We start from the raw sequence: 284,086 nt of genomic DNA, 5'->3' as shown, positions 1-284,086 counted from the left end.
CCTCATTCGAGGTGGCCCTCCTATGGAACTGTTTCCACACCTTTTCTCGAGAACCAGTCTCAATGGAGTGTGTTTCCAGGAGAGCCTGGCTCCCTTTACTTTCAGGGGCCACATCTACCGGCGAGGGGTCCTGCGAGTCCCCATCATCCTGGGTCTCATGGACGCGCTTGCTGGTTTTGTGTACAGATGTTTCCAATACATGTGTGCATGTAGCTGTATTGGTGTTTCTGGTCCCAAGGAAAGTTGTGCTGGCATGGGCTGGGGGTTGGCACCACCTTGGCAGCAAGAGCCCCAGGACACCTTTTTTGTCCATTACATTCCACGCCTGGCTGGGCTCTCTGCCTGCTGGGTGAGTATTGACCCCCTGCACTTTTCCAGCTTAATTTCCAAGTGTTCTTTAGGCAGAAATTGCAAGTGCTATTAACTGGAGAACGAAGTTCAGAGCCTGGCACCCAGCTCTTCTCTGCCCATCTCCTGGAGACTGGGGTGCTTCATGCACAAACTGACACAGAGGCAGCTGCGGTCACAAGACTGAAAAGCGAGAACAGGCCGACCGGCTAAACCATACCTTCATTTCAGTGCTTTTTGGGTGCACACAGACCTTTCCGGTACCGTCTGCCCTTTTGCTTGGCCGGCATCTTGCATAAGACCTGGCTGCCCCCAGTTCAGTCTTTCTGAAAAACATGTTTAGTCCCCCCTCTGGAGAAACTGAAAACACAGACACCCGCTATGCGTTTTCCTGGAAGCATTCTATAGCTCCAGCCTGGGAAAGCTTCCAAAAGTTTTCCGAACCAAAGATAATAATAATAATAATAAAGAAGTGGGGGAGGAGAGAAGTTTGGGCAAACGTTTCAGTTGATTAATGTTCAAGGGAACAGACTTGGATTATAGGGAAAGAAAAAACGAAGGGTTTTCCAGGTCAATTTAAACATTTGTGCTGTTTGCTTTAAAGGCAATTCCAAAATCGCTGGCCTCCCCAGAGCGATTTTTTTGGAATCTACCCTGAGGGCAAAAACTTACCGTCCCTTCCCCCATCTGGAAAGCTTTCACACCAGGGGCCCTACTCATTCTTGAGCTCTGGCTTCAGAGAGAAGGACTTTCTCAACCTTCCAAGATTCCTTGCCCTCCCTCACCCGGCTGACCCACAGGAGTTTGTGTTTGCTCCACCCTGCAGCAGCTGCATTCCAGCTGTGGCGTCGTGAGGAAACATTTAAGAATCCTCTGGCCGGAAAGGTAGATGAGAAATGTGTCCTCACGACACCTGAACGTGGGCGAGGGTCTGCAAACAGAGACACCCCAAGGAACAGATTCTGGACTTTGGGTTCCCTTGGCAAAGAGCCAGCTGTCAGCTAACAGGAAAGGTTTTTAGTGGTCTTACAGATAAACGTGCTGATCAGCCTGCCCCCTTCCCCTCCCCCCCCACCCCCGCTGTGAAAAGCAAGAAAAAGAAAGTCAAACAGATTTGTGAGGCAGTCAAAAAATATTTTCACTTACTCATGAGTGTTCATCTTTTTAATTAAAGCACAGCCTCTTGCTCAAAACAAGTCTTTGGAACAACAGAGTAAACAGAACCTTAATTTAGGGATTTGCCAGCTGATGTTGACTACTGTGGGAAGGTTACAGCAGCAGCTTCGAGGCAGACGGTGGGGTGAATGTCTCCTAGGAACTTCCCTTGTCTTCCAAACATGGGAGGGTTCAGGTGCAGAGAGGGGCACCTCAGAGACCAACAAGGGTCCTTTCAGTGCATCGAAGTTGGCCAGACAGGGCAAGCCTGAGCAAATGGCTTTTCTGGCAGCTGAAGCTCTCAGCAGCTGTCAGGACAAATGCCACCAAGCCGTCCTGGTTTCTGAGAGTGCTCTGCCTTAACTGGGGTCTCTCCCTTCCATCTCTTTGCCATCATATTATCTTCTGCGACTGCACCACAGCCCCTCAGGTAGAGGATAGCCCATCTCACTATCTGGTTCGAGAACAGCCAGCAGCAGCTGCCGAGCTCCCGGCCTCTTCATTTCCTGCCTCTTGAGATTCTGTCCCTTTTCCCTAGCATCCATGGTAGCCCAGCCAGACAGCAACAAATTAACCGCCATGGAAATGCTCTGAAAACTCAGTATCCAGAGTGAGGACCTCCATGAAGTCCTCCATGAATTCCTGGTGCTGAAAACGGATATGGAAATTTAGTAGGAGAGCTGGGGGCCTGTGTCCCAGGGAGGCCCCCCCAGCTATTGTGAAAGCTTCCTTCTACCCACTTCTTCCTGCTTCTGCTGTCCCACTTCAGACACTGCCTTACCATCCACCACTTAACATCCCAAGGTCACCAGTGCCTCGGCCAGCACCCCACCCCCACCCCACAACCCACTCACTGTCCATTCAGGTCCTTTTAGAGTGCAGTCTGCATGGTTGCCATGGAGAGCACTCCCACCCCCGGTACCTTTGGGGGCTCTGAGACCCTAGAAGGAAAGCACCAGGAAACCCCAAATCTGCTCCCTCCTGAAAACAATGACTTCCAGGGTCCGTGCCAGACACATTCACAGCACCCGAAATAGACTCATTGTCCTCTTGTGCAATATCCAGGAATTTGGTGAAACTCATCATATTTCAGGTTACCGATAAATGCAAGTTTGGAAACTGAAACAGGAAGGAACACAAGCTGAAAAAGCTTTTATCCAGCCCACAGCATTTCTCTTGCCAGATGCAAGACAGTCTGTGTTGGTTTTTTTTTTTTGGTTGTTGTTGTTTTTTGTTTTTTTCCAGCAGTACTTTGGTGGGGTTAAAATTAGCTGGCAGCATTCTGGTCACATGCTAGACAGCAAAACAAAAGGGAGTTGTTCCCTGGCAGCCCCTGAAGCAGACCTTCCTAATCCACGGACTTCTGGGAAGCCCACTCCTTGGGTCCTGCGACAGAAGGGCCACACCACTGACTTCCCTGGGTCATTATCCTACTGTAAGGGGCAGAACTTGGGTATAGTCTAAGCTGTTTGGAATCTCAGGGTGTGCCTCCATTTAGGAAGACACTGAGGGCCCCAAAATGGCTTTTTCGGATCTTCCCATTTGGGAGAGGAAGGTTGAAAAAAGGAAGAATTTTTGAAGGCAACAAAGAAACAGACACTACAAAGACAGAGAGAGATGGGGGGAAGTGGGGGGAGGGGATAGTGTCTGAATGTGAGCATGGGCACCACCTTCTGGGGGCACGGACTGCTCTGGGCATGGCTAAAACGTGAAATCATACATCTGAGCTCCACGTAGCCAGCACTTTGGATAGATTCTTTATCTATGGACCCTGATGATAGGGGCTCATCGTGATCTGCATTGTTCTTTCCAGCTTAACACTGTCACCAGAAGCCCTGGATGAAAAATACAGCCTCTGATTCATACACACAGTCAGGAAACATCCCTCGCATGTTCAGTGCAGAAACATGTCGGTCAACCTGGGAAAGAAATCACCACCGCAAAGTATGCTTTTGGCTTGCCAAAGCTTAGCAGCTCTGAGAGCCAAAAATTCAGCTGCCTGGATTTTCTGGGGAAGGTGGGGGTGAGTATGGGGGGGGTGGTATGGGGTAGGGGTGGGGGAGAAAGAGGGACTTTCTGAATCACCTGATTTCTGCCTCCAATTCCTGTTTAATTCCAAGCCAGAACCCACCTCGAAATGTCTCAAAGGCCAAATGCTCCTAAAAATTGCATTCAACACTACCCCTTCCAGCCTCGCGCCTGCTGGCAAGGTGAAGCAGATGGCTTTTATTGATTAATTTATTTATTTGGAAGGGGCTCCTCGAAGTAAAGAAATTAAAGCGAGACAGAAAGCCTAGGCTGGAATTGCTGTGACAATCACAAGAGTGAGGCAGGTTAAAAGACACTGCAGCAAAGCCCCAGAAACCTGGGGCATTCTCCATCTCTCTCCCGTCCAGTCTCCATGTCAGCCATGCATTTATGAAGAACTACCTCATTTGGTTCAAACTTCTGTGGTATTCAAGGGTTTGTGTGAGCTCTGTAGAGCCTGCTTTGTCAAAGGGGTGTCAGAAACCAAACAGGCCTCTGACTTAGTTCTTATCCTGAAGCCCTCATTATACAGACAGACCCAACAGAAATTCCCACTGCCTTAACGCCCAGCACAGAAAGTCCTCTTTAATAAACATACACCATTTTTCAGTGGAACAGCCTCAAGGTGTCAAAAGTACATAAAGGTCTGAAAGCTGAAACCCTAGATAAACAGTATGCCGAAATATATTTAGCAGAAAATATTGAAAGCCACAGGAAAAATATGTTCTCTTCCTGGGATGTTAACGAAGGTTTAGGTTCAGGAAACCTTCAGGAAATAGCGAGTTGGGTTGAGAAGGAATACTGCTCAATGTAAATAAATCACTAAACCTCCTTGGCCTCCACAGGCCTTGGCTGGAATGGAGTATTTCATTTTTTCCCCCCATTAAACAGGCCACCCGGAGAGTTGGCATTACAGACCTGAACTTGTACCAAATCTGAGTGTGCTATTTTGTTTCTGTACATTGAATCAGACAGTGTTTCAAATAGAAGTTTGTGCAAAATGGGGTGGGGGGGGAAGCGGCCAACCAGACAGGCGCACCCTTACTCTCAGCATAAATGAAAGACCTGTTCCACCTCCGATCACCCAATGTCTTGTCTCTGACAGTGACATACCCTCTGTTTTTGTTGCCTAGGGTGATGTCATGCTCCTTCTAAAGCCCAGGGGTTCTAAGGGATTGGGTTGCCTCTGTTGCAATAGGATGCCTTCAGAAAGACCCAAGATTCCCTGAAGTCTCAGGGTAGGCAGGAGAACAAGGAAAGGAACTGGCACCCAACTCTCCCGAAGATGCAGGCTCCATGATGTAAGTGGCTGGCTAAAATATCTGGCATCTTTGCCGGTTTAAGTTGCCGGCCAAATATTATTAAAAAGATAAAATACATGCAAACTGTGCAGAAGGCAGGACTGGTGTGTTTACATCCGGGTTGTGATGACTCAAAAGACTTGGACTTGCTGAAAAGCTCTATTAAAAACACAGCTTTGTGAGAGCCCCCCCTGCCCCCCCGACCCCAGCCAGGGAGCGGAAGGAAGCAGGAGAGGGGTGGCGATTGTTTGGGTGGGAGGTGGGAGGTTTGGGGGGTACGGTGACCTGCCCAGGGGATAGTTAAGGAGGCCCGTAGGGCCGCCGGTTGGCACTGAAAGCTAGGGAAGTGCTCAGAGGCTCACGAACCTCGGCACCAGAGCCGGGAGGGTTAACCTTTTTTTTCCAGAACATTGATTTCACCATCTCACCGACTCGCGGGAGGCGGGGCGGGAGCGCGGAGCGAGAGCCTGCCGCGCCGCGAGGAGGCTGCGGATCACAAGGCCATTCTGATAGCCTCCCGTCCCCATGGCAACCGCAACGGCATTTATCAGTTCCTTCTGCGCACAGGCACAGCGAAATCTGCATTGCACATGGCAGGCTTCCAGCATCCCGAATGAAAGAGCACTTTGAACGGCTGCCAGGTTTGGGAAGGAGCAGAGCTGTCAGGGCTGCTTAGAGCTGGCAGTTTATACCGGGGAGGCTCTCGCTTCCCAGAATCCTCCGGGCCTGGCGCGCTGCCAAGTGCTTAGCGGAAGCTAAAAAGTAACTCGCTCCCCTCCCCTCCCCCTCCCCTCGCTCCCCACCCCCTTCCACGCCATTCACCACAGCAGCGCTCTCAAAAATTTTCCACATGTCCTGTGTCACCCAGTGCAGCCTGTACAATGAAAACCAGAACGCCGGCTCCCCATGGCCGGCCTTTTATTAATCACTGGGGGAGGGAGGCCAGGCTGGAATCAAGACACTTGACAGTCTGGAGCACCGGGTCTCCGCCGTACCTGCCAGAACCCACTGGCTGTGAACCTGTGTGCGGTGTGCGTGCGTGTATGTGCCTTTTTTCGGCCTGAAAATTACATTAATAAAAATAAAAGCAGCTCCAGGACTGTAGACACCCTGAGTACGGAGTGGTGGGTTGGGGGTGCAGGTTTCGGTTGGGTGCTTCTCAGCTTTCATTTAGGTTGGGGAATTGAGGTCATGTAGGCAGCGTTGTTCAGATCCAGCCTTTCCAAGAGCCCGGGGGAAGAGGGTTGTTATTGAGAGCCGAGTCTGTTCTGGAGCTTTCCTCGAATCTCCCTCAGGTGTCCGCGGTGAGAGCTCTGAGACCACCGATGGGGAGGAAGCTGGGAGATGATTTTCAATGGAAAGTTGACCAGATAAGTTCTGACTGTCAGGCACAGCCCAGAGCACAAGGGCTTCTACTAGCAGAAGCCGCAAATTGGCAAAGCATTCACTGTGCTGAATCTTTTTTTTTTTTAAATCATAATCTTCACTGAGATCAAGGGCTTGGGCTTTATTTTCCAGCACAAATAGAACGAAAATTGTCTGCTGCTTAGGCGGTTGGATGGAGTTCAGGAAAACTATGTCTGGCATTAATTCCAAAGTGGAGGTTTTGGTTCAAGCGAGGCCCATTAATTTCAGTAAACTGTTTTCACTAGTCCAGACCCTGCTGTGCAAGGACTATTTATTACCTTTTGCTAACCTGATGTCTGCAGAGTTGTAAAGCAAAGGAAAAAAAAAAAAATCCAGGAAAAAAATCCAGGGAAGAGATATCTATATCTTGAATCAAATGGGTTCTGCACCTTTCCTTTGGGGGCCATGTTTTAGGGGGCATTTTCTGCCCCTGATTTTTCTTTATCAGACTTTTTCTTTTAAATCCATCTTGCAATGAATTTGAGAAAAAAAAAATCCTGATGGAGAGGATCCTGGCGAGAGCAAATATCTGTCTCCTGCCTCCTTCAGAAGGGTACCTCCCAGCCAGCCATAGGGATGTTTTGTGTATCTGTCCCTGGCTTCCAGGCTGCAGGTCCAGTGCAAAGCCCTGACATGAGTCACCCTGACCATCCGGTCTAAAATACACCAAGACAGTCAATTTTGGCGTTTGTTCTCCCTAGGAATTTTACTAGCTGCCTTAGAAAAGCACATAAATTGCTTCCCCCTCCTCTTTTTTCCATGCCTCCTCTCTTCATTCCCACCCCTCCCCAGTCCATCTTGATGTCATTTCAAAGGGAAGGATGAAAAGGGGGGATTTGTCAGGCAGTCAGGTTTGTGAATGTGTCTTTCCAGCCCCCCAACACACACACACACACACACACACACGCGCGCGCGCGCGCGCACAGAGAGGTTTGTGAATGTCTTTCCAGCCCCCAACACACACAGACACACACACAGAGGTTTGTGAATGTCTTTCCAGCCTCCAACACACACAAACACGCAGGTTTGTGGATGTCCTTCCAGCTTCCAACACACACACACACACCCTGAGAATGTTAATCAGAATTAAAAGCCAGTCAGTACTATGAAAGCATCAAACATGAAGACTTAGAGAAGGAGGGTGCATATGAGGGGTAGAGGCAGTGGAATGGAATATACGGAATATAATTCAGTCCTCTGCGCCGACTTGTTAAAATAAAGGAGGGAAAAGGTAGCACCAATTTGGTTAGCTTGTCAAATGTCAGAATTACTGGTCTTTTCCTTTTAACTACTCTTCCCCATTCTCAACCCCCGCCCCGCCCCGCCCCGCCCCAACACAGTCAAGTTTTGTGCCTTTCCCAAGTGTGATTAATCTCTGGCAGAGGCCAGAAACAGGAGTAGATTTCTTGGCTGCCCGTTCTGATAAACAATCTGTTCTTGGGAAGAGTAGGTGAAGGTGGCCTAAGGGAGGGGGTGGGGGTGGTGATCTGCGGGCCTTGTTGGGGGGTTGGGGGCAGGGGGAGGAGGGGAGGGGAGGGGGTTCTCTAGTCCCGCCCTCCCGGCAAATGCAATTGCCCTTCCTTTGGAGCGCCTGGTTTTGGGGTGGGTCAGGTTTCCTGGCTTTCAGAATGTGCGCAGACAGTGGGCCCATTCTTGCTGCCGGTTCATGGCGTCCAGGAAACGTCGGAGGGACACCGAGGGCTCGAGGAGGGGTTGGAGAGCGCTCGGGAAAGGGAGGGGACGGGAGCCCGCGTGCCCGAGGATTCAGACCCCAGGTCGGATGCTCCCGCTCGGCGCAGCCGACCGCGGGCCCCTACGCTGGGAGCCGCCCAGCGGGGAAACCGAGGCAGCCACCGGGAAGGCTCCGGGGGTGTGGGGGGGGGGGCGGCGGCGGCGGGAAGTATTGTAAAGCGAAACTGGGAGAGCCAGAAGATGTTCACAACAAAAGGAGGGGCTATTTCGCGGCGCTCGAGGCCGCTGGTATGGAAACTCCATAGGCAAGAACGCTGGCTGTGGGTTTTGCAGCGGGTTCATTGTGTAGGCAACCAGGCAGCGAGCGGCGATATGAAAACGTGGGGAGGGGACGAGTCTTGGGCTGAAGGGAAATCAGTGCCGAGAAGGCTGCGCGCGGCTGGGAAATGGCATCAAGGAGAATGCAGTGGCACCGAATAAAAGATGAATAATCGGCTACCTTTTGGAAAAGGAGAGTGGTGTAAAATTATTAACAAACGAGAGAAACCCGCGTCTTCTCAGCCTGAAAAGCAAACCCTCACCTCCTGCCTCTCCTCTCCAACACACACACACACACACACACACACACACACACCACCACCACCACCACCCCCACACCACCCCTTGTCTACCCTGCATCCAAGCCGCCTCGGCTAGGCTCGTTTTCCTTTGGATTTAATTACATGAAAATGCTGAACAAAAAACCTGTAATTACACCCTCAGTCCCTGCCACTCAGGCCCAGCACACTTCCTGCTTAGTTTTGTTTTTTAAAGAAGAGGTCATTGCCTCTTTTCATTTCAAATTGACCAAAACAAAAAAGTAAAAGCCCCCAATAAATCTCAACTGCTGCCAGCTTCGGCACCACCAGGAACTGGGGATGGGAAATTCTTGCTGGTCTAGGGGAGATGAGGAGACAGCCTACCCTGGCTATTGTCTCCTTCTAGCTCTTAGGTCCAGAGGCAGTCACTGTCCATCAGCCCAGAAAAACAGAGATGCTGAGCTGGCCAGGAGGACGACTGAAGAATATGGTCAGGCCTCAATTCTTCTAGCTATTTTACCTAGAAAGATTTAGTGCTGGAAAGGAGATACCTGACAATGGCTTGCCTTTCTATACCCCTAGGTATTAAAATAGAGATGCTCACTGTAAGCCCCCAAAGTTTGGAAAACAGGTATTAACATCAACACTTGGCAGATGAGGAAACTGGGCCCAGAGAGAATAAACAGATGGCTCTATGCCAGTCAACTTTGGGGCTTTTTCTTCAGGAAACTAGGACACCTAGGAATAAATGGAAGCTTCTAGATTCTGGGCTAGAGCCAGTCTGGCTTCATTCATTCATCATTAGATCCCTAGGGCTGAGAAAGTGTTCTCTAAATAGTTGAGTAACCTAATGAATGGCAATGGAAGGGGACAGACACGTTTAGGAGCTAGGATATGGAAACCCACTAGGCCCCCTGGCACCCAAGTTTCCGCTTTGAAACAAAATGTAAGAGATGAGAATAGCTTCACACTCATCCGGACACGCCAGGCTTGAATCCTCTATGTCTGGCCAGAGAGGGAAGTTGAGGTTATCCAGATGGTCTTCTAGATGGGTCAGGGTTGAGGGCTATCTTATTCCCTTGATTTCCAGCTCCTGTGGTACCTACGCCAGCCTGGATTGTCAAGGTATAGGCCTCTCCTAGGCTAGAAGTGCTTTGAGGGGTAGCCTGCCATAGTCATCAAGTGGCCCCCTAGACCAAGTACAGGACAGTAGCTATTGGGTAGCTGCACACAGAATCCCTATTACCTGAATCTGGTGAACACAAAGGTTTGTTACTTGTGTGATATGACTTAACGGGTTTGGAAAGAGGCTACTTCCACCATTAAGTGGATCTTCTCCGCTTCCTTCTCTTTCATCATGCAGCCTGGGGGGTCATTCTCAGGTGTGGACATTTAAAATCTATCAATAGCTATCCTCAGTAAGGGGAACTCAGTAAGTTCCTAAATACTTCAGCATGTGCTACAGCTTCCGATTTTCCTCTATCACCTCTACCTAGAGGCAGGGTATAGAAAACCGAGGAAGGTCTCAGGGGATGCCTGGGAATCATGGCTACACAATTTTGCTCAAAGCTGAATAGTGACTGATTTTAACTCCCCCCAAACTAGTGCTAATTTATGCATAATCTCCCATCTACTGGCACAGTAGTGGCATTCTTCACCTGGAAATTTCTGCATGAGAGACATTTTAACTTTCTTACAGTTTCTTACAGACAGGTAGGGTACCCCCACCCCCATCCTCCAGCAAAGGCTGGCACCCCTGGAACAGAAGAAAGAACACTGGATTTAGAGCCAGAGAACCTGGTTTTCAATAATTTTGTACTAGCTCTGGATGTGCTTTCCTGACCTACACAGGAGGGTGTTGAAAGTAACACCTAAGTCACAAGGCTGGTGTGGTGATTGGTGAGATAATGTCTGGGAAGGCATTTCAGATCTCTCCACAAATGCTGGTCATTCTATTGTTCATAATCACTTTCATTTTATTAAGTACAGTATAATATTTACCTTCCACACAGGCCAATGAGACCAATTATACCCCTTTTACAGACTAAGAAATACAAGGTCAGGTGATCTGGTCAAGGTCACAGAGCTATTTAGGGTCAGCCAAGTGCAATGGAACATCATAATGTTAAAGTATGTACTAAACGCTAAGCACCTCCTCTTTCTCACTCTCTCCCGAGTTGCGGGTTGAACCGCCTAGCTAAGCAAGATGAATCCAAATACTTGGCGATGTTCCTGGCCCATGCACCCCAACCATGCACCCCAACCGGGGACAGCACTGATGGCTGCCCTTCTGTACCAGACTTGACCGAGGACAGTGAGGCCGCAGCGAGGGCTTCCCGTTTTGACGCCCCGCCTTCTGGCAGCCCCGGGGCAGGAAAGCGCCGGCGACGACGGGTCTCTGAAGCCGGGTGGTGGAAATCCCCGGGCTCTGGTGCGGGCCGGTGGGAACCCGCGGGAACGCTGGCTCCCTGCTCAGGCCCCGGGCGCACGCGGGGTGGGGCGGGAGGGTCTGAGCACCTGCGGTCCTGACCGCTCGCCGCCCGTCTCTCCGCCCACTTTTGCCCTCCAAGCCCCCCTTCCCGATTTACCCTCCTCCTTGGGGTGTGGATGTTTGTTTTAACCCAAACAGATCGGTGAATAGCACCCTTGTCTGGCGCTTCCCTCGTCCCCCCTCTAGGGCTGGTCCCTGGGAGGCTCATTCCAGGGTTCCTCGATTTTGGGGACCTGAAAAAACACCTGAGATTTGCTGAGGACAGCGCTGGGCTACCCCCACCCCGCACCCACCTCCCTGTGCCCTGGCACGCTGGCCAAGAGGAAGCGGGGAGGAGGCAGGAACCAGACGCGACTCTCCCCGCCCCGCGCCTTTCTTCTCTTCCCAGCTCCCCGCCCCTTCGGGAAGAAAGCAGTCAAGAGATCTGGTCGCTCGCTGCGGCCGCCGCGCCGGCACCAACCACTACGTTCTCCTCTCCCTTCCACCCGGTTTTGCACGGAGCGCCCGGCTGCCCGCGCGCCCCGGGCTGGGCAGGTCCCGGCGGGCGGTGCAGCCTCCCCTCCCCCGGGGGCTCTTAGCTAATCACGTTGTTCCTGGGATTTCACGATCTAGTGGCTCTTGCGTAACCCTATGCCCTGGCCTAAATTAACTTTTTTTTTAATACCAGGATTAATCCTTTAGGAAAAGGCAAATACTTCCGTCACGGAACCGGCCTGGGAGTAAATGTGTAAATCACCGTGCTGACTCGATTCCCTCTCACCCCTCCAGCCCCCGGGGTTGAGGGTGGGGGTTCCTGGCCTGGGGATGGAGGGCGCCCTGGGAAAGGCCAGAGGAGCGCCCAGCCCACACGTTTGTTTTCATCTATTTCGAGGCGGCTCTAGCAGGCTGAAGAAATGGGTCCTGCTGACTGCTGGCTTGAGTGTTACCAAAAAAGGCCTTTCTCTTGCCTGAGAGCTTGGCCGCACGTTGCAGTGGGGTGACGCGAGGTTCAGCCCGGGCCTCCTCGAAGGGCCGAGCCAGCTGGCTGCAGGATGCCAGGCCAGAGTCCCCCGCCCCCAGTCTCTGCCACAAACCAGCGGGGGGCCGGGACAGGAGGGAGACTGCAGGGAGCTTGGAGGTGCATGGATCCAGCTACAACCTTCTCACCTCTAAAGCGGGGGTGTCGCCTCCGCAAAGGCAAAGTGGAGAGCTGACCTTTTGCTCCAGTTTAAAGCTGGGTCCCCCGAGGATGCCAGCTCAGATGCCAAGCTGGGGGTGGCATGGGGGGACCAGCCACTGTTGGAACTTTGGGAAATTGCAGGCGTTTCCCCTTGACCCAGACTGACCCCTGACTTGGCCAGTCTCCAAGACACCCCCCTCCCCAAGCATTCTGTCCCATCTGTAGGTCTCGACACCTAGTGTCTTAGGTAGAAGCCTCCCTTCCCCCACCTTGCTCAGTTACTTCCCATTGTGGAGGCAATATTGTCACATGCAATTCTCCAAGGGAAATTTCTCTCCAAAATATTGATATTCTTGCCTCTCACAATCCCTGACACATCCCCAAACAGGGCCATCTCAGACAAGCGGTTAAGATGAAATTTATCACCTTAAGTGATGATGATTCTTTGAGAGGAAACGTATCAAGAGAGCTGTGCCTTTTAAATTAAAGGATTACGAGACTGTAACGGAAGTTTGTTTAAATGCATGTTTATTTCTAACTTGGTGTGTCTGAGGATACCCAGCATGTATGTGTGTGTGTGTATCTTCTTTAGTAACAGCAAAGACAGACAAGGAGATGGAGACATATGTGTGTGCATACCAAACATAGCACTATGACACAGAATCCGACTTGCTTTCTCTAGCAGCCTGGCTAGAGGGTTGGGGCTAAGTTGCTTTCTTCAGTATTTTTGGTTTAATAATGGGATAGGCTGAATAAGTATAAAGGCATAGATTAACTAGCCAAGCTAAAGCTAAGTAGCCTGGAGCCCCAGGCTGGCGGGAATGTCACTCTATTTCCTAGCCTTGTGTTTTGACTCACTCCAGGGTAGCTGTGGTGTGGGGAGGGTTGAAGTCTGGGAGGGTGAGGCAATGCTCCCAGCAGCTCTTTACAGAGGAATCACTGCCGGGAGCCAGCGGCCAGGGAAAGTTTATTATTGTTGGGGAGTGCACAGTGAGCTCACTGTTTTGCAGAAACAGAAATCTGACTGCTTTTGAGATGAAAGAGGGGCTCCCTAGGGCTCTTCCTTCCCCCTTTCTCCCTATTCTTAAAAACTCACCTTTTGCACCCTAGGACCCCAGAATGAGTGGGAAATCAGGGTGCTGGGGAGGGCTGAATGGGGGAAAACAGGTTCTGAAGGTCAAGTGTCAAAATCAAAATACTTCTTGTTGCTTCAACTGAACTTTTTTTTTTACAATTAGTAGTAATAGTAGTGATAAGAGTAGGGATCCTTATGTTCTATGTAATTTACAAAGTATTTCTATATGTTAATCAGCAATAGTACCATTAATATCAATACTAATAATAACCAACACTTACAGCTTCCTGTAAACCTGACACTGTTTTACACACTGTGTGGCTTATTTATGCTACAGTCTCTGGCAGTGGCATGTCCACAGCTTCTACGGAAGAAGTCAATGGCACAATCTATTTGGAAGGGGAGGGTGGGGGGCAGTTATACAGATGTATTTGCATACCACTTTACATGAGAAATGTATGTAACAAACTAGGGGGGTGGAGGCAGGCTGATTGAAATTCTGAGCACTCCAAAATACCACTGAGAACCTAAACTTGTCAAAGGCAGCATTCGAAACAGATTTACAGGATTCAGATCCCAGTTCTGTCTCTCATGGCTGTGTGACCTTGGACAGGTTATTTAACCTCCTTGTTTTCTGAGCTTGTATAACACAGTTAGTAATAGAATCTACCTTGTAGATAATATTGAAGGTTTAATGATAACGTAAGTAAACCACCTAACAGTGTCTGACCCACATCAAGTCAAAATGAGTTATTACAAGAAATAAAATGACAGCTCAAACATTCCTAATAAGTTGGGAGCTCGGATCCCATTTTACAGATAGAAAACAGAGGCTATGTTAGGCTAAGTAATAGCTCAAGGTCACAAAACCAGTAAGAAAAATTCTAAGTGTATCAGACTCCAGAACCTGAAATTCCATTACACGGCCACCCTTCTCCAGCCTTGCCCAGGACTACCTTAGTCTTCACGGAGAAAAAAAAAAATTTTTTTAAGTAGACCCAATACTTAAAAGAATCAGTGGAAATGCCCCTCTGACCAACATATCTGTTCCGCAATAAACACTAATGATGAGACGTGATCTTGTAACCGAAAAGAAATCATGACCTTGCTCAGCCTTCTGGGGCCCTATGGAATGAAATCACAGCACAGAGAAAAGAATTTTGAAAACGGCGGCGGTGCTTTACAAAGCTCTATCGATATTATTAAATGGCTGTCCCCACCTTCTTTTTATCAAACCGGGTAAAACCACTCACCTGTTTGGTCTCTCCAGCACCTCCCCCTCCCTGCCCCCACCTGCAGCTGTGCGCAGCCAGTAGACTGTTTTCCTTAAAGGCCTTCGAGGGTGCTCGTAGCTTAAGACATTCAGCCAAAATTTTTAAAGAGTGCGGCTTGGGGGGAGGGGTATCTCACCCTGAATTCATTTTCGCTCTGTCGTTGAAGCTCAGGTTCCTAGACCAGGGCACAAAAACAAAAGCGAAAAGGCAGTTTCTTTAAGATTGGAGAACAGCTAGTTTTGCAGGTGCTTCGGCATCGGGGGCAGTAAATGAGTGTAACATTCATACGGGGGGGTCGTGGATGGGGGAGAAGAGGTTTGATTGCAGGTGAAATATGCAAATTTTATATTATATTATGAAATTCACAGCGAAAAAAATCTTCAGACAGGACACATTTAAATTCACTGCCCCGAGGGGCGGCGGCGATGGGGTGGGGAGCGGGATCGGAAGCGACGCTCGTGGTTTTGAAAAGCGTTTTAAACTTGGGAAAGCCGGGCGGGGAAAGGAAAGGTCATCGTCTGTTTTAATTTCCAACCCCCCCACCCCCGCCAGCCCTGGACTTCCAGCATCAGCTCGCCGGGCCTCAGCTGTTGTACACGCGCACACACACACACGCACGCACGGCCAGGGGGGAAGGGAAGGGCGGAGGCGAGGAGGAGGGGCCGATTGGGAGGAATCTGGGCGGCCTGCCGCGCATGCGCTTTTCCGAGCAACAAGTGGGCTCCACGGAGGAAGTGTAAAGGGGAGGGGCGGCGGGGGGGGAGAACTGGTGCAGAGCGTGGTGGTGACGTCAGCGCTCCGCCCGGTCGGCATCCCGCGCGGCCAAGCCCGGGACAGCGCGAGCCGCAGCGCGAGCGGGAGCGCCGCGCCGCGCCTCCGGAACGTAGAGTTTTAACAATCACAACCCCACATTCCGGGCGAGCGCTAACGGGGAAAGGGATGTGACCCGGGCCGAGGCGCCGCGCGAGCGCCCTGCAGCCAACGTGAGCGCCGCCAGCCGCGGGGGGCCCCCCGGCGCCGCCGGCCAGGCCCGGGGCGGGCGGGCGGGTGGGTGGGTGGAGGGGCTGGGGTCGGCGCCGGGAGCCTGCTGGCGTGCACGCCTTCCTTCTCTCCTCGGCTCTCGTGCGTCCTGGAAGCAGTGACCGCGGCGGCTGCACTCGCGGCCGTGCACGCCCAGCCGCCGCCAGCGGAACGGCCGGCCGACCTCTGCGGAGGGGGAGAAGCGCCTCGCGGCTGCCAGCTCCTCCCCCGGCCCTCCGGGGAAGCCGCGACTTCAGCAAGATTGGACCCGGGCGCCGAGTGGCACTGCACCCTCTAGCCTTCGTCCTGGGGAGCCTGGAGGGGAGAGGACGCAGGTCGTAGGGGGTTCCCCCCCACCCCTCCAACCAGGGGAGAGGAAGAGACACTCTTGCGAGCTTCCACGTTCCAGCTTATACTCTGGGGAGGGGGTCAAGAGCCAACAGCCGCCAGCACCCGGCCATCCTCGCCCCCTCCCCCGCCCCGTGCCCGGAGCTTCCAGCCTGGGTCTGCGACACCAGGAAGAAGGCGCCAGAGCTCACCTCGCGACGAGACAGCCGCAGTAGGAGGAGGTGGGGGCGAGGAGCCGGGCTGCACTCGTCCGCCGCCCGGGCGGTGGAGCCCCCGGCGGCCAGGCACTGCGCCGGCGGTGGACATTCGCGCTCGCTCCAGCCCCTGGGGCAGAACTTTCTCGCCCCCCCACCTCCCACTTCCTCCCCCCGCAGCCGGACTCCTGCTCCAGCCGGCCGGCCCTCCGGGAGGAGCAGGCGCCGCGGAGACAGCTCGGCCGGGGGAGGGTGCCTCCCTTCCCCAGGGCCGGCATCATGTCGGCGGCGCAGGTGTCCTCGTCTCGGAGACAGTCTTGCTACCTGTGCGACCTGCCCCGCATGCCCTGGGCCATGATCTGGGACTTCTCGGAACCCGTATGCCGCGGTTGCGTCAACTACGAGGGCGCCGATCGCATCGAGTTTGTGATTGAGACAGCGCGCCAGCTAAAACGGGCGCACGGCTGCTTCCAGGACGGCCGCTCCCCCGGGCCGCCGCCGCCCGTCGGGGTCAAGACGGTGGCCCTGTCGGCTAAGGAGGCGGCGGCGGCAGCGGCAGCGGCTGCGGCCGCCGCGCAGCAACAACAGCAACAGCAGCAGCTCAACCACGTCGATGGTTCCAGCAAACCTGCGGTGCTGGCGGCCCCGTCCGGCCTGGAGCGCTATGGCCTGAGCGCGGCCGCGGCGGCCGCGGTGGAACAGCGCAGCCGCTTCGAGTACCCGCCACCGCCCGTGAGCCTGGGGAGCAGCAGCCACGCCGCGCGGCTGCCCAACGGCCTGGGGGGCCCCAACGGCTTCCCCAAGCCCACCCCGGAGGAGGGGCCCCCGGAGCTGAACCGCCAGAGCCCCAACTCTTCTTCGGCAGCGGCATCGGTGGCGTCTCGGCGCGGGACGCACGGCGGGCTAGTGACAGGGCTGCCCAACCCAGGGGGTGGCGGAGGCCCCCAGCTCACCGTGCCCCCCAACCTGCTGCCGCAGACGCTGCTTAACGGCCCCGCCAGCGCTCCGGTGCTGCCTCCGCCGCCGCCTCACGCCCTGGGCAGCCGTGGACCCCCGACGCCTGCGCCCCCGGGGGCCCCCGGGGGTCCCGCTTGCCTCGGGGGTGCCCCCGGCGTTTCGGCCGCCTCGTCCTCCGCGGCGTCCTCGACCTCGTCGTCGGTCGCCGAGGTGGGCGTGGGTGCTGGCGGCAAGAGGCCCGGCTCGGTGTCGAGCACCGACCAGGAGCGCGAGCTGAAGGAGAAGCAACGGAACGCCGAGGCCCTGGCGGAGCTGAGCGAGAGCCTGCGCAACCGCGCGGAGGAGTGGGCCAACAAGCCCAAAATGGTCCGCGACACGCTGCTCACACTGGCCGGCTGCACGCCCTACGAGGTGCGCTTCAAGAAGGACCACTCGCTGCTGGGCCGCGTCTTCGCCTTCGACGCCGTCTCCAAGCCTGGCATGGACTACGAGTTGAAGCTGTTCATCGAGTACCCCACGGGCTCGGGAAACGTGTACTCCAGCGCCTCCGGGGTGGCCAAGCAGATGTACCAGGACTGTATGAAGGACTTCGGCCGGGGTCTCTCCTCCGGCTTCAAGTATTTGGAGTATGAGAAGAAGCACGGCTCCGGGGACTGGCGCCTCCTTGGAGACCTGCTACCCGAGGCCGTGCGCTTTTTTAAGGAGGGCGTGCCCGGCGCCGACATGCTGCCCCAGCCTTACCTGGACGCCAGCTGCCCCATGCTGCCCACGGCCCTGGTGAGTCTAAGCCGCGCCCCCAGCGCACCCCCGGGGACCGGGACCCTGCCGCCCGCCACCCCTTCGGGCCGGGGCGCAGCCGCCAGTCTGCGCAAGAGGAAGGCGTCTCCAGAGCCCCCGGACTCCGCCGAGGGCGCGCTGAAGCTGGGCGAGGAGCAGCAGAGGCAGCAGTGGATGGCGAACCAGAGCGAGGCTCTCAAGCTCACCATGTCGGCCGGGGGCTTCGCGGCTCCGGGGCACGCGTCAGGGGGGCCGCCCCCGCCGCCCCCACCCCTGGGACCCCATTCCAACCGGACCACCCCGCCCGAGTCAGCCCCTCAGAACGGTCCGTCGCCCATGGCCGCCCTCATGTCGGTGGCAGACACTCTGGGCACGGCCCACTCGCCCAAGGACGGCAGTTCGGTGCACTCCACCACGGCCTCCGCGCGGCGCAACAGCAGCAGCCCGGTGTCACCGGCCTCCGTACCCGGGCAGCGCCGCCTGACGTCGCGGAACGGGGACCTGAATTTACAGGTGGCGCCCCCGCCGCCTAGCACCCACCCGGGCATGGACCAAGTGCATCCCCAAAACATTCCGGATTCCCCTATGGCCAACAGCGGGCCCCTGTGCTGTACCATCTGCCACGAACGTTTGGAGGACACGCATTTCGTCCAGTGCCCCTCCGTCCCCAGCCACAAATTCTGCTTCCCTTGCTCTAGAGAGAGTATCAAGGCCCAGGGGGCTACCGGCGAGGTGTACTGCCCCAGCGGAGAGAAATGCCCCCTAGTTGGGTCGAATGTACCTTGGGCCTTCATGCAGGGCGAAATCGCGACGATCTTAGCTGGGGATGTTAAAGTGAAAAAGGAGAGAGACCCTTGAACCAGGAGATAACCACCCCTTCTGCCCCAGACCAGCTCCTGTCCTATCCAGAGGGCCCCTTCCCCAACCCCATTGACTGCTCCCCCATCCCTTCACGCCCAAGATGTAGAATTGTGAATATAACAAACTGCAAAAAGTTAGTCTTATGTATAGACATTATTTTCGTCGTATGTTTCTATATTTTGAAACAAAGGTATGTTAACTTCTTCATTTGAAGGATAAGCTGGTTTTTGTTAAGTATAATAATTGGTTGGGTCATTTGCATCATATTCGTTAGCATTTATTGGTGGCAGAGTGTTTGCCTAGGTACAGAAGTAATAGCCCTTAGCAACGACTGCTGCTGGTGTGTATTTTTGTAAATGTTATGCACTCACTGAAAGGAAAAAAAAAACACAAAAGAAAATGACTTTTTTTTTTGCCAAGGCCAGTGTTGCTGCCTAAAAAAAAATGATGCTATAAAATGGTGAGAGCTTCTTTCTGAACAGCCCCAAGTGTTGAAGTCTTCACTTTATTTTGTTCAGTTTTGTTCTGTTGGGTTTTTTTTTTTTTTCTGTTTCCTTTGCAAAATGGTAAGGGGGGTGTTGGGGGGGGTGTTTTTTGTTGCAAGTTGGTGAGGGAAAATGTTTTTTGGTTTGTTTCTACTGACCTGAATGTGTTGGATCTTCACGTGTTGTTTTGTTTTGCTTTATTGATGCACGGATGCTTTTGAACAGTAGAGCGAAATGCTAGACATGGAGAATCTGCTCTGTTTGTCCTTTATACATTTCTGTAGTTAACAGAACACTGTAATGTGCCTTGGAGCTTAGTAACTTGTAATAAATTCAATTGATATTAATTCTGCCCGGAGTCAGCAAGTGTGTTTTTCCAGGGCTAAGACCGCATAGCTGCACCAGCAGGGACAGCACCTCACTACTTCCGACAGAGAGCACAGACGCGCGCCGGTGCCTTTGAAAGCCCTCAGTGGTGGCCTCTGTAGAAGGCCCAGTGCTGGCTGACCCCTCCTCCCCTTCTGTGCCAGGCTATTTACATTCACCTCTGGGGCGGGACAGTTGCTGACTAAGCGATTTCTGTTTGCTCTTCAGCATCTCTGCTTCCCCACCCCCGCCATGCGCACCCCAGCTGCAAATGACTTTGTCAGGAGTGCTTTTTTGGTCCCTTGCCCTGTGGCCCCGAGTATATGCTGATATCCAATGCAGCTGTGACTTAGGCAAATGGGATGAGGGGAAGCAGAAAAAAAACTGGGGTGCTTTGCCTCCTAGATGTGGCAGAAATCACTGTTGTCGTACATTTAAAGCAAAAAGTGCCACGGAGCTGGGAGCCGGCAGGAGGGGTGTGGAAGTGGGGAACATTCATTGTATTCAGAGTTCTAGCAGCTTCCAGTTCCTGCATTGGAAGCAGTTTCACTTCTTTGGTGACACGTTTTCTTCTTACCGCCCCACCCCCCTTTGATGATAATTTTTAAAGCAGAACACCTAGTTGGTTGCAGAGTCGGGGAGACGGGGAAAAAACCCAGACCCTGTTCCTGGGGCAGTGATGGCTTATGACAGCAAATAGAACCCATTCCCGCTGGTTGAAATACGGTTATTCATCTAATCAACTTTCTGGTGCCATCTGTGAGGTACAGAAGGGAGGGGATAGGACTGAAACATCCTTTAGGGACTCAGAGCCCCTTGAATGAGCCTAGATGGGAACTTAGGGAAGGCAAACAAACTGGTTTGAACCTTGTACTTTCCTGGAGAGGCAAATGGAAGGAAAGTAGAAAATGAGATGGAAGAAGCAAAAACCCCCAGATCCTATCAGAAATCCACTCCTGGCCACACCCCATTCCTGGTAGGGGTAAGCTGGGCCCAGATCTTTATCACCAGAGGAATAGTAAAGGCCAGAGGAATAGCAAATAAGGAAAGAGACTGGGCAATCCCCACCCCACTCAAATCAAAGGGTAGAGTGGTGGGTATAGGTACAGGTGAGTTTGGGGAAAAACAAATCACTGGTTCGCCCAGAACACCCATGTGAATGTTGGGTTGGTGTTCTGACTTGCTGTTAATAACAGCATTTTAGTTTCTGTTCCTGCTTTGCCACCACCATCCTTGAAGTAGTGGAAACCATGACTCTGTGTGTGTGTGTGTGTGTGTGTGAGGGTGTGGATAAATGGCAATTGATGGATCTGCAGCAGCCTCTTAATCCTGGTACCCGGGAGGTGCCTGTCTCACCTCTTTAAGAATCTCCCCACATATAAATAGATGTGCGTGTCAGCTTCCTGCAAATGTGTCCTTGCATTTTCATCTGCTGCCAAGTGTTGTATTGGTGCTTATGAGTCATGAAACCTATTTTCATCCTCAGGGGTAATTAACTTGGGGGTGATAATGCATAGCAGACCGTAGGAAGAGTTAATTCTAAAACCTATCCTCGCCTGGCTACCAATCACACGTTTCACTTAAAGGTCTGGGTTGGCTTTTTCTCATAAGCTCATTAATAAAAACCAAGCATGTTTCGCCTGGAAGATCCTCTGAGGTGCTCCCCACCCCCACTCCCACTATACACACACATAAAATGGGTAAACCTCAGCAGCCTGAGAATACAGAGATAGAGTGTCACTGGTGTGATTTAACCACCGGTGAATGAAGGCGTGGTGGGTGCAGCCACCGCCCTTGAGCTGCATATGGCAACCTGGGCGTGTGGATGACGGGGTCCAGGTGTGAACCTGGTGAGTACTGTCCAGTGGTTCCAGCAGGACGTTGGCCCTGTTACCTGCCTCTGCGTGCACATCTGCTCCTGCTCACCTGCCACTGAACGCTTCATTGCTACGGTATTCCTTTCAGGAACTTGTAGGATTACAGGATCCTTGATTTAGTGCCCATAGGTAGACAAGGGGCCTGTCATTAAGAGCTGAGAACTGTAGTTTGCTCTTTCTTCTTGTGTCTGGGTGCATTATTAGCAGAAGAGGCAGAGCTGTAATAACGAAGCCTCCAGCACAGGCGGCCAGTTGGGTTTCACTAAGGAAACCTGCCTTGATGAGACCTGGGGGAAGGGAAGGAGGGAAGGGGTTTGGAGTGGAAGTGAATTATAATGGTGCAGTTAATTAAAGTTTACCATTGCCCGGGGCCATTTGTTAAATGGCGGCTGCCTCTTCACTCTTCTTTTTTTTGAAACTGTGTGACCTTTCTCATTGCTCTGACCCGTTCAGCTGCTAGTCGGGTTGCCTTAACCAGTCTGGTTTTCATCCCTCAGCTAGATTCCCCCTACCCTGACCCCGTCCACAGTTGCACACCTAGGAAGTAATTTCCTCTCTAGCACAAGAGGATTCTTGTGGGTTTCAGAGGTTCAGACGTAGGTCTCTGATGAGCTAGGCTTCCTTCATCTCCAGTTCACCCTGGATCTGCCCACCTCCTCCATTTCCTGCTTCTCATTCCCTTCCTGCCGCTCCAAGCCAAAGTGGCTAACACTTTAAAAAATCCATATTGCTTTTATTTATAGGCATTGTTTGTGCATCGAATCTGAGCTGGATGTTTCTTTGAGTGGGTGCAGGGGCGGGGCAAGGAGGACTTAGTTCAACAGCTTTGAGAATAGGCTGATGGGGGTCAGTTTTTGACCTTGATCTCCATCAATGAGGACAACTCATCCTGTCAAGTCTGGCATTCACATCTAAACCCCTCAGCTCATGTAGGTGTGCACACCTATGCTGTTAAATGCGATTTCAGGGTGCATTTTCACATGCATTCAGCCCAGGCTATTGATGTAACGAGTACTGAAATTCATTTTTGTTTTCTTTTAATACTTTGTCAAATCAAGGAAATCAGAACAGGGAATGACCCTTACGGGCATCTAGTGCAACACTTTTTAAACCTTTCTGGGGTCAGAGAACCTTAGAAAAACTTGATGAAAATGATGGATCCTTCCTTCAAAAGTATGTGCCCCCACACATGGGCTAGCATACATTTTCTCTCCTTTTTAATACAAATTTTATGTATTTAAATTGGTAATATGTTCCTTTGGCTCAAAATTCAAAAGATGCAAAGGGGAATACAGTACAACTGAAAGGTCTTCATTCTACAAGTGGCCCCTTGGCCACCTAGTTCTCTTCTGGGACGCAACCAGCGTTACCTGATTTTTAAAGGGGTTCATGCACATCTAAAATCCATCCACGGATCTTGAGGTTAGAACCTAGGTCTAGTCCGTCCACCTAGTAAAAATGAGGACCCTAAGGCACAGAGAGATGACAGAACCTGCCTAAAGTCACACAGTGGCAGAGCCTGGGCTAGATTTCTAGTAGGGAACAACTCCAATGGACTTTTTTTAAAAATTAAGGACATTGGGCTTAAGCAGAGCTTTATATGAGAACAGATGGTGATCAAATGGACAAACAGTGGAGAGTACCTAGTGGGGTGGGGCTCAGTGTTTTTAGGAGCTCTTAGAGGACAGGGAACAAGCATTTGTCCCTTGGTCTCTTTTGCAGCCACAGCTTTTGGGGAAGGGTATGTTGAGAGGAGTGTCTAGGCCTTTGTAAATATCAGGTGAGCCTTGATTAGTGGAGTCTTCTCTGAACCTCTGAGCCACGGGCCCACACACCACGTCCCCCTTTGCTGACTGGAAACTTTTGAAGGTTTAAAGATGGTTAGATAAGTAACCATTTGGGTATAGAGATAAGAGGTAGGGAGACCTGAACTTCTGCCACCTTTCCTTCAACTTGTAGCTTCTCTGTTCCCTCCCTGTCGCCCCCTCTGCCTGGCCACCTAGGAGACAAGTGGCCTGCCGGATGCTGTGTATGTGCACACTTCAGGCCAGCCTACGAGGAAGGTGGGATGACCCTCTCTTTATAGACATGCCAACTGAGCTCAGAGACGTTAAATACCCAAGGCTATCCTTGGTATTCCATTCAAGCCCAGGGCAGCCTAGAGCCAGAACTCTTCTGTTGCTCCACGCAGGAGGCCTTTGACTTCTGACACCACAGGGCCCAGGAAACCCAGCCTCAGAGCTTGAGCCAGTCCCCCAGCCCTCTCCCCATCTCCCAGTCTCCACGGTCTCCAAGGCTAGTGAGTGACGCTGTCCCCAGGAGAGGCTGTTGGGAAGCCCCTGGGAGAGGGCACTTTCTAGGCTCGCAGTGTGGGGGACACACTGCAGTGCTGTCCAAGTCATATTTCCAACGGAATTCTGGAGCAGGGCTGTTCTTCCGGAGTCTCCCTCCAGCTGCTTCCTACTCCTAAATTTCAGTAAAGAATGATCCACGACAGCTTACCTCCCCTCCCCAGGGGCACCATACTGTGAACCCATAGTTGGTGGGTCCCCACTGCAGACTCTAGAGAAGTGTCACAACCTCCCAACTGGCCTCCCATGGGTTCCAGTCTCCGCCCACTCCAGGCCAAGGACTCTGCAGCGGTCATTTCTTTTACACGCCTTTTATATGTCATCTCCTTGCTTAGAAACCTCCCTTGGCTCTCCGTTGCCTGCAGAATAAAGTCCAGTTTCTTTGGCACAGCAAGCAAAGCCCTCCACCATTCCTCCATCCCAAGGGTAGAGCATCTTAATTTTTAAAAAGGTATTCCATATACATGGCAAAAAGAAAAAAAATCCAACAGCATGAACAGGTACTCAGTGAAAAGTCCATCAGCCTCTTTCCTTTCCAGGCCTTCAGTTCCCCTCCGCCGAGGGAAGCACTGTTGACAGTTATTTTGTGTGTATTTTCAACAGTATTAGACGCACAAAGAAGCTCAGATTTATAATATATATCTCTTGGGAGTAGATCTTAGGCTAAGCCAAAGACAGAAAGGAAGGTTCAGGGCAAGGAAGTGGACTTGGGTCCCTGCCCCGGTCTGAGTCTGGGGGCAGGGGAGTATCCTCTCCTCCACAGTCAGGGATTAGCTATTAGGTTTTTTTGGCTCCTGGGCAAGTGTCTGTGCCTGTGTGTGTCTGTGTGTGTGTGTGTGTGCGCATGCCCTTGGTCCAACCAGTGCATTTAAACCTACATCACTATTGTGTCAGCCTTGGAGTCCCTATGCCAGCCTCACTGTGGCTTGGGGGGGGGGTCTCTGGAAGGAATGCGGGTGTTGAGGAGGGGCAGTGGCCATGAAGACCAAGTGTCCCCTGCGGTGTCCAGCACTCTCCTCTACAGTCACTTTCCTCTCCCTCTGCCATGCCCCAGGGCAGCTTGGTGTAGCTGGCAGAGCGGCCTCCCTAGTGACAGACTGGCAAACTGTGGCTAAAATAAAACAGCGAGGGAGAAACGGTATTGAGTGTAACCTCTGGACCCGACAGAGGGCTGGGCTTCGTTGTCTGCTATTTCCTTTACTACAGAGGCTTTGAGACGGCTTGTTATTCTCCTTCAACAGGAAAATACCCACGGTAGGTACTATTATTACTCCCATTTTACAGACACAGCAACCAGCTCACAGAGCAGTGAGTAACCTCCCCCTGCCTGCCCTCACTGCCCCTCTCACTTCTGAAGGTCGTTCACACGCTCCCCAGGCCCTGGCCCCCACACCTCCCTCTCTACCAGGGCACACCCTTCCAGGGAGGCCTGGGTTTTCCCTGCAAGGAGGAGCCAGCTTGTGAAATCCGGAACCATGGGCAGTGGTTCAGAAACCGCAGCTCCAGGCAGGAGGTCCGGGCTGCCTTGAGAACAGGTCTGGGTCGCTGAGGGTGCTGGGGGCCCATGCTGGCGGCCAGCACCCAGGGAGAGGCAGCTCTGGAATGCCAGGCCATGTGAACACAGAGGAATTAGCTCTGCGCCCCTGGGTCTCAGCCCAGACAGTCACATGACCTCCTCCTACAAATCCGCAACCCGCGCCACCCCCGCCCCCAACCACCACCACGGTTTGCCTTGAGTGTAGGCAACTGATTGTTGACTTGGGAAGTTGCCAACATGTCCCTTCCAGTGGGGCAAGGGGACCCAGGGACTGGCGGGGGTGGGGGTGGGGAGCCTGCTGGAATTAGGATCATTTTAGGGGAGGAGGAGGAGAGAACGCCCGGCTGGGAGCTTCCCAGGGAGCAGGGGCCCCAGAGCTGGAGCTGCCTTAAGTCCTCCCCCTTAGCCAGTGGAGGGGGGGGGGCTAAAATACCTGGCCAAGCCATCTGCCGGGAGGTGGCTTCTCAGGCTGCAGGCTGCTTCCAGCCCCAATGGGCCTCTATATTTCCTTGGTGACTGAGTAACACAGCTGGAGCTGGCGAAAGGCAGGGTGCCTTAATCCACTCCTACCTGTGCTTGGGGGCAGGAGGGGTCAGCAGGTGGCTAGGGCGGAGAGGGCCTCTGAGAGCCTGTGTCTCTTTTTCCTAATCCTGCATGGTCCAGGTCAAGCCCTTCTCCCTGGGAACCAGCTGAGTCAGAGCCTGTGGACACTCCTTATCCCTTCATCTCCTGTCCCACCTGCCAGTGGCTTCTTCCCAGGGCCCTCTCTCCTCCCGACACAGGCAAAGCGCCTGGAGCAGGGCTCCTGTTCCCTCCCCCCTCCGCTGCCCTGGCAGGCGGCAGAGGCCGAGTGAGGACACACAGCCAGGCCATTGCTTCCACTCGCCTCACCTTCGTCCTTCTCGCGAATCCTCTGCTTCTCCTTCAACACTTATCAAAAGTCCCTGCATCCCTGAAAACTTATGTTCACCCAACACAGCTCGATCCATCGACATTTGGGTTAAAATCCTGGCTCTGCTGTTAACTTTGGGTACATTGTTTGATCTCTGAGTCTCAGTGTCCTCCTTGTGGATGGGAACACCTCTCACCAGGTTGCTGGAGGATTTAACACAGTGTGTGTCAGTTTGTTGGCGCGCCGTGCAGGTTGGCAGTTGTCATTACCTTTAGTTGTGCTCCGCTTGGCACCGCCCATCAATGACAACACTTACCCCCTCCCCTCCCCAATACACACTCTCAGTGCAGGGAGGGGATGGCTAAGTGTAATGACCACAGGGTCCCAGGAGCACAGATCTGGATCACTGGGAAAGATCCCTTCCAGAAAGTGGGGCCTGTGAAGGAAGGAGAGATGGGGAAGAAAGGGGTTAGGGGGCAGGAGAGTAAGTTTCTGCCCGAGAAGGATGAAGCATTAGCTTGGTTTGGCTGGAATGTGGGGAGAAGTGAGGGAGGACCAGCAGGCAAGACCTCCTGAGCAAAGCTGAGGGGCTTGGGATTAATCCTGCAGGGCACTAAAGGAGGTGTGAGCAGAGGGACACTGTCTGATGTGCCATTTGGAAAGATCTTTCTGGCAGTAGCATGAGGACTAGACAATCTCAAAGGAGAAGCAAGCTTGAGAAGCCAGCTAGGAGGCGTCTGCAGTGATCCAGGCAAGAGGTGATGAAGCCAATTCGGGAGGGGCTCTGTGGGGGAGGGACTTGGGGGAGGGGCTGGGGGGGTCTGAGAGCTGTTAGGAGGAGAGATGACAGGTGCGTGAGGGCGAAGAGGAGGAAGGAAGGAGGTAGGCTCATCCTCAACTCAGGTGCCCAGGAAATGCAGCAAGTGTAGGGGAAGTGGTCTGGTCAATTCGGGACACTGGCCTGAGGTGCCATGGGCCAACAGGTAGCAGGTAAACAGGTGGACCTGTGGACATAGGCTCTGCAGACAGGTCTGGGCAGGAACTGAAAGATGCTGTCTGCCTTGTGGGTGGTAGTCAGAGATGTCAGTTTAGGTGAGGTCCCTGAGCAGAAAAATGAGAAGACAATGGAATGCCGGGAGCACTCACGTTGCAGGGTTGGAGGAGGGGGACCTGGAAGGAGAAGGGCAGCAGGAGAAAAGGGAGGACAATCACAGGAAGTCGAGTCCTGCCTGCCAAAGCAGATGCCATGGGATAGGGTCTCAGGCGCTGGGCTGAGATGGAGGAAGGTAAGGCCCAAATGGTGTCTGTTGAACTTGACAGCACGGAGGTCCCTGAACACCCTGGCCAGAGAGGTTTGTGATGAGCTAGGACACAGTGTACTTGGTGGGGGGGATGGCAGAAGGCCCAGCTGCTCCCAGGGTCCTCGCTCTGAAGGTGAGGAGAGAACCTGGCAGCCAAGGGGCAGGGGGCAGGGGTCTCTCTGATGCAAGTTGAGAGAGACTAAGCATGTTTACAGGGAAAGAGCTAGAAGGAGAGGTTGAATATACAAGAAGGGGGATGGATATGAATGAATGACAGACTGGAAGAGGGGAGGAGGAGACAGCAGGAAAGGCTACTGGAAAGTCGGATTAATAGTAACTGCCATGTAAGTGGTTACTGTGTGCCGGGCACCGTAATGGGCCCTTTCCCAGGTCAGACAGGGCACCTTGTAGGCAGGTAAAACAGTAGCTTGTACTGGAGTCAGAGCCCCCCTTGGAACCAGACCCCAGTCTCTTTGCTCTACTCAGTCACCGTGGAACCTCCTGCACGTTCCTCCTGAGACAGGCTGGGACCCGGGACCCTTTGCTGCAGAGCTGCAATACCTGGACCTGGACACAGCTCTCCTTGAGCAACAAAATACAAAGAAACTAATATGAGATTAAAAATAACTGCATGCATGTGCAGTTGGGGCAGATTCTGGACTCAAAAGATACAGAGACCATAAAGCCCAGCTGCCACTTTTGAAGAGCTTGGAGCAAAAGCAGGAAGTCAGGAGCAAAAGTAGGATACTGACCATGCCCCCTGCACACAGCAACCTAAGAGGTGGGCAACCCACCTAAGCCACCTGTCTGGCTGAGCCCCTGGACAACCCCTACCCTCATCCCATATAAGGAACCAACTTGCCCCCCTTGGGGAATGAGCAAGCAAGGGAATGTATTGTTTGTTCTTGCTCCCACTGCTGTAGCAGGAGCAACCAATAAAGCCTTGCCTGAACTTCTTGTCTGGCTTCTAGTCAATTTCTATTGATTGGGGAAAGCCAGGGAACCCTGGCTGGTAACACTCTCAGAACTTTTCTCTCTTCCCAGGCTAAAGGGGCGTGTGATGCCCACCTGCCAAGCTGTGTGGAAGATGAGGTCCCATGTGTGAGTGGACATGCCCAGAGCAATGCCAGGCACCCAGGTGATGCTTGTTATACAGAAGCTACCTCCATCACTTCTACGAATGTTGGAGCAGGGGCCAGGCACCGTTCTAGAATGAAACTGTTAACCCCTGGAGCCTCAGGGAAGGGCCTAGATGGTTATTAACTGTTCAGCAGATGAGGAAAGAGGGTGTCTCCAGCAAGGATTAAGAACTAAATGAAGGAGGAGGTGCTAGGATGCATTAGTCAGAAGAAGAAAGTAGAGCCTTTGCTCTGTAACCTGGGCTCTCAGATAGCTGCACCCCAGCTAAGACGGCACGCCATGGGCTGAGTTCGCCAGAGCCCTAGTTACACATGAATGTGACTTGGAAGATGAGGGCGTAGGGTCCTGAACACCCGAGGACTGCCCGTTGGGGCAACCAGGCCAGTGGACAGTTTACTTCCCAAGGTCTGTCCTCTTGGGGCTCTTGAAATCCCACTTGGGATTTCCCGGTAAAGGGAGAGTTTGTTTTGGGGATAGTGTGGGTTCTGGGCAGGACAGGTTTCATAAGCGTGGACCTGGGCAGTCACACTGGGCACCATGTTTGAAAGGGATAGTTTAATGCTTTGGCCGTCTTGAAATTCTTCATAATTTTGAACGAGGAACCCTGCATTTTCTTTTCGGCTTGAGCCCTGCAAATTACATAGCCTGTCACATTTCTAAGGCCGAGGGTGATTGAATGTCCCCTAGCCCATAACGGACTTGGCGGGGCCCACTCTGGCCCCTGGCCCTGGACGTGATGAGCTCAGAGAAGGATGAGGGAGACAGTGTGGGGCTCTGCCCTTCCAGAGACCTGGAGCAGGCGTTGAGTCCTGTGGTATTGAGTGGAGCAGGCTGGACAAGAGTCAGACAACTGGGCTTGTGTCCTCACTAGGCAGCTGTGTGCTCTTTGGCGGGCTCTGGACATCTCTGAGCCTGTTTCCCCATCCGCAGACTGGGGACAGAGTGACCACATGACAGGCGCTCTGAGGGTTTAATGAGGGAACGGGCAGAGAGTGCCTGGTTCGTAGTAAGTGCTCAGCGGATGTTTGCTGGCGGGTGCTTGCTTGGGCCCAGAAGGCTGTTGCTTTGTGAATACTATGCTCCTATTCCAGGAGACAATGGGAGAAAAGGCACCAAGTCCCTTCTCTACCCTGGAGGCGACACGGGGGGCTGAATGCCATCCTGGGAACTGTCTTCCAAGAAATGAGCTGCCAACTCCCCCTCCAGAGGGGCCACCGTCCTTGGCCACTTGACTGCCAAAATGAGCAGTTGTTCAGTCACTGAGTTGAGCCCTTCTCTTTGCGACCCATGGACTGTAGCCCACCAGGCTCCTCTGTCTGTGGAATTCTCCAGGCAAGAATAATACTAGAATGGGTTGCTGTTTCCTTCTCCAGGGGATCTTCCCGGACCAGGGATCAAACCTGCATCTCCTGCACTGGCAGGCAGATTCTTTAACACTGAGCCATCAGGGAATCCAGGAGAACAAGTGCAAGCCCTGGCCCAGGAGTGTCGATTCCAGACTCTTCCTGGGGCCCTGAGCATTCCTACCCCTCACTCCCACAACCGTCTCACATCTTAGTTTCCCCAGATCCTCTCCCGCTAGAGCAGCTCTCCCTGTGACAGTGCAGGGCCCTTCTCTCTGGAAGGCCTTCTCCTCCAGGGGATAGAGCTGTGGGCTGAGAGCTCCTGCTCCTCCTCCTCAACACCCGCTTGTTCCCTCCCCCACCCCCTTTCTGATCCTTGATTTATCCTGAGCTGGATTAAGACTTCCAGCCTCCCTCAGAGCTGAGAGGTTAGGGTGCACCTCCCCGCACCCACTCACAAACAAATTCAAAATAAAAACCACCCTAAACCTGAAAATCAGTGTGACAAAGTCTAACCAAGCTCTGATGTTTTTTTTTTCCAGGACGACTACTGCCTTGCTGTTTTTGAAATACTAAGAATTAGCTTTAAAAAAAAAAAAAAGGCCAAACAAACCCAAACACTTTGTTGATGCCCTTTTGCTGCCAGTGCCCTAAGAACATGCTTAATCTGCCTGTTAGGTAACCTGGCCTCGCCTGCCCTTGCCCCTGTGCCAGAGCGGCACAGAGGCCTGGCCTGCAATACAGGGCATTGGGCCACTCTGCCCGGAGCCTTCCCCCAGGGAGAGGGAAGCCCTGGGCCAATCAGCCCTTCCTGGAGAGGTGATGTCAGGAAAGCCCAGAAGGTTCCACTCCACCCCTGCCATGGGCACACCCTGTCCTCCCAACCGGAGCAGCCAGGGCCAGCCCCGGGCCCCCATCCAGTCCTCCAGCTGGCCAGGGACGGCCAGGCTGCATTAGTGGCCAGGCCTCCTCCCCCACGCTCCACACCTGTGGGCAGGTCTCCCTCCCCAGCGCCTCCCCTTCCTGCTGTGGGAGAGGGAACTCCTGCAGACAGGCTTTTCCAGATCCTGCTTATAAACCCCGGTTAAAAATAAACCCTGCGTGTCCGAGCAGGAGAGGGTAGGAAGGTGAGGTGGTGGGAGAAGGCAGGCAGAAGGCCGCAGATCAGCAGGAAGACCAAGCCTCCTTAGCTGATATCCAGCCTCCTAGAAAATATCAAGTAGGAGGACCTTTCGGAGCACTTCATTTTGCAGAGATAATACAGGCCCAGAAAGGGGGCAGGTCATTTCCCTAACTGTCAGGGGAACAGAGCCTTCTGGGCCTGGCCCTAGCTCCTCCCTTTGCTCTGAGTGAGGCGTGAGGCACCTCCCGATGGCTCAGCAAGTCAAGAATACGCCTGTAATGCAGGAGAAGCCGGCTCTATCCCTGAGTTGGGAAGATCTCCTTGAGGAGGAAATGGCAGCCCACTCCAGTATTCTTGCCTAGAAAATCCCATGGACAGAGGAGTCCCTGAGTTTGCAAAAAATCGGACCCACTTAGCACGCACGCACGAGTCATGAGGACTGCCCCCCGCCTCCTGGGCACGCCTCCCCCGAACACCCCCTGATAAAGCCAGAAAGCGTCCCCACCCACATACCCGGCATGCCCACTGCTGCCCACTGTCCGGCTCAGCTCTTTTCCTCCCCCTCCACCCCACACAGCACCTATCCAGCTTGTCCCCCGTTTACCTCCTCAAGGGAAAGGACATTTATTACTGTGTCTGGCCCTTCTACTGTGTCTGGTGCATATGAAGCCATGTATCCCCTCTTGATGATAAACCAAAGCTGGAGGTCAGATGTTTTCTGGAGGACATTTTACATTCCAGGGAAGAGAAGGAAAGGGTTGGTGAATTCTGAGCAGTTTACGCGTGCAAGGCATTTCCCTTACGTGTGACTTCCAAGCAAGGCTTAGGGCAGTGCTGCAAAGGATAATCCATCTGAGAGGTGAGCCCTGGAGCCAGAGAGCTTTAAGGCACTGGCTAAGCTTAAGCTCACCGAGGAGCAGTGCTCAGTTGAAACCTCTCTCCCACCCACTCCCTTGCCTCCGCATCACCTCAGCCTCCTAGCCCGGCTCTAAGGATGTGGTCCGCCTGCAGCAAGCACACTCTGGGCATGATCTGGCTACACTCACAGCACCCACCAGAGAGCTACTGCTGCCCCCTCTTTTTACAGTGGAGGAAACGGAGACACCGTGAAGTTAAGGGACTGCGATCCCCGAGTAGACAGAGGAGCTAGAACTTGAGGTTAGGGACACTTGGCTTCTTGCAGGCCAGTGCTCTTAATCAAACACAATCTGAGCCCTTCCCAATACTTTTAGCCCCTCATCACCTTGGCCTGGGGGGTGTGGGTTTCAGGCTAGCCTCCTGGAATCTCCTCCTGGCTGTGGGTTCTCATTCTGTAGCCATTCTGGTTAAAGGCTCAGGGAAGGAAGAGGCTGAGAGTGGAGTTTGAGATTTGTGCCTTGCCCTTTTTTTTTTAGAGCTTTAGCTTTGTCCCTGCTGCTCTGGGGTATGAAGTTTGTTTGTCTCCTTCCTCAGGAGGGGCTCCCCCCCAGAAATGCCCCTGAAATACACAAATGTGGATTCTTGGAAAGAGTTCCTTCAGGCTCTGGGATTAGACCGAGGGGCAAGTGTTTCTTCTGTACCAGTGTTCTCACTCTGAGCCTTGAATTTCTTTTCTGTTAAGTAGAGAGAATAGTGCTTGCTTCAAAGAATGATAATGGGGGTCAAATGAGACGATAGATTATTGTAAATGGTGAAGTCATCTGTGGTCAGTTTTGATGCATTGATGCTCTTACCTTCCTAAAGGAAGAAGTCAGTTTGAGGGGTAGTGAAAGTGGTTGGGGGAGTGACAAGCTGGGCAGACAGGCTGTTGATAAAGTGAATTTTGTCCCAGAGCCCTGAGACCTCTGAGCTACAGGGGAGAGGCTGCAGATGGTTCAAGATTTGCTTTGCCTGTGCCCTATCCCCCAGGGCCCTGGGGGATCAAGAAACTGGCTTTGCCTGGGCTGCCTTAGGAAGCTGCATTTGCTTACACGGCCCAGCCTGGAATGCACCCTTCACCCTTCCAGAGCACAGGGCCCCCATGCTCACTGTCAGACAAGAGCAGTGACATTCTCCCAGCTGATTCCACCCCAGGCTCCCCCAAATGGGAGGGGCTTCTGGCCTGTCTGGAAGGTTGGTGGGCTGCAATTGACAGGAGTTCTTGTTCCCAATCTGCCCAGGTGGCTGCGCAGAGTTTGGAGGCTGGGGGAAGACATGAGGAAGCCTCACCTAAATGGAGCCAGGTGTCCATGGCACCAGGAGGAGAGAGCTGCTGCAGGTGAATGTGGTCTCACTGGCTTATGTAACCATTCCCCTCGGACCTCACGGAACATACACAAACAATAACTTGGAATAGATATCGATCTGGTTGAGGCAGGTCATCAAAACCTGGAACTGTCCCTGCCAAACAGGAACATCCTGCCCTCTCAGCTGAGCAGACGCCTGGCTTATGGGGAGAGGAATGAGTGATGTAATCAGGCTCTTGGAGCCAGGAAGCATGGATTGTCCTTGCTGTGTTGGGTCATCTGCTCAATTATCACTTATTCAGCATTTAAAATGTGGTCATAGTCTATGGCCATACCACCCTGAATGCGTCTAATCTTGTCTGATCTTAGAAGCTAGGCAGGGTCAGGCCTGGTTAATACTTGGATGGGAGAATGTGGTCATAAATAAGCAAAGTCCATGTTGATAGGCTTACAATGTCTTAGGGAAGAGTTCCAGAAACATACAATTTGGTAACAGAGGGGCAATCGCTTTAGCTTGGGCAATTTGGCTTGGGTTTTGATGAGCAGATAGGAGTTCACTGAGCAGGGAAGGGAAAAATCCCAGGTCTTACTGGCTGAAGATGAAAAAAACAGCCCTGTGCAGAATACATGAGTGCTGGGAGGTACACCAAGGTGGCAGGAAAGTGTGATTCAGGAATGAGGCTGTTCTGGGTCTGATGGTAGATCTTCCTGATACTGCAATTTTGGCCTCTGCCCCACTGGTCAGGCCTCCAGCCCTTCTCTGGGCTCTGCTGGAAGAAAACTTGGCCCAAAGCAAATTTCTCTCTCTGAGTGGGCCAACCAGTGCCTTAATACAGTAGCACAGAGGTCAAGGGAGGATTTTTATGGGTGTCCTGGAGAGTAAAAATACACTGATGGGAGGCCTTCCCCATCTCCCTACCCCCTGCCCTCTTCCCCACCTGCCCTGGCCGCAGCCAGCAGGCAACTTCATCTTTTAACCTGTTCTTGCTTGGTCTTGAAATAGCTTGGCTGAGTCCTTGACATGCCATTTTCTAGACCTCTCACTTGACTCAGTGATTCAAGACGAAGACTACTACATGGCCATTTCCAGTTATTCTTTAGGTCCTGACATTGCACACACAGCCTCATTAGCCTGCAGCCCCATAAGGACTCACAGGTAAGTCCTCTTGAATGGCAAAAGCCCACAATCCCAAACCAGCTATGTGCCCACAGGTGGTCACTCCCTTGAACATGGCAGTATCCATGCTCACCATTTTCAGTACCAGGTGGATCAACTGCAGGGCAGAACTCGGGGAGCAGGCATACCTGAACTGTTTGTGAACATGGCCCCCTCATCACTTAAACATCAGGGAATGCAAACCATGCACGGACTTAGTCTCAGCTAAATTAATTTGCGTCTGCCTTTGGATGAGTCACAAGCGTGTCTGATTATCACATAGCATCTCTTTTCAAGTTAGAGTTTCCCCATGTGGCAAGTGAGAATGGTGCTTCGTCACCTATTGTATCGAAGCAAAAATCAAGACATTAAAGACGGATTTGCTCACAGTTCCTTTGTTTAGCAGACACCTATGGAGCACCTACTCTCAGCCATTGTCTCTGCAAACACAGAGCATTCAGGAGGAAGCAATACAAAGGGCCTGTCTTCAGGAAACTTGCATTCTGGTGAGGCAGACCAACAACAAATAAATACTTCAAAATATGTCAGTATATATCATATACTATTTAGGTGGATAAGGTAGGGAGGGGGAGAGTGGTTGACAGGATGGGGAGAGTGTTGTTGTTTTATACAGATGGTTCTGGAAGGTGACATCAGAGAAGAGATCTGATGTATAAATGAGGCTCGGGTGTTCCATGCCGTGTGTCAGCGTCATAACCACACCTGCACTGCCCTCATTCTTTTGTCTCTCTGCTGCTGGCTCCCTTCAGCCAGGCAGGGACTCTTTGAAAAAAGGGATGACAGCTACTGATCTTTGGATCTTCAGTTCCGAATATGGCCCAAGGGCTGTTTGTATGTTTCCACCTTCCACTCCCAGAAGGGCTCGTGTAATACTCCAGGCTCAGTCCAGGAACAGTGCCTGGAATAGAGAATGTTTCTGGCTGACTGCGCTGCAGACAGAATGCATGATTAGAAGCCTGCAGTGGGTGGGGCGAGGTATGGGCCTAGGGGACAGAAGCACAGGCTAGGAGGGAGGCAGGAGTGATCTCTAATTTCACTTCCTGGCAGTTGATCCAGTGGTTTCATGTTGGTCTTCTACAGAAAACCAATTGCAAGCATCTGGGGACGACAGAGGATGAGACGGTTGGATGGCATCACCAATTCAATGGACATGAGTTTGAGTAAACTCTGGGAGTTGGTGATGGACAGGGAGGCCTGACGTGCTGCAGTCTATGGGGTCGCTAAGAGTTGGACACGACTGAGCGACTGAACTGAACTGAACTGAATATTGTGCTAGTTACTGATCTAAGCACTTTATATACATTAATGCATTTAATCCTCATAAAAGCTCTGTGGGGCAGATGCTGTTTTATAGGTCAAGGTTCTAAAGCACAGAGAGGTTAAGTGATTTAGCTCAGATCACACAGCTAATAATTGGCAGAGCCAGAATGTAAACCCGATGTTCTTGTCCTTACCCCATTGTTTCACACCCCATATCCTTACCTCAGAGACTGGTTTCCTAGATCTTTAACTGAGATGTTTGTGCCCTCAGTCTCTGGGATGAGGTTTTTGAGACTCAGCTTCCACGAAAGTAATAGTTAAGCAAAGGTTTCAGAAAAAAAAAAAAATTAAGTGTTTAATTACAAGTAATTTAAGACATTTTCATACTGTAATGATGACAGATATAAAACCCAAAGCCAAGTGAATTTTTAAGATAAAAAAGGAGAGAGCTTTCCAGGAAATGCCTGGAAGGGGAGTTGATGGGGAGTTGCAGGGTTTCTGTCCCCAGACCCTTCTCTTGGCTCCTAGCCAGGGTGAACTGCTCTTGTCTGTGACACCCCCCCCATCCTAGCACAAGATGTACACGACTGCACACACACACACACACACACACACACACACACAGGGTATCCCCAACTACTGTGACTGTCTGGATAGAAGGGATCGCGGGCCATGGCAGGTGGAGTTGCCGTGTCCCTTTCTGATTCTTCTTCTGTGGGCCAAGGCAGCTGAGCCAAGGCGACCCGGCAGGGAGGCGGTGGGGCCTTGGCTCTCCGTGGGAGCTTGCACAAGGCTCAGACTTTCCGACCTGTGCCCATGGGGTGGTGTGAAGCTGATCTTCCGAAAAACCACCCAGACCGTCACCCAGGAGGGAGCAGGTGGGAATCTCCCGGCCCTCTGCACCTGGGCCGGAGTCCAGTTCACAGGGCCCAGGCCTTGATGTTCCCTCTCGCAGGCTGAGAGGCATGTTCCGTGGCCCACATTCTCGGCGTGTCTGTGTGTGTCAAAGCCCAGGGGTGCGGGTGCTCACCACCATGGGCCTCTGGGGAGAGACAGGGCCCACAGGAGTTTTAAAGGCCGAGCAACATGGATGAAAGCTGCCACTTCCACCCACGATTGATGACAAGGAGCTGAGGCGCCTCACAGAGGAGGACAGGCCCGGGAATTAATGTGCTAGTCTTCATTGACAAAGCAAAAAAAAAGCAAACACGCTCGCTCTCCAAGGGGGTGAGTCATGCAGGGAGACAGCAGCGGTGGAAGGAAAAGGCCAAGGATGTGTGAGTGTCTGGGGTGGGGGGAAGGAAGGGCTTGGGCAGGGAGAGCTGAGAGAGAGAGAGAGAAGGAACAGGATCGTCCGTGAGGAAATGCGTGAGTGAGAGAGAAAGAAATGGGAGGGAGCGGGTGTGTGCGAGAGGGGTGAGGAGAGATGTGCTGTGACTGACAGGAGGCAGGCAGGCAGGGGTGGGGGGCGACGGGCCTCCCTCCCGCCGCCTTCGGCCACAGGGGCTTCTGGAAAGCCCTGCCGTTTGGAATGAGTGAGGGACATGCGGGTAGAGGTGAGATTTCATTACCTTTCCCTTTGTGTGATATTTTCATGTTAGAAATCTAAGACTGGAGCTATAAATAATCCAGTCACAGCTGCAGCATCCTGGAGATTTATGGTGCATGCCAATGCCAGCCAGCTTTGGGCTGAGGCGGGGGTGAGGGAGGTGTTGGCTTTACTGAAGCCAAGATGAAAGGCTGCTTCTCCAGCGCTCAGTGGCCCTCCTCACCCGGTCCTGCCCCCTCACACCTAGCCAAGCCCTCCCTCCTGACCCACCGGAGCCCTCCGGGCAGAGAGAAGAGAGAAGCTCATGAAGGCTTAGCCCCTCTCATCTGTCCTGGGCAGCCTGGAGCCAGGCAGGAGCCCCGAATGTGCAGCTTGGGAAGCTTGGGGAGACAGTAGGGGGTGAGGGGACAGGGTGGGCAGAGGTGCATGCCTTGCCCTGGGCTTCCACTGTGTCGGCTGCCTCAGACAAGGGGCAGGCTGGTGGTCCCCGGTGGGGTCGACAGGTGGCCCAGACACAGACGGGCTCGGGACTGGTGGGGTCCAACGGTCCCCAATCCTTGTTCTCCTCTACAAACCGGGGCCTTGTTCCCTGCGTCTCAGCAAAGCCTGCCCAGCTGTGCTCCATGCAGGATTCCGTGGGGACTGGGGAGTCTCTATATCCTGGGAGTGGGGGGCTTTCCTGTTGCTGGGTGGGACGGTGACACCCAGGCAGAGGCTGCCAGTGTGTCTCGGGCCGTGAGAGGGCAGGGCAGGTCTCCCCAGAGCAGCTCCGAGGCTCTGCCTCCAGCCCGGTCGTGAGGGCGGATGGAGGAGGTGAGGGGAGACATTTGGGAGGCCAGCCATAGACTCGTCCTCAGGGCCCGTGGGGCTGGAGGAAGAGCAGGAAGTTAGGGGTCTCGGGGAAGGAGGAGCTGACTCAAGGCACCCCTGCGACGGGCCAGTGCCCCCCTGCAGTTTCCCACCAGAGCACTTAACCCACTGTATCTGCCACAAGCCTGAGGGGAGGCTTTCTGAGGGCAGGGAACACACATGTCTGCTCTGACGGCAGCCTGGTGACAGTATGGGCCCTGGCGCGGGGCATCAATCCTGCTGACCGGTGAGAACCAGTGATGGTGTATGCACAGGCCCCATGGACCAGAGCCCCGGGAGGGGGTGTGCAGAGGGAGAGGCCAGAGCCCTCTGGGTCTCCAGACCCCACCTCATCCCTCTGGCCAGTCCTCAGGCGGCCGTGTCCAGCCCTCTTGCCGGCTCTGTGGCTCAGTTACCTCAGGCACCAACCTGTCACTTCAGAGTTTTCCCCTTTGCTTTTCTTCTAATTCCCTGAACAAATATTGAACATCCAGAGAGACACCCAAATCTTGGGTGGGGCTGGGGGTGATCACACAGCTGGCTACTTCTTAAGGGCAGTTCAGTCAAGATAAACTCACCTCAGCTGCAGGCTTCTGGAAGAGGGAGGCTCCTGAGAGGTGAGCGGGCAGGGAAGGGGCTTTCCTTTCAAGGATGAAGCTTCCTCCCAGGAGGAGGTGTTTGTTGCAGGACTGTTGACTTCAGGGCAGCCACACGAGGTTGTGACAGGGTCTTGGCTTTGGGGCCAGGGCAGTCTGTCCTACTTCAGCCTCCAAAAGCGAACCATGTCTGGGAATGGGATACACACAGGAGGATTCACTTTCCTGGGGTGTCCCGGAGGCAACTCAGCTGAAAACATGGACGACCTCAGAGCAAGCTTGCCTAACATTACAAATGGCAGAGCCATGATGTTCAGAAGGGGGACTGGGAGCCTCTGAGGGCCTCCCTGATGTGTGGCTTAGATGCCTCCTCCTCTGATCATTCCTGGTGCTCCTGTCAAAGGACCGCTCACCACTACATGCATCATCACTCTGTCCTCTCAGGGTTCTTACTGAGAGCCCCTGAAATGGACTCTGACACTTTTAAGCACAGGAAAGATTTGTTGGAAGGATCTAGGGATGCTCGCAACATCAGCAGGAAGGCTGGAGGTCCAGCTCAGAAAGAGGGGGGAGGAGCAGGATCTAAGTGATGCTAGGTGAGCAGAGACATTACTTTACCAACAAAGGTCCGTCAAGTCAAAGCTATGTTTTTTTCCGGTAGTCATGTATGGATGTGAGAGTTGGATTATAAAGAAAACTGAGCACCAAAGAATAGATGCTTTTGAACCGTGGTGTTGGAGAAGACTCTTGAGAGTCCCTTGGACTGCAAGGAAATCCAACCAGTCCATCCTAAAGGAAATCAGTCCTGAATATTCATTGGAAGGACTGATGTTGAAGCTGAAGCTCCAATACTTTGGCCACCTGAAGTGAAGAACTGACTCATTGGAAAAGACCCTGATGCTGGGAAAGATTGAAGGTGGGAGGAGAAGGGGATAACAGAGGATGAGATGGTTGGATGGCATCACTGATGCGATGGACATGAGTTTGAGTAGGCTCCTGGAGTTGATGATGGACAGGGAGGCCTGGCGTGCTGCAGTCCATGGGGTCACAAAGAGTTGGACATGACTGAGTGACTGAACTGAACTGAGGTAGTGAGCATTGTTGCCAAGGTCACACTGCAGGGCGCTCTGCTTAGCATATCTTTGCTGGCACCACCCCTCTGCCAGTCATGGTGTGATGATGGCTAATTTTATGTGCCAACCTCCCTGGGTCACAGGATACCCTGATATTTGGTCAGACATCATTCTGGGTGTTTCTGGATAAGATTAGCACTTGAATCTCTAGACTGAATAAAGCAGGTTGTCCTTCCTAATGTGGGTGGTCTTCACTCAATCAGGTGAGGGCCCAAATAGAACAAAAAGGTGGAGGAAGGAAGAATGGGCTCTCTCTGCCTGACTACTTGAGCAGAGACCTCAGTCTTCTCCTGACCTTGGAATGGGACTTACACTATCAGTTCATAAGCACATCTCAGGAAGGAAAATTCCCGTCCTCGGCACCTAAATAGGAAAGGAACATTCTGGAAGGCTTTGTCAATTTGCTCATCTACAGCTCCATTCTTCTATCCTTCCCTCCTGACTTTGAAACCCAGGAGGCTGACCCCTGTGGGCCACATCAGCTGAACTCTCATGCCTTCTGGCTTCTGGTTGGGTCTGTCCAATGGGAGTCTCCACTGGAGAAGTCTGGAGGGTGCGAGGAGAGAGCTTGGGGCATTTGTTCCCCTTGCTACTTTCCTTTGGAGGTATGGCTCTCTCCAGCTTCCAATTATCTCCCTCCTGTCCATCAGGGTCTTTACCATTCTTTTTGGTTTCCTGTGGCACTGCCCACCCTTGGCAAACAGTCCCTTATTGAAAGACTCCCCTGTTGCCCTGTTTGCTAGTAACACCTCTTTTCCAGCTGGAACCTCAAATGATACAGGAAGTTGGGAGACTGGGAGGCAATAGAGCCCCAACAAATGCTCACAACATGGTGGTACCGATGCCCAAGGGGGCAGGCAGCCTGGTAAGGTGGCAAGAGCATGGACTTGGGAGACAGACCTCCTGGAGTCTGAATTTTCACCCCAACTCTCACTACCTGTGTGAACTTGGTCAAGTTCCTCAGCCAGGCTGACCCTTTGTTCTTTACCTGGGAAATAAAAGTTAAAGTTGATCTGTATCCCCTGGATTTGTCATGAGAACTGAATGAGAGATGTATTAAGCACTTGGCATGCAGGGGACCGGTGATGGCCCAAGGGGTCCATCTTGTGTGCCCGCTCCAACTGACCAGTCATGGCTCCTTGGAACCCTGTGTGGAGAAGAATTCTGACTCCCCATCCTGGCCTGGAGGCGATGGGTGCACTCATGACTGACTGGTGATGGCGGTCACGGTGTGGACCAGAAAGTGGCAGGAGAATGGGCTTACTTCTCTGTAGTAGAAGCTCACTGAAGGATGGCTATCAGTTTTCCTATTTCTCTGCTCCTTGGGAGAAGAAGTAGGATTCTGCTAGGCTCAGAAAGACCAGGATCCTGCTGGATCAGTGGCTGTTTCCGCCAGCATTGCTCAGGTCCCAAAGTCACTGAGCCTGCTGTCCTGGCTCAGCACAGACTTTTTGGCAGCAAGGATGCTCCAGCCAGCCCTATCTTTTAATCAGCAGACTGCGTCAGCCCTGTCGAGATTGTTTAAGGTCTTCTTCCTCCTGGGACTTTCTTGCTCTTTTCATCCTCAAATGCCAAACTTACCCTCCCTGACAGTGGATCACACACACACACACACACTGCCATGTTCACCACCACCTCCTCATAGTAAGTTACAGGGAATTATTGATATTAACTCGAATTTCTCCACTCCATATCACCCCACTTTCCACATCTCCCCATTGTCTTCTGCCCCAACTCAGGGGGCCTGACATTATTCCATAACGCATACCAGAGTTGGATGAAGGTAGAAGAAGTAGAAGAGAAATCACAGCCACAGGCATCCTACGGGGCGAGCTGGAGGAGCCTCAGTGATTACCACCTAGCCCCTGGAGTAACTAAGAAAGAAGGGAATAAGAAATCCTTTTCACATAGAATGTTCTTTCGAATTTCACTGGCACGTGGAAGGAACCTTCGCTTATTCACTTATTCAAGACATATTTATGGAGCACCTCTATGGACTGGGCACAGATAGCTGTCTGCCCTAAAAGGGAGACAGCTAAGCAAAGCCGGGGGGTGCCGAGCAGCTCAGCAGGAGCACTGAGATGGAGGTGAACACGGTGGGGGTGGGGGTGGGGGCTCTGACTGGAGCGACACCGTGGGACAGAGACGGCTTTCCTGAGAAGGTGGCTCTCCTGAACCCAGTCTGGAGGGATAGAGAAGCTGCTCCAGGTGGCAGTGGGGGTGGCATGTACTAGGATCTGAATGGGTGTGAGTCTGAGGAGCAGCTGGCTGCTGGCAGGTCACTGGGGCTGTGGCTTAGAGCCAGAAGGGAAGGTGTTCTGGGAGGAGCTGGTGGCAGGGTGAGGTGGGTGGGTGGGGGGTCCTCCAGGGTCTCCCTGAGGAGTCCAGATTATCCCAGAGTAGCCCCTAGTCCTGCTACGTCCCCACCTGCCGGCCTGTCCTCTGCCCTCCACCTGGCTTAGCAAGAAAGGCTCCAAAGAAAACTTCCCATTCTCCTCCTCCTGTGAACTGTAGGCCTTCTCAGGATTTGGGGGCTGGCTGCCCCCATGCCCTGCGAGTCCTTAGGTGTGTCGTGAGGACTGATGGATGCGGGGGTGGATGGGCAGGAGGGTAGCAGTGGCTGAGAGAGAAGGAGCTACACAGCTGGAGACCAAGGTAACCTGATAAATAAAGGCTTTAGTGCAGTCTCCCTAGTAACTGGCTGACCCAACATCAGGAGCAATTTAGGGGAAAGCAGGCATGTGTTTGGGCATTTTCCTTCTCCAATGACTAAGTGGGTTCACAGGTCCTTCCTCCTCTCATAAAAACCCTAACACCTTTCCCCAGGCACCTCCCCTGCCCAGACCTGCTTCTCTTTGGAAAATGGGGCTGGTGTGTCTGTGTAGCTGTGTAGAAAATTGTGTAGCTCTGTGTGGGTGTGTGCATGAAAGTATCTCATATATGCATGAGGAAGTGTAAATGGGAGTGTGTGAGCTTGCATGTGCATGCAAATATCTCTGCTGGTGCCATGTATGGGGGAGCACGTGTGCATGAGACTTGGCAGCCTCTGTGCACGCAGGGGAACATGAATGCACACATATGCACATGTGTCCAGAAGAGTCTGGGGGGTCTTTATGAGTGCTGGGGTCCTTGAGGTGTGTGAGCGCTTGCAGTGAGTGTGCATGGGATTCTATGCAACTGGCCAGCATGATTGTCTTTGAAGGGCAGAAGTTGCTGAGCTGGGATACGTCCATTAACCAAAGCAATAAAATGCCCAACTGGTCTCCTTGTTTCCCTTCTTGTAATCTGTTCTCCACCCTGCAGCCAGTGTGAGCTTTTAAAATTGCAAATCAGATCACGTCACTGCTAGGCTGAAAGCCCTCTGAGGGCTACTGGAATAAATCCAAACTTCTGATTATGGCGTGGCGGATATGTCCCCCATCCCAATCTCTGATCTTTGTGGCCTCATCGTCTGCCACTCCGCAGGCAGGCACCCGCTGCCTCAGTCACACAGGCAAGAGCCTTTGTTCTTGTTCTTCCCTCCTCTGGCTCCCTTGGCTGCTGGGCACTCTCCTGGCTCCAGATTTCAGCCTGACATTATCCATGGGGCCTTCTCTGACCACCTCCCTCCAGGCCCCCTCTGTGCCATCACTCCGACTTCCTTTCTCCCCAGCGCTAAGTCAGTTGGGTCTGAAATAGGTGCTGAGGCAGAGCTAGGTGTGCACAGGGTTTTGTGGGGAGCAGCTCCTAGAAAGGAACAGAGAGGGCTTCAGAATGGGCAGGGCAGGGAAGGGCCAGCTGACCACAATACAGATCTGATAAGGTCTCTGCCAGCCTCCTAGATGCCTGGAGCAAAGACTGTCCACGAGAGGAATCCTGAATTGGGTGGAAATGGCTAAACATGACACCATACCTGGCCTCAGTCAAGGGCTGGAACCATCAACACAGAAGCTAAGGTTCAAGAGAATAAGAAGACAAACCACAGATGAGAAAAATATTAATACTTGCAAAAGACAGATCTCAGGAAGAACTGGTACCCAAAATACACAAAGAACTCTTAAAACTCAGTAAGTTGATTTTTTTAAAAAAAATGGGCCAAAGACCTAGACATCTCACTAAAGAAAATATACAGTTGGGAAATAAGCATATGAAGAGATACTTCACATCATGTGTCATCAGTTCAGTTCAGGTCAGTCGCTCAGTCGTGTCCGACTCTTTGCAACCCCATGAACTGCAGCATGCCAGGCCTCTCTGTCCATCACCAACTCCCGGAGTCTACCCAAACCCATGTCCATCAAGTCAGTGATGCCATCCAACCATCTCATCCTCTGTCGTCCCCTTCTCCTCCTGCCCCCAATCCTACCCAGCATTAGGGTCTTTTCCAATGAGTCAACTCTTCACATGAGGTGGCCAAAGTATTGGAGTTTCAGCTTCAACATCAATCCTTCCAGTGAACACTCAGGATTGATCTCCTTTAGGATGGATTGATTGGATCTCCTTGAAGTCCAAGGGACTCTCAAGAGTCTTCTCCAACACCACAGTTCAAAAGCATCAATTCCGTGGCTCATCATGTGTCATCAGGGTATTGCAAATTAAAACAACAATGAGATTTTACTATATACCTATTAGAATGGCCAAAATCCAGAACACTGACAACACTAAATGCTGGTGAGGATGTAGAGCTACAGGAACTCTCATTCATTGCTGGTGAGAAAATGGTTCAGCCACTTTGGAAGACGGTTTAGTGTTTTGTTTTGTTTTTTTAGCAAAACTAAACATACAAAAAACAAAAACAAAATCTGAACATACTCTTCCCTCATGATTCAGCGACTACACTCCTTAGCATTTACCTAAAGGAACTGAAACTTGTGTCTACACAAAAATCTGCACACAGATGCTTGTAGCAGCTTTACTCATACCTGCCAAACCTTGGGAGCAACCAAGATGTTTTTCAATAGGTGAATGGATAAATAAACTGTGGTACATCCAGACAATGGGCTATCATTCAGTGATAAAAAGAAATGAGCTTTCAAGCCATGAAAAGACACGGAGCAATCTTAAATGCATATTACTAAGTGAAAGAAGCCAATCTTCAAAGGTTACATACTGTGTGATTTTAACTATATGACATTCTGGAAAAGGCAAAACTATGGAGATGGTAAAAAAAAGATTGGTGATTTCCAGGAGTTAGGTGGGAGGGAGAGAGGATTTTCAGGGCAGTGAGACTCCTCTGTGTGACACTATAGTGGTGCATATTGTCCAAATCCATAGAAGGTACAACACTAAGAGTGAACCCAAGTGTGAACTATGTACTTTGGGTGATAATAGTGTGTCAGTGTAGGTTCATCGATTATAGCAAATGTACCATTCTGGTGGAGATGTTGAGGATGGAAAGGAGGCTGTGTGTGAGGGAGCAGAGGAGTATGTAAGAACTCTGTGCAATTTTGCTGTTAACTTAAAAATGCTCTTTTAAAAAGTCTATTAAAAAAGAAAGAAAGGGGACTTCCCTGGTAGTCCAGTGGGTGAGGCTCCATGCTCCCAATGCAGGGGGATTCGCCCAGCATTCGATTCTTGGTCAGGGAACTAGATCCCACATGCTGCAACTAAGACCCGGTGCAGTCAAATAAATAAAAATAAATTTAAAAAAAGAAAGAAAGAAAGTCCTCAGACTTTTCCCCTGGACTCCTTTATCCTCTCTTCCCACCCTTACCCTTTCCTTCTGCTGTGCAAGCATTTTCTGACTTCTTCATAGGAGGACACATTTGCTAGGCATATCTGTCTGTCTGTCCTTCTCTTTTATGTTTCCCCTAAGTCTTTGTTAAAGATTTTCTAGGGGCTCCCCTTGTGGCTCAGTGATAAAGAATCCACCTCCCAATGCAGGAGACACGGCTTCGATCCCTGGTCCGGGAAGATCCCACATGCCACGCAGCAACCAAGCCCATGCATCACAACTATTGAGCCTGCATGCTAGAGCCCAGGAGTTGCAACTACTGAGCCCACGTGCTGCAACTACTGAAGCCCGTGTGCCCTATAGCCTGTGCTCTGCAACAGAGAAGCCACTGCAATGAGAAGCCCACATACCACAATTAGAGAGCAGCCCCTGCTTGCCGCAACTAGAGAAAAGCCCGCACAGCAATGAAGACCCAGCACAGCCAATAAACTAATACATAAATAAATAAAATCAAGATTTTCCAGATCAGGGGCCAGCCTGGCCTGGAGCTGTTTCATCTTTGCCGTTCCTCTGCCAATCTTGCAAGCTGTCATCTCATATTCCTTCCTGTCCATGAAACTTCTAGAAAGAATCTCACCAACAAATGACAGCTGTGATCTGCTCAGGAAGCCCTGTCCTGGTATAAATATGTCCTCCGATGCCCAGCTAAGGAAAAGAAAATTCAAGAGTGGAGAGAGAAGAAAATCTTGGATGCCTCATTAGCAGGACCTCCTGAAAAGCTTCATCTCGCCTCCTCTGGTGTCAGAGTGAAGCAAGAGGAAACACCTTCCCTCACTGTCTCCAGGTACAGAACTTGAGAGGCGTCCATAGACGGCGCCGTTTCCATTTCCCAGGCCATATTAAAACTTCTGGAGACATCAAGCTGCAAGGAGTTTAGGCCTTCTCTGTCTCCCTGAGCAGCACAATAAATCAATACCGAGCACAAACAAGTGAGAGGAAGTCCTTCAACGTTTTGAATTTTCCCATCACGACTATGGTGAAGTTCCGTATGTCTTGAAATATGTAAAATTCTTAAATGCTTTTCTTCTTTATGCTTTTCTTCTTTGCCGGGTCCCTAAGGGTGGGTTTGGTCTTGCCTGTATCTGTAATCAGCCCAGCTGAACTTTCTGTCCCCCACCAGGCCTGCCCTGTGCTGAAGCTGCAGAGGGTGGCTCCAGGTTGACCTTGAGGATGTCAGGGGTCGGTACAGAACAGGCCTGGTGTGGGGTGGGGGTGGGAGGTGGTCACATAGTCAAGCTCAGGGCTGATGGGGAACGAAATAATTAGGGATCAGGAAGGGCAGGGTCTTGGATGAGCCTTGGGACGGGTCTTTCTCCTTGGCTAGGGTAGCTCGGCTTAGAAAATCAAATGAATCAAATTAACAGACAGATGCTAAGGTCCATTGCAGGCAAAAATCTAGGCTAGAGTGTGAGGCTGGAGGTGGGATCTAACTATGTCTGGAGGTAGCAGCCTCGGGCTCCTCTGACCTGGGGGCGGCTCAGATGGTGGGATGGAATGGTCAGGTGCCCACTGAGGCTGTCCATCAGCTCAGGTCCATTCCCTCAGATAAGTGTTGGAGGATCCTTTCTTCCGTACAGATGGGCAGACAGATACCAAGGTCACACACGTCCAGTGAGGGAAGAGCCTGGACTTCTGGCTGAGTCAGTGCAGAGATTTTGCCTCACAGTGATCCTCAGGGTCCAGAGTTGGGGCCCCTCCTGGGTGAATCTTAGCATCACCTGGCTTCTTCTGAGGCTGGAGGGAAAGGGGAACAGCCTACAGGCCTTTCTGTCATAACTGCATAGTTAGTCCTACTATGGGCTAGTGAAGTGAAGTGAAAGTCACTCAGTCGTGTCTGACTCTTTGCAACCCCATGGACTATCCAGTCCATGGACTCCTCCAGGCCAGAACGCTGGAGTGGGTAGACTCTCCCTTCTCCAGGGAACTATGGGCTAGGCACCCAGGTAAATGCTTCTAATATATGGTCTCATCCACACAGTCCCATTTTGCAAAATGGGCCTCATTTTGCAGACACACTCAGAAGGGGAAAGGGACTTGCCCAGGGTGACACAGAAAGCAAGTGGTGGAGCCTTCTGGCCCGTGAGTGCTTGTGCAGAGCCCATCTGGCTTCCAGCTAAAACCCGGATCACAGCATCTAGCGCAGTGACTGGTGTGTTGTGGGCAAGAAATAAATATCTGGTAAAAGAATGAATATATGAATGGTCGTGCAACTCCTTCTGGTCCCAAGTGTGTGTTCTTTCCTGGGTTTCCATGTAGTCTGGATCTGGAAGCTGAAGGCAAAAGCCCTGGGTCTTCCTGGTAGGAGAGGTGCCCAGGGTGGGCTGGTGAGAGTACCTAGGAGGGGGCTGCAGCAGCCCTGGTGTCACCCCTGGCCCTGCACAGCAGCTCCTGCTGGCCACGTGCAGTCCCAGAGGACCCCGGAAGGAAGGGGATCACTGCAAAATAAACATAAGGGCTGTACATCCAGTGATTCAGAAGATCCTGCTGTGCCCGCCTCCCTCTCCCCCAAAAACCTTGCTGTTGCCATGACAACCAACCTCACCAAACTGGAGCTCCTAAGGCATCCCAATTAACCCTTTTCTGACACAGCAGGGCCCTCCGTCACACCAGGTCGCCTGTCTACGTGGCCTGAATGCCACTAAAAGATGTGGGGTGGCACTGTGGGCAGAAGTGGAGGTTTTAGGGGCCCGAGGGCCTGGGTTGATTTTGGGGGGCCAACTGTGTGAACCTGAACAGTCTGGGACCCTCACGGCGTTGCTGTAAGGGTTCGATGAGGAACACACGGTAATACCTAGCGGGATCCTTGGCTCAGTTAAGGCGACTCACAGGAGGAGCCGCTCTGTGCACAGATCCAGCCTGCTCCTGTTACTGCAGGGCCCCAGGGCACGTCAGCGGGAGGGCATACGCCGTCACAGACACACAGAGCAGTGATTCATCTGGAAAAAAAGGAAGCCCACAGCCACTCAAACTGTATGAAGCCTGGAGGTTGCCCTGGGAGATCCCCATCAAATAGCCCATTCATTCCACCTTGAACTCAAACCTCTCAAGGTCCCCCTGGGCTCTGGGACTCCCAGAAAGGGATGGGTCTGTGTGCCCAGAGAGCAGGGCTGAGTGGGGCGAGGGGAGAAGGTGGGGCAGGGCCTGGAATTCTGGAAGTCCACTTGGCAGAAGTGAGTATGGGGCCACCTGCTGTCAACTCCAGTAGAGCCAACGGGACCCTAAGGGAAGTGACAGCGGAGAGCCCAACAAACAAGGCCGTATTAATGGTCACCGTTTACTGAGGGTCAGCCAGGGGCTAGAGTGATCAACACAAATGAGGTCATGTTTTCCCTGCCCTCCCTGCTTAAAGCCTTTTGATGGTTCCTCCCTGCTGTTGTCACCAGGACCCAAACCCTCCATACAGCCTACCAGGCCCTCGTGTCCTGGCCCCTGCCCACCTCTCAGCTCACTTTGCCCTCAGCCACTCTGCCCTCAGCACTCAGGCTTTCTTTGGCTTTTGTTTTGTTGGCCTCACCATGCAGCTTGCGGGATCTTGGTCCCCCTGCTAGGGACTGAACCCAGACCCTCAACAGTCCTAACCACTGGACCATCAGGGAAATTCCTGTTTGTTTGTTTTTCTTTTTCAGACAAACTGTGCTTCTCCAGCCTCAGAGCTTTTGCATATGTAGATGCCTTTACCTGGATGCGCATTTACTAGCTTTCCCCACTTTATCAGTTGTAAGAGACACGCTTAAAAGTCCAACTTGTACTCTGAGATAATTGCGGACTACATAAAAATTGCAAAAAGTAGTACAAATAATTGCCATATTTCCTTCACTGAGTTTCCCCCATTGTTGGTTTTTAGCATGCTTACATGTGTCCTGGTGTGTTGGATGCTAGAGCCATTTTTGTGTATTTCTGCCCAACTCCTTGTGTAGTGACTTCATGTTGGTGGGTTGAAATTAACTGGTGTGGAGGCAGAGAATTTACAGAACAGAAACTAGTAATCAGGGACTTTCCCCGTAGGAAATGCTGTTAAACATTTAGCACCATGCTACCCTTGCATCAATCTCTTTTCTTTCTCTCTCTCTTTGTGTGTGTGGTGTGTGTGTGTGTGGGGGGGGGTTCCTAACACTCACTTGACTTTGTATTCCAGAATGTCTGGCTCTAGGTGAGTGATCACACCATCATGGTTATCTGGGTCATTAAGATCTTTTTTGTATGGTTCTTCTGTGTATCTTGCCACCTCTTCTTAATATCTTCTGCTTCTGTTGGGTCCATACCGTTTCTGTCCTTTATTGTTCCCACTTTTGCATGAAATGTTCCCTTGGTATCTCTAATTTTCTTGAAGAGATCTCTAGTCTTTCCCATTCTATTGTTTTCCTCTATTTCTTCACATTGATCATTGAGGAAGGCTTTCTCATCTCTCCTTGCTATTCTTTGGAACTCTGCATTCAGATGGTATATTTTTCCTTTTCTCCTTTGCCTTTAGCTTCTCCTCTTTTCTCAGCTATTTGTAAGGCCTCCTCAGACAATCATTTTGCCTTTTGCATTTCTTTTTCTTGGGAATGGTCTTGGTCACCGCCTCCTGTACAATGTCATTAACCTCCGTCCATAGTTCTTCAGGCACTCTGTCTATCAAATCTAATCCCTTGAATCTATGTGTCACTTTCACTGTATAATCATCAGGGATTTGATTTAGGTCATACTTGAATGGTTTAGTGGTTTTCCCTACTTTCAAACATCTTCAAATGTCCTAACAATGTCCTTTATAGCAAAAAGGAAAAAATTACTGCTGTATTATGTAAATATCTTGTTTTGTATCCCCTGCTAGTTATAGCATCCATTTATAATTCTTTCCTAAAGAACATTCTTTCCTTCCCCATTCATTTGTTTATTCATTAATTTATTTATATCAGGATGAACTCATGGATTCTTCTTTTGTTTTTTGGGTTATAACCTAGAAGTCTCATGATTTATTTCAGTGCTCAAATTATGCCAGATTTGTCCAGAAGAAACCATTTCAGGCTGGCTCCATTCTTATTGACATATCCTTGTTATTATTTTTTCCTTTAAGCACATCATCACCTTCTGGCACAACAAAATGTTCCAGGGTCATCTTATACTTTGCCCGAGTAAGCCCTGGAATTGGCTATTTTCCCAAAGTGCCACGGTTCCTTTTAGTGTAGAACGGCATTTAGAAACCAATATCTGGGAACTGGGGTGCTCTGTGCTTCTGAGGAAGATACATCTTTTAAATTTCTAACAGGATGCATTTTACAGACTACGGTATGTACCGATCTGCTGGTCTGGCATTTGACTCTTTTTCCTTCCGGCTACTTTTCTATTCAACCTGAAACAAGCTCAGCAGTGAGTCCTCTGCCAGGGCTCCTTTCCCACCCTTCCTGCCTTTTTCTCTGCCCAGTTCACACACCCTTCTGTCCTGTCTCCCTTTTCCACTGAACCGCAGCCAGGGAGCCCATCTTCTACCAACTCTGCCTGGAAATTTTACACCAAACAAGCTTGCTGCAGGGCAAGGTGGATTTCTCTTGGATTTTACTGTATTCTGATCTCTGCCTTTACAGATCTTTTTTGTTTGAAATTGGGTGGAAAATAGGAAACTCCTCTGGGCCTGAAGGAAAGTCTAAAAGAGTTTTTTCAGTAAGCACAAAATAACATTTCTAAAGGTGAGAATGCTCTGTGTCATGGTTAATTATTAAAGTTTTCCTTTCTTGGTGTTATCTAAAATAATAGTGTTTTAGGGGACTTCCCAGGTGGTCCAGTGGTTAAGAATCCGCCTGCCGGTGCAGGGGACATGGGTTCGATCTCTGGTCCAGGAAGATTCCACATGCCACAGAGCAACTAAGCCCTTGTGTCACAATTACTGAAGCCTGTGAGCCCTAGAGCCCATGCTCTGCAACAAGAGAAGCCACCACAATGAGAAGCCCGTGCATCCCAACTAGAGTAGTCCCCACTCCCTGAAACTAGAGAAACGAAGACCCAGCACAGCCAAAACTAAATACAGGAAAAACTTAAAGTTATTTTAAAAATAAATAAATAAAATAATAGTGTTTTAGATTCAGTGAAAAAGACCACACCTGTTATCCTTCAGAACAGATCTCCTAGTTCTTCCTCAGGAGTGCCTTTCCTCCACAGTATTCAACACAATTGGTAACAGATTGGGGGTCACTAGTGGTTCATATGGGCTTCCCTGGTGGCTCAGACAGTAAAGAATCTGCCTGCAATGTGAGAGACCTGGGTTCAATCCCTGGGTCAGGAAGATTCCCCTGGAGAAGGGAATGGCAATCCACTTCAGTATTCTTGCCTGGAGAATCCCATGGACAGAGAAACCTGGTGGGCTACAGTCCATGGGGTTGCAAAGAGCTGGACCTGACTGAGTGACTAACACTTTCACCTTCACTGGTAAATATTTGTCAGAGCTGTATCATCAATGCCTGGCACACTGATGTTAGTAAAACTTTGTTGAATGAATGCCTGAATTAATTTTATCTTCTCAATAATCTGCCAGACAGAGACGACTTTTTCTACTTTACTGATGGGGAAACTGAGGCTTCAAGAGCCAAGGTTTGTTCAACGTTGTTGCCCCAGTAACTGGTGGAATGGGACTTCAAATCTGGATTTGTTAGAATCTAACATGCGTGCAAAGTGTTTCAATGGAGAAGACGCTTTTAGTGGAGAATTGAATTGAGTTTTTATTCCCATGATAAGTTTTGCCGCTGAAGGAGTTTCTAAATTCTTAGAAATTAGGGCAGCACAAAAATGATCCAAAGGAGGACACAGAACAGGGACTGGTGCTTCAAAAGTGGCCACGAGGGGCCCTCTGGGGGACCATAACCACTCATCTCATTGTTTGCCATATTCCCACTGGAGTATGGAAGGGCCAGGCAGAGGTAGGCAGCAGGGATTTGACCTCAACCATGAACCCCATCCCCCAGCTCCAGCTGACTAGCTCTGGGCCCCGCCAGGGTGCCTTCTATGGCAGAAGACACTTCTCCCAAGGGCTCTACCATCCCACCTTCCCTGCCTCCTACATGTGCCCAGCAGTTGGGCGGAATGGAGGTTATTACACCTCTGCTTTGAAGATGGGGAAACTGAGTCTCCAAGGATAGAAATACTCACCAGAGAGGAATTTTCGCCATCTGTACAATGGGAGGATCGGACTTGGTGATGTCCAAGGTGGTTTCTCCAGTTCTCCAGATACGGTTTAACGGCCAGTGGTCTCCTCCCCCACCTCCCCTCCTCCCAACCTCGGGCTTTCCTGCCCTCCTCCCAGGGGAAACAGTGTTTCCATCCAATTGCTTCCCTTTGAACTGACAGAGTCAAAACACAATCCTCATTTACATTTCAAAGTCCTCAGTGCCTGATCTGGATCAGACACGCCATCCACCTGGTCTCTGAAAGTCCCTGTCCTGGCCTGGCAGCTGGGTTGGCCTCTCAAGAGACGAGTAAAGCACCTTTGGAGACGATCTGAGAGGCGCTGAAAGACATTTCCACTTCTAAACATACGTCTCCTAGAAATACCACAAAGCACAATAGCTACTCACACTTCCACGTGTATACATGTTAGATGCCAGGTACTCATTAAATCTTTTACCACAACCCTGCGAGGTGGGTGTTATTATTTCCCCATTTTACAGATGAGGACACAGAGGCACCAGAAGGTGAAACAACTAGTCCAAAGTCAAGATGGAGAATTTGAACTTCCTGCATGCGGGTTCACGACCACTGCACGTCACTACCCCTGAAATTCCATTCTTGGCTATCCAGGCTCTCATTTGGAATGCAAACACCAGGGAAGATAGCCTTGAAACATCAGCAACTCAATGAAAAGCTAGACGGGGCCAGCTGGGCTGCAGACCCCCCGGATGCTTTAGGGATTTCAGGCCCCAGGCAGCCTCTGGTCGGCTCCACCTCCTGCTTGCCTCTCCTCTCCTCACTGCCCCAGGGCCAGCCTTACACACGCCCGGGCCTGCAACACAGGTGAGAGGGGCTGCAGATGGGCTAGAGATCACCTCAGTTTTCAGACAGGCCTGGGGTTCCCAGTGACATGAAATGTCAAGGGCAGGGCCCAGCCTGTTCTTCCTGAGGGGCCTGGGATTGCTGGATCATATGGGAACTCTAATTTTAGTTTTTTAAGAGACCTCCATACTGTTTTCCTTAGCGGCTGCACCAATTTACATTCCCACCACCAGTGCAGGAGGGTTCCTTTCTCTCCACATCTTCTCCAGCATTTATTATTTTTGAAGACAGCCATTCTGATTGGTGTGAGGTGATACCTCGTTGTGGTCTAAGATTTGCATTTCTCTAATAGTTAGCGATGTTGAGCATCTTTTCACATGCCTGTTGGCCACCTCTATGTGTTCTTTAGAAAGATACCTGTTTAGCTCTTCTGCACCAGCACCACTATTTGAACCCCTGTTTCATGCAAGAAATTCACAGACTGAGAAAACCTGACAGTCCTGGTAGAGGAAACGGGTTGGCATTTAAAGTTCATTCAGTCATTATGTTTAGCAGCATCTACCATGTGCCAGGTGCTGGGGAGACAGCAGTGAACAGATGAAATAAAGTCTTTGCTCTCAGGGAAGCACCAACCATAGACAACAAGAGGCCCTCTTTGGGGGCTTTTGTGTCTTTCTGCCCCCGTTGGTGGTGAACAGTTGTCCCTGGCTCCTTCTCCCTGACCCCGAGAGCCCCGGGGAACAGAGGCTGGATTCAAGGCTGCTCACCGAACACTTGTTTTCAGCAGAGTCCCCTTAGCTGGGCCTGGTCCTCCACCTGTCCCAGCGCCTCTGGCTTTTTCCCCTGGGCAGCTGTCCCTCCTGACCCCCCTCCTTCCATCTTGCCTGCCTCCCTCTCTCCCCTTCCTTGGGGGCACTGGCTGTGGTTCTCAATCCTGGCTGGCCATCCATGTCCCTGGAAGCAACTTCAGAAAAACTCTGCAGGTGCGAGAGTGGGGTCCTGGCTTCTGATATCTTTCTGAGGCCATTCCAGGTTAAGATCTCGGCTCCAAGGGCCCACAGGGAAGCCCCTGGAGTGACTTCCCCAGCTTTGACTTGGAGCAGCGACGTGCTGTAAGCCAGGGGCTACGGGAGGAGACTGACTGGGCATCTCAAGGCCAGGTCAGAGGAGTCAGGACTGAGCCCAGCAGGTCCAGAGAGGGATGCTCAGTTGTGAGGCTGATCTCCAGGAGGGGAGTGGGGGGTAGGCACCCTCTGGCTCCTCCTCAGGCCTCTCCCAGAGCTCTCTGTCTTCAAGGCTACAGAGGGCTCCTGCAGCACAGGTCAGGGAAGAGGAGGGGGAGACGTGAAGGAGCAGGTAGGGGCAGCTTTGTCTTCTCTCTCTCCTTCCCCTGTTAAGTCCTGCTCATCTTTCAAGGCACAGTTCTAATTTCACCTCCTCCAGGAAGGCTTCCCTTATTACCCAGATGAAAACCAACCCATCAGTTCCTCACAGGAGTTCCCCAAGGATTTCCCTGGGATTCACTCTGTATACTTGACTCGTCAAACTTAGATTGGGAAATGACTCTGAACCTAGTCCACTCTCTTCTACTTCGGGCAGGCCTCCGTGTATACATCTCACGCACATATACCCCTCAGCCTGAGGTCAGAGCCCCCAACATTTGGGGCCACCTGCAGGTATAGGAGCTCAGTTCCTCTTGCCACATCGTTCCTCTGGGGCAGGGGCAGGGCCTGGAAGACTGGGAGCATGGCTCCTGGGCCCTCTGGCCCCATGCCAGGACTCTGTCTCAGAGGACTTTTCCTGGGAGAACCAGGGGAAGGTTTGGCCCATCCAGAGGGACTGAACACTTCAACCAGGAAACCTGCTGTGTTTCTGGGCAACCAGCCCTCTTTGTGGATATGTAGGGCAGATACCAACCAGGGTTCTTGGCCTTCCCCGTGAACAGAAATTGACAAGAGGCCAGAGAAGAAATTTAGGTGAGGCTTACTAGGGATCTTGTACCAGGTACAGGACAGAAGAATAACAAGTAACAGGTTCCCTTGCTGGCTCCCTGAGGCGGGGGTGAGCCCTGGCATGAAGGTAGAGGGGGTGTCTGGGTGGTGGGCGTGAGGGGTGGCTTAGGCAGTTTGCCCATCCCTTTGTGGTATTGAGTGTGGGGGGCTTGCCCAGGACCTGCTTTTGTTCCCAATGCCCAGTTTTTTTTTTTGCTCCCTGCTCTTCAGAAATGGCAGTTGTTTTTGTGTGTGTGTGTGTCTTTTTTGTTCTTTTTGGTCCAGCATTTGCCCCAACTGTGCATGCACACGGTTATTATTAGTCCCATATAGTTTTTTTGTATTTTTGTAGCTGGAGGAGAGGTGTGTCCAGGTGCAAGCTTTGCAGCTATGCAGTGAAGGGTCCCAGGTCCCAGCCTGGGAAGGTTTCCCTGGGTCTCATTGCCAGACCAGGGAAGGATCAAGGGGCTTCTTCCCCCCACATGGAGTATAAGAAAAGCCCCATCCAAAAACAAGCCAAGAAGCCCAATGAAGATTCTGAATTTCCCCACCTTTTCATTTTTTTAAATATCCATTTAAAAAGTTTTTTCTTGCTTTTTTGGGTGTCCTGCCTTGCTGGTGACCTCAGCAGTACATGTTATTTTGTGTGCTGGGAAATCCAGCTTTGGTGTTGTGTGTGAGTACAGGTTTCTATGTATGGGTTACATTAATATATGCACGCAGCCTATATGCACACACACAAATCACATCACACCGTGTTGAATCAATGGTTCTCAGCCCTGCCTAGGGAGTAACAAAAACCCCAGTGCTGCAGTTAAAATAAATCAGAACCACAAGGAGTAGGGCCCAGGTGTCAGTAGTTTGCAAATCTCCCCAGGTGATCCCCCCTGTGCCATCACAGCTAAGAAGCTCTGATACAGACGGCAGCTTTCTGACGGAGTGCCTTTATTGAACAGTTAACAAGAGTGAGGGTTCAGACTCTGAAATTAAGGGACGACACTTGGAAAGAAGCAGATGGCAAAAAGCCTTGGCCTGGATGCAGTGTTCTCACCTTGGAACAAGACCATCTCTGCAGTCCCACCCAAATCTTAAAAAATGCTTTGGCTGCAATGGATATGCTCAAGGAGGAGGGGAAGGCCTCCTGGGAGAGCCCAGGCCCCCTCTCTAGAAGCTCACAGGTCCTGGAGTCCTGAGTATCCATAGCTGCTTCCTTTTTTAAACCAAGGGGTATAAACCAAGGGGACTCCTGCCCACCTCCCACAGGAGCAGACAGCAGCCGCAGCCGGTCTGAGCTGCTGGGGAGCCAGGATTAGGGACAGATTAGTGAGTGTGGTTTAGAGGGGCTCTGGAGCCTTGCAGCCAGCTCAGAAGCCTCAGGTCCAAAGATAGCAAACAGGAGAAGATGAGACAGCATGTGGAAGGGAGGGGGCAACGCGGGAGAGGGGACAGTTGGCAAGCTGATGCTTGGGCCATGAAAAAAATCATTTATTAGCTCCTAATTTTTTTAAAAAAGTTTTTGTTACAAAGCTAAGATATGCTTATAAAAACGTGGACAGTATTGAAGCATACAGATGAAAAATGAAAAGTTCTTTTTCACCTTCCATTTCCTCCCGAATTCTACTTTCCACTATCATCATTTTGGCATATATGCTTTCAGACCATTTTATATATATATATACACGTGTTTTCTATACACATTATTTTTATTCCTTAAAAAAAAAACTCGGATTATTCTCTACATATTATTTTGCAACTTGTTTTTTAAATACTATACCACAGACATGTTCTGTGCCTGTTCCTAAGTCAGAGTTACTTTATTCCTTTTGACAGCTGCCTAGAATTCCAGAGCCTGTTATGATTTATGGGACTGCTACGGTCAGCATACTTGTTCAACTGTTCTGTCAGAGACCTTCCTAAAAGTGGAATGGCTAGTTCTGAAGGCCTGTGGCTTCCTAAATGGGATGGATTTTGTCCAGTCGTCTCCCCCAGATCCTTTGCAGACCCACCGATATTATCCATAGACCCACTATGTTATCTTCCTCATAACCTCATCCGCATTGGGTATTACCAAGTTCCCCAGTGTAAATGCAGGAGTGTTGTTAACAAAGCTTAAACAAAACGCAGTCCTGTGAGGCTTAACCTCCAGTTTCTCGTCTTCCAGGTGGGGAGGGCGAGGGAAGTGGTGTCTGCCAGCTGCCTGCTGGGAGGAGCAGGAGACTCTGGTGGGGTGGCTGCCCTCCCCGGAGCCCTCAAGGTGGTTGTGTGAGTGGCTCCGTGACAAAGGGCTTCCTGTGGGACCCAACAGCCCCATCCAGGGGGTCACAAAGGTGGGAAAATGTCATGTGTCAGGACGGGTCACCTGAAGCCAAACAGTCTCAGCTCAAGTGCCAGCCCTTTCTGCCGTCCCTAGTGGCTCCTTTCAGCCTCTCTCCCCATCTATTAAGCGGAGGTGATGGAGGTGCTCCTGGGATGAGGATTAAGCAAACGGATACTTGTACAGAACAGTGCCTGGGAAGAAATGTTAGAGTGGGGTGAGTTCCCAGTTAATAAGCCATTCCCTACGGCATACACACGCCTACCCTACCCTACCCTACCCCGCCGGACACACACACAGGGTCCAACTTCTCTCCTCTGGGGTAACCACTGTTAACAGTCTGGTACATATCATTCCAGACTTCTAGGAACATCTAGGCACACGACTTTCACGTGCATGCAGGTACATGTGACAATTATAAAACGGTCCCGTGTGCACACTCTTTCCCTTACGAGTCTTCTTTTTAAATTTTTTAAAACTAACTTTATTTTCTGAACAGGTATTACATACACATGGTATAAAATTCAAAAAGTAAGAGGGTAGACAGTGAAAAATTAGCATTCTTCTCTCCTCAGTTTCGTCACTATTTAAGTTCTTATTGGTATCAATTTCTTGAGTATACTTCGATACTTCAAGCATTTTAAGAAACATATTCGGCTCAGACTTTTATTTTTTCCTCACACAAATGGTAGCATACTTGACAGAATCTCTTCCACCTTTTTTTTTCACCTAATGAAATATCTTGAAATATCTATATCTTTTTATATCACCACATGTAGAGTTTAAAAAAAAAAATTTGGCTGCATAGAATTTCACTGTTAGAAGTATCATCACTTCTTTAATCTGTTTTTAAGGAAACTGAGATTTTAAAATAATTGGCTTATTAATAAACTGTAATAAATATCCTTAGAAGGAATCATCTTTATAAAGCCGAAGAACACCTAGCTAAAATTGACTTAAACTGATAAACAGTTTGAAGACTCAGTAACTGCACACTGACTTCTGTTCAGCCCCTTAGTTTCCCTGCAGACCTGGCTCTCTGACTCTTTTCTGTCCTTTCATACGTGGACTTTCTCTTTAGGCTCCTTCACCTCCACTAACTTCACCTTCACCAACTCTAGGGTCTTCCTGGGTGGAAGAAAAAGGCTGCCACAGTACTAGACCTCCATCCTCAGATGACACCATCCAAGGCAAGGCAGAATGTGTCCCCCGTATCTTCTACAGGAGAGGAAGGAAGTAACTTGTCCCCAGAAACCCTGCAAACCACAAGCATCTGCTACATTCTCCTATCACTTGCACTTTTCATTTTAATAGTCTATCAGGAACATTGTTCCTATAGATACATCTATTTCTCTCTTTTTAAAGTGATTTCATGTACTTAATTGTGTGGAGTTACCATGGCTCCTTTGCTCGCTTTCTCTCTGATAGACATTTAGGCACTTCTGTTTAAAAAAAAAAAACCAACTTACAATGTTGAAATGAATGTCTGTACTAGCTAGGATGCAGTTCTTTAACAAAGACCCACAGTAACAGGTGCTTAAACACAGGAGTTCTCTCTTCAGTTTCAGTAGTTGTTTAAGCATTCACGGTGGACAGGGTGGCTCTGCTTTAGTTGGGGATGCAATTTACCTTTATCTTGATGCCCTCATCTATGAGGTTGAAGAAAACTCAACACCATGCCTTCTGGGTCCATACTCCAGCCACTGGAAGTGGAAGAGAGGAAAAATGGAAGATCACTTCCCTCCAAGCACACAACCCAAAAGGTGCGCATCACTTTTGCTCACACCCACTTTTGCCAGAAGTTGGTCATGTGGCCACACCTCACTGGAAATGGAATCTTTATACCTAATAGGATGTGCCCCACAAAAAGTTGGGGGTTCTATTGCTAAAAGAAGAAGAGGAGAAAATGAATTATGGAATAATTAGCTACCTCTGATACAACATCCTCACACTTTTTTCTATCAACAGCCCTATATTTTGGGGGGATTGAATTCTTTTTATTTATTTATTTGGCTGTGTTGGGTCTTAGCACGTGGGATCCTTGTTGCATCATGCGGGATCTTTCATGCAGTACACGGACTCTCTAGTTGTGGCTGGCAGGCTTCAGGAGTGGGTGTAGTTGCTGTGTGGCATGGGAGATCTTAGTTCCCCGACCAGGGATTGAACCCACGTCCCTGAAATGCAAGGTGGATTCTTAACCACTGGACCACCAGGGATGTCCTGGATTGAATTCTTTTTGATACCCACCCCAAAATATTTCTACCAGTGTATGCTACCACTGACAGTTCTTTGACTGATGCTTTGCCACCACCCAAAACTGTTGCAGCAGCCCCCACAACCACAGCTGCAAGCTTAACCCAGTCCATTGCGGGCTGTGCCCATGGCATGGGCTGGTGACTCTGAATGTCCATCTGCCAATCTCTAGTTCTGTGACTGTCCTCAGTCTCTTGACTGTCCTCAATCTCCAGAGTCCTCAGTTTCTTATCTATCAAATTAAGACATTTAACTCTAGTCTGGGTCTGAGAGAATCTCAGCTTCTCTTTCAGTCTTGGAGTTAGATCTATGATGGAGGGAGTACACCCCGGGAGGCGCAGCTTTGCATAAAATGACATTTAAACAGAGGGAGGTGATGGCCCTACCCTGTGTGCTAACAGAATACAGCCAGTGGGCCGTGTTCGGATGGTGCTAAGAGCCAACAAAACTGTACTGTGGTCAGAAGAGAGCTACCCATGGCAGAAACAGGCCTGAGAACAGAGAAAGAAAAGAATGCAGCGCAACGGGAGTGTTTAATCCAGGGAACAGGAGACTGAGTGTGGCTGGTGAATATTTCCTGGACCGACTCTGCAATGGGAGGGGACAACGGCCTGTTAGGTTCCACATCGCCCCCAGGGGTGGCAGGTTTGGGCACAAAATGAGAAAGAATCTCTTAAGAAATGTAAAGCTATTTCAATGACACTTTACCGAAAGGTGAAGAGGGTATTTGGGGCCCACCAGGCCCCCCGCTGAGCTGACCTAGCCTCAGGCGGCTCGCCTCCCTCCCTGCCGCTCTCCAACCTCAAAACCAAAGCTGCTCTCCGCCACCACCACCACCGAAACTGCTCTCACTATCAACATGTCCCTCCGACTCATGGAAGTTTTGCTGGCCTCATCTTCCTGCCCCCGCAGCAGCAGGCCACACCTGGACCACATCCCTCCCCTGGAAGCTTCGGGTTTCCTCCAGCCCACCCTGAGCTGTCCACCCCACCTCCTGCTGCTCCCTCTCTGGTCCTTTGCTGGTGTCCTGTCATCCTCCTGCAGTGACTTCTCTACTGTAGATCTTCACTGCTGCTCACACTGCACCTCACCCTGCCTTTCATTACCATCGCATGTGGGTGGCAGTGCCAGTCTAGAACTCTGCCCCTGTTCAGGGGCAGAGAGCAAGTAGCCAAAGGCTCAGTGTCCCACAGGCATGTAAAATTCAACTTGTCCAGAAGGACTTTGTCATCCGCCCCCTCAGTTCAGTTCAGTTGTTCATTCGTGTCCGACTCTTTGTGACCCCATGGACTGCAGAACACCAGACTTCCCTGTCCATCACCAATTCCTGGAGTTTACTCAAACTCAAGTCCATTGAGTCAGTGATGCCATCCAACCATCTCATCCTCTGTCATCCCCTTCTCCTCCCGCCTTCAATCTTTCCCAGCATCAGGGTCTTTTCCAATGAGTTGGTTCTTCGCATCAGGTGGCCAAAGTATTGGAGCTTCAGCTTCAACATCAGTCCTTCCAATGAATATTCAGGACTGATTTTCTTTTGGATGGACCGGTTAGATCTCCTTGCAGTCCAGGGGACTCTCAAGAGTCTTCTCCAACACCACAGTTCAAAAGCTTCAATTCTTCTGCACTCAGCTTTCTTTATAGTCCAGCTCTCACATCCACACATGACTACTGGAAAAACCATAGCTTTGACTAGACAGACCTTTGTATCCACCCGCTACCCTGCCACCCACCTCTTCCTCCGGTGGGGAACAGAGAGGACCACCATTTAAGCAAGAACTGTGGGTCACCCCTGCCTGCTTCCTTTCCCTAACCTCTGTATCTAATCAGTTCTGCCTTCTCAGTATCTCTCAGGTCCCTCCACTTCCTCCCATTGCAACTACCGCCTCCTGACTCATCTCTCGGTGTGCAGTCTTGTCCTCTAATCCATCGATGCGGTTATGTCCCTCTGACTTAAGACCTTTCCAGGGCTCCCCTTCACCCTCAGGACAGAACCCAAATGGTTTGGCAGGCTTTCAAGGTTCTTTTAGATCTCCCTTCTTCCCGCCTTTGGGAACCCCAGTTCCTCACACTGCTCCCCTCTCGATGGGCTCCAGCCAGCCTCACCAAAGACAGTACTACTCATAGGCAGCTCCTTTGGCTTGGAATTACGTCTCTCTTTCTTCCTTTGGCTAACAGCCAAGTCCAAGTCCTTCAGGCCCCAGTGCAGACTTCTCCCCCTTCCAGGGAGCCCTTCCTGGCTGCTCCAGGACGGCTTAGCTGTCCCCTCTCCGTGGCCTCCCTAGCACCGTGGATCAAGCCACAGAGGCTTTGTGCACTGTTTCTAATCGCTTGATTGTGTCTCTGTGTCATCAGGCTTCTAGAAGCTGGGTGTGCAGAACCTTGCCCGGGTCTCTAGCATTGATCACTTGAAGCCTGGGACCGAATGCGTTGGATAAATATTTGTGGACCGGCATTGAATCAAACACCTGACTAATTAGGTGCAGCTCAGGGCTTCAGCAGCGGCCCCCACGTTGAGAAAACGGCCTGGGCGCCAGGGTTAAGAAGCGGATGGAGAGTGAGAGCGACTAGAAAGTGAAAGTAAAGCTGAGCGGGGAGGAAAGCGCCCCAGAGGGTGCAGACTGGGGAGGAGGGGCCAGCCAAGAGTTCATTCAACCCAGTCTAGCAAGGGAGTCGGCGGATTGTGTGGGGGTGGCGCCGTGGGCGGGGAAGCAAGCGAAATGAAACAGAAAAATGTGTTTTGTAATTAGTCATTGCCCCCTGGGGTGATGCTGGGAGTTTTCACCGGAGGTGGGTAGACCAGATTTGCAAAATGACAAACAGGGGCTAACCACCAGCTGGGGCCACAGTGGGGCTTCCGGCCCTGGTGGCAGAAGTCGAGCTTTCTAGTTTTTTCTCTGTCCCGCCCCACTATCTTCAAGATTCTGCCAAATTATGGAAATGGGAGGGGAAGGCATCTGAGCAAAGGCTTTCCCAGGGGCCAAATCTGTGTTTCCTGACTTCCACGGAGGCTGGCCTCGGCCTCTCTGCAGGTTCTTAGGACCAGGAATGGGACAGGTTGGTGCTCCCCACCGGGAAGGCTCTGAAACGACCTTGTTTCTAAAGACCTTGATTACCTTGCCCAGTGGAGGTTCTTCAGTTCAGCTCAGTTCAGTGGCTCAGTCATGTCTGAATCTTTGCGACCCCATGGACTGCAGCACCCCAGGCCTCACTGTCCATCATCAACTCCTGGAGCTTATTCAAACTCATGTCCATTGAGTCAGTGATGCCATCCAACCATCTCATCCTCTGAAAGGCAAAGTGGAGGTTCTTGGGAAACAGGAAAACATTCCAGAGATGGGGATTCCAGGTAAAGGCCCCAGCCCTCCCCTCCTGCTAAGGAAAGCAGCGAGAATGAGCATGACGAGGTATAAAGGGGAAGCCTCCTTCTGTGCTTAGGAAGGTGGGGGTCAACTGCTCCCCCACAGACCCTCCTGGGGAGGCTAGAACCAAATGTCAGCACAAAGAGACCCCTGCCCCTCATATACAGAAAGGGTGCCCTGTGGGAGTCACACCTTTATATCTAGAGCCAAGGCTTCCAACCTTTTAAAACCAACATCCTCAGTGAGAAATGCATTTCGCATGAGTGTTTACATACCCCAAAACAAGCTGCAGGAATGTATAGGCAAGTGTTAGTCGCTCAGTTGTATCCAACTCTTTGTAACCCCACAGACTACAGCCCACCCGGCTCCACTGTCCATGGGATTCTCCAGGCAAGAATACTGGAGTGGGTTGCCGTTTCCTCCTCAGGGGATCTTCTAGACCCAGGGATCGAACCCACGTCTCCTGTATTGCAGGTAGATTCTTTACCATCTGACCCACTTTTCTTTTTATCATATGTAACCTGTGCTCATGTTTTTCCTTTCTATTTCTTTAAAAAAAAAAAAAATTCTGCGTGCAATCCACTGAACTGATTTCTTGATCCACTAGTGGGTCTCAACCCGGTTGCTCTGGGGATGTCGGTTCTTCACTCTGCAGTGTCTTCAACCCTTGACAACTGGAATTTGGGCCCAAGTTTCTGCAGAGTTCCTTTCTCCATGTTCTACTTACTAGCACACCTTCCACCAGATCTGCAGTCCCCGAAGTCACCACCTTCATCAAGGTACACATCTGTTCCTCTGATTCCAGGACCTTCAGGATAGGCAGGGAGCCGTGTTACTGGCAGATTATCTGAGATAAGGATAACACAGGAAGCCCACCAGGTCCACATTGGGCGATCGGGTGGGGTGGGGTGTGGCCTGCTCTGGATTGCAAGATTATTGCCAAAATAAAATACTTAAGCAACGGTAAGGGGTTGGCTAGTGAAATCACACACCAAGAAACCTAGAGGTAGGTGGTTCCAGAGTTGGTTAAGCGATCATGTGGCTTTTTTGGTTTTTTGCCCTTGGTTGTCACCTGCCAACCTTTGGAAATATCTCTCCTTACCTTAGTCTCTGAGACTGCTATGTGAAGGGGCTTTGTGGGTGGCAGGAGAAGGGAAGGGTGGGGCCTAGGTTTCAGCTGGCTGGGTAAGTGAGTGAGTCACTGGGTGGCTGGGCCCCTTCAGCCCCATGTAAGGACAGGCTGCAGCCGCCCACTGCCCGCCCTAACTGTGTCTGGACAGAAATGGGCATGTCTGCTTTGCAAAAGGCCCCACCTCATGCTCGGATAACCCTGTGAATCAGGACGGCCAGAGATGCTTATCATCCCTTTTCTCCCCACGAGTCACAGGCTCCCAAAGTGAAAATGACTGCTGGCCTCACCTAGAAATCCAGGCCTGAGCTGAGAAGAGAACTGATGTCCTGTCTCCAGTGTGGTACTAGAGTTCCTGGAGCAGAAGGGCCAATCAGAATAGAGAGAAGCTCTCAGGTGCCCCTTTCTCTTTAGGCTTGTTTCTAAGTCCATCTCCAGGCAACCAAATGCCTGGTGCTGTCTCCTTCTGCCCACATGGCCCATTGTCTCCTGGTTTCCCCGGGAGAGGAAGAGGTAGGGCTGGGGCAGAGTGTGGTGGCCATGGAATGTCTGGTGGTATCTAGGTCTTTGGTAGCATCTGATGGTATTGACTTAGCTATGATGAAGGTCTAGTAGCCTTTGGGACTGTGTGTGAGCTGGGAGCTTGGAATCTTAGCCACTGGACCACCCGGGAAGTCCCAAGGAAGTCTACTTTTAACAAAGGAGGGCAGGAATTGGCTGGCCCTGGGAGGAATTTGCTATAGGAGCTGGTGCTAGGGAGAGTGTGGTGCCAGCACATGTGGGTGCCTGTGGGTGGGGAGGGAGGGCCGTCTGAGGTGTAAGCTGGTGTATATGAGTGTGTGTGTGTGTGCAGGAAGAGGGCAGATGGTGTAGACATCCAGGACTGGGAATCGGAACGCCAGGGTTCTTTCCGCCATGTGTCAGCCCTGTGATCTTGGAACTTAACCTCCTCGAGTCTCAGTTTTCCTAGCTGCAAAATGGGGATGCTAGGAATCTCCTTCACAGGGTTGTTAAGAAGATCTAGATAAATGGATATGAGGGTGCTCCCAGGAACACAGTGGGAGGGCTCCTCTGGGGGCAGGATGGGGGAGGAGTTCTGCTCCTCCCCTTGGTCCTTCTCTGGAGCTGGGGTGTCAGGTAGCACTCAGTTTGGGGAAGATTAGGGCAGGGCAGCTCCAAACTCCTGGCCTTCAGTTTCTTGCCTTGCTTCCTTGAATGCCCCAGGCAGCACTAAATCAGGTCACCACTTGTCTTTCCTTGCTTTAGCTGTCATGCACACGGCTCCTGCCCAGCTTCCAATCCAGGTCACCATCTCCCACGCCCCTCCCTTCCCCAGGGGCCAAGGAGATGGCCTCACAGTGCTTTTGTTCTTGAGTGCTTGCTGTTCATTAGACCCTGGCTGTGTGCCTGACACTGGGCCAATTGCTTTAGGAAGAAATAGCAGCTACCCTTTGCAGCATGCGATCTGCCAGGCTCCATCATGAGATGGGCTTCCCTGGTGGCTCAGACGGCAAGGAATTGCAGAAAAGGCCTACAATTCAGGAGACCCAGGTTTCATCCCTGGGTTGGGAAGATCCCCTGGAAAAGGGCATGGCAACCCACTCCAGTATTCTCGCCTGGAGAATTCCATGGACAGAGGAGCCTGGTGAGCTACACAGTTCATGGGGTTGCAAAGAGTCAGTAACTGAGCGACTAACACTTTCACTTTTATCATGAGATTATCTCTTTTAGGGAGATATGATCACTTCTGCTGTATGAGTGAGGAGACGGAGGCTCAGAAAAGGTAAGGATCTCAGTCAAGGTCAAGCGACAGAGCCAAGGCTGAAACCAAGATCTGTCTGATTCCAGAGCTCATGTTTTTAATCTCCGAGGTCCTGTGTTTAGAGGAGAGAGGACAGAGGGTAAAGGTGGGAGATGGGGCTGCGGGCACCAAGGGAGTTCAGGTAAGGGTCATTCTGGGAGTCAGGGTGTGGTCTGGTGAGAGGATGCTGGCCCTGAAGGCAAGAGGAGGGGAAAGGCCTGCAGTGTGATGGGGAAGTCCACACACACTCACCTAGACGCCCACACGGTATACGACACCCAGACACACACACACAGGGCAGAGTCCCACACACCCCCACAGACACGTACAAGGACCTCAGCACAGGTGGCGCTAGTGGTAAAGAGCCTGCCTGCAATGCAGGAGATGTAAGAGACATTGGTTAGATCCCTGGGTCGGGAAGATGCCCTGGAGGAGGAAATGGCAGCCCACTCCAGTATTCTTGCCTGGAGAATCTCATGGACAGAGGAGACTGCGGCTACACTCCATGGAGTTGAAAAGAGTCGGACACAACTGAGCACACACACACACACCTAGAAGACGCACACAGACCCAGAGGTGCACGCGCACATTAACACACCTCAGTGACATCCACAGATCCAGTAACACGCAGACTCACACACACAGGCACAGAGACACAGACTCCCATGTGCACGCATGTCCTGGAGGGAAGGGAAGGAGCAGCCAGGGCCGCCTCATTTCCCAGCCTCCTCCTCTAAGGTGAAAGGAAAGCCTTCCCCAGAAACGCTGAGTCAGCAGCGGGTGACAAATGAGCCCGGGGCAGCGGGTTCGGGCGGGAGCGCTTAGCATGCGGACTGCGTCGTTGTGCCAGCGCCAGCCCCAGCGGGCAAGGGGGCAGGGAGCACTGGCTGCCCGCGGAGGGGGAGGCCCCAGGGAGGAAGTGACTCACTTTGACTTTGCAAACACCAGACCTGCTGCTCAAGGTCAAGCAGCAGGACTGCCAGCCAGCTTCCTGCAGGGAGGAGGGGTGGGCCCGGCTAGTGGGGGGGGGTGGGGAGGGCCCTGGATGCAGGTGGGGAGGCAGACAGGGGCCTGGCCCTCCCCGCTGTGGCGGGGCTCTACCACAACGGAGGACGGGAAGGTGCACGGGGGAGACCCCTGAGTGCTGAGGTTCGGCTCAGGAATGGCCAGGGCTGGCTGGGGGAAGGGGGATTGATCCTCGGGTCCTTCTCCAGTCTCTAACCCTCCCCCCGCCCAGTGGAATCCAGGGCACATCACAGCAGCCTCAGTGGCCGCAGCCGCTCCCGGCCAGGCCATTCTGGCCTCTTGCCCCTTGAGATCTGGCCCCACTATGCCCCAGTGAGGTCTTTTCAAGACGTCAATCACATGAGTTCCTCCAACAGCTTCCCAGTGCGCTGAGAATAAATGCAACCCCTGGTGAGGAGCGTCTTCCAATTGGGCTGCTCTTGACGGTGAAATTAAATTTCACTATTGAAAAAACAACACCAGGACAATGTGTGTGAATAGTGGGTTGTTCCAGGGCAGGCAGCCCTGCTTTGGGCTTGTTCGAACCTCAGAGACTTTGTCCCTGCTCCTATCTTTGCCCGGCTGCCCCAGCCTCAGGGTAAATGTCTGTCGCCTCCTCAGACAGACTGTCCCTTACCATCCTGCTGCCAGTCATGCTCCACGCACTTCCTCTGCTTTATTTCCTTCGTGGCATTTGCTGCTACCTGGATTTATCTTTTTGTTCATCCATTTACTTCTTTCTTGTCTGTCTACTCCTCCCTCCATAAAAGCTCCTTATAGATACATATGGCTTCCCAGAGTGCTCAGTGGTCAAGAATCCGCCTGCCAATGTAGGAGACACGAGAGACACAGAGCACAAGACACAAGACACAAGGGTTTGATCCCTGGGTCGAGAAGATCCCCTGGAGGAGGACATGGCAACCCACTCCAGTATTCTGGCCTGGAGAATTCCAGGGACTGTATAGTCCAAGGGGTCGCAAAGAGTCGGACACTACTGATCGACTTTCACTTTCAGAAAATAGGAATGAATACACTTTCTCTTCTGTGTTATTGATGACTCTGGGTCCGCCACACTCCAGATGTCACTTCCTCTCTTGAGACACACTTGGCCTACCTGGGAATCCAGAAGTGGAGAATTCTTTTCTGTAAGGAGCCTCTGGGAGGTGCCAACCTCGTTTCCACTCCAGGTCCTGCCAGGCCCCAAGCCTCAGTTTCCTCCGAGGCCGACAGGGACTGAGCAGGGCTCCCTGTTCAGAGGCCAACTGCTGGTTACAGTGAGGTCAGTCCGTCAGTTCAGTCGCTCAGTCGTATCCGACTCTTTGCGACCCCATGGACTGCAGCACGCCAGGCCTCCCTGTCCATCACCAACTCCCGGTGTTTACTCAAACTCATGCCCATTGAGTCGGTGATGCCATCCAACCATCTCATCCTCTGTCCCCTTCTCCTCCTACCCCCAATCCTTCCCAGCATCAGAGTCTTTTCCAATGAGTCAGTTCTTCGCATCAGGTGGCCAAAATATTGGAGTTTCACTTTCAGCATCAGTCCTTCTAATGTATATTCGGGACTGATTTTCTTTAGGATGGACTGGTTGGATCTCCCTGCAGTCCAGAAAGGAGACAAAGTGTTCATGTCCTGGCTGTGTGGCTGCGGTGTCACCTCTGAGCCCGGAGGACGTTTCCTGCTTCCGACTTGTCACTCCTGTCTTCTCCATCCCCCCTGCCCTAGAGTGTGGGCCCAGTAAGATAAGGATCACAACGGGGCTTTGGAAAGGATTCTTGTCAGAGGAGGCGTGTAAGGGAGTATCCTTAGTGGAGATTTACTCCCAGGAGTACACCCGGGACACAGGAAGCTGCTGAGTCCTCTTTCTCCCACAGGGCCAGTCTTTCTGATCCCCCAGCCCTTACTCCATCTCTGTGAGCTGGTCCTGCAGCCCTGGCCTGGCCCTTCCTGCTTCGGTGGGTGGAGAAAAGAAAAAGTGAAAGCGGCCCTGGGGAGGAGGTGGCCCTGGGAAGTACACAGCCTGCCAGCTGCCTGCAGAGGGACCCCAGTAAGGGAGGGCAGCTCCTGGCCCCCAGGCCCCCTGCCCTGGGGAACCTGCACAGCTCTCAGCCTGGCCCGGGCCTGGGGCGCCTTCCTGCGGCAGCTCCGGGCAGAGCAAGACGACTGAGCCGTGAGAGGGTGGCCTGAGGCCACTGCTCCAGAGTCTTTTGTCCTGACTCAACCTCCTGCGTGGGTGACAGGAGGGGAGGGAGGCCCTGGCAGCAGGGGGTTGTCCCGTGGGGTGGGTCAGGAGCCAGAGTGGCCAGCTTGGCTCCCCGGTCGGGTCAGGATGCTGTCTGTCTCAGCCCAGGCGTCTCTCTGTGGGCCCCCCAGCAGGGCTTCAAAAGGGAGGCCCGAGGTGTGGGTGGGGGCAGAGGAAAGTGAAAGCAACGAGACAATAGTCTCAGTCAACTTCCAGCCAACCACAAGCCGGCCCCTCGCCAGCCAGGTGCCTCATGATCGCAGTCTGGAAATAACACCTGGGCCTGGAAATAACACCTGGGCCTGGAAATAACACCTGGGCCACTGGCCCATCCTCATCTGTTTGTTCCAGAAAAAACTGTGAGCATTCTCTGTGCACAAGACACTGTTCTAGACACAGGGGCAAGCCGTGGAAACAGAGTTATAAAAAAAATCCCTGCCTTCATTGAGCTTACATTCTAGTGGAGGGGAAAACAATCAACAACCAAAGAAAAATACTACAGTAAGTAAAATATTAACATAGTAAAGTAAAAGAACTGAAACAGTGCAAAAGCTGGTGATAGATGCTGGAAAAAAATAAAGAAGGGAAAGAGGAAAGGGGTGCTGAGGCGGGGACAGGTTTGTAATTTTAAGTAGAGAGGGTACCTTGCTGAGAAGGGCACACTGATTCTGATTCAGTGTCTCTTTAATTCGTGTGCAAAATCAAGGATGCAGATATGATTATTATCATTCCCCTGAAGGCCAAGAAAATCAAACCCAAGGACAAGTCCAAGGTCAAGTGTCTGGGAGGTGGAAGGGCTACAATTTGAGCCGAGGCTGTGTCTGTGTCTGTAACCACCACGTGCTCTCAGGCAGACAGTCAAAGAGAGGACAGAATGGAAGGGAAGAGGGAAATAAAGGCCGTATGGGGGCCTCGCAATGGTGGCCATCTGTTTTCCAAACTGAAAATCAGGACACGATCTGAAAAGATTTTCCTGTTGCTCGTAATGAGAGTGGCTGCCTGGGAGAGGTGGTTTGGATGCTGGCCTGAATGGTGGGATTTCTGAGACATTCCAGTGGCTTGTGGGGCCCACGAGGCAGTCCAGGGATAGGGCATTGCCATAGCAACCCCAGCCTAGCCTCGGGGCCAAGAGCCTGGTGCGGGGCCCCATGGCAGAGAAGCCACACTGGGCATGGACCCGAGACTCTGCAGGCCCAGGGGCAGCCAACACCGAGGAGACAGCGGAAAATGGGGAGGAGTATGGCCCACAGCCCATGTTCTGGGCCAACTGGGAGGATGGGCTGGCAGGTTCCAGAAAGCCCCCTGGCAGGCATCTGAGAGGCATGTGGGGCAAGAACCTAGGCTTTCCTGTTAGACAAGTCTGGCTTTGAATCCTCCAGCTCTCTGGCCCTGGGCAAGTCACACAACTTTGATGAGCTTTTTTCTCCACCTGTGAAATGGGGCTGTTAACTCACCTCCCAGATAGTTGTAAAGATTATCACATTTTGAGATACTGCATGAGTTGTACACCATGCTGCAGACCTCAGACGTGGTTCCTGCTGTTTGCCTCCACCCAGTGGGGCACCAGGGACCTGCCAAGGTGGTGAACAGGTGGAAGGGGAAGAACTGTGGGGCTTGGGAAACGGATGGCCCGGTCAACCAGGGCATGGCAGGTTTCCAGCCAAGCCCTGCACGTGGGCTGGGGCTTAGTCAGCAACCAAAGAACAATGTCTGCCCCAAACAGCCAGGCCCGCAGTGCGAGCCCTTCCCCCAGCTCTCACCACTGTGCAACCCCAGTGCCCTGGTCCACAGGCCTCTCTATGCACTCACCCCTGCTCTGGCATCCTGGGGGCTCCAGGGCCCCCTGTGCCCTCTGCTCAGGTGAGCAGCAAGGTGCCCCCTAGGTGGAAGAAGGCCACGCCCACTGCTCCTGCTGGTGTTGCTTTCCTTTCTGCTGGGCTGCCTGAACCTCCCAGTAAACTCCTGGCTGCCTCTACTATTGCTTCTGGAAGATTGTCCTCAAAGAAGGGAAAGAACAAGAATGGACTTCAGAGGATTTTGCATCCCCCCTGTTTCCATGGGCTGAGCCACACCCCTCTGGCCACAGCCATGGCAGAGTTGAGGGCAGCTGGAATCTAGCCCAGTTTTTACCAACAATTCATTGTGTGACCTCGGGCATCCTTTCTAGGTCTCCTTTCCTTCATCTGTAAAGTGAGGGGTTTACACTAGATCGTCTCTCAAGTCTAGCTGTAACATCTAAATGATGGTGAAACCGTTTACCTCAGATTGGGACTCGAACCCACGTGGCTGGGACTTGAACCCAGCCCAAACCCACAGTACCTGGTTTCAGGACCTAATGAAGCTCAGGTTCTTGATGTCTCATCACAGAAAGAATTCAGTGAGAGACAAAGTGATAGGTAAGTGGATTAATTCACACACAGAGAGAAGCAGACTCCACAGACAGAGTGTGGGCCATTGCAGAGGGCAAATGCAGCCACGAAATTTGGTGTGGTTAGTTTTTATAGGCTGGGTAATTTCATATGCTAATGAGTGGGAGGATTATTCCAACTATTTTTGGGAGGGGGTGGAGATTTCCAGGATTTGGGCCACCACCCACTCCTTGGCCTTTTAACGTGCTGTGGAACTGTCATGGCTTGTTGATTGAGGATTAAGGTCTAGTCTTGTCTGCCATCTTGGTCTCATTTGATTCTAATCGGTTTATGTTGTGTCCTTGGGCCATGTCACTCTTTCAAAAGTTGTGCCCTGCCGCTTTCCCTCCTGTTACGATGGCATGCACTGAATTTCCATCCATTTGTTCATTCCTGGCACTTATTATTGTATTTTGTTTGTTTGCTAGTTGTCTGCCTTACTCCACGCCATTTCCACGAGGGAAGGGGTTCTGTTTGCTTTGTTCACTGCCATATTTCTGCCACCTCCAAGAGGGCAGGATGGAGGGTGGGAGCTTGCATTTGGCCGAGTCATGGCAGGAAACCGAAGGTTGCAGGCTTGAAAGGGGACCCCTCAGAGAAGCAACCCCTCAGAGAGCCCTGTGTCTGAAGCTGGAGACAAGGCAGGGAGGACTGAAGAGTCCCCAGGGCTCACCACTGGGGAGTGGTGGGCCTGAGGGAGTGTGGCTGAGCTGCGCAGGAGGGGACGATGGGGGGAAACCGCGGCGTCATCCCACTTCCCAACAGGGAAGTGAGCGGGGAGTAGGGACCCCCACTCTTTCTCCTCCTGCTTCTACCCTCGGGCTGCAGCATCCTATTGGCTGAATCCAAGCAGAAACCAGAGAGTAAGAGAGCTTTCTGACACAGTCCTTAGAGGTCAGGATCCCGGGCACAGAGAGGGTGGGAAAGGGCAGACTTGGATCTGGAGGGGGATATATGGCGGCCATTCACCGCGTGTGCTATAAACATTCACTGAGCACTTGCTCCATGTCACAGTTTGCACACTGGAGACAAAAATGTGATGCAAACGTTGGCAGAGCAAGGGCTCTGTCCGCCCTGCAGGCAGCTCGAAACACACCTTGCCTGGGTCTGGAAAGAGCCTCCCCCCCTACACACACTTCCCTCTGCCTGAGGGTCTCCCCTCACTATCTGATTTGGGGGCAGCAAGTAGATAAATCAGTCTGATTAACAAATTACATTGACAAATGGAAATGAGGGCGAACTGTTAAAGGAGGGGGAGGGGCTCCGGAAGGGGCTTAGGAAGGGTGGGGTGGGTGAGGGCTTTGGGGGAGGGCAGGGGAGCTGGGTGATGGGAACTGAGTCATGAATCAGCCCACAGGAAGGTGACCTTGGAGTTGTGGTTCAGGCTCCAGAGTTTGAAGGGTTCTAATCTCACTCCATCAGTCATTTGATCTTGGGCCGTGATTCGGTTTCATCATCGCCGAAAACGGGTGAGGGGGTGGATATATAGGGCATAGGAATTTGAGGAGGATTAAACAAGAATCTGTGCAAAAGGTCTAGCCTGGTGTCTCTGGGCACACCAAGAACACTATTATTATAATTAGAAACGAGGGCCACCATCGCTCCTCTCCTCACTCCCCGCCCCCCCCACCCCCAGCACTATTCCATTTCTCACTGGCGAGCGAGCGCCACCCCCTCTCCAGCTCCATTTAGTTCTGAATGTTTTAGGTCATTCTATGCCTGGCGTTCTGCCAAGGCTCTGACAAAGACAGGAGTTTCTGCTCATTCATCCTAATGCAAGTTTCTGCGTTTAGGACAATGGGGGGGGGAATGCATGAAAGGGCTCGCTGCCTGTGGAGGGGAAATCTGCTTAGAATCGAAAATCTGAGTTCTTCCTTGGCCCAGCTTTCTCCTCCCAGAGCTTTGGCAAAGGCTGGCTGGGAGAGGAAGAGGAGGGGGAGGAAGGGGTAGGGGAGGAAGACCCGGCCTAGGACCACCGAAGGGCGGGTTGTTGGTGGGGGGGTGCGCAGGGGCGAGGCCCCGGCTCGCTTGGGTGAATGGGTTTCAGGGTGGCTGAGGAAGCCTGCCAAAAAGGCAGAGGGAAAAGGCCAGGCCCCGGGTGGCGCTGCTGCTGCACGGTTTCCATGGCGACACCAGCTGCGGCCGGGGCCGGGCTTGCTGGCCGCCTCCACTCGGTTACCCAGCTCGCGGAGGAGGACTCATCTGACAGGTCGCCTTGGCCCCGTGCGTCACCAGCCGCTGCCACCCTGTTCTAGGCACCAGTGCTGCCGCTCCCTGGGGAAGATGGGGTCCAGGGAGCTGCCCTGCAAGCCTCTGGATAAAGCGCAGGCCGGGATGGAGACAGGGGCGGCCACGGAGCCAAATAGGTAGAGTCAGGGATGGGGCCATGGACAAGGACAAACAAGGCCCCCCACCCCCTACCCCACCTGGAGGCCGGTGGGCCTTCTTGAGACATGGCGAGGCCAGATGTGTTTTTTAAACATGCCTCTGGAGGGCCCTGGAGGATGGATGAGGTGGGTGGAGGTGAGAGGCATGGCTAGGGCTGGATGGACGAGAGGTTAAGCGGAGGTTAAGGGGAAATCCAGCAGAGGGACAATGGCCTGACCTAGGGCACCAGCGGGAGCCGGGGGAGATGAGTGCTCTTTAAGAAGGAGTGATTGTATCTGGTGCTTGGATGGAAAGGGTGATGAACTGGGGGAGCCCAGCACATCTTCCAGAGTGGCAGGTAGGTTGGGCTGTACTCCCCAACATGGAGAATAGGGACAGGAACCCTTCCAGAAGAGAACTCTTTCATACCATTCTTGTCTAGCTTCTCCTCTGGCCTCCGAGCCCACCAAGGGCTAGATCACAGCACAGTTGTTTACATTTGAGAAAAGGGGAAGAGATAAGAAAGTGGGGGAAACAAGATATACAAGGGCACCCACTCCAATTGTTTCTGACCAGGGTTCCTGGCTTCCTTAACCAATAGAAATTGACCAGAGGCCAGACATGAAATTCACGTCTGAATTGGGGCTCCTGCCTCAGCAGAGGGAGCAAGAACAAACAGGTTCCCTTGCTTTCTTGTTCCTGGAGAGGGGACAAGCTGGTTCCCTTTTTGGGGTGAAGGTAGGGATGTGTCCAGGGGTCAGGCTTGAGGGGTGGCTTAGGTTGTTTGCCCACCGCTTAGGTGGTATCATAAGCAGGGGGCATGTGCAGTATAAACTGCTTTTGCTCCTGACTCCCTTGTTTTTGCTCCAGGTTCCTCAAAAGTGGCAGTTGGTTTTTTTGGTCTCTTTGTATCTTTTGTCCAGAATTTGTCCTGGACTGCCCAAGCACATAGTTATTTTTAGTCCCATATGGTTTCTTTGCATTTTGTTGCTGGAGGAGAGGTGCGTCCAGGTGCAAGCATTGCAGCTCTGCAGCAAAGTGTCCCACGTCCCAGCCTATCTCAAAAGACACACTGTCCCTTGGATGCATGCAACCTGAAGGAGCCGGTGCTCAGACCAAGCAGTGCTGGCCCCTCAAATGCAGACGTGCATCTGGTGGAACTTTGTCACCAAACAAAATGTGCAGTCTTTTTGTTTTGTCTTGCTCTGGTCATCTTGGTATCCAAATCTTTTGTTATGATTCTATTTTATTTTTACTCCCTGTGGAATTCCTTTCACAAGCCCTGTGTCAGGGTAGAACCCTGTTTCCTGTGCTGTGAGACAGGTCTACCTGTGAGAGTTGTCTGTTTGCAGCCCCCTCCCTTGTTCTAAGTAAGTGGATGGGGAAGGTGGGCATTGAACACAGAGGACCTGGCCGAGCTGACCTTGGGCTCTACAGGAGGAATCTCTGCCACTTGCCTTTATGCAACAGACCTCTGTGTCTAAAGGGCTTAGTGGATACAGAACTTTCCAGGGACACAGCTACTTGTGTCATTTTTATGGGGACCCAACTAGCATCAAAAAAGCAAGAGAGTTCCAGAAAAACATCTATTTCTGCTTTATTGACTATGCCAAAGCCTTTGACTGTGTGGATCACAATAAACTGTGGGCAATTCTGAAAGAGATGGGAATAACAGACCACCTGACCTGCCTCTTGAGAAACCTGTATGCAGGTCAGGAAGCAACAGTTAGAACTGGACATGGAACAACAGACTGGTTCCCAATAGGAAAAGGAGTATGTCAAGGCTGTATATTGTCACCCTGCTTATTCAACTTATATGCAGAGTACATCATGAGAAACGCTGGTCTGGAAGAAGCGCAAACTGGAATCAAGATTGCCAGGAGAAATATCAATAACCTCAGATATGCAGATGACACCACCCTTATGGCAGAAAGTGGAGAACTAAAGAGCCTCTTGATGAAAGTGAAAGAGGAGAGTGAAAAAGTTGGCTTAAAGCTCAACATTCAGAAAACTAAGATCATGGCAACCGGTCCAATCACTTCATGGGAAATAGATGGGCAAACAGTGGAAACAATGGCTGACTTTATGTTTCTGGGCTCCAAAATCACTGCAGATGGTGATTGCAGCCATGAAATTAAAAGACGCTTACTCCTTGGAAGGAAAGTTATGATCAACCTAGACAGCATATTGAAAAGCAGAGACATTACTTTGTCAACAAAGGTCCGTCTAGTCAAGGCTATGGTTTTTCCAGTGGTCATGTATGGATGTGAGAGATGGACTATAAAGAAAGCTGAGTGCAGAAGAATTGATGCTTTTGAACTGTGATGTTAGAGAAGACGCTTGAGAGTCCCTTGGACTGCAAAGGAGATCAGTCCTGGGTGTTCATTGGAAGGACTGATGTTGAAGCTGAAACTCCAATACTTTGGCCACCTGACGCGAAGAGCTGACTCATTTGAAAAGACCCTGATGCTGGGAAGATTGAGGGCAGGTGGAGAAGGGGTCGACAGAGGATGAGATGGTTGGGATGGCATCAACGACTCGATGGACATGGGTTTGGGTGGACTCCGGGAGTTGGTGATGGACAGGGAGGCCTGGCATGCTGCAGTTCATGGGGTTGCAAAGAGTTGGACACTACTGAGCGACTGAACTGAACTGAGCTAGCCAAGGGTACACTTCATTGGCTCCCTCCCACCTACTCTTGTTTTTTTACTTATAATTCCTTGATTCTTAGTGAGAAAATGGTGGTGGGTAAGGGGGAGTTTAGGTTATCCAGGGCAGCCCTGTGCTCCCAGCTCTCAGACCTCCCCAATCACCTTCTCTAACATCCAACCTTCCTCTAACTCTACTCCCAAGACCTAGTTTCCACTTTTTCTGTGTTCTCACCACCTTCTGTAATTATTCTGTTGTTTATGTGATTATTCAGTTCAATTCAGTCACTCAGTCATGTCCGATTCATGGGGTCGCAAAGAGTCGGACACGACTGAGCGACTGAACTGAACCACAGCACGCCAGGCCTCCCTGTCTATCACCAACTCCCGGAGTTTACCCAAACTCATGTCCATCGAGTCGGTGATGCCATCCAGCCATCTCATCCTCTGTCGTCCCCTTCTCCTCCTGCCCCCAATCCTTCCTAGCATCAGGGTCTTTTCCAATGAGTCAACTCTTCGCATGAGGTGGCCAAAGTATTGGAGTTTCAGCTTCAGCATCAGTCCTTCCAATGAACAACCAGGACTGATCTCCTTTACAATGGACTGGTTGGATCTCCTTGCAGTCCAAGGGACTCTCAAGAGTCTTCTCCAACACCACAGTTCAAAAGCATCAATTCTTCGGCACTCAGCCTTCTTCACAGTCCAACTCTCACATCCGTACATGACTACTGGAAAAACCATAGCCTTGACTAGACGGACCTTTGTTGACAAAGTAATGTCTCTGCTTTTTAATATGCTGTCTAGGTTGGTCATAACTTTCCTTCCAAGGAGTAAGTGTCTTTTAATTTCATTGCTGCAATCACCATCTGCAGTGATTTTGGAGCCCAGAAACATAAAGTCAGCCATTGTTTCCACTGTTTGCCCATCTATTTCCCATGAAGTGATTGGACCGGTTGCCATGATCTTAGTTTTCTGAATGTTGAGCTTTAAGCCAACTTTTTCACTCTCCTCTTTCACTTTCATCAAGAGGCTCTTTAGTTCTTCTTCACTTTCTGCCATAAGGGTGGTGTCATCTGCATATCTGAAGTTATTGATATTTCTCCTGGCAATCTTGATTCCAGCTTATGCTTCTTCCAGACCAGCGTTTCTCATGATGTACTCTGCATAGAAGTTAAATAAACAGGGTGACAATGTACAGCCTTGACATACTCCTTTTCCTATTGAGAACCAGTCTGTTGTTCCATATCCAGTTCTTACTGTTGCTTCCTGGCCTGCATATTACCAAAGGTTTATTGTGTGAGTGTACAGTCCTTGAAGCAGGGACTTTATCTGTATGGTTCACCACTAATGTTTCAATCCCTTAGAATGGTTTCTGGCCACCAGGAAGTGCTCAGTTTTTGCTGAAGGAAAAATTACTAAGTGAATGAGTGGACAGATAAACCCAAGAGAACTGGCCAGTTTTTCTTCAATGCATTCCTCCTCTGATGGGGTTCAGGAGGCCCTTGAGTGATTTTTTTTTCCATGTCCATCTCTCTGTTTTCAAGGAGGGCTGGAGTCCAGATATTCCTGTAGATTGGGCAAGGGTGTTATTTATCATCCAACACATATTTCTTGTGTGCCCATGGTGCCAGGCCCACAGTGAGATGCAGCAGGTCCAGCAGGGAGCATGACAAACAGGGTTCCCACTCTCATGGAGCTGATGCATTAGTGTGGCAGACAGACAATAACGTGAATGAGTGACTAAATACATTGTAAGTGAGGCAGATGAAATGAAAAAAGCCCTGTAATGGAGGATCTAATAAAAGTAGGGTAGTCACAGAAGGTCTTTCTGAGAAGGTAAGGCTCTAGCTGAGACCTGAAGGTTTGGAAGGAGCCAGGCCTGTGAAAAGATAATGGAGTGATGATGTTCCAGGGAGTGAGACCAGCAAATACAAAGGCCCCGAGGCAGGAAAAGACTTGGTGTGCCCCAGAAGGCCAGTGGTCAGGGAGATGGGGCAGAACCTGGTGTTGAAGGGCCTTATAGCCTATGGTGAGAAGTTTTTTTTTTTTTTTATTGAGGTATACTGGCAACCAGATTTCCATAGTGGCTCAGTGGTAAAGATTGTTGTTTAGTCGCTAAGTTGTGTCCAGCTCTTTTGCAACCCCATGGACTGTAGCCCGCCAGGCTCCTCTCTCCATGGGATTTCCCAGGCCAGAATACTGGAGTGGAGTGGGTCGCTGTTTCCTTCTCCAGGGGATCTTCCCAACCCAGGGATCAAACCCACTTCTCTTGCACTGGCAGGTGGGTTCTTATGCAGAAGAAACGGGTTTTATTCCCTGGAGTAGGAAATAGCAACCCACTCCAGTATTCTTGCCTGGGAAATCTCATGGACAGAGGAGCCTGGCAGGCTGTGGTCCATGGGGTTGCGAAAGAGTTGGACACCACTTAGTGACAACACAATAACACATTGACAACCATTGTCAGGTTTTCCCAGGTGAATGGTGGGTTCTGACTCATGCTTTGGCTTCTAGATAGAGAATGAATTGGGGGTGGGGTGGAAAGCAGGATCTGGAGGTGGAGAGTGAGGAAGTGAGTGGCAACTTTGGTTAGGGTGCTGGCCACAAGAAAAGTGGGTAGAAAAGAGACCTGGCAGGGTTGGGGGTGGGGTGGGAACTGAGAGGACCTGTTCAGGGTGGGGACGTGGAGGGAATGAGATGCGTCTCCACAATGCCCAGCTCTCTGGCCTGAGGAATCCAATCAATCTGGTGAGCAACACAGTGTCCAGCTGCTGTGAGAGAAAGACCTGGTGTTAAATGGACACGTGAGAACCTTCCCTCCCTCCAGAGTCTACTCGGGCTGGGCAGGAAAAGATTCCACTCCCGCTACATAAAGAGCCCCCCCACCGTGTGCATGGCACGATGAGGGGGTCACGAGCAGAGTTGTTAAGTGTTGATGTTATCCACAGTGCTGCATGGCTTTGAATCATCTAATTCTTTCCCCAGTTCTGGCGTTTGAAAGCATGCCTGGACCCAGTGGTTTGGAGAGAGAGTGCGCTACCTCTCAAGGGCCTTCCTGCTGAAGGGGAGCAGCTCTGGGCTCCAGAGGGCAGAACCAGATGGTGGAAGGCACAGGGATGCGGATTCTAGCTCAACACAGCAAGGAAGAGATGGCTGAAAACTGGAGTGTTTTCACAGGGATGAACCTCCCACTGTTGGGTGTATTCAAGCAGAGCCAGTCAACCCAGGAGCCCAGTCATCAAGGAGACTGGGTTCCTGTGGTTGTGAACACCCCTTTCCTCTAGCCTCCCCCCACCCCCACTGCGTCTCAGGAGTTCAGCAGCTGCCACCTCCCATGGTGGGCACAGAAACCCCTCTGCTGGTTGGCTAAGACTAAGCGGCTAAATCACAGCTAAGCCTGCCCTGCTTGCTCTGGGTTTAACAATCTCTGCTTCCTCCCTGCCCGTCATGGCCAGGGAAAGAGCAATCCCCAGCGTGGGTGGAGAGGTGGGGCCTGGCTCATGCCGGGTGGGCCTGTCCAAAGCCTCCCCACTTTTCAAGAAAGGGTGTCCTCACGTCTGCTGGGCTACTGCAGGGACACTCCAGGGGCCTCGTGGATGTGAGGAGGGGGCTCTCCTGCCCTAAGTGACTGGGGACAACCCCAGCTCCCCGACCTCTCCCAGCAGTGCCCATAAATGGACAGAACTCTACCTGGCGAGTCCTGGGGGACTGGGATCCGCACAGGCCGAGAGACTGCATGCAGGCTGCCTGGTCCCAGCTGCGGCAGAGGGTGGGTTAACACCTCCAGCAGGCTCCGAACTCTGCCAGGCGTGACTGCTTGGCTCCAGAGCTGGTCTCAGCTGCTGCAGTGAATCCCTCTGAGCTTCCAGAGGGGAGAGAGTTGGCACCTAGTGCCCCCCTCCGGGGAGGGCCGGGGTGTCGTGCTTGTAGGGGGAACAGGATCCTTGGTGTGAAGGAACTGTCCTTCACGGACAGGACTGCAAACTCTTCTTCTGTCAAAATGCTGACGATGGTAATGAAAAGAATAATGCCAGGCAGGAGGGAGGGTATGAGTGACCCTGCTGGAGGAGCTGCCCAGACTTTCCAGTGGGTATCATGGGGGGGGGGCGGGGGCGGCGGGGTTAGCCTAGTTGGGGTGGGCTTCCTCTTCCCTTGGCTGTGGCCCCACGCTTGGGGGCCAGTGTGGAGACAGCAGATTAGCATTCCTGACTTCTCAGATTGGAGGCCCAGTTGAGAGCTGACGGTGCGTGGGTGGGTGGGAGAGGGGGCTGGCTGGGCCGTCCTGCAGGGTAGGGTGGGGTGGCGGGGCCTCCAAGTTGTCCCAGCCAGCTGATCCTGTTATTTTTAGCTCTGGAATGCTCCTCCCAAGCCCCCTTCTGTTCTGTTTATCTTGCTTTTGTGTCTGTTCCTTTCCAGGAAACCAGTGCAGCAGGAGTGGGATAAATGGAGGGAAGCGGGGAGGAGGTTGGGGAGGGGGTGCTGATGGAATCGGAGAGGTTGGTGAGGGCCTGGGCTGGAGGAAGAGGTGGGCGCAGCTCCAGCCCGCCCCTGCCCCAGGCCCAGGGGCTGCCTCTTTCTCTTTTTCTGCATTTCTTGGGATTGGGGTCCCCAGGAAGCATTCCCCCTCCTCCACCATCCCATACGCACACTTGTCGTCGCCTAGGCCTTGGGCAGTCCCGTCCTCTCACCTGCCCTCTTGGGATCTCAGGTGAGGTCAGACCTAGATGAGGGGGGGAAGGGTCGGCCCCTGACCCCCGGCCCTGGGTCAGGACACCCTGGGATCCCTTGAAGGAACTCCTCTCTGAAAATGAAACAGGTGTGGGTGGGCACGGGGTGAACTCGGCTCTCAGTCCTTGTAAAATGGGAACGACAGCCTTTCCTCTTGTCTGAGGGGACTGTCAGGGCTGCAGGAGATGGATACGAAGCCGTCCCCACACCACGGGGAAGCTGCGAGTCTGTGGTTAGGGGGTCAGCCGCATCCCATAGGGGGGCCTCTCCTGGAGGCGCTTCAGCAGCGCTTGGAGGAAGCCACCTGCCTCCCCACAGCCTCTCTTAGTCGCCGCCTGGCTGCTGAAGCTCTGGTTACAGGGGTGTGTCACTCACCCACCTGCTCCCCTCCTTCCTCCCCCCAGGGCTCGGGTGCTGGGGTGCACCCTGCTGGGGACAGGGAACACCTGCGGGCTGCCAGAGGCGGGGCTTCCAGAAGACACGCCCACCTCCTACCAGCAGAGGAGAGGGGGCGGCGTGGGAAGGGGACGGGGGTTTTTCTTGAGTCAGGTGGGCGTGCTGTCTCTTCCTGTCTTTTCCTTTAAGCCGCCTTCTAGGGACAGGCCATCAGCCCTCAGGGAGGGCCTGGCGACACCTGGAGCCGACACTCCGGGGAAGAGCAGTGAGCCTTGGTCCTCCCAGGGTGGGGGCTGAAGGAGCGGCAGGGGCATTCTGGCCACTAGCTGCGGTCAGAGGGTCAGTCGATAAATGGCTGTGCTCCAGGCTGAGCGGCAGCCTTGGAAAACCGTCCACAAAGCGAGGTGGGCCTGCCCAGACCAGTCCTGGGTGCAGGTGAGGAAGGGGGAACCATCTGCGGTGCCCACTGTCCCCGGGGCGGGCAGGGGGGCCTGACACCACCTAGAGACGGAGGAGAGGCAGCAGCTGCCGTCCCCGGAAAGGCACTGACCTTTAGAACAGGAGACAGAAATAGCTGGGGAGAAGAGAAGAGAACCATGTGGGGAGGTGTCCAGGCTGGGCAGGGGCAGGCCCAGACACGAGGAAGGGAAGAAAGCCCTGCTCCAGACACTCACTGTGCTGGCATTTGCACTTTCACTTATTCCCCCCACACCTCCCTGCCAGCCCACGGGTATTGGCATCTCCATTTCACAGATGAGAAGACTGAGGCTCAGAGGGTGTGTGGCTAGGCTGGTAATCAGCAGAACTGAGACTGAACCAATCCCAGCTGGTCTGACAGTCTACTCCTCTACAATGCCTCCGGGCCCCTTCCTGTTCCTAATTACCGTTGCCACGCTGGGGTGTGGTGTGGTGGGGGTAATTAGCTGAATTGGCACTCGCTGCTGGTCTGATGTGGGGGAAGAGGAAATCCTCCAATGAGGCCCGCTGCTAAGTCATTTCAGTCGTGTAAGACTCTTTGCAACCCCGTGGACTGTAGCCCACCAGGCTCCTCTGTCCGTGGGATTCTCCAGGCAAGAATACTGGAGTAGGTTGCCATGCCCTCCTCCAGGGGATCTTCCCAACCCAGGGATCGAACCTGCATCTCTTACGCCTTCTGCATTAGCAGACAGGTTCTTTACCACTGTTGCCACCTGGGAAGCCCCAGTAAAGCCTGGGGTCCTCGAAAAGTGAACCGCAACTACTGTTGTTTATTAGGTGACCCCGGAGCCCCTGCATTTTGGCAGCCTGTGAGCAATTTTCCTTGCCTTCCTTCCTCACAGAGAGAGGGACGGTCACTAGCTCCCCACCCACTTCCCCCCAATTGTGCAGGGCTCACAGCTGGGCCGAGCCCCGGGAGACCCCTCTCCTTCGACAGTGGCGAGCATGAGCCTGTGGGAAGACCCTTGCTCAAGACACGGGGGCCAGGAAGGAAAGTGAGAAGAGCAGATGCAAAAATAATGCTGTCTGGCTGGCTGGTGCCCCCTTCTCCCTCCCCACGGACAGCTCCCCAGCCTGGGCAGCTCCCAGCTGTTTCTGCTTATCTGAAGCCAGGGAGGCTGGTTGCCTGGATACCAGGGCTCCTGATTAGCAGTTAGGTCCTTCTGGGGCAGGCGGAGCTGTGCATCCGCAGCCAGCTGGGCGTGGCATCCCCAGGCTTGGCTGAACCAGCTCTTGGAAAGGTGGTGAAGGAGAATTCAGGCGGGTGGCGGGGATTGGGCTGGGGGTGGGTGGTCACTGAGGAGAAGACCCCCTTTGCCGGGAGTTGGCTCAAAGTGATGCTTTATAATCAGAGAATCTGGGCTTTGCCACTTGCTGGCTGTGTGACGTTGGTCCCATGAACCTCTCTGAGCCTGTTTCTCTGCTTCAAAGAGTGGTTTAAAGAGTAAATATGATGATTAGCTGAGTGCTCAGAGCACGGTGACCTTAACACCTGGTCCCCACCTGCTATAGTCAGGCCCCCGTGGACCCTGTTGTCTGTCTATGTCCTCCAGGGAAGCCGTGTGGGGTCCGCGGGCTGTGGAGCCTGGCAGGCAGTGGTCCAGCCCTGCCTCCTCATTTCGGTGGCCCCCCTCCCGTGTGTAGCTGGGGCCTGGGAGGCAGGCCCAGGGGTGGAATACAGAAGACTGGACCAGAGGGCTCTCCTGAAGCCACGCAGAGCAGGCCGTGGGTCTGGATGAAAATCAGCAAATGGCTAAAAGGCCCCCGTGATCCTTGAGGTGTGTGTGGTCATCACAGATGCTCTTTTGGACCCTCCTGTCTTAAGAAAAGGGCAGAGAAGGGACAGGGTGGTGGGGGCGAGGAAGGGCACCATTTCCCTGGGGCCCGGCTCTCTCACTCTCTGAATGGAGCAGGAGACGAGGCTGTCAGTGGCACAGGGAGTGGAGTCCATGAATAATGCAGAGAGGAGCTTGGGGCCGCTAGGAAATGGTCACCAGCCCATCAAAGCAGAGAGTGGGTCTCGAATACAAAGTGGAGGGGAGCCTGGGGGCTGGAGTGGAAAGGGAGGGCTTGGCGCTGCCCTTGGGGCTCTGGGCTGAGACTCACTGTCCCTGCGTTGGTCCTGGGGTTGCATGGACCTCTCCGTGGTGCCTAGAGCAGCCTGGGGAGTGCAGACCCAGCCTGACTGCCGGCCCAGCCTTCCAGCTGGTTGGGGCAGAAGGCAGTGCCTCGCCATCAGTACCCTTCCAAGCAGGGTAGTTCAGTTCAGTCGCTCAGCTGTGTCCGACTCTTTGTGACCCCATGGACTGCAGCTCGCCAGGCTTCCCTGTCCATCACCAACACCCGGAGTTTACTCAAACTCATGTCCATTGAGTCAGTGATGCCATCCAACCATCTCATCCTCTGTTGTCCCCTTCTCCTCCTGCCTTCAATCTTTTCCAGCATCAGGTCTTTTCCAACGAGTCGGTTCTTCGCATCAGGTGGCCAAAGTATTGGAGTTTCAGCTTCAGCATTAGTCCTTCCAATGAACACCCAGGACTGATCTCCTTTAGGATGGACTGGTTGGATCTCCTTGCAGTCCAAGGGACTCTCAAGAGTCTTCTCCAACACCACAGTTCAAAAGCATCCATTCTTCAGCACTCAGGTTTCTTTATAGTCCAACTCTCACATCCATACATGACTCCTGGAAAAACCATGGATTTGATTAGACAGACCTTTGTTGTAGGCTTAGAGATAAACTTGCTCAGGCAAATTTCCAGAAGCTTGGGAACTGGGGAAACTCTAAGGGATGTTGCTTAAGAGTCAAGAGAAGACAGTGAATCCCATCACGGGGGGTTTGGGTGGAGGAGACCCCCAGCTCTCCTCTATCTTGCCCTAGGCAGCCTCAGAGTTAAACCTTTGGACTTTTTTTTTCTGAGTTCAGAGGAAATCTATGGAGGATTTGAACAGAACAGAGACAAGATCAGGTGTGAGTGAGCAAATCCACTTGGGCTACTAGTGGAGACTGCAGGGTGGCCAGAAAACCTGGAGATGTGGATAATGGGATGGTGTCCTGCGAGATCAACAAACCGTTTATTCTGTACTCACCTTTGCCTCCAGCCTTGGTGGTCACACTGTGATCTGGGAGAGAAGGAATGTATGCAGGGGGCAGTGAAGGGACTGTAAGAGGCGTCCAGGACCAGAGGCTGGTGTGGCCGAGGGCTGGGCAGGGTTCGGGGATCAAAATGACCTCTCCTGGTGACTGGCTCAGTTTGCCTGGTGGGAAGAGAGGCCTCAAAGGAGCCTGCCAGCTTCTGGCCTGGGCAACTGGGTGCTAGGGGTTGGAGATGGGGCCTCATACGCAGAAAAGAAGCCCCGAGAGGCTCGGGGAGCTGGGAGGTGGTGGCTGGAAATCAGGTCAGGAGTTGGAGATGGGGTCTTTGCTGCTGCGATGGGCCCTTTGAGTGCTAGACCCCCAGCCCTGCTCCTGCACATCCCCACCCCACCCCCCAGCCCACAGGAAGAAAGGGGTCAGGTGAGGCTCCGTTAAAGTCCTTCTGGTTGGGGCCTGGGGCTTTGGGTAATTCTGCCTGAAGCCCAGGGCACCCCGAGGCCCGCCTTTCCTCTGCTAGCTGTCGGGCCCTGAAGCAGCCCCATGAGGTTCTTCCCTGTGGGTGACACCTCAGGAGAAAGGCTTCCTCCCTCACCGCCTCCTTCTCTGCCAGCAAAGTGCCCCAAGGGGCTCAGGTGCCCTGGCAAGCACCTGGCAAGGGGTGCCCTGGGGTGTTGCCCTGCAGTGGTGGAGGTTGAGTGCAAGCCTCCCCCTCCAGGGGGTGAGTGTTTACGCTGGCAGTTTGCCTTCCAGCACTCCCTCCCCAAGGACTCCTGGGCCTTCTCTTGCTGGGCCTTCTCTCCCCGTCTTCCCGCACACAACTGCGCTAGGAAGGGGTTTCCCGTGAGTCCCCAGATGGCATGTGTGTGCAAGCAATCCAATCACAGGGCCAGCAGCAGCCTCCAGGGAGGGACAGCCCATGAGTCGCCCAAGCAAGGGAAGAATGGAACATGATCGGCTAGAATTGGAGGGGTGGGGTCTTAAGCAGGCTGTCTGGGGAGGCCCAGAAGGCCAGGAAAGGCCGCGGAAGAGCAGGGCGCTGGAGGGGAAGAAGCTCTGGGGCTGGCAAGAGACGGAGGGTCCCAGCAAGCTGGTGAAGACAGGTGGGTGTTAAGTCAAGTGGGAAACAGGGAAGACAGATCAAGGTGTCCTGGCAGGGTCTGGGAAATACAGTATCGTTTCTTCATGTGTGCTTCATTCACCTCCACATCCCTGCTGTGTCCCAGGGAACGTTCCAAAGATGCAGAGACAGGACACAGTCCCGGTCCTGGAGCAGCTCCCCAGCTGTGAGGGGCAGAGACGGGGCAGGGCCCTGGGAGTCAGGGCCCAGACGAGGCTAGAAGGCTGGGAAGGTGGGGGCAGTGTGTCCTGGAGATGGTGTGTGTTTCTGTGTGTGTGTGTGCGCTCAGTCGCTCCATTGTGTCTGACTTTTTGCGACCCCATGGACTGTAGTCTGCCAGGCTGCTCTGCCCATGGAATTTTCCAGGCAAGAAGACTGGAGTGGGGTGCCATTTCCTACTCCAGGGCATCTTCCCAACCCAGGGATTGAACACGAATCTCTTGTGTGTCCTGCATTGCAGGCAGATTCTTTACCACAAGCCCCACCTGGGAAGCCCCCTGGAGAAGGTGGACCTGACTTAATCTACTTGGAGGGAGACGTAGCAGATGTCTGGGGAGAGGCAGGTAAGAGCTTGGTGCTTTTCAAGAGCCACAGTTAGGTCGCAGCACGGCTTAAGAACAATTTATGTTCGTGTGTGCGTGTGCACCTACATGCACAGGACTGCGAGAGTTGAGTTGGGGGCACAGTAGGTTAGAGCCACCTCCCCAAAGGTCCTGTGTTCTCCCCTGGAAATTTCTGTACCTCGACTTGAAGGTAGAACACATTTAGATGACATGGAATGACGTGGTAAGATCTGTGTCTCCGGAGCTGGAAGCAGCTGGCTCGGGAGCGGCCGCAGTGACCCCTGCTCGAGAGGACTGAGGCCTGACACAATACCTCACACTTCTATGGCCTTGTGTGTGCCAGGCATTGCTCTTCTCCTTGCAAAGAGGAATTCAATTGATCATCGTGACAATCCTATGAAGTAGGATTCCGTTATCCCCACTTCGCAGGCCAGGTAAGTGAGGCCCAGAGGGGTGAAGTAACATTCTCAAGTTACCATATGGAAACAGGGAAGCTGGGACTCAGTCTGGCCCCAGAGTCGATGCTGAATGCAAAGGGCCCGTCTCTCAGGATGGTGAATTGGGACCGACTGAAAGAATGTCAAGGAAGGAGAACCAGGCTGACTGGAAAGCTTTTGAGGGTTGTGGGAGTAAGGGAGAGAGAAATCAAAGATGAGGGTGAGGGAGTCACATAGTGTCCCCCGCCCAAAAGTCATATGTACCAGGAACCTGCAAATGTGACTTTATTTAAAAATAGGGTCTTTGCAGATATAATGAGGTTAAAATGAAGTCATACTGGAATAGTGTGGGCCCTAGGTCCAAAGACTAGTATCCTTATAAGAAGGAAATATGGGCCCAGGTACAGAGAGATCTACAAGGAAGGCCATGTGATGATGGAAGCAGAAACTGGTGTAATCAGTCTACAAGGAATGCCAAGGATTGCCGGCCACCGTCAGAAGCTGGAAGAAACAAGCTGCTCCCTCAAAAAACCTTCAGAGCACGGCCCTGCTGACACCTTGATTTCAGACATCTAGCCTCCAAAACCATGAGAGAATGAACGTCTGTTGCTCTAAGTCACCTAGTTTGTGGTAATTTTCACGGCAGCCTTAGGAAACAAATAATCTTTCCCACTTGAAAGGAACCAAGAGGAGGATGCTAACGTATCGAACGTGGTCCGGTAACACTTGGCCCGCAAGGAGAAGGCAGGCATGACCCTCTAGGTGAGCCTTAAAAGAAGAATGTTGCAGCGGTCTGGAAATGAGATTCTGACCTTGTAACCATGACAGGTTCTGATGAGAAGGAGAAGGGGAGGAGCCTAAGAGACTGAAGTGCATCATCGCAGAGCTGGCGGATGAGCTCAGACTGAGAAGGACACGTTCAAAGCTGGAGGAAGGGCACAGAACCAAGGGCAAGAATAAAGGAGCGTCTGAGATGGCAAGAATAGAACCCGTCCCGCCGCACCCCGCCTGGGGCTGAGGCTCGCAGAAAGGGCCAAGGGCAAGACAGTGTTTCAGAAGATTGGAGAGGGGAGAGGGAAAGAAGGGAGCTTTAAAAGTTTGGTTAGAATCAGGAAAACCTGCTTGGGGTGAGGGCTAGTTTAGCTTTCATGGATGACAGATATACCCAGATGCTATTTGCGGTTGATCTTCTCTGTAAGGAGAAAGGAATAAGAAGCACGGCTTTTTTTTTTTTTTTTTAATGAAAAGAATAGCACAAATATTAGCGAGAGAAAATTGGAACCCGGGATTGGGGAGAGAACATAGCTGTAAGAAGATAAGATCCCCATCACAGGAGGCATTCAAGCAGAGGGTGGAGGAACTTCTCATCAGGGGTGTGGTAGAGGTGGTTTCTCTGAGACTTTATAGAGTGGACACAATTCATTGCCGGGTCTTCTGACCCTCGGTCCCCCTCCCATGCACACACCACAGTGAAGGGAAGCTTGACGGTACCCTAGAGGCGCTCTTGCTGGCTTGGCTTTGGTGAGGAGGCGGTAGAGAATGACAGCATTGCTTTCAGAGCCTTGGCTCAAACAGGGTACTTCTGGGCAAATCGGAACCTTGCGATATGGCGGTTTTCTTGCTGTGAAGGCTTCGTGACCTTAACAGTACAACTCAGACGTTCAGCTTTTTTTAAAATCGTCAAGCACTGAATGCAACCCCCATCATGAAAACTCCTGAGCCTCCTGCACATTCCGTGCCCCTGCCCAGTCCCTGACGTCCGCGCCTCCTAGTCTCTTCTCGGTGGCCTTAGACCTCACCGAGCGGCACAGAAGAGCAAGGTGAGGGTCTCTCTGCTGGGCGGTGGGGACAGCCAGACCCCGCTTTCCCTCCGCCTCTGCCTTTCCTCTTTGTTCTCCTCCGGTCCCCCTCTCTGCCGTTAAGGCTGGCAGGATTAGCTGACAGGGATGGGCCCGGGCCCCTGTCATCTGTCTGTCCACCCAGTGGGAGGATGACGGGGACACTCACATGATCCGTCAGGCTCCCACCCCCCCACCCCCCACAGCAAGGATTTCTGAGATGCCTCGAGGTCCGCTCCCCTTGTGATGGCTGCAGGTGGGGGGGAAGTAGACAGAGATGGGTTCGCCTTTGGCTGAAGGACAAGATTCTGCAGGACATTGTCTTTGACCTTGAGAAGTCCTTCTGCCAGCCCTGCCTTTCCGGAGACTCAGATGGAGGGAGGTGGGGGGGGGGCTCTGGAACTTACCCTGTCGGTGGGCCGCTTGCACACACTCTCTAGCCCAGCTGAGCCCAAGTCCCGGTCTGAGAGACAGGGTGGGTGGGGGACAGGGGCCGCTGTGGGTATCAAGGCTGCTGTCACCTTGATACCCGCAGATGTCAGAGTCTCGCTCAGCCCGCCCTGCCCTGAGCTGACCACCTTTCTCCCCTGCTCTGACTTTAGATCACGGGCACCTCTTTTTGAGCCGCAGTGGAGCACCGTCTCTCCTCTCTGGGCTCCAGCGTGTGATGCAAGAGGCTGGGTAGTCATGCAGCCGCCTGCTCCAGCCTTTCGGGAAAAGAGCCTCTAGTCTCTGGCCTCTTTCAAGTGCCTTTCCCTTTTTTTCTTCAAGATCAAACAAATAAACCTGTTGTTTATTCTTTTTATACACTTAACACCTGATGGCTGCAGAAAAGAAGCGAAAAGCGTGTCTAATAAGAGTCACCACCTAAAAAAGTTACTAGGAGCATTTTGGTGGGTATGATGTTTTCTGTCTTCCCCAGACACTGGGAATTCATCACAGACAAGTCAGGCAGGGCCCCCACGCTTTAACAACGCACATGTCAGTGGGAAAAATGACACGTAACCTATGTAGCATCTACTGACGAGCAAGACAGCTCCCTCTTTCCTCTGCTTCCATCTCTCCTGCCATTGATTTCCTCCCCAGAAGCCTTCCTTTGGTTTCACACATCTACTCTGTGGCAGGAAGAGGCTATTGTGTGTAACGCGAGGTGCTGGACACATGTCTGGGGTGGGCTGTATTCTGGGCGGGGAAAAAGCAGCTTGCCACCTTGTCGGAGGCAGGATGCTCAGCGCTCCCTGTCTAGAGTGCTCAAGGCTGCTTGCACCCCACGCTGCCTGGGATCAAATTGGCTGCACCGCAGGGCGTGGAAGGAAGGGCCCCTTGCAGATGGACCCTTGGGCTCAGTCACAGCAACAGCCCAGCCAGGGACCAGGACCCAGTTGACTCCCAAGGTGCCAGCTGCCAGGGCGGGGAGGGCTCCCGTTGCTCTTTCTTGCCTCCCAAGTGGTGTGAAGGGGAGGGAGGAGTGGTGAGGTGATGAGGAAGGCAGGGAAACTGAGAGGGGAGGGGAGGAGAACCAGCCTCGTTTCTATAGCAACCACACATGTGAGCCAGCTGCTGTCACCATGGAAACAAAGGGGAGCCTGCTCAGAGGCTGTGCTCTCTCAGGGGAGACACAATTTTTGACAAAAAAAATACCCTTTGATAAAAATAAAGAAAAAATAATGAAAGCCACCCTCTCTGGGATTCAGGGGCCCTGCCGAATGAGGTGACAAAGGAAAAGAAGGGGGCTGGGCTGTGGGAGAGGAGGCTGGAGCCTGGTGCTTCTGTCAGCTGCAGAGAGTTGCCGAGTCAGTGTTTTCAAGCCAAGGGGGGCTTGGAGAGCACCCCACTTGATGGCTGAGGGTCCAGGGAGGGAGGCAGGAGGCTCCCTTAGGGTCCCAGGGCAGGAGGGAGCCGCTCAGGGAAACCCAGGGGCTCTGGGGAGAAGGGGAGGGACACGCTGGTTCTAGCTGGTGGCTGACTGTAGCCTGGGGGGGTTCCTCTTGAGCCAGTGTGTGGAGACGGGGGCAGGGGAAGAGAGACACAACTCGCCAAATTTAAGCCCCTTTCCTAGAGTATGGGGTGTGGCAGGCGTTTTGACCTCTTTCTTCTCCCTCTACTCCATCCCCTCCCTGGTGGCTCAGTGGTAAAGAATCCACCTGCCAATGCAGGAGATTTGTTTGAGTTCTATCCCTCAGTTGGGAAGATCTACTGGAGAGGGAATGGCAACCCACTCCAGTGTTCTTGCTTGGAGAGTCCCATGGACAGAGGAGCCTGCTAGGGCTACGGTCCATGGGGTCGCAAAGAGTCGGACACAACTGAGCGACTAACACACACACACACACACACATACATTGCTGCTAAGCTCGGCTTTCCAGGGTTTTGGCTGTTTCTCAGGGGACCAAGCCCAGATGAGTCCCCACCAGCAGGGCTGGAGAGAACTTGCCAGCCAGAGCCCACAAGGGAGCCTCCTAGTCTAAAGACAGGAGGGGAGGAAGGGTGGAAACGCCCAGAGAAGGATGAGCTGGCTTCTCCAGGGAAAGCCTCACTCAACCTAAAGCATCAGCACGATGGAGGCAGAGCAGCCAAGCGACATCACGGGGCACTCGGTTCTAGACTAGACATTTGGCCACACTCTTGGTAAGGGGTCACATCCAGGGGCGATCAATCAAGGCAGAGTTATTACAGGAAGGTGAGGGCTTAAAACAACAACAACAACAAACAATCAAGGCTTTAATACAAGGGTTTCTGAACTGCAGGTTCCTTGCAGTACAGCCTGGCCCCCGGCCACAAAGAAGCAAATGGTGTGTGTGGGGGGTGTTTGCTGAGTGCCCTCCCAGTTCACTGGGAGCTTCTCTGCTCCTCTGTTTTACATGTTTTTTTTTTCTTTCTCTTACATAGCGCTTTCCCAAATGTCATCTCATGTGCTCCCCTCTGAGAACACAAGAGAAGTGGATGTGCCCAAACCCACTGTAAAGTGGAGGACACAGCCTCAGAGAGGGCAAGCCCCTTGCCACAGGTCATGCAACCGAGCTAGAATTCAGGCCCCCAGCTCCAGAACCAGGCGCCAAAGACCCCATTTCACAGGAAAGGGACGATGAGACGTGACTGAAGGTGCCCTCCTACGCAGGCTCTCCCTGATCTTTCCCTGAAGAGGACAGAAGTGAGCGAGGACCTGATCCACGGTGGCAGCCGGGATGGCCCAGGTCAAGGACACAACAGCCGGAAGCGATCTTGCCCTGGAGGTCCTGGCCACCTCTTGCCCTGGAGATCCCTCCCCTGTCTCCTTGGGGGCTTTGTGGGGTCTCAGCCCCGGGGGTGGGGACCCCTGGGAGGGAGAGGTGAAAGCCTAAGAGGTGGCAGGGCCTGGGAGGGTGGGACTCTGCCCTCACCTTCCAGGAGAGCCTCTTGCCTGCTTGTCAGCTGCCCTTCACGGCTCTCCCCACCCCACCCCCCCACTCCTCAGCCTCCAAGGCAGAGACCATGTGGGTGAGTTGCCATGGAAACTGCGGAGTTCTCTTTGAAAGCCAGGCAGTGGAATCAGAGCTGGCTGGGGGAAGGGTCCCTGGCTGGGGATTGAGGTGGGGCAACCACACCTGTTTGGCCTGTGCCTTCTGGGGCTCAGCCCTTCTCACCAGAATCCGTCTGTTTTCAGGTTTCATCAAGAGCTCTTTCCCATAGATGACCCGCCTCCCATGGTCCCACAGCCGCTGCCCTCTTTCCCCACACCCACCAGAAGAGAGGGAGCCGATTATCCTGGTTATACAACATGGGGTGGCAAAAACCCAAGAGAGACCATTTTTGCCATACAAGGGGCGGGAACGGAACCTCAGGGATTATCAGGATTAAAGGATGTGTGTGTGTGTGTGTGTGTGTGTGTGTGTGTGAAGGAGGGGGCCTGTTGGGACATGATGCTCCAGAGAAGGGAACCCGGACCACCCCCTCCTGTCCCCGCCTCCCCCAACCTGGTCCAACAGCAAGAAATCTGGCTTGGGCCAGGAAACCAGAAGGCTCGGAGTCTGACCCGAGAGGGAGCCAGGGGCTTGCACAGGCCTCAGTTAGAATGTTCCCCCAGCCACACCCAGGCCCTGCTGTCCCCCACGCACGCCTGGTTTACAGACTGTGCTGGGACTGTGCTCAGTCTTGTCAGCTGTCACTCTGCCCTGCCCCCCACTGCCACCCCCAGTGATAGCAGAGGAGTTAAGAATTTTCTTTCTGCACTTTGCTGTGTGACTTGGGGCAAATTGCCTCCTCTTGCTGAGCCTCAGCTTCCACCCACAGAGGTAAAAAATAAATAAATAAAATAACTGCCTCATAAGGTTGCTGGGGATTAAAGCAGACAATACATTCAAAATGCTTAGCATCGCACCTGGTGTCAACAAAAATAGAAGTATGACTACTATTATTACCCATCCCTCAACACCCCAAACAAGCCCCATCTCCTCCAGGAAGCCTTTTTTTCTTCCAAGAGAAAACTGGCGTTCAGACAGGAGCAGCCACCGGTGCCAAGCACTTCCTATGCATGTGCTCTCTCCCTGCGTTCTCGCAGCGGCCCCAGGATGGAGGTGTCTTTGTTATCCCCATTGCACAGAGGTGGACACTGGGGTGCAGAGAGTGTCTTACTCAAGGTCATCAGCTGCTAAGAAGCAGAATCAATATTTCAAGCTCAGCCTGTCTGGTTTTAAAGCCTCATGCTTTTTCTATTACAACGTGCGCCTCATATATGGAACAACCCACCCCTCCCCAGCCGTTTGCTTCCAGTTCAAAGCAGGTTATGATTGCTTCTGAGTTCTTCCTTGCCTTCTCACCTGGACTCACCAGGGCAGAGAGTAAGGAGGTAAGCAGAACCAGGGAAGGTGAGGACTCAGACACTCCCTGCTCCACGGGCAGCACACACAGCCGGGCAGCACACACAGCCGGGAGCTAGGAGCCAGGTGGGGCGTTTGTGAGAAGCAGGTGGCCTGGCATAGGAATCCTCAGCAGGGAGAGGATTCCAGGTGCCCTAGGGGTCGTCTGGATCTCGAGACAGATTCTCCCCAACCCACTCTGATTTTCTGCTCCGTTCTGACCTTGGTTTCTGGACCCTAGTCTCTCAGACCAGGGCTGGGGAGGGCTTGAGGGATGACCTTGACCTGGCTTTGTCTGTCTGGGGATTCAAAGTGTCTCTTTTAGGTGAAGAAGAGAGAGAGAGAGAGAGGAGGTGGAGGGTAAGCGGGGAGAGAAAGGAGACACAGGAGGGAAGGAGGAGGAGGGAGGAAACGGGGAGGGGAGGGAAGAGAAGCTGCTGGAGGAGAGGGTGGAGGGAAGGACACAGGCGAGGGAGGCAGGCGAGGACGACTGGCTGCCAAGTGGGATTCTGAGCTCTGAGGGAGAAGGAAGGATGAGAAAGCAAGAAATCCGCTTCAAGGGAAGGATGGAGGGGAGGGCGATGAGGAAGGGCGAGAAAGTGAATGAGGGGGAGAGAAAGCTGGGGCGGGGGGAGGAAATGCAAGGATGCGCCCGGGGTGGGGGGGAGAGAAAGATGAACAAAGACGAGATTGAGCAGCTGCCCCGTCTCCCTTCTGCCAAGGGAAGGCCTCAGACGGCTGTGAGCGGCTAAATGCACCGGGAGCCAGCCATGCTTGGTCTCAGTGGCTCTTGCCTGGCACCACATCCTTTCTGGCTCAGCAATTTCCTTGGGGGGGCGGGGAGCAGAGGGCATGGGGACACCATCCTCCGCCATCCATTCCTTTTCTGGAGCAGCATTTTGTCTGAGGTCCCAATGAACCTCTCAAGTCTTTATGTCTAACACCTGGTCCGCAGAGTTCTCCCCAGGGGCACTGTCCCGGACCACCTTTCCAGAAGCTTCCAAAGAGGCAGAAACCAGTTGCTGAGCAGGTGTGCATGCAGCCAAGGAATCCTCCCTTTCTCTCCCTGTTGAAACGTGACACGGTTCTTCTTCAGAGGCAGTGCCAAGCCAACGGCTCCACTTTAACAAAAGAACTGAAATGAACTGAGACCTTAGCCGGAACGCAGCAGGTTATGGGTTTCATCTCATCCAATCTTCACAGCAACCCTAAAGAGGTCCATACTACTATTGTCTCCATTTTCCAGAAGGGGAAGGACAGCTAAGGGGGTCTGTTGATTTGCCCAGCTTGCACTGGGGAGGGACCTGGGGGTCTAACTGGTGGAGACAGGTCAAGGCCTTCCTGGGGTTTAAATCCAGGAAAGGGGCTGACGCTGCAGGATGTGGGTGCAGGGTTAGCAGCTCTGAGGGGCCATGGGGGGGCTCATGGTCTACGATGGTTCTGGCAGGTCTTGGAAGTCTCCGTGCCTCAGTTTCCCCACCTGACATCAGCACTGCGGGAGGAATGTGTTGGGGTGGGGCAGGGGAGGAGCTGGCCTCAGGAGCCAGGGCACAAAGTGAGGCCCTTTGTGAGGGTGGTGTCCACTTGGCAGGGAGGAAGACCTGGCCGTGTGGAAGGAAAGCTGTGTAAATAGCATGCCCTTCCCATCAGGATCTCCAGGGAAGTCTGGCTGGGTTGGTAATACAGCCCTGCTTTCATGAGGCTTCCACGAACCTTTCAATAAAACACTTTGATCTGTGGGCACACAAACACACACCATACTTATCTTCACAGCCACCGTCCAGGGCACATAAAGTATGCTGGGCTTTATTTTATGAGGCTAGAGGAAGCCAAGGTCACTCAGCTGGCAGCAGGGAAAGCAGACGGAGCCTGGATGCAAGGGCAATGCGATAAAGTTGCTGCCCTCAAGGGTACCCTTTGGACGTGCAGGGCAACAGCAGGTACTCAGCACCCACTCTGCACCCAGGCCCCATCCTCTCTCCCACCTCCACAATGCCCAGGGGAGTCATTTCTCAGACCCTGCTGGTGCTATTATTCCCTTGGCACTGTCCGGCAGCTTCTCTGAGCCCCTCTCCAGCCTGAGTGAGGAGCTTTGCCCGCCCCCGTTGCCCTGAAGGGCCCTGCTAGATTCCTCTGTCACCTTTGGTCAGGGTCCATGTTAGAGTGCAGGCTTGGTAAAGGGCTTCCCCTCTGACCCCCAGGCCCCCCTGCCCTGCAAGATGGCAGCTGCCCTCCCCGAGGGACAAGGGATGCAGCCGCTCTTGTAGCCTGCGGTTACCATGGTAATGGCCCTCCTGTCAGTTCCGTGGGGGGCGGTGGTGAGGGACGACGTCAGGGAGGGTGTGTGCGCTTGAACCCTGTGTCCATCTTCAGCTCCAGGTGCGGGGCAGGGGGTCTCAGGAAGTGGGACCCCTGCCTCCTAGGGTCGGGGGCTGTCTCAATTAGCTCAGCTGCGTCCTGGGGGCAGGGAAGACGCGTGAGGGACGGAGGAGGAAGTGAAGAAGGATGCCCCAGAAGGAAAACGGGAGGTGAGGTGGATGGAGATGGGCATCCACACAGTTGTCCAAGGCGGAAGGCCTGGGTGGAGGCGGAGCGGGGTAGGCAGGAAGGAGGGAGCCAGGGCGGCAGGGGGACCGTGAAGGATCCAGAGCCTCAGGGGGGCAGACCCGGGGAGGGCTGGGCCCCTTATTTCTGCCATCCACAACGCCCTCCTCCCAGAGTGGGTGGGGTGGGTGGGTGTCTCCCGCTGCGCTTCCCCGGCCAGAGAAGGTCCCTCTGCTCCTCCGACATGATCTGTAATTTCCGGCAGACATTTGAGGTCCCTGACATCTGCATAATGTGGGCCAGTCTCTTAGCAACGGGGAACAGCTGTCTGGCATTTCCAAGATTAAACTGTAACTATACACGGTCCTTGCCAGGGGGAGGGGGAGGGAGAAAGGGGATAAACACTGCCTCCTGGCATTTTCAAACTCATTTAGCTTTTATTCATTTCCTGCCTCCAGTAAAGAGGCCAGGGATTCAGGCTGGGCCAGGCTGTTCCACCCCTGTCTCTACCATGGTTGCTGAGGTTGCAGATGGCTCTTCACCCAGATCTGTTGGCTTGCAGGAGGTGGGAGAGGGGTCGGGGGTACGGCACTCGCCTCTTTGGGTTTTGTTGTATTTGTTTTATGTAGGTACGGTGATCCTGGCACGCGCGGGTTAGGTGCCGCCCAGGAAGAAAGGCTGTGTGGTCCATCAGTGGAAGCCCCCAAGGTGGCTCCAGCCTGGTTTCATTTCGTCCAACTCTACTGCTAATAGCTCCGTGATCTTGGGCCAAATCCCTTTTACCTGTCTGCACCTCCGTCTCCCCATCTGTAAAAGGAGATGATTCTACCATCCCGAGGGTTGCTGTGAAGATAAAACGAACACATGCTCAGGCAGCGGAGCCCCGATTGATGGAGGTGGTGGTGCTTCTCACCTCTGGCTCCCCCTCCCGCCTGTCATCCATGTCAGCAACCTCAGGCTCTGCTGGGGGTGGTGGGGGGCAGAGGCAGACACAGTCCGTTTCCCCAGGAGCCGCCACCTTGAACTCCTGTTCCCTGGAGCAATGACACTTTAACCCCGAAGGACTGAAGCCGAACTCAGCGGTCCCCAGCAGGGCCAGCTCGGGCCTGGGCAGCTCCCGTTCCCAGCCCCGCCGGCTCCTGCCATTTGGCCACAGCTCCTGAACTCGTGAGAGTGCGGTGTTTTGGTTTTGCAGCGAGAAGGAAAAAAGGGCGGGTGTGGGGACCGGAGAGGAAGAGGGAGGAGGAGGGAAAAACCCTTGAGTGGCCTGGGCCGGCCAGTTCCAGGAATGCGTTCTCGGACATCAGTGCCAAAGCAGTGACCCAGGCGGGGCGGCCAGGCTGGGAGAAGGGAGAGGCCAGCTCCAGGGCGAGAGCTTGCCTCTTCCCCACCCCCCCCAACCCCCCCACCCTGGCTGCCTCTACTGACTCATCGCCGCTCCAGCTGGCAGGAGCCTTTTCTGGGGATGGCTGTTGCTAAGATTCCTCGGACATGACTGATTACCTCTCCTTGAGCCTGGTGAAAACATGTTTGTAGATTGCACGCAAACACACGCACCCGCTCCTGTGGATACCTGCCCACGTGGGTTTTGTGCCCAAGTGTGTGTCTTCTTCACCCATGTCACCAGACATGCCTACTGTTGTTCCCCATGATTCCCTGATACTTAGCTGCTAAGTGTGTGGACCAGCCCTAGGGTCCCCGAGAAGGGTGCAGACACGCCAGGTTTCCCCCACCCCGGCCAGTAATTCAGGCAGCGGGGAGGCCGCCAGTGTCTGGGCCTGCTTTAATCTGAAGGAGTTTTCAGGTTGCCTTGAACACATTCTTGGCCTCTGTTCCTCCTCCCCTCCCTGGGTTGCTCGGTTGCCTTCATTCTGCTGTAATGATCTAATCTTCCCTTCTCCCTCTGCCTGCCAGTTTTTTGATGTCTGCTGTTCCAGGCACTCAGCTGGGAGCTGGAATGCTCTAGAGCTGGATTCCTGGCCTGGATCTGATGCCCCGGGGGGCTCCTGGAGGTGGGGGGGGGCGCTGCCCAGTGGCTCTGTTGCCCTGGAGAGAGGGGACCGCAGTGAGGACTCATGGATGACAAGTGCTGGGTCTTTCTCGGGCTCTGCCGCTGTGGGGAATGGGGAAATATTTCTTCCTGCTCTCTGCTGGGCCCCAGAGTCTTGGCTGGGGTGGCCCAAGGGCTCGGGGGGTCAGCATGCAGCCCTGGACGCCCACCCTCTGGTTGCCAGCTCCGCGCGTGAACTTGGTCACCTTGGGCTCTCGCTGCCTTGGTTTCCCCACCCGCTGGGCTGAAATTGGACTCCTTGTGGAGCCTGCCAGGGTTTTACCATGACAGGGCTTGGCAGGGTGCTTGGGCACCAGGCAAGGTTGTTTGTCACGGGTTCTCGTAGGGGCGGAGGGGCAGGCAGGCCCATGCCAGCACAGAGCCCACGTGCTTCCTCTCGCCAGCTCTGCTGGGCTCAGGCTCAAGTGTGGCTTCTTTACAGGGACCCACCCCGGGGGCCCAGATCCCACGAGCAGGCGCTCTCAGCCGTGATTCAGCGGCGGTTGCTAAGGAAGGCCTGGTACCCAGCCTGGAGGGTTGAGCCGTGGCCAACCTGGATTTGGCAGGCAAGGCGAGGCTCCCACCAGCCGCAGGAAAAATCCTCTCTTCTGAGCTCCGGGTCCTCTGGCCTAAGATGAAGACAAGGCTGGTTTCACAGCTCCTGCTGATTTTGACATGAGACGATGCGGGGCAGAGGTGGAAATGACAAAATGCAAAACGGGCATTAGGCATCAGTCTGTTGCCTAAGGACCCACCTCCACCGAGGACCGCTGCTGGGACCCCAGAGTTCACCCTCTGGGCTTCCAAGCACATGAGCTTCCTTCTTGACTGTTTCCTCTGTAATTCCCAAACCTGACAACCCAGATAGAAGCTCTAGCCCCCTCCTGGTGAGAATAAGGCTAGCAAGCTGGGCGCTGGCTTTGTCCAGTGCGGCCGGAGTTGGTGTGTGGGCCGGCTATTTTCCAGATAAGGAAACAAAGGTGCAAGATGTAAAGAGGGTGAGAGTGTTGGTCGCTCAGTCGTGTCCGACTCTTCGCGTCCCCAGGGTATGTAGACCACCAGACTCCTCTGTCCATGGAGGAAGAGGAGCATTTTCTCCAAGGAGTATATAGCTCCAAGCAAGGATACTGGAGTGGGTTGCCATTCCCTTCTCCAGAGCATCTTCCCTACCCAGGGATCGAACCCAGGCCTCCTGCATTGCAGGCAGATTCTTCACCATCTGAGTCACCAGGGAAGCCCTGAGTTGTAAAGAAGCATCTACTAAGTAACAGGGCCAGGATTCCAGCCACAGAAGTTTGTCTCCAGAGCCCAGCCCTTAACCACGTCCCTTCATCGTCTCCCCATAACCGTCGTGTCCCAGGATGGCACAGCGACACCAGGTGCCTTAACCTTCCCCACTGTTGCCATGGGCAGAAAAGAAAACCAGTCCCATAGTCCGTTTCCAGCACGGCTTCAGCCTCTGCCCTCCAGGGAGCCCATAGATTGGTGTCCCGTGAGATGAGCGTCTCGGCCAGTTTTATTACCTCGTTCACTGCTGAACGACCTGAGGCAGAGTGACCTTCAGCCGCTTGGACTGTCTCCTCCCCTTCTGTATAGTAAGAGGCTTTATGGGACCCCTGGCTTCCTTTGTTGCTCTGACATGCAACAGTTCTTAGAAATGCCTTCTTCTAGCACAGAGTTACAGATGCTACCGATGTGCCTACTTCTCAGACACGCAAACACAGGTACACACACGTGCACAGACACAAAGGTGCAAAATCTTAAACAACCCTGTGGAATCAGTCAGGCTTCTGGGAGTCTTGTATGTTTGTTGTATTTTCTGTGCTAGGAATGATCAGGGAGCAGCCGTGAGCAAACATTGAATAGCTGGGCTCTCACACACTTGTACATTTATCACAGGCTTTTTCAGCCAGTGTTGCATACACACACACGTGTTCTTGTACCTGAATCTTGTCTTCCTGTCTAGACCCAGACCATAACGCATTTGGGAGCAGGATGCATCCCCAATATTGCTTGCCATAGTGCAGGCTCCAGTGGGTGATCAGTTTGTCTTTGTGCTTTGATGGGTAAAGGAAGGACAGTGTGTGATTTATGCTAACGGAATTTTTTAGTTCGATGCATCCACCACCCCTCTGATACCTTCAGTAGCCATTACCCAGACCAAACCCCTCATCCCTCTACCTAAACAGGCTCCTCACTCAGCTACCCCACCCCTACCTCCCAGCACCTGCGAAGGGTGCATCCTGCATCCCTGCTTCCCTTTGACCTCTGCCGATTCCCTGCCTTCCTTTTCCATTTCACACACAGGGCTTTGAGTCACTCACACACATACTGCCTTCTTCTCCCCTTCGACCCCTTCGATTTTCCTTTCCAGGGAAGAGCTAGGTGGAGGCCTCTGCATGGCTGTCAGAAACAAAAAGGCTTGGAGCTGAAGGGGCTGAGCCCCAGGCCTGTGGGAGACACCCAGTGAGTGCCTGTGCTCAGTCACTCAGTTGTGTCTGACTCTTTACGACCCCATGGACCTTAGCCCGCCAGGCTCCTCTGTCCACGGGGATATTCCAGGCCACTCCATGAGCACAGTGAAATAAATACTGGGGTGGGCTGCCATGTCCTACCCCAGGGGATCTTCCCAACCCAGAGATCGAACCTGCACGCAACCCTCTTCATTTAGACATTCCTTCCCTTGAGGCCCGCCTGGGGAACCAGAAGTGCCAGAACTGTAAGCGGACCCCTGGGCAAGCCTGCGGCAGTCTTCAGGAGGGTGGGGCCTGAGGAAATTAAAATGCTCCAAGTCCTGCTGCAATACCCAGGGCCTCCAGTGCATGGAGCCTCAGGGCTTAGAGGCTGGAATAGGTAGGACAAAACACACGTGCGTCCATCGGTCTCCCTCCATGGCCGGAGGAGGATGGGAAGGAAGCCAGTGATGGGGCCTGCTGGCTTCTGGACTCTGGTCAGGCTGGAAGTGACCAGTCTGAGCCTTCCCCGCCCACCTGACTGTAAACCAGCTTTGCTTGGGGGTGAGGCGGAGGGGGCGGGGGTTCTGTTCCCTGGAGCTGAAGAGATGTACACAGTGTACGTGGCCCCGTCTGTGGCCAGGGGTAACCCCAGGAAGCTAAGCAGAGCTCCTGGAGCGGGCTTGCTGGGATTGGGAGGTGTGCCCTGGCACACATCTCCCCCTTATCTCAATTCAGGCCTGGGATGAGACCTCTGCTGTCCCCAGTCTCATGAATCACGACGCGTGTCTTTGCGGGAGTGCTTCCTCTGGCCTTGTGGCCTGGGGACAGGGCCGCACCTTTGCTCTACCCGGGCCTCCTGCCTTTGCTTCCCCAGCCCCCTAGGGTCGGTGGGTGGAGAAAATCCTCTCGCCATCACCGTTCAGCCCGCTGGTTACACAGCGACCCCTGGTGGTTCTTGGGCGCCATTACAGGGAGACCCCAAAGGCCTTTTATAGGTTCCTGGTGCTGCAGTCCATGGAGTCTCATGGAGTCAGACTCGACTGAGCGACTGAACTGAACTGAACTGGTTCCAGCAACCACTGGGCATCCGAGCAAGCGGTTGGGTTGTGTGTGTGTGTTTTTGGGGTGTCTCAGTCTATTCCCACAAAGCCCACCATTTCCCCCAGCCCAGAGTCCTGGGCACTGGGGACCCCTGGGGACAAGGAGATAAATCTTGGAAGGACTCAATGCCCCATTTTGACGGCCTGGCCAGGTTGTGATGAGGTAGCTGTTGGACAGTAGGATTGGATGAGGTTTCCAGAAAGGTCTTAGAGGAACTGAGCCTGGGGTAAGCCCTCTGCTTCAGCTTGGGAATGTTGGGGGTCAAATTTGCCCTCGGGGATGAGTTGAAATCTATGCCAGGCCCTGAGCCAGAATTAACAGACCCTGGTGGGGACCCACTGGGTGATCTGTTTCCACACAGTTCCTCTGGCAGCAAGCATTCCCCTCCCTCCCACCCCAAGACACACCCACCAAGGAGCTGCACCTGTGTGCTTTCAGGACCACAGAATGAGTTGGTAGGGCTTTGAGCAGCCCGTTGTCCACCTCTTATTTTTCACACGACTTAGGCAAGATATGGGGCTACTGAATGGGAGAACTGCCCTTAGGGCACCTCCCTGGAGGCCAGCAGGTCACTTCCTGTAGACTGTGCCAAGCTGGGAACCAAGTTGGTCCTCCTGCAGAGCACTGTCCGGTGTCTGAATGCAGGGCCTTCCATGCCGATTCTCTCCGGAGGTCATGGGCACTCTTGTCTCTCTCTCCTTCCTCAGTTACTCTGGGTCGAGGAGTGCTGGATTTAGACTGGTGGGCTGGAATCCAGTTTTACAGTATCACTGTGTGACCTTGGTTCCTGAACCACTTTGTGCCTCAGTCTCCTCATCTGTATAATGGCCATACAGCTTCCTCCCACTATTTGAAAGGTTGCTTTATGCCACTCTGCTTTTGCAAAAGACCTGTTTTTGCTAACTGAAATCCAAAGAGGATTTTTGCTTTTATGATAAAAAAAAGTATAAAGTGAAGACAGCATTCAGCGTTCGTTTTGCTGCAAGCATTATATAGAGGCAGTGTGCACCTCAAACAGTGAGGGTGGCCCCACCAGGCTCCTTCCTAGGAAACTACACTCAACATGGCAGCCTCAAGTCACCTCAAGCTTTGAAATGTGTCTGAGCATCTGTGCTTCCTCTCCTCAGTTCAGTTCAGTTTAGTTGCTCAGTCGTGTCCAACTCTTTGCGACCCCACGGACTGCAGCACGCCAGGCCTTCCTGTCCATCACCAACTCCCGGAGCTTACTCAAATTCATGTCCGTTGAGCTGGTAATGCCATCCAACCATCTCATCCTCTGTCGTCTCCTTCTCCTCTGGCCTTCAACCTTTCCCAGCATCAGGGTCTTTTCAAATGAGTCAGTTCTTCGCATCAGGTGGCCAAAGTACTGGAGTTTCAGCTTCAGCATCAGTCCTTCCAATGAATATTCGAGATTGATTTCCTTTAGGATGGACTGGTTGGATCTCCTTGCAGTCCAAGGGACTCTCAAGAGTCTTCTCCAACACCACAGTTCAAAAGCATTAATTCTTTGGCTCACTAATTCCTCTCCTAGGATAACTACTTTATTTTATGCCATTTCAGCAAACAAAATGTTTCATAGAAATACTCTACTTTTAGGTAGCGGGAGAAGCTTGTAATGCTGCCTGCTTGGCAGGGCTGTTATGAGGACTCAGTGAGTTAAGGTATGGAAAATGCTTAGAACAGCCTGGAAGAGACTTCCCTGATGGTCCAGTGACTAAGACTCCGTGCTGCTGATGCAGGGGGCTTGGATTTCGTCCCTGGTCAGGGAACTAGCTCCTGGAGAAGGAAATGGCAACCCACTCCAGTATTCTTGCCTGGAAAATTCCATGGGCAGAGGAGCTTGGCGGGCTGCAGTCCATGGAGTTGCAAGAGTTGGACACGACTTAGCACCTACACCACCACCATCACCACCAGGAATAGATCTGCATGCAACTAAGAGTTCGAATGCTACAACTAAAGATCCTGCGAGACCTGAGGCAACAGCTAAGACCTACTGTGGCCACATAAACAAGTAAATTAAAAAAAAAAAAAAGAAAAGAACAGCCTAGCATGTGATTACTGCTGAGAACTCTTGGCTAAGAATTATTTCCCCACCCCCACGTGGGGCCTTCTGGCGGAGGTGGAGGGGAGTGTGTCTTGGTCAGCTTCAGCTGTCATAGCAACATGCCATAGACTGGATGGTTTAAAGAGCAGACACTTATTTTCTCACAGTTCTGAAGGCTGCAAGTCTGAGATAAGGGTTACAGCGTGGTCAGGTTCTGGTGAGAGCCCTCTTCCTGGTGAGCAGGCGGCTGCCTGCTAGCTTTCTGCTCACGGGGACTTCCCTTGGAGTCTTTGTGGGAGAGAGATTTCTGTCCTCCTCTTCTTAAAAGGATACCAAGTCTATTGGTCAGGACTCTACCCTTATGATCTCATTTCATCTTAATTTTTTAAAATTTTATTTTTATAAATATTTTTAACACCAAAAACATTTTATATTGGGGTATAGCCAATTAACAGTGTTGGGATAGTTTCATGTTGACCCCATTTGATCTTAATTGCTTCCTAAAAGCCTCGTCTCCAAACACAGCCATATTGGGGGTTAGGGCTTTGGCATATGAATTTTGAGAGGAAACAATTCAGTCCATAGCCGAGTGGAACACTGCTCCAAGAACCCAGGTGCCGTGGGCACACTCACCAGGGACACAGAGACCCAGACCTTTGCTGGCCCTGTGGTTGGGGCTGGTTTTCCCAGTGGGAAGAACAGTATCAATCTGCTAGGAATCAACCAGGCCTGATGGGCTCCTCTGTCCATGGGAATTTTCCAGGCAAGAATACTTGCCTGGGTTGTCATTTTCTCCTCCAGGGGATCTTCCCAACCCAGGGATTGAACCTGCATCTCTTATGTCTCCTGCATTAGCAGGCGGATTCTTTACCACTAACGCCAACTGGGAAGCTGTGTTCTAAGCCCCAGGTCCCTGCAATCCCAGTGCAAGGTGGGTAGACTTCCCCTGATGGGTGCCAAATATTGAGTGCAGAGCTCATGTTTATGTGTACTATACCCCAAGAACCCCTGCTCCCCATCTCTCCAACCTAGGGAGAATTCACTGCTGTAAGCTGTACATTAAAGATCCCACTTGCCTATTTTCCTGGGTGCTGTGTGGCCTGGGGCAAGGACATCCTTTTTCAAAGTGAAGTGAAAGTTGCTCAGTCGTGTCTGACTCTTTGCGACCCCATGGACTATTACCAATTACCATGGAATTCTCCAGGCCAGAATACTGGAGTGGGTAGCCTTTCCCTTCTCCAGGGGATCTTCCCAACCCAGGGATGCAACCCAGGTCTCCCACATTGCAGGTGGCTTCTTTACCAGCTGAGCCACAAGGGAAGCCTTTTTCAAGGCTCCTATCAAATTTGAACTTGAAAAATGTGCATGGTGGCATTGGGTCATGGTTAGGTTAGATCTCCCCTTCACAGGGCTAAGGTTGAGCCATGTCAAAGCACATGGCGGGAGAGATGTGTGGGACAGTTCTGAGGTTTGTTGCCTCAGGCTGGAGGTATAAGCTGGTAGAATCTGCCCCTCCATATGCTCAATATCCCTTCTCACAGCCCTACTGCTAAAGGGCTGTACACGTTAGCACTGTTTCCGTTGTAGGTTATTGAAACCCAAATTAAACTAGCTTAAGCAAAAAAAAAGTATCACTTTCAGGCACAGTTTGATCCAGGGTTCAAACAATGTTATCAAGGCTTTATCTGTCTCTTGGGCTCTCCGCTAGACTGTGTTCTGTCTACTGGCTCTGTTCTAAGCTGGTAGCCTTAGACTCATCTTTCCAACCTAACAAGTCCCTAGAAACATCACTTCTGTCTTCCCTATCCCAGGGAAGAGTCTTAAGTGGCTCACACGGGAACATGTCCATTAATGAACCAAATCAACACGGGGAGGGACCTCTGCCTGGGTGGTGGAACACTCGCTCATCCCTACACTCTTGAAAGGGGGTTGTTGTTGTTTAGCTGCTAAGTCGGGTCTGACTGTTTGCGACCCCATGAACTGTAGCACGCCAGGCTTCCTCGTCCTTCACTATCTCCCGGAGTTGGGGGTAGGGTAGCATGATTGACAGCTGCATCGCTAGCACCTGGAGAAGGAGAGAAGCTGGCAGGGCGAGTAGAGGAAGCGGGAGGGGAAGTGAGTCGCGTATGCAAACGCCATGGCTGCCACATTCTTCCAAGAAGGACCTGCCCAGGCTTGTATCTATAAATCAGAATGTCAGCACAGGAGTGTTCAAGCTCATCAAGTCTGCCCCAGTTCACTAGGCGAAGAAGAGAGCTGAGGCCACGGTAAGTGCCTTGTTCAAAGTCATCTTCTAGTCTCCTGCAGAGGCATGACATCATTCCTGGCTCCAGCTCTAATTATTCCAGTCAACAGCCAAGGGCAGTGGCCAAAGGGCTGTTTGAGAATCCCCTCTTCTGCCAGAGAGCCAAGAGGTGAGGGTGTTTGGCAGGGGGCTCTTCGCTGATCAGCCCAAGGCATTTGTCTCCCCTGCTTCTTGCCCTTCTCAGGATTACAGGCCAGGAACCCCCCACCACCCCCACCCCTTCTCCATCTGCCACCTGCTGAGGACAGGGAGACTGTACATGGCTCTCAGGGCCCAAGAAAGTGTGGCTGGGAGACTGGCTAAGAAGGAAGGGGAGGTTACAAAGCAGGAAGCCAGATCTCCACGTGTGGGAGTGATTCATCTGAGGGTCGCAAAGCTGTGCAGACTTTTAGAGGGGGGCTGCAGTGGGCTCGAAAAGCCTAGTAAATTCTGATCAATGTGGGACTGAGTCTCAACTCAAATCATTTACAGTGCTGTCTTCATCAGGGGTCCGCACTTGGGGCAGGACATGAAGCTGGGAGAGGAACCAGGAGGGAAGGCAGCCGCCCCACCCTCCTTCCGGCCTCATGATCTCCACGTTTCTCTCCATCTCTGTGCACGTGGCCGCCCCGACCCGCCTTCACATGTCCTCCAGGTGACCACCCACTTCCCGCCCTACCTGCATCATGCCTGCCCTTCCACTAAAGCATTGCTCTGCTTTTATCTAGCTCCAGAAATTCTCCCGTATCTGCAGACCGGGTAGAGTTGTGCCTTCTCTAGAGGCTGCCTTGGTGGCTCTAACCCTGCTTTGCCTCCCAGGGGACATTTAACTATGTCTGGAGACATTTGGGTTGTTGCCTATAGAGGGGTACTCCTGGCCTCTGGTGGGGAGAAGCCAGGGATGCTGCTAAAACATCTTATTCTGCACGGGATGGCCCCCACAGCAGAGAATTATCCAGCCATATCCATATCCAGCGAATGAATGGTGCTGAGGTTGAGAAACTCTGTAGGTTAGAGGGCCTGGAGCCATGTTCCTCAGCTTTGACTCACTTCCCTCAGGCTGAACCCTCCTCCTCCAGGAAAGCTGGTTTGCCTGGGTTCAGAACCCAGCACCCCCCCATCCACTAGCTGTGTAAACTTGAGCAAATAACTCAACCTCTCTGGGCCTCTGTTTCTCATCTAAAATGGGGTATACGAGAGCATCTACCTCATACCGTTGGAAGGTTAGGTGACTTTCAGTTCAGTTCAGTCGCTCCGTCGTGTCCAACTCTTTGCGACCCCATGGACTGCAGCACGCTACGCCTCCCTGTCCATCACCAACTCCTGGAGTTTATTCAAACTCATATCTGTTGAGTCGGTGATGCCATCCAGCCATCTCATCCTCTGTCGTCCCCTTCTCCTGCCTTCGATCTTTCCCAGCATCAGGGTCTTTTCAAATGACTCAGTTCTTTGCATCAGGTGGCCAAAGTATTGGAGTTTCAGCTTCAACATCAGTCCTTCCAATGGAAGATGACTTTAGATCATCTATATATTAGAGGACTCTGAGATATATATATACATATATATAAATATATATACACATATACAGAGAGGGAGAGAGAGAGCTTGGATGTGAGAAAGCACTCACTATATGCCAGTGATATTTACTCAGTGGTCCTCTGGGTTGACTCTCCCCAGGGAGCGTTTGGAAAATCTCCTGTACCTTTGAGGGTGGTGGAGGTGAGGGGATGTCATCTTGTACTGTAGCCTTGTCTGAGCATTTATTTGTTGAAATACTTGTTGTTTTATTAAAAATGTTTTTTTTTTCCTTTCTAGGGCATCAGTTAGAACATCAGATTGACAAACAAATATTATGTTTCTAGATAGGTTATATTATCATCAAATTTACTTGCAGGTTATTAAAGTATTACACAGTATTTTTAAACATTTGCAGGTGCATTGTTGCGGCTCATAAGTTCGAGGTGACTGAGCTCACAGGACCACTCTTGTGATTTTTGAGTGAGACCCCCACCGCCACCCCACCCAGTTACCATCTGGGGTTCTTGGCCTCCTTGCTGCTGCTGCTGCTAAGTTGCTTCAGTCGTGTCCGACTCTGTGCAACCCATAGACGGCCGCCGACCAGGCTTCACCCTCCCTGGGGTTCTCCAGGAAAGAATACTGGAGTGGGTTGCCATTTCCTTCTCCAGTGCAGGAAAGTGAACAGTGAAAGTGGAGTCGCACAGTCGTGTCCGACTCTTCTCCACTCTATGGACCGCAGCCTACCAGGCTCCTCCATCCATGGGAATTTCCAGGTGAGAGTACTGGAGTGGGTTGCCATTGCCTTCTCCGTTGGCCTCCTTAATCAACCAGAAAATGATCAGAGGCCAGACGATCCAGGCAAGGCTTTACAGGGGCCCCTGCTATAGTTTTTCTGGTAGTCATGTATGAATGTGAGAGTTGGACTATAAAGAAAGCTGAGCGCAGAAGAATTGAAGCTTTTCACCTGTGGTGTTGGAGAAGACTCTTGAGAGTCCCTTGGACTGCAAGGAGATCCAACCAGTCCATCGTAAAGGAGATCAGTCCTGGGTGTTCATTGGAAGGACTGATGCTGAAGCTGAAACTCCAATACTTTGGCCACCTGATGCGAAGAGCTGACTCATTTGAAAAGACCCTGATGCTGGGAAAGATTGAGGGCAGGAGGAGAAGGGGACAACGGAGGATGAGCTGGTCGGATGGCATCACCGACTCAATGGACATGAGTTTGAGCAAACTCCGGGAGTTGGTGATGGACAGGGAGGCCTGGCGTGCTGTGGTTCACGGGGTCGCAGAGAGTTGGACGCTACTGAGCGACTGAACCGAACTGCTCAAGCGGGGGGAGTGAGAAGAAACAACGGGTTCCCTTGTTTGCTCTGCTCCCCACTCCCCGCTGAGCTTGTCCCTTATGTGGGTGAGGCTAGGGACGTGTCCGGGGGTCAGGCCTGGGGGGTGACCTAGGTGGACTGTCCACCTCTTAAGTGGTGGTCTGTGCCGGGGACGTTCGCAGTACCCTGCTTTTTGCTCTCAACACCCTGTTTTTGCTCCAGGCTCCTCAAAAGTGGCAGTTGGGTATTTTGGTCTCTTTGTATCTCTTGGGTCAGAATTTGCCCCTGTCAAAGGCATTCATGGGGTTATTTTTAGTCCCATACGGTTTCTTTGTATTTTGTTGCTCAGGGAGAGGTGTGTCCAGGTGCAAGCATTGCAGCTTTGTTGCAAAGGGTCCCAGGTCCCAGCCCGTCTCACCCCTACCCTCTAAACTGAAGACTTGGCACACAGGCACACGTTGAAGCAACTCTCCGCAGCTCTCTTCTTGCCCTCCAGGCACACCCAGGATAAACCCGGTCCAACACTGCCCTCTTCCCTCCCCTACCTGCTCTGCAAGCACAGGCCCACAAGAGTGGACCTCGATCACTTGGGCACACAGAGCCAGGCTGGGGCACCCCCGGCAGAGGCAGGCAACCAGCCCCGCCTGCTGCCTGATCTAGAAAAAGTCCAAGTGTTGTGAGGAAGGGTTTTGCTTCCTACCACGCCCTCCCGTCCTCTCAGTCCTGGGCTCCTGCATCTCAGTGTTGGTCTGACTCCATACCTTCCCCTCCCCGCAGAGAAACACTGCGTGGGCTCCGTCAGGTTTGTCCTTGTTATAAAATGATCGTTGTAATAAAAAATGGACAATCACAGAAATAGAAATCACACCTTCTCCTGTTATCCAGAAACGATCTCTGCTAATATTTTGATTTTTTTTTCTTGGAAATCACACCCTTGTGTTCCATTTTATTTTTTAACAACCCATCTGCACACGCTGTTTTGTAACTTGTCTTCCCACCCTGCCCCACCCCCCAACTCAGCTATATATCTTGAACATCTTTCCAGGTCATTAAATATTCTCCTACCAAGAAATGTCAATGGCCACCCAGCGTTCTATAAATAAACCATTATTTATTTAACCAGTCTATTGATTGCTGGACATTCTGTACCTCATTCTTGACCTTGTCTGAATGCTGGCTCTGCTACTTAATGGCTGTGTGATATTAGGAAAATCACCTCCTCTTTCTGAGACTCCGCTTGTTGATCTATCTGTCCACTGAATCGTCTAGTGCCCCAGTGCCCTGGGGCTTTGCTTTGAAGGTTGACATATGACGCAGCGCTTGGCATGATGCCTGAGACATTCGCTCCCCTAAGTGTGTCCTCAGTGTGGATCCTCATCCTTTTCTCTGCTGTTCCTTCTGCCTCTGGTTCTGGAGCTTCTGGTTCATCGTGGCCAGCCTGAAAGATTGTCCCAGGGTATTCCTGTGACTGTCAGTCTCAGTGTCTCGGGCTCCTGGCTGCAGGAACAAGAGTTTGTCATGCACTCTGCACTGGAGGCTAGCACCCAGTGGGGCCCAGACTCATGAGCAGGCCAGCTTCTTCCAGCTGACCCCAGATTTCAGAGCAGAGCCTTTGGGAACTCCCATGATGCGAATCTTCCCACCCTTCACCTCTTGCAGATGCTTGTGCTCAGTCGTGTCTGACTCGTTGCGACCCCCTGGACTTGTAGCCCCTCAGGCTCCTCTGTCCATGGTATTCTCCAGGCAAGAATACTGGAGTGGGTTGCCATTCCCTTCTCCAGCGGATCTTCCTGATCCAGGGATCAAACCCCGGTCTCCCGCATTGGCAGGCAGAATCTTTACCCCTGCACCACCTGGGAAGCCCCTGGACTGCAGTACTTCTTCACAAATCAGAGCTCCATGGGCCAGCTCTCAATCTTCCCACCCTTTGAGGGGAAGGAGAAGGGGCACGAGCTGCCCACCTCGAACACCCCATGTATATGATAGTCTGCAGCACCGGAAGGGCTCTGACTGGGCTAAGAGGCTCTTACCTCCTCTGGACCTACCTGGTAAGCACAGGGCGAGGTGCGGTGGGGGCAGGGGGAGAGGTGAGTGTCAAGGTACTGGGAAGGTAGGAAGGGTCATGAGAGAGAGCACCCGGGCAGGGAGGCAGAATCGCAGATTGGCCTCCAAGTATTGAGAGGATCTTGTCCTTTCCAGAGTCCCACAACAATATGGAGTCAGTGTAGAAACCTTTAAAACCAAATCCAATTCTTTCAGTTTAGTGAGGGCCTGCTATGTGCCAAGCACTGGCAAAGGATGCTAAAGGGAGGAGAAAAATCCCACATTCTGTCCTCCGCAGGGAGTGGTGTCATCCTTTGAGGGCACATACCCCCTCCTTCCTTTCTGAGAACCGGCCTTCTTAAATGGGATGGTCAGCTCTCCAGGGCAGCTCTGGGTCAGTGGCAAGCATGGTGTGACTATCGGCCATAAAGGACTCACCCTTAAGGGCCTGGATGGATGCTGGGCTCTGCCCCTTTAACTAACTGGTCTGAGCTACTGGGGATTGTTGTCGTTCTTGTGAATGTTTTAAAACGGTTTCTTGCTCTCTTCTTGTAGCACGATGGTTCTCCGCCTGGCGTGAGTTTGTCCCTCAGAGACATGTGGCAATGTTGGGGACGTTTTTGGTTGACACGAATAGAGGGAGTGCTACTGGCATCTAGTGGGCAGAGGATGCTGGTAAATGTCGTGCGATGTACAGGACAGCTCATCATTTGTGATGAGGTGGAGAAGCCCTGCTGTGGCTTATTGGTTCCAGCGGCCACTATCTCTGTGATTTCTCTAATAGCATCTCTCCCCATTTCCAACTCGGGATTTCCAATCCACCGTGGGCTGGGAAACTGGTTAATCAAGCTTGCTAGTGAGACAGGCTGGGGCCAGGGACCCTTCGCTGCTGTGCTGCAGAGCTTGTTCCTGGACACACCTCTCCTGGATCAACTAATACAAAGGAACTGTATGGGACTAAAAATAACTCCATGCGGGCTCAGTTGGGGCAAATTCTGGATCCAAAAGATACAAAGAGACCAAAAAACCCAACGGCCACTTTTGAGGAGCCTGGAGCAAAAAACAGGGTATCGGGAACAAAAGCAGGCTACTGAGCATGCCCCCTGAGCACAGCAGGACCAGAGGGGTGGGCAGAATATCTAAGCCAGCCCTCTGGCCTGATCCCTGGACCCAATCCTACACCTAACCCATATAAGGAACAAGCCTGCCTCCCCTCACCTTGGGGAGCAGGGCGTGAGCGAGCAAGGGAACCTATTGTTTGTTCTTGCTCTTCCTGCTGCAGTCAGGGCCCCAGTAAAGCCTTGCCTGAATTTCTTGTCTGGCCTCTAGTCAATTTCTATTGATTGAGGAAAGTCAAGAACCCTAGTTGGTAAGACTAAGTGCTTCCTAAATAAAAAGGAAGTGTGGAATCCAGCCCCTTGGACAACTCATGGGGCCAGTGCATGAGCTTTGGGAGCCTGACTTAAGCCTGGCTGGGCCTCGGGAACTCCCCCCAGGACTCAGTGGCTCTAGCAAAGAAGGGAGGTGCCAGGGACAATGGTCCTGGGTCTTCAAGAGGAGTGTCCATTCACAGAGCACATTCGCCAGGGCTCTCTGGTGCTGGAAGGGTGGCTTCCTCCCACCTGCTTGGACCCTGGCCCGCTCCTCCTTGACTTTTGCCTATTCTATTTGGCCGCTGGATCCTGGCATCTTTGGTTTCTGCTCCCAATGTTCCAATCCATGGCCATTTCCTGAGCTCCACCCTGCTCCATGATTTGCCTCCTCCTGGCCTCACTTCACAGCCAGGAAGATAGAACAACAGGCCCTCTTTCTTCCGTCTGGGTTTTCCACAGTGTTCTGTGTGGGCAAGGGGACACGCTCATGACCTCTGGGTAAGTGAGGCTTTACCGTATTTGTTTGGGGAACGTACCATATGGATGATGTGCCAAGACTCTATTCCACATTTTTCAGGACTTCTTTGGTTACGACGGATGGAAATGAACTCTGACTGAGCTAAGCAAAACAGGAAATCTATTGGAAAGGCCCCAGAGGTGTCTCAAAAATTCCAGGGCAGGCCTGCTGCTAGGCCTCAAGGATGCACTGAAACCAGGAATGGGGCACTGTGGAAGCACAGAGAGTCTTTCCTCCCATCTCTGCTTCCTGCCTCTCACTCTCCACCTATAGCCTGTTTTTCTAGGATGTACAGAACATGGCGGGGAGAAAAGGTAAAATGAAAACAACATGGCCTCTCTTCAAAGGAGCAACTAATCTGGGCAGGAACCTCTTGGTTCTGATTCAAAACTCCGAGGGAAGGACTTGGATTGTAGGTATGCAAATAAAACCCTAGTTATCCATGGTAAAGTTTATATTGATGGCCAAGACAGGACACTGAACCAGAGCTTGTCAAAGATGCAGTGGGAGAGCTCCCATTTGGAGTGAGCTGTGAATAGCTGGGCTGAAATGAAAACAGAGACACGCAGTAGCGCAAGTCTGGGATGGGGAGGGCCTGGCTTAATTCTACTCAGACTTCTGGGAGAAATTATGATAGCTTCAATCTCCAAGGAGCTGTCCATCTGATGACAGACAGACACGCAGATAGAAAACTGCACACCGAGTTGCAATGTCAAGAAAGGTGATACAGACAGGGTGCCCTGTGTGTGCCAGAGTCAGCAGCATTCCTTGGCTCGTGGCCCCTTCCCCCATCTTCAAAGCACATTACTCCAACCTCTGCTGCCATCATCCCATGGAATGATGGGATTACCTTCTTTTAGCCTTTGACCTTCTTTCTTTCTTCAGGCTTTGACCTTCTTGTCTCCCTCTTAGAAGGGCCCTTGTGATTATTAACACATAGGGACCCCTGCATTATCCAGTATAATCTTCTCATTCCAAGATCTTTTATCACATCAGCAGAGTCCCTTTTGCTACACAGAGGAACATATTCACAGGTTCCAAGGATTAGGATGTGGGCATTTTTGAAAGTGAAATGTTCATCACTCAGTCATATCTGACTCTTTGAGACTCCATGGACTATGGCCCTCCAGGCTCCTCTGTCCGTGGAATTCTCCAAGCAAGAATCCTGGAGTGGGTAGCCAGACATTTTTGGGGGAACATAATCTGGCTTCCCGCAGCCTCCTTCACCACCCTTCTTACCTTCCTCCGAAGTGATTGGATAGTCTGGGGAGGGCATGACACTCCTGGGATGGGCAATGGTCAGCTGTGGTGGGGGAGCAGCTCCAGCTTTGGGTGCTCTGGATTAAGTCTGCTTAAGCAGGTCCTCTTCCGTGGCTGGGTCCAGCCAGGCCCTCGCTCCCTGGGTTCCAGATTCTCTGCCTGTGACTGGAGGTTTCATCAGGGTCCTGCAGGGTTGAGGAAGGGAGTTGGAGGTTCTGCCAGTTCTGCATCCGGCTCTGCTTTAATAAAGCTGACTCTGAACGCAGGTCCCTACTTAGCTCCTCCTGGTCTACTGCTGATGGGCCAAGAGCCCAAGGGGAGGAGATGTGAATGCAAAGTTCCCCACGTCTGCTGTTATCATGTGCTCACAAGACCACCAAAGACATGAGGGAGTGTAAGTAAGAAGTACGATGCCCAAAGCAAAGAGGGTAAACATCCCCACCGTCCTCCACATGGAGGCATAGTAGAGTTTTATGTTCCACACTGGGGTTACATTTTGGAAAAGACGTTAAAGCAGATCCTGGGAGCATGTCCAGGAGGGAAGGACTAGAAACATGTCACGTGATGAGCAATGACAGGAAGTAGGAGAAGAATTACCATTTGTTGAGTGTCTCAGTATTAAGATACTTTGCATGGAGATGCTCTAATCACTCCAGAAACCCTTGAGAAAAGCACATTTATCCTCTTTAAGAAACAAGCAAACAGGAGCTCAGATTGCTTAAGAATATCTTCTAGAGTCACCCAGGGAAAGGAAGGGGTCAGGCAGGACTTGGAGTTGGGGGGTCTATCTAACCCCTACCCCCTCAAGTCAAGGCATCAGCCTTGTTCCAATGTTGCTCCTCTATAGAAGAATTTTGTCCAGAAAAAGCTTTTGAAGCAACTTCTAGTTGCCTACCCAATGCCCATTCTCATATTTTCCTGTACCAACAGCACCGTCATTTTAGCTGAGGCAGCAGTGAGTCCAGATTTCAACAAATAAGACATAACCTATACTTCTTGGCAACTAGTGTAGCCCATGAAACACAATTTCAACCTATGTGAAGAAAGGAGAAGTCTGCTGGATGTTTCTGGGAAAGCTTTGTTTTCTCATTGCTTTCTGTTTCCTTCTTCCTGCCTGGAGTGTGGATTGGGGTCTGGAGAGTGGATTGGGGTCTGGAGATGCAGCAGCCATCTTGCAACTGCAAGGCAACCACAAGGATGAAAACTACTAGTTAAGGGTGGTGGAGTAGAGGGATAGAAGGAGGACATCTAGAACCTCACAGAGTTGTTACACCAGCTCTGGGCGGTCCAGCCCTAGTGTAATGTGAAGAAGTAGCTATCTCTGCATTCGGTTAAGCTGCTGCAGTCTGTTTTCCGTTTCACATAGCTGAACCCAATCCCTGTTAGTAAAATGGGAGAGAGCACTCGCCTTACATGCCTTTGGAAGTAGGTTTAGACTTTTCCTGTGTTGCCAGGGAAACAGAAACTGGCTCAGCAAGATGGAGAAAGAAACTTGGAGCTGTGCTCTCGGTTCTTGGCCTCAGTGGAAAAGTTGATGAGGAGTTGGGGCAAATCTTACCATGGGAGAGTTTGAGCAGGAACTGGATGATACTAAGTGAGGCCAACTGAAGAGACAATGTTTGGATTTGATCGGGGCTGAACCAGATGAGGTTTGCATAGCTGAGCATGCGCGAAACTCAGTTACACCATCACATGACCCTCCTAATTATGAGTCTTTGCAGGATTGTGCAGTGGGCCCTTTCCCACATGCACAGGTAAGGGAATAAGCCTCCCTTGATTAAACAACTCCCAGGACTGGGATAGCCCCAGAAGGAGAATCACCTGGGTCACGTGCTCCTCTTTGGGGTCTGGCAGACTGCTCAGTCTTTCCAGGACTGAGAGAAGGGGTGGAGTCCCATCAGGAAGAAGAATTAGATGCTGGATGGGCTAGAGCAACAGACAGTCTCTATGTTAGGGGTGCTTCTCCCCCTTTCACTCTCTGACTGAAGGCTCCACTCTGATGCTGGAGCCCAGTCACCTGGTCAAAACCCTCTAAGTCTTTCCAAGACCATTCTACCTCTCCTGGAGAAAAGGGGGAACACTTTTGGGCTCTTTGGGAAGTATAAACTCAGTTTAGCTTACCAAGTAAAAGCTTATGACTTCAGTATTCATTTCAACTGGGATTGGCTACTGCTTTGTAAGATCCCTGCCCGGCTTACCTTCTTTTGCTCTTATTCTTCACCTGCTGCTACCTAGAGGGCACAAATCCGAAGTAAAGGGGCTAGACCTTTTGACATCTGAATTTGTTGTGACTCTGCCAAGAAGGCTTCTAACTCTGCCATCCTCTTCAGGCCCACTCACCATTCTCTTCATGGAGAAGGACAGAGGTGTCTAAATCTGTTGGAATGAATTAGACAGCATTTGGCATAAGTGACGTGATTAAGTCTCTGCACCTTCCTTCTCATCCCATCTTGGGTCTCTGGCTCTGATGTTGGCTGCTACCTTATAAGCAGCCCTAAGGAAAGGTTTGGCGCTTCCCAGGTGGCTCAGTGGTAAAGAATCCCCCTGCCAATGCAGGAGACCTGGGTTCAATCCCTGGGTCGGGAAGATCCCCCAGAGAAGAGAATGTCAGCCCACTCCAATACTCTTGCCTGGGAAATCCCAAGGACAGAGGACCTGGCAGGCTACAGTTCATAGGGTCGCAAAGAGTCAGACATGACTGAGTGAGCACACATACACTCAAGAAGAGGCCCGTGTGGGGAGGAAGTGAGGCCTTCAGCCATCATGTGAGTGAGCCATCTTGGAGCAGATCTTGCAGCCCTACAGACAGCTTGACTGTGACCTCAGGAGAGACCCTGATGCAAGAAGCACCACTAAGTCTGCTCCCAGATTCCTGGCCCTCAGAAACCATGTCAGGTGATAAGTGTTTGTTTTTTTTTAAGCCACTAAGTTTTAGAGTAATATATTACGTGGCGGCTGGAGAAGGAAATGGCAACCCACTCCGGTATTCTTGCCTGGGAAATCCTATGGACAGAGGAGCCTGGAGGGCTACAGTCCATGGGGTCGCGAGAGTCAGACCCGACTGAGTGACTGAATCACCACCACTGCCACCACCACCATTATACAGCAGCAGATAATGTATACGCCATATCCCAAATTACTGTCCAAACCAATGTCGAAGATATCTTTTGAAAATGAAAATCTGCTCAAGTAATTTTCCTTTTACGATCCCGTAGCTATCTACAACTTTCAAGGTAAAGCCCTAACTACTGTGCTTAGCGCACAAGTGCCCCCCCCCCGCAACCGCCCACCGTGGTCTCTCTGCCCAGCTCCCAGTATTCATTTCCAGCCGTCCTTTTCACCCACCTTTGTGTAGAACTGTTGGCACTTCCTTAGCCAGGCCATGCTCTCTTTAGGCCTAGTCAATATTGTTCTTTCTGTCTGGTTTGCCCCATTTTTTCTCTTTCTTTAGCTAACTAACCAACCAACCAATTAATGAACAAGTGCCTAAGCCAGCCCTTGAGGTTTGTAGCAGATGGACTCTAGTTGGCCCTGTTGACCTTTACCTCCTGGTATTTTAGCCAAGAGAATATGGCCAAGATGGGGGCGGTGAGTACCTCGAAATGAATTCCTGCTTGGAAACCCTTTACGAGTTGTCCCCGAGATGACCAAGAGCTGCTGGCAGGTTTTGGCAATGCTGACATATCCTCTGTAATTACTCTCAAGTTGGCTCATGCCTGTGTGTCTTATTTCCATAATACAAGCTCCATGGCGATACCTGTTTACTTCATCCCTTCCTCCTCTGCCACTCCCTTTCCACCTCTCCCCCCACCCCCGGGGATGCCCAGTGCCCACGGCGTGCTCTCCCAGTGAATGCCAGGGAGGGCTGAGTGAGGGGGACGGCTGGGTGGTTTGCTGGCTCAGGAAGGCAGCAGAGCCTTCCGGTCTGTTCCCCTAGCCTCTCTCCCCCATTCTTTTAGGTCAGGTTGCCTAGAAGCAGAGCCTGAGGCAGTCAGGTGAAAATGTAAGCAGGGAAGGGAAGTAGGGGGGCAGGGAGGCTGCTTGGCAAACAGGTGGGCTCAGCAGAGGTCTCGCGTCAGCTGGTCCCACGAGGAGCTCGGGAGTATGAATGGCACCAGGAATTTGTCCCTTCCTGAAGCACGGAGACTGGCCTGATGTATTCCGGTATCATTCGATCATTGCTCCTGTCTGGAAACAATCAGCATTTCTGGCCAGACAGCTCCAGTAGGCTGGGGCAATTCTCAGGAGTCAGTGGAGAGCAGCTCACACTCACAGCAGCTGGGGTTGGGGTGGGGTGGTGGGGTGGAGGAGGTGGATGGCAGCCTGGCACAGGGAAGCAACTTGGATATGCAGCTCCTGGCCTGAAGCTGCCCCTCTGGGTCCACTGACCCCCAGGTTTAAGGCTACCTGGAGCGTCTGAAGCTAGGGGCCCAAAGCAGCCCTTCAGTCTGCCTGTGGTGCTGTTTATGAAGGAAGGCCTCGTAGAGGTGGTTATCCCTCCCACCCCATTCTTGTCTATTTGGAACCTGAGAAGGTGACCTTATTTGGATATAGGGGCTTTGCAGATGCATTAAGTTAGGGATCTCAAGGTATAACTATCCTAGATTTGGCTTCCCAGGTGGCTCTAGTGGTAAAGAACATGCCTGCTAAGCAGGAGATGTAAGAGATGCAGGTTCAGTCCCTGGGTGGGGAAGAGCCCCTGGATGAGGGCATGGCAACCCACTCCAGTATTCTTGCCTGGAGAATCTCATGGACAAAGGAGCCTGGTGGGCTACAGCCCACAGAGTTGCAAAGAGTCAGACATAACTGAAGTGACTTAGCATGCAGATTTGGGAGGGTGGGGCTAAATCCACCCTCATGTCCTCATGGGGCTTCCCCAGTGGCTCAGAAAGTAAAGAATCCTCCAGCAATGCAGGAGACCTGGGTTCGATCCCTGGGTCGGGAAGATCCCCTGGAGGAGGGCATGGCGACCCACTCTAGTATTCTTGCCTGGAGAATCCCCATGGACAGAGGAGCCTGGCGGGCAACAGTCCGTGGGGTCGCAGAGAGTCGGACACGACTGGGTGACTAAGCACAGCACACAGTGTCCTTCTAAGAAGAGGAGAGGATGCACAGAGACCCAGGGCAGAGACCGTGTGGTGACGGAGGCACAGACTGGACGGACGTGTCTTCAAACCAAGAACACTGGGAGCCTCCGGAGGAGGTGTCTTCAAACCAAGGAACACTGGGAGCCTCCGGAGGCTGGAAGAGGCAGGGAAGGATTCTCCCCTGGAGCCTTCAGAGGAGTGAGGCCTTGCAGGCACCTTGATTACAGGCTTCCAGCTTCCTGCTCTGGGAGAGAAGACATTTCTGTTGTCCTAGGCCACCCACTTTGTGGTAATTAGGGTAGCCCTTGGAAACCAATACAAGCCCTAAGGCCCGTTGCCGTGGGAAACATAGCCCCATCCCCGCGCCCACCCCATCCCTGCCACTCACTTCAAATAGTTCCCCTCCCTGAGCCTCAGTTTCCTCCCTTCTAACTAGAGAGGAGTCAACAAACTGCTGCAACACTAGGCTCACGGCGAGTCCCAAGCTGAGTTTATTCAGTTTATTTAGAGACAGGCCAGTTCCCAGGTGTCCTCCCATAAACCCTGCCAGGGCCTGGCCCCAGCTCCGTGTCAGGTGAGTCTGACCCAGCAGGTCGGCATCTGCACCTGAGGCTCCATACAGCCATCCCTGGAATTATGGGAGAGATGGACACAAAAGTGCCTGCAGATACACGCACGTCTTTGATGGGAGGGGAGGAGTGGTCGGCTCTGAAGAGGGGGTCCTGAGGCTGGTGGGTGTCCGCTCTCTGAGGTTTCCCATTTTTTACCGTGTGCACGTATGGCTTTAAAAAAAAAAATCAGTATGTTTTAAAACAAAAAGAAAACAGTCCTGGTGCTTGGAAATAAATGCTGAACAAAGAGAAGGGAGTTCCTTTGCTCCTCCCTTGCCCCACCCGCTGCCAACTCCCCTCCAGCAATTTTGGCCGCTGGGTCCACTGGTGTGTTTGTCTGTTTGTCTGTCTGCTGCCGTCTGCGGTGCCCTGTGCCTGGTAAAATGGGAGAGGAGGAGGTAAAAGGGTGGAGGGCGCTAGGAGGGTGGATGGTAGGCTTGGTGCCCAGGAGCCTCACAGCTGGGAGTGGAGGAGTCCACACACAGCAATCAAGTGTCTGCAACAGAGGCTGCAAAGTAGCCTCAAGAGGCAAGACACAAAGGATGTGCGTGTTTAATGTGACAGTACAAAGCCTTGCACTCAATTATTATTATTATTTTTTATTAGCTAAATTGTCAAATGAGTGGTGGAGATAGAAAGTCCTATGGGTTCCAGGGGAGGAGAGAGGGCTAGGAACTAGATGGCAGGAAGGGCCTGAAGTAGGAGGGACGCTTCCAGCTGGACAACTAAGGTAGGAGACCTGACCTAGGAAGGGGCGTTTGGCGCCTCCTACGCACGGTCTTTCTAAGCAGCACATTTTAATGTAATTTGTTGATGGGAAGGTTGCTAAGACCAAGATGAAAAGGCATCTGGAGCAGTGCTTCCCCAGCTCTCTGTGGTCAGTTTTCTTTGTCATTTCTAATCAATGACTGGCCTTAGTCAGAATGACCACTATTAAGAAGTCTATAAATAACAAGTGCTTGGAGAGGGTGTAGAAAAAAGAGAACCCTCCTACACCGCGGGTAGGAATGTAACTTGTTGCAGCCATTATGGAGAACAGTATGGAGGTGCCTCAAAACACTAAAAATAGAGTTTCCCTATGATCCAACAATTCTACTCCTATGCATATACCCAGATCAAATCTATATACGTCCCCCTATGATCATAACAGCACTATTCACAGTAGTCAAGACATGGAAACAATCTAAATGTCTGTTGACAGATGAATGATTAAAGAAGAAGTGGTACATATATACAATGGAATATTACTCACCCATAAAAAAGAGTGGAATAACGCCATTTGCAGCAACATGGGTGGACCTAGAGATTATCATACTAAGAGAAGTAAGTCAGAAAGAGACAAATATATGGTATCACTTATATGTGGAATCTGAAATTTGAGACAAACAGACCTACGAAACAAAAACAGGCTACAGACATAGAGAACAGACTTTTGGTTGCCATGGGGGAGGAGAGATGAGGGAGAGAAGGACTGGGAGTTTGGGGTTAGCAGACGCACTCTGTTATATATTAGATGGATAAAAACAAGGCCCTACTGTATAGTACAGAGAACTAGATTCAATGTTGTTTAGTTTCTAAGTCGTGTCCAACTCTTTCACAACCCCATGGATGGTAGCCTGGCAGGCTCCTCTGTCCATGGAATTTCCCAGGCAAGAATACTGGAGTGGGTTGCCATTTCCTTCTCCAGGGGACCTTCCCAACCCCTCATCTCCTGCATTTCAGGCTAATTCTTTACCAATGAGCCACTGGGGATTCTGTGATAAACCATAATAGAATAGACTATGAAAAAGAACATGTACATATATGTATAACTGAGTCACTTTGCTATACAGCAGAATTTAAATTGTAAATTAACTAGATTTCAATAAACTTTTTAAAAATGGCCGACTTCTTTTGTAAAACATAACACAAAAGAATTACCTGGAAAAAAATGAAATGGACAAGAGAAATACAAAATACAAGTAAAATGTTTTTTTATTATTATTAGATTCAGCTGTCGTAAATTAACTTTGCCGAACTGATGGGAAAGCATCTAAATGTTTGCAGACACCTTCTGTGCTTGTCCCACCCTGGACCTGAGCAAGCGGTTTGCAGAAGGGCCCCTGACGGCACTTTGAGTAGCCCCCGTTCCAGAGAGAGCCTCAGAAGGCAAGAGGGGGAACCTCAGAGAAGATGGCCACGGGGGGAGGGGAGTGCCTCGGAGACAGGGCTTCGCAGCCCCACCCCGCCCCTACCACTTCCGGGCTTCTCCCCCAACTTTTTCTCTGACTACGCTCTGCTCAGAGCAGCCCCTGGAGAGGCAAGAGGCCCAGGCAGGGATGTGAGGCGTCCCGGCCTGTTAATAATTCAGGATGCCTTCACACTGCGTTATTTAAGTTATTTGTTTGACATCAGTTTGAAGGCGAGACGGAGCCCTGACGGGGGGTGGGGGGCAGGGTAGAGGAACAAGCCTGTTCCCCTTTGCTCTTCCGGGGAACCTGGCCTGTCCTGAGCTGCTGACCGCTCTAACAACGAACACCCTGCAGCGTTCACCCTGCAGGACCAGCCAGTCCTCCTTGGAAGGCGCTTCAGTAAACAGCTCTTGTACTGAGCTTGTTCCTTGGTGAAGGTCTCTCTCTCTTTCTCTCCAACCCCTAAAAGTGGCAAAGTGGGTCCTCTTCCTGGGAAGTGCCGGAAAGCACAGCCACCCAGGCCGGTCATTGAACCCAGTGTTGGCACCTTCTCCCGGGTCAGTGCCTGCCCAGTAGGCTCTGTTAGGCGGCGGTGTATCAACTCGTTTCCCTGCTATGATGGGCACGATGATGAATAAAACGGAAATAAAAGTAACTGCCCTCTCTTGACTCGAGCTCAGACACTGAACTCAGCACTTGACACTCAAACTCTCATCTCATCCTCACTTCCCGAAGAAGGAAATGTGACTATTATTCCCATTTTACAGACAAGCAAGCTGAAGCCGAAAGTTGTAAGTGGCCCGATGAAGTCACACTGGTGGTGGGTGCTAGAGGCAGCTCAGCCTAGTCTATCTGACTGGAAGCTCATATTCTGGACCAGGGTGTGGAGGCAGGAGTGAGTAGGGAGCAGGAAGAGCCAGAGCAGGCTGAAGCTGAGTTTCTCTGAAAGGAGCTAGACCAGGGACAGTGCAGAAAGCCAGCCTGCAGGGGAGCCCTTTATGGTCTATGGGGAGAGGCTGGGGGGTGAGATCGACCATCACCTCTGTTTCCTTGGAAGAGGAAGGAGGTGGCTCTGGGCCCTCCTGTCCACAGCTCTGGGCCCTCCTGTCCACAGCTCTGGGCACGCCTGTCGGCGGCTCTGGGCCCCAGCTCCCAGTAGAGGACATTGTAGGTTATGACCTCAGCAGTGGGAGGGCTTTACACTCATCCCTCTCCCTGAAGCAGTGAGACAACAGGCAAGTCCTACCTGACCACCAAGCCTAGGACCCCCCTCAGGCTTGGAACTGCGAGATGATGAATCTGGACGCAGACTTGAAGCTTCTACATTGTTTAATGGTTACAGATGGGACATAGAATCAGGCAAGACTAATTACCACCTTCCTTTATTCCCCTTCCCCATCACCTAGGATAGAGGAGGTCTCCAGGTCAGGGAGGAAGACGGCTGGGCATGGGGTGGGGAACTCAGTGTGTGTCTTCTCACCTCCTCCTTGGCTGGGTGAATCCTCAGGGGCCAGACTCTAGAAGCCCTGGTTATATCTGAGTAACTAAGGGTAAAGGGACCAGTGGCTGGTTTCTAGCTGTAGCTCTGGGAAGACAGTCAGTCCATGGAACAACTGACCGGTTCAAAATTGGGAAAGGAGTACGACAAGGCTGTATATTGTCTCCCTGTTTATTGAACTGCTATGCAGAATACATCACACGAAATGCTGAGATGAATGAATTACAAGCAGAAACCAAGATGGCTGGGAGGAGAAATACAAGGAGATCAAACCAGTCCATCCTAAAGGAAATCAACCCTGAATATTCCTTGGAAGGACTGATGCTAAAGCTGAAGCTCCAATACTTTGGGCACCTGATGCGAAGAGCCAACTTATCGGAAAGACCATGATGCTGGGAAAGATTGAAGGCATCAGGAGAAGGAGGCAGCAGAGGATGAGATGGTTAGCTAGCATCACTGACTCAGTGGACATGAATTTGAGCAAACTCTGGTAGATAGTGGAGGACAGAGGAGCCTGGAGTGCTGTAGTCCATGGGGTTGCAAAGAGTAGGACACAACTTAGTGACTGAACAACATGGAGTCCTGGGCAACCCCACTGGGAGTCCCTAGACCCCTCCATGGGATGCACCTCTATGTCTTTCTGCAGGGGCAAGGATGATGCAGAGGCCAGGCTAGGGGCTGGAGGGACCTGGTGTGGGCAGCAGGCCAAACGACAGCATATGAGCTACACAGAGTAGATCAAGATTGAGCCACAAACTCCAACACACTAATCCTGGGAAACTGCCTGGACCCCCAAAGTTAGAATCAGCCCCAGAGAGGAGGAGGTTAATGAGGGAAATCCTGATTGTAATGGAGTTTAATCATGAAACAATTTAGAAACCACTGCAGTGACTAAGTTCATCTGAAAGTTATCAAGTTAAATTCTGTGTTCTTTGAGATGATAGAAGGGTGAACGTGGTTTATGACAAAAATCAAGCTTAGTAACGGGAAAAAGAAAATTTACATGTTTGCGTGTCAGGGGGTAAGGAATGTGGAATCATGTTTCTGGGAAATTGAGTCCAGCCTTGCACAGGAATTTCTGCCCTGGGGATCTCAGGAGGCTTAGCCTTCCAGTCCATCCCAGGGTGACCACACTGGGATCTCCACGGATCTCCTGGAGCAAAGGGACTGTGTGGGGGTGACAAGCGAAGATTCATCCTCGTGGTGCTTGCCTGCAAAGTGCAGGGGGGCTCTTTCTGGGCAAAGGAGAGAGAGATAAGTCCATGGGCGAATGTATGTCTTCATGGTACCCAGCTCAGGGAAACCGAACACATATTGAACAAATACTGCTTCCGAACCTTGTCAGACACGAACACGTCAACTCAATTCCACAGGAAGAACAGACGTCACGTGCACATAAAAGTGATGACGGGTAATTGACAACTGACCACTCACAAACCCACCACGGCTCAAAGACTACACACAGCACTCACTCTTTACCTCTGCCTGTGAGGCAGGATTGTTCTCAGTTTATAGAGGAAGAAACTCATACCAGTGAGGTCAAGGTCACCAACACCAGTGAGGTCAAGGTCATGGAGCTGTTGAGTTAGGTGCTTTCATCCTTTGTAGGGCTGTAGACTCATGCTGCTCCCAGGTGCTGGCCCTCCTTGAATCACAGAGCTTGGTGAGACCTCAGAAACTCGGAGGCTGAGCTGGTTTCCCTCCCACCCAGCCCTTGGGGAGGCCCTGCAGAGTTGGGGAGCGAGGAGCCAGTACCCCGTCCTTCTGTACCTTCCAGTAGCCAAATGTGAATGCTGTGACCTCCGAGGGGATGACAATGCCCATTCTATTGGCTGTTTCCAAGCTTCACATGCAAAGCAGTTGGCGCTGTCTGATGTCAGGGAGACCGGGGGACAGGTGGAAGGGGTCAGAGGTATAGAGGCCTAGAGCTCACGGCTGAAAGTCGGGAGCCAAGAGTCAGGCCTCAGGCAGGAACAGAGAGGTCAAGGCAGAAGGGGAATACAGTTGGGGGGAAGCTCTGCTCAGGGGTTTCTGAGAAGCAGTCAGTGGAGGGCGGAGGGGCGTCTGGTTATGCGGGACTGTTTGGCGGAGTCCGCTTCCAGGGTTGGCCATGAGGACCGTGCTTGACTTTCAGAACTTAAAGGCCCTGCAGGTGTAGAGGGGGGACCCTCTTACTCTCCAAGGAGATGAGGAGTGAAGACGTGTGTTCTGCAGCTTTGTAGACTTGGGAAACCTGGAGGTGAGTCAGGGTATTTCTGGATTCTTTCAACGTTGTTATTGTTCAGTCGCTCAGTCGTGTCTGGCTGTTTGCGACCCCATGGACTGTGTAGCCCACCAGGCTCCTCTGTCCGTGGGATTCTCCAGGCAAAAAATACTGGCGTGGGCTGCCATTCCCCTCTCTAGGGGATCTTCCTGGCCCAGGGATCGAACCGGGGTCTCCTGCATTGCAGGCAGACACTTTACCGTGGGGTCCTTTGGGAAAGTTTCACCCAGCATCTGGGAATTGGTGCTGGCCGTGGCACCGGGGACGTGAGGACGGGAGACAGGCTCCACCACTCTGGGGGCCAAGTGTTCCCGCGGGGGCCTCAGGAGCCCTTCCCCAGGACGGCCGTGTCCACTTCCAGCTTGCTGACACCCCTCGAGTCAGGACCAGGCCCAGAAGTGCTCCTGGGCCATGGGGATGTGGGGGATGCAGCTCGGGCCAGGGCTGGGCAGTTACCACTGTGGAAAGGGCGATGTCGGCTGCGGGGGCACCCTCTGAGACAGACATGGCACCCAGCCCCCCGGGATCCCTAGTGACACCCACAGCGCCCCCAGGAAGGGGGTGACCAGTTCCCCCTTACAGGTGTGAGGAAGCAGCAGATGAGAGATGTTGCCTTCTGCCCAGGCTCCTGAGGCCGGCCAGTGGCAAAGCTGGGCTCTTACTTTGGAGCTCTAACCTGCTTTCTGCCCTTGGTGTCTAGCCCAGGAGGGGCCTTTGCGAAGCTGGTGGCCCTGGTAGCAAAACCCGCCAGGGACGTGGTTTCGCCCCCTTCATTAAGGACTTCCCTAGTAGCTCAGCTGGTAAAGAATCCCCCTGCAATTCGGGAGACCTGGGTTTGATCCCTGGGCCGAGAAGATCCCCTGGAGGAGGCAATGGCTACCCACTCTAGTATTCTGGCCTGGAGCACTCCATGGACTGTAGTCTAATGGGACACGACTGAGAGACTTTCCCTTCACTTCTTCCCCTGCAGAAACAAGTCTCGCTGCCAGTTTGACCAAATTCCCTCCCTCGCCCTTTCCTCTGGGTCTTACTTGAGGTTAGCTGGCCACAGCTTCCTGCAGACATGAAGAAGGGAAAGGCCGCCAGGGGTTCCAGCCTCTCCCAGCCTCCCCGAGAAAATCTGCATCTTAATGGAGAGGGAGTGAGCATCCTGGGATCCTGGGAGATGCTGGGGAAGGAGCCTGGGGTGGGGTGGGGGGGTTAGCCCAGTTCTTACCCTCCAGGCACAGAAGGTTGGGGTGCTGGGTTAGGGCCCGCCCGGGGTTCCTGGCTCCTGCCTGGAGGCCTCTGCCAGGAAGGGCATGACTCCGCAGGGCTGGCTTCTGAGAACTGGGCCAGGCTCCAGGCTGAGCCCCGGGCAGCTCCCCAAGGCTCAGTCTCGCCTCTTTCCCTACCCCACGTAGCAGGCCGGGCCTCCTCGCTGCCCTCTTTTGTGAAGCTGAGGAACCCAGGGCCAGCTTCCTGCCTGCCAGCTGGTTTCCCGGCACCGTCTAACCCTGGACCAGCTGTGAGTGAGGGGGCGGGAGAAGCCGCTGGCCTCTGGGAAGTGGAAACCAGGAGACGGGCGGCCCAGGCGGGCGGGTTTAGGCTGGGGCGGTGAGGCCAGTAGGCCTGGGCAGCATCCTGGAGGAATTTCTGAATTACCTCCTGGCTGGAGACCAGAGGCCAGAGCGGGGCCTGGGCTGGTCCTGCTGGCTGCAGCCTTCCCACCTCCAGCCCATGTCTCTGCCCATCTGCCTGGGCATCGCAGCATCCTCTGATGGACGGGCGAGAACTCAGCTCAAAGGGGATGGTCAGGGCTCTCCCTCCCTTATTGTGGGGAGGTGGGGAGGCGGAGAGGCGGGGGGGTGGTGGTGAGGGCTAAGGGGGAGGGGCGAGTCCTCCCCGACCTTGGCCTCGCCTGCCCTCTGGTGAGCTCAGGGCTGCTCTCCATCTCCCCCGCCCTCCAGAATCACAGGTTCCGCCTGGCCAAAGTCGAGAGGAGGCCTCTGGTCTCTGCATCTTTACTGGAGTGTTTGGGGGGTGGGAGGTGGTGGGTCGGGTGCTCCAGCACCCCCCAATTCTGTCCCCCAGACGGGACGGCTCTCGCTGTGCCAATGTCAGGCAGGACCGGCCGCAGGGCCTGTGGGGCTGTATCGGTTAGAAAGTTATTAAGAGTTTGAAGACAGTGCCAGCAGAGCAGGAAACCAAGCCCCAGAGCTTCCTCATTATGGACCCTCCCCACCCTGTGTGACTGCACAGGCTGCACCCATAAAACCAGCCCTGCTCCCAGAAAGTCCTGGACCCTCGCGGCCCCACCCCATCTGTCTCCTGGACCTTGGCTGGAGGGCAGATCTGAGCAGGCCCCCCCAGAACGCCCCTCAGCCCCCGCCTCTGCTCCTTCATGTCTCACGCTGTAATCAGTGTCATCAGTGATGCCCTACCCTGACATCCACCCCGGGGAAACTGAGGCAGCAGGAAGGCCCTGTGGACTCCCCCACCCCTGATGATGGGAGGAGGGATGGTGGGGGTGGCTGAGCCCAGGACTCCCCTCATCGGCCCGGGGCTCCCTCAGCGGCCCAGGGCTCTGGGTGGGACTCGGTGGTGGGGAAGTTGCTGCTTTAGCCTTCGGATCTCCATCAAGACTGTCCCCTCTGCATGGGGAGGAACTGGAGGTGGGGTTCAGGGCGGCTTTGCCAGCTTCAGACCTGGCATCCGGACAGCCAAGCCTGGTCGCTTTGCTCTTGGTCTCCCCCGCACAGCGGTTGGCTCGGCTGCCCCTTGGCAGGATGACTGCCCCGGGGGATGGGGTCTGATCCAGGAGTGTACTGACCTGGAAATTGTGCTGGGCTCTGGCAGCAGTGGCTGGCCAAGGTCAGGGAGCAGGCCAGAAGCCAGCCCTCCAGTTGCAGGGAAAGGCCGAGTCCAAGTCCGGAGGGAAGGTGGGCCTGACCGCCACTGCTCTGCTCTGGCTGCCACTGCCTGGGGGGGACCCTCCTGCCTGCTCCGCCGGCCTCAGGGATGAGAAAGCCTGCCACCCTCCGCTTCGGGTGCACGGAGGACCTGACCAGGGGCCCCAGGAGGTCTGTGTGCGGGGTCCCATCGACTCTCACAAAAGCCGTAGGTGGCAGGTCCTGTTATTGTCACAGTGAGAGTCAGATTAGCTGGGAAGCTGGTTCTAGGCCACAGGGCTGTCTCGTTGTCCCCACGCTGCCCTTCCTCCGCGGCAGTCATCAGAGTGGCCGTGTTGGCGTGCCTGTCTGATCAACGTCCATCTCTCTGATCGAGCTTGAGCCCCGTGTCCCTGAGTGGAGCTGCCCCTTGAATTCACATCTGACCCATGGCGACATTCTAGGCTCCGACCCTGGTGCCACACACAGGGCCTGGCACGTGGTAAGACTCCCCATAAAGAACAAGGGAAGGTGGGAGGGGATTGAGTCAGGAGTGCCACACGGGTCAGCCGGACGCCCAGCCTGCACCCCTACCCCATGGCTGCACGACCTGCCCCTCACCTGGGTTCCCTGATGTGCTCCTGCTGGACCAGAGTAGGGCCAGGTGGGGCTCTGCATTGGCGGGTGGCTGGGAGGGGGGCAGGACTGAATGTGGGGTCACCCCCTCCACCCCTCTGTCAGGGTCCCCACCACTGGGGCTCCTTCACGGGAGACCCCTCCCATCCCCGAGCTGGCTGATTCCTGGCTGATTTATTGCCTTCCCTGCCCTGTGAGGCTGGGGTCGCGGCAGTTGGGAGAGTCCGTCCCTGTGAGGTTGGGGGGCCAGGGCGTGTGTCACCAGGGGTGCCTCTTCTGGAAGAAACACCCATGTGGATTCTTCCCTGTGGATCCGCCCTGGGGATCTCCCAATGAGTGTCCAGTCCCCCGCTTTCCTGGTGCTCTTGGAGCGTCTGCTCCTACTGTTTGGCCGGAGCCACAGCTCGGGGCCAGTCGTCCTGCTGTCGGGAGCCTCTGTGGGCATTCACCCCAAATGCGTCTGCAGCGGGCACTGCCAGGGTGCCGGGGAGCGTGTCTGCGGGAACAGTTCTCAGGAACCCCCACAGCGGGGCTGCTGAGAGCAGGGACCCCTTCGCTCGTTCTCCCATCTTGGACTGTATCCAATGAATATCTCTGCGTTCACCCTCCCGGTGCCCCAGGAATGGTGTTCAGCGAGGGGATCTATGCCTGGACAGTTCAGCCCAGACTCCAGGGGCTCATGGTCCAGTCTGGGATGAGTGTACTATCCCTGACATTATATTTGTAAATTTTTTTTAAAGAGGGCCCCCGGTTTGTAAGCTCAGACTCCAAGAACCTGCATCAGACCATGAGGGGGCAGACTGAAGGCCGCCCCTGTGTTGCTGCAGCCAGCTGCATTGCTGCCTTTTTTCAGGCATCCAGTAAGAATTCGCAGGTGGCTCAGTGGTAAAGAATTCACCTGCAACGCAGGAGAAGTGGGTTTGATCCCTGGGTCAAAAAGATGCCCTGGAGAAGGAAATGGCAACCCACTCCAGTATTCTTGCCTGGGAAAATCCAAGGACAGGGGAGCCTGGCAGGCTACAGTCGATGGGATCTCAAAAGAGCTGGATCCGACTTAGAGACTAAACAACAGTAAGAGTTTGATTTCCCCGAGCCAGTCTGGAATCCTATTTTCTTTTCCTGTGTTTTTCCCCAGCCCTGCCTTAGAGCTGAGACCGCCGGCCCGAGTCAGAGGACTTGTGGGATTGGCGCGCCCTCTGCTGGCAAGATCGAGGTACAGCCGGGAGCGTGGTACACCCCCGGTAGCGGCTGCATTGAAACCCTGCTGTTAGGACGCTGGCAGGCGGGTCTAGGGGTTAGTACACAGGCAAGCCTCTCCAGTTGGGCGTGGACACATTCAAGTACACATACCATGTCCTGTAATTCAGATGCGAGCGTGTAATTCAGATGTGTCTTTGCGTACACATGTTCCATTTCCACTGCACCTGGGGTGACATCACCTGGGGTCTGCCGCAATGCAGTTAATGGAGTTAGCGTCAACTCCACAGGTTAAGCACTGGGTCCCCCACAGACTACCCCCACTGTGCTTCCAGCCACAAGCGGGGTTCTCCAGGGCACCTGCACGTCTGAGCAGCCAGAAACAAAGTAGTGAGTTCCCATGACCCTTCAGGTTTGGTAATTCACTCCCCCAAACTCTCAGACTCACTGCAAGTGCTGTCCTGTTGATGGCAGTTTCATTTATTTTATAAAGTTTACAACTCAGGAGCAGCTAGATGAAGAGGCCTGCAGGGCAAGACGTGGGGGAGAGGGTGTGGAGTCGGGGCACATCACCTCCCAGGACGCTCCCCAGAACCCCCTGTCCAACGTTTTCATTGGGGTTTCATTACTTCTCACAGCATCGGCAGGACTGATTGAACACTGATTGAACACTGATTGACTCAGTCTCCAGCTCCCTGTCCTTCTATTGGCTGAAGGACCCATCAGCTTACACCTGTGACCTTTCTCAGTTCAGTTCAGTTCAGTTGCTCAGTTGTGTCCGACTCTTTGTGACCCCATGAATCGCAGCACGCCAGGCCTCCCTGTCCATCACCAACTCCCGGAGTTTACCCAAACGCATGTCCATCGAGTCGGTGATGCCATCCAACCATCTCATCCTCTGTCGTCCCCTTCTCCTCCTGCCCCCAATCCTTCCCAGCATTAGGGTCTTTTCCAATGAGTCAGCTCTTCACATGAGGTGGCCAAAGTATTGGAGTTTCAGCTTCAGCATCAGTCCTTCCAATGAACAACCAGGACTGATCTCCTTTACGATGGACTGGTTGGATCTCCTTGCAGTCCAAAGGACTCTCAAGAGTCTTCTCCAACACCACAGCTCAAAAGCATCAATTCTTCGGCGCTCAGCTTTCTTTATAGTCCAACTTTCACATCCATACATGACCACTGGAAAAACCATAGCCTTGACTAGACGGACCTTTGTGGACAAAGTAATGTCTCTGCTTTTTAATATGCTGTATAGGTTGGTCATAACTTTCCTTCCAAGGAGTAAGCATCTTTTAATTTCATAGCTGCAATCACCATCTGCAGTGATTTTGGAGCCCAGAAACATAAAATCAGCCACTGTTTCCATTGTTTGCCCATCTATTTGCCATGAAGTGATGGGACCAGATGCCATGATCTTAGTTTTCTGAATATTAATCTTTAAGCCAACTTTTTCACTCTCTTCTTTCACTTTCATCAAGAGGCTCTTTAGTTCTTCTTCACTTTCTGCCATAACGGTGGTGTCATCTGCTTATCTGAGGTTATTGATATTTCTCCCGGCAATCTTGATTCCAGCTTGTGCTTCTTCCAGCCCAACGTTTCTCACGATGTACTCTACATAGAAGTTAAATAAGCAGGGTGACAATATACAGCCTTGACGTACTCCTTTTCCTATTTGGAACCAGTCTGTTGTTCCATGTCCAGTTCTAACTGTTGCTTCCTGACCTGCATACAGGTTTCTCAAGAGGCAGGTCAGGTGGTCTGGTAGTCCCATCTCTTTCAGAATTTTCCACAGTTTATTGTGATCCACACAGTCAAAGGCTTTGGCATAGCCAATAAAGCAGAGGTAGATGTTTTTCTGGAACTCTCTTGCTTTTTCGATGATCCAGCGGATGTTGGCAATTTGATCTCTGGTTCCTCTGCCTTTTCTAAAACCAGCTTGAACATCTGGAAGTTCACGGTTCATGTATTGCTGAAGCCTGGCTTGGAGAATCTTAAGCATTACTTTACTAGCATGTGAGATGAGTGCAATTGTGTGGTAGTTTGAGCATTCTTTGGCATTGCCTTTCTTTGGGATTGGAATGAAAACAGACATTTTCCAGTCCTGTGGCCACTGCTGAGTTTTCCATATTTGCTGGCATATTGAGTGCAGCACTTTCACAGCATCATCTTTGAGGATTTGAAATAGCTCAACTGGAATTCCATCACCTCCACTAGCTTTGTTCGTAGTGATGCTTCCTAAGGCCCACTTGACTTCACATTCCAGGATGTCTGGCTCTAGGGGAGTGATCACACCATCGTGATTATCTGGGTCATGAAGATCTTTTTTGTACAGTTCTTCTGTGTGTTCTTGCCACCTCTTCTTAACATCTTCTGCTTCTGTTAGGTCCATACCATTTCTAGGAAGCTATCTAGGCGGGGCCCAGCCTGAGACCCATCATTAGCATAATGAAGGCACTCCCGCGGGCTTTTTGAAGCATGTGCTAGGAACTGGGGAAAAGACCTTTTCTTTTCAGATTATACCATAGCACATGGGTGCATGCTAGTTTCATTCATCCCAGGCACATCCAGCCTGTCAGTCCCACCCCAGCTCATCACAGACTCCCTGAGTTCAGTTCAGTCACTCAGTTGTGTCCGACTCTTTGCAGCTCCCTAGACTGCAGCACTCCAGGCTTCCCTGTCCATCACCAACTCCCAGAGCTTGCTCAAATTCATTCCCATCGCATCGGTGATGCCATCCAACCATCTCATCCTCTGTCATCCCCTTCTCCTCCCACCTTCAATCTTTCCAAGCATCAGGGTCTTTTCCAATCAGTCGGTTCTTCCATCAGGGGGCCGAAGTATTGGAGCTTCAGTTTCAGCATCTGTCCTTCCAAAGAATATTCAGGACTGATTTCCTTTAGGATTGATTGGTTTGATCTCCTTGCAGTCCAAGGGACTCACTAAGACAGACTCCCTTAGTCTCTAAGACAGACTCCCTAAGAGGTGGCAAAACAACAGAGTGGTCTCCCAGGATCACAATACTGTCCCTCCTTAAAAGGCCCCGCTGAGCCCCGGAGAGCCGTTCCCCCACCCCACCACACTGCCCTCAGTTTCTCCTCTTCTCCAGAATGTCTGCTTCCCCAAGGAGCGCTGTTCCTTTCCTCTAGTTCAAGGTCACTGTTTCCCTCTAGTTCAAGGTCAGTGTTTAGGACACAGGCTTGCCTTGCCAATCATTGCTTTCTTTTGTTTAAAAACGAAACCAAACAAAACCAATCCCAAGCCAGGCCCCCGCTTGACAGGGCAGCCTGGTCCCCTGAGGACACCGCAGCTTGCCACCACGGTCACACAGAGGCTGCAGCAGGCACCACTGACCCGTGGGAGGCACTCAGAACCCCTGCCCCCCACACTGTCCCCCGCCACTGCTCAGGGGCTCCATTCAGCTGCAAAGACACAGCTGCTGGAGGGAGTTCTCTGTGGCCTTTGCTTCTTTGGCTGCAGGCTCCTGAATCGAACCCAGAGTGCGCGTGTCTGGTGTAGGTCCAAGCTACAAGTCCCAGCTGCCCCTCCCAGAGCCTGTAAGGTGAGACCCTCCGAGCCCAGGAGGGGGCTTCAGATCTTAGGAACCAAGAAACAGGCCAGATGTCCCCATATCCCCTGTGTTGCCCACAGCACGCTCCTGGTCCCTTCCACCTCCTCCTAGTTCTTAAGATTCTGGACATATTCGTTTGATTTCACTCAAGGGTTAAACCAAAGCCCGAGACTGGAATGCCTCCCGCCGTGTTTCAAAGACCCAGTACTTGGATGTTTCAAAGATGGCTGCTCAGTTTGGCCCCTAAGGTGCCCTTCGGGACCTTCGGCTCCCTGCAGCCCTCCCTCGGAGGAGAGGAACTCCTCTGTGATGAGGGCATGCTTATAATAAGGACTTCCTCTGCCAGGCCTGGGGTTCAGTGCTTCACACGCAACTCTGTGGGGGAGCGGGTACCATTATCACCCTATTCACAGATAAGGAGATGGAGACTGAGGGAGGTTGAGTGACCACCTCAAGGTTACAGAGCTGACCTGGCTCTGAATCTCAGCCTTGCTTCTTCCTAGCAGAAGACTTTGGGTGAGATGCTCAACTTCTCCATGCCTGTGTTCCCTAAGCTGTAAAACGGGGATGATCACAGACCTCACTGCACAGGGTTCCTGAGAGGATGCAAACAGTTAGTGCACATATGTCTGGAGAAAACCATAATTCAGAAGGGTGCGTGCACCCCAATGTTCATTGCAGGACTACTTACAATAACCAAGACATGGAAGCAACCTAAATGTCCATCGACAGAGGAGTGGATGAAGAAGATGTGGTATATATACAGTGTAATGTTACTCAGCCATAAAAATGGACAAAATAATGGCATTTGCGGCAACATGGATGGATCTAGAGATTGTTATTCTGAGTGAAGTAAGTCAGACAAAGACAAATATCATGTGATATTGCTTATATGTGGAATCTTAAAAAATTGGAACAAATGAACTCATTTAAAAAACAGAAATAGAGTCACAGATGTAGAAAACAAACTTATGGTTACCATGGGGGGAAAAAAGGGGAAAGAAAAATTGGGAGTTTGGGATTGACATACATACACAACTGTATATAGAATAGATAACTAATGAAGACCTGCAGTTTAGCACAGGGAACTTTACTCAATACCCTGTAAAGATCCATATAGGAAAAGAATCTTAAAAAGAGTAGATATATGTATATGTATAACTCATTCACTTTGCTGTACACTTGAAACTATCTCAGCAGTAAAAATCAACTAAACTCCAATACAAATTAAAACAAAACAAAGAGTTAATGCACAACGCCAAACTGAGTTGGAGAAACTGGAAAACACAAACTTAATGAAATGGGAGCACTGAATATGAAATAGAAAAAGTGAAATAAACTGGATAAAAGTAAAAGATTCTCCATCTCTTTTTTGGTTGTTGTTCTTTCTCAAGCTTTTATAAAGCATGGTAGAAAAGCTTTTGTGTATATATATATATATATATATATATATATATATATAGTGTATGTAATGTAAACATTGGAGAAGGAAATGGCAACCCACTCCAGTATTCTTGCCTGGAGAATCCTCGGGACGGTGGAGCCTGGTGAGCTGCCGTCCATGGGGTCGCACAGAGTCGGACACGACTGAAGCGACTTAGCAGCAGCAGCAGCAGCAATGTAAACATATTTTAGAAAATATATTAATTTTTGCCTAGCTAAAAAATTTATGACATTTTGATTCTACTTGTTTGACTTAGTATGTATAGAATGCTAAATTGCTAATTTATATTCACTCAAAACTTTGATATAGTTCCAGTATTTTGGCATTTAGCATTACTGCTGAAAGTCTGGAAAGCTTATTATCTTAGTGATTTAAAAAAAACTGAATGAGGCTTGAAACTTCTAATCCAATTCTGAGAATATAAACAAATACTATGTTGTAAAAAATCAAACCAAAACAAACAAAAAACCCCAGGACATTAACATGTGATGGGCTTCCCTTGTGGCTCAGATGGTAAAGAATCTGTCAGCAATGCGGGAGACCAGGGTTCGATCCCTGGGTCAGTAAGCTCCCTTGCAGAAGGAAATGGCAGTCCACTCCGGTATTCTTGCCTGGAGAATTCCATGGACAGAGGAGCCTGGTGGGCCACAGCCCATGGGGTCCCAAAGAGTCAGACACGACTGAGTGACCAATACACACACACACACACACACACACACAGTATTATTAACTAAAGCACATATTTTGTTCAAACTTCACAAAATTTTATGCTGGTGTCCATTATTTGTTTTATGAATCTTATTCAAGATTCCACATTGTATTTAGTTGCACTGAGCAGCTTCAGCTGCATGCAAAAAATTCTGGTAAATTCTCTTTTCATTTTTATTGTTACAAATATTTTCTAATTTTCCTTGTTATGGTTTCTAAGATACCTTCATCATTTAAAAGTTGACATATAATTTTCAAATACATGGTTTTTTAAATAGTATTTTTGATATTAATTTCTCATTTACATGTTTTTCTTCTCTGCAATCACCCTTGGTGGTTTTTCAGTCTTCTGACTTTCTTGAGGCTTTCAATGGCTAAGTCAAAGACCTCTCTTGGTAAATGTCACATTGTACTTAAAAATATGTGTGTTATTTTCAAATATCTTTTGATATTGATTTCTAACATAATTCCACAGTGATAACAGAATAGGCTGTATGATTGTAATACCTTTAGACCATGAAATTTTTGCATCTCGTTTCATGTCCCTGGATGTGTTCCAGTGTCTCCTAGTTTACAGTCTATGGAAACTTGAATAGAATTTGTAACCTACTGTTGTGTGAAAATTGTATAAACCATAATTACGTTGAATTGGTTCATGGTGCTTTTCAGGTCTACTATATCCTACTTTTCTATATATTCATTCTATTAATTTTTGAGAGTTTGGTATTGAAATTCCAATTAAAAATTTTTATCTACTTAAAAAAAATTGTAATATATAGTGTAACTGTATGTAACTTTGTCCTGTATTTTCCATCTCCAATAAATGTATTATCATACTTTCATAATAAAAAAAAAATAGCAAAGCTAAGCTGGGCATGGAAGGAGGGCATGCCCCGGGTACCTGCACTTCAGCTAGCCCCCTTTGGTGCCTGGCCATCTTTGACCAGACAGCCTCTCTTACTCCTGCCTCGCCCGTCTCCTTCTACCTTGGTCTTCAGCTTCTGCTGGGGTCCTCCTGCCGCCAGTCTCCTGACATGGCAGGCTGCTAAAGCGCGAGTCAGCCCATCGCTCCTCTCTGGTCTTGCCCAGCTCCAAGGTGGGCTGGCTGGGGGTGGGGGCCTGAATATTTCTGGAGCTTGTACTGAGCACCTGATTTTCTTCCTCACTACAAGGGTGCAAGACTTCCTGTAGCTCAAACGGTAAAGAGTCTCCCTGCGATGCAGGAGACCAGGGTTCAATCCCTGGGTTGGGAAGTTCCTCTGGGGAAGGGGATGGTAATCCGCTCCAGTATTCTTGCCTGGAGAATCCCATGGACAGAGGAGTCTGGTAAGCTACAGTCCGTAGGGTTGCAAAGAGTCGGCACAACTGAGCGACTAACACACAAAGGGTGCTAGGTAGATGTGAGTGACTTTGATTCATAACGAGGACAGGTGTGTCCAAGCATCAGGCTGTGGGACTCTTTGGGGCTCTGACATCATGCCAGGCTCCTGGGGGCAGAAGTCTGGGAAGTCAGAGAAAAGGCACAGCAAGAACCACAAAGCAAGCTGAGCCAACAGCCCTCAGGTGGACTTTTGGAGCTGACCTGACACCTAGTGGCCACAAGTAGGAACTACGCCACACCTGGGCAGGTTCCAGGGCTGCTGCAGGCAGGGTTTTGGCTGGGCCTCCGTGATGGGGGTGAGTGTCAAGGGGTGGGCCGGAGGGTCCGGGATGGTGGCTTCTCCATATCTCCATCATTCCCCCAAAGCTATATACACAAAAATAACTTTGATAAGAAAATGTGCTGCCTTCTCTCTTTTAGGCAAAAGGTGAATAAAAGCATTTTGAGAAAACTTTGCTGTTTTTATTGATCCCTTGAGAGTCCCTTAGACAGAAAGGAGATCCAACCAGTCCATCCTAAAGGAAATCAAGCCTGAATATTCACTGGAATGACTGATGCTGAAGCTGAAACTCCAATACTTTGGCCACCTGGTGTGAAAAACTGACTCATTTGAAAAGACCCTGATGCTGGGAAAGATTGAAGGCGGGAGGAGAAGGGGACGACAGGGGATGAGGTGGTTGGATGGCATCACCAATTCAATGGACATGAGTTTGAGCAAACTCAGGCAGATAGTGAAGGGCAGGGAAGCCTGGCGTGCTGCTGTCCATGGGATCGCAAAGAGTCAGACACGACTGAGTGACCAAACAATGAATGAACAACAACAATCTATGAATGAACAACAAGAATCTATAGTCCCTAACAAGTTTTGATGTAATAGCCTCATACCAGTAATTATTGGATGCTCAGTTATGAGCATAGACTTGATGGAGAATTTTAAGGGTTATAATAGTCTTAAAAGGCAAGCTCCCTAACTTCAAGGGGATCCGATTTATTTAGGGAGTCAAATATATCTACATACCCTGATAGGTGGGGTAGATGTGAGTTTCAGCTCACAAACTCCTTGTATTGCTTTCTTTTCATCATCCTAATTTTGACTCTGAGCCCATACAACAGTCTAATTAACGGAAGTTCCACTTTAGGCTAAGACTCTGAATGAGGAAAGGGAGGGGAGAATAAGCTGCGGGGAGTGGGACAGAGATTATTTCAGATCATGATTCCACCACACGTGCAGAGAGGGCTTAACATCGCCTCCACCCTTGATGAAGAAGAAGTAAAGTGAACCCCGACGGCTGGGGCCTTGATTCCCAGGTGCCATTCCAGCACTTCCCTGGTGCTCCAAAGTGTTGGTCCCTGGGCACCCCCAAACTCTCCCAGCTTTCCCTAGCTTGCCCAAAACATTTGCCAAGTGCACGAGTTTTTTCATCTCACACATATTTTTTTATTGAGCACCTACTATAAGCAGGCACTGTGCAGGTACAAAGGAGGTGCACAAGAGAGTTCCTGCCCTTGTTCGTCCCAAAGGTGGCCTGGCGAGGTTAATCAAAACCCCTGAAGGTACCCATTCCCCCTATCGGCTCAACATATGCTGTTCTTGGCTATACCTGCTCTTCTTTCGCTAAGCTCCTCGCGCCTCCCCAGCTTCCCAAGGAATTTTACAAAGAAATGCAGGACAGCAGATCCCTAGAACCAACGGGGGATCTTTGGTTTCAGCTGTCCCACTTTTCAGGTGGAACCATGAGGCTTCAAGGTCAGGTGGCCAGGCCGTGCCAGGCTACACTGCATGCCAGCTCGCTCTGTCTCCCGCTGGACTCTCTCCACGTGACACCCTGGCATGCGCGTCCAGAGGCCCCGTCCTCACTTCCTGAGCACCTGCTCCCTCTGCCGCTGCCTCCCGAGTCTCAGCCATCCCCCCCAGACACAGTTTACAAGCACGGTGGTGACTGCTTGCGTGTGCTGACCTTTCCCCTACTGCTTTCATCCTGTCGCCCAGCAACCCCACGCTCCCAATTTGTCTCATAGCTCTTGATGAGGCCACCAAGGACGAGCCCCCTAAAACTGGAGGGTGCTCCCAGGGGAAGGGCACGCCACCAGCAGCCCGGAGACCCAAGCCAGACTTTATTGGCTGGCTCACTGCCCTGGCCTTCGGGTCTGTCCACCGAGGTTTCAGCCAGCTCTCCGCCTCCTCCCCTGCCACCAGCCCAGCCAATGCACCAGGAGTTCTCTGTCGCCGAGACGGCTTTCCAGACCGGACGTGTTGCTATGACTTCGTCATTTTCAAGAAACTGGATTGAAAGGTAAGGGGATAACGCTGAGCACCGATGCAGCCTCGTGGCTGATCGCCGAGAGTGTTTAGACAGGCTCGAACCCCAGTGAGACCATGTGTAAACCCATCTCTCGTCTTGGCAAAGCAATGACCGAGGTGAGGTTCAGCGTCCGGACAGGGATGAGGGTAGGTTTACGTTGTCGGCTTTGGCAGCAGATTTAATCCGGGGTCCGAGCCACCCAACCCATGTTAGACAAATACATGTGCAAACACAACATACGAAAGAAAGTTGGTGACTGTTACTTGTGGCAGCAAAACATTGGGAATAACCTAGCAGTCGGCAAGAGAGTCTCTTTCCGCACTGTGAAATACCATGCGGTGGTTGAAAAGGCTGAGACAGATCTAAACATACTAACGTGGACAGTTCGCCAAACGATACTGTAAGGCAAAGCAAGGTCAGAGGACTGTGACAGTACCGTTCTTTGCGTGTGTGTTAGTCGTTCAGTTGTGTCTGACTCTGCGACCCCATGGACTGTAGCCCACCAGGCTCCTCTGTCCGTAGGATTTCCCAGGCAAGAATACTGAAATGGGTTGCCATTCCCTTCTCTAGGGGATCTTCCCGACCCAGGGATCGAACCCAGGTCTCCTGCATTGCTGGCGGATTCTTTACCATCTGAGCCAGCAGGGAAGCTGTGCTACGCTTCTACTTATGATAAATAAGAAACATGTGTGTGTGTGTGTGTGAGGGTGAAATAATGTATAGTATAATACTCTGAGCCTACCGCATGCCAGATAGCGTTCTGTGTGCTTCAAGGCATTAACTCATTTAATCCTTGAAAGCTTCCAGCCCTATATACAGATGGGGAAACTGAGGCACTGGGAGGCTGGGTAAATTGCCCAGCTCCACAGGAGTGGAGCTGGGGTTGGAACTAAGGTGGCCTGGTCCCAGAGTCCATGTTTTTAACACTTGGAGAACACGCACACACACACACACACACTTGATTGCAAGTATGTGGGAAAAGTTCCAGAAATGTGCACCTGGGATTGTTCACAAGCAAACTCTGGGAGACAGTGGGAGCTGTGGGGGCAGGTGAAAGAGTACCTTCATTTTCTCCCTACGGCACTTCTGTGGACTTAGACCTTTTACAAGTAGATATGACTTGTAACAAAAAATGATAATTTCAAGCAACAATAAAAATGATGACTCTGCTCTTCAGTCGGAACTAACGGAGCGGCAGTGTGTGTGACTGAGGGGAATTCGAGGTGCCCACTAGAGCTCCCCACTTGGGTCCCCAGGCCCCTAGTTCCACCTCTCGATGGCCACGCAACCTCAGCTGAACAGTGGAGGGTTGCTGGACCCCGACCTGGTCTCCAGCCCTCTGCCTTGGGTTCCTCCCACCAGCGTCCCAAGGATCAGGAGGCGGCACTTTAGAGAGGGCGGGTCAGGGTTGGGGGGAGGTCTAGGACTCAGGCTCAGAGTGGGGGGGCCCTCTGGTGTGCACGCCTGAACCACTCTGCGGGGGGTGATGCTTGCTGGATGATGGTGTCGCTCCTGACTAAGAGCATCACGTGCCAGCCCCTCACGTGCATTGTCTCCACTTGATTCTTATGAAACTCCTTCAGGTGCTGTGGTTATCACCCCATTCTAAAGACTTGGAGACTGAGGGCCCTGTGCACAGCCTCACTCTTACTACTAGAGCCGAATTACAGCAGTGGCAGCGGCTCCTCCACGCATGAGAGACGCTGATGGAGGCACAGACAGAGGTCCTAGGGGAGGACCGTGGGGCAGGATCAGACAGGGGCCTCCTCCGACAGTCTCCTTAGGGCTTTCTCAAGACACACAGCTGCAGGGCCATGTGCAGACCAACCTGCAGACCAGCGGGTCCTGCAGCCTCAGCCCGGAGGTCTGGCACAGGGAAGCAGGTGCCCGGACCACGCAGACCTGGGTCCTAAGGCTGCAGCTGCCCCTTTCTGGCCGCAAGCACTTGGCTCCATGACTTCCTTCGCTGAAGCTCCGTTTCATCCCTCACAGTAGGGTGGGGGGGCACACTAGTGACCATTGGGTGCTATGAGAATTCAGGCGCTTATCTGCTGACTGGTGGAGTACTTGGCACGTGTTAAGGGCTGACGGATGTTGGTGACTGTTATGATCATTGTTAAGGTCCCTGTCGATCTCTTCAAGGAGTTCCTCACCTGCCTGGCTGCCTACGCTCCAGCATAGTTGAATGACCCGCTGTTCCCCAGGGCACCTCTGTCCTCTTGTCTGACACTCCGTCCCCACTCCCGCAGGGACGCCCCCTCTTCAGGCCCCTGGGGTACCTGTCCACGCCCTTGCTGCCCCTCTCACCACCCCAGGGCCTAGCCCTCTGCTCTGTGTTCCCCTTTGCTCCAGCGTGGCCCCTGGAGCCAGGGTGCCTTAGAGAGACCTGGGGGCCTTCCAGGGGGGCAGAGGGGCAACCCAGAGAGGTCTGGGCAGCAGGGCCGGGCTGACCTGAAGTCCACCATGCCTGTCTTCTCGCCCAGCTTCTTTATCAGCTCCCTGACTTGGTACCGGTTTATGGGGACCTTGTTCTGCTGAGGAGGTGGACAGAACATGCAAGGTCAGTGGAGCGCTCTGCTCCCTGCCCCTGACCTCCCCATCACATACACACACACACACACACACACACACATGCGCGCGCGCGCACACACACACACACGCCACAGTGCCTCACTCACTCCCCCTGGGCCCACAGCTGGCAACTGAGAGCTCCGAGGGAGCTGAACCCACACACCCTGCAGGGCAGGAAGAAGTGCCCCCCGACACCTGGGGGTCACTGCCCAGACCCTCGAGCCTCTCCTTTCAGTCTGGGGGACACTGTGGGGGAAGGAGGTGGGGGTCCAGGTGGAGTGGGTGGCGGTAACTTCGCAGCATGGGAAGGAAGTTCATCTTTACCTCCCTGGTAGCGAGTCTAGCCAGCCCTCTGCACCACAGGCCCGGCTCAGAGGGTCCTATCCCCCCACCTGGACCCCCACAGAGTCCTATTCTTGCAGGGCCCATCCTTCCTAGGGGTGCTCTGGAGACAGACCTGTTCACGCTTGCATTTCAGGGGGTCCTCAGCACCTCCACCGTATCACGCACGTGAAGTTGTGGGATTTCGGGCAAGAAAATACGGCCTAAGGTAAAATACTGGGGCACTGGGAGGTGGTCTCTTATCCTACTTCCTTGTGAAATCTGCCCAGTAGCCAAATGCAATGGGGAGAAAGATCTAGAAGATGAAGAATGTGTGTCTTCAGGCAGCATCTTGGGTCACCGGTGGCACCAGCCATGCAGTACAGAGAATGATGTCAGGGGTGATGGACGGAGGCTTAGCTGTCCCTCTGGGTCTTGATAAAGGAGGTGGATCAGCTGGCTTCTCACAGCCAAAGGGGAAGCTCTGTGAAGTGCTCATGCCGTGTCTCTGCCTGTCACACACATGTGCACACACGTACACCCAGTGCCTGCGGCCACGAGGCATCCACCTACCTGTATCATGGCTTTCCGGAACTCGCCCACAGGCATCATCGTCTCTCCACTAGGGTTCAGGCTCCTGAAGAAGTCCAGGACGGACATTTTGTTTTGGTCTGCGTAGCTCTGGGAGAAGCAGGAGACACCAGGAGCCTTGTAACATCTGTACGAGCCCCGCCCCACCTCCAACCCCCACCTGCCCAGACCGAGGTCCGGCAGAACCACACGTGATGGTTCCCGTGTGTCTGTCCCACCCGCGCTGAGCAGGCTGTCCTTCCGGTCCACATCCCAAGGGCGGAAGGATTGGCGCCCAGGCTGTTAAGCTCCCACAGCGTGGAGGGAATAGGGCGGTGATCATATGTACGTGCATTATTTAGTTTTTAAGTCGCCCCCGCTAAGACTACTGGAGACGGTGCTGTGTGGATGTGAGAGGGCTGTTGTTAGCTCAGAGATCCAAAGACCAAACCAGAACCACGTAGTGGAACGGGCAGAACAGGCTCCTGGAATTCATAGGATTGTCATCGTTTTATCCAAATATCCTCATATGGAGACGTACTGTGTTAGAGCATTTTAAAAATAATATGTCATTGTTTTCCATTCAAAGATAGTAGCTACTCACATTTTAAGGTAATTTTAGATAAATAGAAAGAAGAAAATGAAAAATCACCCATAGTCCAATCCCATCGCCCAGAGGTAACATCTTGATGTACATTTTTTTCATCTGCCTGCCTATCTATCTAACATCTTTCTACTGTACATACTGTTTAATAAAATGCACTGTATTAATATGTTGTGAACTCATCTGCCTATCTATCTAACATCTTTATACTATACATACTGTTTAATAAAATGCACTGTATTAATATTTTGTGAGCTCCTTTCCAGTATCATTAAAGTGTTCTTTTGGTTCCTCTTTAGTGTCTTCTGGTTTCTCTTTCCCTCTGACTCTCAAAAGCCTGAAGGCAAGGCCCAGCTGTGCCGACAGGTATTTCTGCAGACCCCCTTGCTCACAGAGGAATTCCTCGGGGATCACTCCCTGGTCCCTGCTCACCTCTCCCTGCACCTTCTCCTCTGCTGTACTCCGCTGACCCCACCTTACCCTGGGGTGAATCCCTGACCCCCATCTCCAATTCCACATCCCCAGCAGCTGCTTACCAGTCCATGCTGAACCCCACTGACACCTCAATCCAACACGTCCGAAGCGAGCCTGAGTCAGCTGGATTCTGTGATCCCTGTTACTGGGGGCTGCAGTAGATACACCCACTCCAGTTCCTTCTTAGCCCACCTCCGTAATGTGTTACGGTTGGAAAACCAAAGACCAGCCTTCCCCAAGCCCCCTTGAAGCTACGGGTCGTAACGAGATGGTTTCACCAAGCATGTATGACCCAAATGCTTTGGCAGCTGAGGGGGTGGCTTCCCGATTCCGCAGGTGATTCCTGGTTGGATGGCTTCCTGCCTGAGGCAGGAGGGATAGCCCTCCTGGTAACCCAGCTGGGGCATCTGGCAACCTTTTCTGGAATCTAAACGTAGAGTCTTTTCTTCAGTTCTCTCATGTCTCTGGGGTCTATTTCTGGTAATCGATTCCTCTTTGCTTAACCTAGTGGAGCGGATTCTGTGGTCTGCAACTAAGAGCCTTGACTGGCGGATGGGCCTGTCACTTTGGGAGGTGCTTTTGACAAGACCCAACGTAGCTCCTGCCCTAGAGAAGTTCAGTCTTGCAGTGAAAGGGTGAAGCAGAGGGCTGTGGGAGTGTGTGTCAAGGGCACTGACTCTTGCCCAGGGAACCTGAGAAGGGTTGCCCGAGGAAGGGACACTCAAGTGCAGACCTAGAGAGTGCGGAGGAGGGGGTGAGACACAGAGGGCAGGAGGAGTGGTGTTCCAGGCACAGGGACCCAGAGCTGACTTTAAGGGATGCAAAAAGCAATGGGGGGAAATCCAGTGGGGCTGAAATGATGGGTGGGGAGATGGGAGGGATGAAGTCAGAGTGGGAGGAGGGGGCAGGGGGCAGCTTCTTTTCCCCACAGGACTTCCCTATTGCTGGCAACGTTACCATCATTCTTTTAGTCCTTTGGGCTTGAAATTTGGAGTTATCTTCACCTCTCTCCTCTTCCCACAGGTCTTTCTTCTCCCAACACTCACACCCACCCGCACACACACACACACACACACACGCAGACACAACCACTCACCAAGTCCTGGAGATGCTCCGTAAAGATATCTCCTACATTGGTCCCTCCACTCCCATTGTCATTTTCAGCCAAGTTACCATTCTGTATCTAGAATACTACAAGCGTGTCCTCATTGGTTTTCCCATTCTCATATTTACCCCCTTCAGTTCTTTTCTCTCCCTGTTGCCAAAAATACTCTCCCTCAGTCCTGCTGGATTCATATCACACCCCTCTGCTCAACAACTCTCCCTGGCTCCCTGCTCCCTGACTTCAAACCCAACTCTGAGCCTACAGTCTGAGGACTGCCGCGTCCAGCCCCAGCCTCCCTTTGCAGCCTTGGTTCCTAGGCTTCCCTGTGAGACTGGAGCCAAGTGGTTCTGTTCCCACCCCTCCAGACACTCTGCAAGTGACTCCCTCTCTGCTCCTTTGCTGGTGGGAATCCTCCTCCCTCCGTCCCTCCCTCTGGGGCTCACCTGCATCCTTTCTGCTTGTCAGGGCCCTTGCCCTAACCCACCTCTGCCAAGAAGCATCCTTTTCTGTTTGCCCAGTCCTGCAGTGACCTTTAGGTTGGATTGTATTGATACTTGCTACCTTGGTCACTTATTTATTATTTATCATCTGACATTTTCTATTGGAAACAACTGTGTCTATCCCATCTTCCCAGCCAGATTGTTGGGCCCCTGAGGGGAAGGCCTACAGCTTACATTGTATGTGTGGTTGGGTCTCTCCCCTGGGATTCCTTTTCTATACTGTTTTAAAACAAGGAGCAAGGCCCCCTACTTTGCACTAGATAACTCCATTCCCACTCTTCTTGCAAAACAAATTTCTCCTCTGTTCCACCTGACATCACCTCACTCATAAAGATATAAAGATACTTGGTACTGCTTTGCTTTATAGAACTTTTCCTACAATGATAATTTTCATGCAAGAGCTCTCCTATTTGTTTCTGAAACTAAGGCACAGAGCTCCAGTGGCACATGCCATGTGGAACTGCCTATGCAGGGCACCCTCCCAGCTCCTGCTGCCCCAGCAGCATGAGCCTCACCTGCAGGTCCAAGGCAGAGCCGGCAGTGAAAACCCCAAGCCTGGGCCGTCACTGCTCTGCGAGGTCATTGGACCAGAGGAGCTATAACATTCCTTCCAGCTCTAACATTCTCTGAGTTTTATTTCCACTGTTACATCTTTTTCCTCTGACTGCAAGACACAATTTAAGACTGGAGCCAGGAGCAGGTGACCTCTAGATATAAAAGACTTACAGATTCCTCATTAGTTGAAGCCACCAAATAGCCATGCTGACCACAGGGTCAGGATGTCTTTGCATCCTTACCAGCTATTGGAAAGAGCCTCTGTGAACTGTGTGCCGATCACATGCCAGGCATTGTTCTAAGTCCGTCATGTGGAGTATAGAATTTAACCTTCACAGCAGCCCTGCTGGGGTGGGTACTATTATTATGCCCATTTTACAGGTGAAGAGACTGAGGCACAGAGCACTTCAGTGACTTGTCTTTGGTTGCAATGGAGGAGCCTAGCTGGTAGAAACCATCCTGTTCCATGCCCCTCCCACTTTAGCCAATTCCAAGCACTTCCTTTCCTCTGGCAGTCAGGAAGCATTGCTGACGGATCTGAGAGTCAGAGGAGATATCCTGCAGCTGAGAAGTCCCTTGTCAGAGAGGACCGTGAAGACGCTCTGGGGGAGGAGAAATTCTGGGAGCTGAGCCAAAGGTTAGCTCTCTCTAGTGGCCCCTGGGGGCTCTTAGAGGGAAGCAGGGCTCACCTGGATCAGTTTCACAGGGCTCGTCCATGTGGAGAGACTTTTCCTGGCAGAGAGGGCTGGCATTGACTTGTATATCACGTCCAGCTGGGGATGGATGGCGCATACCCCATCCAGTATTTTCACGAACTGCTCGGACACCAGCACATTCTGCAGCAGGGAGAGAGGGGACCCGTCGGGCGGGGGGCGCTGCTGTCATGCCATCTCCCAGACCAGCGGGCTCCCCCTAAGCAAAGCTGCGTGTTGTCTTTTGTAGTTCATTCTGCAGTGCTTCCCCTAGACCCAGACAGCTCTCCTTTGCTGGAACTGGTGGTTTGGCTTGTGAGTTTCCCACGTGATTTGGATCAGGTGTCCTAGCTGGGTGCTGGTGGCCTGTCACCCACTGTCACCTCACTCTATTTTCAGAAGGTGAGCCTAGTGTCTGTGTGTGACAGACAGGCACAGCTGTGGGGTTACACGACTGGTCCCCAAAGGCCCTGAAAAGCCCATTTCTACCCCAGTGTTGGTCTTCAGAGCTGAAGCCCTAGCAGAGAGCCCCTCATTCCAGCCATCCTGTCACACACGGGCAACCCCTGCCTTGTGGAAGGGCCTCCAAGCCCAGTTAGAGGCTGCAGGAGAACACCTGTTCTGTGAGATGGTGTTTGATCCAACCTGGCCTCCGTGAGTGTGATCCACCTGCTTCATTCCTCAGCTGTGGCTCTCAGTATCTTTTGCTTTTCAAAGAACTAAATTCATGCTAAGGGCTGAAGACGTACTCCCTCTCCTTTGTAGGTATTCTAGAGAAAGTTCTAGAAGCATCTACAATGAACGGATCCCAACACCACTTCGAGTTATGGTGGCATCATGTGGAGCGGCAAGAGAGACCCCAGCTCAGGGGTTTATATGCTGCCTTAGGGTCTAAATAGCACCACTTCTGACGTTCCCTCAGACACCCCAAGGCAGTGCTGGGGTTCACACCTTCCAACCTGCACTGCAGCGGGGTGAAAGGAGCAGAACTCGAACGAACTCTGGACCTGGGGGCTGAGATCAGAGGCAGCAACACACAGGGTGCAGGTCAGAGCTATAGGCCGAGTGGGGAGCAGGCCTCTGAGGAGGAAAACCAGGAGCACAAGAAGGAGCCGGGGCTGGGGAGGAGGAGACGAGGGAACAAAGTGAAAAGGACAGCAGGTATGTTTCTATAACACTTTATAATCTGTGGCAAATATAAACCCAATTTTTACTTATTATTCAGTTCTAAGAAGCTTGGGTTTCAGACGCAAAATATCATCAGTGATAGACTTGCAAGGTATTAAAGTGTTAACCAAACCCCATGTTAGTGTGGCATTAAGCCAATGCGAAAGGACTTCTAACACGGTCCCTTTACAGAACTCTAGAGGAGGAGGCAGAAGCCCTGGGTTTACGCCTTGCTGTGTTTCACACCTGCTGTGTGGTCCTGGGCAAGTGGCCTAACCTCTCTGTTTCCGTTTCTTTACGTGTAAAATGGGAAAATGAGGACAAGTGCTTGTTACGGGTTGAATTGTATCCCCCACCAAAACAGATGTTGAACTCCTAACCCCCAGTACCTGTGAATATGACCTTATTGAGAAATAAGATCTTTGCAGATGATCAAGTTAAAATGAGGTTGCTAGGGTGGGACCTAAGCCGATATGACTGGTGTCCTTATAAAAAGGGAACACTGGGATACAGAGACAGACGGTGCACAAGGAGACTGACATCTGAGGCTGAAGGCAGAGATGCAGGGTGAGGTTTCTACAAGCCAAGGAACAGCAAAGATTGCCTGAAAACTACCAGAAGCTAGAAGAGAAGCAGGGAGCAGATTCTTCCTCACAGTCCTCTGGAGGAACCGACCTTACCAACACCTTGACCTTGGACTTCTAGCCTCCAGGACTGTGAGACAATACATTTCTATCACTTGAGTCACTTGCTTTGTGTACTTTGCCTTGGCAGCCCTAGGTCATGGACACACTCTACCTACCTCCCAGAGTAGAACTAAATGAGCTGGCTCCTATGAAATGGCTTTGGGGGCGAAAAAAAAACCAAAAAGTATAAACTGGTAGACAAGTATAGGATATTGTTGGCAACAGCTCCCACCTCTAGGATGATTCAGGCCAGAGTACCTCCAGAGTGGAGTCACCTCCTCAAGCTTCCCGCCTCCATCAAGGTTTTTTTTACACTCAAATACTACTCTGATTAGAGTAGGCTGAGTCATGAAATGAAAACACAGATTTGGATGTGTTTTCATACTCAGATTCTAAAAATCCTCTGATTGTGGAAGCATTCTAAGGCCCAGAGCCATCCATCGACAAAGCTGACTGCAGATAGGTCTGTTCTGGGGTCTCCCACCTTTGATTCTGGTGCTCCTCCTCTCTGCCCTCAGGCCCGCTCTTGGGGGTGCAGGCCCCGGGTTCCCAGGATCTGGCAAATAATTTTATACCATGATGTTACTGACTGACTGGCTACTCCGATGGAAAGGACCCCTGGAGGAGGGCAGAGTTGTGCCCCAAAAGGAGTGTGTTTTTTTTTTTCCAGGAGCACTTAGGCCCTGAGGGCTAGAGCTGTTGACACCTGGCACGGTGGCCAAGGTTACTGTCACGCTCCCTTAGTGTGAGCGAACCATTAGATCACTTACAGAAATGTCAATATCCTCCATCCTGGATTTGGGGTTCCTCTTGATGGACAGGATAAGTAACACAGCCCCATCCATACTTATGGGGTTCAGGAAAAGCTGTGGAAGGAAGGGCAAGGCAGAAGGAGGCAGAGATGGGGACAGAAAAGCCTGGTTCAGAGCATGGTTTCCATATCTTCCCATCAAACCACAATCTATGTCTTCCTTCCAGATTTCTCTGTAAGCACCCATCTCCCTGTCTGCCTGTCTGTCATCCATCCACTTGTCCATCTCACTGCTCATCCATCCGTCCATCCAACAAACATCGACTGGGGCCCTGCAACACGCCAGTCACTGGGTTAAGCACAGGCAAGCAAGATCTAAAATGAAAATATTTGGTCATTGTATAAAAAATTTAAAAGCAGTAGAAAAAAATGTTAAAAATCACCTATATTTCACTAACCAGAAAAAAATCTTTGCGGCCATTTTGCTGAGGCAGCTTTTTAGTCTTTTAGAAGTCAGATTTTCTAAACTTTCCTTGGTTTCATTGGCCCCCAAGGCTGAGTCCTTGGCAGGCTGAGTCTGTCCTTCTTGTCTGAATCATACTCGGTGCCCATCTAGGCAGGCCAGCCTCTCAGCTTCCCCAGTCACTAGGCAGCCACCTGGTCTGGTCTGCCATCACCAAGCTACTTCCACTGATCAGAACCTGACTCCCTCTTGTCACCTCAGCAGCTCTAGGGTGACTGTCCTCTGGATGGCGGCTCATCTTCGCTGATTCCTAACTCCTGTTCTTCTTCCACCAGCACTCCCACATCTGTGGTCCCCCCGAGTCACCCACATATTTTGCAGGAGTTGGAACTGCAGTAGAAAGCCAGGTAGAGCTGACTTCCCTCTGCCTCTTGCTAGCTGCATGGCCTGACAAGTCACAGAGCCTCAGTTTTCTCATCTGACAAGTGGGGCTACTGGAGCCTACTTGGTGGGGCTGGGCCAGGAATGAGGAAGCAAATCACTTGAAACAGAACCTGGCTCAAGAGAGCCCCAGAAAGGGGACCTGTTAATACAAGGCCTCATTTTTCATCAGTTGCCAACTTCCCAGGAGCTTCTCTGTTATAAATTAGCATCTATAAGCAAATTAATTTAAAATGAAATATGTATTCATTCATTTACTTAATAAATATTCATTGGGCATCCCAGGGACAGAGGACCCTGGTGGGCTACAGTCCATGGGATCACAAGAGTTGGACACAACTTAGTGAGTAAACCACCCAGGACTCTGCTAGGTACAGGGGATATAATAATGGGCAAAACCAAATACGTCTTTGTCCTCAGCAAGCTCTCATGCTAGTGGGTGACAGACAAGTCACTCAGAATGAGAATATAAAAGGAACTCTGGTGAGTTCTGGGTGAATGGGGTAAACAGGATCTGAGGGTTCCCTGGGGTTCCCTAGGGAACTGGGGCTCCCACTGTGTTCCAAGGCAGACCAGCAACTGAGGCCAGTCGGGGGAGCGCTGTGGGCTGAGGAAGCGGTGTGGGCAAGGTCCTGCAGGGAGGGAGATGAAAAAAGCACCTGAGGTCTCCCCTGGTGGTCCAGTGGTTAAGAAGTGAAAGTGAAAGTCGCTCAGGACTCTTAGCAACGCCATGACCCATACAGTCCATGGAATTCTCCAGGCCAGAATCCTGGAGTGGGTAGCCTTTCCCTTCTCCAGGGGATCTTTCTGACCCAGGGATCGAACTGGGGTCTCCTGCATTGTGGGCGGATTCTTTACCAGCTGAGCTACCAGGGAAGCCCGTGGTTAAGAAGCTGCCTGCCAAGGTAGGGGGTGCGGGTTTGATCCCTGCTCCGGGGTGATCCCACATGTCAGGGGGCTCCTAGACCCTTTCACCACAACTACTGAAGCCCATGTGCCTAGAGTCTGTGCTCTGCAGCAAAAGAAGCCACCACAGTGGGAAGACTGCGCACTGTAATGAAGACCCAGGGCAGCCAAAAAAAAAAAAAGACCCTGAGGCATTGGCCGGAGCATAGGAGTCGGGGGAGGGTAAACTCGAAGCACGCTGAGGGAGAGAACTGGATTTGAGGGACGGAGGCCCTGGGGGGTGGGGCGGCTTAAGCTGGAGAAGAGTAGGTAGGGTTGGGGTTAGAAGCCAGATTTACACTCCAAATGCACACTCTGGCTGCAGCGCAGAGAAAAACTGGAGGAGGGGATTTCCTGGCAGTCTAGCGGTTAGGATCTGGCTCTTTCACTGCCTGGGGCCCGGGGTTCAATCCCTGGTTGGGGAAGGAAGATCCTGCAAGCCACGTGTTGAAGAAAAAAAATCTGGAGGAGACCCAGATGGGAGAAAGGAAAACCAGTTAAGAGACAAACTACTACCCTGTGCCAGGTGAGAGCGGAGGGTGTGCCACTGAGTTTATAGAATAAATACAGCCAAGAATGTAGATTTTCTATCCAGCAACATCCCAACCCACTCCCGCTACCCCCACCCCAACACACACAGATACACGTGCGTGCACACACAGGGACGCAGGGACACATATACAGATGCACACCCACTGATGCACACATGCATGGGTGCAGACACACACAGATGTGCACAGTTACCCACACATGGAGGCGCACACACACACACACACACACACACACACACACACACACACAGCGTACACACAAGCTGTCCTGCCCCCAGCCCGGGTGAAGACTACCTTCAGAACTTTGAGGCTTTCATTCAACTCCAGGGCTCTGCTGATTTTAGAGAGCCCGTCGTTGGTGATGTTGTTGCTGCTGAGGTCTAGGTCGGTCAGGTAGCTGTTGAGTCTGAGGACCTCCCCTAGGGCTGCAGCCCCTTCGTTCCCAAAGCTGTTCATGGAGAGATCGAGTTTCTTCAGCGACACGTTAAACTGCAGGGAGAAGGGAAAACAGCACCAGCATCAAGGCTGTAGGCAACTCACCCAGCCAATGGGCCCCCATTTTTTGTCCCCGGCCGGCTTCCAGACAGAGTGCTGACTGGTCCCAGGGAGAGAGACAGCCAGAGCTTTCCAGATCCCTCCCAGCTGGGCTCAGAGTCTCAGAGCTCATTCTCTTTGGGTGAAGGTCATTCCCTTCACCGTGAGTTAAACTGCCCCTTTGAAGTTACCCCCAAAGGTGTGTACGAGGCCCCAGTAGGGTGAGTTTACTGAGCAGGGATTTGTACTAAAGAAGGACACGCGTTCAGGAGTTGTGGGAGGCAGACTGACTGTGAAGAGCCCCTGAGGGGGTCTCAGGATATCATCCTCCACGGTGACCACGGAGAAGGGGTTCAAGATGGCGGACGGGGGGCCTGGTCATCCTCACCCGGGCTCAACCCTGGCTTCACTCCCGCAGGCTTACCCGGAGACCACTGCACAAGGCCACCACTCCCTGGATGTAGAGGTGGTTCCAGCTCAGATCCAACGACTGGAGCCCTACATTGATGGCTGAGGGAGGGGAGGGCGTCATCTCAGTGTCCCCCACCTCCCAGAGAACCCAGGCTCAGGGTTGGCCTGGGATCCATGAAACTGGGGGTAACAATGGCTCAGTCCTCATGCAAAGCAAAACACTGAGGCAATAACTTGTCAGTTATTCATTTAAACACAAAATTTACAAGGTGATTCCCAATGCCACAGCAAAGTAGTAAGACACTCCCTACATTGCAGGTGGCAAACACAGGATACACTCTGTACTGTCTGGTCCCAGACATTTTCCTACTAAAATCTGTTTATTCCATCTCACGGCAATATCACCCCTGAGACTCTTCCTAAGGAGGCAGCATAGTATGTAAGCAGAGTGACCCACTTGCAGATGTTTACCTCAGCGTCACTTACAAAAGTAAGGTTCGTGACCCACAAGGGAGGAGTAAAGCATAACACAAATATCCACCTGGTGGAAAATCACACAGTCGTTAACACAGATGGAGACAGCACGGGAAACAAGGCTTGAGTTTACATAGGGAGACTGTGGTGGGCGTGGCATGTTCTATCACGTGACACTTTCATGGCGACCTATGGGAGCCTGGGGGCCCCAGAATGTCCATCCAGAACTTAGGGGATACAGCCACGTGTAAGTGGGGCGACATTAGGCTTGTCTAGAAGTTGGGTTTGCACCAAAATCGCAGTTTTCTTAAACTTAAAGATGCTTTTGATCACATGTTACACAGGGCTGGGAAAGCATTCTATTTAAACACATCGCCATTGTTATTTTTATCTGGGGAGGGCGAATGTGCTGAGGACACTATGGGGAAGAGAGACTCAAGTGCTCTTGAAGGACACTGAGTGGGAGGAACCGCCTTCAGGCACAGGAAAATGTGTTTTTCTGTTTTATTTTTTACGGACAGAGCGCTCTGTACTGGTCATGTCTTTCCCTTGTGTCAACCACCAGGACGGACTTGCAGGAAAGTGCACACCACCTTCTGTTATATTGAGAACAAACTTTCTCCTGCTTTCATTCTCTCCCTGCCTGTCTCCCTCAATCTCTTCCTGCCCTTCTTCCCTCTTTTGTGCCATGTCCCCCACTTAAGTTATACCTTGCACTCCTGCCCCTCTTAAATGACCACAAAATTAAAATTTTAATTCTGTTCTCACCACTTCCTAGCTATGTGATCTTAGACAGAAGGCAGAGAGTCATGTCCGACTCTTTACGACCCCACAGACTGTAGCCTGCCAGGCTCCTCTGTCCATGGAATTCTCCAGGCAAGAATACTGGAGTGGGTTGCCATTCCCTTCTCCAGGGGATCTTCCTGACCTAGGGCTCAAACCTGGTTCTCCCACATTGAGGCAGATTCTTTGGCTTACTTATCCTTCCCTTAATTCTGTTTTCTTATCTATAACATAGGAATGTTAACCTTTACAAAGGTTTTTTTTTTTTTTTTTTTGTAAAGATTGATGTAAAGAGCCTTGCATGATGCCTGTCACATAGTAATCATCTTATATTTGGTAGCTTTAATACACAAAAAATTTTAAAAGCTGCATGTATAGTATGGTGACAACCATATTGAAACAGAAGTTAGTCTGTCTCATTTTAAATTTATGTTTGAAAATTTAATTTTAAAATACTTGACAATTAGTTTTCAAAGGGAGACTCAAACTGCCCAACAGTTCATTCACACTTTGCTCTTCTGTTCCTTCTGCTGTAGCTGAAGATCTTGCCTTACACTTCGCAGAGGAAACGGCAGCAGTGGGGTGAGAGAGCTTCACCCTCCTAAAGGGCTATCTCCCAGCCCCACTGCCCCCCACACCCACTCTGGGGGCTCCCCCTCTTTTCAGTGAATGATGGTCCCTACTGCTCTTATGCCACCCCTCCATCTTTGTTATAGATACTATCACCTCCCGTCTTTTCAAGGACTTTGCTCCTATGATTATCTCCTCCCTCCATCATCAATTTCTGTTTCTCTTCTTCCTATCAGCATTTCCCATCCTTGCAAACCTCCCTGGACCCTATGCCACCCATCTTTCTGTTCCAGCCACGTCTCAGTGAAGTGCCTGGAGTTGTTTACATGGCCATTTCCACTTCTTTGCATCTCATTTTCAACTCAACCCACTCCAGTTGGGTTTGCATACTCACTCACTAATTATTTCCATGCTGGCAAGTCCTGTAGTCACTTTTCTGTCTTCTTATTTGACCTCTAAACAGTACTTCACCCAGCTGACCACCTCCTGCTTCTTGAAAATACTCCCCGCCACGTGGCTCCTTGGTACCTCACTTTCTCTGCTATTTGACTCATCACTCCCTCTCCAGCTCCTCCTCCTCTTCCTCCTCTATGACCCCTTAAAATGTTGGAGTGACCCCGGGGGCAGCAGAATGGCCCCCTACTCAACTCTGTCTGCACTATTCGCCTGGACGACCTCATCTAGACACGTGGCTTTAAATACATTGCAAATGTGTTTTCAGTCCTGACCTGTTCACCACGCTCTAAACTGACCCAGCAAACCACCTTCCTGACATCTCCGTGTCAGCGTCAAATGGGCATCGAAAGCCCTTCCTGGCCAAAAGCAGACACCTTGACTCCTAACTCCTGCCCCTCCATAATGTGACTCCCTGAGTTTTCCCCCACTAAGTAAACACCACCTCCGTCTCACCAGGAACTGAAACAAAAGAATCACGAATCTATCTTTCTCTCTCCCTTTCCCTCCCTCTTCACATCAGCAAGTCCTTTTGGCTTTACTTCCAGAGCATACTCTGAATCCATCCCCTCCGCGAGCCTCCTGGCTGAGCTCACGCTGTGGTCCCGGCTGGGCCTGGAACACCACGCCTCCCTCCTCCCCTCCTGTCCTCCTCTGATGCCGGTGGCACGGAGCTTCCCTGGCGGTCTCCCTCCCCTCCCCATCTAGATTAGCACTCTGTCCCCACTGCTAGGAGTCCTCTCTGGTTACTCATTTCCCCAGGAGTGAGCGTTTAGGTCCCCCCCCCGCCCCCATAATACTTTTGTTATAACGAAACTCCTCAGACATTCTCTGTATGTATGAGACCTTCTCTGAGACACCTATAGAGGTGAACCGTGTCATAGAATATATACATTTCCAATATATTACTAAATGTAGTCAAATTGTTCTCCAAAGTGCCTTTATCTAGCAGACTTGTGAGTGTCCCTATTTCTTGTTCGTTTTCACCGCCATTGATATTCTCTGACGGGAAATTTTTACAGCTCTGCTAGATGACAAAGGAGATCTGTTTGTGGTTTTCTTTTGCATGTTTTTAATTATTGAAGAGTGTGGACCCTTGGTTTTCTTTGGTCACTGTCCATATGCTTTGGCCAGCTTTCTTTTTACTGGGAGTATTTATCACTGCCTAATTGAGCTAGAGGACCTTTCATCAGTATTCTGAACAGTAATCTTTTATATTTTACAAATGTTCTACATTTCTACTCCCTAACTAGTGCTTGTCTTCTATCTGCCCCGCAATCTCTTTTATCATCTGAAAGTTTTGAACTTTACTGTTGTCAAGTGTATGAATCGTTTTTGCTGCACTGTCTCCCCACTGTTTTGTTACAGTGTGTGCCCGTTTCTGTTTAATAATCTTTAGCTTCCCTGAAGTCATCTCTCTGTATCACTTCTCATAGAAACAAGTTACTTCTATGTTATTCTAATCTAATCACTTTAAAGTTTTTTTACTTCCCACATTTAGATGTTTGCTCCGTTCAAAATGAATTTGGGGTATCGTTTACATTACTTTTTATAATCAGAACTTCCAATAACAATAAAGAAGCAGGAGATGAGCTCTGACAAGCCATCCTACCCCACGTCCCTCCCTTTCCCGGGCCCCTCCCTTTGCAGCAGGACTCACCTAGCATCTGCCCCAGGTACTCGCCTGCCTTATCACAGAATTGGTTGTGACTGAGATCCAGTGATTTAATTCTGTAATTGTTCTAGAGAAAGAAACAGTGCAGAGAGAGGTGATTTTTGTCTTCTCTGCAAATGCCTCGCTTAGAACACTATGATGGGGGCCCGCGTATGCTGAAAATTAAGTAGCCTAGTGTTCTTAGATGGAGGACAATTTCTTGTTCATTTCCTGTAGAACTGTTGATGATTGCTGGGAGAATTTAGCACCATCCAAACAGTCCTACCACTTGCTGAGGCTTTTGATAGGACTGGAGTCTGAACACTCAGCAGCTCCCTACACCAGGCAAGTGGCCTCACTCCTTCCTGACACTCAGAGCCACCCATGTCCCAGCGGCATCTCTCATGGGGCTGGCTGTACCCTCACCCCTGGCTTCTTACCGACAAGGCTTGGCAGAACAGCTCTGCAGATTCTTCCTTGAAGTTATTTCCTGTAGTGAAGGGGGGCATTAGCAACGTTCTTCAGACTAAGGCTCCCTAACCCTCCATATCCTAGTCCTGCCATTTTCTTGCCTTTGGAACAATCGGACATAGAAAAGGCGGCAAGTCCAGCAAGGACGTACTGTGTAGCATGGGGAACTCTGCTCAGTGTTACGTGGCAGCCTGGATGGGAGGGGGGTTTGGGCAAATGCTTAAAGCAGTGTTTGGGCACAGAGGAACACATGGGAAGAAAGGCCGCTCACTACCATCTCCTTAATGCCCCTTCCCTTCTCTCTCTGCCATGACTGTGCACGGAGTTTCAGGAGTTGATACACCATGCCCTGCGCATCCTCTGATAGCATCAATCCCTGGCCTTGTGCCTAAAACTTGTGATGTTCTAAAAATGCTAATTCAAGTCTAAGCAGCAGAGTTGGGACTGGAGAGATGAATGAGGCACTTACTGTGCGTGCAAAATCGAAGAGGTGCCAAAAATCTCGGTAATCGCAATGGATAACATCTTAATAGTTTAAAATCCAAATCAATGAAAAACATCTATGATGAACCAAAGTTTAAATAAAAGCAGGATCTGACCCTGTACTTCACCCCAATCTGTCCCTGTTGGATCCTGTGGTTTATTTAAAGTGTTGATATATTTCTTCACCATGGATTTATCTTTGTATTAATTTTGGCTTTTAAAAATGTTGCTTTAAGATATTTACTTGGTTACTGAGTTTTTTGTTGCCCCTCAAGTTCTGTGGCTGAAGCGAGTGCCTTCCTTGTCTTACCCTAGCCCCGGCCCTACTACGGAATCTATTGATAAAACATTGGTGATTTGGGGGGAATAGATGACACAAATTCTTATCCCCAAATTTCTCCTTTGAAAGCTTCATAAACCATATGTCTCTAGCACTCAAAAAGTGCTTGGCACATAGCAGGTACTCAGTTAATCCTGAATGAATGAATGAATCCACTGAAACACAAATACTTCCTTGGTTGTTTCTGGCACCAGTGCAATGAAATGAGATGACAATCTAGTCAATGTATAAACTTATGTAATCTGTTACTCAAATTGTTGTATTTATACTATTTGTTACCTGTCCTGCATTGGCTGTAAGAAATTATTTGGAAGATAGATGAAAAATACAGGTTCTTAGCCTTTCCCCCTACAGATTCTGATTTAGCAGCCTGGAATAGGGCTAGGAAGTTGGTATTTTTGCAAAGAACTTTCTGGATTAATGTTATATTAGAGGTCTTAGCCAATGCAACCAAAAAACTCTCCAGGAGCCATAAATACTGGAAAGAAGAGAAAAAAATTTTCATTGTTTGCAGCCATGATCACCTACATAAATAATCCAAGAATATTAACAAAATGTCAGAACTAGTAAGATAATTCAATAAAATGATTGCAATAGGCTCAATGTATAAAAATTGATAGCTCTCATACATACCAGAAATAAGTAATTAGAAAAAGTGGTAGGAAAAACATTCTATTCTCATAAGAATGAAATGATAAAGACCTAGACATAAAGCTAATATGAAATATGCATGACTAATAATGAAATAAAACTATAACAATTTATTGAAGAACATAAAAAAAACTGATGAAACCAAGTTCTTAATGAAGCTGTTCAATATTTTGAATATGTCAGTTCTTTCCTGAATTAACCTAGAATATTAAATATAACTCCAACCAAAATCCCAATAAGTTTTTTTAATAGAAGTTGACAAAATGATTTTAAAATTCACCTGGAGGAGAAACTGTCCAAGAATAACCAAGATTACTTTGAAAAAGGTCAAACTTTGTCCACTCAAATATTAAACACATTATTGTTGTTTAGTCGCTAAGTCATGTATGACTCTTTTGCAGTCCCTTAGACTGCAGTCTGCCAGGTTCTGTCAATGGGATTTCCCAGGTCGGAATACTGCAGTGGGTTGCCATTTCCTTCTCCAGGGTATTTTCTCAACCCAGGGATCAGAACCTGTGTCTCCTGCATTGCAGGTGGATTCTTGCACTGCAGAGACACTGGGGAAGCTCAAAACATATTAAAATATCTAATATAAGCATATAAGTATAAAACTAATATATTGAATACTACATACTTGATATATTTTATAAATTTCAACTAATTATAACATATTATAATTTTAAACAAATATTAAAACAGTACAATGTTGACATAGAAATAGATAAGTGGGACAGAGACTCTAGAAAGGAACCTATATTTATATGGCAGTTTAATATATGATGGACTTCTCTGGTGGTTCAGACGGTAAAGAATCGGCCTGCAACGCAGGAGACCCAGGATCGATCCCTGGGTCGGGAAGATCCCCTGGAGAAGGGAATGGCAGCCCACGCCAGGATTCTTGCCTGGAGAATCCCATGGACAGAGGAGCCTGGTGGGCTACAGTCCATGGGGTCACAAAGACTCGGACACGACTGACTAACACACACTTTAATATATGTTAAAATGGCATTCAAGTTAGTCAGTAAAGGATAAGTTATTCAATTAATGAAGCTGGGCACCTGGCTATGAATTTTAGCCAGGTGAAAATAAAATGTATGATTTCTACCTAATGCCATGAACAAAAATAAATTCCAAATATATTGAAGATCTATGCGGGAAAAAAATTACAAAAATATTTGAAGAAATTAAAAGAAAATACTTTAAAATCTGAAGTAGGAAACAGTTTTTAAGCAAGACTACAAAATCAAAGCCATAAAAGAAAAGGCTGATGAACCCGACAATAGTAAATATATAAACTTTCATATAAGAAAGCACCATATGTGAGTGCTAAGTCGCTTCAGTGGTGTCTGACTCTTTGCTACCCGCTACCCCAGGGACTGCAGCCCACCAGGCTCCTCTGTCCATGGAATTCTCCAGGCAAGAATACCAGAGGGGGTTGCCGTTTCCTTCTCCAGGGGATCTTCCCCACTCTGGGACTGAACTTGTGTCTCTTGCGTCTCCTGTATTGGCAGGCAGATTCTTCACCACTAGTACCACCTGGGAAGCCCTTCATAGGCTCACCTGAAAGCTGAAGACTGAAAAGCGAAGAGGTGTTATTCTGGAGGAACTCAGAGAGGATTCTGGCCCCCTCCAAGCCGAGGTCATTGTCGGAAACATTCTAAAAGGCAAGAGAACACTTCTGTATGTAAAAATCCCACCAAAGGGCCCTCCTTAACAAATGATGGGGGGTGGGGGCTTACTTGAGGCCTGTCCTAAGGGCATAAGGTTGGGATAGAGAGAGCAGGTGTTAGGTGAAAGGATTGGAAGGGTTAGGGAGGTTAAAAGGAGGAGGAGGAGGAGAAGAAAGAGGTAGAGGAGGAGGAGAGGACCCCCTGGTTTTTCTGATATCTCATGGCGAGGCCCTAGGCTGGTCTCAATGCTCTGAAGCTGACCTCAAAGACTCCCCCCACCTCCCCAGTTTTGCCCTGGTATTTCAGATAAGCACACTGAATTTTTTTTTTTTAAACCTAAGATAACTATTTGAAGGGTTTAGTATGAAACAACTGAAAAACAAAGTAAGAGTAAGCAATTATTGTAATTCCCTTCATTGGTTCCTGAAGCATGAATTACTGTCCTCAGAAGAAGTTGGGGTATAAATGGACATAGTCCATTCAGGCTAGTGGAAGGGACTTTATATAACTTTGTCTTTATTATCTTGGTCGTTTTTTCCCCTTCTTTTTTTCAAGTTTTAAAATTGTAGTAAAATAGACGTAACACAACATTTGCCATCCTAACCATTTTGAAGGGTACAGCTCAGTGGGCTGAAGTACATTCATGATGGTGTCCAACCGTCACCATCATCTATCTCTGGACACATTGTATTTTATGAAATTATCTCATGACTTTATTTTCTTTAAGAAAGTTCACGTGAAGGCAACTCTAAAGAAGTTTGCCCATTTAGGGACTTGTGAGGTCAGATGGAAATAGTTTCTCAGGGTTTCCTATGCCTACAGGGAACGCAGAGTCCCTGGTCAGCCTCTTAGGTGTAGAACTTCCTCTGAGAAGTCACTTTTAGTGGGGAGGAGCCCCCAGATTGATAGCAGAAAGCCTGGTGGCTGGGCTCGGGTAGGGGTCTCTGGCTTGTCTCGAGTGGATTCTGAGACCATAAGTGTGGAGGTAGGAACAGGCAGAACAGGGCACAGTACCATCTCCTGCAGGTAGTAGTTTTCCCGCAGCATCTCCACCAGGCTCAAGATACCCTCCTGCATGATGCAGTTGTCTGCCAGCTCCAGCGTGAGGACGGTCGTGTTGGACTTCAGCCACCACAAGGGGAGGGGGAGAGAGAGAAAGATGGATGGTGATGGAGTCAGTTCCCTGCCTTTGCCCAGAACCCATCACCCCTCTTGAACATCCTGGCTATGTCAGAGGGTATGGAGGTGCAGGCTAGCAGTTCTGGAAGAGCGGCTAGCAACAGGAGAGTAAGGCAGGGGAAGAGCCATCCCCATGAGTTTTGTTTGTGGTTGTTGCTTCGTTACTAAGTCATGTCTGACTGTTTGAGACCCCTGGCGGACTGTAGCCCAACAGGCTCCTCTGTCCACAGGATTTCCCAGGCAAGAGTACTGGAGTGGGTTGCCATTTCCCTACTCCAGGGGATCTTCTCGACCCAGGGATCGAACCCGTGTCTCCTGTATTGGCAGGTGGATTCTTCACCACTGAACCCCCAGGGAAGTTTTGCTAGGACACGCTTCTTCTGGGCACCTCCCTCCCCAGAAAGGGATTCCCAGGCGGGATTTAGAAGAGGGACATGACAACAGAGTCCTGAAAAGGGGGAGGCACAAGGGTGAGGGGAACAGATTTTAACCATTTAGCCTCGAGGAGAGAGGCCTGTGACCTACTCCAGGATTAAGGAGAACGTGATACATTTCAGTTCAGTTCAGTCGCTCAATCATGTCCGACTCTTTGTGACCCCATGGACCGTAGCACGCCAGGCCTCCCTGATACATTTAAGAAGGGTATTATTTAAGCCTAACGCATCTCCTGTGCCATCTTGCTCAGAGGCGTCTCTTCTGGTTTAGGCTTGAGGTTTATCTGGACTCTCTGACAGTCAGGACGTTGCCTCAAGGCTGTTTGGAGGCAACTGGAGCTTAAATCCTTTTCTAATTATTTTTTATTGGAGTATAATTGCTTTACAATGTTGTGTTAGTTCGTGCTGTACAGCAAAGTGAATCAGCTATACCCCCTCTTTTTTGGAGTTCCTTCCCGTGTAGGTCACTACAGAGCATTCAGTAGAGTTCCCTGTGCAATACAGGATGGTCTCATTAATTATCTATTTTATACATGGTATCAGTAGTGTATATATTGCAATGCCAATCTCCCAATTCTTCCCCACGCCCTTCCCCTGTGGTACTGAGACGTGTTAGAACCTAAATCTTAAGTAAATATCTACATCCAAGCTAGTCTGCATTCCCACAGGGAACAAAGCAAGTGGAAATGACTAGCATTGCAGCAAGAGAGACTGGGGTTAGCTCTAACCAGAACTTCTGTCCTTCCCTTCCCCACCTCATCCCCTGTGCAGAAAGGCAGAGAGAACAGACTCATCTTTGGATTTGAGCATTTTTGAAGTGCACAAAGCTGTGAGAGAAGTAGAATGTGGTAGGAGCTCTCGTCCCAAGCAAAGGGAGAGTGTCACAGAGTGAATTACAGCCATGCAGGAAGGTCCTCTGGGGCCTTCAGAAGTGTCTTCTGGACTCAGCTCTCTGCGGGGAGGGGGTGGTGGTGGCAAAATTCAGTTGGGCTCAAAGGCAAGTGAGATGGCTCAGGGGGCCTCCCAGTCTAGGGATCATTTAGCAGAAACTGGGACTGAAGGACCACTTTCAGAGTCATCCTGGGGGCCAGCACAGTGTGTGGTGCGGCGAGTGCGGCGGATTGCCAAGTCCATCCATATTCATTTCACAGGGGAGAGGATCTATTTGTCACCCTCTGTGCCAGCTGCTGAGGAAAGAGGGATAAACAGAAACCGTCCCTCCTCTGCAGGGGGTCCACAGCCCACTAAGTCCAGGGGCATGGAGACTGGCAGAGGAGGGATAGATCCCAAGCTGTATGAAAATGACCCCTCCTATCGGGGCACTCATCATCTAAGCCAGGGGAGAGCAGGACATGTGAGAAGCTCAACTCTACTGGAGATGTCAGTAATAATTAAAAGTTCAGTCCATGGGAATGTCACAATGATTAATTGTCAAATGGGTGATACAGAGAATCAGAGAAGAAAAACTCCCTCTAAACAGAAACTGCTGTTCCTGAGAGCCAAGTGGCCCAAGTCCTGAGTGGATTTCATTATATTCCATTTCTTTTTTTCTCATGAAGCTCATGAGGTAATGGTGCATTCCTAACACTTCATTAATCAGTCTTTCAACGCTCCATAAATTTAAAGATGGCTTTGTTCTTTCTCTGCTCTTCCCTCCCTTCCCTCCTCCTCCCCAGGGTCACGTTCAGTGACTTTTTAACGAGCACGCACTAAGTGCAAATGCCATTATAGATCCAAAAATGAGTGCTTTTTTAAAAAAAAAAATCAAACTTTTTCTTTACTGTCCTAAGTGAACAAACAGCGTTATGCTGACATACACCTGTTACATTGTCTGTTTTCCCAAGATGGAGTCAGTTTTGCATATCATCAATTATAAATACAGAACGCTATATAGTAAGTTCAAGGTCAAGTCCTTGTTCACTCATGCCAAGCTGAGCGAGAACATTATTCTTGTGGGAAAATAGGATTCACTCTGCAGTGTGATCGTGAAGAATTACACCTAATATTGCAAAAGGCAGACATGGAATGGAATGGCTCAGTAGTGAACTCATTTAGCGCAAAGGTGAGCTTCGGAATGGAGACCTGGCTGACATTTTGTCTTGTGTTTTTGCACTAGCATTTGGGCCCTAGCCCAGACCAGTTGCTTTTCCAGTGTCCACAGCCTTGTGTCTTTGTTTTCTGGATATGAAAGAGCACAGACTTTCAAGGTTCGGGTCTCTAGTAACATTCTTCCTAGGAGCTAATGGGCATCCGTGCCTATTGGGGAAATAGCTGATAGTCATGCAGAGTCTGGGATTCCAGGTGGCTCAGTGGTAAACAATTGGCCTGCCATGCAGGAAATGAAGGTTTGATCCCTGGATCGGGAAGATCCCCTGGAGAAGGAAATGGCAACCCACTCCTGTATTCTTGCTGGGAAATCCCATGGACGGAGGAGCCTGGCAGGCTGCAGTCCATGGGGTCACAAATGAGTTGGACATAACTAAGCAACTAAACAATAACATGCAGAACCTAGGGCAAGGTGGGCATAGAGGTTGCAACTCAGGTCCCACAGTAGGGCTCTCTGACTCTTGGGCCCACCACCCTGTCAAGCCCCCACCTCTGCCAGGCTTCACGTGCCCCCACTGGCATGCTCACCACCAGGGCTATAGCAATAGCCTTGGTACCGTTGGGGCCCAGCCCATGGTGGTTGAGGTTCATGTAGGACTCCTCCATGTTCCGGATGAAGTAGGAGACGGGCACTACGCCCACCAGTTTGCAGGCCTCCAGGTACAGCTCCTTTTGTCCAGTGGTGAAAAATTTCTCGGTATCTGCAAAAAAAGGATGCAAGAGGAAGAAATGGAGTTTCTCTTCTTCCTTTGCCTTATCTTCCTGCTAACCCAGACCACATTCGATTTTGACTGGTGTCCTCTCTGCCTGAGGGTCTGATCCTATGCGTGTATGTTCCAGCTCCAACTAGAAGGTCAGCCCATGGTGGGAGAGTCTGACTCCATAAAACCCCATGGGGATGTCTCCCTTTGGGTAAGAGAGAAAGTCCCTGGTTTTAGACTCCAAGCTACCTGGAAGAAACAATGTGCTTCACCCCCACCTTCCCAGGTTGACTGCATAAGCATGTGTAAGGATGACCTTAAGGACGTGTGAGCCCATCTGTGCCCACCTGGGGACACCTTTGAAAGGCCAGCCATACAAAAAGCTGGTGGTTTGTTGACAGTTGAGGGAGTTTCCACCGCAGTTTTAGTTTCACTGTGTTCAATCATGTCCGACTCTCCTGTGATCCCATGGACTGTAGCCAACCAAGGTCCTCTGTCCATGGCATTTTCCAGGCAAGAATACTGGAGTGGGTTGCCATTTCCTCTTCTAGGGGATCTTCCCGACCCAGGGATCAAACCTGCATCTCTGTGTCTCCTGCATTGGCAGGTGGATTCTTTACCACTAGTGCCACCTGGGAAGCCTTTAGTTTCATTACCACTGTTAAAATGTGAGCCACAATGTTTTATGAAAGATTTAGAGAACTCGCAACTAGAAAAAGCCCAAGTAGGACGCAGTGGGCCTCTGTATGTGGCAGATCAGTGCAAGATGGAGAGACCCCGAAATCTATCAGAAACAAATAAACTTGGGGGCTGGGGTCTGAGTTCTTTGGACTTGAGACCAGCCTGGCTGGTGGGCAGCGGGCGGTGGGCCTCCCTGAATTCTGGATGTCCCACGGCCCTGTGCTTATTGAGCAAGTTCCACTGACGCAGGGCTTCCCAGGGCCAGCTGGGGTCTAAGCCATCATCTGTTTTCTCTTCACATCCCTGGGCCTTTGGCCAACCCACCCTAAACTTTTCTAAGACGAACAATGAAAGCTTTGTTGGTGGAAGGACAACGTCTTTGCAAGCAAGTTGATTTTATAGGCACAGCTACAAATTGGCCTTCTTTTCTGGGTGATTGTAGACCAGGGGGTTTTTCGAGCTTCAGCACTATGGACATTTTGAATTGGATAATTCTCTTCTGTGAGGGACTGTTACATGCAGTGTAAAATATTTAGCAGGATGCTTTTCTTCATACATTTTTTTTTGGCTATGCCATGCAACACGCGGGATCTTTCCTAACCAGGGATTGAACTCTGGTGCTCCCTGCAGTGGGAGCGTGGAGTCTTAACCACTGGACCACCAGGGAAGTCCCTTAGCAAGATTCTTGGTCTCTACCCATGAGATTCGAGTAGCATCTCCCCCCTCACCCCACCCCCAGTTTGCCAAGTGGCTCTTGGGGTGCAAAATAGCCTGTTGTACAGGAAGAGCAGAAGTCACATCCCTCTTCTCTCTCTTCTGTAGCCTCTCCACCACCTTGCTATTTATTCCTGCCCGGGCTCCTGTCTCAGGCCATTGCAGGAGACTCGTCCTGCTCCATCCTCAGCATCTCGACGCCAGCTGCGGGGGCACCAGAAACTGGAGGAGCTGAGCCCTGAGTTTCTTCCAACGTAGAACTGTGGGGCCCAGATTCAGTCATTAGAGGTTCCTGTTTGCCCAAGCAGGATAGGTAACCCCCAGCTTTGTCCTTGGAACTAACTCTCCTCTGTTGGAGTCCGCTGACCACTTCTAGCTGTATTCACTACAGGTATATTTTAGAGGCCGTTTGCAACAGTGTTATCACTTGCCGGCCATGGGTGTGGGGAGGGGGAAAGAGATAGAAGCCGGAAACTGGGACACACCATCCATTATTTCTATCTGACATCTCTCTGACCTTGTAAAATTGGGTGTTGCAATCAGTGTCAGCAGCAACCTTGAAGTGGAAAAGAAGTTAGAAAAGGAACAACAGGATTCCCTGGGGACGGGGGGTGGGGTGGGGGTGGCGCAGGAGGAAGTCTGTGTTGAGGGTGAGGTTGTAGGTTGACTATGGGGGGAGGTCATGGTGGGGTGGTGACCATGGTGGGGTGGTGACCATTGGTGGGGAGGTGACTATGGGGGGAGGTGACCATGGTGGGGAGGTGACCACGGTGGGAGGTGACCATGTAGAGGAGCCACACAGCTGAATTCGGCAGAACAGCCTTGCCTGTGTGTCTGCAGCCACTGGTCACAGTGCACCCCCCAGCTCCGAACACAGGAGAGGAAGGGGTTCAGTCTGGGAAGTCTGAGGCCAGCCCGTCAGGCGGGGCCAGCATTGTTCTGCCTCTGCTTCCTGTGTCCTTTTTCCGCACCTCCTTCCTTGGAGGAACTGGGAGGGAGGAGAGGGTAGAGGTGACGTCTGCAATAACCCTCAGCCAGAGCCTCCTCCCCTTACCCAGACACGCTTGGATTTGTTGAAGGAAAATGTGGGGCCCTCGACCGGGGATAACAAGAACTCTCCTGTGAGAAGAGGAAAGTCGCCAGCATGCCAGACGGGCCCCAGATTCTCCAGGGGCCCCTGGAATATGGCACACGGAGGGCGGATGGACCAGTGGGATGAACGTGGGGTCAGCAGATGCTGGCAGACTCCTCGGCCACTCGCGCAGCCTTTCTAAACCTTGGTTTCCTCCCCTGTAAAAGGCAGCTAATAACGCCCACCTCCTGGAACTGGTGCAAAGGTGACATAGATGCCACCTGTGGAAACGTTCAGAAAACCAGAAGCCCCTGCCTTTTTGTTGGTCCAGCTTTCGACAAGCTGATGCCATGGGCATGGGGTAGCAGTGACCACCACTCCCAGGCCAGTCTCGAGGAGGATGAGGCACAGCCGAGCACAGCCACGTTCCCACCACAGCACATCCCTCCGGGCAGAGCCTGGGTCGACGGAGGCGGGGGGCGGGGAACCAATTTCTGCAGCTTCTGAGCAGGCAGGCGAGCCACCCCTCGCCCTTCAAAGGCCCACGCTCACCTTCGATCTCAAGATCTGTTTCTGAGCTCTCCCGGGCTGGTTTCTCTTTTTCAATGGCCACGGGGGCTTCAGCCTCACAGTAGAGTGTTTCGTCACTGCTCTGCGGTGCGGACACACTGTCGCTCTCATCTGGAAGAAAAACTCAGCTCCTTGATTCTGGAAACGAAAGCCATCAATTGGCCTTTCCCGTGGAGGCCAGCACTGGCCTTCCTGCCCCTCTGTTTTGCTCGACGACCCAACCTGGGTCTTGGCTGCAGCCACTGACTCCAGCCTTATATGACTCAAGCGTGCCCTCAGCCCTGTTGGCGGGCCCTCACCCTTCACCAAGCAGCCTCCTGTGCTAACATCCCTTCGTGTTTTCAGGAGGCTTGCCCCTGTCTCAGCCCCTGGGTTGGGCCAGCCTTGGACATTGACTACTTGCTCCCTCTTTTCCTTCTTCGTGGCTTGGGTGGGGTTCAGGGTCTGCTTTACTCTTTCAGAGAAAGGACGTGTGAGGATACGGAGGCTTCCTCATTGGCAAGCACAGAGGGCAAGGGGCAGGGCAGGTGACTTGGGTCAAATGTAAAATAAAATGGAACACAAGCAGTCTCAGGGAACCAGAGGGCTAACTTGATTCCTAAGGATTTGACCTAGCTTCTCTTCCTTCCAATCCAAATTTATGACTACACAGAAGGAAGAGCTTGCAAATCTCCCTGGGGTTGAGGGGTTGAGACTAATTGCTATGATTAAATACATGAGTCCTGGGATTTCCTCACACCAGTCCCCTGCACTTGCTAGATGGGACTTTTCTGTCACTGGTCCTCTGATCTGGAACCAGTCCTGGGCTCCTTCCTACAAGCCACACACAAAGGTAGGGCTAGTCGTACCATGTCAGCAGGATGCAAAGGTCTGGGGAAGCCAGGTTGCACCACCAGTTGGCCTGTCAGAACTCAACCAATCTATTCTTTAGGTGGGCTGAGCATTCATGGCAGGGGTCACAAGTTTTGACCACCCAGGTTCTAAGAGAGTGGGGTTCCAAATGAGCTCACAGAGATCTGTGTCTTTCTCGGCCCTTGTCCACAGACCCAAGCTCCAACATTTATTTCCCAGCCTGTAAGTCAAGGTCTGTGTGATAAGGGGTGGAAATATTAATAGCAGTGGTCTGACACTTAGAAGACATACAGCAGCTTAGCCATCAAACATGGCCATCAAAAAGTGATGGTGTCTTAATTTCTTCATTACACAATGTTGGAATTTCATCCAACCAGTGGATTGTTGTTAACTGTTGAACTGGCTCTCCAGAAAAAGAAAAAAAGTCCTGATTTGTTAGCCAATGTAGCGATGTAAATATTCCCAACATGGCGGATTCCCAACTACCATCATGATATTAACAAGCTCACAGAAAGAAAATTAAAGTCATCCAGAACTGGTATGAGCTGGTTCTAGCCCAGCATTGCATGCAACTCTCTCGCTCCCTGTTTGGCCAGCCCTGCAGTCATGACACATTATCCCAAATCTATAGAGTTCCAGGAGAGGAAGGAAGAGGGCTTCCGGGCCTGCACGGTCATTAGGCATTACACTTGAGGCAGCCAGAAGGGCCTGAGTGGTGAGACATGGGACGCGTTTTCACCTTTTGTCTCAGGCTCAAGAGGTTCGTCATTGTCCATGGTGCCAGGGCCCTCTCGGGGGTTGCTGCCAGCTTCTTGCCACCCTTCTTCTGCTTCCCTAAGAAGCTACCGGTCCATTCACCTCTGTCTCAAAATTTATGTACCCTGCCCTCACCCAGACAGATCTTAGGTGAGGAGCCTGTAGTTATCTTTCCATGCCAGCAAGCCCTGGGGAGAGTGGGGTTTGGTGGGATGTGCCTGTATTTGACCCCAACTCTGTCTGGGAGAGGGAGCTACTTCCTAGGATCATCGGGGAGAGACGTATAGCTCTATTCCTGGGAGCCCTTTTGAAAGGATGCCCACCCACCTGCAACTTTATGACTTAGGACCCACTTTCATTTCATCTTCAGCATTCCATGACCTCATGCAGTCATTGTGATCCATGAGGGTAGACCTGGCAACAGCGAGCCTCCCGCCCTGGCAGTCATCTTTTCTCTTATGTCCACTGGGGCCAAGCCCAGGCTTGGTTGTGAGTGTGCAGGTGTTGTGGGGAGGTGCCTCTCAGTGGAGTTGTGTTTCCCTCTGAGTCAGGACCAAACCCAAGCCCCTTAGAAAGGTGACCGTGGAGAGCCACCACCATGTTCTTCTCTCAAGGCGGTTGTGCTTCAGGCACAAAATATTTCAGTGATGGGTGAGGTCAGTTTTCTTCTTCCCAGTTCTTCTTGCTTTTTTCTTTCCCCTTTGGGAGAGCATCCTCAAACTTGGAGCAGAAGATCAAAAGCAAAGCACGACAAACATATGTTCTATCACTACAATTGGTTGCAGCCAAAGCATTGTTCAAACTGCTGGGCTGCCTAACTTGAAACCATTCAACCATCATTCCCACGCTTGGCTGTTTTCACATGCTTTGGAGTTGAAGCTCACTTGCATTTTACTGTCAAGAGAATCTGGAGGCGTGTTTGTTCCTTCTTGATAAACTATCAGCACATCAACGGGCAGGTCAGTGACTGGAGGGCTTGGGGACATGAGAATCCCTCTTTGCCACTCAGAAGAATGATGAAGATCTGGGGATGCATGTAGGGAAACATGTTAGAACCTTGAATCAAAAGAAATATGTAAATCTGAGACATGACTCATTCCTCCAGGCATTCATTCTGAAAATTTATGGAGCATCTGTTACATTCAAGGCACTAAGATAAGCACCACAATGGGGAGGGGAATGCAGACATGATTAAGACTTGGATCTTACAGTGTGTATATAATACAAGATAGAAATTGACAGAGCCACTCCTGGGTTGTGAGGGTCCTGGGCAAGTACTTTTGGCAGAGCTCCTGTTAAAGTAAACAATTTGAGTCATCCTAAATCAGCATGACAACATTTCTAGTGGTCCAATCTCCTGTGGTTCTGTGAAAGAAACACTGAACAGGCCAGAGGAAATAATCACCTCCTAGGATAACTTGGTAGGTATGAGCCCTGAAGACTCTAGGGATATCTGGTCAACCCCACACTGGTGCAGAGGATAAGAAAGTGTGGCATTTCTCTCTTAAAGGAGAAAAATGATGACCAGAAAGTATTTAGATCCTGGTCTAAGTTCTGGGTGCTCTGCCTGAACAGTACCATGTGGTCTAAGGTACCACGGGTGAATTAGAAAATTTGGAGGAAGGCATCTCAAATAGCCACTGAACAGAGACACCGCTTACCTGGGTCTAAAGGTAGTACTGGCAATTGATAAAGGTTGTGCTGGGGGGCATTCACGGCCTCACAAAGAGTGATGCTGGAATGGAGTCAGAGGTTTACAAGTGGATTCAGGGGTTTTGCCTAATACAGGTACATGGATAGATGGGTATAAATATAGACATGTGTTATACAGAGATTATTTCTAACTTTACCCACTGAAAGGGGCCAGAAGCAGAGACAACTTAGCAGTGATGAGCATACCAGTGCCCAGATCTAGGTTTCTATTTTCCTTGGAAAGGTGGTTAATTCCTGTGGTGCCAGCAAAGAAGGAAGGGATCAAAAACAAAAATAAAAAAGAAGGGCATGTAGAAAGTGCACAAGAGCCAACCTGAATGAGTTCCCATAGTCAGAATTGGAATTTGAAGAGCAAAATAAATGATAGTATTGTACTGTGACCCAAAGAATAAAATAAACATCTACAATGTTTATTGTAGGGAAAAGGCATTGGGTGAATTAAGTTGTCATTCAAAGCAGCTGTATCATTTTTGAATTCCCACAAGGAATATATGAGCATCAGTTGCTTCAAATTCTCACCAATACTTGATATTGCCAGTTTTGCTTTTGATTGTCATTCTAGTAAGTGTGTAGTGGTACTTCATGGTGGTTTTAATTTGCATTTCTTTAATGACTAATGATGTTGAGCATCCTTTCATATGTTTATTGGCTATTCCTGTATCTTGCTATTTGTTCAGATCTTTCGCCCATTTTGGATTGGACTGTTTATTTTCTCATTGAGTCTCGATGTGTTCTAGATATAAGCGCTTTGTCAGAAATGTGATTTGTAAGTATTTTTTCTCTCAGTCTGTGGTTTAGTGTCTTACTCTTAACAGTGTCTTTCACAGAGTACAAATTTTAATTTTGATGAAGTCAAATCATATAAAAATTATCAATTTTTTTCTTTTATGGATCATGCTTTCAGTGTCATATCTAAACTCTCTACCTAGCTCAAGGTCAAGTAGATTTTTTCCTCTTTCGTGTAAAAAGTTTTATAGTTTTAGCTTTTATATTTAGGCCTATGATTGATTAATTTTTTATCATGATAAAATATACTAACATACAATTTGTCATTTTAACCCTTTTAGGTGTATAATCCAGTGGCATTAAATTTTACTTACAATGTTTCATAACCATCACCACTATCCATTTCCAGAACTTTTTCTATGATCCATTTTGAGTTAATCTTTAGATAAGGATTTATTGTCTTTTCACCACTGCCAAAAATCAATTGACAAACCAAAACCACATAATCAGCATCTAACCAAAATGTACTTTCAGCTACTAGTTTGTGAGATGAGCCACTATGGTGCTGGGAGGTGGGCCTAAGGCACTTAGTGGCTAAGAGGTAAACTGGCTCTACAGTCAATCCACAGAGTGGGGCGAGAGAGAGAGTCTCCGGGGGGAGGGAGCTGTGGTTTTGATCGAAAATGAGTCAACGAGAAAGCCACCCAGAGCAAGGTATGGCCAAATACTAAGAGAATGACTCTTTTCTTCTTCATTGCCAATATTCATGTTACAATCTATCCGTTAGTGGGGGTCATGGCAGAGGGACCCTTTACTATCCTGTAACCATTTATACTGCCCTTATAAATGCTGGTATTGTTCTATGGTCCTTATATTTATTTCAATTTTTCACTCAGTTGTGTCCGACTCTTTGCAACCTCATGCACTATACAGTACTCTTGCCTGGAAAATCCCATGGATGCAGGAGCCTGGTAGGTTGCAGTCCATGGGGTCGTGAAGAGTTGGACACGACTGAGCGACTTCACTTTCACTTTTCACTTTTCACTTTCGTGCATTGGAGAAGGAAACGGCAACCCACTCCAGTGTTCTTGCCTGGAGAATCCCAGGGACGACGGAGCCTGGTGGGCTGCCTTCTATGGGGTCGCACAGAGTCAGACACGACTGAAGCGACTTAGCAGTAGCAGCAGCAGCACTACACAGTCCATGGAATTCTCCAAGCCAGAATACTGGAGTGGGTAGCCTTTCCCTTCTCCAGGGGATCTTCCCAACCCAGGGATCAAACCCAGGTCTCCCGCATTGCAGGTGGATTATTTACCAGCTGAGCCACAAGGAAATCCCAAGAATACTGGAGTGGGTAGCCTATCCCTTCTCTAGCGGATCTTCCTAACCCAGGAATTGCATTGCAGGTGGATTCTTTACCAACTGAGCTATGAGGGAAGCCACATTCAAATTATCTAACAGCTATTAAGAGATACTATTTTTATTCCCATTTTATAGATGAGGAAACTGAGCACAGAGAGGTTAAGTTACTGGCTGAAGGTCACACAGCTAGAGCTGGGATATAAGTGAATTCAGTCTGGCTGCTGCCTCTCTACACTGACCCCCTTGCCATTCCTTGAACATGACAAGGTTGTCCCCCACTCAAGGCAGCTGCTGTTCATGGTTCAGAGGGGAGGGTCTGTGCTCAGGTTATGTATTTCAGGAGTTGGCGAATTAAAGTCTGAGGACTAAGTCTGATCCATTGCTTGTTTCTGTAATAAAGTTCTGTTGAAGCACAGTCGTGATCACTCGTTTAGGTATTTCTGTGCCTGTTTTCATGCTACAATGGTCAAGTCAAGCAGCTGCTACAGAGATCCATGGCCGGCAAAACCAAAAACATTTTCTATCTGGTCCTTTAGGAAAAAGTTTGCTGTTGTGTTTGATGACTGTTAGCACGGGATAACTACTGAAGGTCCTAAATGGAGAGCAAAGGGTCAAGGACAGCAGGCAGAAATCATGCGAGGAGGCGGGAGGAGGAAGCAGAAGCACAGAAAGAAACAGAGCCTTCATTATTAGGTGTAATCATATCCAATTTTATGTAAGGGCTGGTTTTCTTTAAATGGCAACTGTAAATCAAATTGGATTTCAAGTATGTGGGAGACTCTGAAAAAAGGCACTTTCAGAATTATTTTGTAAAGCAAGTAAACCTTCACAAAATACAGAGAAGTTCCCCATTACGTGTCCACTTCTGCAAGTTTGGGTTTTATTATGCTTGGTTTTCTTAGGAACCGGATCTCTTCAGAAAGAAGGATTTCTCATTAATCAATTATTAATGAATGAATGTGTTGAATATCCTGGCACTGAATATCTGTCTGTCTTCATTGGAGAAATGTCTGTTTAGGTCTTTTTCCCATTTTTTGATTGAGCTGTCTGTGTTTTTGGTATTGAGTTGTATAAGCTGCTCGTATATTTTGGAAATTAATCCTTTGTCAGCTGTTTCACTTGCTATTATTTTCTCCCATTCTGAGGGTTGTCTTTTTACCTTGTTTATGGTTTCCTTTGCTGTGCAGTCTTTTTGTTTGTTTGTTTACCATTTTAGACTTTAAAAAAAAATTACTTATTTTTAATTGAAGGATAATTGCTGGGCCCCGGGGACAGAGTGGGAACCTTGTAAAGTATAAAACAGACAGTGACAGTGTTGAACCCAGAGTAAGTGAGGATGTTTCAGAAACAAATAAGGAGGGCTGTGGTCTAGATGTGGGCAGTGGTGTGTCTATAGGCGGGTGGGTGTTAGAGACCTGGAAATGCTTTCTTGGGGAAGGAAGGTCTAGGCTGAAACTTGAAGGTCTGTTAGGCACAATTAGGTGAAGGCAGAGGGAAGGTAGGCCTGGTAGGGAAGGAGAGGTATATGTGGCCGAGAAAAAAGTGTGTAAAAGTCTCGACAGCAAGTTACAGTCTCCAGCAAGGCTGGAGTGTGATTCTCCCTGCAGATGAATTGTGGTGGGAAGGAAAAGCTGAGAGATGAGATGGGAGGTGAGTGGAGGGCAGTAATGAAAGGCCTTTAGTGGTATGCTATGGCGTTTGACTGTATTTTGAGGACAGTGAGTGTTTGCAAAAGAATTTTTGTTTTTGGACATGCTGGGTGGCATGTGACATCTTAGTTCCCAGACCAAGGATTGTTTGAACTTGCACCCCCTGCATTGGAAGCACAGAGCCTTAACCACTGGACCAGCAGAGAGATCCTTCAAAGAGGATGTTTTTTTGTTTTAATTCATTTGGCTGCGTCGGGTCTTAGTTGCAGCCATGAGATCTTTGTTGCAGCACTCAGGATCTTTCACTGCAGTCACAGACTCTCTAGTTGTGGCCTGAGTGTTCCAGAGGGTGCGGGCTCAGTAACTGAAGCACATGGGCTTAGAAGCTCCATGGCAGGTGGGATCCTAGCTCTCCAACCAGGGATTGAACCCAAGTCCCCGGCATTGGAATCGCGGAGTCTTTTTGTTTGTTTGTTTGTTTTTATCATGTTAGACTTTAAAAAAAAATTATTATTATTTTAATTGAAGGATCATTGCTTTACAGAATTTTGTTGTTTTCTGTCAAACATCAAGATGAATCAGCCATAGGTATACATATGTCCCCTCCCTCTTGAACCTCCCTCCCATCTCCCTCCCCATCCCACCCCTCTAGGTTGATACAGAGCCCCTGTTTGAGTTTCCTGAGACATACAGCAAATTCCCATTGGCCATCTATTTTACATACGGTAATGTAAGTTTCCATGTTACTCTTTCCATATATCACACCCTCTCCTCTCCTCTCCCCGCGTCAATAAGTTTGTTCTCTATGTCTGTTTCTCCATTCAGTTCAGTTACTCAGTTGTGTCCAACTCTTTGCGACCGCATGGACTGCAGCACGCCAGGCTTCCCTGTCCATCAACAACTTCCAGAGCCTGTTCAAACTCAAGTCCATTGAGTCAGTGATGCCATCCAACCATCTCATCCTCTGTCGTCCCCTTCTCCTCCTGCCTTCAATCTTTCCCAGCATCAGGGTCATTTCCAGTGAATCAGTTCTTCACATCAGGCAGCCAAAGTATTGGAGCTTCAGCTTCAGCATCAGTCCTTCCAATGAATATTCAGGACTGATTTCCTTTAGGATTGACTGGTTGGATCTCCTTGCAGTCCAAGGGACTCTCAAGAGTCTTCTCCAACACCACAGTTCATCTGCCGAAGGACATTCATCTGTCAATGGACATTAGGTTGCTTCCATGTTCTAGCTATTGTAAATAGAGCTGCAATGAACATTGGGGTACATGTGTCTTTTTTGATTTTGGTTTCCTCAGGGTATATGCCTAGGAATGGGATTGCTGGGTCATATGGTGGTTTTATTCCTAGTTTTTTAAGGAATCTCCATGTCATCTTACACAGTGGCTATGTCAATTTACATTGCCACCAACAGGGGAAGAGAGTTCCCTTTTCTCCACACCCTCTCTAGCATTTATCATTTGTAGACTTTTTGATGATGGCCATTCTGACCAGTGTGAGGTGATATCTCATTGTAGTTTTGATTTTGCATTTCTCTAATAATGAGTGATGTTGAGCACCTTTTCATGTGTTTGTTACCCATCTGTATGTCTTCTTCGGAGAAACGTCTGTTTAGGTCTTTTCCCCACTTTTTAATTGGGTTGTTTGTTTTTCTGGTATTGGGTTGTATGAGCTGCTTGTATATTTTGGAAATTAATCTTTTGTCAGCTGTTTCATTTGCTATTATTTTCCCCCATTCTGAAGGTTGTCTTTTCACCTTGTTTATAGTTTCCTTTGCTGTGCAGAAGCTTTTATGTTTAATCAGGTCCTACTTGTTTACTTTTGTTTTTATTTCCATTACTCTAGGAGGTGGGTATAGGGGATCTTGCTGTGATTTAAGTCATCGAGTTTCTGCCTATGTTTTCCTCTAAGAGTTTTATAGTTTCTGGTCTTACATTTAGGTCTTTAATCCACTTTGAGTTTACCTTTGTGTATGGTGTTAGGAAGTGTCCTAATTTCATTCTTTTACATGTGGTTGTACAGTTTTCCCAACACCACTGATTGAAGAGGCTATCTTTGCCTCACTGTATATTCTTGCCTCCTTTTGTCAAAAATAAGGTACCCATAGGTGTGTGGGTTTATTTCTGGGTTTTCTATCTTGTTCCATTGGTCTATATTTCTGTTCTTGTGCCAGTACCATACTGTCTTGATGACTGTAGCTTTGTAGTATAATTTGAAGTCAGTAAGGTTGATTCCTCCAGCTCCATTCTTCTTTCTCGAGACTCCTTTGGGGAAGCTTGGAGTCTTACTCACTGGACTGCCAGGGAAGTCCTGCAAAGAGGTTGTTTTTTTAAAAAAATCAATTTATTATTTAATTGAAGGATAATTGCTTTACAGAATTTTGCTGTTTCCTGTCAAACCTAGCAGGGTGACCTGACAAGATTCACATGGGAGAAAGGTTGTTCCAGTCACAGTGTGGAAAGTGGATGGAGGGTAGGAGAACGGCCCACAGCAGTTAGGAGTGACTGCAGGGACAGAGAAGACTGACTAAATAAATATAAAGAAGGCTAAACCACCTGGGCTTGGGGACAGAACAGATACAAGAGTGAAAGAAGGGAAGAAAAAGCAGGAGGCCAAGATAAGTGGATAAATGACAGTACCAATCACAAGGCAGAGGACGGAAGAGCTGGGGCAGTGGAGCTGGAGGATGGTGGGGAGGCCATGGCGCAACTTTGTGTGCAATGAATCTTTGAGGTGCATCTGGGACTTCTGTTGGAGAGGTCTACAGGAGAAGGATTTAAGAGTCTATGGCCCAGGAAAAGGGTTAAAATTGTAGATATGTGGGTTATCTGTATATGGATGCTATTTGAAGCTGCTGGAGTGATGAAAATTTCACAGAAGCATTTTAAAGAAGAAGAGAGAGGTCAAGGATAATATCCTAGAAACGACATCATTGAAAGATGGGTGTTCAGAGGAACAGAAATAAGAGGTGCTAGGACAAAATGTCCACAGAGTTGGAAGGAAAATAAGAATATCACAGAAACCTGAGGGAAGAGACTCTTATAAGAAGGGGGAGTTATGCAAATGTATAGAATTTTCATGAAATAATAAAGCACGAAGAGTGTCCATTGAATTTCTCCATGAGGAACGTATTGGGGATTTTGGTGGGGAGTCAGCAGAGGGCTGAGGGTGGAAGCTACAGCTCAGTGAAACGAAGATGAATGAGGGGTGAGGAAGGAGACAGGAGGAGCAAGCAAGTTCTTTCAAGAAGCTTGGCTGTGAGGGAGATATGGGGAGATGGGGGAATGGCTGGAGGGGGACATGGGCTGAGGGAATGTCTCATAATATAGGAGTTATCTGAGTATGGTTACGTGTTGATGGGGCTTCTCTGGTGGCTCAGATGGTAACGAGTCTGCCTGCTGTGCGGGAGACCTGGGTTCGATCCCTGGGTCAGGAAGATCCCCGGAGAAGGAAATGGCAACCCACTCCAGTATTCTTGCCTGGAAAATCCCATGGATGGAGGAGCCTGGCAGGCTAGAGTCCATGGGGTCGCAAAGAGTCAGACATGACTGAGTGACTTGACGTGACGTCATGTGTTGATGGGCAAGAGTTGGGGAAGGAAAGGAGAGGGATGAGCAGAAGGAGCACAGTCTCTGAGGAAGCAAGAGTTGGGGCGGTGGGGAGCCCAAGACGGTGGAGTGGTCAGCACTGTGCTAGGAGGGAAAGAGGAAAAGGTGGTGATGGATGCTGGCCGGCGTGTTGGTGCAGCAACCGGGAACAGAGAGTGTTCACTGAGTGGTTCTAATTTTTTCCTCTCGAGTTGGTAGGGAGATGATCGTCAAAGCAGGAAGGGAAGCAACAAAACAGCAGGTCTGAAAAGAATGGTCATTGTGGAAACAGGAGAGAGAGCGCTAAGGAGAACCACAGGATGGCTGGGGGAAGGTTAAGGGCTAAAGTGAGGCTGCGGACCAGCACACCAACAGCTCTGCTCTGTGCGGCTGGTCATTTTATTCACTGGCACTCGGCATCCCAGGTGTGAGAGCCAAGGAGGAGAATATGGTCTAACTGACCTAGGGAGGTGTCGTCAAAGAACAGTGGGTAAAACAGTTGATATCAGGAAGAGAGTGACTTTTAAAATGGCTCACAGGTTTGATGGAGTTAAAGAACAGATGATGCAGGGGTGAAAGTGAGAGAGGCAGAAAGCGGTGAGGTGATCCACCAAAGTGGGAGGTGTGAATTTATGAGGTGGAGGTGGAGCAGTAGCCAATGATGGCACATCAAGGGTGTCTGGAGTACAGTGGGAATGAGGTCACAAGGAGGTGGTGACAGTGAGCTTTTTGGATTTGGGATGGTTTATCCACATTGATGATAGGAGGACTTTGAGGTAGGGCAGACTGTGAGTCCAGGGCTAGAGTTTTCGGTGAAAGAGGAGAAGTGGGCCTGAGGTCAAGAAAAGACCGGGGTGAAGCTGGCATAAACGTTAATGAGTGCTTGGTACATCGCTTATGCATATATTGAGTGCATGAATCAGGAAAAGCATGAATGAATGAATGCATCAACTCAGACTAATCTGGCACATTTTTCCCAGAAGAATGTTACTAGGAGTATAAGGTTACCAGGGGCTTCTGCATCCTTGAACCAGTCAGTGAGTGAGACAGATGTCTATCATTGCTTGCACTGTAATCACAGTTGGGAATGAATTGTGGTCCCTTGTTCAGAATATTTCTGACATGACGAGGCTGCAAATGGTGTAGATGATACTTGTAATTTCCCTTTGACTGGGGAGGCCTGAGGCTGCACTTTTCCCGATCAAGTCTCCTTGGATCTGCAGTTATGGCTTGCTTAGCAAAGCTACATTATAGTCTGGAAGACCCTCATTTCTGCCCAGAATTGTGGAATATGACACTAATGTTAGCAGTAGCCATAGCTGTTTTTGGCCTAAACTCAAAAATATATATATAATAATAAACACTGAGAACTTACCCTGTGTTGGGCAATGTGAGGAAACTGAGGCTCCAAGAAGTTAGGTAATTCCTCAAGCAGAGAGAGTCAGAGCCACGATCTGAATCGAGGTGGTCACACTCCAAAGCTTGTGATGCTTTCCAACACAGCTGACTATGGATCAGGAAACAAAAGAAGCCAGCCTCACTTAATTGGCCTCAGGAAAAGTCTCTGAAAGAACATGGCATCAGTTGGCCTGACACATTTTGCCCACATGTACATTGAATAGCCCAGCTGAGGGTAGGTCCTTTAGCAGAGAACGTGTGTTAGGATAACTTGGTGAGTGTTTAAGGGCCCCATATCTGACCTGTTAAATCAGAGCCCTGGGATAAGGGCTTTAGGAAGTTGTATTTTAAAAACATTTGCAAGGGCTAAGGGAACCATAACTTTACAAAACTTAGTCTCCAGATAGGGCTTCCCAGGTGGCTCAGTGGTAAAGAAACTGCCTGCAATGCAGGAGACCCAGGTTCCATCTGTGGGTCAGGAAGATCCCCTGGAGAAGGGAATGGCAACCCACTTCAGTATTCTTGTCTCCATGGAGAGAGGAACCTGGTCGGCTCTAGTACATGGGGTTGCAAAAAGTCGGACACAAATGAGCCACTAAATACATGCACACACAGGGTCTCCAAGATAAGTGCCTTGATTTAGGATCTGATTCGGAACTTCAACTTTAGGTAATTATTGGGACAAAATGGAAGGACATGCAAGGAAGGTTTATTTAAGCACATATTAAGGAAGTCAGTCTGATTTGGGGAGCTCCTTAGGTAGTTATATGCTAGTTCCTAAGAGGCTTCCCAATCTTCAGATTACCCCAGCGGCCTCTGCTTCATCTCTGGAAAAGGTAAGAGTACAGGTTGCACGAAGGCACATGCGCCTCTAGAGCTAAGGGGCCAGGGTGGGAAGGCCACTGTACTGACTCCTCCTTCCTCCTTCCAGCCCTGCAGTGTTATGATGTATCCAGCTGGTCCTGGATCTGGTGACTCTCCAGAAGGCTTTCCGGAACAACCAAGGCGTCAGTCCCAAATCGGAAATCACACGGCTCAGACACTGGGTACTGAAACCGGGGGTACTGAATGGTCCATCCTTCTTTACAGTGTAGTCGGGCAGGAGATGGAGAGTGGGAAAGGGGAAGACAGGATTAAAGAGGTCTGGGTAGCACAGAACTGGGGGAAGAACTGGCCTGCTTTTAGTGACATATATTTTGTTCTGTCAACAAGGTTTATCTGGTCCCTACTATGTACCTGGCACTGTTATAGACACCCGGAGGAAAATGAACCAACCAACCAGACTCAGTCTGGTTGCCTTTGTGGAGCGTTCACCGCCTCCCTTTTTGGCTTCCTTACCAATGGGACAGCCCCTTTCTTCCAAATTACGGGGGAAAGGGCCCCTTTGGAACAGGATGAGGCAGGAGACAAAATCGTATGTGCTGAAGCAAGGAATGGACTCGTTGTGTGACCTAAATCTGAGCTGGAAAAGAGAGTTAAGAAAAGGAGAAAAATGAGGAAGAGTTTTCTGTCTCCAATGTAAGCTGAGAAGGGCAAGATCACAGAAGTCATGCTGGGTGAGGCCTTAAAGAGACAAAGTTTAGCCCCTCATTTTACAGACATGGTAACCGATGGAAGGAATGGTTAGGTGGTGCACCCAAGGTGGACACCCAATCAGGAGGCAGAAGTGGGAATAAAACCGTGGACTAGTAATAATACTACGGGGCCTGCAAGGAGGGGTTTAATGTGAAATCCCGGAGCACTTGCTGCCGCTGCCTGGAGCCAGGCCCTGCCGGCTCCTCTCGGTTGCTTTGGGAACTGGCTCCCAATCTTGGCCCTGCGAGCCCAATAAAGTTGTTGTTGAAGCGCAGCGGGGTCACGTGATCAAGGCCGGGTAGGCGGGCGGAGCCGGAGAGGCGGGGCGCGGAGCCGGAGAGGCGGGGCGGAGCCGGAGAGGCGGGGGGGAGCCGGGGCGGGGCGGAGCCAAAGAGGCGGGGCGCGGCGGAGCCGGGGCGGGGCGGGGCGGAGCCGGGGCGGGGCGGAGCCGGGGGCGGGGCGGAGCCGGGGGCGGGGCGGAGCCGGGGGCGGGGCCGAGCGGAGGGAGACCGGCTCGCCGCGGCGGTGAGGAGGGGCGGCGGGCGCGGACACGGGCGCAAGCGGCCGGCCATGATCGCTTCGTGTCTGTGTTACCTGCTGCTGCCGGCCGCGCGCCTTTTCCGCGCCCTCTCAGGTACCGGTCCCGCGTCCTGAAGGGCGGGTGCCAAGCACCCGGGTCTGCCTTGGCGGGGCCCCCGCGGGGTCTGGGGCGGCGTGCGTTGCGCGGCCGGCCTCACGACCGGCTTATCCGGGACTCCGTGAGGCCCAGGCCTGGCCGGCGACCCTCGTGGGCGGCACCCCTCCACCCACCCACTTTGTCCTCACGCCGGAGGCCTAGAGGCGTCGGGCCACAGTTACAGCGTGGAGGCGGCCGGGGGAGGGGCAGGAGCCCCCCCCCTCCACTTACTGGTCTCGCGGGCGCGGAGAGGTTCCGGGGCCCGCTGAGTCATTTCTTGGGGGGCCAGGGAGGGTTGGCCCCATTGGAGGCCGAGGCGAGTGCCCGAATTCTCCGTGGACAGGGGCCCTTCGGCTCTTGAAGTGTCTGTGGACTGAAGACCTGGACTTGCCTTGTCTTCCCCCTGGGTCGACTCCACAGTCGCCTTTTCCAGCCGCCTCTCTGCGGAGTCTTTGGTTGAAAAAAAACAGATGCTCAGAATCCAGAGACACGTTGAAACCTCATCTTTGAAGCAATTGTTCTGTGCGCGTAGAGATGTCGTGGGTGGAGGCAGTGCTCAGCGGCTGCTTAGAGAAGAGTTACTGTTTAACTTTGCCAGGGTTTGCCCGCGCACCCCATTCCTGGCCTTTGACTTTCCCGAGGTTCTTAAGAGACCATCCGTTCCTCTCGGAGATCCCCCAGAACTGGACTTCTCTCTGGCGTTTTAGGGGACAGGACAGACTAAGAAGGAGTTTTAGAGTAGAATAGAATAATTTCTATTTCTTAGAAATAGGTCCAGCTGTGTGCATTCTGTGCTTTTCCTTTTTGGAATTTTACGTAGAGTGTGTGTGCACGCGCGTGCATGTGTGTAATTTCTGTTACTTTGTATTTCATATAAAACACTTAAAGTGTGTACATGTATGTTTGTATCTGCCCACTAAAATGCAAGGTGCAGAAAGGCAGGGCTGTCACTTCTGCTCACTGTATCTACTGCTAACATACTACCCAGACTATAGTAGGCACTCAATTCAGGAATCCGAGGAGGAACTCCACAGAAGCCATTGCTTTCAGAGGACCATCGCATATTCCTCTAACCATGTTGCTGCCATTTCTTGAGCTTTGCCAGTGTTCGTAATGGCAGCCTTAGTGACCTATACTTGGTGATCTCTAGTCCAGAGGTTTCTTGACCAGTAGCCAGAGTTTTGGCCGCCTTCCCACCCATCGGTGTGGGCCTCCCCCCACCCATAGGTACACACATATTAAAGTAGTCCCATTTGTATTTGATTTGTGCATTTGGTTTCTACAGATTTTCTATTTTTAGTAAAAGAATTCTTCTGCTGAAAAACACAAACCACCACCAATCAAAACCTAAATTTGAAAACTAGTAACCTCTCACATATAAATCAAAGAACTTCTGCCATTTGGTGTAAATAGAGGATGTTTCAAAGGCCAGTGAATTAACGATTCCCTGAGACTAAAACCAGCACCCCAGCACATGGGTTTAAAGCAGGGTTTCCCACTCTCAGTACTATTGACATTTGGGGCTGATAGTTCCTTGTGGAGCTATCTCTCTCACTGTAGGATGCTCACAATCTCTATCCTACAACCACTAGATGCCAGTAGCATCCCCACAGTTGGAATGACCACTGTTTCTCCAGACAATGTGGAAATGTTCTTTGAAGGCAGAATCACCCCTGGTTGAAAACCACTTTGAGGTTTGAGGGACCTAAATCCACATAGGCCATAAATAAGAATGTCTTTCAACATTTGAACCATTTTGAAGTTTTTCTTGCCTTAAAAAAGGAACTGATGAAATGTGTCTCCAGTGATGGAGGGACATCATCCATGTCACTTGGATGATATAAACAAGTGACTTAGTGTGTGTTGGTTGGGGGACGTTTTGTTTGCACCACAATACTGTGCTTGGATTTTTGGGGCCTCTAATTTTAGAGTTTTTCCCACCTACTTTCTTTTGCCTGTTGGCTGTCATTGTGGCTGCTGTAGCAGAGAAATGGCAGCTGTCTCTTGCTGTGAATTGTTGGCACCTTCTGATTTGTAGCTTCTAAAGTGCTATGGGGAGAAGGCAATGGCACCCTACTCCAGTACTCTTGCCTGGAAAGTCCCATGGACAGAAGAGCTTGGTAGGCTGCAGTCCGTGGGGTCGCAAAGAGTCGGACACGACTGAGCCACTTCACTTTCACTTTTCACTTTCGTGCATTGGAGAAGGAAATGGAAACCCACTCCAGTGTTCTTGCCTGGAGAATCCCAGGGACGGCGGAGCCTGGTGGGCTTCCATCTATGGGGTCGCACAGAGTCAGACACGACTGAAGTGACTTAGCAGCAGCAGCAGAGTGCTATGGAATGGGAAAGCTGATAATGATATTTGTGAAGATTTATGAGTAGAATAAATAGCTTTGAGAGGAAGACCCAAGGCCTTTGCTAAAAGGTAGATTGTCCAGATTTTGAGACACTCTTTTTGTCTACTTTCTGTTGGAATGCATTCATAGACTGGGAAACTTACAGAACTAGGAAAGCTCTTGAGGATTATCCAATTCACAGTTCCCTTGTCCTCATTTTACAGTGAAGAGTAAGTCTATCTCACAAGGGGCATTGTCCAAGGTCACACAGTTTTGTTCATTTCAGTGCTGGGCCATAATCCACAGTTATGATTATGGTCAAGTGCTGGCTCCAGTGTCATGTGGGTCTTAGGACCACAGAATTGAAGTTATTAGGATTCTTAACCTCTAGACAAAAGGAGTGTGGTTATATGTGACCATGTCTGCTCTCAGTTGTATGGGATAGCCATTCTTTCATTCATGCATAGAGTATTTATCAGATCCCTACCATGTGAATTAGTTAATACTTGTAAAGTACTTAGAACAGTGACTGGCACATAGTAAGCACTTGGCTCTGATGATGATGATGTTCCAGACCCTAAAATGGGCAGGTTCAGTGATGATAACAACGATGAGCACAGTGAATGATTCTTGCTTGTATGGGACTTATTGGATTTCCTGTGGCTCAGTGGTAAAGAATCTGCCTGCAGTGCAGGAGACCTAGGTTCTATCCCTGGGTCAGGAAGATCCCTGGAGGAGGGCATGGCAACCCACTCCAGTATCCTTGCCTGGAGAATCCCATGGACAGAGGAGCCTGGTGGGCTGCAGTCCATAGGGTCGCAAAGAGTCAGACACGACTGAAGTGGCTGAGCATGCACGCACATGGGACTTATATCAGAAGTTGAGAGAGGAGCGTGAGTTGAATGATGCCATCATCTTATAACATAGTATTTTGGCTTTCTTTTTAGATGCTTTCTTCACATGTCGAAAAAATGCCTTCCTGGCAAAGAGCTCGTCCCCCCAGGTAGAAGGCGACTTTGCCATGGCCCCTCGGGGCCGTGACCAGGAGGAGTGTGAGGGCCTGCTGCAGCAGTGGCGAGAAGAAGGGTCGAGCCAGGTGCTCTCAACTGTGAGCGACGATCCCCTTGTAGATAAGGGACTCTCTGAGAGCAGCCTGGCCCTCCTGATGGATAATCCCGGAGAACAGGATGCTGCTCTGGAGGACAAGTGGTCCAGCAGGCAGCTGAGTGACCTGCGGGCAGCTGAGAACCTGGAGGAGCCTTTCCCCACGGTGCTAGGAGAGGAGGAGCCACTATTGGAGGTCGAAGGCCCAATGTGGGCAGCAGTGCCCGTGCAGAGCGGCCCCCAGTACACAGACTGTGCCATCCTCCCCATGGGTGCGCTGGCCACAGAACAGTGGGACGAGGACCCCGCGGTGGTGGCCTGGAGCATCGCACGGGAGCCTGTGTCCCAGGAAGAGGCTCCCATCTGGCCCTTTGAGGGTCTGGGGCAGCTGCAGCCTCCCCCAGTGGAAATCCCGTATCACGGTGAGTCTTGACAGCCGGCTGAGCGAGCCGGGGCAGCGGTCGTCTCAGAGGTGGGCAGAGCCATTGCTAAAGAGAAGGCCCTTTTGTATGGAGCTCTGCTGCCGCATTCTGGTTTTCTGAGACTTGCAGCGGCAAATCCAGAGGGGCCTTAGAGGTCATTTCATCCAGCCCTGTGGCCTTTTGAGATGAAGTCATCAAGGCTCGGAGAGGTGGCAGGGACATGCCGAAAGTCACATAGCTAGGTAGTGGTAGAACTGAAAGCAGGCCCTAGTTCTCATTCTCTGCGTTATTGATTCTCTGGAGGTGACCTGGGATAAGGGTGGAGAGCTCTCAGGGCCTCCGCTCTCTCTACCCCGACCAGGATAACTCCATTTTTATCTGTGTTACGTATTGGACTTCCATTAAAATTTGGAGAATGAGTGCTATGCCTCACATAGGTTTGCAGTCTACTCTACAGCTAGCTCCCTGCTTGAGGGGACATAGGGGACACATTACAGTTTCTGGTTCTGTAGGCCCTTCTAGGTGTAGAGGTCAGAAAACAACCAAGGCTGAGATTGCTCTAGAAATGTCTTTAATCTCAGATGACTGTTAAGCGCATTCATCTGAGTGATTCCCCAGAGATCCATGGCTTTATCAAAAGTGAGGAATTGCTGGCCATGTTTAGTGAACTTCAGTGTACTAAATACCAGGTACTATGCTAGGTACTAGGGATACAGGGGTGAACAGACCGAGATTGTCCCTGCCTTCGTGGAGCTTACTCTCTGGTCTGAGGCTGTCCTTAGAGTGTTGTTCAGATCACCCCAGAAAGGGATGGATGACGGAAAATGAGAAAGGGAACTTTGTCACAGTATCACTGGGTCAGGAGTAGAGATGGTAGGCCCTGTGGTTGGCATGGCCTCAACCATGGACCTCTTCTTCCCAACCCCTTTGCAGAAATCTTGTGGCGAGAATGGGAGGATTTCTCCACTCAGCCAGATGTTCAGGGCCTGGAGGCAGGGGATGGCCCTCAGTTCCAGTTCACTCTGATGTCCTATAATATCCTGGCCCAGGACCTGATGCAGCAGAGCTCCGAGCTCTATCTGCATTGCCACCCAGACATCCTCAACTGGAGCTATCGCTTTGCGAATCTCATGCAGGAATTCCAGCACTGGGACCCGGACGTAAGCGAAGGCGGGTGGGGAGGGTGGGACGGATGGGGATGTGCCATCTTGCATTTGCTCTGGACCCTGGCTGTTTCCCCGTGCCCTTAGAAAAATGAGTTCACCCACAGTTGTTCATGTGATTGGAGTCCGGCTTAGGACGGGAGCTTGCTGCCCGGTGTAAATGAGTTTTGGGCAGATACTAAGACGCCTCCCCGTCGGTGCACCCTCGCTAGCACCTTTAGGCAGGGAGGGAGACTTGAGGGATTCAAGGAGCAGGAAAATCCGGTTTCACTTGGGGCCTGTTCTTTGCTGGAGTGGCAATCGGGGAAGAGTCAGCCCCCAGGGGAAGTGTCAGTGTGGCCCAGCTCGAGAGACCCACGGCAGCTTCCCACGTGGCTTCAGCGCCCGCTCCTAGGGTGGGCGTCGCACTGCGGTGCCCTCCGTGGGGCACTGCAGGTGCTGGAGTGACTGGTCTCTGTGTTGTTTCCCCAGATCTTGTGTCTCCAGGAAGTCCAGGAAGATCACTACTGGGAGCAGCTGGAGCCCTCTCTGAGAATGATGGGTAATGCTGCTCCCTGGCACGTGTGCCAGTCTTTTTGCCTTCCACCCTGCCTGTCCTCTCCTGGATGCACCATCTCTTTCATCTCAGTAAACCCTCAGTCTCACCTGTGAGCTAGCTCCCTCGTGTGGAGTAGGAAGAAAAACAAGAGTCCTGAAGTTTTAAAGTGGTTCTGACATACATTGCCATTTATTTACATCTGTTTACCAACCCTCTGAGGCTGAAATTATTATACCCATTTTATAGGGAGGAGACTGAGGTTCAGAAAATTTGAGTGACTAGCTCAGAGGTCACAAAGCTATAAATAAAAAGCTCATAGCTTGTGGAGCCTGGACTCCAACTTGTCTAACCCTGGAGTCCATGCTTTTCCTATCACACCCTTCTGTCCCTCCTTCCCCTTCTAGCCACGCAGCCGTCTGGTTACCACTGTAAGGGAACCTCTGCAGAGCCCAGGGATGGGTCAGGGCAAGAGCTTCCCCATATTGAGCAGCAGGAGGGGTACACTGGGCTCACACACCTGGGCTACTGCCATTGGTTGGAGGGATACAGGGTTTGAGGACTCTGACCCATCTCCTTGGCGGTTTGTTCTTTGCAGGCTTTACCTGTTTCTATAAGAGGAGGACTGGGTGTAAGACAGATGGCTGTGCTGTCTGCTACAAGCCCACGAGATTCCGTCTGCTCTGCGCCAGCCCTGTGGAGTACTTCCGGCCTGGCTTGGAGCTCCTCAATCGGGACAACGTGGCCTTAGTGTTGCTGCTGCAGCCGCTGGTCCCAGAAGGCCTGGGGCAGGTCTCGGTGACCCCCTTGTGTGTGGCAAATACCCATGTCCTGTACAACCCACGGCGGGGCGATGTCAAGCTGGCCCAGATGGCCATTCTCCTGGCTGAGGTGGACAAGGTGGCCAGGCTGTCAGATGGCAGCCACTGCCCCATCGTCCTGTGTGGGGACCTGAACTCCGTGCCTGACTCGCCTCTCTACAACTTTGTCAGGGACGGAGAGCTCCGGTACCACGGGATGCCAGCCTGGAAGGTGAGACTGGAGCGGCCACCGCAGGGTTGGCTTAGAGGGGGTTGGGGTGTCAGCATGCAGGGCTGCTTCTGTGGCAGGGACCTCAGAGACACCTGTGCTGCCTCCCTCCTGCTTTATCTTGTCCTGTTGATAGCTCTGGAACCCACGCCTGGAAGTTAGGAGCTCGTGAGTGCCTGTGGTATATTGGAATCCTTTCCATTTTTATCATTAATTTATGTTTAGTTTACAAGTACATGAGTAAATGCATAGATGTACACATCTCTGTGAGGATTCAAGCATTATTACGCTACTCTTAAGGGGAGATGTGGGAAATGCAGGCTCTTTGCTGCTGCTGCTAAGTTGCTTCAGTCATGTCCGACTCTGTGCGACCCCATAGACGGAAGCCCACCAGGCTCTCCCGTCCCTTGGATTCTCCAGGCAAGAACACTGGAGTGGGTTGCCATTTCCTTCTCCAATGCATGAAAGTGAAAAGTGAAAGTGAAGTCGCTCAGTCGTGTCCGACTCTTCGCGACCCCATGGACTGCAGCCTACCAGGCTCCTCCATCCATGGGATTTTCCAGGCAAGAGTACTGGAGTGGGGTGCCATCACCTTCTCCGAATGCAGGCTTAAGCCTGCTTTATTACCTGCATTTCCCACGTCTCCCCTTAGAGTCATGTAATAACTGTTCAGAGTTTGGTGGTGTTCTTCCAGGTCATTTTCTATGCATTTGCAGTGCTCCCTAAACTACTGTGGTGATGTAACTGTCATAGTCTCCATTTATTAAGCACTTACTCTGTGCCAGATGCTGTTTTAAGCATGTTATGTATATTAACTCATTAATTTCCACAAGTTCTATCATTGCTTCTATTTTATAAATGAGAAACCTAAGGCATAGAGAAAGTTAGGTCATTTACTTTCTCTGGTTTGTGCAGGTCGTTAGTGGTGGAGCCTAGATTTGTAATCAGGTGGTCTGACCCCAGGGCTCCTGCCCTCCAATACTATGCTGAGATTGCTTCTAATGGCTGATATCTAATCTATTGTATGTGTTTATAAACATATATTACTGTATATTTCATTTTCTAGCTTTTTTTTTTTTACTCAACAGTGTACATACATATGTATCTCATTCCTATTGACTGCTGAATCTTTGTAACATAGCTGTATTACAGTTTTATTGTGGTTCATTTAGCCCTGCTGAGGAGCATTCAGCTTGCTCTGATTCCTTTATATGTCACTTAGTCTTCTTGCTTCTCTCTTTTGCCCCTGCTGATCGAATTTGTTCCTTAACTTTTGGCAAGGCACAGTGGAGAAAGGACATAAGATGACTGAATTATTGTCGAGTCCTTTGGGCTTTTATTTTAATGAGGTTACTCAAGTGCCAGTGATGTCCTGGTTGCCACATGCGCAGAGGAAGGCATTATCCTGCCAGGAGGCTGCTGTTGTTACCAAGGGGCTCAGGGAATGAGAAGTAGACTTGAGAAGGGCCTGCCACGTGACAGCTGCCATTAAGCAGCGTGATTCAGAGCACTCACCTGGAAGCCAGACAGTCCTGCATTCAGATCCCTGCTCTGCGACCTTGGGCAAGTTACTTCCCTTCCGTGAGCCCCACTGGCCTCATCATACCCTGGGGAATATAATGAGACTTACTTCTGAGGGTCTTCTTTGGTGGATTCATTAAAATAATTCACACAAAGTGTTCTCCGGTTCCTGCTTCAAAGGGAGCAGTCAATAATTGGTAGTGGTGATTGTTGTCAAGATTCTTAGTCGTCTGTGTATTATTATCCCATTCAATAGGAGAGGATGTTGAACCCAAGAGATGTTAACCAACTTGCCCAAAGTGACACAGCTAGTAAATGGCCATTCAGTTGAAGGTGTGCTTTCCTTCTGATGGCATACTGAAAATGTTTGTCCTTCGCGGGCAGAGAGATTATCTCCCCAGCACATAGCTAGTGTCTTGCACATAGTTGGCATTCAAATATTTGTTGTTTATAAATGAAATAAAGGGGATTTTGCTACACGCACTGGAGATGTGCAGATGACTGATGCTGCCGAATGTTTCCCCTACTACGTTCTGTCCACTCTCAGGCTCTCATGGGCTTTAACCGGGGATGGTGACGTAGATACGGTAAAGTGCTTTGGTGCATTTCCCATTTGGTTTGACCCTGTGATTTCCCAGTAATGGGCTTTAGATGCTAGACTTCGATCCAGATGATCCAGAGATCCAAATAAACCTTTTTCCATGGCAAATTAAAGCCCCTGAAAGCAGATACTCCCTGGCAGAGTAGTGTAGATTTTTCCGAGGTGAAATTTAGGGGACCCTATGTTTACATGGTTCTATTCTCTTTGTTTCACATACCTTATTCTCTTTCCCCTTATTCCTGTCTTGTGGACACTTCGGTGTTTCTAATTAACAAAAAATAATTTTAATTAGTTCCTTATTTTTAACTTTCCCCTGAGACTGACGTGTTTTGTACGTAGTGTGTGACTGTGTGTGTGTGTGTATGTTAGTCCGCATGTCCCTGAACATGGGCTTTTCTCTTTTTCCGTCTCAGATTCCTCATTCCTGTCTGCTCTTTCCTTGTAGGTATCTGGACAGGAAGACTTCTCCCATCAGCTTTATCAGAGGAAGCTGCAGGCCCCACTGTGGCCCAGCTCCCTGGGCATCACTGACTGCTGTCAGTATGTCACCTCCTGTCGTCCCAAGAGCTCAGGTGAGCACATGCCATAGTCTTGGTTGGTTGTCCCTCCCTGCCCATTTTGGGAGAAAGCTGGCACCTCCTTGACAAGAGGAAGCGTAGTTCCCTCAGTTCTCTTAGCACATTCCTTTATATTTTTCATCGTCCTCTCGTGGTCCCCCAGTGAAATGGACAGCTTTCAATCCTAGCCTTTGGAAAATCTCCTTGTCTTCAGGGCCAGACTTCCCCTGTGTCCCTGCACTGGATGCTGCTTGGTGTTGAGGAAGTCTCAGCACGTGGCTCCTCTTCCTTTCTTTCACTGTATGGCTTTTCCTGGTTTACAGAGAGATGTAAGTACAGCCGAGACTTCCTGCTACGTTTCCGCTTCTGCAGCATCGCCTGCCAGAGACCTGCAGGACTGGTTCTTATGGAAGGAGTGACAGATACTAAGCCAGGTAATGGGAACTAAGCTTCTTCCCTAACTTGTCCAGCTAAGCTTGGTCTTCTTTCCTCTTCATTTCTGATGTTTGTCAGTTATGTGGTTTTTTAGTCTTTCATAGGTATAATTCTTAGGTATCAGCTTCTGGTAAAAAATACACTTAACGGGAAGGTCAGTGAAGTTCACTAGCCATGTGCAGTGTGTTGAGAACATGGACTAGGAATCAAGAGACCTGGGTTCTAACCAGCTTTGAGACCTCGAGTAAGCCATTTCTTAAGCTTTTTAAGCTAAAGTTCCTAGTACCTAGCATGTGTACGGCATATATAAGGGAGAAAACAGACATGAAAATCGTAAGGTGACAGTACTCCTGGTTGTAATAAAAAGTTACTCCTACTGAGAACTTCCAGATGGTACATAGCAGGGTATACTTGACATTCTCTATTCTTATCTTTGAAATTACTCCAAAGCAACAAGGAGAATGAAAAAAAAAAAATCAAACTCCATCTTTGAGAATGCTAGAAGACCTGAAGATATCTGAAATCAGGAAGCACAACACAGGTGGAATGGCTGCAAGAAGCACTGGCGATCCAGCAGGGGTGCTGGAGGAGGTATGGAGAGACTGGTCTGTGGGGCCTTGTATGAATCTCAAAAAGAACCGGGCCTTGTATGAATCTCAGAAAGAACCAGCAGGGTGCATTTCTTCATAGTGTCGCGCGAACCTTGAGGCACAAAATCAGAATCCCTTGTTGCATCAACAGGAATAGGATGGCACAGTTTGTGAAATGAAATTGCCTGAACCCTGTTGGTCCAGAGAGGCACTGGAGGAATGACTGATCAAGGAATCAAGCTGTCTTTGCATGAAGCAGTCTGTCTAAGTGGCAGGGGGAGATGAAATGCTTACAGAGCTGTACATTTCTTTTGGCTGGGAGACGTAAAGGTGAAAAGGACGCATACACAGCCCTGTGTTGTAAGGAAAATGCCCATTACTTGGAATACAGACCCAGGAGATGAAATGTAAGCTGCCAAGCTCAGGAAAGAAGTGGAATAAAAGGTGAAAAAAATCACTTCACATGAAGCCAAAATTAGATGCAGCACTAGAGAGAAGAGGCATTGCTGAAAATAAGACAAGAGGCAGAGGCCAGGAAAGATAGAAAGTGCCAGGGAGAATATGACAGAAGTGGAAGTTAAGGAGATTCAACATATACATAATTGACGTTTACAAAGAAGAAAGCCAGTATCATGGCAAAAAAGGAATATTTAAAGGTAGGATATAAGGAAGATTTTCCCAAAATGAAGAGATCTGAATCTTTGGATTGAGAAGGATATACCTCAGGGAAAACTGACATAGGAGAATCAACAGTAAGACCTCCTAATGAAGTTAACAGAAGTCAAAGATAAAAGAATCTTTTGTACAATTGAACCAAAAAGAGTGGGATACCTTTTTTTTTTTTTTAAATCAGGCTACTTTTAAAGGTAAAAATAATTAGGTAGGCTTCAGATTTCTTAAAGTTAACATTCAACTCTAGAACACTGGAGAGCAAAGTTTCCAGGAAGGAAGGTATGGCTCAAGAATTTTATACTCAACCCAAAGCTTTTCTTGAAGAAAATGCTGAAGAATAACTTAAGACAACCAAGCAATGACTGAAAAAGCTGTAGTAGTAATAAAAGAACTGGTGGTAAGCAATGAATTAATTGTTTTCTTGAAGGAATTTAACTTGCATTGGCATTTTACCCAGAGAAGTGAGCATTTCAGTGGCTTGGGTTTTTTTTTTTAAATTGCAGAGCTAATGTATTATTACAGCTGTGGTGATAGCAATAGTAATTGTGCTCAGAACGACTGGCATGTGCCAGGAACTGGGGTAAGTGCTTGTGTCGGTTTGACTCAGGCAGGGAAGCTGTGGATGAGTGTTTTAAGAATTTGGAATCCTCAAGTTAAACAGTAGTAGGTTCCCACATAGGTAATTCCATGTTAAGAATAGATTGTTTTTAAAAAAATCAGTACTGTACTTGAAACACAGAATAAGCATTTTGATTTAATAACAAAATAAGAACTTTAAAATACATACTGACAATCACTTTTTAAGTAGAATCATTATGTAGGGGGAAAATATCCAGTTCGCTAACAGTGCCCAATAATAGCGGTATTTTCAAACTTGAGATTAAATTTGAGTAAACACACCCATCCTCCATAAACCGTGAACGTGCCTTTCTGTCTGTTCAGTACCCCCATCCAGGGCTGAACAGGCTCCTGATGAATTTTTTTTAAAGACTCCAAGTCTAAAAAGTCACCATCACTTTTAGACCATGAGTAGAAAGACGAGTTCAGTACAAGGAGATCATAGTGTGTCATCTTTTTTTCTGGAGGATTTGTTTAGATGTGCTATCAAATACTATTTCCAGTCTGGTGCTAGAGTCATTCCAGCCCAACTGTGCACAGTAAAACTTGCCAACTTGACTGTGATACTGACTTTAATGGGAAGCATCTGAGAGGAGCTCAGTGCTAGGTAGAGATGGTCTGACTTTCCCACAAGTTAACATTGTATTGTGCTAGTGTGTTCTACATCACACGTGTGGTATTAAAAAAAAAAGAAAGAAACATTGTGATTCTCACTCTCATTCTCTTTTTGAGGAAATAGTTCAAAAGATGGGAATCTAAATTTTAAGTCCCCCTCTTGTAAATATTTTTAATTATTAGTGGTTTCTTCTTTCCAGTATGATTCTTAAAGACACTGAAAGGGGTTACTGTGTTTTCTTTTTCATGAGCACTTGCATATTTCCATTTATTTCCAGAGCTTTGGATCTTTTAACATGTATGAATAAACCATGAGCCTAGTTAAGTGCATTCTAGGGAAAAAACAGTTGCTAATAGATGACTTTTGTAAGACAGTGGACTAACTACTATTTACAAACTGGCCAGATGGCCACAGAGCAAAGGCTGTCTGATCAGGTTTTGAACCAGGAAAATTCTGAATCCAGCTGCTGCACTGGCCTATTGCCACACAACTTACTGTCCTTTTCCCAGGTACTGGCAGAAGACCGTACTTTCTCGGCTGCTACCGGTGCTGAATGGTCCAGGAAGCTCATAGCTTAGATGGGAGCAATTGGAGCCTGTGTGCTCATGTGGCCTGGTGGGGCAGGCAGAGGCCTGGGTCCCGTGTAACTGCCAGAGCCGTGCTGTTCGTACACAGAGCTGCAGGGGGAGAACTTGCTGCCTAGGGAAGCAGTTTTCCTTTCTCTTTGTTTTTTCTTTTCATGTGCTAACAAAAACAAAAACACTTTTTTTTTTAATCCTCACACTTGTATGAGATTTTGGTAAGGGTAAAGGTCTAGTTTGTAAATTAATTTAGTCCATTGTCTTGCAGGTTCCAGTACTGCTAATGAGAAGTCTGCTGCTTTTTTGATTCTTGATCCTTTCTTTGTATGTCACGTAATTTGCCTCCCTGAGACTCTGGTTATTCTCTCTAATCCTTTGATTTCTGAAATTTTATGATAGTTTGCTGGTAATATTTCTTCAATAATTTCCTACTTTCTGCTTCCTCTTTTTGGAATTCCTTTTAATTGGATATGGGCTTCCCTTGTGGCTCAGCTGGTAAAGAATCCACCTGCAATGTGAGAGACCTGGGTTCAATCCCTGGATTGAGAAGATCCCCTGAAGAAGCGAAAGGCTATCCACTCCAGTATTCTGGCCTGGAGAATTCCATGGACTGTATAGTCCATGGGGTCTCAAAGAGTCAGACACAACTGAGCAACTCTCACTTAATTGGATATGGTTGTTGTTTAGTTGCTAAGTTGTATCCAACTCTTTGTAACACCATGGATTGCAGGATGCCAGGCTTTCCTGTCCTTTGTTATCTCCCAGAGTTTGCTCAAACTCATGTCCATTGAGTGAGTGATGTTATCCAACCATCTCATCCCCTGTTGGCCTCTTCTCCTCCCGCCCTCAGTCTTTTCCAGCATCAGGCGGCCAAAGGGTTGGAGCTTCAGCTTCAGCATCAGTCCTTCCAATGAATATTCCGGGTTGATTTCCTTTAGGATTGATGGTTTGATTTCCTTGCAGTCCAAAGGACTCTCAAGAGTCGTTTCCAGCACTGCAGTTCAAAAGCATCAGTTCTTCAGTGCTCAGCTTGCTTTATGGTCCAACTTCACATCCATACATGACTACTGGAAAAACCATAGCCTTGACTATACGGACCTTTGTCGATAAAGTGATGTCTCTGCTTTTTAATACAGTGTCGAGGTTAGTCATAGCTTTCCTTCCAAAGAGCAAGTGTCTTTTAAATCTCATGACTGCACTTAATGTCCACAGTGATTTTGGAGCCTAAGAAAATAAAATGTCACTGCTTCCATTTTCTCCTTTTTTATTTGTCATGAACCAGATGCCATGATTTTAGTTTTTTGAGTGTTGAGTTTTAAATCAGTTTTTTCACTCTCCTCTTTCACCCTCATCAAGAGGCTCTTTAATTCCTCTTTACTTTCTGCCATTAGAAGTGGTATCTGCATATCTAAGGCTGTTGATAATTTCTCCCTGCAGTCTTGATTCCAGCTTGTGATTCATCCAGCCTTGCATTTCACATGATGTACTCAGCATAGAAGTTAAATAAACAGGGTGGCAGTATACAGCCTTATTGTACTCCTTTCCCAATTTTGAACCAATCCATTGTTCCATGTCTGGTTCTTACTGTTGCTTTTTGACCCACATACAGGTTTCTTAGGAGACAAGTAAGGTGGTCTGATATTCCCATTTCTTTAAGAATTTTCCACAGTTTGTTGTGATCCAGACAAAGGTTTTCATGTAGTCAATGAAACAGAAGTAGATGTTTTTCTGGAATTCTCTAGCTTTTTCTGTGATCCAACGAATGTTGGCATTTTGATCTCTGATTTCTTTGCCTTTTCTAAATCAAGCTTGTACATCTGGAAGTTCTCAGTTCACATACTGTTGAAGCCTAACTTGAGCATTACCTTGCTAGCATGTGAAATGAGTGCAGAAGCAGAAGATATTAAGAAGAGGTGGCAAGAATACACAGAAGAACTATACAAAAAAAATCTTCAATACCCAGATAACCACGATGGTGTGATCACTCACCTAGAAACAGACATCCTGGAATTTGAAGTCAAGTGGGCCTTAAGAAGCATCACTACGAACAAAGCTAGTGGAGGTGATAGAATTCCAGTGGAGCGATTTCAAATCCTAAAAGATGATGCTGTAAAAGTGCTGCACTCAATATGCCAGCAAATATGGAAAACTCAGCAGTGGCCACAGGACTGGAAAAGGTCAGTTTTCATTCCAATCCCAAAGAAAGGCAGTGCCAAAGAATGCTCAAACTACCACACAATTGCACTCATTTCACACGCTAACAAAGTAATGCTCAAAATTCTCCAAGCCAGGCTTCAACAGTATGTGAACCATGAACTTCCAGATGCTCAAGCTGGATTTAGAAAAGGCAGAGGAACCAGAGATCAAATTGCCAACATCCATTGGATCATCGAAAAAGCAAGAGAGTTCTAGAAAAATATCTACTTCTGCTTTATTGACTACGCCAAAGCCTTTGACTGTGTGGATCACAACAAACTGTGGAAAATTCTTTAAGAGATAGGAATACCAGACCACCTGACCTGGCTCCTGAGAAATCTGTATGCAGGTCAAGAAGCAACAGTTAGAACTGGACATGGAACAACAGACTGGTTCCAAATTGGGAAAGGAGTATGTCAAGGCTGTATATTATTACCCTGCTTATTTAACTTCTGTGCAGAGTACATCATGTGAAATGCTGGGCTGGATGAAGCTCAAGCTGGAATCAAGATTGCCGGGAGAGATATCAATAAACTCAGATATGCAGATGACACCAGCCTTATGGCAGAAAGTAAAGAGGAACTAAAGAGCTTCTTGATGAAAGTGAAAGAGGAGAGAGAAAATGTTGGCTTAAAACTCAACATTCAGAAAACTAAGATCATGGCATCTGGTCCCATCGCTTCATGGCAAATAGATGGGGAAACAATGGAAACAGTGAGAGACTTTATTTTCTTGGGCTCCAAAATCACTGCAGAAGATGACTGCAGCCATGAAATTACAAGACGCTTTCTCCTTGGAAGAAAAGCTATGACCAACCTAGACAGTATATTAAAAAGCAGAGATATTACTTTGCCAAACCTTTACAAAAGTCCATCTAGTCAAAGCCATGGTTTTTCCAGTAGTCATGTGTGGATGTGAGAGTTGGACTATAAAGAAAGCTGAGCACTGAAGAATTGATGCTTTTGAACTGTGGTGTTGGCGAAGACTCTTGAGAGTCCTTTGGACTGCAAGGAGATCCAACCAGTCCATCCTAAAGAAAATCAGTCCTGAATATTTATTGGAAGAACTGATGTTGAAGCTGAAGCTCCAATACTTTGGCCCTCTGATGCGAAGAACTGACTCATTGGAAAAGACCCTGATGCTGGGAAAGATTGAAGGTGGGAGGAGAAGGGGACGACAGAGGATGAGATGGTTGGATGGCATCACCGACTGGATGGACATGAGTCTGAGTAAACTCCGGGAGTTGGAGATGAACAGGGAAGCCTGGTGTGCTGCAGTCCATTGGGTCACAAAGAGTCGGACACAACTGAGCAACTGAACTGAACTGAAGTAACATGTTGTATGGTAAATCTTGTTGATACATATTAAACTCTGAACTTTAAAGGCAGAGCAAAGACAATTTTTAAACTATCCACAGGAAATTCCCGAGACTTGGCCGTATATTAGACTACCAATAGTTGTGACACATGGGCTTAGTTTTCTGAGGCACGTGGGACCCTCCCAGACCATGGATTGAACCCATGTCTCCTGCACTGGCAGGCAGACTCTTTACCACTGAGCCACCAGGGAAGCCCTGTTCCTAGTTTTTTTTAGAGTTGTGAGTTTTGTTTTGCTTTTAGTTTGGGTTTGTTTTTTCTTTTTTGGTCATAAAGGAGTGTTGAATTTTGTCGAAGGTTTTTTCTGTCTATTCAGATGATCATGGTTTTGTTCTTCAATATTGTATTAATATATTTGATTTTCAGATGTTAAACCAACCTTACATTTCTATGATAAAAATACTTGGTCATAGTATATAACAATTGCTAATTCAGATTTTCTTCTATTTCTTGAATGAGTTTATGTAGTTTTTGTCTTTTTAGGAATTTTTCCATTTTACCTCAGTCATCTAGATTGTTGGTATACAGTTTTTTACTGTATCCTTATAATTTTTTAATTTCTGTAAGGTTGGTAGTGGTTGCCCCCTTTTAATCCTGGTTTTAGTAATTTGAGTCTTCTCTTTTTTTCTTGGTCAGTCTGTCTTAAGTGTTTGTCAATTTTGTTGATCCTTGTTATTCTATTTTCTTAGTTTGGGTTGTTACAACAAAATACTATAGATGAGTGAGTTATGAACAACAGAACTTTATTTTTCACTGTTCGGGAGGCTGGAAGTTCAAGGTCCAGGTGCCAGCGTGGTCTGGTTCTGGTGAGGACTCTCCTCTGCTTGCTACCTGCCAGCTTGTTGCATCCACACATGGCAGAAGGGGGATGAGACAGCTCTCTGGGATCCCTTTTAAAAGGGCATCAATCCTATTCACAAAGGCTTCACCCTCAGTGCCAGATTACCTCCTGAAGGCCCCACTTCCTAAATGCTATTCCATTGAGGGTTAGGATTTCAACATATTTTGAAGAGACACATATATTCAGTCCATAACACTTACTGATGTCAGTTGTTGTTTAGTTGCTAAGTCATGTCTGATTCTTTATGACCCCAGGAACTGTAGCACGTCCAGTAGGGCCTGTAATAATATTCCCTCTTTCTCTCCTGATAATGGTAATGTGTGTCTTTTTTTCTTTGAGTATGTGTGTGTATATATATAGGTGTGTGTAAGTATGGATGCATATATGTAAGAGTGTGCATACATATGTATATGCATACATATGTAGATATGTGTAAATACACAACGGATTGTGTGGGATAAAAGATTTTAGAGACATACACCAGGGATTTGGTAATAATGTTGGTTGCCCCTGGGGAGAGGAATTGGGTGGCAAGGGCCCCAGAGTAGGAAGGAGACTTTTCACTGAGGTTTTTCTCTACATTTTGGTTTTTGTAACCATGTGACTGTACTACCTATTCTAAAACTTAAAGTTTAAATTTTTAAAAAAGTTACTGAACCAGGGAAGAGATGTCTGTGTTAGAGGCCTCTGTCTGTCTGCTCCCTGAGGTTCTTGACTCCGGTCCATTGCTTTCTTCCTCCCTTCACGTTTTCTCTTGTCGTTTTCCCTTCTGGAACGATCCAGTCAGGGATCTGACTGCCGTTTCAGGGTGCAAGGTCCTGACCCTCTTTCCCTGTCTGTGAGTGATAAAACTCCTCTCTCTGGTCTTCTACAGAGCGACCTGCTGGCTGGGCCGAGTCTGTCATTGAGGAAGACACATCTGAATCTGAGCCGGACATCCCCAGGTAATTTTCTTCCAGTTCCCTCTGCTTGCATCCCAGCTCCATTGAGGTGTATTAGAGAGGCTCCTTTTGGCTTTCCTGGGCCTGATTTGGGGGAACACTTTGCTGAGATTTCTCTTCCCCCTAATATATGATAAAGCTATGGAGGAACATATTGGTGTGCAGAGGCCAGAGGCGACCCACCCAGGTTCTTAAAGATGAAAACCCCGTGCACACTTCCTTAGGGAGTAAGGCCTCACAGAAGAGCCTGCTGACCCACAGACAAGGGGACATGAGGCATATACTTCACCAGGTAGCAAGAGGAGGGTGGCGGGTAAGGAATGTCAAGAGGGCTGATAATAAATGTGTCTGTTTCTAGGCTGATTTTAGCTAAGACTCTCTGTCTCTGGTTAGCATGGGAAGGAACTTGCTGAGGCTGAGTTATTTGGGCTCATCCATTAAAAAGCTTTATGAAATCCACAGAGAAGTGACCTTGGGAGAAGTTCAGTAGTGTTTGTTGACTGGTATCTCCCCCCTCCACCCTGTAGGACTGTGGGCACCATCCAGCACTGCCTACACCTGACCTCGGTGTATACTCATTTCCTGCCCCAGCATGGCCGCCCAGAGGTCACCACAATGCCCCTGGGTCTGGGAACAACAGTGGATTACATCTTCTTCTCAGCCGAGTCCTGCGAGAATGGGAACAGAACTGGTAAGCCTGGTGGATCCTGGAGCCCCTGGGAGCTGATGGTAGGTCAGGCATCTGATCACATGACTTGGGCTGCTGCGACCTGCCTGGCAAAGGAGCAGATCTCATACCTGCCTGATGCTGGTCACCCTCATCGTACTTCCTTTAGGCCCGTTGCCCGGCTTCTGTTTTTATCTTTGTAGCAGAACAAGCCATCCCTCCTTTCTCAAGATGAAAATAGAGCACCAGGAGGCGATTGGATTTGCTCAGTGGCAGCTGGCTAGTGAGGGACTTGGTGAGGTTAGAAACCCAGTTTCTTGTCTTCTCGCCCCTCACTCTAGTCACAGTGTGGCAGTCTGTCAGTCCCTCGCCTATTTTGTTTAAAGCATGTCTTTTATAATGTTTGGATTTTATGTTTAAAAATCAGATTTTACATAGAAACTCTGGGTTTCCAACTTCTCTTGGAAAATTGGAAGATCTTGTAATGCTGAGCTTGGAGGTGCATTCTCTAGTTTGCCACAGCCCCCTGAACCTACTCGCTCCATTCACTGACATATCATGGAGTGTCCCAGAGGCTGCAGGAGGTGAGAGGGAGGGTGGGCGGCCGAGAAGATGCAGCGTTTTGAAGATGAAGCTGCCGCAGGTCCCCTCCCGCCCGGGATGCGTGGTGGTGGCCGCGCCCCCCACCGGCCTCCACTCTCTGCTCCAGATCGCAGGCTGTATCGGGACGGAACCCTCAAGCTCCTGGGCCGGCTCTCGCTCCTCTCTGAAGAGATCCTCTGGGCTGCCAACGGCTTACCCAACCCCTTCTGCTCTTCAGACCACCTCTGCCTACTAGCCAGCTTTGGAATGGAAGTCACCGCCCCATGATGGGCTCCCAGGGGAAGAGCGCTTCTCTTCCAGAAGAGCTCACTGGATCAGAGACTGTGGAAATATCCCACGCTTCTGGAAACTTAGATCCAAGAACCTTAACATCCCCCCCCCGCCCCCTCCTCGTTTCCTTCTCCCCCACGGTTAGATTTTCTCCAGGCCTGTCCACATTCTCTGCCTGTGGTCCCTGCCCCGCCCCAGTCTCTTCCTAACCCTGTGCCACATGAGGGGGTGGCCCCAGGAGAGGCACAAGCGGGGGGTCCCCCTTCCTTCCATGTATCCAGCGCTCCCCACTGATTTTTAATTACCAGGGTTTCGGGAGCTACTGATCTCCTTGGTTTTTTGTTTTCAGGCCATTTCTTGGTGGTGCCTTCTGACCCGACCTTCTCCCTGCCTGAGACCCGTGGGCCCAGCCCTCCTGCAGACACACACATGTTGAGACACGTGTTGTGTGTGCATCCTCCCTGGGGTGGAACTGCTCTGCGCTGTCACGCCTGTCTCTGACCAGCCTGCTTTCCACGCTGGGGCCGGGTGCCTTGGGCCCTGCTCTCCCTTTATCCTCTGTGTTTCATTAGGCATTCATCCGGCCAACCAGGGGGTCCTCTCCATCAGGGCTCTGGAACAAGTGGGCCCCGCAGCCTGGGGCCGCAGACTTGGGTGCGCTTCCGGTCTTTGCAGCCTCTGAGCCTCCTGCCCAGAGCGCCCCACTGGCCTGCGTGCTTCCCCCAGGGCTCATCCCTTTCCCCAGGCTGCCCTGTGGCGGGTGGGGGGTTGGTGCGCAGAGATAGTGGTTCGAGGTTCAGAGCTCTTCAAGGCTGAGGAGGAAGAACTGTCAGGAAATTCTGGTCTCCCTGGAGGACTGGGGCGAGGGTGGGAGTCCCAGGGCGGGAGAGCAGGCAGTGGACTCGAGACCTCAGGGACTTGCCCCCTTTCCTCACACACCTCAGCCGCAGCTCTCTGTTCCTCTCCTCCCACTGCTTTTTACTTTTTGCTGCCTACCGCATTCCCTTCCCTTTTTTTGCCCCTAGAAAAGCCTGAGATTGAGCTCAGGCCAAACCTTCTCAGTGGAAAGGCAGCCTTGGGCACAAGTGGCCCGAGACCCGGATGTGGCGGTGCTTGAGGGTTTGCTCCAGCCGGCCCGGCCTCTGGTGCTCGTTGTCTCTGCTTTCCCTCTCCTGGCGCGGCGGGTACTCTGGCCCGTTGAGGGGGCTCCCTCGCCCACGTGAGTCACCTGCGGGCCTTAATCTTTCATTGCTGGGCATGGCGTGGGGTGTTCCTGGCTGGCTCCTCCTCACACCTTCCATCACTCAGAGTAGCTGCCGCTGGGCCTGCAGATGTGGCCCCCAGAGTGGGACTGGAGGGTATAGCTGAGAGAGGCTAAAGTTGGGGACAGTTGGAGGTTCACGTTTTTGGTTTTTTTTTTTGAGAGCCAAAGACCCAGCTTGGATTCTGCTGCTGCATTCATGGTTATAAGCTTTCCATGCCTTGGTTCTGGGGAATTTATTTCTGCATGTGTATTTTTAAACGTTTCCTGGGTACTGGGCATGTGCCTGTCTGAGCCCCAGGCCCATCTGTCCACACCCCACCATCCATTCTGTTTGTCTCTTCCCGGACATCTCCTGAGGTGGTCTCCTTGGTCCCTAGAACTAGGGCCCATCAGCTCTTCTCTTCTGCCAGGCAATGTAGTTTAAAAATGGCTAAAGATGGCAGAGGGCAGGAGCTTGATAGATAATCTTTTGTTTTCTTACTTGTTTCTGTTTTGGAAATGAAAGGGGGGTTTAAATGGTCATTTGAATTGTCTTTTCCAAATAAAGGTTTACCTTTTCCCCCCAACTGTTGGTTATTTTATTAGGATCCCCAAGGGCATGAGCGAGGAAAGGCCTGGAGAGTGAAGTGGGCAGAGAGCAAGAGACTGACCTGGGGTGGGGCCTCTAACCCTAGATCTAGACAAGAGAAAAGGGTTGTCATCTCCCTTAGGTACCTGAGCAGATGCCCACTGCTTTGAGGCCTGTGGGAGGAACAGGGCCTGCCTGCAGCCTCCTGCCCTGACCTTCAAAGGGTGCAGCTCTCCATCCTCACCCAGCTCGAGGAGAATGGTCCATTCAGCTGCTTTCATTCTTACTCCATCTGCTGCCCCTGTCCCTCCCCCTCGTCCGAGCAGAGGAGGGTCTGTGGCAAAAAGCAGGACCAGAGAAGCGTTTTTTCTTGGTTAAAGCTGTGGCAGCTGCATGAGGCGTGATGCGCGTGGCCGATGCCTCTCGCGGCGTTTCTATTTCTGATCACCATCTCTTCCGTATTCTGGAGCCAGGCCTGAGCTGTGGGCCATCTGTTGCCGGAAAGCTCTCCCTCCTTTCCCGGGCCTCACTCCACTGGGACTTCTGTCTTCCCCCGGCCTCCTCACGCAGCCCTTGTGCCTGTGGGGAGAAGCCCTGAGGCCAGGTGGGGTTTAACACCCCACCTGAACAGAAGCCCAGGCTCCACACCTTTGAATCAGTACCTGAGAATCTGTGTTACTTAAAGCTCCCCAGACACCAGTGGAACCACCTGGGTTACAATTCAGCAGAAAGAGCACTTAGCCAGGGATTAGGAGCACCACCTGTCGTCTTGGCCTGGTCGCTCGGCCTGGTCTGTGGGTAAGTTAACCCCTCCCTGTGTTTCACATATCTTGGTGAAATGGAAATTAAAGTAATATTCTTTTCCACTCATCAGGAATTTTCAGATCTGAAATTACATGTTTGAAGGGATGCTAGGAATCCCAGAGTATTATTGGTAATGACAGTAACTGGTAATTATCGGTAACAGTTCGGAATTAAGGATGGCCAGTTTCCCCTAGGCCGTCTAGACAGTTCATGGGCTCAGAATTATTTTATAGCTCCTAAGCTCTGAGGTGTGTCCCCAGAGACTCCTTTCCTGGCCTGAAGGGCTCCCCCGCGGTGACCTGAATTTACGCAGCATCTGCACGGCACGTTGATTCACGGCTTTCAGGCTGCTTCCCTTTCCACGACTAGTAGACAGCACTGCAAGGTGGCAGTTCAGGTGCGCATGTCTGCCCTTTACATCTGAGGAAGCAGAGATCGCAAAGAGCGAAACTGAGACTCTCCTTGGCTTGATTTCTTAACCACCCAGCTTCTCAGAACACAGCCTTTTCTGGGAGTCGGAAAGCCAGGCTGTCTGGTAAGGCCGACACGGGGCTGGGCCTCGGAGAAGGGAAATGACCAACCAGTCCACTGCTGGCCTGTCTTTAACCCTGTTTTTTCTCTCTTGTTCTTCCCCAGGTGTAGCTACTCACCAGAGGGTTGTTTCTTGATTGGTTACATAAGGCAAAGTGTGGCTTCCCTTCTCCTGGGGGGAGCAGGCGGGGGCCTACCTCCTCTAGTCGCCTCCCCACCCCTCCCTATGTTTAGGGAGAGAGCTGCCCTAAGGCCCTACACTTCCACACTCTTCCCCCTGCACTGCTCCCATCATTTCTTTACCCAACAAATGGGCCTGGTAGGGTGATCTCTCCTGGGTTAGGACGCCTCGACCTTAACTACATCAAAGGGAAAACTGCCTTCTGCCCCACCCCTCGTCAGTTTCAATCCCAAAAGGCCGGAGTCCTCACACAGCTAGCACGGAGTCTCCACACTTAACATTCTTCCAGGTCTTGTCTTTCCCACGATCAAGTCCTTTCTGGCTGGGGACTGGAAGGACCGCACATTCCCACGTGTGCTGCTCAGGGTGTGGTCCCTCAGGCCAGCTGAGGTGGGCCAGTCTCCATCACCTGCCAGGCCTCAGCAGGCCCCTCACCCCCTTGGCAAACACTGTAAGGGTTACCAGGCAGCCTGCACATGGGCCGGTTGACTTGGCCTTTGGTATGACCAGCACCTTGTCACCACTGCCCTCTGCAGTTGTGGTCAGGATCCTTGTCAGATCTTGGCAGATGGGGGTGCAGAGTTTCCACCTCTTCACGTCCAGGGCTCTGAGAAGTGCCACCTGCATTCAGAGGTCCAACCCACGATAGTCACGTGCCTAAATTAGGCAGGCACATGCTGTGAGCTTGAAGCAAAGGGAGCAGCAGGAAATGTGGTCATCCTCTCAGTAAGCTGACTTCTCTCAAGAGTCTGCGACGGCACACGGCTCGGCATCAGTTCTAAGTAAGTGGCTGCACTGTATCCACGGTGAGCCTGGCTGACTCACGACCGACTCAGCCAAGCACTTAACCCAGCCCCTGTTCGTACGAGAGCAGTCCAGGGGCCCACGTCACTGAAACCCACCCACAAGGCCCTTTACCAGGTGGACTCGAATATGTATAAGCCAAGTTACAAACTCTGGCTACCTTTAATTGAAAGGCTCTTTTTTTGGTATCATTTAAGCTGGATTTAAATGATCCTGTAAATAACTGTCTCTTTTTAATGGTGTACAGTCCAAGATCTTCATGGATTCCAGCAGACCACCTCTCCTCTTCCCAGTGGCCACGCCTCACCACAACGCTCCTGAAAGTGAGGGACTCTTGCTGTGCTAGACCACACACTCTTTAGGGCTTTATGGGGATTGGCTGGGATAAGAAGTAGGAAATACACTCCCTCCTCCTAAGCCTAGGGTTTCCTCTCAAGCTGAACAAAAGGAGAGCAGAGAAGTAGGGAGCAAGGGTTACAGGTGAAAAGATGCCTCTGTGCAGGTCAGGTTGCAATTATTTGGATTTGCCTTAAAGCATGGGAAGAGGTCCAGGGCTGGATGGACAATGCAGAGGAAGAAGGGGGTAACAGGTTGAACCAGGGGTGTTTTCCAAAGCTGTGTCTTTAACCACCATAGTTATGCACTGGCGACCGTGATTGATGAGAAGGGACTTGGGATCCCTGTTGCTATGGTTTTCTGAAATAGCCTCCTCTCCCAGGAGAACACCCAGCCTTCCTCCTCTTTCCTTCCTGGTGGACGGCTGAGGACTAGGAGAGGAAGACCCGGGCTCTGGAATGTGCCTGGGCCTCTGGGGGGCTGAACTGGCTGTGTGAAGGAGAAAGGGCTTTTACAGCCAGCAGTTAAGATCTCCCAGATGAGGAGTAAAAAGAGCCGAGTGGCTTCAGCAGACTGAGGGTGTGACAGTCTGGGATCCCAGAAGTTTCATCATGACTGCCAGGGCTGCGAGGTGTCTTGATGACTGGTTTGGGGCTCCCCTCAACTTCCGGTCAGGTTCCCCCCACCCCCCGACCCTGGGAGCTGCCGTGGCTGACACGTGGGTGGGGCAGCTGCAGCCCCAGCTCCCAGAGGGAAGAAGACAAGGCTTTACAGGCTGCGGTCTCTGCCCAGCCCACACAGCCGAGCTGGGGGGAGACTTTATTCTTTTCAAGGAAAAAGAACAGGAATGAGACGAAGTGTAAAAGGGAAAGGCGGGGGGCAATACTGATACGAGAAGAACAACAAAGTCCAGTACAACACGGCAGCCGACACCATCACCAAGCCCCAGGCCAAGCACACTCGATCTCTCCTCTCATCAGACTTGGAAGAAGGGAAACTTGGGACTCTGGTGCACCAAGATGGGGTGGGGGTGGGGGTCAATACTGACAGACTTGCAGCTAGCACCTCGCCAGCGCTGCCTGGTCGGGGTCAGACCTCCTGTCCCGCCCCACGCACCCCTCTTTCAGAGCACCTCCCTGCCCTTCCCTGGTTTCTCAGTGGGGCGAGGGAGGTGGGGAGTTCAGCACAGCGGGGCTCTGGCACTCAGAGCACAGTCTATAGGCTAGGCCCCCAGCTCACACCTTCCTTGTGCTTCGAGGCCAGAGGGTGGGCCTGGGGGAACCCAACAAAGTTAAGCTGAAAACCACCAAGGCACTGACTCAGGCACACAGGCCTCTGGGCCCGCTCCTGGTCAGAATGAGACCGGGTCCCTGGGCCAGGAAGTCAAGTCCAAGTTGGAAGCGGCAGTGGGTGGGGGGATGGTGTGAGCTGACCCAGGGCCAGAAACCAGACATGGCCACACTCGGGCAGCTCAGAACCCTGGCCCTAGGCTTCGTCGTGGCATCTAGGGGTGGGAGGTGTGGCTCTCCGTACCTGGCCATGCTCAGGAAGGATGGGGTGGCTGCTGAGAGTGGCCAGGGGATGGCAACTCTGCTGAGGCCACGGGAGGGAGAGGAGCAGCAGGTGTGAGTGGGTGGGACACGGCTAGAGACCCAGGTTCCCAGGGTTCTGACCCGGCAGCCAGCACAGAGCACGGGCAGCCCGGCCTTGGGGGGCAGTCAACTATCCCGCCATGCTGTCCCACCTTCCATCACACAGCTTTCTCTGACCTCTCCTGACCCCTCCCCAGCCAGGAGCCCTGACCCCTAGGGACAGAGGAGCCCACACTGAGTGCTGGGAGGCAGCCCTGAGTCCGGAGGAGCCGGGCCTTGTCCCTCATGGGAAGTGAGATGAGGTGATGCTGACGATGGTGATTAAGGCCCCAAGTCCCTGCCCCCTGCCTCCCCAGAAACTCTGCAGCCAGGCCGGCCCCCACAGAGCAGAGCCTGTGTAAACACGCCCAGGAGGGGAGGAGGGCTTGCTACATATGTGTGAAATGTGTTAAAAAATAAATTAAAAAGCACCGCTGTATCCCGTGGGTGTCCACAGGCCCGAGGTCTCAGCGAGGAAGGGGGAGGGAGTGCTAGGGGCTTCTTGGTGGGGGTGTCAGCTCCCTCCCCGGCAGACAGCAGCTGGGGCTGGGGCAGCATTCTACTTCCTTCTCCCCAAGGGGCTCGGGAAGGAGCCGGGGGACCAGAGCACCCCGCTGGGTTCCCATGCCAGGAGCAGCTCTCCCCCTGACGTCTCCCTGACCCCAGCGACCCCTCATGTCTCACCCTCAAGCCCTGTGGTCCACCTGCTGGGTGGACATCACAAGGCACCTACCTCCACACCCACAAAAGGCCCCGTTTTTAGCCTCATGCCTCCCAAATGGATCCATCTCTGCCCCAGGTGAAGGTGTGAACGTGGGGGCCCACCACCCCCACCTCCTGAAAACTAGGATGGGACAGGAGGCTGAGTTGGGGCTCACAGTGGCCCCCAGACTGCTCTGGCCGTGATGTAGCCCAGCAGGCAGCTTAGGCACCTTGCCAAGGGCCCACTGAGCCAGGAGGAACCCAAGGGAGTGAGCAGCCGGCTTCTCTGCCTGGCCTGACTCTGGGCCAAGAGCTGCTGGTCTGAAGAGCTGCCAGCCTGGTGCCTTCCCTGGCAGGCACCCGTGTCAGTAGACACATCCTGTCTCCGTCTCTCCCTTTCTTGGCTCCTCAGGCCTCATCCATCTCCCCAGCAGACTGAGAATGGCACTGTTTCTATTTTCACTCCACCCCCTCTCCCCTGGTGGCTCAGACAGTAAAGCGTCTGCCTACAAGGCAGGAGACCAGGGTTCAATCCCTGGGTTGGGAAGATCTCCTGGAGAAGGATAACAGCAACCCACTCCAGTACTCTTGTCTGGAAAATCCCATGGACGGAGGAGCCTAGTAGGCTACAGTCCATGGGGTCGCAAAGAGTCGGACACAACTGAGCAACTTCACTTTTCACTTTCCATCCCCTCTGGTGCCACAGCCACCACGGGGAGTTCCCGGCGTGTGTCTCACTTTTCACTTTCCACCCCCTCTGGTGCCACAGCCACCACGGGGAGTTCCCGGCGTGTGTCTGGTCTGTGGGGAGAGTTGAGTAGGAAGGAGGCAGCTGCCCATCTGGGAGCAGCCGCTGTGGCGAGGACGCTGCCCTGGTCCAGCCTGCTCTGGGACGCCTACAACTTCCATCCTTTCCATCTCCACGCCATCTCAGTGCATCCATCTCCCCAGCCCAAGCCCTTGCTACTTCAGAGATTCCAGACTGTCATTCTTTTTCATGTTGGGCTTTTAGATTTTCTAAGTTGCTTGCCAACATTTAAAAATCTGCATATTTCATGTAAAAATTCAGAGTTCTGCAATGAAAAATCATCTGGCCATCTGGTATGCAGGGCCTGCCTTTCGACTCACCGAGCAGCAGCGGCTGAGGCTCACCTTCCTTAGTCGGCCACAGTCCCCACGCAGCCCTGCAGCCCTCCTTTCAATCAGCTGCTCAGCCCTGGGGGCATCTGAGTTCACAACTCTGGGCTCTGTGGTCTTTCCTCTTTCAGGCTCTCAGTCCCTAGGCAACCTTACTGACAGTTGCCTCTAAGTATTAAGAAACCTTAATAGTCATCTCCTCCAATTATCCTTCCGTAACCTAAATCCTGTCTACAGCTTTCTAGATGACAAGCAACCATCTAATCTTTGCTTGAATACCTCCAGCAATGGGGAACTCACTACTCTCCAAGGCCGCCTGGTTCTAAACTCTCCCTCACCTTCTTCTCTCACTTACACTCCCCAGTTCTTGGGCTCTGCCTCTCCCCAGTGGCCACCCTGCACCCTTTGCCTTCCACCTCTGCTGTTGCTTGAGCCTCCAGAACCTTCCTCCAGTTCCGCCAATCTCTCTCCACAACCTCTGCCTTGCCCGCCAGGCAGACAGTGCAGACTCCAGCAGCTCAGGCTCTTCCCTAACGGGCCGCCTCATGCCCCAGGCCCGATCATCACTGGGCCCTCCACACCTAACCCAGGCTGCTGAACAGGGGAGCTTGGCCTGGTCTTCATTTTCCCAGCGGGGGCTGAGGTAACAGGAAGGGGGAGCAGTCCCTGGGGGCCTCCCGACCCAGGCCTGAGGGTCCCACCCTGTCCTCAGCCTTGGTTCCTGGACCCACCAAGTCTGTTCGGTTCCCCACAGTCATGCCGAGCCCAGTGCCTCTCTGGGCCCTCGGCCAAGCCCAGCCCCTTTGCAGGGAGGCCCCAGCTGCAGCAACAGGCAGAGCTGGGCTGAGCGAGGAGGCCAGGGAGGGGTCTGGGAACTCTTTCCCCCAGCGGCTCTCTCCTGGGCTCTTGTCCAGCGCATCCCAGCACTGGGCCCTGCCACTGGGCAGTGTCCGCCCACACAGCATTGTCCGTGGGGCTCCAAGGGCACCAGGGCCCTCCTGGGCCACACACTCTGGCTCTTGGGGTACACGGGGCCTATGCTAAGCTCCTGATGTCGGCCACGCAGACCTTTCTCGGGTGCTTCCTACCCTGCTTTCCTTTCCCTGGGTCAAGACGCTGCCAGGGCAGACAGGACTGGAGAAATATCGCTCCCTTGTCCCGCCACGGCCCGAGCAGGGCTGGGAGGTTTCCCACGGGGAGGATGGACCCAAACCCCAGACACACGGGCAGGGGTACCAGCCAGAGCTGGCAACCCCTCCTTACCCGGCCCCGTGACACTTAGAATATTCTAAGCACTGGCCTTCCGGCCACTGGCCAGATCCACTAGTTTTGAAGTTTTTTTGCCCAATAGTTTAAATTTCAGGTTATCAAGTTAAAACCTCAGAATTCAACTCTTCACTGCCTCTTGGTCCACAGTTAAGAGGGCCTGGCCCAGCGGAGGGACAGCAGCTTGGGAGGCTGAGCTGGGACATGCTCGCCCCGTCATCAGCCCCATGTTCCTCAGGAGCGAGGATGGTCTGGCTGGAGGATGCTGGTCCTCCCCCTACCGAAGTGGGTGAGGCAGGGGGTGCTGCCACCTGCCTCATACCCGGATCTGGTACCCATTGAGGTCTGGCATGGCTTTGGGCTCTGAAGGCTTCTTCTCACCGGAAGGCCTGCAGGGAGGAGAGAACAGAGGAGGGGGAAGGGGTGAGCGGCCCCTCCAGGAGGTGGGAAAGCAGGGAGCCAGGGGTGGCTGCCCCCCACTGGCTCCCGCCTCCCCATTCTCCAAGGTGTCCCAACTGTAGCAGGAAGGGTCCCCGTGGAAGTGCGTTTCTGGAAACCCCCGACCCGCCATGCAGGCCTGAGTGTGGGCCCCGCAGTCTCTCACGGGCTACTGCTCTTCACTGAGGTCAGTGACTCTGGCAAGAGTACTGGAGTGGGCAGCCATCTCCTCCTCCAGAGGATCTTCCCCACCCAGGGATCAAACCCGGGTCTCCTGCACTGCAGGCAGACGCTTTACCATCTGAGCCACCAGGGAAGCCCATATAATCTGGAGGTGTCTCCAGAATGACCTTTAAAGCAAGAGCCAGACTGACACGCAGGAAACAAATCTGATGAGGCCGCCAGGTGTTTTATCAGAATGTTTCTGCCGTCTGGTCACAGGCAAAACCCACGGACTCTTGTGGGGGCAAAGATTACACTCGAAGCCATCCGCTGGCTGCCACCTGAGGTTAAACCTTTTCCAGGAATCTTCCTGGAAGAGCTCACTGTTGGCTGGGCACCCCCCCCCACCCGGCCTTCTACCCTCCCTCCCCCAGAGCCCATCCTGCAGCTCTGCAGTTGTGGCCTCGGACCTCCCCGCGTGGGCCTCATGCTGGGCACCAGGGTGCCCACACAGGGTAACCAGGGGGCCAGGGATGTCCTTCTCCCTGGAGAAACGGGACTTCATTGTGGCTGCATCAACATACAAACCCACCCTCCCAGGTTCCCTCCAGTGGGGGCGACGAAGAGAAGGGTGGGAATGTGAAGAGCTTGGGGGGAGATCAGAGGGAGGGGAAGATGAGCAGAAAGGATGAAGCCTTGTTCTGCACCTCCCCACCCCTCTCCGCCAGGCAAGGGGAAACCCAGGGCTCACCGCCTTTCGCTGCGGCTGTTCCTGCGGTGGGGGCTGGACTGGCCCCGCTGTGGGGAAGACACATCCTTCTTCCGGTCCTTGGTGGGAGACGGAGGGCCGGTCCCTTTGCCGATCTGGGTGAGGAGGAAGACACACAGACTCGCTCCAGGACTGCCCCAGAGTCCGTCCTGTCCTGGCAGAGCCGCAAGCCCCAAAGCTGCTCTGGGTAGAGTCCAGGAAGCCTCAAGCCCAGCTCTGCCCTGTCTCGAGGTCTTCCTGAACCTGTTTCCCAGGCACTAAAGCGGCCAGGGACTCGGGGGTTCCACAGCAGGGCAGCCCAAACCCCATGAGCCCCTGAAACAGCATGGACATGGGCGCAGTGACTGGGGAGGGTTCATGGTGGCCCCTGAGAAAAGGTGTGTTTACCCATGCCGGGCAGAGGTGCCAACTGGAGAAGCAGCCTGTGTCTGAGCTTGAGGCTGGGAGCCTACAAGACCCACAGGTGACAATGGTTATCTTGAGTTAATCAGAAGCTCAGACTAGTGGCTACATCTCTGATGAAGGGGGAAAAAGGAGGTGGGGAGAGCAAGTGAACTTAGGTGACACAGTCCCTTTGAGCTGAAGTTTCAAAACGTGAAAGGAGGGGTGCTGGCAGGGGGCGGTGGAAATAACACGGGGAGTCTTAAGCACCAAACAGATTGGGAAACACAGCACTTGAAGTTAGGTAATACTGGCTCCAGCTCTAGATCCAACCTGCTCCCCTAAAGGTGCAGTGACACTCAGGCAGCTGAGCACCCAGACTTGAACGGGGGAGGACCAGCTCAGGAGGGGAGGAGGACCCCGAAAGCAGCGGGGTCACCTGCAGCCTGCTGCTGCCCTGGGGAAGGAAGGCATCGTCACTGTCACCCCATGGTCTTGGCCTAGGGGCTGGCGGGGCAGGGCGGCTGGGACTCCTGAAAGCACCTATGACGTGCCTGGGTTCCCCATCCAGAGACTGAGCCCCAGGCCCATCTGCCGCCCACACGCTGCACGCAAGTCTCTGGGCTCCCCATACCTCAGTGTCCTCCCCTGCCCACTGCGGCCCTCCTGGGGTCCCGGGGAGCAGCAGTGGACGTGAAACTGCCACGGTCATGGCTGTGGCCCCAGGCTGCCAGGAGAGGCAGAGCACGGAGCTGCAGAGACTGGGCAAAGGGGAGGGGCCAGCAGGCCCCACGGAAGGCTCCCCCGCCACCAAGTCCAGGGGGCCCAGGGAAAGGACAAGCTTTTGCTCACTTTGAAAGGGCTCCGGGGGCAAACATCTCAGCAGCTCAGCCCACTTCTCTGGGTCCAGCAGCTCTGCCCCCCCATGACCCCTGCTCACTGAGGCTGGGCAAGAGGAAGAAGGAGCCGTCCCTCCTTGTCTCCCCACAGTCTGACCCGCTTCCCTTTTCTGACTTCCCTTCTGGGGCTGGGGGTCAAGAGTCGGGATCTCAGGGGTGATGGAAACTGCTGCCCGGCCCACACGATACCACTCCCTCCAGACAGGCCATGACTCCCCACTCTCAGCCCTGACTCACAGCCCCCTCCACCCGGATGGCAGCACCCCTGCCCGGGCCCAAACCCAGCTCCCCTGCAGCCCTCTCCGGAGCCTCCCCAGGGTTGCCCACCTGAGGTGGCTGTCTCATCAGCAATGACCTTTGAGCGAAGCCCAGAAACTTCCTACCCTCACCTCCCCGACTCCTGGCTCCACCTCCTCTTGAGAGGGTGGGGTGTGGATGGTAGGGATGGTGGGTTGGGAAGATGGGGAGGAAGGGGGGGCTTCCCTGGAACAGTGAGCCTCTAGGAAGCAGCATCTCCATCTCTGCCCTTCCACCCTCACCCCTACATTTCCATTGCCCCCCACCCCTTCCCCCCTCACCCCTGCCCTTCCCCCCTCACCCCTACATTTCCACTGCCCCCCCACCCCTTCCATCCCCACCCCTGCCCTTCCACCCTCACCCCCGCCCTTCCACCCTCACCCCTACATTTCCATTGCCCCCCTACCCCTTCTATCTCCATCCCCGCCCTTCTGCCCTCACCCCTGCCCTTCCACCCTCACTCCTACATTTCCATTGCCCCCACAACCCCTTCCATCCCCACCCCTGTCCTTCCACCCCCGCCCTTCTGCCCTCACCTCTGCCCTTCCATCTCCACCCCTGCCCTTCCAGCCCCACCCTTCCACCTCCACCCCTGCCCAGTCCCTGGATGCCCCGGGCGGGGCGGGGCGGCGCGCAGGCACCTTGAGCCGCATGTCGCGGGCGTGCCGCTCCAGCTCCTTGCGGAAGTCCTCGCGGCCCAGCTTCTCCACGTCCAGGACGGAGTGCTTCCACTCAATCTGCTCCACGCTGTGCGGGTCGTGGGACACGCACTGGCCCAGCTTCACCTTCTTCAGCACGTGCCAGCAGCGGCCGTAGGCGGCCTCGTAGTCCAGCACGAGCTCGCTGAGCGTGCGGAAGGCCGGCGGCTTGTACATCAGGTCCTCACGCCGGCTCATGCCCAGCGCCCCGTAGCGACCCCCGAAGTTCACCCCCAGCACGATGTGGCGGAAGTAGTTCCCTGAGAAGTAGGTCTTGAAGCTGATGGGGAAGCGTTCCAGGGTGGGCATGCTGTTGGTGAGGTAACTGGCCACGCCGCCAGAGCTAAGGAAACAGCTAGAAGCAGGGGCTGGACAGGGTGGCCGCACCCCACCCGGGAGAGGCTATGTGAGCCGTCCCGGACCCCAGCTCCCCAGCGCAGACCCATCTCCCCAGTGCGGACCCCAGCTCCCCAGTACAGATGATGGGTCTTGCTCATCCACATCCTGTCGTCAGGCTTGGTCCTAGCATACAGTAGGCGCTCAGTGAACTCAATCTCTATGGGTCAGGGTGCTCAGTAGTGATTGATTACCAGCTGCTGCCATGACCTCAAGCAGCGCTCACCAAGGAACAGTGAGCAGGGTACCCCGAACTGCGGGGCCTTCCAGAGTGGTGGGCTGGAGGAAGGGTGAGAGAGGCCCTCCATCCACCAGCCTGTCTGTCTCCCCTTCACCTCCCTCCTCCCCTGTATCGCACACACAGCCCTCCTCACCCCTGCCCTCCCTCTCACACGTGCTGATACACACGTGTGCATCACAGATGCACAAACAATCCTGTTCTTTTTCTCTCACCGCCCCCACCCCTCCATGCATAGATACCGTGCCCGCTGCTCTTCTGATAAAACCAAGGTTGCCAATGGCCTGGGAGGCCATCAGCTGTCCACTCCAACCTCCATGGAGGACCGTCTACACAAGCTTTTCTCTCTGGCTGTTCCTTGGGCCCTGCTGGCTCCTCCTCAGGCCTCAGGCTTGGCTGGGACCACTGACCTCCCTTCCTAAAGCAAGTCTGCTCTACTTATGTTCCCCATGGCACATCACCACAATCTGTGATTATTTTGCTTATTTCTTGGTTTACTTGCTTCCTTTTTGTCTCCCTGGCTAGAATGTAAACTTTTGAGAATGGGGACTACCTTTTCTGTCATGGGTTTTGTTTTTTTTTTGCTGTATCTCTGGGGCCCAGCACAGACATGGCACATGACAGGCACTCAAAACTCTTTTTGAACAAATGGGTAGAATGAGATAACAGGATAAAAGCTTGGCGTACAGGCCAGGTAGACACTGCATCCAGGGTCCAACGTGCACCTGGTCGTTTAACTGAATTAACAAGCTTGTGAGATGGCATTGCCACTGTGCCCTTCTGCAGAGGAGGACTCTGAGGCTCAGAGATGCTAAGGAGCTTGCTTGAGGCCACCGTGAGCAGCAGAGCTAGGATTCAGGTCCAGGTTGGCCTGACCCCACAGTCTGCGCGCCGTCACTGCGATGCTTACCAGGCCTGACTCCTTGCAAGCAAATGACTGGGGACACAGATGAGCAAGGTGCAGGCTCTGAGTGGAGTGAGGATGAGACCAGGAACAGACTTAGTACAGAGTGCACCACGTTTTCAGGAGGGAGCTGTGGCAGTTCTATGGGGACAGCAGGGAGGCATCCCATCCAGATGGGGGGCTACTCCTATTTTCCTTCTGCCTACAAGCCAGCAGGTAACCCCTGGAAGGCCTCTGGGACCATGTGATCCCATCTGGACCAGCTTCTCTGTGTGCTCATGGGGAGGGGAGCAGGGTCTCCCTCCTACAAGGGGGTGGGAACCTCCACTTTGGAGCATGATCCTGAAGGAGAAGCAAACGTGGGGTGGTGAAGGAGGCACTGGCAGTGGCCTGGAGTCCCTGGGCTGGCCTCATGCTCGTCCCAGCAGAGAACCCTTTGGACAGGGCAATAGTGGTGGGTCTCTTTGGGCAGCAAAGGACTGCCACAGTGGGATTAGCCCTCAGGGAGGAGGACTGGGGCCTCCTGCAGTCTCTTTGTACAGTTTAAGGCAGGTATGTCTATGGGGGTGGGGGGTACCCCCTCTGATCCTCCTCAGAGAAGCTGTGCTCCTGGCCTGTGAGTGTTGTCATCTTCTCCCTGGCCTGTCTGAGCAAGCGATTCCTCCCTGTTCCATTAGGCACCTGTCCCCTCACCCTGCTGGACACAGAGCCCAGTGCCTACTCCAGGAGTGGTAGATGGAATATTGAAAAGCCTTGGTAGGTATAGGGAAGAGTGTGGGGTGGGCAGAGATGAGTTAAGACTGGCCTTGAATTGGTAAAACTGAGTGATGGGCACATGGGATCCACTATGTTAATTTATGCTTATATGAGGTTAAACTTTTCTGTAATAAAACAAGGTAAGATTCAGGCAGGAACCACTTATGACAGAGAAAAGGCCGTATACCAGTCTCCTTACTTTAACTGGGGATATTGGGTGTCCCCTCTTGGGGTCTTGTCTGTCCTACCTAACTACTCTGGTGATCCAGCTATAGGTCCAGTTCTACCCTTTGGGTGGGAGAGAGACTGAGAAACCCTGCTTGCTTTTTCTTAATATGCGGTTTTACATTTAAAGATCAGGGGATGTCTATCATCTCCACAGATCCACATGTCCTGGAAATGCCAACAGTTGGGCATCCAACCTGCTTCTCCCAGACTCTTTGGTTCTTGGAAATAGCACATCAGCCTTATGAGACGATGAGCCCCGATTTGTGGTTTGGAGAACAGGGTCACTGTGTCCACTGCTCAAAAAAAAAGCTGCCCAGTAAGCCTTGGAAGTCAGAAACTGAGGTGCAAGAGACTGAGCCCCCCTCAAACTCCTTCCTTTGCAGCCAAGTGTGTGACATCTGGGAAAGGGAGCTGGGAGAGCCCTTCCAAAAGAGGAAGATGGTCCTGGGGGTGTGAGTAGCTGGCTGCCCCCTCCCAGGCCTCTCAGAGGAAGGATACATTCCCAGGATCACCGCTTCCAGGCATTTGATTGGCAGAGCCTCTTTGGTCATTTCCTTGGCCAGGTCCATCAGCCTAGGGGGAGGAAGGCAGAGTCATGAGGACAGAGGCTCCAGTCCCTTCTGGTGAAGGAACATCTGGAGGTGGACTAGATGGACAAAGACTCCCCTGCCTTCCAAGCAGCCTCAGCTTAGGCCCAGCACCTCCCCGTCACATCCTTCCTGAACCCAAGGGAGTGGGAGAAGAGACAACCACGGAAGATAAGGAGAGGCCCCATCCCCTTCCCCTTCTGTCCCTCCATTTCCTTCTTCCCTCAGAGTCCTGCTCCAAAGTCCTCTGGAGGGGAGGGTGCTCGGGGGGTGGCGTGCAGTGGTAGGCAGGTCTTTGAAAGCCACTGGGCTGGGGGCCTCCTGTAAAGATGGTGTTTGGGGAGTGCATGGGAAAGCATGCCAAAGATGCCAGAGACCTTGGCACTGATCTTGTTTCTTCTGGAGCACAGTGGACACCCCTGACCCAACTATGACTTCTCTGAAGAGGCTCTAATTGTTGTAACTGCTCCCCCATGGCTGGCCAGCTCCCTGGAGCCTGGACACGGGATCTCAGGCAGTTAGCTGCCTAGTGACTCCCCCGCCTGCTCTTGAACTTGGAATTCAGGCCACTTTAAGACAGACTATCCCTGAAGCCTGGTTCCTCCCTCCTCACCAAATGCTGCCCCCTGGGCCTGGGAATGCAGCCTGGCCACTGGCTTTGCAGGGGAGGGTGTCAGACTCCTCCATCCCATGAGGCTGGAGCTCGGCCTGCACACACAGCAGGCACAGGACAACAAGAGCAAAGCTTTGGGGTGAGGAAGGCTGCACTCCACCTGAGGGCTTAGAGAAGGGGTAATTAATTTAGTTAATAAGCCATTTAAAACATTTTTCATAAGGAAGTGATCATGGATTGATTATATGTGGAGCAAGATGTAAAATTCACATTCATTATAAAAGGACAGGGTTTTAAACCTGTAGACAGCTTTGGCCTGAACCCCCAGACCCATCTGTGGTATTCACACTCCACTCTACTCTGCCCTAAGGGTTTCCATCGGGTGAATCCAGCCAGGGGTCTACACTTGGGGGGCAGAATGGGAAGTGAGGCATGCAGTGTTCTCCCCAGTAGGGTCCCTGCCGCTCAAACACTCGGCCTTGTACCAAATGACCAGAAGCGAGTCCAGTAAGGTAACTGGGGTGATGCCAGGGAACAGAGAGAAGGGGGAGGACTCTCTCCTGTGAGGCCCACCTCTTCTAAAAGGAAGATAAGGCTCACGCCCAGACATCCACCTGGGACCATCCTCTGTCATCACCAAGGCAAACGGGTGGGCTGCCATCACCCTCTTGGCTCAGCATGGATACTGGGGTTCCCCCTCTTGGCTCAGCATGGATATTGGGGTTCCTTTTCCTTAAGGGAGCCCTGGCTGCCCATCTTGGCCAGAGTTCCCTCTTTAGGATGTCCTAAGGAGTGTCCAATGGTGGTACCTGCTTTGCTGGCGGGCTCCCCTGGGAAGAGTCCCTGCCTGCCTGATAAGCTTCCACCCACAGGTGACCGAGGGGCTCCAACCAGACCAGGCCCTGTGACCTGGTGCAGAGGGACCCATGCTCCCCACACTTACCCTGTCAGAGGTCTGCTCTTCTTAATTTCAAAGAACTGTGTCCCTGTGTGATTGTACCTGCGGGTGCTGGTTAAGGGCTCTCTGGCTTGATCTGGAAGAGGCATGTCCCTCTGCCCCCATCCAGACCCCGGGGGTCCAGCACTCCTCGGGGGTGCAGACTGGGTAAGGACCCCCCAGAGTGCTTCTGGAGGGTGCCGGGGAGGATGCTTAGGGCGTGATCGTGTGAAGGGAGAGGAGGGCACAGCATGTTGCTGGCTCCTTCCCCCACAGGGCCCCTCTCTGTCCTCGCTCATCCTCTGTTCCCAGCTTTCCTCTCCCAGGAAGGGAGCCGGGCAGTAGGCAGCCAGGTTGGCCAGGGCTGGGAGAGACGCCTGAGCCCTGGACAGCTCTCAGCAGTACTTCATGTTCCAATTGGTGAGAAACTGACGGAAGGCTGGGGTGGGATTCCTGCACGGCTCTGTTGCTGGGTGCTGCTCCCAAGCCAACCGGTCCCTCTCCAGGCCACAAGTCCCCATCTCCACCCCCACCCCCCACCCCCGACCACCCCAGCAAAGGAGGGCTGGACCCAGTTTTCAGTAACCAGCGTGACTTCTCTTCTGCTCAGGACCCATGCCTGGCCCTTAGGGGTCCTGCCATCTCGACCGAATCAGCAGCTAGGAGGGTCAGAGGGAGCCCAGGTGGGACAGCTCCAGGCAGGGCCCAGGGCTGGAGAGGCCCAGCTCAGGGACACTGGGGAATCCCGGGCTCGGGGGTGGGGGGGCGGGCAGGGCGGTCCCGAGGCTCTTCCCATGCTGGGCAGCAAAGGAAGGCGAAGAACTAGGGGATACGTCCAAGATGTGGAAGCTGTCTCCTGGAGCATGAAATCCTTTTTCTCCTCTATCTACCTGCTACCTCCCCCAAACACACACCGTTTCCCCCCAAGACACACCCCTTTTAGACCAGTTTTTAAACAGCCTCAAGAGAGCTTCCCCCCCCACCTCTGCTGGCGCTGGAGGGTCAGCAGAGGAGGTCTGGGCTGATGGACCAGGACTAGGTTTCCACCAGCAGGTCACTCAGGAGACACTGACCTCCTCACACGGAGGAGGAAGCAGGAAGGAGGGAGGCCAGAGCAAGTGTGGCATTCACCAGACAAACCAGCTCTGATACCCGGGAGGACACGCACTGTGCGCACACGACTCCGGGGGCTCAGAGATGCCCTGTGAGTGGCACCCCCTGGAGTCGTGGGGTACGGCTGCTCGGCCCAGTGCCCTCCGGCCCTGTCTGGAAACAAGCCCCAGCCGGCTCCGGACCAGCCGGACGGCGGCTGTGACTCCGAACACAGAGGATACTGCAGCTCCCTGATGTAGCGCTGCACCGCTTCCAGGCGCTCAGGGACGGGCGTGGAGGGCTGGAACGTAGGCACACTCGGTATGGGGATCTGGGCACGGAGAGAGAAAGCTCTGGTCATGGAGGGAGGCTCACCCTGGAGCTTCCAGCCCGCTGGACACCCAGATTAGCCCTCAGAGAAACCACGTTCCATGGAGGGGCTCTGTGCTCCCTCCTTCGCTGAGCTTCTCTCCACCCCCCCACCCTCCACCCTTCACTGGCCACTCCTCACCCTCCTTGCCCTTGACAGTATTTCTGATCTGGAGCTTATATTGATATTCCAATTTTATGCTTCTTTCATAATTTTAGGAAAAAACACAGGCTGACTGTTTGGAATTTTACATTTCATGAACTTCAAAGCGTCCCCAGGAATGTCAGTCTTGAAGTTAAGTTCATTTGGGTTTGGGGTTCAACTCTGGTTCAAGTGCTGGGTCAGAATCAAGTTGACCAGGTGTCCCTGTCCCCGGTGAACACACTTTGGCAAGGGGTATCACCCCACTGCACCCCCATATCACAGCACAGTGACTAGGCCTTCCTGCTTCCCTGGGAGCAAGGAGGAAGTGCGAGGGGGGCGGGGGGGATGTGGTTTGGGACAGGGCTTGCTATGGACTAGCCACTTTGGAAGCATTCCATGGAGGCAGCAGGAGCCCTGGTTCTCCTTCAACACCTGCCTGTCCTGCCAGCCCCACACCTACAACAGCACGGCTAACCAGGCATCTGGACAGTCATCCTCAGCAGAAAAGACTCTCTAGAGTTTGGCCAGATATGGGGAGGGGTGGGTGTCGTGGGGAGAGGCGAGTTGTTGGGCCCGACACCCTGAGGACTGGGAACTCCCGGCCTGGGCTGCCCAGGTGCTGGGAGTCAGGCTAGGATCTGCAGCCCCCTGGAGTTGTCCCTCGGCAACCCAGCGGTTGTCAGAAAAGCAGTCACACCCAGGTGTGCACCCCCAGACCACCCGCTGCGGCCTGGGGAGCCTGAAGGCTGGCAGTTTGGCTGCAACAAGTCAAGTGAGGCTCAGAAGCCAAGGGAAGCACCCACCAGGTCCTTGGGGTTACAGGTCGGGCTTTCCTGGGTAGAGAGGAACCAGCTTTCCAGGTCCAAGGCCCACCCCCCTGGGGTCCCCCTTGCCTCCCAATGCTGGCAGCTCTGAGGTGGCCTCGGGGCTCCTCACACGAGGCGGTGAGGCCCCACCCTGCTGCCCCTAGGCCTCGGCCTATCCCCCAGCAGGTGGGGGCTGCTGAGCACGTCGATCTGTACAGGCAGGGAAGGGCCGGTACAGCGGGAGCCCACAGGGGGCACTGGGCTGAGGGAGGTGCTCCCTCTCCCTGTGGGACGGTGCGGGCACAGCCTCTCAAATAAGGTGGCCGGGGCTCTGACATGAAGGGAAGTGAAACACCCGTGATTTCTGACGGCACCACAGCCTCTGACAGGCACCTACTTGCCCCAAAGGGCCGAGGCGCAAGGAAGAAAATCCTGCCCAGGAGACGACTCTGCGTGAACTTCCTCCCTGTCCCTCTGGCCCTCTCCTTCCGGTCTGGGCAGTCCCCAGCCGCTGACACCTCGGTCTGGAAGCAGCTACTTCCCCTTTCACAGCCCCCTAGTTCAGTTCAGTTCAGTCACTCAGTCGTGTCCGGCTCTTTCCAACCCCATGGACTGCAGCACGCCAGGCCTCCCTGTCCATCACCAACTCCCAGAGCTTACTCAAACTCATGTCCATTGAGTCGGTGATGCCATCCAGCCATCTCATCCTCTGTCGTCCCCTTCTCCTCCTGCCTTCGATCTTTCCCAGCATCAGGGTCTTTTCAGATGACTCAGTTCTTTGCATCAAGTGGCCAAAGTACTGGAGTTTCAGCTTCAGAATCAGTCCTTTCAGTGAATATTCAGGACTGATTTCCTTTAGGAAGGACAGGTTGGATCTCCTTGCAGTCCAAGGGACTCTCAAGGGTTTTCTCCAACACCACAGTTCAAAAGCATCAATTCTTCGGTGCTCAGCTTTCTTTATAGCCCAACTTTCACATCCATATATGACCACTTGAGAAACCATAGTCTTGACTAGATGGACCTTTGTTGGCAAAGTAATGCCACTGCTGCCCGAACTGTGGCCACCACTTAAAATCAACAGGGGGATAACCACCCAGACGGGGAGCACTCCATCTTCCTGCCCGGCCACCCTGTACAAGACAGGCTCCAGAACTCTCTGAGGGCCTGGCTGGCCTCCCTGGCTCAAGGATGTGGGGTGGGAGAGGAATCAGAGGAATGACCACACCATTTACTGTAAACAGCATGGCACCTGGCTTTTTCAGGTGGAAGGTCCTAGGCAAGTCATTTCCACTTCCCGTGAAGGCATCTAGTAACTTCTAGGAGCTTGGGGTAGAGACTGTAAGTACACCCTCTCCCAGGACATTTCAAACAAGGAGGGCTCTGCAGTCCAAGAATCCTTTGAGCAAGCTTGTACAAGACAGCCCTGGGCCAGGGCTGGGTGGTATCCATGAAGGCATCACCTGCCATCTAGACACAGGACCCAGGAACTGGAGGGTCTGTAAGAACTAAAGGGCTCCAGAAAAAGTGTAAAAAGACCCTGGATTCACGAGTAGGGCCTTAAAGGACATCACCACTGTGGCATAGCTGGAGGGAGCTGTCTCACAGCTGACACATTAACTCATGTCAACCAACGGACCAGCATCTTTCTTCTGAATGTTCAAACAAAACAAACAGGCAAAAGCCTGTATATCCAAATAACCAGACCTACTGAAAGGCTGGCAATCCCTCAACCCCCACCCCAAACCAGGAGCCCAGAAATGCTCCCTTGCTGCAGAGCAGTGGGGTTAAGTGGGGTACAGTGGAGGTAAGTGATATTGGCCCAGATCCATCCAGGAAAGACTCCTCCTCTGCTACCAAGGCTAAGGGTTACCTTTGCTCCAGGAAACCCCTGAAATCCTGAGTTCTATTAAGGCGTCCTCCCTGGTGGAGTCCACCTCAGTTTAGAACAGAAAGGAGGCCTGGGGGAGGTCGGGCAGCATGCAGCTGAGCGTGTGGACAAGAAGAAAGAAACCCTAGAGGCTGACAGACCTGGACCTAGAACCAGCCCATCACTGTCTAAATCCCAGCCCCGCCGTTTACTGTCTGGCAGCAAGACCCTTACCATCTCTATGCCTTGGACACCTCACCTGTAAAGTGGGAACCAAAACAGAAGCAACCTCAGAGCACAGATAAGACACTGCATGGCCAGGTCGTAGGACAGGGACTGGCACATAGCAGAGACTTGGGCTCTGCCCACTGTTGCTGTTATTCTTGTGTGTGACAAAGACACTGGTCGGCCCACGAGGATGCCAGCAATGCTGCCTTTTTGAGGGGAGATGTCCAGATTCACCTTCTGCAGGAGCTCAGGGTCTAGAGCCGCAGTCAGAAGAACTTGGGCAGCTGGGTCTGGCTGCCTGGCCACTGAGCTTTTAAAAAGGTGGTGGCAGGGGACTTCCCTGGGGGTCCAGTGGTTAAGAATCCACCTACCGATGCAGGGGATGTGGATTTGATCCCTGCTCCAGGAACTAAGATCCCACATGCCGTGGGGCACCTAAGCCCATGTGCTACAACTACTGAAGCCCCTGAGTGCTTCAGAGCCCATGTTCTGAAACAAGAGAAGCCACTGCAATGAGAAGCCCATGCATGGTAACAGAGAGTAGCCCCCACGGGCCACAACTAGGGAAAAGCCATGTGCCTCAACGAAGACCCAGCACAGCCAAAAATAAATAATAAATAATAATTAAAAAAACAAAAAAAACTAGAGGCAGCTTGAAACATCAAGGAGACAGTCTTACAAAGGAACACAAACGGCTCCTGGATCTGCGATCCTTTTAGGAACTGTCGCCTGTTAACACACTGGTATCACCCTTTGAGAGGACATCTCCCCAAAGTGCCCGTGGGGTGGTCTGCTGGGCCCTCATCTCCAGGCTCTATTTGCTGAGTACATATTATAGCTCACCCACTTCACAGACTTTACTTCATCAATTCCTCCCAGTGACCCCTCGGAAGTGGATATTGCACTTATGCCCATTTTATAGCTGAGGAAACTGAGGCACAAGGAGGTTGCGTCCCTTGCTGGAGACCCAGGATTTGCACACAGTGGATGCGATGTTTTATCACACTACATCGCAGGGACCCCAGACTCAGCCACCTGCAGGGGCCGCACAGGTGACATAAACAGGGAAGGCAGACCGAGAGAGCAGGTGGGGGTCTCCGGCCACCTGGGGGAGGGGAACCAGCCCTCAGCCCCGGCTGCCTGCTGCCATGTGGTGGTCACAGAGTCTCTGCTCTCAGATCTTCTCACTTTCTGAAAAGATGCCAAAAATCTGGATTCTGACGTGAAATCTCCCCATTTTGAATTTTGGCTCGTCTGGTCTTTTTAAACCATTATGCTGTCCCCCAAACTCTTGGCAGACTTCCCAGGTGGCGCTAGTGGTAAAGAACCTGCTTACCGATGCAGGAGACATAAGAGATGCAGGTTTGACCCCTTGGTTGGGAAGATCCCCTGGAGGAGGGTGTGGCAGCCCACTCCAGTATTCTTGCCTGGAGAATGCCATGGACAGAGGAGCCTGGAGGACTACCGTCCAGAGGGTCACAAAGAGTTGGATACGACTGAAGTGGCTTAACACAAACTCCTGGTCCCACTACGCTGTAACCTCTGCTGCCTGTGTGTTAGCTCCAAGGGCATCGCCACTCAGGAGGTGGGGGGTGGGGCAGCCCAGTGCTGGGTCCATGCTGCTGGCACTCTGGGATCGGACCCTGATGCCTCTTAGACGTCTCCACTCTGCCCAGACTCTGGGGCCAAGACTCCTGCTCTGGGCTAAGGTGGAGGAGAAGAAACCCCACACACTTTTCCTGTGGTTTGAGGAGGGGAATTTGGCTTGGGTCATACCTGAATGATCTAGTGGTTTCCCCTACTTTCTTCAATCTAAGTCTGAATTTGGCAATAAGGAGTTCATGATCTGAGTCATAGTCAGCTCCCGGTCTTGCTTTTGCTGACTGTATAGAGCTTCTCCAGATGACACCACCCTTCTGGCAGAAAGCAAAGAAGAACTAAAGAGCCTCTTGATGAAAGTGAAAGAGGAGAGTGAAAAAGTTGGCTTAAAGCTCTACATTCAGAAAACTAAGATCATGGCATCTGGTCCCATCACTTCATGGCAAATAGATGGGGAAACAATGGAAACAGTGAGAGACTTTATTTTCTTGGGCTCCAAAATCACTGCAGATAGTGACTGCAGCCATGAAATTAAGATGTTTGCTCCTTGGAAGAAAAGCTATGACCAACCTACACAGCATATTAAAAAGCAGAGACAGTACTTTGTCAACAAAGGTCTGTCTACTCAAGGCTATGGCTTTTCCAGTAGTCATGTATGGATGTGAGAGTTGGACTATCAAGAAAGCTGAGCACCAAAGAATTGATGCTTTTGAACTGTGGTGTTGGAGAAGACTCTTGAGAGTCCCTTGGACTGCAAGGAGATCCAACCAGTCCATCGTAAAGGAAATCAGTCCTGAATATTCATTGGAAGGACTGATGCTGAAGCTGAAACTCCAATACTTTGGCCACCTAATGTGAAGAACCGACTCACTGGAAAAGACCCTGATGCTGGGAGGAGAAGGGGACGACAGAGCATGAGATGGTTGGATGGCATCACCGACTCAATGGGCATGAGTTTGAGTAGGCTCTGGGAGTTGGTGACGGACAGGGAAGCCTGGTGTGCTGCAGTCCATGGGGTCACAAAGAGCTGGACACGACTGAGAGATTGAACTGAACTGACTGAGAAGTGGGAGTTTCAATTCTCCCAATCCTCTCACAAATCCCTTCAGGACTACCACTCTCATGTCAGTCATGACACTCCCCACAGACAATAGTGTTATTCCCTCATCAGTTTCTTTTCTTTGCGTGGAGGTTGAAGATGACAAAATGACATTACAAGACCAGTTGCTAATGAGCTCATCAATTTTGTTTTTAGTCCCTTGAAGTGGTGACAGAGGACCATTCACACTCTCCCAGAGCCTGATTTAGACATCAGCAGGATGGCTAGAGAGCCATCTGCTAATCCCTGACTTGCTCTTGTGAGAGAAGTGTGTGGCTCTGGCTTCACTGGGACAAATGTTGAGTGAGACCTAGCTGCCCCTCCTGAAGAAGGGCATGAACAGAGGGAATGAACACCCAGTAATCAGTACTAGCCTGAGGCATTACAGTTTCTTAAATGCTTTAACACAGGGATTCCCAGGTGGTTTGGTGGTTAAGACTCTCCACTCGCAGTGCAAGGGGCCTGGGTTTGATGCCTGGTCAGGGAACTAGATCCCACACGCAGCAATTCAGAGTTTGCATAACACACTAAAAAGATCCTGCATGTGCAACTGAGACCTGGAACAAATTAAAAAAAATTTTTAAAAATGCTTTAACACATTTTGTCTCATTTAACTTCACTATAATCAACGCCACTCTCAACCTCAGATGAGAGAACTGTGGCTCAAACAGGGGTCTGCTTGAGTTTATAACTAGGCGGGTGATTGGAACAGATGTCCATATCTTCTGATGCCATACTTCCTTTTCCAGGAATTTATCTCAAGGAAATAATCAGAGCTGCTGCTACTGCTAAGTCACTTCAGTCGAGTCTGACGCTGTGCGACCCCACAGACAGCAGCCCACCAGGCTCCTCTGTCCCTGGGATTCTCCAGGCGAGAATACTGGAGTGGGGTGCCATTTCCTTCTCCAATAATCAGAAGTGGGTCCCCAAATTTATGTTGTAGAATGGGCACCACAGTGTTCATTTTAAGAAAAAAATTATTGGAAACAATGGCCAACCACAGGGAATTAGTTAATTCTGAATTAGCTCAGAAGGTGATTATGTAGCCATTCAAAATCAAATCACATTCAATTTCCCTTGAAAATATAAGGCAGTAGCTCAACTCTCAACCTGGGGGTTGTCTGAATTCAGCTTGTCCCAGAAGATAGTCTCTGATGGTTCTACCAATAACATAGTAAAAAGAGAACAAAACAGGCCACCTGTTTCCATGTCTAATCCACCTTAACTGCCACTCTCTCTGGTCCTTTCCTTCTCACCTGGGCAAGTAAGCATAAGCGTGGGGCTCCGACCTCTGTCCAATTGACTTTTCTTAGGGAATTTCAGGTCTCTGCATTTGAGAGAGTATTTCCTTAGTCTTGAACCATAACTTTGGGGGAAAAAAATCAGGCGTGTTTTTCCACCAAGTACTATAGGGCACAGAAAGTCTCAAATACTCTTTCATTCAGCAAATGCTTACAAGTGCCGGTTCTGTGCCAGGCACACAGGAGGCCTTGGGAAGACAAAGATGAATGAGACAGCCTTGGCCCTCATGGTGACACAACTGAAGGCCCGCCGTCGTGAAAAATGACTGCACTTTGTTTTTGCCATGCACAGAAAAATGCCTGAACTTTGCCCCTCTCCACAGGCCCTCTTCTAACTGCCCTGGAACCTCACGTCCTACTGAGCAGAGGCCCTGGAACTGGAAGATCTGTGGGGGGAGAGACCCAGCCCTGCCACTTACTGGCTGTGGAGCCGTGAGCTCCTACTTGAGTTTTCAGCTTCCTTGTGTGTAAAAATGGGTGCTCAAACTGCACTTCATGCACAAGGCTCTTGGAGAATTCAGCAAAACACATGGAAATATTTACTCAACATCTAAAACCCTGGACCCTCCTCTGTCATTCATTCTCTCTCTGCCCACTCTTCTCTGGCTTAGCAAATAAGATGTCAAGCCACCTTAGTGTTATTAAGTTTATCTGCTGCTTTGCCCACAACACATGGTCATTTTTAAGAGATGGAGGAGGGCATTCCTAGAAACAGGGCATGTGGACCTCACAGAAAAGCCTCCCTGGCGATTGAGTAAAAGTTCTTCTGGACAGGCTCAACCTATCTGTAATTTTAACATTTTACCATGCCAGTAACTCTCTACCCCAACAGGGAAAGTGTCACTTTGCTCTGGAAGCCCCCAAGTCACTAAAACCTTAGATCTCCTCCCCAGTAAGGCCCACACAAACCCCTCACCTTGGGCAGGTCCGTGGCTCCACGGATCCGCTGAGCCACCTTCTCTCCATCGGGGTGGATCTTGGCCACGTGTTTCCACATCCTTTCCCAGGTGGGCTCGTCCACAGGCAGCCCACCCCGGTTAACAAAGAAGGGGACGCCTCCATCTCTTAGGTCCTCTTCCCCTTCTTCTTCTGGCTCATCATCTCTCTGGGCCGAGGCTCCTTCGCTGGTCTCCATACGCCGGACCCCAGAGGGGACAGCCGCGGCGGTGGGGGCAGCGCCGGTACTGCCGCCCCCGACAACCTTCTTCCCCGCTGGCATCCCCAAATCCTTGACGGGTGGGTGGGAGGACGTAGCAGCAGGCAGGGGTAAAGAAGAAAAAAAAAAAGGTGGCTCACAGGAGGCCTCCTACACACCAGCTGCGGAGATAACGCATGGCCAAATAGAGCGCAGGGCACCTTTAAGAAACCAGGGCGTGGCTCCGTATAATAAAACACTACTTGAAGGGGGGAGAAAAAAAATCAGTGCCTCAAAATGAAGTGCTGGGAAGAGGGGATTGGTTGTCCCGGGTGAGCCTTAGAAGCCTGGTTCTTTTTGAAAAAAGGGATGTAAAGAATACATCTCAACTTGGCAGCTTTCACCAAAGCACCCTCCTTTGAGACCGAGAACAATACCGGACAGCAGTCTGGGCTGCCCGAGGAGAAAAGCCGGAGGGAAACTGAGGCCAGGCAGCTCAGATCTGCGGCCACCAAAGGGTCGAGGCACGAGTGCTCACGCCGACCGGGCGCACCAGGTCCCAGTTTTTTGAAGAGCAACAAATTCCTCTACAAAATACCGCACGCTCACATCTGCGCGCGCTCCGAGGTGGGGGGGCCGAGGAGACTCCAGGCCGGGAGTCGGCTCCGAGGTCGCGACCTCCCGGATCGGAGGGCGGTGATGGGGCGCGATTTCTCGGACGCGACGAGTCTGGGAGCCGAGACTCACAGCTGGCAGGGGCGCGGGGAGGGGGCGCGCGCCGACGCGCACATTCCACGCCCGCCGCCAACTCCCCGCACAAAGTGGGCTTTGTCTCAGTCTCCTGTCCCCTCGTACCCTCGCCCCGGGCAGGAGCAGTGGAGCCCACCGGGAAGGGCGCGGCGGGGAGGCGAAGCGGGGAGCGCCCAGGCCCCGCCGGTCCCCAGCCCGGCGCGTCTCAGCGGGCGGATGCCGGGCACCCGGTGCCGCGCTGCGCCAGCCGAGCCATCGCGGGGCGCGGGTTCCGCTCCCGGGCCCGGGGCTCAGCTGGGAACGCTCGGGCTGTGCGTAGGGTCACCGAGCGGCGGGCTGCGGCCACTGAGTCGCCGCCCTGGACCGGCTGCAGCATGGGCGGTGGCGCGGCCGCGACGGGCAAAGGATGCTCCGCGGCTGTTAGCTTGGCCTCCCGCGGCACCCCCCGCCTCCCCCGGCTAAGGGCTGGAGGCAGGACCGCGGGGCGGAGAGAGCAAGCCTGGAGGCTCGCGCAGCCACGGCCGCGGAGGAAGCCGGGGCCGAGGGGCAAAGCCTAGGAGAAGGGGGGCTGCGCTAGTCCCCCGAGAGCAGCCCGCCGCGCGCACGGGCGCGCGGCCCCGCGCAGGTTTCGGCTCCGGCGAAGCTTAGGCCAACCGAGCGGCCGGCCGTGGGATCCCCGGCCGGCCTGCCGCCCACCCGGCTCGACTCTGGCCCGCGCCGCGCATGCGCTCCGTCCCCCCCTTAAAGGGCCAGCGCGTTCCCGCCGGGGCCTCCGCCTCCCGCAGCCATTCTTCAACCCCAAGTCATCACCCGGACGCCTGTGGGCGTGCTTTCCCCTCTTATCCCCCTCTGGGAACCGCAAAGCCGGAGCAGAGCTCCTGGAGGGTGGGGCGTGGGATGTGTTCGCAGCGTGCCAAAGCAAGCGCAAACTCCACGGAGATTCCGGGCTCGGAAGACTACCCAACAGGGTACTTCCTAGGGAGACTGCCTGACTGGGGCGCTCAGGGTCTAGAAACTCGACTATGGCCTGGAAGTCCAGGGTTCTAGACCGGATTCAGTGGTCTGTTTTCCCGTGGGGACGTCCAACAGATCACTGCCCTCTGTGGACCTCGGTTTTCCCCATCTGTCAGCCGAGGTCTTCCCACTGGGTGAGCAGAGACCTCCCAGCGCGCGTGTTCCTTAAAGGAGGCTATCAAAAGGTCAGGATCACGACCTCTGCAAGTGAAGGCTTAAAAACCCATCCGCTTCTACCCCGTGACCTGCACCAGCGAGAGTGAGGTGCGCCGGCTTCGCCCCTTGTGGGTCTCCCTGGACTCGGCTCTGGGAACCCTGGCTCACACGACAGGGTTGGGGGCGGGCGGTGCTGCGCCCGGGTCTTAGGACAGTGACCCATGGGAGGCGATGGCTAGGGAGGGTCAGCCGGCCCAGAAAAAAGGCGAAAGTACGGGTTACTGTTGTGTGCGGGGCTGGGTGGGAAGCGGCAGGACTGTGGAGACCCAAGACACCCTCCCTCCTCCTAACCCTTCCACCAAGTGGTGGCACGAACCAGAAGCAAAATCAAAGAACTTGACTAAAATACTAAAATGAGACAGCTGGGCTGAGGGCACATGCTTTGAGACTCCTCCCCTTGCCCCTCCACCAGCAGTTAGTGTGAAAAAGTAAATGCAGCTTTCTGGAGCCCCCGTCCCCGGCAGGCGGATTCAGCTTCCGTAGGCTGTGATTGCTGCCTGTTGCTTCTTAACAGGCAGGGGCTGGGGCTGGGACAGAAAAGGCCTTGGAGAATCCCGAGGTACTCAGTGGTTTAACATCTGTTGCTCCTGGTGTCTGAATCCCGGGGCCCCTAGATCCAGGAGCAACCTCTTGCTGCCTCCAGTGTCAGAAACCAGGGGTGATCAGAAATGGGAAGGGTCAGTGGACTTCAAGAAACCTAGTTAAAGGACTTGTCTGGTGGTCCAGTGGATAAGACCCTTCCCTTCCGATACAGGGGACATGGTTCAATCCCTGGTCAGGAAATTAAGATCCCACATGCCATATGTTGCTGCCAAAAAAATAAATAATAAAGGCTAGTTAAGAGGGGATGCTTTTAAGATCTTGAGGCAAGAAGTATTGAAGGTGGGAGAAGAAAGGAACAACAGAGGATGAGATGGTTGGATGGCATCACCGACTCAATGGACATGAGTTTGAGTAAACTCCGGGAGTTGGTGATGGACAGGGAGGCCTCGTGTGCTGCAGTCCATGGGGTCGCAAAGAGTTGGACACGACTGAGTGACTGAACTGAACTGAACTGAGACAAGAAGACTCCAAGCTGGTAGATATCACCAGGGACCAATAATTGCAACCTATTCCTTGTTTAGGCAGGGAAACCTAGCTTCAGAGAATCGTTTCCTCAAGTTCACACAGCTAATAATTTGAACTGAATTCTTGCTTCTCCAGACACTTAGCTTTCATCAGGCATTTTGTCTCTTGTGCTAAGTGGTTGTGGTTGTTTTAAAGTAGATGTGCAAGTTCTTTACCACTTCTCTCAGAAGATGGAGTCTAATTCCCTTCTCATTAATGTGGGCTGGACGTAGTGACAGGCTTTTCATGGATAGAAGGTGGTGGAAGTGATGGGATGACCCCTGAAGCTTAGATCATTAAAAGGAGACATTTCCTCTGTCTCTTTCCTTAAAGGAGGCTGTCTCCTACTCTCTGAGGACGCCCACCCTGGGAACTGAGCCACCATGTTGTGAGGAAGCACAGGCCGCACGGTGGAGGCGACATGAGGTGACTTAGCCGATATTTCAGCTCAGCTCAGCTTGGTTCTCAGGCAACAGCCAGCCTCAACCACCAGACAGGTGGTGAACTGAGCCGATTCTGGCCACAGCCTTTGAGTCTTCCAACCACGGTCCCAGATGTGGAGCAGAGACAAGCCAACCTCACTGTGCCCCGACTGAATTTCTCTCCCACAAAAACTGGGAGATAAGAAGTGATCATTGGTGTTTTAAGCCAGTAAGTTTTGAGATACTTTATTATATTGAGATTTTATTATTTATTACATCGAGATTTATTATTGAGATATTTTATTATTATACAGCATTAAGTAACAAATACTGGAGAAGGAAATGGCAACCCACTCCAGTACTCTTGCCTGGAGAATCCCAGGGACGGCGGAGCCTGGTGGTCTGCCGTCTATGGGGTCGCACAGAGTCGGACACGACTGAAGCGACTTAGCAGCAAGTAACAAATACTGTGGGTTTCCTGAAATGATAAATAGTAAAATAGATTGGGGGTATTTATTTAAACAGTAATACCTATTGAGCACCTTCTATGTGCCTGACTCTGTACTAGGGACTGGGGATACAGTGGTGAATAAGAGGGACATGGTCTTTGTCCTGGCAGGCCTGTGGTCTACCTGTGGAGGAGATGTTTAAGCGCGATTCCAGTAGAGTGCTTTGCTAGATGCTTTAATACACGGTACAGGAATGCTTACCCCAGACAACTTTCTGGTCAGATGGGTTGTTGGGGAAAAAAGAAATGAGTTGGCCACAGGCCAGCATGGTCTTGGCCAGAGACTTTACTGTAGTGTATTCTTAGAAGTTGTGAGCAATGGGTGTCAGGTAAGGAGGGTGGGGCATGCAAGTAAGTTAGAAAATGGAAACTGGAAAAGGATGTATCTAACTCTCTCTCATTTTAGCTGAAAGCCCAGAAAGGACTAGTGTCTTGCCTGGTGTCACACAGTTTGTGAACTGGGCCCAGATAATGTGCCTTGCCTCAAATCCTCACATGGTTCCCCTACACCAATGCCCAGAGACCAATACCACTAAACAACACTTGAGTAACTCATTATTTGGCTCAAAGCTCTAGGAACATTGTCTGTCTTCACAAAAATGCTGGAAGAGGTTAGGACGAGTTAATTCCCATTTTACAGATGAAGAAAGGATGCACAGCGAAGCTAGGCAACCTCAGTACTTATTAGTTCAGGAGCTGGCACATCAGTGACTTTGATGATGACAAGGATGATGGTGATAATGATGCCTAGCTCACATCATGTATCACTGTTGTGATCATCACACTCCGGACTAATGTTCTGGAAACTAATACACAGATGCCTAGCTCACATCATATATCACTGTGGTGAAACTCTGGACTAATGTCCTGGAAACCGATACACAGTGTCTTACACCAACATCAACACTGATATTAATCTACTCCAACTCATTTTCTATTCTTGTGATACTGAAGCTAGAGTAAAATTCCTGGAGGGGAGAATCTGGTTGTCGTAGCTTGTGTCTTGGGCTCACTCCTTGGCAGGAGGAGGCCAGGGCAACTTCATTAGCTGAAAGACTGCAGGTGGTGGTGGCAGAGGGGCTGCCTTAAATGAAAATGGGATCCTGTCAGTAAAAGAGGGACATGGAAGTGCATGGTTGTAGATGTGTTTATTAAGGACGGATACTCTACGTTTGCACTATCCAATATGGTAGCCAGAGTCATGTGACTATTTGAATTTAATTAACATTAGATAAAATTTAAAATTCAGTTCCTCAGTCACGTTGACCACATTTCAAGGACTCAGTAGCCACATCCCATTTACAGTTACTGTCCTGAGCAGCACAGATTATAGAACATTTCCACCATTGCTGAAATTTCTATTAGACAGTACTGCTTTGGGATTATTACTTGGAATCCAACTCTTTCGGCTCTTCTTTTATTCCATACATTGTGAATATGGAAATAGCCAAAAAGGCGAGTCAGACTCTTCATTCATTTATTCAGCAAACGCATACTAAGTGTCTACTCTGAATCATACATTATTTTAGGCTCCAGGATGCCTGGGAGGGATCATGGAGATATTTGGTCCAGTGGATCTCACATGAGAATCATCTGGGGAGCTCTTTAGAGTACTGATACCCTGCTCTTCCCTGGTGGCTCAGATGGTAAATAATCTGCATGCAATTCAGGAGAACCGGATTTGACCCCTGGGTCATGAAGATCCCTTGGAGAAGGGAATGGCAACCCACTCCAGTATTCTTGCCTGGAGAATTTCATGGACAGTGGAACCTGGTGGGCTATGGTCCATGGGGTCGCAAAGACACGACTGAGACACACACACACACACACACACATGCACGCACACCCCGCCCTGCCCAGCAGAGATTCTGGTGAAATTGGGATGGGGCATGCACACCCATAGGTTGGAACAGCTCCCTGACTGATGCTAATGTGTATGTGGGCTTTAGAACCACTGCAATCTGGTCTGACTAGTGAAGTGAGCTGCTTTAGAAAACCCAAGTCAGCGTGGGTCTGACCTCCATCCTGGGCTTCTTACAACAGAAGCAGAGTTCTCCCTGCGTTTGGCATCTGTCTGAATCAAATGCACAGTTCTCAGAGAAGAATGAGTCTGCTCTTCTTTAGTCCAAAAGGAATCCAGTTCACTTCCGATAGAGTGCCAATAGAACTCTGGTTTTAAAATGCTTCTGTTTCAAGTTGTTTGAGTGGTTTTTGCCTGGAGCTGTGTTATTCCAGAGAAGGCAATGGCACCCCACTCCAGTACTCTTGCCTGGAAAATCCCATGGATGGAGGAGCCTGGTGGGCTCCAGTCCATGGGGTTGCTAAGAGTCAGACACGACTGAGCGACTTCACTTTCACTTTTCTCTTTCATGCACTGGAGAAGGAAATGGCAACCCACTCCAGTATTCTTGCCTGGAGAATCCCAGGGACGGCGGAGCCTGGTGGGCTGCCGTCTCTGGGGTCGCACAGAGTCGGACACGACTGAAGCGACTTAGCAGCAGCAGCAGCAGCAGCAGCAGTGTTACTCAGCCAAGTTGGTGAAAAACCTATGAAGATAGCACCCTTTCCTGAGCCTCTAGTATAGGTCTGTTCATTAATCCCCAAGACGTTTGGAAGGTAGGTTTTTCTAGTATCAGTTTATAGATGAGCAAACAAAGATGCAAAAAGAGTGAGGATTATAACTCATCTGACTTGGTACACCTGGGATTCAACTCCGGAGTTGGTGCTCTTTCTCCTTTGCCACCCTGAGACTACCGCATAGTTGAGAGTGCAGGATGACTGGCAGACAGTGGTGTACTGCTCTGGATCTGCATGGAAAAGAAAGCTTTGTGCAGGTGAGATGCAGTCCTTTGTGTGTCAGGGGGAGCGCCGAAGCTGATATGACCCAGACAGTGAGCTCAGAGAGGGTCCTGGGAGCCTGGAGGGAAGAAAATTCAAAGATAAGACAGGAGAGGAGAGGGGATTTGGAATGGAGTTCTCCTTTTCACTGATGGTTGTGCCTGGATTCCTGTTATTAAGGGAATAAAAGGGATTTGGAGAAAGCAGCTAAGAGCAGTGTTGTTCCTGGAGCGGTTAGCACTTAGACACCTAGAAATTATGGTGTATGTTTGGTGTGGTGGTGGGTTTAGTTGCTAAGTCATGTCCTACTCTTGCGACCTACTCTTACTCATGGACTGTTGCCTGGCAGCCTCCTCTGTCCATGGAATTCTCCAGGCAAGAATATTGGAGTGGGTTGCCATTTCCTTCTCCAGGAGATCTTCCCAATCCAGGAATCGAACCCAGGTCTCCTGCATTGCAGGCAGATTTTTTTCCCGATGGAGCTAAGAGAGAAGCCCATGTTTGGTGCAACATGGGCTATTCTTGGCCTGGATCCCTGGGGGCTGGCAGAGTGTCTGGGTCACCATGTATCTTTGCAATCTGAGTCCCTGTCTGATACTTCCTGGGCAGCCTGGCCTGGCCTCGGGGGGGCTGCGAAGGGGCAGGACTATTGTGCTTATTCCAAAGAACTTTAACAGTGAGGGAGGGAGACCGTGCGCCCCTGCCATTCTCTGGGGGCCACCTAGTAAGGTAATAGAAGATCCAGACCACAGAGAGCAGCAAAGGCTGGACTCGGAACAGATCGAGGTTTGTGTGCATGGCATTCAGCAGGTCTACGTGGGAGGGAAGCCACGACTGCCCATAGAAAGAGCAAAGGATATCACAAGCCAGAAGGACCTTGCTCGTCCAGGTTTCACTTCAGAGTTGGGAAACTGAGGCTCAGAGAGGTGACAAGACTTGCTGAAAACTGCACAGCCGGTTATTGGCAGGGATCCCACTTGCATTCTGTCTCCCTCCTCATCCGATATGCCTTCCCTGATGTCTTTTTTTTTTTTAATTATTTATTTTTGGCTGTGCTGGGTCTTTGTTGCTGCACGGGCTTTTCTCTGTCTGTGGTGAGGGAGAGCTACTCTCTAGTTGCAGTACACGGGCTTCTCATTGCAGTGGCTTCTCCTGTTGTGGAGTGTGGGTTCTAGGGTGGGCTCAGTAGTTGTGTCATGGGGTCTCAGAAGCTGAGGCTCCCGGGCTCTTGAGCACAAGCTCAGTAGTTGTGGCGCATGACTTAGTTCCCGGACCAGGAATTGAACCTGTGTCTCCTGCATTGGCAGGTGGATTCTTTACTGCTGAGCCACCAGGGAAGCCCCCCTTGATGTCTTTTGTATCAGCGAAGAAGCCTTCAGTAGATGAGCCCTTGGGAGCTTTACAGTGCAAAGGGATACAGTTGGTTTTCTCACACTTGTTCCACGATGTGGCCGAGCTGGGTGTATCTGTGGGTAGACGTGGACGGGTGTGTTTTTAGGAAGGCTCTATTCAATCTGGAGGACAGGGTGATGGCCCCTCCCACTTTCCAAGCAAATCATACTCATCCAAACTTGCATCCCTCCTTTGTTAGGAAATTGGTGTTTCCTTTGACATTGTTCTCCGTGTCCTGCGGCATGGAGGTGTTTGGCTACTGACAGGTTATTGAGTTGGTCAGCTGGGTGGGAATGGCTGGATGGTGGTAGTTGCTCTCAAGCAGTAGCCAAGGCTCTGGTTATAACAGAAAGAATCAAAGGCTAAGCTTAACCTCCCTGCTCACTGGAAGGACCCAAGACTTGGTGACAACGAGAAGCAGATCCTGTTCTGAAATAGTGGTACATCCTAAGGACTAAAGCAAAACCATTTACAGGTTGTCAGACTATAGGTCTATGAGGCAGGTTAGGCTTATTTCTTGAGCCTTGGCTTCCAGGCAAGATTTTGCTTTAGTCCAACCATTTCTGAGCACCTTCTATGTACATGGCATAGCCTAAGATTCTGTAGGTGATATAACGATATGTAAGACATTATTGTGGCCCTCTGGGTTGTGTCTAGGAAGATAAGACCCTGTAACTTGCTGAGCTCTTACCATGTGCCAGATGCTCTCTGCAGAGTATTTTATACCATCTTTACCATGACCTTGCAAATTAGGATTCCAAATTCCATTGTCAGATAAGGAAATGTCCTCAGAGAAGCTAAATGACTGTTTCTGGGTCCTCACCGGCGGGTGACTGAGAGCCAGTTTTCAGAGGCTGTGCCCTTTCTGCTATCCCAGAAGGCCACCAGCTAACCACAACACCTGGCAGAGTCAGGCCAGTGCCCCGACACAGGCTCAAATGAGGTGTTTGAAGAGCCTTGAGGAGGGAGAGATTCACTCTAATCCAGGCAGCGGTGCTTGGTTTTAGACACTGCTGGTGGTCAGGGCTGCACGGTTCTTTATTGTGATGAGCTGTCCTGTGCTTTGTGGGATGTTTACAACATCCAAGGCCTCTTCCCACTAGAAGCCAGAAACAAATCCCCACTTGTGACAGTCACTCCCATTGGGAACCGCTGGTTTTAGGTAAGCAGAGCCCTTCTAGCTGGGCCTAGGAGGATCTCGTTGATAAGACAAGGATTTTGGCAATAAATAAAGGAGGGAAAAAAATCATTTGATTAGTGTGTTCCTGCTTGACAAAGAGCATCTACTCATATTTTCCAGTTTGGCCTTCCCACTGGTCCTGTGACTCACTCTTGTCGCTTATAAGGCAAAGGACAGTCACATGAGTTGCCCCAGGACCTCAGTGCCAGCTGGGGGCTTCTCCTGGATGGAGAAGGTCCTCTATAGCCAGCTCCTTCCTGGCCTCAGTTAGTTCAGCCTGCACTTAATGCCCATTTTTTAACCTATGGCCCCTACTCTCTTGCCAGGGGACTTTTAGGAAATTTATTTCATCATCAACCCTCCACCCCATACCCAGCCAACGCCACCACCCAATGCAAATACCCACACTTATTTGGGGAGTGGCTCTGTGTTAAGGGCTTTATAGTCATCACCAGCACCCCTTGAGGAAAGCGTTCTTATCATCGGCATTCTGAGGCTAGAAGAGGGGAAGCAACATGTCCAAGTTCACACTTCTGCTAAGCGGCAGGACTTGGGCCGTGGTCTTGAGGAGTGACTGGAATGCCCTTCCCACCCTATCCACTGTGCAGATGAAGAGGAGGCCGTGTTTCTGGCGGATCCTTCCCTCTGCCCTGTGAAAGGCAGATATCAGGCTTGTGTGGCATTCGGCTGTCAGGGAGGGCTTCCTGCGAACAGGGCAGAGCGCCCAGTTGGGCTGCAAGACAAATGGGTGGCATATGTGCCCCAGATCAGCAGCACACAATGGGCTTGTTATCTCGCATCTGCCAGCAATGAAATAACAGTCTATTATTATTGCAGGAGGCAGAGAATAAATAAGCACATTTGGGGCTGGGTTCTGAGATCATTTTTCCCTTCGTGCTGATCCCTTCTCTTTGGGATCATGGCCCCTTTGGGACCATTAGATCCAAAACTTGAGGGTTTTAGTCCCACAAAGTCAGACCAGCTGGTGCCAGTAGGTCCAAAATTATTCCTCGCAAGGAATCTTGAATTTTATGTTATGTCCAGCTCCATCTCTTGGTGCTGCAGGGAGATGGCGAGTGAATGATGGGACAGCTGAGGCATCCCTGGAGATGAGAGATAAGGGTACCCTGGCCTGTTCTTACCTGTCATAGGCAGAGCTATGTTTGAGACCACATAAACTGTCAAGTTCCAAGGTTTCATGGCCTCTTGCCTCTCTCTGCCTGAGATACCAGGGAGTGAAGATCCTAGCAGTGGGCCTTCCCTGGTGGTCCAAAGGTTAAAACTGTGCTGCCAATGCAGGGGTTCGATCCCTGGACAGGGAACTAAGATCTCATATGCTGCTCGTCCAAAAGATTAAAAGAGTGACCTGTAACTAATCAAGGCTGAGAGTTGGTTAATAAGCCCCTGAGCCTCCTTGCTCCACAGTGGGATAACTTTAGGCACGTTTTATATAATCTCCGTGAGGGGCCCCCAGGACTGAGCCTCAGGTGCTCACAGTTTTACCCCTCTCATTAACAAACCATGACTTTTCTCCTTTCCTGTCACTTCCCCATTTGCTCGCCAATGCCTCAAGGGATCACTTCCTCAATAAGCAACCTGATCGGACTAAAAGAGCATCTTGGTAGCGTTTGGTACCAAGCAGTGTCAGAGTGTGCACCAGAACCTGGGGACTCCTAATGGCCTGAATGGCTGGGCCCCACCCCCAGAATTTCTGCTTTAACAGGTCTGGATGAGATCTGAGAACCTGCATCATTAACAAGTTCCCAGGTGATGCTGTGGCTGGTCCAGAGCTTCACTTTGAGAATCACGTGCTGAAGCATACTTTTCCAAAAGAAAAAAACAGCTGTCATACATGTGTAAAATGAATATATGTTAAAGATTTATTTGTTATATAATGAGAGAACTAGGAAGTTGTTAAAACCAGTTAGGGGGAAAATTTGAACAGACCTACATAATCAGTAATATTGAAATGAATTTGCCAAGGGATAGCAGTGAAATGGAATGGGGTTAGTTTTTCTAAAGACCAGTTTATCTATATAAGAGAAATTAATTTTCACTTTCATGGCTAAGAAACGTTTGTATTACTCTCAGTTTTTCTACAACTAGACTTCTATCCTTACAGGGTTGTAAACTAGCTAAGACCGTAGAAGGACAATCATAAGCTTCCACCTTTGTGAAATCAGACAATCTCCAGAGAGCCCCTCGATCATTTGGAGGGCTTGTAGAAACACAGCTTGCTGATGCCACCCCCAGAGTTTCTGCCAGGGTTGAGTAGATTTGGAGCGCTGACTTGTTAAGCCGACTTCCAGCCAGTCTTCCTGTTCTTTGCCCCAGCTTCACATTCACTTTCAGAGATTTCTGGCACCTGATGTTTGGGGCAAGCTATGTTCCTTCTTTCCCTAGCACTATTTAAGTATTTAACTTTCTCTACTAGCTAAGCCGTTAGCTAATTGGCCGTTTACTTTCTGGCATCCAATGTTTTGTTGCTGTCATTTCCTCTCCTGTTGCTCTGTCATCGTGAGTTTATGATTCCCTCCTTTAAAAATCCACATCCCTTTGTTGCCATTTTTGTAGAGTTTCAGAAGGAAGCGGCACCCACTGAATCCGTCGTCTTGCCTCATGAGCCCCGTCACAGCACTCTGAGACGTGCTGTGGCCTGATTATCATTGTGCCTGTTTTAAAAGTGAGGAAACAGACACAGAATTTACTTGATCATGAATCGACTTTTTCAGATCCCATTCCATTCCAGGCTTTTTCCACAAGAAAGATAGTTCTAGCATATTCTGGTGTTCCCAGGCCCTTTCACAGCATGTCTCGCATTGGCTCCCCGTTACAGTCCACTGAAGCAAGGAAGGCAGATGTGAGAGTCTCCTTTTTATGATTGTGAAGACTGAGATTTGAAAGCAGAAGGGACTTGCCCAAGATCATACAGCTTAATGTGCTTTAAGCCTACTATTTCCAAGTTCAAGGTCAGGGCCCTTTCTCCTGATGACTCTCAGTTCAGTTCAGTCGCTCAGTCGTGTCCATCTCTTTGCGACCCCATGGACTGCAGCACACCAGGCTTCTCTGTCCGTCACCATCTCCCGGAGTTTACTCAAACTCATGTCCATCGTGTCAGTGATGCCATCCACCCATCTCATCCTCTGTCATCCCCTTCTCCTCCTTCCTTCAATCTTTCCCAGCATCAGGGTCTTTTCCAATGAGTCAGTTCTTCTCATCAGGTGGCCAAAGTATTGGAGTTTCAGCTTCAGCATCAGTCCTTCCAATGAATATTCAGGACTGATCTCCTTTAGGATGGACTGGTTGGATCTACTTGCAGTCCAAGGGACTCTCAAAAGTCTTCTCCAACACCATAGTTCAAAAGCATCAATTCTTTGGCGCTCAGCCTGATGACTCTAGGGCAGCTTTAAAGACATCTTTAGATAATAAAACATCTGTGTGTGTGTTTGTTTGTGTACGTTAGTCGCTCAGTTGTGTCAGACTCTTTGCAACCCCATGGACTATAATCCACCAGGCTCCTCTATCCATGGGATTCTCCAGGCAAGAATACTGAAGCGTGTAGCCATTCCCTCCTCCAGGAGATCGTCCAGGAATCGAACCTGGCACTCCGCACTGCAGGCAAACTCTTTACCATCTGAGCCACCCAAGAAGCCCTAAAACATCCATTTACTCTACATATATTTACTGAGTGCCTGTTGTACACCTGAAGCCACACTGGGTGCTGGGCTTCTAAGGAAACGAGATGACCGGGAGTAGCAGATACCGCTGGTGCTACCCACACCCATGTGTCCCATCTCAGAGGTCACCTGCAGACAACTCCTGCACGTGCTCATGGGCTCCTGCCTCTCTGCCTGAGATATCAGGGAGTGTAGATCCTAGGAGTGGCCCTCGACTTATCAGGGGTGGGAGGTGGTGGATAAGCCTCTGAGCTTCCTTGCTCCACATGAGATACTTTTAGGCACATTTTATACAGTCTCTATGAAGGACCCCCAGGACTGAGCCTCAGTTGCCCACAGTTTTATTACATCCCCCCCCACCCCATTAACACACCACGGCTTCCACTTTTCCTGTCACTTCCCCATTTGCTCATGTAGGCCTTCTGGTATCACTTCCTCAATAAGCGACCTGCTCTCAAATTCTTATCTTAGGGTCTGCTTTTGGGGGGGGGACCCACACTAAGACCCCAGGCTTCTAAAATCCTATTCCCTGCCCTTTTCCTCCCACCCTGAGGACACAGTCACCTCTCCCCTCAATGGTATAAGCTGCAGGAAGGAAGGGACAGTGATGTTCACTGGTGTATCTCGGGTGCTTAAAATACTGCTTGGTACATGGCACAGCTCAAAAAAGTATTTGTTGATTCCATAAACAATGAGTATCGTTACACTGATCGTAAGAGAGAGGAGTCTAAGAGACTGCCGTGGAATGATGTGGGGGTAAAAAAGCAACAACGTCTGCCTTGTTTTTGTGTTTTAGAAGTACTGTTACTATCCTGAAGATTTCATTCTTGGCCATTGTCTGCCCCAGACCGGCGAAAAGAGGAAGGAGGTGGGAACCCGAGTTGTGGTCTGTAGCAGGCAGCACTTGCCGGGAGGGGGAGGGTGCCTGTGAGGCTGGGCTCAGAGAAGCGGCTGTGAGTCACTAGCTCAGACTCAGAGGCAGCTGAAAGTGAGACCTTCAGCACCGCCAGGGACTGTTCCCAGGAAGAAGCCAGCTCTGACCTTAGTGTGTTCTGTGCCGGGGAATTCCTGTGACGGTGGGAGGGGGGCAGAGAAGCTGAAGCAGAGCCTCAGTTCGCACTGAGGGCTGGTCTACAGTAATTTTCAGCGCTAGTTTCAGGAGCTCGTAGATTGGATGACATCTTGTGTCAAGCGTCTCAAGTCCCTGAGTTTTGATCGAAGGATGTACTCTTTGAGTTCTTTTTCCTTCTGAGGCCATCTGGTGGCTATTGGGTAAAATTCAATCTCAGACTGAGAAGCCGGTTGTTTTTTTTTTTTTCCTCAGAGTTTATTCCAGGCCAGTAATTCTCATCTTGGCCTCTGATGTCACTTTGGTTTTTTTTTTTTGGCTGTTCTTGGTTCTATAGTCTCAGCATCTTGGTTAATCAATAGCTACTGGGAAAGATGCCGTACGGGTGTGTAGAAACCTGGCTTTCCAAAATGATGTGTTCTGTAGTGTTGGTGAGACAGAATATCTCAGATTTGCATAAAGTTTCATATTTTGCAAACTTTCCCCAGACATTATTTCCTTTAATTAGTATCTCTAATATTTGCCCATTACAATCGCCTAAAACATCACTTGTCACCTCTGTCACTTGACAAAACACACATAAGACCTGTTCACCAGAAGCAGCATATCACTGAAAGAAATCCAAGAAACCCTAAATAAATGGAGGGCTAGACCATGTTCCTAGATTGGAAGATATAATACATAAAGATGTCAGTGCTCTCCAAGTTCATCTTTAGATTCAGTGCAATCCCAATCAAAATACTGCCAGGTTTTAGTTTGTGGAAATGGACAGGCTGATTCTAAAAGTCATATGGAAATTCAAACAGCCGAGAAGAATTAAGATAATTTTGAAGAAGAAAAAGAAAGCTGGAAAACGTATGCCAGCAAGATCAAGATGTATTAATATTATAAATCTGGAGTACTCAGGACAGTGTGGTATTCCCACTTCTACTCCATTTTGTTTTAAGGTTTCCTTGTTTGTATGATTCTGAAGCCTGGGATGGAGAGTGTGGGAAGCATAGAAGTCCCAGGGTACATCTCTTCTTTCTTTCAGTTGTCTAAACCAGGCTAGAGTAAGCCTTACTATAGGGTTTATGCTACACAAGAACCCTTACTGGTGACTCAGGGCCGCTACTGGAGACTCAGGCAATCCATTCTTCCCCCTGGAGTAAAGCACCCCTTTGTTTAAAACTCCGTGATGATTTCCCGTTGGAATAAGGACAGTCTCAGCTCCTTAACTGGACTTAAATAATCCTTCTGGCCGCTGCCTGCCTTTCCAGGCTGACTATCTTCTACACTCACCAACCCTTTTGGGTGCCTTCAGCTCCTTAGCTACTCACAGACTCCAGTCCTGGGTTCTGGCACTAGTCAGTACATCCTTTGCCTGGTGCGTTCTTATTTCTCCTGATCCTCTGCCTGCCCTGATTGGTCCACCCTTACTGGCCTCCCATGCTTAGGTTTAATTTTTCATTCCTTGGGGAGGGTGCATCCTTACCTCCTTAGATTGGGCACAGTCCCCATGTCACATGCACAATGCACTCATTGCTTGTCCCTCTTTAAAGCACTCCACACCCTTGTTCAGTGTCTCTCCTTCCAGCAACGTGAGAACAGGAACGTATCAGTCTTGTTCACCACCTGTTCACATGTCTCCTGTTCTAGAACAGTGCCTGGTACAGAGGAGATGCTTAATCAATATTTGTCAAACACAGGAATAAATACATGGATGTATAAATTTAAAAAACAAGTGAATCTGCCTGCAATGCGGGAGACATGGGTTTGATCCCTGTGTTGAAAAAATTCCCTTGAGAAGGGAATGGCTGCCCAGTCCAGTATTCTTGCCTGGAGAATCCCATGGATGGAGGAGGCTTGCGGACTACAGTCCATGGGGTAACAAAGAGTCAGACATTGACTGAGTGACTTAACACTTTCACTTCTTTCATAAATTAAAAACTCATACCTGAAAGGCTGACTTTGTAAAATCAAACATCTGAAGTCTTGAGACACTTCACAGTTGGGCAAAGATCACCAGCTGATGACGCACTGGTGCCACGAGTGAAACTCTAGAAGTGCTGCTTACTGCCTTTCCACAGTTACCGAAGCCGGCCCTCTTTGTCTACATGCTTGTCAGACCGGGTCACCTGGAACACAGCTAACCATCTCCACCCCTGGAGAAGTAAAGCCAGTGTGGGCTCGCTGTCTCATCTTTGTGTGTGGAGGACAGAGTGTGGACCCATTCACTCTGGTAAGCAGGAGACAGACTTTGAGAATCAGAGGTTTTGTCTCGTGGTGAGTTATAGCAGGAAGCCATGTGATGGGCTAGACCAGGCCGTGTCCATCGCTTAATGTCCCTGGAAGGCATTGCCTCTCGAGGCTGCATTTGCTGTTTTGTGTGTTGGCATTGCATAAAATAAGCCATGTGTTTATGTTTACCAATTTCTTTGTTCACATAGTTTTTCATTATGATGAAAGAATAAGTCTTCAGTATGAAAAATTTAGAAAACGCCGTCAGACAAAAAGAAGGAAATAAAAATCAAGTAGTTCCATATTGAATATCTCTGGGAAGCATAAAGCCTAGGGCCTGCAAATGTTTTAATTTCAATTTCTCTTAAAATAAGAAAAAAAATGAACATATAAAAATGAATCTAGTGAGGATTCTATTCATCTTTATACCAGTGCCATCAAAAATATAATTTTCAGGGCTTCCCTGGTAGTCCAGTGGTTAAGAATCCGCCTGCCAATGCAAGGGACACAGGTTCCATCCCCGGTCGGGGGGGATCCCACATGCTGAGTTTGAGACACGAAAGCTTCAAGTCTGCTCAAGAGTCCTTTGCCCTAAATGTGCCATAGACACAGTGGGGATCTGAAGGAACATGCAACAGAGACACTGGGGTCTCAGAGGGGCAACCAAGTCGGTGCCCACAACTCCTGAAGCCCACACTCTAGAGCCCGTGAGTCGCAACTACTGAAGCCCTCGCTCCCAAGACCTTGTGCTCTGCAACAAGAGAAGCCACCTCAATGAGAAGCCCACGCACTGCAACTAGAGAGTAGCCCTCGCTCGCTGCAACTAGACAAAGCCCACGCGTAGCCAAAAAGACCCAGCACAGCCAAAAATAAATACATAGCTAAATAAAATAACATCCTCATTAAAAAATACATATAATTTTCAACATTGTTTTTGGTGAAGGAAGACATCCATGAAAGCAAAATTTCCTAAGGCCCACAAATGTCATGATGTGATGCTGGTAGAAATAATCACTTTTAATATTTTGTTGTGTTACCTCCTAGTGCACCGGTATCCTATTCTTACAACACATATATTTACACAGATATATATTTATATTGTTTTTACAAAAATTTTTAAAAATATATTTGCTCAGATTTTTATATATATATATATATATATTTAACAACAATTTGTTGTTGTTTAACATGCCTTTCCACATTATCAAATGTTCTTCTGAATTGTTTTTCTTAAGTTCAAATATATTTTTTATTACAGAAATAGCACTTTCAATATCCTTCTTCATGCCTGCATAGTGTTCCAATGAGTGGAACCTATTTTAGTTGTTTCCACGATTTTGCTATCATAAATGACAGTAAGATAATCATTATTACAGTAAAATCATTGTTTTTATCCATGATTATTTCCTTGGAGCAAATTCCTACATGTATCATTTTGAAACTTCAAACACTATATATATATATACAAACAATGGATAAATCTGAGTGCAGCTTGGATCTTTTATGACAACTGTTGTAAGACACCCCAGGACTTTGTCTTCCCTTTGGTGATACTGCAGCAGCCTCTCCTTGCTTTGGGATGGACATGTGTGAGTGTGTGATCACGGGAGCCTGGGGAACCACTGTGTCCTGAGGTCCCATCTCAGTGTGTGATGGTAACTCAGCAACTATTAGTCAAATGAACCAGTGGATGAATGTGTAGCTGGTATGAATGTCAGTTCACAAACTCAGATATTCAAGAACATTAAATTTCTTTGTGTTAAGTCAGCTTGGGTTTATCCCATGTGTTGAACTGGTGGGAAGTTAAATTTCAGTGATTATTGAGTCTCCCCCACAGCACCCATCTTTTCCAGGTTTTATGAAGATCTGGAAACCTTAAGCTCTAAAACCTCATCTGAAATACTCTGCTTGTCTTGAGTCCCACTGGCTACTCTGAGACCCCAGTGTCTCTGTTGCATGTTCCTTTTGATCCTCGCTGTGTCTATGCCACATTTGGGGCAAAGGACTCTTGAGGAGACTTAAAGCTTTGGTGTCTGGGGCTCAGTACCCCTAGGTGTACCAGTTAGCTGTCTGTCCCTTCAGGTCTTGCTGGAAAGAGATGCAAGGTTCCACACTGCAGACTGGAAGATTCTCCCTTGCTACTCTTACTATGAGGACATACCTCTTCACTACATTTTCTTAGTTCTTATCTCTCTCCTCTTCAACCCTTCCACCCCCCAAAAAAGCAAAGGAGGCATTGATTTGAAACTCTCTTGCTTTCTGTGCTGCAAAGTCCAGAAGGTAAGTGATTTCAAAGGGCCTGACTTCTGGCTCGAAATCAGAGGAAGGACGAATACAGTGGAGAGCAAACCCAAGCTAGAATCTGCTGTAGATGGAATCGTGAAATGTTGATGTTAACAGCAATACGTTAAAAAAACAAACTCCTTGTTGTAATTGCCTTTGGGACAGGCTCAGTAGTGCTCATCTCAGCACTGGAGAAATGGGAACTCTGATGTCATTTAAGTAACTTCTGCGTTTTGATAGTAAGTACAAATCCCACAGATGCGTACCTTAGCGAAAAAAGGTGTTTTTTCTTGTTCACATTTTTTGATCCCCCCTTACCCCCATTTTGGGATTGATATTCTCCTTTGCAAAGTAGATCAATGACCTGTATTCTTGCAGAGTTCCCTTGGCATTGAGTTATGTGGGAGTGAGACAGTGGGAAACAGTATGATTTTGAGAGGAAGTTGGCTTTTCTGAAGGCTTTGTTTGGGGTGTGCCATAAGTGCACCTGCATTTCATGCGATTTCTTACAAACTTCCTTTTGAGAGTCAAAATGTTTCAACTGAAGTTGTTTTCAACCAGAGGGAAATGTTTGAGAGCTCAGCCTTTGTTAGCTCGAGAGCATTGTTTCATCCATGGTGATTGAAACAGTAATTTCCTTTGGGAGGACTTTGCCATTGAAACAAACTTTGATTTTAGAAGCAAGTGTTTTGACTTTAAAGATGGCATCCAAGAATTACAGCTTCTTCTAATAGCTCCCCAGCAGTGTATTGTAGTGCTGTTGCAGTAAGATTCTTGGGTTTGAACAAGGAAGCCTGCTCGGCTACTGTTGAGAGGTGGTGTAGTTCAGCAGTGGGGAGCAGACCCCTTACAGCTGACTGCCGGGGTTTGCAGTCCTCACTGTGCTGCTTCCAAGCTGGAATCTTGGACACGTTATGTAATTGTTCTGAATCTCAGTTTTCGCATCTATAAAGGGGGGATGATGATAGTATGCACTTCCCAAGATCGGTGTAATTCCTAAAGAATTAATGTAATAAAAAGCCCTTAGAGAAATCTAATAAGGGCCATAGCTTAGTATTGTATCCATATAATTTCCCGGTTTTGATTGTACTGTGACTACATAGGGTACTATTATTGAAGCAAGCTGCGCAAAGGGTACACAGGAATTCTTTAGTATTTCTATGTGAATCTAAATCTATTTCAGAGTAAGGAGAAAGAGCACCTAGGGCAGGACTTCCCTGGTGGTCCAGGAGTTAAGACTTTGCCTTCTAATGCAGGGGTTACGGGTTCAATCCCTGGTTGGGGAACTAAGATCCCACTTGCCTGGAGGCCAAAAAAGCAAACTATAAAACAAAAGCAATATTGTAACAAATTCAGTAACGACTTTAAAAAATGGTCCACATAAAAATATCTTTTCAAAAAAAGCACTTAGAGGCACTATATTTGATTGTGTGATTCTTTGAATAAAGTTTGTCTTTGACATGAGGCTGTAAGTTCTCTGAAGTTAGGGTCATAACTGCCCAACCCCCAGCACCTAGCCCAGTGCCTGGCCCATAGAAGGCCTTCAGTAAATATTTGAATGAATAAAGAAGTTGAGATGCTGAAGGCCCTGGCCAGTAAGTACCTAAACAACCAAAGAGAGACAAACCACTTCCTGTATCTGGGAGTGGGAAGAAAGAGGCAAGAGAGCCATGCACTGATTTTTAGCAGAGCCTTCAGCATACACTAATGCACAGACACATACACACTGCAAATTGGGAAAGTAGTTTGAGTCCATGGGACAGGGGGATATTTCCCCCCTACCCTTCTTGAGTTCTTTGGGCTGGTTAAATAATTAAATTGACACAAAGCAGATGAGCAGGAGAAAAAAAAAGAAATTTAATTTGTACGTGTGGAGGTTTCGTAGAAATAGAGCCCCTGGAATGACCAAAGCAGACTGTGTTTATATCATTTTTCAACAAGGAAATAATTATTTTGTGAAGATTGAACAAGGGGCCTTATGCTTGGGATAGCAGACCAATGAAGAAGTGACAAAATTTGTTTATAGTGTTTTCTTAGCCTTGAATTCCCTAACTCTGGTGATAAGGAAACTTCCTATGCTCCTGGCATAGGGAGGATACTTTCCCATGGGCGATTTAGTTCCTACTTTCAGGGGGGAAAGAGAGTGTGTTGTAGTGTTTCATTTTATACATTTTTTTTCCCCTACTGGCTGTTTCCTAGGTAACTTTAATTCAAAATAATCACCGTATCATAGCTTGAGGCAGCCTGCTCTGAGTCCCAGCAAGTCCAATGCCAGAATTGATGGTACGCAGGGCCATGGCATACCATCAGGACCGCCAGGTGATTCCTACAGTCAAGTAATGCAGTGGAAGTCGCTCAGAGCTGCAGGTGACCACAGGAACGTGGGATGGACCAATATTATCCAAATCCTAGGTGGCTTGGTTTGGCAAATAAGTGTAGATTATTGTAGGGGAGGCATAACTTTATCTCTACCCTTTTAGGGTCTCTGCTGGCCCCGAGAATTAAACTGACATAAAACAGACGCACAAGCTGGAATCAAGATTGCAGGGAGAAATATCAATAACCTCAGATATGCAAGTGACACCACCCTTATGGCAGAAAGTGAAGAAGAACTAAAGAGCCTCTTGATGAAAGTGAAAGAGGAGAGTGAAAAAGTGGCTTAAAACTCAACATTCAGAAAACTAAGATCATGGCATCCGGTCCCATCACTTCATGGCAGATTGATGGGGAAACAATGGAAACAGTGAGAGACTTTAATTTGGGGGGCTCCAAAATCACTGCAGATGGTGACTGCAGCCATGAAATTAAAAGACGCTTGCTCCTTGGAAGAAAAGCTATGACCAACCTAGATAGCATATTAAAAAGCAGAGACATTACTTTGCTGACAAAGGTCCATCTAGTCAAAGCCATGCTTTTTCCAGTAGTCATGTATGGATGTGAGAGTTGGACTATAAAGAAAGCTGAGCGCCAAAGAATTGATGCTTTTGAACTGTGGTGTTGGAGAAGACTCTTGAGAGTCCCTTGGACAGCAAGGAGATGCAACCAGTCCATTCTAAAGGAAATCAGTCCTGAATATTCATTGGAAGGACTGATGTTGAAGCTGAAACTCCAATACTTTGGCCACCTGATGTGAAGAACTGACTCATTGGAAAAGACCCTGATGCTGGGAAAGATTGAAGGCGGGAGGAGAAGGGGACGACAGAGGATGAGATGGTTGAATGGCATCACTGACTTGATGGACATGAGTTTGAGTAGGCTCTGGGAGTTGGTGATGGACAGGGAAGCCTGGTGTGCGGCAGTCCATGGGGTCACAAAGAGTCGGACACGACTGAGTGAACTGAACTGACTGAAGACAGATGAATAGGAGAAAAGCATACAGATTTTTCAGAGGACAAAGAAGATCCCAAGAAACCAATAGGCCAAAGTGCTCATATACCAGGTTGAACAAAAAGTAGCAATTGTGGAAAAAATTGCTAAAATATATAGTGAGACTAAAGGGAGATGAGAGTAATCTTAACAAGGTCTGTTTGTACAGATTACTCTCTGCCTCGACTCCCCATCTCTGGTGGTTCTTTCCTCCTGTTATTGGGAGCATTACTGTGTCCAGTCATGGCTTGCGGCACAACAGGCCAATAAATCAAGAGACGAGTTGTTGGGGCAAGGAGTAGTGACTTTATTTGGAAAGCCAGCAAGACTGAGAAGATGGAGGACTAGTGTCTCAAAGAACTCGTCTTACCTGAGTTAGAATTCAGGCTTCTTTTATACTGAAGAGTGGAGGGGAGAGGGAGGTGGCTGATTGTTGCAAACTTTTGGTGCCGGAATCCTTTGTTCTTGCAATGTCCATGTAGGTCTGGTCACAAAGTTCCTATAAACCTCAATGAGACAGATGTTATTCTCTGTCCTGCAACTTCTTTTTTATCTCTATGTGAATGGAAAAGTGTTATACCTTTAAAGGTCAGAGTCTTGAGAATGGGCCATCCTGTGTATTTCAGGCCACAGACAACATTCTTTTACAAAAAGTATAGAGCCAGCATGATTCAGCACAGACAACAGCCACACAGGTGAGAGCTAAAGGAATAGATCTAGTGTGGAGGCAACTTCACTCTTCTCTGTTACAGGAGGGGTCTTTCACAGGGGAGTATTAATTCCTGCCTTCAGGGAGGAAAGGAAAGGTCAGAATGACATTCTTGCATCTGCTATTCTGTAGCTAAAAAGAGCCCTTATGTCAACGTGGCATTTAAAAAAAAATTTTTTTTTGGCCATGCCACTCGGTCCATGGGATCTTAGTTCCCCTACCAGGGATCGAACCCATGCCCCCTGCAGTGGAAGTGCAGAGCCTGAACCACTGGACCAAGGAAGTCCCCAAGGTGGCATGTTAAGAGATGACACATTCTGCCAACCTTCATCATCTTTTTCTGTATTCAAATGCTGAACGCAATCACAGTTATTTTAATGCTGTTCTATTCTAAGGAGTGATGGAATGCTATTTTGCTAGAATATCCTGGGAAACAGGGAAGGCGGGTCAAGCTCAAGAATTATGCTGTGCCACTGGCAGCATCAAAGTCACACCAAGTGAGCGGTAAGCCTACCAGGATATCACAGAGTTCAAACTGATAGCACTATTTATGATTCGAAAGTATGTTAGAAATTGAAAGCTCCTTTGATGTATTTGTGCCTCTAAGAAATACAAAGGGTTTTGGTGAGAATTAGGTTTCTATATTATAGAGTGTTAAATCAGACTTTTCAAACAATTCCTAGGCAAAACTTACAGAATCCAAAAGCATTTCCTAGATGTTATTCACAATGCCTGAATTTCGTACTCTGTCTATACAAAGAATTTTATTTAGAGTTATTTTCCATAATTCCAAATACTAACAATCTAGTGTTTTCCTTTGATATACATCCTACCACTGGGGAGGGTGAGATATGTAACTAATACTCTATAGTTCATAGAACTGGATGGAACCACTTCAGAACCTGTCCATGAAACCAAATACAATCCCTTGTCCCTGTCTTGTGAGTAAAAGGGTTCAGTCTCCCAGGCCTCCCATGAGTCTCAAAAGGCTGGTTCAGGAGTTAATGACTAGGAAATGTGAAGATGTAGGAACTAAGACTAACTCTTGGGCTGGGAAACTGGTAACACTTTAGACTATAAATCTGTCGCACAGCAGAATCACCAAATTCCCAGTTCCCTGGAAGATAAAGGCTTGACAAACATTTCTAAGTTGTTTTTACAGTAAGCAGATTCCCCACCACGTGAAAACTGGTGACTACAAGCACATAGACCCTAGACCAGCTGAAACCAAAAGGTTGATGATACTTGAAACCACTTCAGTGCCAACCAAGCCAAGAATTGTTCGTGAGCTGCTTGCGAGCCTGCAACCTCTCCCTCACATTGCCTTTAACATACCTCCCCTGAAAGTCATTGGGAAGTTCAGGTCCTTTGAGCATGAGCTGCCCCTTCTTGTTTGGAGCCCTGCAATAAATACTCTTGAACACTAGTTTACTTAGGGCTTCCCTGGTGGCTCAGATGGTAAAGAATCTGCCTGCAATGAGAGAGACCTGGGTTCAATCCCTCGGTTGGGAAGATCCCCTGGAGAAGGGAAAGACTACCCACTCCAGTATTCTGGCCTAGAGAATTCCATGGACTGTATAGTCCATAGGGTCACAAATAGTTGGACACTACTGAGCGACTTTCACTTCCCTTCACTTCCATTTGCTTCACAATAGTCTTACTATTATATATATATATATACACAATCAGTTGCATTTCTAAAAATCCTTAGTGGCATTATTATAAAATAATTATGTGTTTCTTGAAACAAATGTAAAAGGTACAGAAAGGTGTAAAGAAAATAAAATCAATCATAATTGCACCATATAACAACAAGCACAGTTCACGGCTTCACATTTAACTTAGACTCAGAGATATTTTTCTGCACAAGAGTAGATTTACTAATGCACTGTTAATAACTTGTTTTTTTTTTCACCCAGTTATTATTTAGAGAATTCCTGTCATTAAGTATAGATCAACATCATCATCTTTAATGATATTATGTATGGGCTGTAATTTCAACCCCTATTATTGAACATTTAGGGTATGGCCACATTTTCTCTATTATATGTTAAAGTTTAGTGGATATCTTTGCATACACTTTTAGGGGAAAGATTCCTAGGAGTGGAATTATTGTGACTACAGTTTAAAACCTGATTATATCCTAAACTGTTAAAGGACATTGAACATATGGACATATGTCTAGTTTCCCCACCCTGACCATAACTTCTAGAATAGAAGGGAGGGACTGAGGCTTGGATGCCTCGGTGTCCTGTACAAATCCTAGCACAGCCCTGGGGGCTGGCAGTGCTTTTGGCTGCAAGTTATAGAAACCAGCATAAGAGCAGTTTAAATCAAAAAGCTGCTTAGTTATCTCACATAATTAAGAAGTCTGGGTGTAGATAGCTAGGGGTTGCTGTAGCAGCTCGGAAGTGTCACCAGGGACCCAGGCTTCTTTCCCCCTCCATTTCAGCACCTTCCAAGGACACTATGTCCTTGGGTTTGCATCTGACAATGCAGGATGCCTGCCTCAGCACCAGGCATGCTATCTTCCCACACTCTTATCCAGAGAGGAAAATATTTCCCAAAAGCCACTCACGGAGAATTCCCCTTCTCCCTTTTGGCCCAGAACTAGTCACAGGGTTTCTTCCAGCTGCCAGGGAGACTGGAGGAGTGAGTCTTTGGTGTTTCCAGCTCCTCCCGTAAGAGGAGGAAGTCAGGAAAAGGCTGTTGGGTGGGTCAGCAACAAACAGAGCCCAGTGCCAGGGCTCACATCTTCCCTGAGCTGGTATCTAGATCGTCTCCTTTCTCCCCTCCTCTTAGTCTCTCATGAAGAACTAATATGTGTGGTGTCACAGTAGCTGTGGCACCCTCTGGGACAGAGTGCCTGGGACTGACAAAGACTCTTGAGTCAGGCTCCTCTGAGCCCACTTCATGACTATGCCCTAACATCAGCCTGTCCTCGCTGGGCTTGCATCAGCCCAGTTGCAGTAGCAAGAATCCTGCCAAGTCGGTTTAGGGAGACTCCCCCACTCTTGAGAGCTGATCACCTTGGCTGCCTTGAGCAAGAATCCTGTTGATTTAGCAAGAATGCCCCACTCATGATGTCTCCTCTTAGTGATTCTCCATCCACTGATATCCCATCCCTCTCCTGGCTCCTTGGCTATAAATCCTCACTTGTTCTTGTGTTGGGAGTTGGGCCTGATATCTCTACCCTACTGCAATAGTCCTGACACGTACTATGATGGTCCTCAATAAAACCTTCCTTCTCATTTCAACAAGCGTCAGAATAATCTTTTCTTTAACAGTTACATTACCCTGACTTCTTCCCACTTGAGCATTTGGTGGGGCTTTTTCCTTGTTCTTGTGGGGGTCCTCCAGGTGAAACGCAGGCCCCATAAAGGCCTGGGGCTGCGGAAGGTGGCACCACGGACTGTCAGGGATTGAGAGAGACTTGGATCGCTTCCAGTTTTAAAGGCTCCCTGTGAATTAAAATACAAAGAGCAGAACCCTAACAACATTATAAAATTTGATTTATTTTAAATGTTTGCCTTCAACAGACTAGTCCATTGAACGCAAAGGAAACACTGGAGTGGAGCCGGATGATCACTGCATTGGTGAACAGTACTGACTCATGGCGCACTGCGTCTGGGGTGACCAGGATGAGGACCAGTTGCAGGTTGAAGGTGGAGCATCATCTCCTTAAAAGGCAGGTCTGTGCTTCTCAGTATTTTATTTGGAGGTCTTCGAGAATCTAAATTTGAGTGACTACAATTGTGAGAGACCCGGGAAACAGCCCTCTGGAGCGCCGTGTGATCCCATAAAAGGGCTCGAGGCCTCAGGTGCCACAATTTCACAGTTAGTCCCTCATTTCGTTTCCTCCTGTCTGATTTCTCCTTCCCCTCCAATCCCTGGGTCCCTCCTCTCCCAAACCCTCCATTCTCTTATGATCCTTTCTTCCCCTCCCCTTCCTTCCTTCCTTCCTCCTTTTGAAAGTTTGGTCCTCTTGGGCGTTGGAAAGGATTGGAATCTGGGATCTGACGGCAGGCTGGCAAGGAAGAGGGGCGCACGCACCTGTGGGGTCACACAGGGGTCGCATCCGCTCCTGCCTGGGAAGGCGGAAGTGAGGCGGTGTGTGCTTCCCTCCATGGGAGGAGGGCGTGCAGACCTCCCCCCATCCCCTCTGCTCCCAGTTCCTGGACGTGGTTGTTGTTGTTGAGTTGCTAAATCTTGTCCAACTCTTTGCGACCCCATGGACCGCAGCATGCCAGGCTCCCCTGTCCTTCGCTATCTCCTGGAGATGGCTCAGATTCATGTCTGTTGAGTCAGTGATGCTCTTCTAGCTGAATGTGGTGACACCCTGCAAACACTGACATGATAAAAGCATCAACAGCATCCACCATCCCAGCATCATTTCTCCAGGATTGCTCTTTGTCGAGGAGTTCCTTAACCACCTTCAGGCGGGAAGCATCTTTTTCTTTTTCCTATGACCAGAGCGTATTGGAGGGTGGGTGGCCTCTATTTCTGGAGTGGCCACTACCCCCAGTGCTGATCGGGAGTTTGATTAGTCTAGGCCGAGAGCAGAGACACTGTCCTCTTGACCCTGATTTGGGGCGAAATCCTGGAACTCCTTGGCTCTGAGTGTCTGTCCCTCTGTCTGCAGCACCAACTCCCCGTACCCCCATTTTTAAAAAAAATCTCAGAGTCTTAATGGAGGCAAGACCCTAATAGTGCCAGGGCATCTGGTCCTCGTTATTGGTCCCCCAGGTCACTCCTGAGCTGCCCGTCAGTCTTGTCCACATGGCCCTGGGGAGGAGAGGAAGTCTCTGCTTTGTCTCCCAGAGACTCGCACAGGCACTCCCTCCCGGGGCTCTGCTGTGGGCAACCCGGGGGGCTTTGCCCCAGATTAGGGCACAGACACCCCCTTGCTTTCTCCTCTGACACCAGCACAGGCAAAGCCTTTCCTGGACTTTTCAATCATTGCCTACAGTCTTCTTTGTTCTTCCCAAGTGTTTAGACTTCGGGGGTTGGAAGTGGAAGTGCTCACAGGCAGGTCTTAACTTCTTCCCCTGTCACTCCTTTATTGAAAAGAAAAGAACACAGAGTTCAGGATTTGCCTAAAAGAGGAAGCGGGCGAAGGGAATAAATATCTCAAAAATGTGACCCCGCTTCTGAGCACTCGTCACACACGACAGTGCCCAGCCTGCAGGGGGTGGTTATTGAAAAACAAATGAGTGAGGACAAATGAAAGCCGGGCGCCTGGCCTAGAGCTGCAGCCTTGAATGCACATCCCAGCCCCTGGCTGACCTGTTTCTGTGTGTCCCAGTGACCTCATCCATAAAGGAAGGATGGGATTAGATCATCTCCTGGATTCCTTCCAGCCCCCTAAACTCTAGATTTGGTGTCCACACAGGAAAAAAAAAAAAAATGCTATCATCCCCCTGAGCTTGACCAGGGCAGAAAGTTTCCTGAGTAATTCAGGTTCATGCACACAATTGCCTCCAAATATTTTTCCCTTCTCTCAAATGCCATCTCCTCAAAATCATCAAAACAAGCTGTTGAGAGGACAGCATTGTAAGTTTGTTGCTTACAGTGATGGGGAGAACCACACCCAGAACAGGAGGACCAAGTTGTGGGATTTACTGAGACTTTGAAGACTGGCTTTAGGTGACTCTTTCAATGTGGAGGGCCCATGTTTCATGAGGATTGCTAAGAACTGTGATTTAATATTTGTGCCGACTAAAAACGATGCACAACGTGAGAGTTGCAGGTTAAGTTTTATTTGGAGCGATTTCTCAGAGCTGTCAATATGGTAATTTTCAAACCAAGCTAAAAACCATGATTCTCATGCAAATATAAATGAATATATGTTAATAATAATATAAATGACTATATGAATATATGTCTTTAGCTCATGGTTAATGAGAGCTGTTGATGTGTCACAACCAGTTCAAATGAGACGTCAAACACAAATATGTGTGAAGTAAAGGAATGTTGAAATATGTTTACAAATAGATGGAAATTGGCTTTTTCCTCTGGGGAGCTGAGAGGGATGTCAATTGGACTTCCACAGGGCAGATTTTATTTGTATGTCCATAAACAAGAGTTATTGGCATTGCTATCACTTATCTCCAATTTACAGAGTTGTAAAATAGCTCAGAGGCTGTGAAAGAGTCCCCATAGCATCACAGTCAGGTAACCTGGAAGAGTATGCTCTAAATGATACATAGTTTTCCACTGAAGCATGTTTTTCTTTTCCCTAAACAATATTTATAAAGCACTTAATATTTGCAAGAGGTGATTGAATACATTGGAACGGATAGTCTACTTGGGGATTTAAGGCACAAAAACCTGAGCTATTTCTTTTCATCGTTCTGATCTGTGACATGTTGACTATAGTTCCTCCAAGTGACACACAATATTTACAAATGGGGCTCCATCATAAAGCTTTCCCCTGGGGAAAAACAAAAGGTTCCACTGTTCTAAAAAAAAAGTTTGAAAACAGAGACGCTTGTCCAGTGACTGCACTTTTATTGAAGAGAAATTTAAGGTTCGGAGAGTGGAAGTGATCTGCTCTAGGGCACAGAACTTGTTAACAGACCTTCAGATGGAAGATGGGGTTTGAGGATCAAGAAGTGTTCCTTTTGGCATTAGTCGGTGACACAAAGAACTCTCCTGGAAGGAAGGACTTAGGAAGCAGGCTGTGACAGATGGTTTTCGTTTCCTGTCCTCTGGGAAATCTGCTACCATCCATCTAATTGGATGTTGGGAGCAAGCAAACTTGCAACTTATATTATATCATTGTTTCAAATCCCTAATTATACCTTAGAATTTGGCTTAAGTGCAGCTTAGAGGATGTTCAATAACAGTGTCGACAGGGACACTCAGCATTTGTAAAATTCTTTACAGTAATCTAAGTCCCAACATTGTTCTGGTGCATTAAGGAAGCATGTTTGCTCCCAGCTGAAAGATGACTTAAATTCAGAGGATGGAGACTGGCTGACTCTGAGTTGTTTTTCTAGCATTCCCGGTTTGAATTCAGAGCTTTACAATCCTTGCTTTCATCAGCCCAAGGAAGCTCCTTGCTGAATTACATCCAGGGCTTAATTCGCCAAAGTTGGAGTGATCTGCCCTTGGCATTTCCTAACCAATCTCAGTTTCCTCTCTCTTGGCCATCGTGTTGTCAAAAAACCTCATATTCTTGTTTGCATGACCAGTTTATAGAGGAGCTTTGTCTCCACAGACAGACTGTGGTTCCATCTGGCCCTGCCACCGAGAGCCTTGTGATTCCAGATGTAAAAATCCCCATCCATTGCCCAGTTTCCAAAGTGCCCCCCCGATTGTTTTATCTACAGCCAGCAGCACGGAGCCTCCACAAACAGTCTCTGCAGGGATGGAAAGAGCCACTAATGAGGGAGACAGCTCTCTTCCATCCTCAAATCCTGTGAATGGAAAAATTCGCACAGCTGGCTGCATTGGTTGACACGAAGTGCTTTAGGACAAAGAAGCTGGGGAGGGGTTGCCTTTATCAAAGTTGTTAGGAAAAGGTCTACTGGTAAGAATAGCAGTAATGCCAAGGAAAATTATAACTTTTCATCATGACTGTAGCTATTCAACCATGTGAACTCTTTTTTTTTTTTCTCTTCAAAAGATATCTTTAAGGAACACTAAGCATTAGCTGGAATCTTTTGCTACTGACCAGTTTTCTCCATGTGTGTGTGTCTGGGAGAATAAAAAAGAAATGACCCGGTTTTCTTTTGACATTCTTCTCTCTTATCCACCAACCAAGAAAGAAAGAGGAAGGGAGGAGGGCAGAGGAGAAGCGATCTGAATTTGAGGACCAAAATTCCAGCCACCCAGAGAATGTCTGGGTTGTCCCCTTCTCCTTTCCTTCCTTCTCTGTCTCACCACCTCCCCTGGAGGCATCTGGGACCTCACTCTCACCACTTATTTCCTCCCCTCTCTGCTGCAAGGGAGTCCAGATCTTTGGTAATCTGTTGATCACGTTGCAGTTTATCTGAGCCCTGCGATTCCAGAAACCTGGAGAGCTAGGACAGTAGAGAAATTGCCAAGGATAACCCTGCCTTCACAGATTCAGCTTATTCCCATCCAACCCTTCAGATGAGACCCACATGACTCCAGATGAGATCCATCCCACCCTTCAGATGAGACCTGTTGTCCACTATCCTCCCCATTCTCTTGCCTTTATAAAACCCCAGGCCCTTCTGCCTTTTCTCTGCGATGTCCTTCTGCCATAATGAATGACCTCCCTCTTGTAAGAGCCTGGATAAGATCATTTCCTTCATTCAGTTCAGTTCAGTTCAATCACTCAGTCGTGTCCGACTCTTTGCAACCCCATGAACCGCAGCACGCCAGGCCTCCCTGTCCATCACCAACTCCCTGAGTCCACCCAAACCCACGTCCATTGAGTCGGTGATGCCATCCAGCCATCTCATCCTCTGTCGTCCCCTTCTCCTCCTGCCCCCAATCTTTCCCAGCATCATGGTCTTTTCCAATGAGTCAGCTCTTCGCATGAGGTGGCCAAAGTATTGGAGTTTCAGCTTCAACATCAGTCCTTCCAATGAACACCCGGGACTGATCTCCTTCAGGATGGACTGGTTGGATCTCCTTGCAGTTCTCCTTCATTATCCAGTGCATTTCTTTTAGACTGTGCTGCCTATCCTGGGAGTCGAAAATAGAACCATAAGCACATTTGGAGTTAAGAAGGGGAATGACCCTAGCTGGTCTTGGGAAAGGCATGAACATCACCCAGTTAATGGACTGGAGGTAAGGGTTCCTTGAAGCATGCATCCTCCTTCTGGCCGTGTTTTTCGCTTCAGCATCTCAGAAGCAGTTGCCTTAAGAGGAAGTTTATAAATATGCCTATGAAGCAAAGCAAATTCACACTGTGAGGTGGAGCAGTACAGGAGAGGAAGGGTCCTGGAGATCCTGAAGGTGTGGGGCAGGTGCAGTTTTGTTCCCTTTACAAAGATCGGGGGTTGCTTGATGACCCACTGACCGCTGGACTCTTTCCCATTCAGTACTGGTTCTCTTAAGTGTTGCTACTGCCAGGGGGGTTGGGTGTTTGTACAGGTTTGCCATTTGTCAGAGATTGTTCCCAGAGGCCTGTGAGACAGAGACTTTTATTGGGGTCTGCTGGAGGAAGTTGGCTTTTCAAAATCAGGAACCTTTTTGGCTTGTTAAATAGAAAAAGACAATGACCTCTTTGGCCCTAGTATGAGAAAGACTTGGGAAAGCTAGGTCTTAAAATGCGTACCTACTGCTAATATCTGGTAGTTTAATTAAAGAAAAATAGTGCCCATAGTCTCAGTATCCAAACATAATATAGTAGGTGTTTAGTGTTTTCATTTTATATATTAGATTTCAATCTCACATTTTTACAGTTAATGGCAGAACCAATTTATGTCTTTACACTCTCAACATTGTCATATAATAATTTTATTATTATGTAATACTGTATGATATAATTCCATTGGGTTAATGCAGCATAATTTATCATTATTAAACCTTTCTCCTGATATTAGACATTCAGCTTGTCTTTTTTTTTTCTTTCCTAATGTTGATAATACTGAAATTAACATTGTTGTATATATAACTTTCTGCTTTTGAAGAATGAAAGATAAATAACAGAGCTGATAAAAGGATTAATTAAGCTCCTATAATAGTGGTTCTCAAAACTTTTGGTCTCAGGACCCTTTTATGTTCTTAAAAGCAATTGAGAACCTCCAAAAACTTTTGTTTATATATTTGATATTTGCTATACTATATTATTAAGTATAACAGAGAAAAATCTAAATACTTATTAATATATTTAATAACAATAAAACTCCATTGCATGTTAACATAAATTATGTATTTTTATGAACTATAACTAATACTTTTTCAAAGTAAAGAAATTTATGAAAATGGTATTGTTTTTTCAAATCTCTTTAATATTTAGTTTATACATTCTCATATCCGCTTATGCATTGAATCTCTTGTGATGTATTGTTCTGATGGAAGTATACAAAGAAAACCACCTTCCCACAGATATGGGATTGGAAAAGGAAAGGGGAATCCTTAGGAGTCCCTGGACCATACTTTGAGAAACGTTGTCCTACCATAATTGTAGCACTCTGCGAGGTATTTCTCTGATATATTTGCACTCAGAAGTTAGCTGATAGTGTAATTCAATATTGCATTTTTTTGAAATTGAGGTTCTGAGGAGCAAGTCCCATGGCTAATGTCACCCAGCTAGTTGCAGTCATTTTAATTTACTCCAGTCGACTTGGATGCCTCATCAGTTGTTGCAGAATGCTTGTGGGTGCAGAGAGCTGCATAAAGGATCCCAGACTTCAAGTTGCTCAGCAGCCAAGGGCTTGCCAAGCTCACAAATAAACAAGACCAAATCTAGGCAAACATCCCACTCCATCTGTGGAAGAGTTATTCTCTAGCTCTCCCTCTCTCTCTATCAGTATTACATACACACAAAAAAGTGCACACATCATTACACAGCTCTACAAATTTTTCAGAAACTGAGGACATCCATATCGTTGTCTCTTTTTAAGTCAATTTTTGGATGACTTCTGTCAAGAGGCAGGGTGGAATAATACAAAAGTAAGTTGGCCTGGGAGAATTTGTAAACCTGAGGTCTACTGATCTCTTGGGCTCTCTCTTTCTTCTTATGTAAATAATAAGCTTTGGCCAAAAACATCTCACCAAATTTTTGTCCACCCTTAACCTTCTATTCGTCAGCATGGGGATATTTCGGAGGACCGGTTTGTGGGAGGCCTGCTTGGGATCATTTCTCTATTTCAAATTGGACTATCTGGGGGAATAAAGCAGGAAGCCTTCCATCTAGTGGTGAAAATGTATATTGCGCTTTTGCTCAACTTCTAGGCTGAGCTTTCTTCTCACCCCACCTTCCATAATTACGTGAGTTTTAATTGTGCTACAGTCACAATACTTAATTGTCTTAGCTATAATATAATGAGTGAAAGGAATACACTTGTGATTTGGCTGACCACATGAGAAGGGGTGCCTGTTGCGTTCATAGTTCATCGTTCCGAAACACTGCCTGCAGGCTCTGCCAGGCCTTCAATACGTGCTTTGGGCAGACCAGCAGGAAGGCTGAAATTATGTGTCCAAGGGATTCTATCTCTGCCTTAAGACTTCAGCCTCCAAGAGGGGCATCAGCTGGAGTTCTTTCCTAGAGCATATCTTTAAAAGGGGGATTGTTGGGACTCTCCCGTATTTTAATTGATTCTGGTGTTTAGCCATGAGATGGACTATTATAAAGAACAAAACTCTGGGCAGAGGCAGGGAAGAAGTCTGAGTCGGGTAGCAGCCCTGAAGGCTGGGTTTCGGTGGAAGAAGAAGCCGGGTGCTGGAGGTGATTAAGAATTATACCTCCTTCACTTGGCCCCACTCAGAGCCTTGTTGTGGTGAATCAGGCAGGGATGAAATCTCAACAGATAACCCATTTCTGGCTGGTAAAGAAACTGCATGGCATGACCAAGGTCTGGCAGGGGAAACAACAGTTGTGACGCCCAGCCTTGAGACTACAAAGAAACCAGCCTACAGTACCATCGAGTGCCTGGCCAAACCGAATTTCAAAAATAAGAATAAAAGACGTTTTTATGTCTACCTACCTCTTAGGGGGACAAAAGAGGAGTTGGTGGGTTAGGAAAGACTGATCCCTACTAGTTGACTCATTTTAAATAATTATTGGACATTTCCTGGGAAGCCAGACTCTGTATTGGGTGCTGGAGTTAGGAGTGGCAGAAATGCCCAGTCCCTATCCTGGTAGAATTTACAGCCTAGAGATGAAAAGTGAATGAATAATTATATAGTATACACCTGGGGAGTCGTTGACTGGTGATACGTGTGAGTTAGGGAGGGTGTGTGTGTGTGTGTGTGTGTGTGGCAATAGGGAGGGTGTGTGTGTGTGTGTGTGTGTGTGTGAGAGGCAGTAATGAAAGCAGGTGCAAGATGGTGAGACAGGAAGGGGCGGAGTGCATTCGGGGAACTGAAAGACAGTGGGTTCTCGAGAGAATGGGGAAGTGGAGGAGATGAAGCTGGAGAGTGGGGGTGGGAGGACACCTCATGGGTTTGTACCACCTTTATCCCCAGAAGAGTGGGATAAAGAAGAGGGGCATGGTCAGAGTCGCATTTTTTTTAAAATGCATTTATTTGGCTGAGCTGGATCTTAGTTGTGGCATCTGGGATCTTTCTTGTGGTGTGTGGGATCTTTTTAATTGTGCCATGTGAGATCTAGTTCCCTGACCAGGGATCGAACCTAGGCCCCCTGCATTGGGAGCACAGAGCCTTAGCCAGTGGACCACCAAGGAAGTCCCAGATTTGTATTTTTGAAAGCTCACACTGACTTCCCTGTGCTGGACGGACGGCATGAGCGCACAGGAGGGGTGGGAGAAGAGAAGCCAGTTGGGAGGCCCCTGTAATAGCTCAGGAGCGAGGTGATGGGGGTCTGAGCTAGGGACGTAGAAGAGAAAGGAGTAAAGAGAGGCCTGGGATTGCCAGGCCTCCCCAGGGGCCACAGCTCCAGGCTATTGTAGGCTCCTGGAGTGAAGGGTTGTGATGGTTAGTGTTACTGAGTCCAAGCTCATACTTCTCACTGCACGACAGGCCAATAAATTGAGAGATGAGTTGTGGGGGCAAGGAATGGTGAATTTATTTGGAAAGCTAGCAGCATGAGAAGATGGCAGACTAGGGTCCCAAAGAATAATCTTACCTAAGAATTCAGTCTTCTTTTATGCTAAAAGAGGAGGGAGTATGGTTGGTTGCTGCACACTTCTTGGTGCTGGAAAATTTTGTTCTTACAGCTCTCCACATAGGTCTGGTCACAGTGTTTTATAAACCTCCAAGACAAATATTATTCTCTGTTCTGTAACTTTTTATCTCTATGTGCATGGAAAAGTGTTATCCTTTTGAAGTTCAGAGAATGCGCTGTCCTGTTTTCAGGTTATAGGCAACATTCTTAACTTGAATCAAGAGTAGTAGAATACAAAGGTTAAAGCAAAAGAAACAGATACCATATAGAGTCAGATTTGTACTGTGTCCCCTATTGTATCAGGACCTTGGTAACCTCCGGGGTAGGGATAGGCTACCCACTCCAGGATTCTTGGGCTTCCCTGGTGGCTCAGCTGGTAAAGAATCCGCCTGCATTGCGGGAGACCTGGGTTTGATCCCTGGGTTGGGAAGATCCCCTGGAGAAGGGAAAGGCTACCCACTCCAGTATTCTGGCCTGGAGAATTCCATGGACTGTATAGTCCATGGGGTTGCAAAGAGTCGGACACGGCTGAGCGGCTTTCACTTTCAGTACATTGTATCAGGACATTGGTAACCTCCTGGGTTGGCGGCTACAGGACACAGGCTCCTTTTGATTCTGAGAGAGTGAGTCGTCCATGCAATATCAGTAACAGGACAAGGTTGTCATATCATTGTTAATGAGGAATAATTTTAGAGATTTTCACTAATGAAATAAAAGAAATGAAATAGTCCATATGAATGTTATTAAATTATCTTTCTGTCAGGCTGGATTGCAAACCTAGTCCCATAACACATGATTAAAATTAATAACTATTTCTAAAGACTATTATTTAATTTATTTATTATTAATTTGTCTGCACTGGGTCTTAATTGTAGCACATGGGATCTTCCATCTTTAATGCGGCATGTGGGATCATTAGTGACAGCATGTGAACTCTTAGTTGTGGCATGTAGCATCTAGTTCCCTGACCAGGGATCGAACCCGGGCCCCCTGTACTGGGAGCTTGAAGTTTCAGCCACTGGACCACCAGGAAAGTCCCCTAAAATTAATAACTATTAAAATTACTGATAGAATTTTGAAAGGCAGTGGTGTACAAGATAAAGATACAAAAATCAATAGCTTTTTTCTTTATTAACAAATGGAGAGATTTACTTCATACTCTTAGATGAAGCAACTTATAAAATATAACTTCTTCTAAAATTAACATGTAAGTTCAATGCCCTTCTAATCAGCATCCAAATATATGTGTGTGTGCATAAGTGTGTGTGCTTAAATCAGGCTTAAGTGATTTTAAAGGCTTACCTTGTTGATTCGGTTGCTTAGATTTCTATGTCTTTGCTTAATTTTTTCCCATTTGATCTCATACCAAGAATGGTGTGTTAAATTTTCCCTATAGTATATTTCCATTTTTCATTGCTTTTCTGCTTTACATAGGAGGAACATTCACTATCCCCACCTAAGAATAACCGTTATCTTTGTTCTGACACGATGCATGTGTGTGTATGAAGTCTCTTCAGTCGTGTCCAACTCTTTGCAACCCCATGGACTGTAGCCCGCCAGGCTCCTCTGTCAGTGGGGATTCTCCAGGCAAGAGTACTGGAGTCGGTTGCCATGCCCTCCTCCAGGGAATCTTCCCAAACCAGGGATCGAACCTGCATCTCTTATGTCTCCTGCATTAGCAGGCAGGTTCTTTACCACTATTGCCACCTGGGAAGCCCCAATAAGGACAATCACTTATAAACTACTGTTGTGTCATATATGTACTGACAGTATACGTGTGTGTAACTGTTCATATTTTAAATTAGTATTATTCTTGAGGACAATTTAACAATATTTAGCACATGCTCTAAGACTGTTAACAGACTGTGATCTGTATTTTATTTTTTTGTAAAATTGTGTGACTTTAGAGGAACAAACAAACAAAAGCAAAAATACAATTTAATAGCTGTCTCTCTTACCAACAACTGAGTCTCTCAGTCCTGGGAGTGGGGGTGGGGGTGGGGGCATTCTTCCAGTTTCTGTTGTAGTTGAGTTTGTTCATTTTGGAGCTCCAGGACAGGCATGCTGTCAGAGGATTCTGATGCTTCTTTCCTCTGAATGAAGGACAGCTCTGGAATCTGAGGGTCTGGGCAGAGGAAGCCAGAACCCTCTCTGGGCTATTCCAGTTCATATCATTCTAAGAACTCCTGATTTTGATACACTAAGTTGATCTCAACTGATTTGAGAGTGCTGCACCATGTGAGGAAGGCACTGTACTGTCCCATTCAGAGGCCAAGAGTCTTGTCATAAACTGTTCAGAGTCACATACTCACAAATGGCAGAGCTGGGTCCAGAACCCTAGTCACCAGGATTAAAGGCCAGGGTGCCTTTCTTGCATCATCCCGGGAGGCCCGTGGGTGCATCTTGTGGGGGTGACATAACCTCTTCCTGGGAGGTCACTGGATCAGAGGTCAAGTCTCTGCAGAAGCAAGCGGTGTACAAAGGGCCCCCATTACTGCACTGAAGGCCTCGTAGGGGCACCTGCTCCCTGCCCCCCAGTTCTATGCTCAGGGTCAGGCTCAGGGGCTACAGCACCAACAGCTCTGCTCTGAAGCCTGGAGTTCACAGCAGGGAGGACATCTGGCTTCATTTCAAGCTCGTTCACATGCTTAGTTAGGCTAGCGATATTTTGCACATATTGAACAATTATTTTCTCATCACTTTCCAGCTGTTAGAGAAACGTGCGTCAGACCCATTGTTTAACTAAGGTGCCTGAGTCAGCGGAACCCAATTGCCTGGGGGCTATGGACCTCACGGATTCACGTGCTTAGTCGCTCAGTTGTGTCTGACTCTTTGTGACCCCATGGACTGTAGTCCGCCAGGCTCCTCTGTCCATGGGGTTTCCCAGGCAAGAATACTGGAGTGGGTTGCCATTTCCTGACCCAGGGATCAAACTAGTGTCTCCAATGTCTCCTGCATTGCAGGCAGATTCTTCACCCGCTGAGCCATCAGGGAAGCCCTGATGGATTCATACACTGTCATTTTTGACATCCTTCTCCCCTCTTACATCATTCAAAGTTCAGCTGAAGCCCCACTTTTGCCATAATTTCTTCCCTGTCCATTCTGGCCTCACAAATTCTTCCCTTCTCTGAAGAACTCATCGTCCCCATTTTGTAAAAGTTATGCTTCAGAAACTGTCTTCTTTCATATTACATTTTATTTCATGAAGGTTGAGACTTGGGCTGGTATACTGGATGCACCACTGTTTGTCTTAACAAGTCATTTAATCTCTCCCCATCACAAACTGATAGAAGGAAATGGCAACCCACTCCAGTATTCTTGCCTGGAGAATCCCAGGGATGGCGGAGCCTGGTGGGCTGCCGTCTATGGGGTCGCACAGAGTCGGACACGACTGAAGCGACTTAGCAGCAGCAGCAGCAGCATCACAAACTGCCACATTTTAGGGCTTCTATGAGAACTGCAGGAACTAGTATCTGTAAGGGCCCAACATGTTGTATGATTGTTATTATTTATCTAACAAACATTTGTCAAGTCCTTACTATGTGAAGATATTGTGCTTTCCTAATTAAAAAAACTAAGGTGCTAGGGTTGCATTAAGGACTGTGGGAACACAGTAACAGCAATCCCGGTCTCTGTTCCCCTGGGGTTTATAATCGAGTTGATGTTACTGAGCTTTGTACTGCTTGTCTCATGACAGACAGGCTGATCAATGGAGAGGTGAGTTGTTGGGGGCAAGGAGTAGAGACTTTATTCAGAAAGGCAGCAAACCAAGAAGATGGTGGACTCATGCCCCAAAGGGCCATCTTGGCTGAGTTCGAATCCAGGCTTCTTCTATACTAAAAGGAAAGGGAGTAAAGTCAAATGTTTCCTGGTTCCAGTCAGCCTCCAGAGGACATGTGTTAATTTCTTCCTCTGTGCAGTCATTCACAGGTGGGCCTGGTCAGGATATTTTCTGTGAGCTAAACAAAGGTCTTGCAGCTTAATACTCATTACCTGAAAGTCAGGGTTCTCGGAGATGGATCATTATGTATAATCTAAGCAACATCCCTTTAGTGATTAACTGGTAATAGAATGCAAAAGATTCTCCCCTATTACGTTGGTCAAACTCACATGACAGGCAGTGTGTAATTATGTGCAGAAAGGAGCCCCGTCTGTAACAGATGCTAGAGAAGGTCAGAGCTCTACATGCGTGGGAAGAAGAGGAAATGCCAAGAAAACTGGGATTTTGCTTCATTCAGTGCTGTCCCCAGTGCCTGGAGCCATGCCTGGTGCCTGTGGGTGCTCAATAAGTAAAAGTGAATAAATGAACAGCTTGGAGAGACATTCAGTATGTCTGGGCCATGCTCGTCATATTACAGGTCAGGAAACTCAGTCCTGAGGGGAGGGATGGGGGCTGACCTGCTGCAAGGTCCCGGGGAATCCGGACAACTGGGGTGGGAGCCTCCTGGTCATTTTCTTCAGGACCCTCTCCCCTTTGCTGCAGGCCAGGGTGGTTGGGTCAAGCCAGATATGCCCTGGAATCATAGTATTAATACATGGGTTCTATGAATTTGTGATAACTTAGGTAAGGGTTAGAAGGCAATGGCAACCCACTCCAGTACTCTTGCCTGGAGAATCCCAGGGACGGAGGAGCCTGGTAGGCTGCAGTCCTTGGGGTCGCTAGGAGTTGGACACAACTGAGCGACTTCACTCTCACTTTTCACTTTCACGCATTGGAGAGGGAAATGGCAACCCACTCCAGTGTTCTTGCCTGGAGAATCCCAGGGACGGCGGAGCCTGGTGGGCTGCCGTCTGTGGGGTCGCACGGAGTCGGACATGACTGAAGCGACTTAGCAGCAGCAGCAGCAGCAGCAGCAGGAGGTAAGGGTTAAGCTGCTTTCCCTTTTAAACTATCAAAGGAGTTCCCCAAATGATAAGAAATATGAACAGAATTATATGGAAAATGTTTAGTCCATTTGAAAGTAGTTCGAGAATTTTAGAAGCAGTCTTTTCAAAACAATTAACTTGCTATTTTACCACTATTAATTAATTGATGGCTACAATAGCCCAGAAAGTTCCACACAGCTTTCTCTGTAAACACCCTGAATATTCACCTTCAAGACTTTAAAAATAGTCTATGTTCACACTGGTATTTTCCTGAACTGGGAATTTGAGAAGGACACCTTCTGTTTAATCCTCTCCATCCAGCACACACAGAGAAAATTTAGAAAATGTAAAAAAACAGCCCAAATTCCACATCCCCACATTCTCCACAATCTCATTTTCCTGCAACTACTATTGTTAACTTTTTGGCTTAATTTCTTCCAGTCTTTTGTTTTTCTTATGTTTTCCCCCACTAGTTTAGTTGAGTTCACTCTGGATATTTAATTTTGTTGCCTGTTTCTTTAACTAACATTAAAGCATAAGGTTTTCTCCTTTCATGTTAAGCTCTTTCTAAGTCTCATGCTAAATAGTGGCACAATACACCACATGCAGCCCATCTAGGGATTTCAAAGCCTTGTGAAGACATTCTCCTCTTTGCTAAAGAGATGGCTTCTCTTACGTTGTGGGTGGGGGCCCAGAAGAATTTGGAGGATGCTTTCCTTGGTCTGTGGGGGAAGCTGGTCCTGAGAGGTGGCTCTCCAGAATCGCTTTTGTGGCGCTGGCTGGCTCTTCACCTCCCAAAGCCTGGAAGGAAAATGCAGCAACTAGGATGAAGCCAGCAGGGCTAGCTCGGCAACGGAGAAGAGTCTGTTGCTGCTGCTGCTAAGTCGCTTCAGTCGTGTCCGACTCTGTGCGACCCCATAGACGGCAGCCCACCAGGCTCTGCCGTCCCTGGGATTCTCCAGGCAAGAATACTGGAGTGGGTTTCCATTTCCTTCTCCAGTGCATGAAAGGGAAAAGTGAAAGTGAAGTCGCTCAGTCATGTCTGACTCTTAGCGACCCCATGGACTGTAGCCTACCAGGCTCCTCCATCCATGGGATTTTCCAGGCAAGAGAACTGGAGTGGGGTGCCATTGCCTTCTCCGAGAGCCTGTTGAGCAGAGTATAAAACAAGCCTTCAAAATATACTTGAACGAGGACACAGCTGCCCATTAGAATCAAAACTCAGAAAGCACAAGAAACCAGCACTTCCTGTTTCTATGACATCTTGGATGGATTTGGGAAAATCACTTCATCCTGTCTCTTTGGGCTTTTGTCTGTCTCCTCTGCCAAGTGATTGGCATTTCTCAAGCTGGGGGGTATGCCAAGGGAGCCATAAGATCACAGCACATACATGGCCAATCTCTTGGAGCATTCATTTTATTTGATTATTTCCGAATATCAGTTAAAACATAAAAACAAATATGGTTATCTCAGGGAATAGAATGCAAAATGTGCTTTTGTTGTAAAGCTACAGCACAAGTCTTCAAAAAGGTTTAGTGCCAGACAAACCAAGATGATTGGTCACCCTGCTGTTAAGCCTGACTGAGCAACTATACCACCTGAATGGCTTTATAAAAATGACAAACTCCTGGGCCCTACCCCAAGATACTCCGATTCAGTAGGCTAGGAGTAAGTTATCCTGAGGATAGACATACAGTTAAAATACAATGTGGGGAGTGCTTCGGGAAGACACATGATGTAATGGTGAAGAGACCAGGGCTTAGATGTCAGATCTGCTCATACTCACCAGCTGTATGCCCTTGGGCAAGACAGGTAACCTCTCTGAACATGTTACCTGAACAGTTAACCTTCCATGTCCTCATCCATGAAAGAGCTAACAGTAGGACTGAGCTCGCAGGGTTGCAGGCTCTGTGAGTTAATACAGTAAAGTATTTAGCAGAAGTCCTGGTGTGTCATAGGTACTCAGAAACTTAACGTGTTTTTGCAAGAACCCATGTAAGTTTAGGTGCTTCCCTGGTGGCTCAGATGGTAAAGCGACTGCCTGCAATGCGGGAGACTCGGATTTGATCCCTGGGTCAGGAAGATCCCCTGGAGAAGGAAATGGCAATCCATTCCAGTACTCTTGCCTGGAAAATTCCATGGATGGAGGAGCCTGGTGGGCCACAGTCCATGGGGTCACAAAGAGTCAGACACGACTGAGCGAGTTCACTTTCACTATGTAAGTTTAATGTGCTTTGGGAGCCCAGAGAAAGAACCCCATGAGTCTGTTGGGGAGACCTGGGAGTCGGGATGGCATTCCAAGTGGGGAAGGGCATGTGTCAGAGTGCAGAGATTGGAGCGCGGGTGCCTGGTGAGGCAGTGGCTCTGTGTGCAGGGCAGAAGGGACGAGCATGGGAACTTGGATGGGGCCGTGTCTCCAGCCTTTGTGTGCACAAGAGAGGGCTGACAAGTGGGAGCCATCAAAGGTTATAATCCAGGAGAAATGCACCAGGCTTGTGACTTAGACCACACCGGTTGCTGAGGGTGAGAGGCTGCTGGGGAGTTCCAGGTGAGAAGTGATGAGGGCATGAGTTTACTCTGGTTAGAGTAGCTGAAAGGCACCCAGAGTGCCATCCTGTTAACCCAGCTCAGTGTGGGCCGGTGAGCCAGAGTGCTGCCTTCCCCTCGGTCACATCGCAGGGAGTGACCTTCCCTCTGCCAGCGAGGGCCCCAGGCCTCTGTCCTCTGGGCTTGACTGGCTCTCTCCTTCCAGCGTGCAACTCCAGGCTGTTCTCACCATTTCATTTCTAGTCTGATGGCTCCATTCCATGTACACCTGTGGAGCATGTATATTTCCCTGAAGTTTTCATCAGGAGATGAAAAAGAAAGCTTGCGTCACATTCCTTGTGATCAAACTCATGAAATCCTCCTTTAAACATCTCCACTCCTTCCTTAGTTTCTTTCCAGCTGCCAGGCACCTGGTTCCTCTATTTCTGCTTTGATGGCCTCTAAAATCACACATCCCCAGTGGCTCAGTGGTAAAGAATCTGCCTGCGATACAGGAGACCTAGGCTCAATCTCTGGATCCGGAAGATCCCCTGGAAAAGGGAATGGTAACCCACTCCAGTATTCTTGCCTGGAGAATTCCATGGACAGAGGAGCCTGGTGGGCTACAAGTCCATGGGGTCACAAAGAGTCGGACACGACTGAGTGACTAACAACTTTCACATTCTTCTGACTCTGAGCCGTTGAACTCTGGCCCTCAGCTTGGGTACCCAACTTGTTGAAGCAAAAGCCTGAATGTTAGCTGGCCTGACCACTTCACAGTTCAGTTAGGGACCGTCATTGTATGCTCAGACACGTGTCATATTAAGTGGTTTCCAAAACGCACAGAAAGCAGATGAACAACGATAGTGACAATGAAACCCTGGTGCTCTTGCAGGGGTGGGTTTGGAGGGGAGCAACACCCTGTCCTATATCTATGCATGCTCCCAGCTGGGCCTTGCGTTCGAGCTTGCAAGATCTTTCTCTCCGTGTGGGGTAGATTTGTCAAAAGCGTGTCAGCTTAGTGGAGAACTTACTGCATTAATGGGATTAAACAAACCAACAAACTGGTTTTTAGAACTTGTAAATCCTGAGAGTGAACCATATATGTACCAAAAAAAATGGTAAATCATAAAATGAAGGTGAAGGCCAGTCTAAAGAACAATTTGCGTTTCTCCCCCAAAGAGCATTGTCACATTTCAGTTTTGTGAGGCTGAATCAGGACCTCTAGAGTGCTGACCCTCTCCTCACAATAAGCCCACTGTCAGGTGCCAAAGTAATCCCAGAGGCAGAGCCAGAACTCTTTCAGCTAAAAAGTTCACATTTAGGGTGTCACATTTGGGCAGTATTCATTGCCAATGGCCATTGTAACAAATTACCACAAACTCGGTGGCCTCCCATAATTCTGGGTGCCGTAAGTCTGAAATTAGTATCACAGACAGAATACAAAGGCAGATAGCGAAACAGGAAAAATTGTTTGCCATGGACATTGCCAATTCATAGGGGAAAAAAGCTAATAATTTAATGGCAAAAATGGCAAGGGACATAAAAAATTCATAGAAGAAAGAAAGTTGATTGCTGAGATTAAAAAATGATTCATTCTTTCTAATAATCAGAAAATACATATTGAAAAAAGATATAATTTTTAACCCATCCACTTGACAGAAATTTAAAATAAAATGTAGAGAAAGGCACTGTGAAACAGTTTTGTAGGAGTGTGAACTAGTAGTGTTCTTTCTGGATAGACTTCCTGGTGGTATTCATCCAGAATCACTCAAAAAAGAGTTTCTAACCCAGTAACTCTCTCCACTTCTCAGAACCTTTTCTAAGGAAGCAATTAGCCATTCAAGTAAAGATGTTCATTATATAGTTTGTGATAGAAAAAAGAAATTTAAACAGTATTAGAGAATGACTAAACATACCATGGGTTTTCCTGGCGGCTCAGTGATAAAGAATCCGCTGCCAATGCAGAAGATGCAGGTTCAATCCTTGGGTTGGGAAGATCCTCTGAAGAAGGAAATGGCAACTCACTCCAGAATTCTTGCCTGGGAAATCCCATGGACAGAGGAGCCTGGCGAGCTACAGTCCATGGGGTCGGAAAAGAGCTGGACACAACTGAGCGACTCAACAACAACAGCAAAGCATGACTTAGCTCATCCAGATAAAGGCATATTTGCAATATAAAAATCTTGCTTTAGAAGAACTTTTAATGGCATGGGGAATGCTAATTATATAAAACCAGGTGAAGAAAGTGAGATAATAAGATTGCATATATCAATAATGAAAATGTGCATAAAAAATAATGGAAGGCAATAAAGCATTAGCATAGTTTCCCTCAAAGCAGTTTATATGTGCTTGTTTACTTGTTTTTTTTTTTTCCTTTCATCAGACTATGAGGCCTCAGCAGCTAGAAATTAGGTCAGTTTTGTTCTGGATTGTTAATCAGCTTCTTGTTCTATGTTAGGCTTTCTTTAAGTTGAATGATTGAATGAGGTGGGATTTTATTAGTATTTTCTTCTTTATGTCTGGTATTTCCCTAATTTTGCACAATAAATATTATGTTACAACTCTTTCTGCAGCAAATAATAGAAATGGAATTCAAGCTGGTTTACACTTTGTAATGGCAGAATAATGGCCCCTCAAAGATGTCAGGTCCTAATTTCTGAAACCTGTAAGCATTACTTATTTGGGAAAAGGGCCTTTGTAGATGTGATTATCCTGGATTATCCAAGTGAGCCCTAAATACCGTCATTAGTGTCCTTCTAAGAGGAGGGCAGGGGGAGATTGAATGCAGCCTGAAGAGGGGCAATGTGAACACAGAGGCTGAGATGGGAGTGATGCCACCACTAGCCAAGGAATGCAGGCAGCCACCAGGAGCTAGAAGCAGCATGGAACAGATTCTCCTCTGAAGAGAGCACTGCCCTACTGACAGCCTGATTTTGGTCCAGTGATACTGATTTCAGGCTCAGGACTTCAGAATTATAAGAGAATAAATTTCTGTTATCTTAGGTCATCAAGTCTGTGGTGATTTGTTATAGCAACCACAGGAAGCTGATACCCCCAGATATGTAGAATTTGGGGGCTTCCACGCTAAGAAGCTTTGAGTGGTGCTGACACTGAGTCCTCAAGCAGTGTGGTTCCAACCCCAGGACTAAGTTCATTTTTTTCTCCCTGTATCCACACATAAACATACAGGGAAAGATTCTGATTGGTCATCTTGAGTCATGTGCCCAACTGCTGGGCCAATCACTTAGGCCAGGGGTAGGGTCAATACTGTGATTGGCAGCTCTGTCAGAATCCCATGGAATGTGGGAAGGTTAGTGCATCCAAGGAAAGACAGGGAGGTGGGAGCAGGGTGCCAAACTCAGGATGGAAGGGGTATTGGGTAAAGCAACAGAAATCCAGAGAAACATATATGTGCTCTGAAAATGGACAACGATAGTTTTTCTCAGGCTTCACGAGGTTTCCTAGAAGCCCTCTATGAATTTCTGAAACCTAGCCAAGTTCATAGACTTTGAATATGAAGCAATGGCAAAGGTCACCTGGACCCATCTTCTCATTTCACTGGGAAACTGAGGCCCAGAGCTGGAGATTAACTTTCTCATGGTCACACAGCTAGTAGGCTGCAAAACTGAGGCAGGACCTGGAACTGATTTCCAGTGCAATTTTGGCTTCTCTGTCTCTGCCAGCAGTTGACACACCTCCTACCTCTAGCACCTGGTACCCTGAATCTGGCCTAGAGTCTAGAGTCTAAGCCCTGGTTCTTCCAGGGTATTTGTCTCTCTCCTCATCTTCCCACCTAGGAAGGTAGCTCTGAGAAAAACGCACTAGGACCACGCCATTCCTATCACATGACTTTGGACCCAGTTTATTCACCTGCAGATTAAAACGGGTAACAATTCTTACCGGAAAACTTTGTGAATGAATATGTCTGTAATCACCAGCCCTGCAAACATAATAATAATAATAATTCACACATGTTTGTTGAGCTTGCACTTGTGGGCAATAACTTCACGTAGTTTCCTAATATTCACATCTATAGGACCTCAGCTGCTTCAAATGGATTTTCTTAGCTTCTGACCTAGTTTCAAGCTGTCCGCAACTTCGTCCTTTCTTTCTCCAAGACCCTGTGTTAACTAGACTTTTCTGCACCTTATCATTTGTTTTCTGATATGGATCAAGCTTGAACCAGATCAAAATGTTATGTTGTATTTTTTCCTATCATCTGCTACTCATTCCTCTCTGTTCCTATCTAATAAAGAAGCAAAACATTTTCCTTTATTCTCCTCTTTTGTGCAGTATGTTTGAAGACTGTTTTTCTGTGCCTTTTACGTCCTCAAGTTCATATATCATGTGTCATTTTTTGCTTTGTTTTTTTGGATTTTTGTCTTCCTAAACCATCACCCATGTACTTTTTATCTTCTTCTGAAAAAGGTTACACTTAAAAAAGTTATTTCTAGGGTAACGCATTGCCTACAACAATGTGCAGTTCATGAAAAACAACCATTAATTGGTGCTGATGATAGTTAATTTAGAGTTTTTGGCTCTCACAAATTCACTCACTTAACTTTGAATTTACATTGAGATTTTGTTGGTCTGATTTAGGGAAGGAATGTATTCTCAGCTGAAGTTTTAGTTGAAAGCTACAAAAGTGGCTCTTTTGGAAGGGGTGTTGGGAAGCCCCTGGCTGTCCAGGAAGGCTGGGCGGTCAGTTGGGGCAGATATGGGGAACGGGCACCCAGAAGTGCAGAGATAGCACCATGCACCAGCCCAATGATGACAGAGCTGTCACCACCACTGTTCAACACTGGACACCCCGTTTGCCTGGCCTTATTGCCAGACATGAGTGTGGGGCTGCAGGCATGGTCACCTGCTGGCCCTGGAAACTGGATGTGACCACGAAGGCAGGATCTCCATGGTTCCCACTTCTCTGTGTCTTCATGGGTCCTGAGATTAGGTCACTTGTCCTTGTTCCAGCTTCCATGGTGGGAGGAGAGCCCTGTTTCATCCAAGAATAACTATCAGACACCCACAGCAGATGGAGAAGGGCATGGCAACCCACTCCACGGACAGAGAATTTCCTAGAGAATTCCATGGACAGAGGAGCCTGGTGGGCTACAGTCCATAGAGTTGCATACAGTTGAACACGATTGTAGTGACTTAGCAAGCACCCATGGCAGAAGCCCCATTATTCAGTAGCGAGCGGTGCATTACGTGTTACCTGTGTGTCTGTGTATTAGGTCAAGGAGCAGTGGAAGTGTAAATTGGCCATCTCTCAGAAAACTGTTAGTTGCTCAGTCATGTCTGACTCTTTGTGACCCCATGGACTGTAGCCCACTAGACTCCTCTGTCCATGGGATTTCCCAGGCAAGAACACTGGAATGGATTGCTGTTCCTTTCTCCCAGGGAGCTTCCTGAGCCAGGGATCAAACTCAAGTCTCCTGCATTGCAAGCAGATTCTTAACCATCTGAGCTACCAGGGAAGCCCACTTCTCTCAGAAGTGCCAATTAAAACTTTCTGCTCCAGGGACTTTCCTGGTGGTCCAGCGGTTGAGAATCCACCTGCCAATGTAGGGGACATGGGTTCGATCCCTGATCTGGGAAAATCCCACATGCCATGGAGCAGCTAATCCCATGCACCACTACAACTGAGCCCTCCCTGTAGAGCCCATGCTCCTCAACAAGACAAGTCACTGCAATGAGAAGCCCAAGCAATGTAACGAAGGGTAGCCCCCACTGGCCACAACTAGAGAAAGCCTGCACGCAGCAGAGAAGACTCAGCCTGGCCATAAATACATAAATATATAAATAAACCTTCTGCTCTGTTACTGAGGGGATGGCTCAATGGAAACATTATCACAAATGTCACTTAGTTAGAAACATGTCTTCCAACATTTTTTTTAGGTTTTTAAATTGGAAAGTTGACCTCTAAAATTTGCTAGCAGTCTTCTGTTGCTGGAAGGCAGCTGTCAGTTCAGCCTGGGATTTTTTTCCAGTTAGGTTATTCTGGAAAAAAATCTTACTTAAACTCTTAGGATACGCAAATGGCACAACTAATGAGTCTGTGTGCCGCAGCTAAGACCTAATGTAGCCAAAGAAATAAAAGTAAAAGAAAAACTTTGTTTAAAAGATTAAAAAAAAAACAAGCTACAGACTGGGAAAAAATAGTTGCAAACTGCATGTCTGACAAAGGACTGTATGTTTCGTGTATATATGAAACATATTTATATATGCATGTATATATACACATATATATATTTTACTCAACAGTACAAAAGCCAACAATTCAATTAGAAAATGGATAAAAGACATAAAGAGACATTTCACTGAAAATTATATACACGTGGAAAATAAGTACATGAAAAGATATTCAATGGCTAAGCACAAGGAACTGTAAATTAAAACCATAGTAAGAAACTTCTGCACATGTATCAGAACAGCTAAGATACAAATTAGTGACAATATCAAATGTTAGTGACAATGCAGAGAAACTGGACTTTGATAAGCTGATTTCCAGGCAGAATGTAGAAAGTGTCAGTTTCTTTTGGCTGCCTGTGATAAGGTATGGGAAGAGAGGGATGAGCTAAACAAAGAATTATTCAGTTTGCAAGAAGAATTTAGAGTGACTTTAGAAAAGCAAGGACTCAACGCACTGGAAACCAAAACTACATCTTAATTCCAGTCCCTCAAGCCAATAAATTATTTTCAAAGTTCTAATTTTCCAAAAGCAGGGAAAGCCCTATCTAAAAAAGAATTGTGAATGTGACTGATTGGCATAAAGCAAATCAGAATCAGATAAATTGGAAACCCACAAAATCTCTGTGAAAGTTGTATTGGCAAAAGCACTGCCAGCTAGGACTAAAAGGCACTAAGTTCAAAATTCTTTGTCCAGTCACTCAGTTGTGTCCAACTCTTTGTGACCCTGTGGGCCACAGCACGCCAGGCTTCCCTGTCCTTCACTATCTCCTGGAGTTTGCTCAAACTCGTGTCCATTGTGTCAGTGATGACATCCAACCATCTCATCCTCTGTCATCCTCTTTTCCTGCCTTCAATCTTTCCCAGCATCAGGGTCTTTTCCAGTGAGTCTGCTCTTCGCATCAGGTGGCCAAAGTAATGGAGCTTCATCTTCAGTCCTTCCAATGAATATTCAAGGTTGATTTCCTTTAGGATTGGCTGGTTTGATCTCCTTGCTGTCCAAGGGACTCTCAAGAGTCTTCTCTAGTACCACAGTTCAAAAGCATCAATTCTTCAGCCCTCAGCCTTCTTTATGGTCCAGCTCTCACATACACACATGACTACTGGGAAGTCCATAACTTTGACTGTTTGGACCTTTGTCGGCAAAGTGACATCTCTACATTAATAAAAACTAATTAATTGTAGCTACATACATTAACATAGATAATGTGTTATCCGTGTTATCTAATATTGGGTTTTTCTTATGAATACAAGATTGGTTAAATGTTAGACAGCTGAGTAAGGTAATTCACCATATTAACAGATTCAAGGTGAAAAAATCATACAATTTATTTTTAAGCAGAAGAACTTTGGCAAAATTAAAAATCCAATTACGATTAAAAAAATCTTAGCAAATTTTGAATAGAAGGAATCTTCTTTAACCTAATAAAGGAATGTTAATAATATATTAACAATATCAAAATTAATTGTAAAATATTGAAAGCATTCTCTTTAAAATCAAGAGCCAGACATAGATGTCAGCTTGCATCACTTCCATACATCATATTGGAGGTCTTAACAAGTGTAGTAATATAAGAAAAAAATATATATGTAAGGATTTGAAAGAAAGAAGCTTACCATTTTTCAGATGATATGGTTGTCTATAAAAAACACCAAAAAATTTACAGATAAAATTTTTGAACTAATAAGATAATTTAGCAAAGCTTTGGGATACAAAATCAATGTTTAAGCCAACTGCTTTCCTGGATACCAGTGACAACCCCATAGTTCCTCTTGTAGGGGACATATATACCAGGAAACTTATAAAAGAATGTTCAGTGTCTCTGTTTATAAAAGCAAAAACCTGGAAACAACTAAACAGTTGTCAGTGGTGAAATGGATCAATAAATTAGGGTGTGTTCATCCAGCAGATTACTATACATCAATTAACACTAATTAACTGTAGTTACATATATGAATATAGATAATTCTCAACAAACCTCACAAAATGTTGAAGAAAAAAATCACACCTGAGAATAATAATACTGCATTAAATCATTTACATAAAATTCAAAACCAAGCAAACCAAAAATAGATATAGTTTAGTGATATATAAATGCGGTAAAATTATAAGTAAAAACAAAGGACTGATTAATAAAATGTAAAGATATTATCAGAAAGGGACACTCAGAGGGATTTGAGAGATATGGAAGCTATTCTGTTTTTTACGCTGAGTCATGGGTTCACAGATACTCATTTGTTATTTTTAAATGGTACATGTGCATCATTTATACTCTTTTCCACGAAGCATTGTACAATAAAAAACCAAAGCTTTAAGAACAATTTATTTTATGGGACAGCTCCCATTATGAGGCTTTCCCCAAACCAACTTCACCAATAGAACAGGTGGTACCCTTCTCATCCATGGCCCATAGATTTACGTCTGTCAAAATGTGTGACAAGTTTTCCATCATGATGTGCTTATTGCTGTTTTTGGTGGTGGTGCTCAGTCATGTCTGACTCTTTGCAACCCCTTGGACTATAACCCACCAGAATCTTCTGTTCATGGGATTTCCCAGGCAAGAATACTGGAGTAGTTTGCTATTTCCTCCTCCAGGGCATCTTCCCAACCCAGGGATCGAACCTGCGTCTCCTGTGGCTCCCGCATTGGCAGGCAGATTCTTTACCACTGAGCCACCGGGAAAGCTGTGCTTGTTGGTGTTGCTACCTAAATGGTGAGCTCCTTGAAGACAAGGTTTATTATTATTCTTATTTGCCTTAATATTTTTGACACTCAATATGAGATATAGTTTATAGTATGGGCTAATAGAATTTTGTTTTTGGAGAATGACAGGATTAGTTGTTGCTGAAAGCTGCAAACAATATACAGCACATACACACAAACACACATAATGTTTTTCCTCTCAATTTTGCCCTACATGAGAATCTAGTGGTTTTCTTTTTTTTTTCTGTTTAAATATTTATTTATTTGGCTGTGTTGGGTCTTAGTTGCAACACACAGGATCTTCGCTGTGGCTCCTCTAGTTGTGGAATGAGGGCTCAGTAGTTGCTGTGCAGGCTTAGTTGCCCTGTGACATGTGAGATCTTAGTTCCCAGATCAAGGATCAAACCCTCATCCCCTGCACTGGAAGGCGGATTCTTAACCACTGGACAATGAGGGCGGGTCTCTGGTTTTTCCAATCTTGTTTTCATTCCAACCCTTTTTTTTTTTAAATTTAAAACTCTAGAAGCTTTGAGGTGTGTGTGTGTGTGTGTTTGTTTTAGGAGGAGGAGATTGGACAAGGTTGGGAAGTAAGAAGAGGTAAGAAGGAAAAGGAGAAGGTGTTGATATTCAAAAGTAGATCATCCCCTCTTTGAGACTAAGGGTCAGTCTCAGCAAAGCTGGGGTGTGCCTAATGTCAACCAGACTCTCAGGATCCCCCACTTTGTCTTTTAGTCCTGTCCTCCCCCTCCCACATCTATCCTTGCTCCCAATTGCCCACCCTCGCCCCCGCCCCCTGCCACTCCACCACCCTGGCTTCGATCTCACTCTCAAAATCCTGACTTGTAAATCTCTTTCTAGATGTTGGTTGAGGCCAAATGCACTCACGAACATTTGTTTTTCAATAGGGGACCACTTATGGCAAAACCCCTGCAAGAACCCTCAAAAGGCACCTCCAAAGTTCTCTTTTAGGCACCATAACAGACAGATGCGGGATTAAAACATGGAATGATTTCACCTAAAGGCATCTTCCTTTCTGATCTGCCCGCCTCCCTACAAGGCTCCAAGGATCAAGTTCTTCTGAGGAAGTGCATCCAGGGAGCTTTAATCCCTGCAAGAAATTGTTATTGTCTCTTAAGGGGACTTTAGTTTTGTCTGTTTGTTTCTAATCTTCAGTGATTCAATAGTTGCTGTAGACTGTGTTGGAAAGGATGGTAACATATTGCTTATTGAAGTGATGGTGAGGGTAAGGGTGTTGATGGCGATGAGAGTTCTGTCCAGTGCTGGGCTCTGGGATGGACACTTAAGATTTATTTATTTGTATTTATTATTATTTTTTGGCTGCACCGGGTCTTTGTGGCTGCATGCAGCCTTCTCCAGCTACAGCGAGTGGAGGCTACTCTTTGTTGTAGTGCTTGGCCTCCTCATGGTGGTGGCATCTCTTGTTTTGGAGCACAGGCTCTAGGTGTGCGGGCTTCAGTAGTTGCAGTGCGTGGGATCAGTAGTTGCAGCTTGCAGGCTCTAGAACACTGGCTCAGCAGTTGTGTCACATGGGCTAAGTCCAACGTGGGATCTTCCTGGACCAGGGATTGAACCGGTGTCCCTTGCATTGCAAGGAGGATGCTTAACCACTGGATCATCAAGGAAGCCTTGGGCTGGGTGCTTTAAATGCTTGATCTCTAATCTTTAGAAGAGCTTACAAGATAGGTGGAATTGTTGCCATTTTACAGATGAGAAAACTGAGGATTCAGGAGTTTAAGGACTTGCCAAGAGTCCCACACTTGGGTGGTCTCCAGGCATTTATGGTTGCACACTCTCTCAGTAAGAATGTTTTTGAACTTGCATGCGCCTCCGTTAACGTCTATTTATTTATCCACAAAGCATAAATTAATCCCATTATGGAAGTAATTAGTTGCTATCTCAAGGCACCGAATGTGCCTAGGGCAAAGTTTACTGTGGATAATAGTGGATGTAAATCCACATTTCAAATACTCTTCTTGATAATTTTTCATACTTCTTTTTTTTGGTCAATT

General features: G+C 50.1%; 4 protein-coding genes and 4 long non-coding RNA genes across 35 annotated transcripts; 3 read left to right on the top strand and 5 right to left on the bottom strand.

Moving 5' to 3' along the window:
• Positions 1-1,489: 1,489 nt before the first annotated feature.
• Positions 1,490-5,350, bottom strand: LOC145513618 (uncharacterized). 2 transcript variants are annotated; one of them, XR_014059587.1, is made up of 2 exons: positions 5,226-5,350; positions 1,490-2,151 (listed from the first exon to the last, which is right to left on the bottom strand). It is a non-coding gene; the product is annotated as an uncharacterized LOC145513618 (long non-coding RNA). The 2 variants fall into 2 exon arrangements; XR_014059586.1 differs by having other exon boundaries at positions 5,261-5,350.
• A 9,840-nt stretch (positions 5,351-15,190) lies between these two features.
• On the top strand, positions 15,191-19,497 carry IRF2BPL (interferon regulatory factor 2 binding protein like). Its single transcript, XM_081510474.1, has one exon. It carries the CDS (start codon positions 16,350-16,352, stop codon positions 18,660-18,662), a length of 2,313 nt encoding a protein of 770 aa, XP_081366600.1. The 5' UTR covers positions 15,191-16,349; the 3' UTR covers positions 18,663-19,497.
• A 15,486-nt stretch (positions 19,498-34,983) lies between these two features.
• Positions 34,984-53,215, bottom strand: LOC145513616 (uncharacterized). The gene is made up of 5 exons (XR_014059585.1): positions 52,678-53,215; positions 48,350-48,494; positions 38,698-38,905; positions 35,944-36,020; positions 34,984-35,359 (listed from the first exon to the last, which is right to left on the bottom strand). It is a non-coding gene; the product is annotated as an uncharacterized LOC145513616 (long non-coding RNA).
• Positions 37,014-46,484, top strand: LOC145513615 (uncharacterized). Its single transcript, XR_014059584.1, has 2 exons — positions 37,014-37,277; positions 45,708-46,484. It is a non-coding gene; the product is annotated as an uncharacterized LOC145513615 (long non-coding RNA).
• Positions 53,216-92,388: 39,173 nt separating the features above from the next.
• On the bottom strand, positions 92,389-93,125 carry LOC145514847 (uncharacterized). Its single transcript, XR_014060502.1, has 2 exons — positions 93,059-93,125; positions 92,389-92,814 (listed from the first exon to the last, which is right to left on the bottom strand). It is a non-coding gene; the product is annotated as an uncharacterized LOC145514847 (long non-coding RNA).
• A 27,460-nt stretch (positions 93,126-120,585) lies between these two features.
• Positions 120,586-171,068, bottom strand: LRRC74A (leucine rich repeat containing 74A). 14 transcript variants are annotated; one of them, XM_081509361.1, is made up of 15 exons: positions 170,701-171,068; positions 169,092-169,220; positions 165,900-166,072; positions 162,667-162,774; positions 161,543-161,639; positions 158,478-158,527; positions 158,044-158,125; positions 154,117-154,202; positions 153,453-153,647; positions 150,778-150,873; positions 148,152-148,298; positions 144,228-144,335; positions 143,214-143,296; positions 121,976-122,022; positions 120,586-120,894 (listed from the first exon to the last, which is right to left on the bottom strand). In XM_081509361.1, the coding sequence occupies exons 1-15, from the start codon at positions 170,735-170,737 to the stop codon at positions 120,683-120,685; spliced, it is 1,650 nt and encodes a 549-aa protein (XP_081365487.1). In that variant the 5' UTR covers positions 170,738-171,068; the 3' UTR covers positions 120,586-120,682. The 14 variants fall into 14 exon arrangements, 12 of the variants coding, with proteins under 12 accessions (XP_081365487.1, XP_081365488.1, XP_081365495.1 ...); XM_081509362.1 differs by having other exon boundaries at positions 143,214-143,293; XR_014059316.1 differs by lacking the exons at positions 120,586-120,894; positions 121,976-122,022 and adding exons at positions 140,557-140,741; positions 146,399-146,493.
• On the top strand, positions 140,301-204,910 carry ANGEL1 (angel homolog 1). Of its 14 annotated transcripts, none has more exons than XM_081509353.1 (12): positions 140,301-140,753; positions 161,494-161,646; positions 182,087-182,201; positions 186,690-187,268; positions 188,202-188,428; positions 188,903-188,972; positions 189,565-189,998; positions 192,563-192,689; positions 192,998-193,108; positions 201,474-201,543; positions 202,068-202,231; positions 202,917-204,910. In XM_081509353.1, the coding sequence occupies exons 3-12, from the start codon at positions 182,099-182,101 to the stop codon at positions 203,075-203,077; spliced, it is 2,046 nt and encodes a 681-aa protein (XP_081365479.1). In that variant the 5' UTR covers positions 140,301-140,753; positions 161,494-161,646; positions 182,087-182,098; the 3' UTR covers positions 203,078-204,910. The 14 variants fall into 14 exon arrangements, 13 of the variants coding, with proteins under 13 accessions (XP_081365479.1, XP_081365480.1, XP_081365483.1 ...); XM_081509357.1 differs by having other exon boundaries at positions 140,316-140,753; positions 203,430-204,910; XM_081509347.1 differs by having other exon boundaries at positions 140,316-140,753; positions 182,087-182,216.
• A 3,425-nt stretch (positions 204,911-208,335) lies between these two features.
• Positions 208,336-231,727, bottom strand: VASH1 (vasohibin 1). Its single transcript, XM_081509376.1, has 7 exons — positions 230,030-231,727; positions 221,942-222,030; positions 220,614-220,670; positions 218,969-219,043; positions 215,892-216,273; positions 213,656-213,768; positions 208,336-212,693 (listed from the first exon to the last, which is right to left on the bottom strand). Exons 1-7 carry the CDS (start codon positions 230,330-230,332, stop codon positions 212,621-212,623), a joined length of 1,092 nt encoding a protein of 363 aa, XP_081365502.1. The 5' UTR covers positions 230,333-231,727; the 3' UTR covers positions 208,336-212,620.
• Between the last annotated feature and the right edge of the window lie 52,359 nt (positions 231,728-284,086).

Source organism: Giraffa tippelskirchi, chromosome 7, assembly GCF_054371585.1.
Source record: "Giraffa tippelskirchi isolate mGirTip1 chromosome 7, T2T-mGirTip1v1.2.pri, whole genome shotgun sequence".
Classification (NCBI taxonomy): domain Eukaryota; kingdom Metazoa; phylum Chordata; class Mammalia; order Artiodactyla; family Giraffidae; genus Giraffa; species Giraffa tippelskirchi.
Note: the sequence above shows the minus strand (reverse complement) of the source record. Positions and strands in the feature narration are given on the sequence as shown.

Coding starts and splice junctions, on each gene's coding strand:
- IRF2BPL (XM_081510474.1), top strand. CDS start 16,350: ATGTCGGCGGCGCAGGTGTCCTCGTCTCGGAGACAGTCTTGCTACCTG.
- LRRC74A (XM_081509361.1), bottom strand. CDS start 170,737: ATGGACAATGACGAACCTCTTGAGCCTGAGACAAAAG. Junction 154,203..158,043: donor GTACCTGGGGCAGATGCTAG/GTGAGTCCTGCT, acceptor CCCCTCCCTCAG/CCATCAATGTAGGGCTCCAG. Junction 122,023..143,213: donor ACAGGCATGGTGGACTTCAG/GTCAGCCCGGCC, acceptor GATAATCTCTAG/GTCCACCCATGTTGCTGCAA.
- ANGEL1 (XM_081509347.1), top strand. CDS start 182,099: ATGATGTATCCAGCTGGTCCTGGATCTGGTGACTCTCCAGAAGGCTTT. Junction 182,217..186,689: donor ACTGGGTACTGAAACCGGGG/GTACTGAATGGT, acceptor CTTTCTTTTTAG/ATGCTTTCTTCACATGTCGA. Junction 202,232..202,916: donor CGAGAATGGGAACAGAACTG/GTAAGCCTGGTG, acceptor TCTCTGCTCCAG/ATCGCAGGCTGTATCGGGAC.
- VASH1 (XM_081509376.1), bottom strand. CDS start 230,332: ATGCCAGCGGGGAAGAAGGTTGTCGGGGGCGGCAGTACCGGCGCTGCC. Junction 220,671..221,941: donor CGCTACATCAGGGAGCTGCA/GTATCCTCTGTG, acceptor CAGCACCCGCAG/GTACAATCACACAGGGACAC. Junction 213,769..215,891: donor CCCGCGACATGCGGCTCAAG/GTGCCTGCGCGC, acceptor CTCCTCACCCAG/ATCGGCAAAGGGACCGGCCC.